Here is a 250585-nt window from a genome sequence, read left to right on the forward strand (position 1 = left end):
GGCATATGCATGCTTCATGAATTTCAAACTCTATCAAATGGATGTAAAAAGTGCCTTTTTAAATGGTTATATAATGGAGAAAGTTTATGTAGGACAACCTCCAGGTTTTGAGAACCACTTATATCCAGATTATGTTTATAAATTGCATAAAGCATTGTATGGACTTAAGCAAGCCCCTAGGGCATGGTATGAAAGATTAAGTAATTTCCTAATTGAAAATAAGTTTAAGAGAGGAAATGTAGACAACACCCTCTTCATTAAAAGAAAAGGGAATGACTTATTGCTTGTGCAAATTTATGTGGATGATATAATTTTTGGTACTACTAATGATAGTCCTTGTCAAGAGTTTGCCAAGCTTATGCAGGGAGAATTTGAAATGAGCATGATGGGTGAGCTCAACTTCTTCCTTGGGCTACAAATAAAACAATCAGAGGAAGGCATCTTCATCAGTTAGTCCAAATACATCAAGGAAATGTTGGAAAAGTTCAAGATGAAGGATGCAAAGGAAATCAGCACACCCATGGGCTCAAGTTGCAAGCTTGACAAAGATGAAAAAGGTAAAAGTATAGACTGCAAATTGTACAGAGGTATGATAGGTTCTTTACTTTACCTTACTGCTAGTAGACCAGACATATTATTCAGTGTTTGCATGTGTGCTAGATACCAAGCATGTCCTAAGGAATCACACTTGCAAGCTGTTAAAAGAATATTCAGATATCTAGTAGGGACATCTAATGTAGGCTTATAGTATTCTAAACAATCTGATATAAATTTAATTGCTTATTCCGATGCTGATTTTGTCGGGTGCAAACTCGACAGAAAAAGCACAAGTGGCACATGTCAATTCTTGGGTGCTAATTTGGTTTCTTGGTTTAGCAAGAAACAGAATTCAGTTGCCTTATCCACAGCTGAGGCTGAGTACATTGCAGCTGGAAGCTGTTGTGCCCAAGTTCTTTGGATTAAGCAACAACTTGAAGACTTCGGTATCAAAATGGACAACATACCAATTAGATGTGATAATACAAGTGCAATTAATTTAACAAAAAATTCTGTCCAACACTCTAAATCAAAACACATCGAGATTAGGCATCACTTTATAAGGGATCATGTGCTGAAAAATGATGTGATGATTGAGTATGTATGTACTGAAAATCAATTGGCCGATATCTTTACAAAGCCCCTTAGTAAAGATAGGTTCAACTTTTTAAGGAATGCTTTGTGCTTGTATGATCCTAGTAAATAAATTGAACTTGTAATGCAATGCTTTGCTACTCAAACTAATAATCCACTTCAAGGTGACAAATAGCAAACCTAGTATCTAATAAGTGAAAACATGAATCTATCAAAGTTGGATGACGAATTGTTTGACTTTCCGGAGGATGGTTACCCTCCCTTGGACTCTTCATGGAGATATTTTCAGAGCCTATTTCATAGGCATTCGAAATTTGGTCAAACATTCCTCATTTCAATATTGATAATTCAAAAAATCATTATCAAACTTTTATAGGATGTATTATTGAAGGGAAGGATCACCAGCAAACTCACTCTATATTCACCAAAAGAAATCACACTGATTATTGTGGCTGAATAAAATAAATTGGGAAAAGATAGAAATCATTCTGAAATTTTTCAGTGCCGGAGACGTCTCTGGCAAATCACAGAGACGTCCCCCCGGCGAGACGTCTCGCATTAGTCGCGGAGACGTCTCGGAGACCGAATGAAAGTCTTTTAAATTAGGTCGAAACAGCTCGAGCCGACCCTAGATATCCTCCTTCGTCCCCAACGAAAACACAAACCCTAGCCTCCATTTTCTCTCCACCACAAACCGAACCAAAATCTCTCCCATTTCCCTAGATTTTCAATCCATGGCACCTAAGAAAGCTAGGCGAACGGGTGGGAGGCGTCCTAGAGTAGCGAACGACGACGAAGAACGGAGGGAAGAGCCCTCCGCGCCGTCTCCTCCGGTTGCTCCGCCAACCGTGACCCTTTCCTGTGCAAATCGTACAGTAACCACGGGTAGGTTCATAGATTTTTAGTTTCTAGCGAGTGAGGGGTTCTCTATTGGAGAGAGACTCCGTGCCCAAGGTTGGGAACATCTTTGTTCCCTAAATATTTCAACCTATCCCGGCCTAGTTAGAGAAATGTTTAGCAATATGGCCTTAGGGGACTCGGGGTACACTGGATATGTCCGAGGGACATTGATAGAAATCAATGAGGATATTCTATCTAGCTTATTACAAATCCCTAAATACGGTGAGGCTCCGACCTCACATCCCCAAAGGGAGATTGCCCTAAACCTACTTTTAGGAAGAGAGGACTGCGGCCCTTTTGACGTAGTTAACTCCCAAGACCTCAATGCCGAGATGAGATTGCTTTTGAGCATAGTTAACCGGGTCTTGTTCCCAAAAACCGGTCGCTTCGACTTCATTTCGGAGCGAGATTTAGCTATCATGCACCATATCTTGCTTGGGATTCCCCAAAACCTACCTAGGCTCATGTTGAACTACATCTCCATATGTCATAGGTATTCCAGATTTAGCATACCATATGGGATGATTTTTACCCTACTGTTCAAACATTTTAAAGTTCCAATTCCAGAAAATGAGCCGGCAAAACCTTTAAGAAACAGTGACTACTACAATGAGAGCACATTACATAGGATGGAGTTTCACAAGAAAAATGGATCTTGGGTTAAGGCCCCTAAAAGAAAATCCCAAACCATAGAGCCTGAGATCCCACATCAGGAGCCTGACCACCTCTCACCTCCACATAGTCCCATGGCTTTTCCTGATGTACCTTCCAGCTCGGCTGGACCATCCACCTCTGTGCCTCCTCCTCCTCCAATCAGTGGATCTTTCTCCCTATCAGATGAACAGATGCACACTCTAGCATCTGTGATATGCCAACAGATGAGGGAAGAGATGAGATCGATAGTCTCTGCTGAGTTGGCCCCCATCCGTACCTCACATGAAGCTCTCCTACAAGAATTGAAGGAAATCAAAGCTCAGATAGAAGCTACAGCATCAGAATTGGTTCATGTGGCTACCAGCCAAACTTTAAGATCAATTGAGCAACAGGGTGAATTGAAGATCATATCAGATGGTCTTCAAGAGTTGACGAGCCCTGGAGGCAATGTGGGCACCGTGGTTGCCCAACTTAGAGAAAAAATTAAAAGGGCAAGTCTTGAGTTTGAAGCATTAGTGGCAGCCTTCCATCAATCTCAGGGAGATCAGTTTAGAACTCTACTGGATTCAATAATTGGATTTATAGAGGCAGCGGCTAGGGCTATTGAGCAACGTCGCCGGTGAAGGACATTTTGTAAACATCTAGGGTTCATCTTTTGTAAAACCCTAGGCTTATTTGAAACTTCTTTTGTATTAGGAATCAATACTTGTAATGATTTCCTTTTTAACCTTGTAATGACTTCAAATGATTGCAATGATATATGAATGCCATACAATTCCTTTTGAAACTTTGTGTATGTTTCTAATTCTGTGGAATCAAACTTTGTGTATGTAATTCTGTGATGTGCCATAAAAATCTCATAACATACCTTCAGTGTTCAAATTTGACACAACTTATCAATGCATATGAAACAGGGGGAGCACAACTTGTGATAACTACTTTTAAAAGGTCTGAAATGAATTCCAAAACAAAGGGGGAGTGAAATGAATGCTGAATTCATTAATAAAAATAACTTGGACAGAGGGAGCATAACTTGAATATCCTTGAGTGATTCATGGTAATATGCTGAATTCTACTAGAAATTGTGTTTTAGGTACCTAAGGAAAATTTGTCCCCTTCATTGTTGATGACAAAAAGGAGGAGTAGAATCAATATATGGAGTATATGGAGTAGAACCAATATATAGAGTATATGGAGTAGAACCTAGAACAAATATATGGAATGCAAAATACAAAATTTACACTCATACTTAAAAGTTGAATTAGAAAAGATAAAATTGAAGAATATTGGCTTTAAGACAATTGCCCTTCTGGAAAAGAAAGGGAGAGTCAAAAAGTATTTAGCTTTCAATTGTCTTTAGCATTAATATTTTAGTAATTTACAATTTAACTTGATTCAAATTCAGTTGATATGCCAAAATTGCTCAAGAGCTACTAAGATCAATACTTATGCATAAGGATAGAACTGAAAGTTGACTATATTGAATTATGCACACTGTATCTAGCTCTAACCAAAACATAATACTTGTACATCTGAACAAATACTGTGTATATGTTTAAATTTTAAATTTTGCATATACTCAGTGTTTTGTCATCATCAAAAAGGGGGAGATTGTTGACCCCCTAATAGATTTTGATGAATACAAAACACTAGAGTATAATTCCCTGTGTATTAACAATTTATTTGAGGATTTCAGGTGTTTATCTAAAAATATTGGTAAGAAATGTCTAGGCATGTTCCCATATTTTTCAAGGATTTTTTGAAGAATTTTTAAGATGAAGAAAACAGATCAGAGACAGCCGAGACATCTCCGGGTTGTCCCAGAGACGTCTCTGGCACGAACAGGAAGAATTGGCACGTCTGGAGACGTCCCCGGCACCTGGCGAGGCGTCTCGCAGGGTCGGAGTCGACTCCTAACTCTGCGGAGTCAACTCTCTCAGAGACGGCAGAAAGGCCGATTTCAAGGGATGCGCGCGAGTCGTCTCCGAAGGACGCAGAGTCGTCCCCACGAGTAAAAAGCAAACTTCCCGAGTCGTCCCCAGAGAGCGCGGAGTCGACTCTCTCAGGGGATTCCAGAGGACGTGTTTTTCATTGATAAAACGGCGGAGTCGTCCCCGACGTCGCGGAGTCGTCCCCATGCATAAAGCACAAACATCCCGAGACGTCCCCGTAAAAGTGCCGAGCCGACTTTCTCAGAATAACAGAAAAACAAGCATTCAAGCGGTTCTTCTTCAGAGACGTCCCCGTAAAGCACCGAGTCGACTCCAAACAACGCCAAAAGAAATTTTATACAGCCGAGACGTCTCGCGTTGAAGCGGAGACGTCTCCGGAGCACCTGGAACACGACTGACACACTTTTGCAGGTAAATTTGAATTTCAAACGGTCATATTTTTGTGTCTAACGGATCTATTGCTTTTTGGGCTATAAAAGGGAGCTTTTAAGTGCCTTCCAACAACTTCTCACCAACCAAACACAAGATCATTCAAGAGAGAAGAAAGAGAAAGAGGTTCAAGGGAGTTAGTACTTTCAAGAGAAGAAATCAAGTGCTTTCAAGCTTTCCTATCTGATTTCGTGCTCAACTACTCACTCCCACTCGGTATTCAAAGTTCACATTCAAGCCAACGCGATCCACATCGGAAGAGCCACCATTACCCACGCTTCCAACGGCAAAAGGGTTCTTCCGGGTTTTGATATTTCTCATTGTTATATTTGCTTCATTAAGAGTTTTTAAATCTTTATAAAACATTTCATTATTGTGCTTGTTCCAGTCAAGGGACTTGGAACAAGGGAAAGGCATCCCAAGCCTAGGTGAAATTGGGGGATTGTAGGGTTCGTTGTTAGCCCGGTGTAAAACAACGAGTTGGGTAGTGCACCCGCAAAACTACCGGACTGTAATCGTGGATTATAGTGAAATTCCCAAAGGTATTTGGGGAGTGGATGTAGGAGCAGTGGAAGCTCCGAACCACTATAAATCTTCGTGTTTGCGATTGACTGTGCTTATAGCTTTATCTTCACTTTAGCATATACACTTGTGTGTTTTGTTTTTTTTTTAATTAGACAAAAAGTTTAAAACACCCAATTCACCCCCCTCTTGGGTGACCATCTCTGGGCAACATATCTCAACTCCCAAAAAAAACTGAACCATCGACACGGCCGATGGATTGAGTTTCTGCAAGCCTATACTTTTATACTGAAACATAAAGCTGGAGTTGAGAAAAAGGCTGCTGATGCGCTTAGTCGATGGATCTTCCTCCTATCCGTGATGAGCACTGAAGTAATTGGTTTTGAAAGGATCAGGGAACAATATACCATCTGTCCCGATTTTAGTGATGTATACCTGACCCTACGAGATGGAGTAGAGAGAGAATAAGATAATTTTTTTTTACAAGATGATTACCTCTTTCGCTCCGACCGATTGTGTATCCCCCGAACCTTATTGAGAGATTTTCTAGTATGGAAAATACACGCTGGAGGACTGTCTAGGCATTTCGGGAGAGACAAAACCATTGAGATGGTGGAGAGACATTTCTTCTGGCCGAGTCTTAAGAGAGACGTGGCCAAAATTGTCGGTCAGTGTCGCACATATCAACTAGCCAAACAATGTAAACAGAACACTGGTCTTTACACTCTACTGCCCGTTCCTGATTGTCCTTGGCAAGATGTTAGTATGTATTTCATATTAGGGCTTCCACGTACCTCTACCAAATACGATTCCATTTTTGTAGTGGTGGACCGATTCTCTAAGATGGCTCATTTTTTTTCCTGTTCTAAGACTTCTGATGCTTCTAGGATTGCGAAACTCTATTTTGACGAAGTCGTTAGACTCCATGGCCTCCCAAAATCTATTGTGTCCGATAGGGATGTTAAATTTATGAGCTACTTTGGAAAAACCCTTTGGCACATGATGGGCACCAAATTAAAATTTTCCTCTGCCTATCATCCCCAAACAGATGGTCAGACAGAAGTTGTCAACCGAAATCTAGGAAATCTTTTACGATATCTGGTAGGTGAGCATGCTAGGACTTGGGATCTAGTGTTACCAACCGCCGAGTTTACATATAATAGTTCGGTTAATAGGACCTTAGGCATAAGTCCCTTCGAAGTGGTGAATGGATATAAACCCTTTGGCCCATCATTTTCTCCCCTGTTCTAAGACTTCTGATGCTTCTAGGATTGCGAAACTCTATTTTGACGAAGTTGTTAGACTCCATGGCCTCCCAAAATCTATTGTGTCCGATAGGGATGTTAAATTTATGAGCTACTTTGGGAAAACCCTTTGGCACATGATGGGCACCAAATTAAAATTTTTCTCTGCCTATCATTCCCAAACAGATGGTCAAACAGAAGTTGTCAACCAAAATCTAGGAAATCTTTTACGATGTCTGGTAGGTGAGCATGCTAGGACTTGGGATCTAGTGTTACCAACCGCCGAGTTTACATATAATAGTTCGGTTAATAGGACCTTAGGCATAAGTCCCTTCGAAGTGGTGAATGGATATAAACCTAAGAAACCCATAGACTTGATTCCCATGTCTCATCAACATAGAGTCTCTGAGTCTGCACAATCATTTGCTTCACACCTGCATTCATTGCATCAGAAAATCAGCAAACGTATTCACTCTAATAACTTAAAATATAAATTCCTTGCTGATTTGCATAGACGTCATAAAGAATTGAATGTAGGCGATTATGTCATGGTGAGAATTAGACCTGAACGACTTTCTTCGGGAACGTTCAAAAAGTTGCAATCTCGTAGTGCGGGACCTTTCAAAGTCCTAAAGAAAATCAGTTTGAATCCTTATATTGTAGATCTTCATGAAGACTATGGGATTAGTGCGATATTTAATATTGAAGATTTAGTCCCATATAAGAAGTCAACATTCATTCCTTCTGACCCTTTTGTTGATACACCCGCTTTTGTTGATCACCCTGACCTAGCACCTGCTATTGAGCCTCTATCTCCAAAGTTTCATGCACGCAGAGAACACATAGAACATATATTAGATGAGCAGGTTATATCTACCAGGAGAGGAAGCTACCAATGTTACCTTGTTCGATGGAAAGGTCGACCCGAATCAGATGTGACGTGGATTTCGCGAGCCGAGTTGCAGCGCCTTGACCCTAATCTTCGGGAGCAGTACGACAGCTGGCCAGATCTACACTCGACGGGATCGAGTTTTTTTACCACCCGGGAGGAGTTGATGGGGACATCAGCTAGGCTACCATTTTATTTCCGTATTATTTTATTATTATTCTTGGGCTTGTTTGCATGTTAGGGGTTTTGTGTTATTTGTGGGCTTATTAGGAGTTATTTCTGTGTAAGGAAGTTTTATGTTAATTGTGTTTATTTGGCCCTATATATAGGGGACTATTTTCATGATTAGGATTTTAATGAAGGTTTAACAATTTTTCCCCCACGTTTCCCCTGCTCTCTTCCTCCTCTCCTCTTCTCCCTCTTCTCTCTTCCTCTCTACCTATTTTCCTCTCTCATTCTCCTCCTCTTCTTTCTCCCTCTTCCTCTATCGCCCTATTTTACAGCAGCCACAATCATTCCAGGTTGACTCATCACCGCTGCAGCCACTTCTCCCGTGACAGTGCTGCATCACATCCTCAACTACAATGCAGTCTGCCCTTGGAATCTGCCTGGCATAGGTGAAATCTGCCCAAGCCGCTCTTAGTTCCGCTCCAGAAATCGAGACACCAATGGCCGCAGATTCACCAGCTGCCAGTAACCTAGAATTCAGACCTCAAATCACAAAGCTACCTCAACTTCCATAACTCTTTTCAGAGGCAATAAAATGGCGATCGAGGTTGCCACTACTTCATGAAGGATTCGAGCTAACATATCGTTGTTACCATTACTTTGGAATCAATATTTTTGTTTTTGTTATCTTGTGTTTGTAAACGCTCTGCCCTTGGACGAGATGGCTCGCATTTTTTTTGTCTTCCAGTGAAGGCAAAACAAGTCCAGCATGTCGCTGGGCAAGCTGAAATTGGAGAAGACTTGATATCACGAATATTGCTTCAGAGAAACATGTTTTTAGTGCTTCTTCTCGTCTCCAAGCTAACATGCTTCAGATTTCTCAAAGACGGGGAAGCTACAAAGACTACTCGGGTACATGGAAAGTTGAAAAGGCATGCATATGAATGCCCGTGGGGCAAATGCTCGGGTTTAGATTTATGTGGAAGCTGTTCCTTTAGTGTTCCCTATTGATTCACCTGAAAATTTTTATGATGTTGCATTGGCACTTTCCATACCCTTTTATGTAATTTTATTACCGGTTTCATTCACATTTTCTACATTCACTTTCTAAGTTGGCAAGAGTATTAGGCACGAAGTGGCTAATGCCAATCCTATCCACGAAATTGTTTTAGCTAACTATGATTTTTGAGCCATTCTGATTTTCTTTTAAAAAAATAAGTGTTGTGGTCAATTTCGAAACGCCGATGCAGGCAACCTATGTGGATTTAGAAGACAACAAATAAGGATTAGAGAGCTCGCCTGATTGGCTTTGGTCGGTCTCTATATGATGCTTAAGTCAGAAAGAATTTTTTTGGTAAGAAACAAGGAAAAAAGAGAGAAAGGATAATAATGTCGGTATTAGAGAGTGATAGAGCAATCAACTTTTATGGAGGACCTTTCAGGCCTATTTATAGCTGGAGTTCTATATCTCTAGTGAATTGTATCCCAATAAATTTTTGATCATACTGTAGCAACCTACTATCTTGATGCAACAACTCAGGGATATATTGTAACCACTTAGCACGTAATAGAAGTGCTGCAACCTTGTGTGCAATTTGAGAGGAGGTTCTGCCCGGATCGAATTGGTTGCCAAGGTCGCTAGGCTGAGTTAAGAAACTTCAGCTCTAGAGGTCGACTACTTCTGGTATGTTCGTCCCAACTTTTAGGTCTCCTCGGTGGTTCCAACCAAAATGCCTTGGAGAATTTTTAAAAGTGCTCGGGTCACCACAGAAATGAGGAGTTGGACGAATCTAGTCACACCACATCACCTTAATCATTTATTACCATAACAATACGTAATAGATAACAAAAAATATGTATATACTTTGAAGTTAAATAATATTGCATATCTATGCTATGTGTCGCTAAAAGTTGTTCAATTTTTTTATACTAGCATTCAAAAAAACTCTTAATACAAATTATTATAGATCTTATGCATTAACAAACTTATTTGATAAGGAAAACGCTTTCAAGTATAACACACCATTTTCAATTCAATGGAGTTACTTGAATCACATCTATCTTTTTTTTTTGGGATTCTAAGTATATCAAAGATCATTGAATTGTTTTGACGAAGAATTTGGCACTAAAACAGGTTGCAGAACTTAGAATTTGGCATTCTAAGTCCCTAGTGGCACTTTACCCCTTTTGGGTTAATTTTTTTTTCTCAATTAGATGATTTAGATTAGTTGGTTGATCCAATTTGATCCCGGTATTCACCTTTGTTAACATGATTTTAAGGAATCGTGTCGCGTACCCATCACGTAATAACTTGGGTACAATTTAGACTCTAAAATACCTTTTGCATAATGATTCCCTTCTCATCTATCAACAATTAAAATATCAAAAAAATTTAAAAATAAAATAAAATAAAAAGATCTACGGAGAAAACTCATAATGTAGATCTCATGTGGTTTAAATAAATAGTTTAATTTTTATGAGTTCGTATTGAATGGTTGTGCACCTCATCAATTTTTTTGGTTTGGCAAGATCCTAAATTTTAATAGCAGGAGGAATTCATCTCTAGCTTCAGGTGCAAACCTCTTTTTCCACCATCAGATGGTCACCACTAACGCCATATGACAAGAAGAGCAAGTGATTAATGGGGCCACCTGGAGAGGGAGCAATGACGAAGGGTTGCAGTCACCTCGTTTGCCCCCATATGGCCATCCTTCGTTGGCCAAGTGAAGTCTGATGACTAGATTCTTGATGGGGGGCTTACTTGGACCACTTAGATCTTTAAGACCTCAGTGCAGGAGCTGGAGATTATTCGGATGGTCGAGCAAGAGAAGCAGTTTAGAAAGTGGTCGGTCCAAAAGCTGGGCAATAGTAGGAAGAATAGCCCCGGAGAGAGAGAGGAGTGGAAAATTAGAGCGAAACAATACATTTTAGAAGAGATATTTCGTAAAAGCCCTTAAGAAGCTGAAGGTATTATTTTCATTTGGAACAGCACAATAAAGATGTTGGGTGGTTGATGGTTGCAAGATCATATTAGTCAATCGACTAACTTAAAGGATTACTATAGGAAAAGAGGTCATTCCCAACATCTAGCTGACGACGCTAGGTACAAGCATCGGTAAATTTGTCTCCAGGGTCAAAATTTGTCGATGCTCTTAAGTAGCGTCGACAAGAGTTAAAGCAGACGACGCTTAAAAGCGTCGGCGAACTCCTGCCAACTTAGTCGGCGCTTTCAGTATTTTGTAAGATGACGCTAAAAAGCATCGGCGAACTCCTGCCAACTTAGTCGGCGCTTTCAGTGTTTTGTACGATGACGCTAAAAAGCGTCATCGAACTCCTAACTGCTTAGCCGATATATTTCAGCATCGTCGGAGCATACACCACCCCAAGACGATGCTTATAGACGCCGTCGGAAGTCTAAACCTTACACGACATTTATAAGCGTCGTCAGTAGTTTGAACATAAGACGATGCTTATAAGCGTCGTCGGAGTCCAACTCTCCCAACCCCAAATATACCCAGAGCCCAACCTGATCGAAGCCCTCACAAGCCCTAGCCTGTTTTCCTCCTCTCGGCAAGCGCCCACCGAGCGACCCCCCTCCGGTGCGATCTCCTCCTCCCTAGCCCTAGCCCTAGCTTAATCGATCTCCTCCTCCCTCCTCTCCATCGCGAGCTCCGCCTCCGCCTGAGTATTTTCTCCTCTTTCCTCCTCTCCAGCACCGACCGACTGGCCCCAAGTCTCGATTGAGCTCCGCCTCCACCCGAGGATCTTTCTCCCTCCTCCCTCCTCTCCGGTGTCGACTGACCGGCCCCAAGCCCAAATCGCGCTCTGCCTCTGCCCGATGTATGCTTTGTGTCAATTACAATCTTTTGATGATGTTGCTGCAATTTTTTTGCTGGACTATTAATGTTGTGGATTGTTTTCTGATTTGGGCTATGGTAGATTCAGGGTTTTTGAGCATCCTTCTGAATGCAAGCATTTTATTTCAATCATCATTGTTTTTCACATTGACTTGATGTTGCAAAACAATGATTCAACTTATGAAATTCCTTTGGTTTGGTTGACATACACTGTGAACTGTCTCCACTGTGCCAAATGATTGTTTGCGGGAAGGTGTTGGTTTTTTTTGCTACCAATAAGCAATCTGTTGTGTATTACTTGCTGTTACTTGTGGAGCATAATCAATCTGACACTTGCATAGCATTGGCTTTTATTCTATTATCCGTTGTATGACTGTGTGAATGGAAGAATTAGTGTTTTTTTTTTCTACCAATAGGCAATCTGTCGTGTGCTGCTTGGTGTTACTTGTCCAGAATAATTGATACACTTGCATAGTGTTAGCTTTTATTTAATTATCCATTGTAAGAATGTGGGACTGCTGGGCTTTATTAACAGCAATTAATCAAAGGGATGAAGTTTAGCTTGTAGAATATCATGTCATCATCATGCGATGTTGACATGCCAAAAATGTTTTATGTAGTGTAAGTTTTTCTCCTTTCATGGTGATATGGTTCTAATGATTTTTTTGCTTCCAACTTGAGGTACGAAAAGAGTTGTGTTGGCATCTATTTTCCGGTGAATGATTGGTTTCTTCTTCTTTAGATAAATTGTAGTTTAATTATTATTCTAATAGAATGGATAAAAGTTGGATAAATTAGTTGAGATCTGGTGCTAAATATCTGAATGAAGTTAAAATTTTTATTAAATTTACTTTTGAGAAATCTAATATGAATTGAAAGATTTTATATCCATATCGAAAGTGTGTAAATTGTTCTTCCCTCACTTTAAAAACTGTTGAAGAATATTTGGTGTGGAATGGTTTTCTTAAGAGTTATGCTGAATGGGTATTTTGTGGATAGTCCATATCGTCATCTTCGTGTAACCAATCCTCATATATAATATACACCCCTAGTTTTGGATCCATTAGCACAGAAAGAAATCATGTAGGAGAAGATGATGTAAGGGGCTTACTCAGAGATGCTTCTTAGACATAGTATTAAAAATTTAACAGATTTTAGTGGAGGGCAAGAAGCAACTGCAATAGGTGACAAACATACAGTTACTGATTCTATCTATGTTAAGAAACCTATACATTCTGAAGATGACATAGCTCGGTATCATAACTTGGTGAAAGATTGTGATCAAGAACTATATCCGGGTTGTAAGAATTTTATAAAAAATTTTTTCTTGTGTATTTATTCCATTTAAAATATTTGAATGGATGGTTTAGCAAGTCTTTTGCTGTGCTTCTTCAATTATTAAATGATGCATTTTTGGAAGGTGTTACCTTGTCATCATCTTCTTATGAAGCCAAGAAACTAGTAAAAGAATTTGATCTTGGATACGAGAAGATACATAGTTATCCGAATGACTGTATTTTATACCGTGGTGAAAATATTAACGAAGAGTTGTGCCGAATATGTAGATCCTCACGATGGAGAAAATATAAAGAAGATGATCATGATTTGTTGAATGAAGTAGATGCTGCACGAACTAATAAAAAACTAGCTAAAGTTTTGAGGTATTTTTTTTCTCATAAAGGGTCAGTTGTGTCCGCTCAACCATATGAAGTGGAATGATATGCTTCCTTTGTATAAGGTTGAACTTTTTAGTGTATACTGGTAAAGAATTCAATTTGATATTGTTAATTTAATACTTACTGTATGTTAATTTGCTTATTATTATAATTTTAATTTTTGATTTAACATTATTATAACATTTTTTACTTTAGTGGAGCGTAAGTTTGTACTCTCTCCAGAGAGCCATGATTGGGTGTTAAAGTCCCTTAACCGCAAATAAAAAGAATTTAAGAGAAAGTTGAAGGTGGACTGGAAGCATGAGGGTATGACAAAGGAGGAGGTTGCTCATGTTTGTCCTCCTGATGTATACCTTCAGTGGAGGGAGCTTATTCACTATTTTTTAGAGAGAGGACATGTTGTGTATATTTTATATCGTGTTTATTATTAAAATAGATTGTAACTATATATATTGAATATATTACATTGTTTACTTTTTTGCAAACATATTCCAACATTGGTAGAGTTGCACGAGCATCTCAGGCAGTTCCTCATACTTCAGGCTCGAAGAGTTATGCAAGGCGTAGAGCTGAATTCATAAGTTTCTTTGAAACTCTTATATCATATAGCATGTATCATGATACATAGTTTGTTAATATACTCTTTGTTGTAGATGGAAGAGCTTGAAAGGAAGCCTGGTGAGGTGGAGTTCTATAGAATGACTCATACCTACCGAGATGGCAGTTTTATCTGGAAGGAGTCGAGAGATATAGTTGTATGGATTCATCTTTGATTTGTGCAACAATTTTTTTATTAGTTTCATTTTTTTTGAACATTAACATCTGACTTTTTTTTGAGAGAGATATAGGACAGAGCTACATCCCTTATTTTAGAGCACGTCAAGGAGTCATCACCATCTGGCGCGATCAGTCGAAGCTCAGGTGTTCGCCGAATTGATGGAACCCAAGCATTATGGTCGAGTGAGGGGTTATGGTATTGGACTTACCCTCACTCAGTTGTTTACAGTGAGTAGATATACCTAAAATGCAAGACAAGATAGTAGCACTGCAGACAATTCTAGTTTGAAGGCCTCTTTTGAGGAAGCGATGCAAGAGATAAGGCAGAGCCATAAGACAAAGATAGAGCACATAAGGCAGAGCTATCATACATATTGCGGATTTGAAGCAGAGCCATGAGACATAGATACAATCTTTGAAGGCTCAGCTTGACAAGGTTTTATCTGTATTGCAGAGTTTTGCCCCTCCTCAGGTAAATAACTACACCTATGTGAATATTTTACATAATTATAACGTATTTTTGTACGAGCTTAATGACTTTCGTATTCTTAACTTCTAAAGTTTATATTTTTTTCTTGTAGGTTCCTGATACTTCATCTACTCGTAGAGATGATGATGATGATGCCAACGACTATTAATACCTTGTAGACTGTTTATTTAAGAGTTTGATATGTATGTTTTTTTTTGTTTTTGAAGCACATTGTAAATGTAAATTGACAATGTAAATTGACAAGGTAAATATAATCATCTATAACAATATAAAATTTTGAATTATGTGTTTGTTTGTGACATTTGAATTTTGTTATCTATATAAATTTTGTTATGTATTTGTTTGCTAAATAATGTATACAGAATTGAAAAAAAAAATTATTGCAAATTTTTTTAGAAAACTCTACCAACGCCTTACCGATGCAACAAAGTGTCAACAATACAAAATGGCATGACACGCGATCACAGGGTTGTTGGATTCCGCCGATACTTATAAACGTCGGCAAAGAACAAACACTGTTCGACACTTATAAGTGTCAGTCCATCTTGGAATTTGCCGACGCTTATAAGCATCGGCGGAATCCATGATGGACCGACGCTTTATAAGCGTCGGCGGAATCCACGATGGACCGACGCTTATAAGCATCGGTAAAGCCCTAAGAAGGAACAATGCTTATAAGCATCGGTATCTTGTGTTTTTGTCGGCGCTTTTTGAAAGCAACAAAAAAAAATTTTACTCTCAATTTGCCGATGCTTTTGAAAGCGTTAGTGTGAAGGATACCGACGCTTATAAGCGTTGTTAAAATCTCTAAAAAGCGTCGAAAAAGACCAAATTTTTTGTAGTGGATCCAATTTGAGGTTTCTGAACATTATGCCCGTCATACGATAAACAAAAAGGAGGCAAAACCAAAGAATAATTATACTGGTTAAACTTGCTCATGATAGGCTGTTTCAAGAGAGAGTTGTTATATATAAGTATTTTGTGACATACATGCACCTTTTATATCTATTTTTTACTTCTTTATAAACATATACAAGAGTTATTATTTAAAAAAAAATATTACTTTTTTGCTATTTAAAAGTGAAGTCGTATAAAAATTGACATGCTTAAACATAACTATGAGGTCAAGTTGGGATGCGTGGGTCAAATAAATTTGAGCACTTCAGCCCCGATCCCACCTCGATTAGATTTAGTTCAAGTTAGGTCAATTGGCAAACACAAAAAGAAAAAAAGAAAACAACCGCAAAAAGGATTAACAAATTTTGACAGACGCATTCCATAACTGACGTGAACTATATATTAGTGCAGATTAAATCAATTTTAAATTAAAATGATCTGTTCAAATCAATACACGCTTGCACTCTTGGCATTATATATGCAATGAATTGAGTAGAGACAACATTTAATGCATAAAATACCGTGGATATCAGTGATACACTATATCATATGTTAATGACTCACATGAGACTCCGGATATTAATTAGTAATATGACGAACATCAAATCATACTAGTAATATAGTATATCAAATGTCTCGATGCTTTGGAAGCTTTTTCCTCCCTGACAAGAAGAAGGAAACAACTTATGATGTGAGACCACAACACTTCGCCCCAATTTTTCTTTTGTTTTTTTATTGGTAAATCCGATTCAATTTCCATCCTTACATGGCATGCGCCCTTCATAGAACAGTATCACAAATGGAAGGAACCATTAACATTCTCTTTTCCTGTGGTCACAAGCTGCAAGAAACCTTACCACTTATAAAAATGGGGAATCAAACTACTTCAAGAGCCCACCATAACCTTCAAGGGTAAGCCAGATTCCACCCATGGCTCTAAAAGCGATAAGAACAAATGCCTGCGCTTCCGTCCAAAGACGCCAGATGAATTCGATGCGACGTGTACATGATTCAATGTACTTCCCACTTTCCTTTCCATTGACAGCATCGCAACCGAATTGAATGAACAGTATGTGCCATCATATCATGGTTGCAATCGGACACTGGAGCGCGAGGGGCCACAAGAATCGCCCCAGAAAGGACCTTCGATACGAAATGATGACACCATAGGAAAAACACCAGCGTCCAATTTACTCCCCCTGTGGCTGTGGTCCTTGCTCGTGAGTCATCGAGCAAGGTGGCGAGTTCCAGGCCTGCGTTGGAACAGCGATTAGGGTCCAGTGCTGACGCAATAAATGGCTCCAAGAGATTGCAGAGGGGTGCTAAGCATTGGGGAGTAAGGCCGGTGGACGATGGGAGTTCACATGCCAGATAACAACAAGAAGAAATTGATGAAGTGAGAACCAAGAGAGTTGCCACTTCGGATCTCAAAAGGGAAGCATGCATGATCCAGCTGTTTCTTAGAGGGCACCTCGATCCAGGACATTGTACATAGGTTTAAAGGAAGATATTTTCCAACTCCTCAAAGCCATGCAAGAGCCACAGCTATTAGGGTCATGTAAAACTCCTCCAAACCTAATGAGAGCTACTACAAGGACATGCATGCATTTACGATGGTTGGTTTCGGAGGACTCCTCTTTATGTGCTTCTTCATAGCAGCATGCATTTATAGGCGTGAGACAACCAAAAGGAAGACTGCAGTTAAGAGGAGAGTGCAGCACACCCATCAAACGTATACAGGCACTGATGCTTACCCACAATCAAATGAAGTTTGCATCAAGGAGACAAGGAGCTAGCAATGTGCTATTCTTGGTACACAACAACATTAAATGTTGACCATCGATCTAGGTGACCGTCGTCTTGTGCACGATATCATTTCCACGAGGAGCAAACTCTAGGGCAACACAATCGGGTTCCGTGGCTCGTCTGTTAACTCTTTCATTGGTCCCATGGGTGAAAACTTGTACGTGTTTGATACTAACTGTATATGATAAATCCAATCAAAGAGTCCCATGTCACTTACTGTCCTCTTTTCTTTTTTTTTTCTTTTTTTTTAATAACAAGCCAGGTACTAAGACACAAGCCAGATGAACGATGTTACACCAAAGAGAAAACTGGGTCCGGATCACAAACTACACGTGTTAGCTGCACGTAGAGCTTTGCCATTCCTGTAATGCAACGCTGCCTTCTTGCATGGGCACCCGTTAGAGCAGTGTTTTTCTTAATTTTTTTATATATACAAGCGGGAGCGGGCAATCCATCCAAATGGTTGCAGTTGTTGGAAGATATTTTCTATGCGAGATTGATGTTGGGCACAGTTCGCATTTTTTTTAAAAAAAATTAGTCATAATAAGTAAATGAATTTAGAGTCAAAAATATAGTACTAAGAAGAGGTTGCTGCTCTACAATGCCCGTAGGTTGCTGGGATGTGTATCTACTACGCAGACTGAGTTGTCCCTTATACAGCTCATTATTATCCTGAAGATTTTATTTAGGCGGATCAGGTGTCTCCGAAGATTTCATTCACGCCCATCGGTTGGGACGCTGCTGGAAAAAAAAAAAATAATAATAATAATAATAATCATCGAAGTTAGCAGTGTGATGGGCCACAACCGTTACTGGGTGAGAGACAACCGTTACTGGGTGAGAGACATGTGGGCCATGTCAGAATTGCGGAAGGGAGAAGCTATGGGGCGAGGCCAGCTAGGTGGCCTCGATCAGAGTGGCAGAGAGACCTAGAAACTTCCATTTGTCACGTCAAACTGGGATACGGAGCGCGAAAAAGTTTCCCCTTACCACGTGCCATCCGACACTGACATACGGAGCGAAGCGTCGCACGCGGCGATGTCAAATTGGTCGGCATCGTCATTAAAACATGCTTTTTTGATCTTTATCCTGCGATGATAACGATGATGACGATGGAATAATGGAGTGGATGGCCGAAGCGATCATCGTCTCCAAGCCGAGTGGATAGAAAAGAGCGGTCCAGCATCGAGCGGTCCGGTGCTTTCCACTAAAAGGAACACTATCCGATGGTGGTCCTCGCGCACCAGTAGTCCGTCTCGATCATGATCCTGGTGGTTGAGATCAGATGGCTGTCATCTTCGCACTCGGAGTAGGACGGTCCGATGCGTTGGCAAGCATCGGAGCTCTCCTTAATAGGATTGCAGAGGGGTGGGGTCAATTTTTTGTCGACCATTTGGATGAGGGCATCGTTTCTATATGGACGCATAATTTATAATATTTTATTGTTTTGCACTATATATGGATCGATTTATATAAATTTTAGCTTATTTTTACCTATTATCTACATTTTGCTTATTGTAATTTTAGGAATGATGTAATGATCTACATCGGCTCATAATATTTTTCTTTATTAGTATGAGCCTATATTATTATTTTTTATTTGATGCGGACACTAGTGCCAAGTCAGCCGGTCGCCACAGGATCCAACCAGCTCAGCGGATCCCAGCAGATTCAGCTAGCTTGATTTTATTTTGAATTGATTTTATGTTATTTGGGTTTATTAGGATAGTTTGTTATTTGACAGCTTTAGGACTTATTTTGGTATTTCGTTATTTTTAAGGTCTTTTGTGAGACTAGTTTCTTTTAGGAGGTTGTTTGCATTTTCTGGGTCTATAATTCTATAAATATGTTGGATCATACATTGTTTACGGTTATGCTATGATGAATGAAAAATGATTATTCTTTTCTTTTATCCTTGGTGTGAAGCCTTGAGATAAGACTAGGTGCGAAGCCTAGTTCTCTTCCTCTTCTTTCTCTTCCCTTCTTCCTCTCCTCTCCTTCTCTCTTTCTCCCTCTTTTTTTCCTGTTGTCGTGCATCATATGATCTCGTTAAAGTGATTTTAGTAATCATGTAACAACTTATATCAATCAATAATATTTTTTTGTTAGTGTAATCCTATATCAGCCTATATTATTTTCTTTATATGAAGCCTGTACATGAGCATATATAATTCCTGAGATATACCGAATGAGATGGAAAAGAGAAATAAAATCTATTTTCTCTCTCTTTCTTTTATTTTTCTCTCCTTTTGCAAATATTTTAACTTGGTATTAGAGTGACCGATCATCTAATCTACTGTCACCATCTCTTCTTCCTTTGTTATAGTCGTCATTGCCATGTCTAGAAGCTTTGAAGACCCCCATTGCCGATCATTGATCCCTGTTTCTGAGTGAATCAACATCCGATATTTTTTAGTGGATGTGCAAATCTTTTGTTTTCCTGCAAATTTTCTATTTTTAGTGAATCAACATTTAAAGATCTTATTAGTAAATCTGTATATCCTCTATTTCTGGCAGATTAATACTCGAAGATTTTTTATTTTCTAATGGATCCGCAGCTTCTCTCTACTACTTTTCTTTTCAACTTTAGATCTTCAGTCATCTCTCCTCATCGTCACTCAGCTCTTTTCTGTCCATCTCTGATTTTATTTGCTGCCTCCGACTTCTTCACCATCCAGTTTGAGATCTCTTGTTCCTCTTTCAAGGTGCTTCAATCTACAAGGATCGTCGACCTTTGGTTACTTTCTCTCTAAGCTCTATCCTTGCTGCGACTGTCATCTTCTATGTATCTTTTTGCTGTCACATCATCAAACAAGTCAATCAACCACATTGAAAGACACGTCAATGAGACACATTGACAGACATTCCAATTTGCTATTTTAGTTAGTTATGTCAATGGACGCATTAGTCTATCTCGTCAATTAGCTACGTCAGTTTTACCGAACACATCAGTTTGTTGTATTAGTTTTCTGATCTCTTGCATCTGTTTTGAAGTTACTATGTCAGTTTTTGTTCAGCCATATCAAATTATATATTGTCACATCAGCTTGATACATTATTCTGCTATATTGGCTTCGGAGTTGTTATGTCAACTCCTAATTTGTTATATCAATTTTTGAGTTACTATAATAGCTCGTATTTTGCCACATCAGGCTCTGTGCTGCCACATCAACTCTTGATCTACCACCATGTCAGCTTTTGAGTTGTTATGTCAGCTCCTAATCTATCACATCAACTGCTGAGATACTACTTCAGCTCTTGATCTTATACGTCAATTTTTGGGTATATTTGTGATCTAGTTTTCAAACTCAAGCTGGCACCTATAGTACTATCTTGAGTTTGAGGAAAAATATTAACGTAATGTTAGGAATCACGTAACTATTTGTACAACCCATAATATGTTTAATTGTTAGCGTGATCCTGTATCGGCCTATATTATTTTTCTTTCTTAGTATAATCATGTTAGAGTGATTTTAGAGATCACGTAACAACTTGTATTAGCTAATAATATTTTCTTTATTAGCATGATTCTATATTAGCCTATATTATTTTTCTTATATGGAGTTTATACACGAGTATATATAACTCCTAAAATGTATCGTACATGATAAAATAGAGAAATAAAATTATTTTTTTCTCTTTTTTTTTTTGTTTTTCTCTTCTTCTTCAAATGTTTTAACACGGTCCAACGTTGTAGATAGAAATCCTCTTCTATCTATCTAATTCTTGAACCTCTTAATGCTCTGGTTACTTTTTGATTAACAACAAACATTGTTTGGTGGTGAAATTTCTAAATTGCAAACTAAACTTGCTGTAAATGGCTGTGGCGTTGTAGTTGGAAGTTGGCATTGCAGTGTTGGAGGATCTTTGGCTGTAAGTCACCTTTAAGTGCAAGAGTTGGATTGCAAACTTTTCAACTTTTTGAAGTTGGGCTTAAAATTTCAAAACCAGTGTTGCTTATCAAGGTACGGACTTCAGTTTGTGTAGAATAGCAATTGGAGAAATTAATTTAGTTTAGTTATGAGCGTTTGAGTATGCTAGATGGCTAAATGTGAATGCCTTCAAAATGCCAATCTGAATCAATAATCTTTGCAAACCTTGTACTAAAGCCAAAATGCTCTTGATTGCTTTAGATTGTTTTATTCCGAAGACTGCACCGAGTAAACTAGTTCTCGATCATGGTAATCTACGACTAAAAATAAATTTTTGGGTCAATTATTTGATTCAATTTTATGGCACGACGTCCAACAAAGCTAAAGGTTCAAAAAAAAAAAACCCACCAAAAAAATATATTTACAAGAATCAGGATGACTTCAAAACTATCTCATAAAACAATCATTAAATCCATGTGAGAGGAGGTCAGATCTGACGCTCGACAACGCATTGAACCATCAACTGTTCCCATGATCATCGGACCTGACCCAAATGTGTTCCGCTGTTACGCTGAACAAGTGGTAGCTTGGGTCAGCATGACGCATACGCTGCCTAGTCTCCTCCTGCGGAGCACGGTAACGTAATACATATACTTAGGCGAAAACTATACGTATGCAATGCGAATCACAACTAAGCTGCTTGATATTTTCGCCCTCTTCATATATCAACTCTCTGTGGTGCAAAATGCACACCAAATAAGATCTCTACTCCATCCAAAAAGTTAGCATCCACAGTTGTGGTTTTCGAATCTTTCAGAGATTTTGGTTGCCAAATATATATCATTCAGGGTTGGCTGCAACTTGCATGTCTATTTTACTTTTGCATGATGTCACACATGAGCACATGAGATGGCATCACAAGCACATCACGCATTTTTAATATTTTAAAGGAATCAAATTGGCCAGTAGAATCTTCTGAACTCCTACAAACACACTCCTCATCAAATCTACGTGCTTATTATGTGTCAAAGCCAATATATGCATATATGACATATAGTTATGGCTGCAAGTGATGTTATGGCTGGCATGCTATATTTTTTATGCAATAGAAAACTGATGGCCAATCCGAAACATTCGATCCTTGGCTTGTATTTTTTGCTGCACACCATTCAAATATTTTTTTTAAAAAAGTACTGAGTCTATCCGGTACTCTTTTTGTTGTATTTTTTATTCTGATTTCTCTGTATATACTCATGTGCGTATTTTCTGAGTTTGTATTTATCAAAAAAAAAAAAACTTCAGCCATCCGACTTTGGCCATATATCTATATATATAGAAAGTGTCATACATAACGTTTGGCCATATTTAATCCTCCACTGTAGGCCTTAAAAAGGACCGGGTGCTCCGTCTCCCAGACCGTTATGCTCCTGATTGGCGGGCCGCACACGTGCCTATCCATCCGGCGCTCCTCCCCCTCCCGCCACGTGTCCCCCTCAGACCCCACCACGATGACTCAGCGGCAGTTACACTCACATCCCGGTGACCAGATCCGAGGCCTTTTTGAAAGACCGAAATGCCCCCATACGGAACACCATCCCCGGCGACGGCCTACTGTTCACAGGTGGCAACATCGTCATCAAATAGCCGTAGCCCTATGAGCAGGGGCAAATCCGTAGAATCATCAAAAAGTAGTGGCAGCAGAGTATTAATGATAATTTTTTTAACCCCTTGACCGCGGTTAAAGAAATAAGGAAAGGAGTTAACCCGAGTTAAATTTTAAGCCCAACTCTCGTCTTCCAACCGCTATATAACCGCTCCCTTTCACTTCCTTCTTCACCGCTTCCCGACTTCGAACTCTTCCCTTGCTCTCCTCCTTCACTTCTGCTGTTCCCATTCCTCTCCATCGCTTCAAAGATGACGTCTTTCGACTTCGAAACCGCGCCTTTCCTCCTCTTCGTCCCGAAAACCGTCCTCCCTCCGCTCTTCGCCGTCGCCGCCGTCGTGCTCGCCGCTGTCTGCCTCTCTCCCGGCGGCCTCGCGTGGGCGCTTTCCAGGGCTCCGCGTTCGATCCCCGGCCCGCCGGGCATCGTCCTGGCCCTCGCGGGCACCGCCGCTCACCGGGCCCTCGCCGGCCTCGCCCGGACCCTCGGCGCCGCCCGTCTGATGGCCTTCTCCGTCGGCTTTACCCGGTTCATCGTGTCGAGCCACCCGGACACCGCCAAGGAGATCCTCAACAGCTCGGCCTTCGCCGACCGGCCGATCAAGGAGTCCGCCTACGAGCTCCTCTTCCACCGCGCCATGGGCTTCGCGCCCTTCGGCGAGTACTGGAGGAATCTGAGGAGAATCTCCGCCACCCATTTGTTCAGCCCCAGGAGAGTCGCCGCCTTCGGCGGACACCGGCTTGCGATCGGGGCGCAGATGGTGGAGGAGATAAAGGCTCTGATGAGGACCGATGGAGTGGTGGAGGTGAAGCGGTTGCTGCATTTCGGGTCTTTAAACAACGTTATGATGAGCGTTTTCGGAAAAATATTCGATTTTGGGAAGGGGGAAGGGCTGGAATTGGAAGGACTGGTGAAAGAAGGGTATGAGCTTCTTGGGGTGTTCAACTGGAGCGACCACTTGCCTCTGTTGGGGTGGATGGATCTCCAAGGAGTGAGAAAGAGGTGCAGGGGATTGGTTGAAAGAGTTAATGTGTTTGTGGGAAAGATCGTAGAGGAGCACAGGAGGAGGAGGATCGACAGAGGTGTTCCGAATGAGGATGGGGACTTCGTGGATGTGCTGCTGGATTTGGAGAAGGAGGAGACGCTCTCTGACTCTGACATGGTTGCTGTTCTCTGGGTATGTTCTTCTTCCCATACTCTTCTTCTTGATTTTTTTCCCCCCTTAATTTTGTTGTTATTTTTCGGTTTGTTTCCGATGATCTTTCTAGTTGTGTTGTAGTTTTCTTGGTGGTTAAGGGGAGAGGTCTTTTATCTTTTATATTGGTTAGTTTTGGATGTCTAATTGAAAGCTTTAAATTTTGTTCTTGTCTTTTTGGATGGATGAGTTACCAGGCTTTATCTTATCTAGTATGACCTGCGATGACCAATGATCATGCTATTTCAAAAAATTAAGATGTCGACACCTTCAAGCTACTTGCTATTTCGATGAGGATATCTATTGGTTTTTCCTTAAAGTAGGTGCTCCATCAGTTTGTAGTTTGATATAGTGCAGTAAGGCCAGCTACTGGTTTGTTGGATTCCGGATGGTCTTTTCCTACGATGCCCTCCTTGGGTACGTAGCTGTCCAATATAATCCTTTTCCTTCTGTTCTTTAGCGAGAGCTTTAGGTTGACAGCATAATTATGCCGAGTTAATGGTTGGGTTAATCTTTAGTGTTACAGAATGTTAACAGGCAAAGGCTTTGTCTCAGGAGATGATATTTAGAGGAACCGATACGGTGGCCATCCTTCTGGAATGGATCATGGCGAGAATGGTGCTGCACCCAGACATCCAGTCCAAAGTCCAATCTGAGATGGATGCTGTTGTAGGAAACTCGCGCCTTGTCTCGGATTCCGACATTCCTAACCTTCCTTACCTTCAATCTGTAGTGAAAGAATCTCTTCGAATGCACCCACCTGGCCCACTCCTGTCCTGGGCTCGCCTCGCCATCCATGACGTTCATGTCGGGGATCACTTCATTCCTGCCGGGACCACAGCAATGGTGAACATGTGGGCGATCACCCACGACGAGCGCATCTGGGCCGACCCCAATGAATTCCGGCCGGAGCGCTTCATGGCCGAGGATGTGAGCATTCTGGGTTCCGACCTGAGGCTGGCGCCGTTCGGGTCGGGGAGGAGGGTCTGCCCTGGAAAAGCCCTGGGCTTGGCCACTGTTCATCTCTGGTTGGCTCAGCTGCTTCAGAGCTTCAAATGGGTGCCCTCTGATGGTGGGGTAGACCTGTCCGAGTGCTTGAAGATGTCCCTTGAGATGAAGTGTCCTTTGGTCTGTAGGGCCCTTCCGAGGTGAATGCTGGGGAGTGGGGACGTTGGTCTCTTCTTGGACAGTGACTGATTTGGAAGATAGCAGCCGTTGAATGGTTGGTTTCTGGTGCAGGGAAGCTCGGTCCTTGGAGATGTATGGCGATCTTATTATCTCCAAAATTTTGTAACTTTGCTAGTAGTTTGGTAGGTACTTGGGTTTCCAGGTTTGGCACCTTTGTTCATTTCCGGTGCTTGCTTTCCAGTCTATGTTTCATTGTGATGTGCATATGGGTGAAAGTTTGATGGCAGTGATGTGTCTGTCTGTAAGAACTAGGAAGTGGGTCTATTGTGGTCTTTGGTGGTTTATGTATATGTAAACAGGTTGTCATGCAATGTATATATATCGTTTGACTTAACACATGGAATGATAAATTTCTCTTTGCTTGCACCTAGATCTGATAGCAACATAATTAGGCAGATATGGCGTCATGTAACGCAAACTTCTCTGTATATGCCTGCGCCTTGAGCTGATAGCAACATAAACAAGAGATGGTGCATTAGTTTGATGGCAAATCCTTTAGAATTGGATGGAGTTAAAAGTACATGGAAGGCCGGTTTACTCGAGTTCCACCCAAACAAAAAGAAAGGACATGAAATTGAGAGGAAAAAACACACTGAAGAGTTGATGGTGGAAGCTGGTGTGAATGATTTTATCATAGGGTACTAAAAATTGGTGCGGCAATGCAATTTAACAGTTGCAAAATTAGTTTTTAACTCATTAAAGCTATCGAACCGTTATGCAAATTTTATTTTCCAATAATCATTTCATTGCATATTTTATTATAGTTGGGAAAAAAAGATTTGAGTTCTCTGAACTTACATAGACAATAAATATCTTCCATGTAAAAGGTCTGTGATGGCGAGTGGAGGCCTCTCCAAACGTGTCCCATGATGGTGAAAAGAGCTTTGTTTACCACCTGCGAAGTATATGGTGGGAATCTAACAGCTCCCTGAATACCTAAACTAGATCTTTAAAATATCTCAACCGTGTTGAAATCATCAGTAGTTATCTGTAGGCATTATTATCGATTTCTCGCTTGCCCATGATGCCGAGGCAGAAGGAGTCTATGCTGTTTCTGCATCCATATTTCTAACTTCTCTGGGATTTGCCAATGCATGAAAACAATCTTTGCATCTGATGGACAAACACATTTCTGATCCAACTCTGATGATGCTATGCTCTTCCTTTCCTTGTGCCTTTCCTTATCCTGATCCTGCTTTATGAAAGACATGGCTCTGCATGGTAAAGTAAGTTCTAAGGATGGGCTGTGGGTCGTTATCTATCAAAGAAGACTAAGTTTTCTTTGATTTGCACTTCACAGTGCAACACCAAATGAATGAGGAATAAGAACCCATACAGAATGATATGGTTCCAAGATACTACTTTTCTGGTGCCCAAATCTCCCAAAGAATATTTGGGGGATCTAGAAAGCTTGTTTCCTTTTCTTCCCAAGAAAAAGAAGAAATCTTGAAAGAGACTCGAATATCCTAACCATCCTCCAGAAACACCAACATGTCCTTCGTTTTCTGGAACCATGTTCGTGTATCACCATTTCCAGATATCTTCATATGACCAATACTAGATCTAGAGAATCTCTACTGATTTTGACTGGTGCATGCATGTGTCGGGACGCCCGCGAATATAGTCCTCGGAGCGAATATGATCAGGGAAAGGAGATAATATTCCCCTGACCACCAATTGAATTATGTCTCTGAGTACCTTTAGCCACCTCCATATCAATCTTCTGAAGGGGTCAACATTGAACAAGGATGGCGGCGCACAGGTCTATGTCATGTTCGTGATGATGGTTTGATGCGGCGTATGAATCAGATTCCTTGAGCAACTCTTCTTGATTAGAAAGGAAGAGATTTTTCAGAGGAAGGAAGGAAGATATTTATTAATTGAATTTGTACCCATGGTAGTTGAAGTGTCAATGCCATCTAGTTCATGCTATTGAATCTCAGCAACTAAATTGTTATCACAAGCTACCATTGAGCTTACATGGTTTGTGTGAACCATGGTTTGAGGCCCATGGTTTACATTTCTTATCCACTAGTATAAAACATGGATGATGAACTTGAACTCCACCGGCATCAGAGATGGCGTACGAGGAATCAAAAACTAGTCTTGCCTTTAAATATAGCACACTTGTTAGATTTGATCTGAAGTCTCTTTCCTTGTTACGTTTAAAATGAGAGGAGATCGATGTCGAGCACGTTTCAGCAACCTTGAAGCTAATGAGTAAATCATCACTGGCATTAGAGGTCTCCCATTACTTTATATGCAGTTTTTAAATTGATTTCAGATTCCTGTCATGCTTCAAGCAATCATCACTATGTTTTAGGTAATAACCATTTGAGAACAATTCCAAACCTCTAATGCATTTCCAATGGGCTCCTTCAAGATCCAACCGGCAAACGTTATTCTCCTTTCTTGAACTTCACAAGCCATAGGTTTTTTTTTTTTTTTTTAAGTTCCAAGTGGCATGAACTGGTGGGACTCTGTCTAAGTTCATTGCCTAGCATTCATTAAAAATGGTGGCTTTTATAATCTCCTTTATCATGATTCAACATCATATGAATCGGTAACTCGTACAGTCGGCAGCAAATCCAGTAGAAGTACAACATCGTATCCATCAACCTGCTGTTTCCTTACATGTTCCAATTATGTCCATGATCCTTGAATAGAGGTTTGTTGGAGATCGACAAATTAGGTAGGTAATTTGGTAGATAATAATTTGTTAAGAGTCCAACTCATCTAGTCCTCAAAACAAATATCCCCTTCACCGTTTGTCCTTGCCTTCACATACAAAGACGCTCTATTCACACAAAAATACATGCATGAAAGCACAAAATTCGACGGTCTGTGGAAGATTCTTTGCCAGTTTCTTCTTTGCACATGCCTTCATGTGAATAAATATATGTTATGTTATCAATACAAAAAAAAAAAGAAGAAAAAGATAATGGCATTATAAGGGTTGCCCAGCTGAGATCGACCTCTGTCGAAAGAGCCATGGACTTAAATAATGTCTTTAACCATGTCTTCATCAATTCGTAGATTTATCCAAGGCTTGAAGGATCCCTAAGACAGTGATATGCTATCCTATTGATTGCATCTCATCGAACGCAATTTTCATACATGGCCTATCCAAAAAGACATGCGTAATTGATGACCTGTAATCAAATGCTGGTTATACTTTTATATCACTGTGTCCTGGTTGCTGATGAAGATGATGAGGCATGATTTGTAGTGAACTCGCAAGGAAATCCGAAGGTTGCTTTCCCTGAAGTCTTGGGTCTTCAATTTTTTTACCAAGTTAATAAGAAGGTGCAGCAGTAGCTAAGGGACACGGCACAAGTCGCAATCTCGTTATTGAGGATAGCTCCAAGGTGGGTTAGTTACCATGATACTTGTAAGGAAGCAATAGCATGCACCTGAACCTTATTGGAAAATCCTCCATGATCTTTAGTCCGTTTCGTTGCTGACAAAGTAGGAAGTAGAGAAGGGAATAACGCTACTCATCATTGTACCTCCTTTATTGAATTGGTGGATATTGGGAATGGAGGTATCTCCATCCAGAGAAACAAGCATGCACTAGAAGATGACTCGAGCTACGCAATCTATCTTTTTTTTTAGTAAGAAAGCATGGTTTGTTTCCTTTCAGCTGACATTTGTGAATGTTGATCCTGTAGATTGATTGGATTCCCTTTTCTGAAGAAAAAAGAGAGAAAAGATGAATCAAAACATTCTTATCATAAGAAGACCCTATGTTGTTATGCCTTTGTCCTAGCTATTTGTTGTCACCATGAGGTAGCTGTATACTGACGCTTGCATTGGAGACCACAAAATTAAAAATGTCGAGGCATTTGTAACTTTATAGTATGAGGACAGCAACCGGAAGCCACCAAGCAATTAGGATGCTGGAACCCGGGAATGAGATTTAATACTTCATGCTCAAACAAAAACATCAAGATTACGGGTTTCAGAATCACAAAAAGAATCAATTTTTGGTAGGAATTTGGGTTGAAATTTTACCGGTAGAAGTAACGGTTAGGAAAATAAGTATCCATCATCATGCGGTGTCTAAAGAATAAACATTATTATCAACAAACAGACAACTGTTGTTGGATGGGCAACGCAAGCTTGGAATGCCCAGGACAATGAAGGAAGACTCTTTGCGGCGCGCGCCGGAGGACGTTGGCTTTCATGAGACATGGATTGATTAGGTGCTTGGGTGTGTCAGGATGCCCTCCTTTGCCATCATGATGAACGGTACGCTCTCGTGCTTCTTTGAGTCTTCTGTTGGGCTCCATCAGGGGTGCCCATTGTCTCCGTTGCTTTTTATTTTGTGTGCAGGCGCATTGTCCAGAGCTCTCCGACGTGCTGTTGAGGTTTGGGCCTTGAAGGTCTAAAGGGTTGCATCGTCTTTCATCCCGATCTCTCATCTTTTGTTTGTTGACGATTGCTTGCTTTTGGCTCGAGCAATGAGGCAGGCTACTCTGGTCATTAGGAGGATTCTCTGAGATTACTGCGCTACGTCTAGGCAACGGGTCAACCTAGCCAAGTATGCTATCTGCTTCAGCCCTAAGACTAAGCCACAGGTAAAGACTGCTACTATGGAGATCCTGGGGGTGGGAGAGCAGGAGGGTACACTGAGATATCTGGGCGTCCTTATCTCCGACCGGCGCCTCCGCAGTAGGGACTGCAACTCTCTTGAGCTCAGGATTTGGCATAGGTTTGAGGGGCGGCAGATGGATGCTCTTTTTATGATGGGCAGAGTCACTCTGGTGAGGTCGGTACTCAGCTTGATTCCGATTTATCTACTATCCAACGCCATTCTTCTGGTGGCTCTGCTGAGGACTCTCGAGCAGCTCTTTAGAAACTTTATTTGGGGCAGGCGGGGGCAGAGGGGGTATTCGTCTGTGGTCTGGGAGGTCATCTACCAGCCTGTTAGGTGTGACAGCATGTTCTTGGTGGCGAGGGGGGAGGCTCTTGCGGCGAGACATGCAGCCAGATTCATCATGAAACCTAACAACATGTTGTGCACTCTTTTGAGGGCTAAGTATGGAGCCCTCTCGGCGATGATGGATGTCTAGGCTAGGCGCCATTGTTCCTTTATTTGGAGGAAGATCTGCGCCCAAACCCCGCTGGTGTTCCTTACAGTCAGATGGGCTGTTGGCGATGGGCATTCCATTGACGTCATGGGGGACAGTTGGGTGACCGAGATGCCTCTCTGTCATTTATCGATGATGGTGGATGCGGCAGGGCTTGCTGGGTGCAGAGTTAGTGATCTGCTCGTCCCTGATGAGGAGAGGTGGAGAGAGGGGCTGATTAGGGAGGCTTTCAAGGAGCAGTTTGTGGAGAGGATCTTGGCCTTACCTATTCCATCCGGAGAGGAGGCGAACAGATTGATTTGGGTGCCGACAGGGTGATCAAGGGTGCACGCCAGAGATCTTCATGCTTTGCTTAGCAGGGAGCTAACTCGGTAGATCGACGGTGGCTAGATCTGGAGGATGCGGGTACACCTCCAAGTGGCTCTGTTCTTCTGAAAGGTGGCATAGAGTTGCCTTCCGACCAGGATCATGCTTGCTGGGAGAGGTGTTTAGACCACACCATTTTGTGAGGTTTGCTCGGACACCGAGGAGTCGATTAGCCATGTCCTCCTCGGGTGTCCTAGGGTAGCATAGATCTGGAGGATGGCTTCTATTCCCTTACCGAGGGCCCTGGTGTCGGCAGAGGACCTTGTAGGCTACCTGAGGGATGCACTGGAGGCCGAGCATCGCCGAGTGGGGGGTCACGTGTGCATACCTGACCTATCATATTTGGTTAGATAGGAACACTCGTCTCTTCGAGGGCAGGAGGTTGGCACCGAGGAGGTGGTGGAGTAATCCTTTCTTTATGCCGCAGAGATCACTTCAACTTCTACTACGATTTTATCTAAAATGGCCAGGGACATCTAGAACCCCCGCTCTGCTGATACAGCGCCTAGGTTTGTCCTTGTCTCTTGGGAACCCCCACCCCTTGGCCATCTCAAAGTGAACTTCGACAGTGGTACATCAGCAGATGGAGCCTATGGATATGTGGCTTTGTGATCAGGGATCACGACGCCATATTGGTTGCAGCTGGGGGGCGGCACACCTTCAGCTTGATAGCCATAGGGGCGGAGTTGTGGGCAGCATGAGAGGGCATCACCTTCACGAGGCGCGTGCTCGGTGCAGACAGTGTATACCTCGAGGGGAATTCCATCTCGGTGATCGACTGGATACAGTTCGAGGGTTGGTCTGGAGATGGTCGCCCGCTGTTTCATGATATCCGCAGTTTGGTCATGGGTTTGGGCTCCTTTCAGGCTGCCCATGCGTATCGGGAGGCTAACAAAGCCGCTGACTGGATTGCCTCCTTCGTGGCTCGGCACTCCAGAGAGGTCCTATGGATGAGTGTGACAGCTGTCCCTCCTCCTCTATGCCACTTTCTTTCGTTTGATTATGTTGGTTGTACTCATGTAAAGGCAGTATGAGCAGCCATTGTACCAAAAAAAAATGTATTGGTTAAATTATATACGAAGGATGACAGTGAAGCAATCATTAACACAGTCTATAGATAGATTTTGTCATTGTCATTGTAGCAATGTGTGGAATCTTTCTTTATCCATAGAAATATTATCAAAGCTATATTTCTCTTATATAGATTATAGCCAAAATTATATTGCTTCTTTGAGGCCATTGGGCAGTGCTAAGGAAAAATGATACTTGGTGCAAAATGTACAAAATCAGGGCAGCTAAGGATCTGTTTCAAATAACATTGGGAATTGAAATCTGCACCAAATAGGGCTGGGTCATGAATACCAAAGCTTCAACTATTTTACTTTTTAATGGAGCAAACAAATAAATGCATAGGGCTGCATTAGATAGAAGAGGCCTTCGGATGGTTTTATATATTTATTTTGATTTGCTTATAAACATGTCTAGATGGATGTTTCGACATTTCTCAAGTAGATTTTAGATAGATCATAATTTTAACTATGTCTAAACAAAATTTAAGACGAACCCAATGACATTACCATGAGTAAATGCAATATCACACCATTTATTTGATCCATATTTCTTCCATTGCCTTGCCTTCACCATTTCTGTGGTTGATTTCGGCGAGGTGGTCCAGCCCACTAGTTCAACGGGCTCAGCCTTCATCAACTGAGGCTCTGTTTGGGGGAGCTGTGGGCAGTAGAGCTGTTGGAAGTAGAGCTGTCTGAAGTAGAGCTGTTATAAAAAACTGTTTGCTATTTGGTAACTACATTTGTAAAGTGCTGTGACACTTTAACATATGTTTGGTAAACAAACTGAGAAAGTACTTTTGTATGACAAAATTACCATAAAGGACATTGCATAGTATTATACAACAGAACATAATAAAACATAACATATATTAATACATAAATATACGATATAGTATAATATTATTGTAATATAAAATAATATTATTATAATATAGCATAATAGTAATATAATTATTAGAGTAAATTAATTTTTGATAATATAACATAATATTAAATTATTTAACCTAACATATTAATGTATTATGATATAATGTAATATATATTATATTTATAGTATAATACAATAATAAAGGTATAAAATATTATAATTATTAGTATAAATTAATTTCCCATAATATAACATAATATTAAATTATTTGGAATAACATATTAATGTATTATGATGTAATGTAATATAATATAATATTTATATTATAATACAATAAGAAAGGTATAAAATATTATAATTATTAGTAAAAATTAATTTTTCATAATATAACATAATATTAAATTATTTAAAATAACATATTAATGTATTATGATGTAATGTAATATAATATAATATTTACAGTATAATACAATAATAAAGATATAAAATATTATAATTATTAGTATAAATTAATTTTTCATAATATAACATACTATTAAATTATTTAACATAACATATTAATGTATTATGATATAACGTATTATAATATTATATTTATAGTATAATACAATAATAAAGGTATAAAATATTATAATTATTAGTATAAATTAATTTTTCATAATATAACATAATATTAAATTATTTAAAATAACATATTAATGTATTATGATGTAATATAATATAATATTATATTTATAGTATAATACAATAATAAAGGTATAAATATTTTAATTATTAGTGTAAATTAATTTTTCATCATCCGAATGACCATTTATCTCTCTAACAATTTTTCTTGCGGAAGGAAGTTTGACGGCTAGAGTTCTTGGCTCCAACAGATTTTTAGGTTTATAAAGGGACAAACTATGTAATTATTATATTTTAATATGGGCATTTTTGTCAAAAATACAGCTTTCCGACAAAGCTGAAAACAACATTTTCGGAAAGCTCCAAATTGGAGCTTTTTTCCAAAAACTGTTTTCAGCTTCCCGCAAAAGCTGAAACAGCTTTTCAAAAATTTTACAAAATACCATTTTTTATCTAAAAGTACTTTTGGAGGGCCAGAAAGTGCTTTTTAGCCCTCCAGAAGCTCCCCCAAATAGAGCCTGAGTCTCAAGTTAAGCGGGACACGTACTGGTGGCCTTGGGCTATGAACGGTAGCCCATTACGGGTGTCACGCATGCATGCACGCCCACAGGGTAGTTAGCCTTTGCTCCGTTAAGCCTGTACCACTGATAACCCTATTTAGACCTGACCACGGTTCAGAAACCGCTGGTTCCGATTCCACAAAAATCTAGAATCTTAACCGTAACCGAAAATAGTCGGTTCGGTTTCGGTTCTAGAATCGCCGGTTCCGGTTTTGGTTCTAGTTCTAAACGATTTCGATTCCGATTTTTCAACATAAATTATAAAATTTTGAAAAAAAAATAGATTGTGTAATTAATTTGGAAAAAAATTATAAATACAAATAGATTGTCTAATTAATACAAAATGACAATTTGTACCTCATTTTATTATTTACTATTAAAGTAAATTTTAATAATATAACTAGATAACATTATTAAAAAAAATAATAAGTTACACTAAATAAATTTGGAACTAATTTATTTTATTATAAATAAAAAAAAGAAAAAATTAGGCTCCGGTTTCGGTTTCGGTTCCGGTTCGGTTTCATCAAACATGAACCGTATTCCTCAAAGTTCCGGTTCGGTTAAGAACCGTGAGACACGGTTCCGGTTCCGGTCCGGTTCTAACTGGAGAACCGGACCGTGGTCAGGTCTAACCCTATTCACAATTTGAATTGCGATCCATGCAATGTCACAAGAATGTTATTTCGGTGAGAAACTTTGGAAAGATAATAAAAACATCAATTTTTCAATTTACATGTCTTATAAGACCCGTTTGGTTCGCGGAAAGAATTTCTCTTCACTAGAATATTTTTCCTAGGAAATGCCTAGGTATATATTATCTAAAAAAGTAACTTTTGCATGTTTAGTTGAATATCTACTTTTCTATAAAAGTTGTATAAAATACTCATTATGCTTTTAACAAAGGAAAAAGGTCTTATCCTATTCTATTCAAAAACTTTAGGGCACTCTTGAAAATAAAATTTTCATAATTTTCTATCCTTTTCATAAAATATGAAAATTTTATCTTCATAAAAAAATTACCTTTTTATCTCTTCTTAAAAAAATCCAACCGATTTTTTTATTTTTCTATTAACCATACTTGTCCTTAAACCAAATGAATCTATAGAGTCGAATGAACCGGATGGCTCATTTGACCTAGAAAACCAAGAATTTCTATTGAGAATCCAAATAGAGTTGCCGTAAATTATCTATGGTAGGCAGTGGAGGAGCCCAAATTCACAAGCTAGGGCTGACAAGTTTCATTCCCTATTACCGTACTATATTGCTCAACCGTAATGTCAATCCAACCAATATTGGCTTGAAGGTTGTTCCAACAACAAAAAAAAAAAAAGAAAAGGAAATGTGCATATGTGCCCTTAAAGGAGTGCTTATTTACTTATTTATCTCTCAAAAGCAAAATGAGCACACATGCCCTACCGGTTTGCAGAAATTTGCACGTGTACACTTTCCATCATGACATGATTATTTTTATCATTCTAATAAGCTGGGATAACTTGTTTACAATCCATTTATATCCATTTGTAGTTATATATATGCGACAAATTGAGTTCACAAAACATTGCAGATTTGGCTGAACCTGTTTTCTTATATAAGTTATGTGGGGTGGGTTGGCTGATTCATTCGTTAATTATATGGTCTGGGTTCATCTTGTGATTTTTAACTTGGCTAACAAACATGTGAGTTTTACTCGGAATGACTATGGTGCAGTTCTTGCAATAGGGGCTCGTCATCTCCCTTTTACTACTGAAGAAATTATTACGTGAACTATTTCCATGATGGATCTAGAATGAAATAAATTCACCTAGTAATTTTATCCTTGAGTGAAATGAATCTACCTAGGATGATTTCACCTAAGTTCCTGGTGGATCTGTTCTATCTAATAATTTCTTCTAACTATAGTACCTTTGACAGAGTTTCATGTAGCCTAGCCAGCTATGAAGCTGGTTTGCGACTACTCATCTACGCTTGGAGGGTGATTCCCTTATTATGTTTGGTACGCTGGATCAAGCAGGGCTCTCGTTCAGGCAGGATCTCATAAACTTTATTGGAGGATATACAGGCATGGGTGCAACAACTACAGGAGTTTAATGTCCTTTTTTTTCTTATTTTTGGTTGAAAGAGTTTAATGTCCTTCATGTTTCCATATGGGCCAATCAATTAAGCAGCACGTTAACTTGCTTTTTTTTTTTTCCGCTAAAAATAAAGGGAAGAGGGGGGTGAGGAGAATCTTACCCACATGGCAACCTTCACTGGGCCCCCTTTTCGCTGGAGAATGTTCGATACGACCAGACAAGTTTACTCATATCTTCCCCATCCATGGAAAACTCCACGTGTGAGGTGTGAGTACATCACATCAGTACCATCTAAACAACCGGCAGACCAGATAGCGACTCTATCGGGCAAAACAGACGGAGGGCATCCGATCTCCATATTTAATTGATGCCTATGTGTTTCAAATCTGGGCTATTTTGATAAAACCAAAGTTCCATTCCCATCGTGCTACCACCTCGGCCAGCTGGTTCCCCGGCACATGGGAGCAAAAGATTACACCAGCTTTTTTTTTGCGATATCGACCATCGGATCGCGACTCTTGCCGGTCTGAAAGCACTCCGACCTTCGCATTCACATGAAGAATAAAAGAATTAAATTAAAAAAAAAGCAAACTTATTGGAGGCTATCTTTATTAGATTTCAACTAGTTCTCCGGTACACACCCGAGAGGGTTCGGGCAGTTCCAGGGAGAGGAGGGGAGGCCGCAGCAGCCGCAGCGGCAGGCGAGGAGGAAGGCATTGGTGAGTTCCGGCCCAGATAGCGTCGCCAAGGAGGATCCTTCCCCCAAGTATGAATTCTTTCTTGAAAGGTGAATGCTTTGTGACTGTGTTAATAATAGTTGCAGAAGATTGGTTAGGTTTGATTTCTTGGATTCTTTCCACCAAGTATGAACTGCATCACGAGCATGGTGTCTTTTGGATTCTTTCTTGAATGGGGAATGCTTTGTGATTGTGTTAATAATAGTTGCAGAAGATTGGTTAGGTTTGGGTTCTTGAACTCTTGCCTAAAAGGAGAACTTTCTTTGACCCCAAGTTTCACTAGAACATCACGTCCGCTTGACATTCTTGTTGTTCTAATTCTGGAAGAAAGACTCTTCCTTGAGCGTATTTGTCTTATTGTTTCTTGGATTCTTGCTGGAAAGGAGCAATCTTTGCTGACAGTAGTCTCACAAGAACAATGCATTCGGCTGGAATCCCTATGGCACTGATTTGAAAAATAATGGTACTGTACTAATATAACCTAATTCATGAGGCCGGAGTATTCCCTTCCTTGAGTTTGGTGAATCCTCGTGTCCTTCTAATATTTTTTTGCCATTACAATAGAAACTGCATACGACTGAAGAAATAGTTCCTTTTTCTATCTCGACAGATAAACTAAGCTGCACTATTCTGGGAATTGTTCTGTCCAAACAGAGTATCTATGTTGCTTAAGTCCAGAGCCAATTCTTCAATTTTCACTTCTATCCCCTTGATTATCCTTTTAATATGTGGAGTTCATGTTTTCCAATTGATTGGCATTTAAAAGTATTTTGCATAAATGCTGTTAAAATTTTTTCCAAGGAACATATGAGATGAATTCTTGTTTCTTGTTTAACGTCATGTTCAAAATTCATTTTCCGTGTATTCTGTCAGATAATAAAACTACCAGACCTTGAACTTGTTGCATATGTGCTACTGATAGTGTTCAATGAGGAACTATCTTGAATTTTATAATGGATTTGATTTAGATACAGATTTGCTTGGTTGTTCATATTTGCCCTATTTGATTGGCTTTGCTTTTGGGGAGTGCAGGAAAAAGGTTCATATGGGGCAGTCTACAAAGCTAGAGATTTAAAGACTTCAGAGCTTGTTGCTGTCAAATTCATGTCATTGACTGAAGGGGTATGTTTCTTGTTTCAAATTTTCTTTTTGATACTTATACTATCATCTTTTTTCATGTGTGATGCCAAGCCATGACCACAACAATAGGGCTGCGTGCAGACTGAGTTGACCAGTTTCCAGTTTAACTGATCCAGAAATGATAAGATCCAATGTGAATTGAAGCCAGTTAGATTAGACTTGGATCAAAAAATCCTACATGTTTCAAGAACGGATCATGTATGTTTTCCTTACTAAACCCATGTGAGACCCAATCCAATGCAATATGTTTTCCTTACTCAACCTTGATATCCTTGAATTTAAGGAACTACTTAGCTATTAGTATTTAGTAATGACTTTATGTAGAAAATCACCTATTTTTATTGTTAATGATAGCTCACATATAATTGTTAATTCATCTTATGCAGAATAGGTTGTGGATGATGCCCATGTGTTATAATGGTTGTTTTCTTGCTGGGTTCATATGCAACCAAATTGTTCAACATTCACACGTTTCTTGTGGTTTTGTGTTCGAGCTGGTAGTGACACGCAAAATCCAATAAATTGATAAGATTAATGTTAAATGTAATTTAATCCTTTGTTTTAAAATGGTTGCATACTGTTGCATGTGCATCAGCATAAGCATACTGCCAGATATGCATTGCATTGCCGATATGCAGTACTCTATATGGTAATACTGCAAAAAGACCAAAATGATGGTCAACTTAGCATTGCACGGTGCATATGTGGCCTGCTTCGTATCACATGACGACATCTATGAGCGCACTTAGCATTTTGGAGCTATATATACTGCCCACTCTTATGTGGGCCATGTAAGTGAAGCGAGTTCAAGCTGATGGTTGGATTTGATAAAGTAAGATTCGCCGTTTCGGTACTGGACTCCGTACCAGTGCCACACTAGCACAATGTTGGTACAGTACGGTATGGAGTTTCTAAATGTTGGTACGCCACCCGCACCGGATACCAGTAGAGAACTGGTATGGTACCTACGGCCCCATACCGCTCAGTTCAGGCTGATACGGCGAGCCATGTGATAAAGGTTTTAAGTGAGCTTGATACAAGTACTAATAGTGCTAAAATATTGATTATATTATAGTTATTGTTATTGGATGTTAAATACCAAGTAATAGGCACAACTTATTGCTACTACTAGTCTATTACCACCACCACCACCACCACCATTTTTAGTCCATAAAAAAATACTCCCATTATTATTGTCTTTATTGTACTTATTCATTTTTAAATACTTAAAAAATAGAAACCGTGTATGCACCCTCATGTAGCCCGCATGCTGCATATGCACTATGAGGTCCCTCGATTGCTCGTGTGCCACAACTGCTTTTTATAATATGGAATTGATTTCTACTAAACAAAAGTGGATCCAGCTTGATTTAAAATTTTTTCACCTGATTCAAACATGAATTTAAGCATAAACCAAAACTGTATCAGACTTAACCTTGTTGCAACCTACATGATAACTAAGTCAGACCCTGGGTGTTAGTTATTGCCTTTTCAAAATCTTCTGTAGATAGAGTAAACATGATAATTGATGTCGCAAAGTAGTTTTGAACTGAGCCATTCATGTCTTGATGTAAAGAAATCGACAAGAAGCTGAGAACTCGATGGACCTTTTATCTAGATGTGGTCTTTAGACCTTTAACAAAAGCCAAAGGTGGAGCTTATCATGTACTTGATGTTTGTAAGTTAGAGTGAAATTCTTAATGCTCTTTATTTTAAATATTTTAATTAGTTAACTAAATTATTAGTCATATTAATGAATTGACAGATACCTCCTTGAATTTTCAGTTGAAGGATATCGGGGTTTGATTGTGCTAGAATTTGTGAACATGGCCTTGGAAAATTAAAGCATTTCTATAGTTTGTGCCCTTGAAGAATTCTAGAGCCTTAAACTGTGGACATTGCAGGGTATGTTTTTTGATTGGTCAACTGGGAAGAAATATTTATTTGGAACTTGACTGGAAAGAAATTAGTCATTTTAGTTGATTTTATTGTAATAATTATATTGTCAATGCAATGTTTGACTTTCCCAACATAATTGTAACATCTCTTAGCCCCTCTCTCTCCTTTTTAGATGGCTTCATATATGATCTTTAGCAACCTTACATCTTCAAATTAGTGACCAACATTACTGGTGAATGTACATGATATATTTAATTCAAGTAATCTGATTAAATGAGCTTATTTTGAATTATTTCATCTGACAAAACAATTACCTCATCATTCTATCTAAAAACTGTTTCATGAAGACAATAAATTGAATAATGTAAAGATGTCTCTGTGCTTTTTTGGTGACAATGATCTATATAAGTGGGTAAATTTTTGTGCTCAGGAAGAGGGATACGAAGAAATCCAAGGTGATTTTGGGATGCTGCAGCAGTGTAGTCATCCCAATGCAGTTCGCTACTTTGGAAGCTATCAAGGAGAGGAGTACCTTTGGGTATGATTATACATTTTGACATATGTTGCGGACTCTTTAAATCTGACATGGATATTTTACCTTCTATTATAGTTTGTGTGACATCTATGAGAATGTGCAACCTGAATTATTCGACTTATCCTATCAAATCACTTATGCCATGTTAGTCGTAGTGGCCTTTCTTTTAACATGGTTCATTGTATTCTCTTATAGAATAAATCTAGTTCTTCAAATGCTAGAGTCTTGGATTGACAAAAAAAATAGTATATAAGAACTTAATTCATGCATGTTTTCACTATACATATATAAATCCTAGTTTATATTCTTCCATGCTGCTGCCTTGGTCACAACGTTATTTACAAAAAAATACATTAGAACACATTTTTTGCATGTATGTCTATATAATGTCGTGAATGTATAGATCTAGATGTATAAAATTGTGATCAGGATGGAAACATTGAAAGAATGCCACCTTTAGTCCATTCATAAATTTCCGGTAAAAAAGTGATACCCTTTTATTAAGAAAATAATCGATATCTATATAACAAACTCTGAACAGCATAAGACATTATGATCTGAATGCTGTGTCAAATGATTTTGTTTCAATAAAAGCCTTGAAACTATTCTAGTTTATTTACATTTTAAGTATCAAAATTTCTCAAGGAAATATATGTTTTTAGGATTTTTTTCCTTATTGTGATATGCAAGATTTCTCTAGAAATGTAAATTCAATGTTAAGATTCTCAACAGATACAAAATCAATTTATATGAGAACCATTTGCTTTAATTAGTTCAAAGGTATGTCATATTGTACCGAACCAGACGGTACGAGGTGAACCGTACTGTACTGGTACCAAATAGATAAGCGATACGGGGGATGTACTGACACTCGGTATGCCGAACCAGCACCCGTATCAGGCGGCTGATACAGTAACAAGATGGCACTGGTATGGAGCCTGGTACTGAGATAGCATAACTAGGTCCAAAAACATACTTATGCATGTGCATTCTATTCCCACATTTTATACAGTATTATAGATTTTTTCCTCCCAGAATATTTATTGACTTGGAAACCAAGTTTTACCCTGGTCTTAAACAAAAGCGGCATATTTTTTGGACTTGGTAATCATGAATACTTTTCAGTTGTCCCATAGTATGGCAAGATTAAAAAGAGAATTTTTATTAAAAAGTAAAAGAAAAATACTTCTCCTGGTTCACTCAGTGTAGAATTGTAGATAATGGGCTTTGTTTGATGTAATGAAGGTGGCATTTTGTTATTTCGCTGCAAAATTGAAGCAAGAGCTCGGGCTGAATGGAGTGGGTTGACAATGTATGTCACATGTTTGTGAACAAATTTTCTCCTACCTCTGGTTTCAGCTGAAATGGCCAAACTTTGGAAAAATTCAGATCACACTGAACTATGATTTCAACAAATCATTGAAACAGGACAGTATGACCGATATCGTACTATTTTCACACCGTCCTATTTCAGTGCGAAACTAGCATCGATATGGGTGTTGAGGCATTAAAACAGCTATACCAGTTGTACAGATGTTTTTTCAATTTTTTCAATACATACCGTGAGAGATCCCAAACTTTTGGCCCTTTTGATTGGGTGGGACCAAGCTATGGTATCGTGGACCATCAAATGTTTCCCTCAGCGGTATTTTGGCTGGGCGTCGAAATCTAGCAACATGAGGGGAAAAAAAGAAAGAGAGAGAGGAAGAAATTTCAGGCAGATTTTTCGGCATGGAATGCCCATCCGTGCAGGATGGCAAGTGCTGACTGGCCATCTTGGCTGCGCACCGTAATCGTTGAAATCCCGAGCGTGTGTGAGAACCTTGGTGGCTGCGCGTGATTGCCGGAAACAAACAGATTTCTCCCTATTTCTTTTCCTTGAGCTCAACCATCACCCAACCTGCTTCTCTTCTTCTTCTTCTCTCTCTCCCTGCCTTCGCCGTCGCTGGTAGCCATGACCAAGGCTCACCGGCACCTATGATCAAGTCGCTAACCAAATACCTTCCACTTCTCTTGTTTCAAAGGTGAGTCGCCAGATCCCATCCCTTCTCCAACCTATTTTATTCATATCTCACCAAATATAAGCTAAGATTCATTTTTAGAGAAAGCTACTCAAAGAACTCTACTCTTCCAACATGATTTGATATGTTCTTTATTCTGAAACTGGAACACTTGTAGCCTCTCATTTCGATGACTTTTTGGGTTCAGATTTTGGGCAACATGAGGTTTAGTAGGCTCTTTTCATGGGGATCATTTTATTGCTCACCAAATGTTTGATAGGATTCCTCAACTGGATGTTGTCTCAAAATGCAGTAATTGTTGTTTTTGTTATTCAAAAGAAAAAAAGATCCTATCCCTTGCTTGATTCTTTCTCTCTCTATCTCTTCAGGGATGTTGATCTGCCAACGTTGGTAGGATCCTATTTCTAGATTGGCAGCCCAAACTCATCAAATGCCCCTATTTGACCTTCTTCGATTTTTGATCCATCACAATCTTGGCCTCTTTCCTTGAACCACTAGAGTTCTGGTGGCATTGCCACAGTCGACCATCCAAGATAAACAACCTTGACATTTTGATCTATGTTTATTTCTCTAATATGGACACTAGACTCATTTTTCAAAGTGGAGATCATTGTTAGGCAACTTGATTGTAATAGCTATATGAATTTTTGCCTATATGTCCAATTATAATCTCTTTTGTTTCATAAAGCTAATTTTTGCATGCCTAAGTCTATGGCTCAGGTAATTGGCTCGTTTCTGCCTTCGATCATGTGATATCTTATAGTTACATTGAAAAGCCATTGTTTCTCCTTTTCTCTTTTGATCTCGCCTGATCATTTCTGATTATGTTGGATTATATGTTGGATTCAATTGATGCTAAACATCAAACTACTTTGATCGTTGTAGTGTCTGTGACTTGTCTTTATTTGATCGTCTCTTGATTGCTTTTGGCACGTGTTTTCCTTGAGTTTGATAGCGATGACATTTTAAATTGGATATGTGCAGTAAGGTCATCTGTAGCTTGTCAAAATAAATGTTTCTTTCGCTAGTCCATGTTATATATCCCACACAACTCATTTAAGCATATTCAAAATTTCATGGTTCTGTCAAGGCATGTGGACATATGATCTTAGAAAGAATATGGCTACATTGGTATTATCATAGCCTTGATGCAAAAATAAGCTAGCACAACATCCATGCATGTATGCTTTTATAATATCATAATGAAATACAATGACAAATTAGCAAATAGTGGTATTATGCTCAGTTGTATTTGATCAAAAAGTCCTTCATTCCAATATATCTTTTTCCCATTTTAACTACTTTCTGGTTTGAAGTCAAATCCTCTATTGGTGGTCAATGTTTGGATGATTTTTTTTATCCTTCATTATGACCCTTCTACTGGTAAATCATCATCTAGCCGCAACCTCGCGCCTAAACTCTATTCATTTTTAACCGGGCTTCGGGCCGGGCTTATGTAAAATTTGATAATTGTTATGCTCAAGCCCGGCCTCTGATCAGCTATGCCTAGCACAAATCTTATTAATTTCAAAATACTGATCAATTTCAAGCATGAAATTATGAATTATATTGGACATGATTGGTCTTATATTTTTTAAAAAATTTAGGATCAAGCATATGATTGTGAATGATCCTTGTTTTAGGCCAAATAGCATTGTCACTAAATACTTTTCTGTGAATGATTGGCATATGAATTATGATTATGAAAAATAGCATGTTACCATGGAAATGATATATATGACATCAATGTACATTTTAAAATTTTATGATGCCATTTAGCATTTTGTAACCATTTATATAGATATGATTTATGAAAAATATGAAATATTTTACAAGCTCTCAGATAGCTATGGCTGCTCCTAGAAATGGAGGTCAACGAAAATGACCCTCTACCAACAGGTTAAAGTTGGTAACGAAAATGCACCATGTATCTTGTTGATTATGAAAATGGCTCTGTCACCGGTTATAGTGACCGTAGCATAAAATATCTATGAGCATTGTTTTAAAAGATGATGTGGCTCAATGGCAATTGTATTGTGACCTTACCATTCCAATGGAAAAAAGGTATGAGGTTCTGTACCAATTTTTAAAACCTTGTCCTGAACCAATTATGAGGCACATGTCCAAATTACTGAAGTTTCTTAGTGAAATTATAAACAGTGTGTGAGATCCTTCTCCTTACAGTACTGTAGCTGATTCTCAACCAATGAAGGTGGCAATTTTGTGCTTGACATATTGGATGAAGATATTGGCCCTCGTTCATCATCATAGTTTTTCTTGTGTAGATTTGCAAGGTGTTTTGTTCCTATACTCACTTTTTTCATTCTTGTTGTGGCATTTGAGTTGCTATTTATCAAATTAGCTACATTCTGCTTGTTTTCCATGCTTGTTGTGGCATTTAAGTCTCTTTTATCTTAGCAAGGTGATGGGGTGAAAATATAGTTAGAAGGAAGTATGATAAGAAGGTGAATAATTTTGGTAACTACCTTGAAAGATGAATTTTTGACGAGCACAATTAGTTTTTAGTTTCAGTTAGTTAATTTATTATCTTGTACATAAAGAATAGATAATTCTAAAGAAAACTTCAGTGAATTAAATTTCGTCTACTTCGGAACCATAACTGCAGACATTTAAAAATACTCAAACTTCTAGTGTGTTTGGACTTTGAGCAAATTTTTGGATACCAGACGTAACATGGCTGAAACTTAAAACAGGAAATTTTTTGGATGTAAGTCTTGTAGTAGTGCTCACATGCATATATTTGACAAATATGTATCTTCTTATGCTTCTGTGGAAGAAGTAAACTTGGGTGTTGGAGCACCCAAAAGTTATGCAATTTGCCCTGTTCCATTATTATATTTTTACCCAATAAATATTGTTTGAAATGCCTGAAAGCAATTGCATCTCAGTTATAAATTATTAATTTTTAGTATAATTATTTTTTCATAAGATATCGTAAGAATTTATTGGACCAATGCAGTGCTTGCAACTTTTCTTATGCATCTAGAAGATAAAACATGGTGGAATGTTTCCTTTATCACTTCATTTTGCCAGAATTGAATGAGTGTGAGCAATTTTCTTGCATGGCTGAAGCCGTCAATAGGATCTTTTCAATTTTTTGTTACTGTGTCCCGGTTGGACATCAACTTTAGATATGCAACTGACTGGATTTATTTCCTGTTTTTTTGTTTTAGCTACTATGTGTTAAATATTTCTATTGAAGCTGCTTTTAGACTCTTTATTTCCTAGGAAAAATTCTGAACTATGAGAAAATATGGTTATAATGGGGATGGAAAAAACTGTATTTTGTACATTTTGTTTAATCTATTTAACACCTATTTGGCTATTTAATAATCACTTCACTTTGTGCATCTGGTTGTGTTAAACTTTGCATCGATTTCGTAATATTTTTATAAATCACATTAGATTTGTCAGCTTTTAGAAGTCAGTGCTGAGCTGTTGGTGGAAGGTTGGAAGTTGGCTTTCATCTATGTCCTATCTGAATTCAGAAGTTTATCTGAGCATTAAATGAGTCTCCATTTTCCTTTAACTTTATAGAGAATTATTATATGTCATTAATTTCACATTTAGGAAGTATTTTTTTGGCATCCTTCTGGTTATCAGTGTACATATAGTTTTAAATTCAAATTTGGATTTACATTTGCTGGCAGACAGTGATGGAGTATTGTGGTCATGGAAGTGTTGCTGACTTGATGAATGTTACTGAGATTAAATGAGTCTCCATGTCCCATTAACTTTATAGATCATTATTATATGTCATTAATTTCACATTTTGGAAGTACCTTTTTGGCATCCTTCTGGTTATCAGTGTACATATAGTTTTAAATTCAAATTTGGATTTACATTTGCTGGGAGACAGTGATGAAGTATTGTGGTCGTGTAAGTGTTGCTGACTTGATGAATGTTACTGAGGAGCCTTTAGATGAATCCTAGATAGCATACATTTGTAGAGAAGCTTTGAAGGTATTGCATTTTTCTCAAGTAATCGTTTTTCCAAAATGAAAGCCACTAGAAGTTGAAGAGTGTTAATACTTAATACCAAATAAAGATTTTTCTTAGTATTAATAGGGTAGGTACTGGGTAGAGATCCTTAGTTTTCTTGTTAACATAGCTCTACAAAGAGATCGGTTAATTGCTATGTAAATTTAATCGTACAAGACAATTTTTAGGGCAAGGACTTTGTCAGCACTTGTACAATGAACTTGTTAAGGCTTTACCTGGAGTTAATTAGGTATCCATATTGAATTATAGACATGCCTTGCTTAGCTTCTACTGCTTCAAGTACTGATATACATTTATAAGGATGTATGGAAGGTGAAACAACTATAACCTTGAAATGACCCTTTTGGTATTTCTGCTACTTACAATATTCTTATTTTTGACAATCTAATTTGACCATCTTAATGTCATATAACACAAAAGGCCTACATTTTTATACTATGAGTATGTAGTTTTTCTGCACTCCAGGTATTCTTTGTACCAAAACATGAGTGTCGCTATGGCTGCCACGCTATATTTGTACCAGCACATATATCAGCCATTGTCCTTACTAGTGGATGATGTGGTGCACACTTACTGGCAACAAATGTTGTTTTGCTAACCTTGTACTGCATCACCATTGTACCTTGAGTTTTTTTTTTATAATTTTTTCATATATATGTGCCTTTGTGCACATGCGTGCATATGCATGTGCATGCATGCAAGTGCATGTTTTGTGTTGATTGGGAAGGTCAATGACCTGTAGAATCAGACTATTGGATTTACTTGAGATCAGAAGATCTCTCTTGCACTGTTGTTAGCTATAATTCAGCAACAAGAGGCACTCAGATACCCCAAGTTGATGTGGAGCTTGTGTTCCTTATTGCCTTGGTGTTCATTGTATATGATTTAATAATTAATTCAAGCCTTAGATTCTTAGTTATGTCAATAAATTTTGTGCGAACAGAAACAAAAATTATTGGATATTTGATTTGGGAAGAAATTGCAATAGGACTTTCCACTTTGATGTATGAACAGTATACACCGTCTGTTGTGCCGGTTCTGGGCTCCAGACCGGTTGTCCGGTGGCACAAGTTGGTATGGCCCCATGCCGTGCCATGCTGACACTGTATTGACACAGTAGAAGAGGCGGAGGAGAGGTAGAATGGGAGAGAGAAAAAGAGAGAGGGAGAGAAGGGGGAGGCCCACAGAGAGCCGGAGAGCCGCCGCGTGGAGGAGGCGGAGGCCAGGGAGTTGCAGAGGAGGGGCTCTGCCTCCGGTCCTCTGTTTCATTATGAACTGCCATAAACTCATTTTTCTACTACTGCCTTAATAAAAATAATAGCTCTTTATTAGTCGTGCATTGAAACTAACAAAAAACTTAAAAGCTATGCAAGGGTGGCACTATTTATGAACTAAATTTTTTTTACAGCCTGTTTAGCTTTAGTTGTAGATTTAGATCCTCCACAGCACACCAGCTATCATCATGGCCATCAAATAATGCATGTTGTGTATAATACCATATATACTCATCGATTATCTTATTTGATGGTCATCCATCTTTGTGCGGTGAGGACCCGTGCTCTTTATTCTATAGAATCAAGCGGTATAAGTCCGGAAGAGGGCGTTTCCGAGAAGAAAGTAATGTGTAGGAAGAGGTTCCCACTTTATTACTTTTCTTCTAGGATGCTCTCTCCCCGTCTTATACTGCCTGAGCTGCGAAAACAAACCCAAAGAAGCCGTTAATGTTTTGAATTCTTGAAATTAAACAAATATATAATCCAACAAATCTAACAGGAGAAAATATCGCCGTTACTTAGGATATTAAAGTAGTAACGAGGAAAAAGCTACTATTTTATCGTGAATATATCTCCGAGAGTCTCGTGATATCATCACGTGAATAACAGTAAACAGCAAACTTTGCTTTGGAGAAACCTATCTTTTTTCGCTAAAGAGAGCAAAAGCTAACGTAACAAAAAGGACAAAAACTGAGCGACGATTCGATGGACTCATCTCCAAAAGAGGACAAGAGGAAGGACTTTGTCCAAAATAGAACCATTTCATTTTTGCAGAATGGTTCGCAACTGCATCCGTTCGATAGGCATCGAAGGGTGGATCTAATATTTCCAAAAAAAACATTTTCTTTTTTAGAGAATTACATTTTCTTTAAGATGATCACTTTCCCTATTTATCTCTTTGATTTTTTTTTCCTAAGTTGGGGGATAAGCGAGGAAGGGGATGGGAGGAACGACCAGACGAAGGAGTACAACTGAAGTACTCTCAAACTCGAAATGACAATGGGCAACGATCAGAAGTAATGGTGATTTTTTTTTTAAATAAAAAAAATTAAGTGAAATCGGCAATGCGTTTGCCGACTTTAACTTAAAATTTGCAACAATAAAATGGGCCCCCTCCGGGCCTCTGTTTTAAATGAAATAGGGAATCGAAGGCGGAGCCCCTCCTCCGCCTCCTCCGTGCGGCAGCCTTCTGGCCTCTGCCGGCTAACCTCTCTCTCTTCCTTCCTCTCTCTCTCCCTTCCTTCTCTGCTTTCTCTCTTTTCCTCTTTTTCCTTCTTCTTCTCCCCTTCCGTCATCAGTCTTGATTTCCTTGCCGGAACCGTTCCGGTCCACCACCGGTACAGCTCAGGACGTCCTGAACTGGGCGGTTCGGAACGGTTCCGTCGACCATGGTATACACCAAGTGATTATAAAGTAGTCACTATCCAGTGATTTTGTATTAGCCCTATGATACTTGCAATCTCTGGTACTTCTTTAGAAAGTTAACCCTATGATACTTTTTAAAGTAGTCAATATCCAGTGATTTTGTATTAGCACAGTATTGGAGATCACACAGTTGATTTATATACTATGTATTACTTGCATATGGGTACTTACACATGCAAATTTGTAACTAAAGATTTAAGATGTATTAAATAAACTTAATCGGTCTGGATAACTTTGGAAAGAGAAGTTAAAGATGAGTAGAGAAAACCGGAAGACATAGTTAAGCAAGTGGACATAATTTTTCTACTATTTGCACTAATATGTCGCCGCAAGAATTTTTTTTTCTTTAAATATTCTTATAAAAACAAAAACCAAATCTGGTATAAAACTTGGTGGACCCATGAGCTGAGTCCACCCCCTTCCTGCTCTACATCCCCGCTCCCCCGAGTCCACCCCCTTCCTCCTCTACATCCCCGCGCGCCCAACACAAACCACAAAGCTCCCTCCTTTTTTTCCCTCGAATATATTATAGATATATGTTTAGCATGCAAGAATCTTATCTTCTCTCTGATAAAGGCAGACAACTAAATTTTAAATTTTTGTCAACCAGGCGTGCATCCCACCTAGCACTAACATATGGTTCATTCAAGAGTTTTGATTGTTTATATATTAAACCTGTGAATTTTGCTTGATGCAGGGTTTTCTTATTTGCACTCAATTTTTAAAGTCCACAGAGACATTAAAAGTGGCCATATTTTGCTTGCTGAGCAGAGAGAAGTAAAGTTGGGTGAGCACGACCCTTAGGATAATATATTCTTTATTTTCTGCAATGTACAACATATATTATTACTCACAAGTGAAGTTCCACATGCATTTGGGCTTCCTTTTGGTTGATATGCAAAATAGGTCTTGAATTTCAAATAAGTTCAAATTTTCTCCTTGGTTTCTGATTTAAGAGTAGCATTATTATCATTGTGATGATTTGTGCAGGTGATATTTTCATATTATGATTTAAGAGTAGCATTATTATCATTGTGATGATTTATGAAAGCGATATTTTCATATTATTTCAGCAATTATATATAGAGTTTTGTTAAAAGCTATTATTTTATTTTTTCTTCCGTATGTAGGATTCTTACTAAGCTGTTAGCTTATATTATTATTATACCTCTTTTTTCAGAGTCGTAAGATATCTAGCTTCACGAGTTTGATCTGGAATTTTTTGTAAGAATGTGTTAATTAGATTTTTGTACCTGAATTCTGTAATTCAACAATTTTGTTATGAGAAGCTAATGAAAACATTTTGTTTATCATATGACTTGTGACTAAGTAACTTGGTTCAAATCAACATCTACCCGGCCAAGTGATGGTGTTTGGGGCTTGATGTTTAGAGTAGCAAGGAAATAATGAGACTGGAACCGCTGAAAGCTCGCTTTTTGTGTGATGATGTGCCCTCTTTTAACTGTTACTGCTGCATGAGTTGTGTTACTGCTGCATGAGTTGTGGTGGTTGGTCTCCACTTAGCGATGGTTTCATAGGGCGGTGCAACGAGTGAGGATCTGAGATAGGCTTCTCACAGTTTCTTTCCGGAGCTCGAGAACCAGACAAAGTTCTTGGTGTCTGTTACTTCAAGTCCCAACGTTATCCCAATTTCTGCCGCATTTCTCTCATCTTTGCAGGCTTAAATGGTGGAAGCCTGGAGTCTCTCTCAGACAATCGTCTGGGATAACGAGGAAACACTTTGTTTGGGTGGAACTGATATTTCACTCTCCTTTTCTTTAGCATCGATTGCTTTCCATTTCATGTTATATTGTTTCCCACGGTAGGAATTGTCTTATCTTTCCATTCGCAGCTTTGAAACTTGCCGTAGAATTGGGAGAGTAAGTTGGCTCCGTGCAAACTTATGATTATTACAACCTGAAGAATTACTATGGGTTCGTTTGGTTTGCGGGAAGCATTTTCCCTCCGAGAAATATGATTCCTGGAAAACAAATTCTTAGGAAGAGTATGTCTAGAAAAGTACTTTTAGCATGTTTGGTTGATCATGGAAAAGTGATAAATTTTCAAAATGATTATGTTTGGTTGGCCATCCACTTTCCTAAGAAAGTTATGTATAATTTCTATTATGCCCTTAATAAAAATTAGGTTTTTAATGTCTCTTTAATGCTTCTTTAATACTGAAGGGACTTTTTGGGAAAAAGTAAAAATGGAGTGATTCCCGCCTGGTGGAAAAGTTACTTTCTCATGTTTCTCATGGAAAAGACTTTCCCATGAAATGTGGGAATCATATTCCCATGGGAATACAACTTTCCCTTCTCTCTCCTTTGAAAACTACAACCAAACAAGAGGCATCTCATTATTTTTTCGTTAATCACACTTTCCCTCCTTTTCCTACGAACGGTTTTAACTTTAGAACGGCATGCTATTTGAAATGGAACAATCATGCTCGGCCCAAAATTCAGACCAAACATTACAAATAAAACAATAAAAAATTTTAAAAAAATATTAAAAAATTGAGTCAACTCTCTCTCTCTCTTCTCACGCCACATCAAAAAAAAAAAAGAAGATACTAAGTGCTTTTTTAATATTTGTTTTCTATCTAAATTCAAAAATTAATACCTACTAAAAGATAATATCTTCTAACTATTAAAGAACAAAAATAACTATATTAGAAAAAATAAGTAAGTAGAGTAAAATTAGAAATAGAATTTTAGGATGAACGAGGGATGATTCTCTACTAAGTTTCAACCATGCTGGTAATAATATTCATGAGATATATCGAGGCATGTGATCAACAATCAGATCTTGCAAGGGCTCACAGTCTTGCGAGCCGGCGTCCAATCCATCCAGCGCATCGCCAATCTTAACCTGCCATGCACCCAACTTAGTAGGGGATTCCTACAGTCTGAGTTGAGAGGATCATTTTTTTTCCCCCATTTTGTTTGTGTAATGGTGACTTGTATGAGAACGGAACACTTATTGCTATTTTGAATAAAATTATTCTTCGTAAATGAATGCATTTTATTGGATATATTTTTTTAACTCACCCATGATTTACCTCAGAAGTACGGCCACGGCAACCCTGGCTCAGTTCCCTGCTCATTTCCCTCGTCCTTGACGGCAATTTTTTGATGAGAAAGCGACGCAAAGTGAGCCCCGTTTCATCGCAGGAACAAAACGACAAGGGGGGCTCTGAAGAGGTCAAGGGGAAATTCCAAAAAGAACAAGAGAACAAAAAAAAAAAAAAAAACGGAGAGAAGCATAAAGATTGTGCAAAGGATCAGCAATAATGGGGACTCACGTGTAAGATTTAGGTTTTGTCGAGGGGGTAAATAATAATTGATTTATTTATTTTTACTATATCAATCATTAGATCAAAGCACTCCGAGATTTCTCTTCCATCCGATCTCATGGCAACTATTGCGCAATCCAACGATGCATATTGGCGAAAGGAGATGAATCATTCCCATCTAGCTGGTGAGAAGATGGCAGTGCTCAGTTATTTTCCGGAGACCAACTGGACCGGGGTTTTTTTTTTCTTATTAAAAAAAAAAACTAGCTTGGAGTGGGCCTTCTCACCAATACTGTCAGTGAGAGAAAGAGACGCCCGGCCAAAAGCAGCGTACCATAGCATTATAGCAGTTCGTCACGTGGTTGGTGACAGTCGCTTTTATATTTGCCATTCGTGCCATGAGAGGCGGAAATGGAGTGCTGGAGCTGGACGAGAGAAGCAAGCAATGGGTTTTGGGCTGAGGAATTGCTTCTGGGTTGTGGCGTTGGCCCTCTTCCTCGCTGTTGCTGCTGCTGTCCCTGCTGGAGCTGTGACGGCAGCTGCCAACGCTTCCAATGCCTCGTTCAGCATGCAGTGGCATGCAGTAGAAGAAGAGGAGTGGGCTCTGGATTCTGAGACAAGGAGGAGGATTCTCCTGCCTTACCCACGAGGCATAGGTAGACGCGCGTTATCAAGCCGAATGCAAGCTGCACCGGCCAAGTCCGGGCGTCCATATACTCCTGGCTGTAAGAAGATCTATGAGTGCAGAGGTGGTCACTAACATCCACTTATTTCAGCTGGATTCTGTTCTTCATGCACTTTAAATTAATCTCTTGTTGTTGTTGTTGTTTTTTTTTTTTTTAGCTATTTGAAGTATGTAAATATGTTTTCTATGTTTTCTAGCTACAAGAAGGGTTGTTATTGTTCTTTTCTAGCTACCTATAAGAAGGGTTGTTGTTGCTGTTGTTGTTTTCTAGTTTGTTGTTGTTTTCTAGCTATTTGAAGGAACGTAAATATGTTTTCTAGCTATTTGAACGTACGTAAATATGCACTTTAAACTAAACTCTTGTTGCCTTGAAATCTGATGTTATTTTCATTTAAAAAAAAAAGATACTAAGGTACAGCAAGCAAGGCATTAAAAATTATTTTTTGGTTGTATTGCCTTTGAGTGCTTTTTTTTTTTTTTTTTTGTAAATCCAATAGGATTAGGCTGAATCTTCTATAGAAATCGGGCTTGTTAGTCTGCTTAGCCCATATTATTCTAAACGGTGTTATGCCCCAAACCTAGAGCGCAACAGACGCTGCACACCTTAACCGTATAGGCATGCAAGGCTACAGACCATATCAAAGCAATAATAAATCTTAAAATTATGTTTAATCAATAAGTTATTCAATGCAATCTTATAAATTCCAATGTAACATATGTCAATATGTGCGAACTAATAACATAAATCAAATTAAATGCTTTAAGTAATCCGACTAAAATGCCATTAATTGAAGGTATCTTCAGAATATCTAACGCACTATCCAGTCTCGTGTGATCATGCAATTGAGTCTGAAAAATAAAAAAAAAATGATAGTGAGCTACATTAGCCCAGTAAGCAATATAATAACTCAAAGTGGGGTCAAAGTATGCTAAATATTTAATTAAAATGCAAAATATTGACTGAGAAATAAATCATCAATAAATATATATTTCTTTTAAAATTATTATTATTTTCAAAAAAATTATAATAGAATCCCAACATAAATAGGCTATGGCCATATAACCAAATGGCATGGGTCGCACAAAGTGCCAAAAATCATTATTATTAACCACCGGTGGAAACGATGTCCAAATACTACTATTCTAATCACTAGTGTTGCGATGTAGAAACTTGTTTCTCACATATTACAAATCGACAAGACCAACATATAATCTCCATTGATGGGGCCAGAACAGATCGTAGTCATGCTGAGAATACATACATATAAAATAAATTTTTTATAATTTGCTCAGTCACATTTTTTAAATTTTGTAATATATAACATAATTTTAAAATAATTATTAACATGCCTGACCTATTTAACTAAGTACAAAATATATATATCAAAGTTTAATCTACTAAAAATTATTTGATCAAATAATTTGTAAAACACACTTTGAAGCATCAGGTCACTTATCTCTTTTTGCTTTAAATTCCACTTCAGACAAATGGTTCAAATACATCTATTTAATATCTTAAAAATATTATTAATTTTAACATTATTCTAGAAATCAAACGAAATTAAAATTTAACACCACTGGAGAACGACCTCATGCCCCCAAATCAAGTCGGTTAGGGGACAATGCCCGACTGCTAAGGTTGATCTGGGCAAGGAGGGCTCAAAAGGTCTAACTGAAGCTGAGGTAATAGCCGATCTACTGCTTGGGTACCAAGGCTGTGTAGGGCGTCCACCCAGGGGTCAATTTGGATTTGAGCAAAAGGAAGCCAGGGCTTTGAACTAAGATTCCTAAGTTTGGCTTAGAGAGAGAAAGAGGCTTAGAGAAAGAATTTTGGCTCAAGTCTTGGTCTAACCCTGATCATGGGCCTAGTTCGAGTGGATCAGTTTGACCATTAGGGGAAGTCTAAGCCTACCCCATTAAAAGGGAGCCAGAAATTAGTTTTTTTTTTCTGGCCCAAAATGGACACGACTTACAGTGGATAATAGGGCCCAAAATAAATGGATTTGGCCCACAATGGATATGGCCCAATAGGATGAATAGGGCCCGAACTCAGCCCACAATGGATACGGCCCAATAGAGTGAACAAGGTCCAAACTCGGCCCATAATGGACACGGAAAAATAGAGTGAACGAGGCCTAGCTCGACCCATAATGGCACGGCCCAACTGGGTGAACATGGCCCAAATTGGTCCACAATGGGCATGATCCAATGGGGTGACCAGAGCCCAAACTCGGCCAACAATAGACATGGTTCAACGGAATGAATATGGTCCGAACTTGGCCCAATAGGGAGAATAGGGCCCGATGTTACATATCTCCTGATGGCATGTTGCAGAGGATATGCAGCAATGTCACTTGCACGGCCAAGTGACGGTGTTTGGGGCACGATGTTTTGAATAGCACGGAAATAATCGATCTGCACTTTGCAATGGTTTCATAGGGCGGTGCAATGAGCGAAGATCTGAGATAGGCTTCTCACATATATATAGTTTATTCCGGAGCATCAGAACCAGACAAAGTACCGCTTGCGGCTGAGCTGGTAAAGTTCACTTTGTTCGGGTGGAAGTTGGAACTAATATTTCCCTCTCCTTTTCCTCTTTAGTATCGATTGCTTTCCATTTCATGTTATTCCGTTTCCCATGGTAGGAATTGCCTTATCTTTCCATCGGCAGCTTTAAAACTTGCCGTAGAATTGGGAGAATAAGTCGACTGGCGTGCCACCCGAAGAATTAGCATATGTCTTCGAAAAGGTTCCAACTTTAGGACGGAATGCTATTTGAAATAGATCAATCATGCCGGCAAAGATCCATACCAAATATCAAAAAACATATTAAAAAAATAAAAAAAATAAAAAATTGTATCAACTTTTTTTTAATAAAAAAATCAAAAATATCATGGCATTATATGAGTAGAATATTTGATACCTATATAAATTTAAAAGTTAACCCCTACTAAAAAACAATCTCTGATAATTACTAAAGAAAGAAAATAACTATTTCAGAAAAAATAAGTAAGTAGAATTAAATTAAAAATAAAATTCTAGTACGTACGAACGAGTAATGACTATATACTAACTTTACACCTACACCACTTGTTCTTTGATACTGGTAATAATATTCATGAGATATCTCAAGGCATGTGGGCATCAATCCGATCTTGAAAGGGCTCAGTCTTGTGAACCGGCGTCCAATCCATCGAGAGCAGCGCCAATCTTAATCTGCCATGCACCCAACTTAATTGGAGATTCCTACAGTCTGAGTTGAGAGGATTTTTTTTTTTTTTTCCATTTTGTTTGTGCAATTGTGACTTGTACGAGAACAGAACGCTTGTAGCTAGACTTGGGCACTGGGCCGGGCCGCCCATGGCCCGGCACGGCCCGCTTGCTACAGTACCGGGCCGTGCCTGGCACGGCCCATTCAAGGGGGCCGTGCTGGGTCACGGTTTTCTGGCCCGCGGGCCGAGCCCGGCACGGCCCATTAGGGCCTGGGCCAATGGGCCGTGCCTGGCACGGCCCGCTTCTTGGCCCGCGGGCCAAGCACGGCACGGCCCGCGGGACAGCCCGGCACGGCCCATAACGGCCTGGGCCAGGCACGGCTCGCGAGCCAGGCCCGGTTCAGGCCCGTCTCCATTAAAATACCCAAAATACCCCTCAATTTAGCCCAAAATACTCCTCAATTTAGCTGTTTTTGGACTGTTGGGAGTGGCATTTTTGGAAAAATCCCAAAATAGCCGTTGGAAACGGCTATTTTCTCCCCCCCCTCTCCAGACGGGCCGCGCCAGGCACGGCCCGTTTGCGCTCGAGACGGGCCGTGCCAGGCACGGCCCGTTTGCGCCCGTGCCGTGCCGGGCCCGGCCCGCCAATTGACGGGCCTGGGGCCGGGCCGGGCTTCGGTTTTCTGCTGAGCGGGCCGTGCCAGGCACGTCCCGCTAACGAAGCGGGCCGGGCCAAGCACGGCCCGTTTAGACCCCTGGCCCGGTGGGCCTGAATAAAATTATTATTCGTAAATGAATGCATTTTATTGGATATTTTTTTTTAACTCACCCATGATTTACCACAGAAGTCAGAAGTACTGCCACGGCATCCCTGGCTCAGTTCCCTGCTCATTTCTCCCGCCCTTGACGGCAATTTTTTGTTGAGAAAACGAAGCAAAGTGAGCCCCGTTTCATCGCAGGAACGTAATTAACGACAAGGGGGCCTCCGAAGAGGTCCAGGGGGCATCCCAAAAAGAAAAAGAAAACATAAAAAAAAAAACCGAGAAAAGTATAAAGATTGTTCAAAGGATCAGCAATAATGGGGAGTCACCTGTAAGATTTAGCTTTTGTCGGGGGTGTGGCTGGCTGGGATTCGGGTCGTAAAGGAATAATTGATTTTCTTTCACGACATCAATCATTAGATCATATTTTGTACAGTTCCCAACGCACTTCGAACTTTCTCTTCCATCCAATCTTATACCATCATACGGCGAAAAGAGATGAAGCATTCTTTCGCACCCGTCCAGCTGGTGAGAAGATGGCAGTGCTCAGTTATTTTCCGGAGACCAACTGGATCGGAATTTTTTTTTTCTTATTAAAAAGAAATCTAGCTTGGAGTGGGCCTTCTCACGAATACTGTCAGTGAGAGCAAGCGACGACCGGCCAAAAGCAGCGCACCATAGCTTTAGTGCGGGTCATCATGAGGTTGGTGATTTGTCGCTTTTATATTTGCCATCCGTGCCATGAGAGGAGGAAAAGGAGTGTTGGAGCTGGACGAGAGGGGGATTGGAAGAGGGAAGCAAGATATGGGTTTTGGGCCGAGGAATTGCTTCTGGGTTGTGGCGTTGGCCCTCTTCCTCTCTGTGGCTGCTGCTGTCCCTGCTGGAGCTGTGACGGCAGCTGCCAATGCCTCGTTCAGCATGCAGTGGCATGCAGTAGAAGAAGAGGAGTGGGCTCTGGATTCTGAGACAAGTAGGAGGATTCTCCAGTCTCAACAACGACACATAACTTACAAAGCGTTAAAAAGCGGAATGCCCGCTGGATCGGCCCGGTCCGGGCGTCCATATAGACGTGGTTGTACGATGATCTATCGCTGTAAAGGTGGTTACTAACATCCACTTATTTCAGCTGGATTCCATTCTTCATGAACTTTAAATTAATCTGTTGTTTCTAGCTATTTGAAGGTACGTAAATATGTTTTCTATGTTTTCTAGCTATAAGAAGGGTTGTTGTTGTTCTTTTCTAGCTTCTTGTTGTTTTCTAGCTATCTACAAGAAGGGTTGTTGTTTTCTAGCTTCTAGCTGCTTGTTTTGTAGCTATTTGAAGGTACTTAAATATGTTTTCTAGCTATTTGAAGGTACGTAAATAAGAAGGAAAAACTGTGGTGTTTTGCTATCGTACTTGAATATTTGTTTCATTTCTAGCTAGATATGACTTTCTTGTGCCTCGCGGGTACGTTTACGGTCTAAGTATTAAATAGTCAAGCTATCTGGTGAGTTCCTGATGGAAGCAAAAAAAGAAAATGCCTTCTCATAATCGATGATGCATTCTGGGTTGAGGTATGCTCAGACATAACTCCCTGAAAGAAAGAAAGAAAAAAAAAACAACTGCTCTTCTCCTATCCATAGTGTTGTCTGATTTGCTTTAAATAATCTACATTTCAGCTTGAATTTGCAGATCCAAACCATTAAGAAGCTTGTTTAAAATTCCCTTTTTGCTTTTATAAATCAGTTTATCCAAACAAGTTGCCTGAGAGCATCAATATTACATAAGCCTTATTGCTATCCCAAGCAGGCTGGGCGACCAATGGTCAATGACCAGAAGAAGAGGGGTACATATGCCGGGAAGAGGGCAAACTCATAGAATGCAATTAAGCTAGGCCAAAGCAAATAGCTAGAAACTCGAGCTGACTTCATTCAAAATGCTCAGACTTAAACTTTGACTCAAGATTGATGGAGATTTAATATCTAAACTCGAACTTGACTTGATAAAAAAAAAAAAAAAATACTTGAGATCTGCTCGATTCGGATATCACCCGAATCATGCTCAAATCTTGGTCATAATTAGAAAATATGGTTAATATTAGAATAAATTTTTAAAAAGTATATCTTATATTTAAAATATTAAATATATATATACACACACGATTAGGCTCATGAATCTTCGAGCTGATTTTTTGTTATTTGAAGTTGATTTGAAAATTGTTCAAGCTATTTAAGTTTGACCGGAGCTCAGCAATAATCAAGCTGAGTCAAGCTCAGGCAGTTGGTGGCTCATTTGTGTGCTAGCAGACTAATGGGATTAAGTTATATCTTTTGGGTGAAAGAGGATTCACTTTCACGAAGCAACTGTTATATCACATACCGCACAGCTCTCAATGCGGTCTGAATTCTTTTTAGTTATCCAGTGGCACAAATCTCAAAGCGAGCGGAAACACCTCCAACTAGGGGTGCAAATGGGTCGGGTCGGATCGGGTCATGAGTGAACTCGATCCAATCCGGTTCTTTGTTCGGATCCTAATTTTGGATCCAAACTCAACCCAAAAAAAGATTGAGTCGAGTTGGATCTATTGCTACCATTTTTGACCCAACGGGTCATTCATGTCGGGTTAGGTCCATGCATAATGCGGACCCAACCCAAAAATTTTAGGTCTGATTCGGTCGGGTCCTAAGTCCTAACTCATGAGGCCTCTAATGTAGAACTAAGAGAGTTTGATTAAGTAACGATGGTATCTCTAATAACATAAGTCCTCCAAAGTCCAGACTCAATAGATTGGATGCCCGTAGAAATAGATTTTGCGTGTATTCCGTTGCAAGATATAACCTTAGATGATGACATGGTTCATAAATGAAAACATACCATACCATGCTAATTAACTATGATGGCATTCCTGGAGAGTCAAAATATAGCTTAAAGTCTCATGGAAGCATTCAAATTCTCGGCGCTCGGGTCAGCATTTGGGCCTTTACCTAGATGCCGTTCAAACCGATGCATATCAATGAACTACTGCACGTGCAAGAGAAATTTGAGTGCCCAGCCCAGCTTGTCACGGATCCAGATGCCTACCCCTCTCCTCGAATAGCAGATTCCGGAAAGCATCATCGACACCACCACTTACCTAATATTCCTTTTTGGAAGGCAGGATAAAGGTAATATGCATACGGTTTTCTTCGAAATAATCGTAATGGTCTTAATTGGATGCTTCGACATCTTGTCTCCTACAAAGTCTCACAAGCCTGATGTTCACTCCAAATGTAAAGCAGTCTCTCAAAGATGATCACCACAGATTACGAACCCTTCAATTATTGTAAAATAATAATAAATAAAATTGTTCCATATGATCCGATCTATTTTCATCTTTTCATATTGGTTGCAAAGATTTCCAATAATTTGGGTGGGGCCTTAACAGAACTTATTTGTACCCCTACAGACTGCGGCCCGCAGGCCCAAATAATTTTACAGATACAGGTTTGGTTGGGGCGGGTCATAGGATTAAAAATCCAAAATTATCCAAATTTCAAATGGGTCGGGTCAGGTGGGGTCTGAGTTCAGTAAACCTAGATCCAACCCGAAAAATAGAATGAGTCCAATTTTAGAACCTGACCCGGCCGCACGGGTTCTTTAAAATGGATCGGGTCAGGTCTAAGCGAGTCAGGTCGAGTCGGATCATGAGTCAATCCGGCCGATTTGCAGTCTTACCCCCAACCTCCTGAGGTCAACTTGTTGGCATGGCTTCACATTATTGTGGGCTGTACTCCTATAAGACCAAGCCTGAAATGGGCCAGTCGGCAAAACCAACCGACTTTAGTCCAATTTGGATAGAAGAAGCAGAACAGAGGATTACGATCTCTGCTCTGACTTCTTTGAGCATAAAGGGGACCTGATTGCTCGCGGTTGAGCGCAAAGGTGTGTCCAGTAAGGCTTCCACAGCCTGTTCGAACGGCCACCAACCACTTGGTCGAGCCCATCCACCCAGGGATCGTGGGTGGGGCGCCCCATAAAACCCCCCTCATCCTCTGAGAGCCCTGTCCTGAGATCCCTCTCCTCCCTCCTCCTCTTTCCCCAGTGGCCGGCGCGTCGCCTCAGCCAAGCACTACCACTTGAGTTCTCTTTCCCCTATTTTTTCCCTATTTCGAAATCTACTTTGCCATTGGAAGCTGCTGCCAAGCGCCACCAATTGAGAAGGCACGGTCGAGATCTACCACCTTCGTCGACTGCCAATAAGTTCCTTCCCTCTACTCTTCGATTTCTAGCCGAATCAGGCTATTCTTCTTCCTCTGTTCCGAACTCAAACTAAGACTACTCTCGGTCTCTCCTTCTTGTCGGGCGCTGCGGTGGCCGCCGCTACAGTCGGCTAGCCGTCGACCGGACGACGGCCTCCAGCCACCTAATTCGACCTTCCCGCCAGCTTCCTCTTCCTTCTTCCCTATTCCTAGATGTGTCGGGATGAAGAGTGCCCACCGTGGGCCTAACTGGACCAAGCTTGGGCCTGTTCAAATATGGGCCCAGTTCTGCCACTTTGGGCCCTATTGAGCCATGCCCATTGCGGGCCAAATTTGGGCCTAGTTCAGCCACTTTGGGCCTAATTGGGCCGTGCTCATTGCGGGCCAAACTTGGGCTAGTTTAGCCACTTTGGGCGCTGTTGGGTGTGGGCCAAATTTGGGCCCTGTTGGGTTGTGCCCATTATGGGCCAACATCGGGCCCTTTGGGCCGTGCCGATGTGGGCCAATGCAGGCCTATCGGGTCATGCCCAATGTGGGCCAAGCTTGGGCCCTATTGGGCCGTGTCCATTTTGGGCCGAGTTCGGGCCCTGTTGGGCCGTGTCCAATGTGGGCCAATATGGGCTTATTGAGTCGTGTCCAATATAGGCCAAGTTTGGGGCCCTATTGGGTTGCGTCCATTACGGGCCGAGTTCGGGCCCTATTGGGCCGTTTCCAATGTGGGCCGATGCGGGCTTGTTGGGTCATACCCATTATGGGTCGAGTTCGGGCCCTATTGGGCCATATCCATTATAGGCTGAGTTAGGGCCTTGTTGTGTCATGTCCAATGTGGGCCAAGTTCGGGCCCTATTGGGACGTGTCCATTGTGGACCAAGTTCGGGCCCTATTGGGCTGTGCCCATTATGGGCTGAATTTGGGCCATATTCACCTTAGGTTTGTTCATCAATTACGAGGCTGTGTTCCATAGTATTTTTGGTTTTTCTTAGCTCTGAAATTAACAAAAAAAGTTAATTATATTTAATGATATTTAAACAAGTGAACCTAAACCACCTACCTGAAGTAGGATTTAAAGCGAGAAGAGATAAGTAACCTAATACTTCAAAGTATATTTTTAAAATTATATGGTAAAATAATTATTAGCTGATTAAATTTCGATATATGTTTTGTACTTAGTTCATCGGGTCTGACATGTTAATAAGCATTTTGAATTTATGTTATATGTTACGAAATTTAAAAAAATGTGACTGGATAAATTATAAAAAATTTATTATATATATATATATATGTATTCTCACCATAGTTTTGATCTATTCTGGCCCTGCCAATAAGGATTAGGCCCCATTTCGGGAAGCTTTTGGAGGGCCAAAAAGCTCCAAAAGTACTTTTAGATGAAATAAAGGTGTTTGGTAAAAATTTTGAAAAGTTGTTTTAGTTTTCTCAGAAAGCTAAAAATAGCTTTTTGAGGAAAGCTTCATTTTCGAGCTTTTCGGAAAAGCACTTTTAGACCTAGTTGGAAAGTTATTTTTTTAACTAAAATATCCGTGATAAAATATAACAATTACACAAAATGTCTCTTTAATAATTGTTTAACCAATTTTATCACCTAGCTAGAAAATTTATTATATTATGAAAAATTAATTTATATAAATAATTATAATATTTTATATCTTTATTATTGTATTATATTATAAATATAATACTATATTACATTATACCATTATATATTGATATGTTATGTTAAATAATTTAATATTATATTAAATTATTATGCTATAGTATACAATATTATATTACTATATTATAATAATATTATATTACATTATAGTAATATTATATTGTATCATATATTTATGTATTAATACATATTATATTTTATTATGCTTTATTGTATAGTACTATGTAATGTCCTTTATGGTTATTTTGTCATACCAAAAGTACTTTGTTAGTTTGTTTGCCAAACATATGCTAAAGTAGTACAGAACTTTAGAAATGTAGTTATCAAATAACAAACAACTTTTAAAAAAAGCTCTATTTCAGAAAGTTCTATTTCGAAAAGCTCTACCGCCAATAGCTCTTCAAACAGGATCTTATTCGTTGGCCCTCTTGATTTGTAATATGTGAGAAACTGATTTCGACACCGCACCACCCGTGATTAGAATAGTGGTATTTGGACACCGTTGCCACCGTGGTTAATCATAGTAGATTTGGCACTTGGTATAACCCATGCCACTGGGTTATGTGGCCATAGCCTATTGATGTTGGGATTCTGGTATAAGAGCTTTTGTAAAAATGATAATAAATTTCAAAAAAATATTTATTGATGATTTATTTTTCAGTCATTATTTTGTATTTTAATTAAATATCTGGCATGTTTTGACCCTACTCCGAAGTATTATGTTGCTTAGTAGGCTACTGTAGCTCATTACTATATTTCTCTATTTTTCAGATCTTAATGTATAGACGCATGATTGGTTGAGACTTGGGGAGTCTGCTAGATTCCTAAAGAGTCTTTTAATTTATTGGTATTTTAGTTAGATTGTTTAGATCATTTGATTTATGTTAGCACATGTTACTTTGAAACTTTTGTAAGAACCATTTGAATAAATTAATGCTTAAATAAATTTTAAGATTTCTCGTTGCTTTGATATGATCTGTAGTCTTGCATGCATGTATGGTCCGCTGTGCAGGCATGCGGCGTCTGTCGCACTCCGAGCTCGGGGCGTGACACATTTGGTGGGGCTTTTGGCTTTCTTTCTATTTCTCCTCTCGATCACCCATTGTCCACTCTCTCCCTTTCTCTCTCGATCATCCATCCCCTCTTCCTCCACCACCTTCGTTGACTCATGATCGGCCTTCTCATTGTCGAGCTTCGCGTCGCCACCTCGCCAAACATGGCTACTCAGTCAGAGCCCGAACCACCAGGCCATGAGAACTGCCTTCCTCTTTCTCTCTCTCTCTCCCTCTTCCACTGCATGGCAACCCCAGCAACAGAGGCATCTCTCGCACTCTCACTCCCCTCCCCACCACAGGGTTAGTGGGTAGTGGGTCGCTGCCCACTTTTCTACGGCAAGCAATGTGATGACCCAGTCAAGGACAGGTCCACTTGACCGGCCTGACTTGAGCTTCGCCCAACCCAAGCTCCCATAAAAAAAGGTAAAATAGAGGAAGACTCCTAATAGAAGTCTTTTACTCTGTCCGACTTCCAGTGGGAGTCTTTGTTCGACTCCCAGTGGAAGTCGACTCCCAAGAGCTAAGAGAGGCTTACCTCCTCTATATAACCACCTCCCCACCTCTCTATGATTCTCCACCAACGATCATCGAGCTCCCTTCTCTCTCTTTTTTCCCATAAAGTTCACGATTGCTTGATCGTCGGAGGCGGAGCCCCACCACCGCTTCTCTGCGCAGAGCCCAACTTTCGTCAGCCGGCTCTGGCCGACCTCTCTCTTCCTTCCTCTCCCTCTCCCTCTCCCTCTCCTGCTCTCTCTCTTTACCTCTCTCGTTCTCCCTCTCCCCCGCCTTTGCTACTATGTCAGTATGGGCCCGGCCTAGCATGACGTGGGCCTGTACCGACTAATTCCGCCGGACAACTGGTATGGTGCCCGGTACCGGTTCCGCCGACCCCGCTTACCGTTCTCACCTTCTCATATGACATATAATTAACTACAACTCTGATGAGTGACTGGAGATCAAGGATAATTATGTTTCATCTGGATTCCTTAATGTTATGATTTATGAATTAATACTGTACAAAGCTGTGATGGTTTCATTGTCAGTGCTAACTGGATCAGTTCCCTCTTATCCTAAATGCTGACTGTAGCAGAAACTGATTGGGCAAATAAGTAGAAATGATTAAGTTGCATCAAGAGCGTAATGATGCTTTATCAAAAACACCAGTTTTCTCATCTGTGTAAGGATGCAAATGCTGCATAAAGTACCAAGGGATTACCAAAACAGATACGCTCTCATTCTATCTTCCAATGCCACCGAGAATCTAATGCTCAAATCCCAGTCAATATGATGAAAGTTACATTGGTCATGGTGTCATACCATAAGGTAGACCTCCCTGAAGCGACTGGCATTAAGGTAGTTGCATTTTCTAGTCCCACCTATGGAATGCCAAGGGTTTAACATCCAAAGTGTCAAAATGAAGAAGATGAGGGATTAGAGCCAGGATTATTTGATTCGCTAGATGAAAAATACCAAAGGGTGAATGTGCTTCAATAATGTATAACTTTTCAGGCAAGTGTCTGTTAGAAGTATGCCTTAGAAGCCAATTTGGCTGACGCATTATTTTGTTCTGGGACATAAATTTGTACTTAACCTGTTGGGCATTCTTTTCATTTATGTTTTTATGTGTCCATAAATCATCCAAGGAATTAATAAGATGATGATGCATATTCTCAAGAGTTGAGAATTTGAGGCATGTGTCATTGGTGATTAATTCTTGAATTGCTCCTGATCGATGGATCATCATGAGGACGGTGATCGATCTGCTTAGATTAGTGCATAAATCGCTTTATTTGATGGACGAGTCTTGAGTCCACAGTGTAGAGACACTGGAGCAATTGTGCATGCAAGTGCTTGTTAGAGAACAAGGGTACCGAGCGTGACCATAGCAAGTAGTCTCTTGGATGTCTATCCACTCGTCAGTGACTTACTTGATGCTGCAGTTGTATGACTGGTCCTTTGACCTGCGATGCCTCGGCTATTCACAATGAGATTTTTGTAGTTTGACGAGCACATAAACATGGTGTTGGAAATTGTATCCTAAATGTCAATCATCAGCATGTTGATGATTGAATTTTGTAAATGAATTGACAAATTAATAAAGTGTTATTTGGCATTATTCATCATTTTATTGTACATCTTCAAATGAACTCTTATATGTTGAAGTCCTTAGGATTTGTTTTATGATAAAGGAGGATTTATCTTCAAGTCCTTAAAACTGTTCACGATCAAATGATATGCTGTTACTAGGACGACAATATTATCGAGATTAGGTCGTATTCACTACCAGAAAACACGCGTATAGTGACGGAGATTCCCGTCACTATACCGTGTTTCCGGTTACTAATATGGAATTTGTGACCGGAGCTCCCGTCACTGACTTCGTTACAAAAACACGCGTCGCTAAATTCTCCGTGACGGCGGCGATTCCCGTCACTAACCTCCGTGACAGAACCGCCGTCACTAAGCCGTTACAAATTCAAGAATTAAATATTTAAGAAATTATGTATTTCCCGTCACTATCCAGTTGCGGAGTTAGTGACGAAGGCAACTTCGTCACTGATTTTGTCACAGAATGCGGTCACAAGTTTGGTCACTAATCTGTCACGACCTTTAGTGACAGATTTAGTCGTCACAGACATGGTCACACATTTTGTCACTACATTTGTCATTAATCCCGTCACTGACCTAGTGATAAGTTTACGGTCACTAATTGGTTACAAACGCGCTGAGCAAAATCAATTTTTATTGACCAAAATCCGTCACAATACTTGGTAAACAATTTAGTAACCAAAATTTGGTCACCGATCACAATCTAATAACCTGGTACATTTGGTACATTGATTGGCACATAATAATAATAATAGTAATATCATTAATAGCAAAGGCATTCAACATTACGCAAAAGTCATTTTAAATGTCATTCAAAATTGGCATCAACATGTCCTGAATCCATCAAAATCAAAGTCTAAAAATATGTCATAAAGATCAACAGAGATTTCATTCCTCCTAGGAATGCAAAGACCTATCATCTAAGGCAAAAACAATTATAATGAAGCATGATCAGCAGAATCAGAATCACCATTACTCCCCCGATCTGCATGCCTTGGTCCAAAGCCAATCTCTTCTCTCATCTTTTGAAGAACCTCCTCTTGCCATTTTTTCTTTTCTTGCTCAAGAATACGTAGAAGGTCTTCATGAGTGTACAGCTCTGGAGCTTGACCTGTAGAGGTGGAAGCAGATGATGATTGCCCAATAATTCCAGTGAGATCCTCTAGGGGACTAAAGCCATAGACATGGCCATGAGTTGGGACATCAGTTGCGTCAAACCACAAGTCATAATCACGTGGAGGAGCATCTGAGGTGGAGGCATCACCATATTTTTTGGAGTATTCAGCTGAATACTTTGCCTGCAAGTTGATTTAAAAGAAGAGAAAAACATTATGGTGGATCAAACAAGAGATAAACATGAGCAAGCTCAATAATATTTATGAATTATAAAAAAATTATACTTACCATGACAACTTCACTTCTCTTATGAGTGAAAGCATTCAAAATGGAATTGCTAACTAGGGGAATGAGCAAAACTTTGGACCCGTTGTACAACCAATATTTCACCTTTGCCCATCAAAATTGTTTTCCTAATTCAACCTTTCTCATAAGCCGGATCGTATTGTGCAGGATAGAATCCAATATTCCAGACACCTGAAAGCCAATAAGGTCAAATTTTTCATACGCATTTGGCAGTACAAAACCGAAGATATCATTTAAAGAGATCGAGTGCAAACCGTAAAAATGCCTCCAATGATAGCACATACATTTGTAATGAAGTGCGAGAAGGATTTTGGAACTTCAGTTACCAAGACCTGAAATTCAAAATAACGATGAGCTCACAGATTTTGAATTTGGTAAATGTGTATCCAAGTGTCAGAAACCAGCCTGCATAGGAGAGGGCTCAAAATGGAATTTGGCAGCAGGAATATGCAGACTGTGCACCAAACTACTGTGGGCTGTATACTCATACTCCTCTAGCAATTTAAACTCCCGAGAAGATTTTCTTGATGCTATCTCAGTCTTTACCAATTGAAGGTGTTGGGGGAATAAGGTTTTTCCCCCAAATGACACGAATGCCCCAAAGAAGCCGCACAATCGTCGACCCTGGAAGGCCGAAGTCGGCACCCGAACTCGGAACCTCCGACCTAAGAGAAACCCCAATGCCCGAGGCCTACTTTTGTCAGCCACCTACTACGGCTATACGTCTCCGAGGTCCGGCCAGAGACCGTACTATGACGCCCCTCTGGCATTTATTGCGCATGACCGCTGTGATCCTCCGGCACACTCCACAATAAATATGGATCTCCAGCTTACTCCACAATAAATATGGATCTCCGGCTTACTCCACAATGAATGCGGATCTCCGGCTTACTCCACAATAAATGCGGATCTCCGGCTTACTCCACAATAAATGTGGATCTCCGGCTCACTCAACAATTAATGCACGTGACTCCTGTCATCTACGGACTCCCAGCTCTCCACGGCAAATAAGCCCAGCAGAGTCTAGTCAACTGTGATAAGTCTCTGATCTCGGCCATACCTCCGACACTGATGCAATAAATTCGCCTGGTAGCGTGCTAGTTCGGGTTGTACAACGCCCTCATCGCCGACATCAGTGCAATTATTCGCCTGACCAAGCGCCGACCTGAACGACATGCCGAGCCGTACTACGGCTTCGCCCCGTTACATCGCAGGTAAACCGACCCCCGGTCTATAAAAGGGGGTTGGAAAATCGATACTGGGGACGCGCACCGTTGACCTCTACTCTACACGATTTGCCCCCTCCCTGACTTGAGCGTCGGAGGGCCGGCGCCGGGAGACCCGGCCACCGGCTCGTGTGCAGGCACCCAGACGGAGGACGCCGCCCACTGTCGGACCGTCGCCCAGCCGCGGGAATCAGCCGCTCCTTCTCGCCGATCGCCCCAGACGGAGGACGCCGCCCGTCGACGAACCACCGCCCCACCGTGAGTAACCACCTCCTGCTCCCTCTCCTCGACCGAAGATTGCCCCCGGGTCCAATTTCCAGCAACAGTTGGCGCTAGAGGAAGGGCCCGAGTAGCAGTCATGAAGTTGAGAAGTAAGGGAGCCTCTAACGTCTCCCGGCGTCCCCCGCAAAGTCCTGGACACTCCGTCCAGAATTTTCCAACTCCAGCTGACCCAGGTCCTCAGGTCCAGCTGGAACAGTTCAATGCCCTGGTACAGCAAGTCCAGGCCCTGGCCGCCGCCGTGCAGGGCCTACGGCGCGTGGAAGCTTCATCGGCGCTTCCCCCGCAGGCCCAGGCCCCGCCGGAGTGTCTCCCCAACGGCCCGGTTCTCCCCAGTCAAAATCTGCATGGCTCCTCCAGAGCCAACAACGGAGAACGGGCTACTCCCCGTAGGGAGTTACCGAGAGAAGGTTTCGATCGGAGACCCCAACTTTCCGAGGCGGAGTCAGCCCCGGACCGCCAAGGGCCGGCGCAAACCACAACGACAATCCCACGGGTGGGGGAGCTCGACCGAAAAGTTGAGCATCTAGAGCGCCAGATTGCGGCACTCCACGGCAAGAAGGCAAGACAGGAAGGGGACTTTGAGTTCACTGCCAAGTCCCCCTTCTCCCGCCAGATCGAGGACGAGCCGATTCCCGTGAGATTCAAAATGCCTCAGGTGGAGCCCTACAGCGGAATCACCGACCCCCTCGACCACTTGGAGAGTTATCGGGCCCTCATGGCCCTACAAGGGTCCTCGGAGGCCATACTCTGCAAAGCCTTTCCAGCGACCCTCCGAGGGACCGCTCGGCTTTGGTTTTCTGGACTGAAGCCGAACACGGTGTCCTCCTTTGAGCAGCTCGGCAGGCAGTTCGCCACCAACTTTGCTGCCAGCCGGCGCCAGCGACGGACATCAGACTCCCTCCTGGACATCAAGCAGAAGGAGGGGGAGTCCCTCAAAGAGTACCTGGACCGCTTTACCGCCGCCACATGGGAGGTCCGCGAGCTAGACCAGTCGATAGCCATGTCGGCTCTGAAAACTGGGGTTCGCTCCTACCGATTCCTCTTCTCCATCGAGAAGAGCTTCCCGGCCGACTTCACCGAAATGCTGGCCCGAGCCCGGAAGTATGCCAAGGCCGAGGAGGCAGTCGCCTCCAGGCGGGGAGCAATCGAGCCCGCCTCTAAGAAGCAGAAGAAGCGCCGCGAGGAGCGCGGCCAACAAAGGAGCCGGTCTCCCCGCAGAGAGAAAAATCTCCCCAGACTGAGGAGTCCGCCCCGTCAGCAGGGGCGACCTCAGCAGAGGACACCTCCTCGTCCGAGGTCTCAACCACGGCCCCGGACGTACCAGGCGAGGTACGAGAACTATACACCCGTCAATGCTCCCCGGGCCGAGATCCTGATGGAAATTGAGGGTCGGGACTTCTTCCGACCCCCGCCTCCTATGCGAGACACGGGATTTCCCCGAAATACCAGGAAGTATTGCCGTTTCCACCGAGACCGTGGGCACGACACGGAGGACTGCTTCCAACTCCGGGACGAGATAGAAGTGCTCATCCGACGGGGAGTACTCAACCGGTTCGTGAGGAATCGACCTGAGGAAAGAAGGCCGGCGGAGAATGTCGCACCAACCGAAAATCCAGGCGACAACAGGCCCATCGCCGGCACCATCAACATGATCGGGCGGGCCTCGGCAGGAACGGCCGCCCAGGGAACACCCCCGAAGCGCCCACGTACTGATGAAGTCATCTCGTTCTCGGACGAGGACTTAGAAGGGGTCGAGACCCCTCACGATGATGCTGTGGTCATCTCCATGATTGTAAATAGGTTTGATGTAAAGCGTGTCCTAGTTGACAATGGAAGTTCAGCCAACATTTTGTACTACCATGCCTACCAAAAAATGGGGTTGACAGGAAGACATCTCCGGAGAATCAATGCCCCGCTAGTCGGGTTTACCGGAGATGCGGTCTCGGTTGAAGGTGAGGCTAGCTTCCTTGTCACAGTTGGCCTCGCCCCCCGGGAGAGCACTATGAGGATGGACTTCTTGGTGGTCCGTCTGCCCTCGGTCTACAACGCCATCCTTGGGCGCCCAGGGTTAAACACCCTTCGAGCCGTGGTTTCAACCCGCCATTTACTCATGCGGTTCCCCACCGGCCAAGGAGTAGGCGAGGTCCGCGGAGACCAACTGGTCGCCAAGCAATGCTACATGGCGGCCCACACAGTGAAACAACCAGCTGAGGCGCCAGACCGCCCGACGCGCCCCTCACTCCCCATAGAAACCCTCGATGCAAGGGACACCCCCTGGAAGAAGCAAGTAGAGCCCGGTGAGCTCCTTATTCAAATCCCACTACGAGAAAATTTTCCCAAGCTAACCGTGCAGGTCGGCTCCGGCCTCGGCGCCCATGAGAGGGATCGCCTCGTCAGCTTCCTGCGGGATAATGCCGACGTCTTCGCCTGGTCGCCCGCGGACGTGCCAGGAATTGACCCTGAGGTCATGGTCCACCGACTTCAGGTGAAACCAACCAGCAGGCCTATAAAGCAGAAGAAAAGAGGCTCCGCCCCCGAGCGACAACGAGCTGCGGCCGAGGAGGTGGACAAACTCCTCGGAGCCGACTTCATCCGGGAGGTCTCCTACCCGGACTGGCTCGCCAACATAGTCCTCGTAAAGAAGGCCAACGGAAAATGGCGTATGTGTGTGGACTATACCGACCTGAACAAGGCCTGCCCAAAAGACAGTTTCCCCCTCCCGAGCATCGACCAGCTCGTCGACTCCACCTCGGGACACCAACTGCTAACTTTTATGGACGCCTTTTCAGTATACAATCAAATCCGAATGGCGCCAGAAGACGAGGAGAAGACGGCCTTCATCACCGACAAGGGCACCTACTGCTATAAGGTGATGCCCTTTGGCCTGAAAAACGCTGGGGCCACCTATCAGAGGCTGGTCAGCCAGATTTTTAAAGACCAGATCAGCCGGAACATGGAAGTCTACGTGGACGACATGTTGGTGAAGAGCCGAGCGGCGGAACACCACATAGCCGATCTCGACGAGACGTTCGCCAAGCTCAGAAAATATCAAATGAAACTCAATCCGGCGAAGTGCGCGTTCGGGGTCACCTCGGGCAAGTTCCTGGGTTTCATAGTGACCCAGCGCGGAATTGAGGCCAACCCGGAGAAAATCCGGGCACTGCAAGAGATGTCGCCTCCAAAGACAGTTAAGGAGGTGCAGCGGCTCGCGGGGCGGGTAGCCGCCCTGGGAAGGTTCGTCTCTCGGTCAGCCGAGCGTTGCCTCCCCTTCTTCAAGAGCCTCAAACGGCCGAAAGACTTCCGGTGGACAGAAGAATGCCAGCAGGCCTTTGAAGATCTTCGGAGCCTTCTGGCTTCTCCCCCGCTGCTCACCAAGCCCCGGAAAGGCGAGGTCCTTTACCTATATCTGGCCGTCTCCCCAGCCGCAGTGAGCTCAGTTCTCGTCCGGGAAGAGGACAAGCTCCAAAAGCCGGTCTATTACACCAGCCGGGTTCTCAGGGATGCCGAGACCCGATATTCTAAACTTGAGAAGACCATCTTCGCTCTCATCATCTCGGCTCGGAGACTCAGGCCTTACTTCCAAGCCCACACGATAGTTATATTGACTGACCAGCCCATGAAGCAAATATTGCAGAGGTCGGATCGTGCGGGGAGGATCGCCAAATGGGCGGTCGAGCTCGGGGAATTCGACCTCGAATATCGGCCCAGGCCGGCTATCAAAGCTCAGATACTCGCCGACTTCATCGTGGAGTGCACCCTTCCGGACGACCCCGACCTGCCATCTGGACCCGCGGAGGAGGCCCCGAGGCAGCCATGGGTCCTGCACTCGGACGGGTCTTCGACCTCGGGGGGTAACGGGGCCGGACTTATCCTCACTAGTCCAGACGGAGTGGTGGCTGAGCAAGCCCTGCGCCTCGAGTTCCCGGCCTCGAACAATGAGGCCGAGTATGAGGCCCTGATCGCCGGGCTCAAACTGGCGAAAGAACTAAACGTGGGAGACTTGACGGCATTCAGCGACTCCCAGCTGGTGGTGAACCAGGTCCAAGGAGATTTTGAAGCTAAAGAGCCATCCATGCAAAAGTATCTCCAAAAGGTGCGGGAACTCATATCTGCCCTGAATTCTTTCAACATTCAGTACATTCCCAGAACGGAAAACCTCAGGGCAGACCAGCTATCCAAGCTGGCAAGCTCCCGCATGAGCGAGCTTCCTAAGGGAACCGCGCTCGAGTATCTTCAGACCCCCAGCACGGAGGAACCCGAGCCTACCATGTGCATCGGCTCCGAGCCAAGCTGGATCGACGGGCTCGTCTGCTACCTTCAGGACGGAACCCTACCTCATGACGAGATGGAGGCTCGCCGAATCAAGCGCCAGGCCCCCCGATATGTCCTATACGAGAACAGGCTCTATCGACGATCATTTACTTCCCCCCTTCTCAGATGCCTCCGCCCCTCCGAGGCGGACTATGCTCTCCGAGAGGTCCATGAAGGGATCTGCGGAAATCACCTGGGGGGCCGGGCCTTGGCCCATAAGATCCTGCGGCAGGGATATTACTGGCCCACACTCCAAAAAGACGCAACAGATTTCGTCCGCAAGTGCGATCGGTGCCAGCGAAACGCCAATATCCAGCGCCGACCTTCAGCTCTGCTGACCTCCATCATCGCCCCCTGGCCGTTTGCCCAATGGGGGATCGACATCCTGGGGCCCTTTCCCCTCGCCACCGGACAGAGAAAGTTCCTGGTCGTCTCCATCGACTATTTCACCAAATGGGTCGAGGCCGAACCTGTCGCCCGGATCACCGAGCAAAGGATGCGGGATTTCATATGGAAGTCTATAATCTGCCGATTCGGACTACCCCGTATCCTTATATCTGATAATGGTCGACAATTTGACAATATTCATTTCAGGGAGTTTTGCTCTGAACTCGGCATTGATCATCGCTTCACCTCGGTTGCCCATCCCCAGACAAATGGGGAAACCGAGGTAACTAACCGAACTATTTTGCAGGGACTTAAAGCTAGGCTTGATCGGTCCAAAGGACAGTGGGTCGAGGACTTGTACAATGTCCTTTGGGCGTACCGGACCACGTTCCGACTACCCACGGGAGAGACCCCCTTCAACCTAGCATACGGCACTGAGGCCGTCATCCCGCTGGAGATCGGCCTGCCTTCTCCCAGAATGGAGCATTACGACCCCGACACCAATTCTTCCCAGCTAAGGAGCAACTTGGACCTTGTCGAAGAAACGAGAGAGGTCGCCCGGGTTCGCATGGCGAGATACCAACAGCGAACGGCCCAATACTACAACTCCAGAGTCAAGCCCAAGCTCTTCAAAGTAGGGGACCTCGTCCTCAGGAGAGTCGAGGCTTCTCAACCGACCGAGCAAGGAAAGCTCGCCCCAAATTGGGAAGGGCCGTATCAAATCGCCCGGGTACAACGACCAGGAGCGTACAAATTGAAGTCCCTGGAGGGGACTCTGATCCCACGAAGCTGGAACTCCGAGAATCTACGGATGTATTACCAATGAAACCCTAAGGGGTTCAAAACAATCAGGACAATGGGCTCAGCTCCTTTTTCTGCAAAAATTTCTCTCACCTTGATAACTGTAATCCTCTTTTAATATTGGGTCGTCTGTGATCCTCAGATTCCCCGGCCAAAATCGGGATGCCTCGAGGCTCGACCGTAGAGTCCCAAACTCCCTCGACCTCGGGAAGGATCGCAAGACGACGAAACGTGGAATGGAGCAGGATTCCTCGACTAAGGCCGAGATGCCCCGAGTGTCGACAGTGCGTGCCCAGACCCCTCGACACTTCGGGAAGACGGGGTAGTACCTTCGCGGCCCCCCGTGGCGCTCATCACCAACAACGGGGTAGTACCTTCGCGGCCCCCCGTAGCGCCTCCTCAACTAAGGTCGGGATGCCCCGAGGGTCGACCGTAGAGAACCAGACTCCCTTGACCTCGGGAAGGCGCCGTGAGGGGTGGAAAGGGTGGCTCCACCTGGGGCGCCACGAAGTGGACCCCCAGGAGCGGTCGACGATCCCCGATCCCCGAAGCGAGCGATCCCTCGACTAAGGTCGAGATGCCCCGAGTGTCGACAGCGCGTACCCAGACCCCTCGACACTTCGGGAAGACGGGGAAGTACCTTCGCGGCCCCCCGTGGCGCTCATCACCAACAACGGGGTAGTACCTTCGCGGCCCCCCGTAGCGCCTCCTCGACTAAGGTCGGGATGCCCCGAAGGTCGACCGTAGAGAACCAAACTCCCTCGACCTCGGGAAGCGTCGCAGGTCGACAGTGCGTACCCAGACCCCTCGACCTGATGAACGATTCCTCGACCAAGGTCGGGATGCCCCGAGGGTCGACCGTAGAGAACCAGACTCCCTTGACCTCGGGAAGGCGCCGTGAGGGGTGGAAAGGGTGGCTCCACCTGGGGCGCCACGAAGTGGACCCCCAGGAGCGGTCGACGATCCCCGATCCCCGAAGCGAGCGATCCCTCGACTAAGGTCGAGATGCCCCGAGTGTCGACAGTGCGTGCCCAGACCCCTCGACACTTCGGGAAGACGGGGTAGTACCTTCGCGGCCCCCCGTGGCGCTCATCACCAACAACGGGGTAGTACCTTCGCGGTCCCCCGTAGCGCCCCCTCGACTAAGGTCGGGATACCCCGAGGATCGACCGTAGAGAACCAGACTCCCTCGACCTCGGGAAGCATCGCAGGTCGGTAGAGCATGCCCAGACCCGCCGACCTGACGTATGATCCCTCGACTGAGGTCGGGATGCCCCGAGGGTCGACCGTAGAGAATCAGACTCCCTCGACTTCGGGAGGTACCACAGGTCAGCAAAGCGTCCGCGGACCCGCCGACCTGACACAAGACACCTCGGCCAAAGTTGAGGTGCCCCGAGGTCCGACCACAGGGTCTCAAACTCCCTCGACCTCGCAAAGAGCTACAAATCAATAAAGCCTCCCCAAGCCCTCTCAACCTCGGCGGGTGCTGTCGGGTCCGTGAGAAGCCCGAGCCCCCTTAAAGTCAAAAATGACTCCGCAGGTCGACGAGGAAGGGAAGCAGCCCACTCCACCATGCGAAGCATAATTCTGAGAATGAAAGAGGTACATTCAACTGGACGCCCTCCTTGTCAAATTTTATTTACATATTGCTGAACGGAATCTTAATGTTGAAGCCTTATCTCGCCCCAAAGTCGGGCCTCTCTAACGGGTCGGCTTAGGATCGACCTCCTAATTACATTATGCATGCACCGTTCGTCAAGTCTCCGAAACTGGTACAGAGGATTTCATAAATTAGTGCCCGACTTGGCTCTTCGACGTAAACTCCTACGTCCGGCTAAAAAGTGGTCCCGGCCACGAATGCGCCAGCCAAACACGGGTACCAAGGCAATCTCTGGAAACCCCAGCCTTGCTCACCGAAGCCTCGGCAGAGTCCGAGAACAATAACTACGAAAACCTTCGGTAATAACCTGCCTATTGGCCCGCGCTCCCTCTGAGGAGTTTGGAGTTAAGTTCGGAGACCCGACTAAACTCCCCGATTAGCGGCACATACAGACCTAGTCCGGTCTTAGTTAAAGGGCTAAGGCCCGACCTCGACACCTTGGGACTTCCCTAAAGGCTAAACGCGATGACCTCCACGTCTCCCAAATCCGAGCTATAGGACTTAGGGAAATTTTCTAAAAAACTCAAGACTCGGAGCTCCTCTTCGTCGGGATGACTGGAACCCGAGAAGGCTAAGACGTAGCCCGGGAAGAAGGGCAACTTCGTTAAGCAGCCTGGAAATTAAAATGCAAAGCTAGGCCATCGAGGCTGTTCGCTAAGGCCCTAGCCTCGGTCACGACAACAGAGGGAAAGATGAACACGGAATGGCAAAAATACTTTTTCACTAACAAAGGGCCGGAAGGCCAATTACAAAATTGGAAGTCGGCCGCTCAAGGGCCGACCTCGGATACAATGAAAAAGAAAGAAAAATACGCTAAGTCCTAAGCGGCGGGAGCCACATCCGGGGGGTCGTCCGGCACATTGATGACCTCAAGACCTTCCTCCGGAACAGGCTCGGGGTCGGGAGCAGGAGCTTCGGGCACCACCTCCGGGACAGCGTCCGTCTCGGCCGCCAGAGCCACCTCCATGACACCGTCCGCCTCGGCTACCCTCGTCGAAGGCTCGGCGGGGTCTTGCTCATATATTCCCGCCTCGGATGTCAGGATGGTGGGAAGGGCTCGCACGTCGGACCCCCAGCCCCGGTCCTCCCTCGAACGGACCGTCGAGAAGTCATACTGAGGGCAGTACAGGCGCACCTGCTCTCGGAAGTTCTCGAAGCCTCGAAGAAAACCGTCGACCGTCTCCTCCTCCAACATGTCGCGGAACTCTTGCGACTCTTTGAAGAGCTCCACGGCGTGCTCGGCTCGTTCGAGAGCCCTCCTCTCCCGGGCCTCAAGTTGCTCGATTCGGAGGCGAAGGGCCCTCTCCTCATACTCGAGGGCCGCGACCCTGACCTGGACCTCCCCCAAGCGCGCCTCCGTGCCGCGCATGGTTGCCTTGGTCATGGCGTGAGCCGCCTTCTCCTCCTCAAGCGCCCCCACCACGGCAAGGCGCTCGGCCTCGGTGGCCGCCCACCGAGCCTCGGCCGCGGCCGATACCGCTTCTAGCTCGGCGATTCTTTTCTTGGCCGGCTCCAGCTGCTGGCCGAGCTGCCGAACTTCTTCTCGATACCCGTGGGCGAGGAACGCCATGGTGTCGAGCTCGAGAATATGCTGAAAAAAAAAAAAGAGAAAAAGAAAAAAAAGAAGAAGCGAGGGTATTGTGAGTTGAAAGGCACGTATGCATGCTAATAACTCAGGAAAATTAAGAAGAGAACTTACCCGGGCGGTGCTGCAGTAAGCACTGCCGGCGACCTCCTCCAGCGAAATCCCCCGGAACGCGGCCCGGTCCGCTGGGAGCACTGCACGCCGCAACATGGAGCGTGCGACCTCGGCGTCCTGAAGGGCCGAGCTCCCCTCAGGAACGGAAGAGTCTGGCTCAACCGACTCTTCTCGGAAAGCTCGGGAAGAGCTCGGCACGATCGGACCCGAGGTCCCGGAGCCGCTCGCCTCGGGGCCTCGGGCAGGCCCGGGTCCTGGCTGCTGCGGCCGGGCCACGAATGATTCCCCCCGCTGGGCAAGGGGGGCAGGGCAAGGAGGGGCCGATGGGCTCGCACCACTGACCACCCGCTCCCGCCTCGGGTCGGCCGCAGGGGCCCCCACCTCGGGGCCACTCGTCCCGGCCTACGAGGAAGCGCCGTCCGTCCTCGCCCTCCTCCGAGGCTGGGGATTAGCCCCCCCGGCCTCGGCCTCCCGCCTCCTTAGGCGGGAAAAAAGCGACGTGTTGCTGGTCGGCATGCGGGGAATATCTGAAATCAAAAATTTTGTTAAGTGTCAGGCCAGTGGCAGTAAAAGCGAAAGACAAAGAATGAAAATAACGTAGCCGCCCTTACCCTCGGGGCGCGCCGAGCTCAGACCCACGCTCGCCAGGGCGCCCTCCCGCAGGAGCTCGGTCAGGTCGTTGCCCCTCCCGAGGGCTCGCACAGAGTCTAGGATCCTCAGCTCCCTCCCCGTGGGCTCGGAGAGTCTGTTGAGGGCCTTCAGCCGTGGGTGTCCCCACCTCGGCTCAAACCCCCAAGGCGCCGCGGACGCCAGGAAGAAAAACTTCACCTTCCACTCGTGGATCGAGGAAGGGGCGCCCCGGAAGAGTGACATACCGCCCCGAAAGGCGAAATATAGCCACCCTGCGTCCGCCGGGTTCTTCTTTAACAGAAAACACCGGCGGAAAAGGCCTACCGTGATCGGGATCCCGTGCCCGAGGCACAGGGACAAAAACCCGATTATGGTCCTCCATGAGTTCGGAGCCAACTGCGCCGGGACGAGCTGGTACTCGGCCAGCAAGCTGCTCACGAACTCATGGGTGGGAAAACGCAGGCCCGCCCAGAGTGTCTCGCGGTAAACCGCGATCCGACCTGGGGGCGGCTGCGTCACCCTGTCCCCCGGCCCTGCGGTTTCAAGACGAAACCCGGGCTGGAAGAAGAAACGGGAGCGGATTGTCTCCAGTTCCTCCTCTGACATATTCGACCCAACTTCTTCGGGACCGAGACTCATTCTCACAGAAGAATGGAGTAAAAATTAAGAGCAGAAAATGGAAGTTGGCAAGGAGAAGAAAAGAGGAAACTCTAGAGAAAACAGGAAGAAAACCTACTGGACATTGCCAGAAATTGCTCCGAGCACCGTCGGCAAAATTCGGTTGAGGGAGAAAACAAGGGAAAAAAGACGACGAAAATGAGGGGAAGCCAAACAAGACCTTTAGGGCAGGCTCGTGGGGTTTATATAGACCCCCCTGACGGCCCAGATCGATGGGGTCGGTTCCCATCCCCCGATCGGGCTGCGCCACGTGGCGACCTCTGAGGCCGAGGCACTGCATCCACTCCGGATCAATAAATCGAATACGAAATCAAAGTGTTGTCCCATCGGATCTCGGGACCTCATTATGGGTCCACAGAACCCCATCGCCTCGAAGAATGAGCGGACGGCACCCCCGCTCCCCTCGTTTAATAAAATCTGGGACGCGTGGAGCCCCGGTGTGGCCTCCACTCCTCCGAAATTATGACCCGGTAACACGAAATCGGAAGCGTCCGACCCCTGGTCATGCCGCGTGTCCGTTTTGAAACCCAAAATGGCACGCTCATTGATGAGCGGGAATTCTCGATTGTGGGGCCGAGGCGCCACTCCGTCGAACCCGAGGACCCTCATCCTGGGTCCGCCTCACAAACCAACCTCGGTAATCCAAGAGACACCGCCCCCGCTATAGTCGCCTTGAAAGACGTAGGGATATGGACCCCATCATTAATTCGCCGAACAAAGTAACCTCGAAACGCCCAAGGGCGCAGGTTCTACCACGAAAATTCCAAGAAACATGAGGGTGCGGACGAAGTTCGCCCCCCAACTTTAACGATGGACTTTACTTCCTACGTCCGAGCCCACAAGCCGCTCGAACTCGGAAGTCGGGGGGTAGTGTTGGGGGAATAAGGTTTTTCCCCCAAATGACACGAATGCCCCAAAGAAGCCGCACAATCGTCGACCCTGGAAGGCCGAAGTCGGCACCCGAACTCGGAACCTCCGACCTAAGAGAAACCCCAATGCCCGAGGCCTACTTTTGTCAGCCACCTACTACGGCTATACGTCTCCGAGGTCCGGCCAGAGACCGTACTATGACGCCCCTCCGGCATTTATTGCGCATGACCGCTGTGATCCTCCGGCACACTCCACAATAAATATGGATCTCCAGCTTACTCCACAATAAATATGGATCTCCGGCTTACTCCACAATGAATGCGGATCTCCGGCTTACTCCACAATAAATGCGGATCTCCGGCTTACTCCACAATAAATGTGGATCTCCGGCTCACTCAACAATTAATGCACGTGACTCCTGTCATCTACGGACTCCCAGCTCTCCACGGCAAATAAGCCCAGCAGAGTCTAGTCAACTGTGATAAGTCTCTGATCTCGGCCATACCTCCGGCACTGATGCAATAAATTCGCCTGGTAGCGTGCTAGTTCGGGTTGTACAACGCCCTCATCGCCGACATCAGTGCAATTATTCGCTTGACCAAGCGCCGACCTGAACGACATGCCGAGCCGTACTACGGCTTCGCCCCGTTACATCGTAGGTAAACCGACCCCCGGTCTATAAAAGGGGGTTGGAAAATCGATACTGGGGACGCGCACCGTTGACCTCTACTCTACACGATTTGCCCCCTCCCTGACTTGAGCGTCGGAGGGCCGGCGCCGGGAGACCCGGCCACCGGCTCGTGTGCAGGCACCCAGACGGAGGACGCCGCCCACTGTCGGACCGTCGCCCAGCCGCGGGAATCAGCCGCTCCTTCTCGCCGATCGCCCCAGACGGAGGACGCCGCCCGTCGACGAACCACCGCCCCACCGTGAGTAACCACCTCCTGCTCCCTCTCCTCGACCGAAGATTGCCCCCGGGTCCAATTTCCAGCAACAGAAGGTAATGCTCAATCTGCAAATCCAAAGAGGGTACATTTAGATCTCTCTTCACAGCCACTGTTTCATAATCGGCATGGTACAAATAGGTAACTCCTGTTCATTGCTATCTGACAGGTGATTAACATTAGAAACATCAAAACAGTGTAAATATAGGAAGTCAATATTTCACTTCCTGTCCAATTCCTCGAAAATAAGTTATGGCTTGGTGTTCGTGCTGCTAATGCTAAACTAAGCGTCAACTACTGATATCATGATGGAGCATCAAACAGTAACAAGGTATCTGATCAATCAAAAAATTTTAAGTACATAGAAATGGTTCCGAGACTTACAGTAACATTTGCATTAACATCATAGAAGATTCTGCAAACTCAAAATGGTGAATGAATTCAATGCAGAAGCTTATTTTACCTTTTTGACAAGCACAAAACCTTCTATTCTACACCCACTAGTCAATGGCGCAGGCCGTTTTGCTGTATCGATGGTTTGACCAGATTTGTCATCCAATGCTAGTTTATGGAACTCTCTTGGAACAGGTGCAACCAGAGTTTCCATTGCCTAAAATTAAGAACTCCAAACAAGCAGTTAAACCAGTTAACAGGGCTAACAAATAAAGTGACAATGCATATGCCTAACTCTTATGATAGACGAGTACACTATAAGGCAATGATGTGCAATGACAGTGCCGATGATTAATTACTGCACATCAAATTTAAATCGAAACAATAAGCATACCACAACTAAACTTTCTGTGTCCCGTTCTCCATAATAAGATTCATGTTCATGGTGGCCATGATTTTCCCTGTGGCAGATGATATAGTAATCACAGTTATTTAACTAAACAGCAAATAAGATATAACAACATGACCATTAACATTCTAAAAGACTACTTGCTAGCCCAGGAAAATGGAAGACAGCAGAAGTTAATTGACAACATCAACAAAAGCTAATTCAGCCTCGTAGAAAATGTAGTACTTGAAATTTTATAAGCATGAACGACAACAATTAAAAGCAACTAAGACAATTTTAAACATATCAAAAGTACATAAAACAAATTTGCAGGCAAATTTTACTTATGCACGAAGCTCAGAGGACTAGGTTGCCCGTAACATCAAGTATTTACTCAGTGCTCACTTGTTTCTTCCTTCATTAATAGGATTTTTAAATATCTATGTTGCATAAGGCTCACATAGAGGAATTTTAGCACAATTTCTTTTCAAACAATAGGAGTTCTAGAAGCAGAGGTGAGGCATATTAAAAAATAAAAATATCTCAGGCTAAATATTCCTCCATTTAAGGGATCAAAATAGATGGTCGTGCTAAAGGAGGGTTGAAAAGAAACATATAGAATTTGAGCATGCTTAAGATAATTCAATGTATGACTAAAACTAAATAATATTCTCTCCCTGATACCTGTTACATTGAACCCTTATTTTTGGGAGACCTACTGTTCCGAGCTCTCTCGCTGCCCCACAACCTCTCTCTCTCTCTCTTTCTCTCTCCGGGCTTGGGCAAAATCTACCGGGATCGAGCTTGAAGAGGAGGAGGAGGAGGAGAAAACTCTTACCGGTGACTGTGAGTCGGTGACCGGAGCCGCGGAGGTTGCCGTCCGGGAGAGAAGGACGCGAAGAGCCGCCGGCCGGTCGTTGAAGAGGCGACGACACCGAGAGGAGGCGGCTATCAGGCTCTCAGCGAGGGAAAAAGGGGGGGCGGGGGCGGCGGCGGCGGCTCTCAGCGAGGGAGGGGGGCCGGCGGCGGCGGCTCTCAGCGAGGGAGGGGAGGCAGCGGCGGCTCTCAGCGAGGGAGGGGGGGTGCGGCGGCGGCTCTCAGCGAGAGGGGGCGGCGGCGGCTCTCAGCGAGGGAGGGCGGCGACGGCTCTCAGCGAGGGAGGGGGGGGCGAGGGAGTGGGGGGGGGGTGGGTGCGGCGGCGGCGGCTCTCAGCGAGGGAGGGGAAGGGAAGGGAAGGGAAAGGTTAGGGTTTTTGTTAAGTCGGTTTGCAAGCCAAATTGTATATCTAAGGCTGATTTGGGCTAAATCGGTTTGCAAGCCAAATTTCATATCAAATTATTTTTTATTTATAAGGCTGATTGGACGGGACTTGCAAGGCAAAAATATTTTTGAACTATAAAGCATGATTTCCGCGAGATTTTGTATTTTGATCTTATTGGGTGTATTCATACCCGTACTGTATGAAGCACCCGTTCTCAGCAAAAAAAAAAAAAAAAAAAAAAAAACTATAAAGCATGATAAAAAAATTCTATAAAGCAGAAAACTTGCAATAGGGGTGCAAATGGGTCATGGCCGACACCATGAGATTTTAAAATGAGAAGAAGAAATTTGAGTTTTATAGAGAGTGATTGGAATTTGGATTATCGAAGAAATTTGGGCGGAACGGCGGGCACACTTAGTTTCATTTTGGATATTCCTCCTTTTATCTTTTCTTTTAATTTAGGTTTACTCAAAAATAATATTTTTAATATTTTTGGAATTAAAAATTAAATTTGGTGACAGAAATTTTTGTCAATAATCTGTTACTGCCAAAAATAATCTTTTAAAAATTTATAAATACTAGGGTTACTATATTTGTGACGGCTGCATTTGTCACTGTCTGGTTGCAATTTTGGTTATCATATTGCTGACAGATACCTCGTCACTATGATGGTCACTAAGGTTTGGCGCCCATCCTACCCGCGCATTCTGTGACCGGTCTGTCACTAAACGGTCACTAAGTTTACACCACGGTGACCAAATTTCTGTCGGTCACTAATCTGTCACAAATAGTAACTGATAACGGTCCGTCACTAATTTCCCGTCACTATACGCGTGTTTTCTGGTAGTGATTGTGACATATACGTTGGTTGTCCTCTTAACCAAGGAGTGTGGAGACACTGATATGTCACACAAGGAAAGTGTAGGAGTACATTTCACTGAACGTGATCAATTTCGGAATGCTCTACTGTCAAGAGATGTTTCAGGTGGATATAGGTATAAGTTTGGCCCTCTGACTTGAGACCGCAACCTGTGACTAGCAAGCAACTCACTGTACTTTGGTACCGGACTATCTGAATTTTTAATTCAGTGACGGAAGGTCACTGGGTACAGTCAAGTACTTGCGTAGTCAGTTGTGAGTCAAGATGGAATTGACCCCTCCTGGAAACAGGAGATAATGCCTTGTGTTCAATTCAGCAAAACCTTGGTCAGGGTAATCCTTGTGAGGAGTCACAGGATTTCTAAAGTTGAATCACATCATGGATGCACTTATTACAGAGTTGATAGAACTCTGAAGTCATCCTGGCATTTAGGAGTCATAGGGATAAATTATACGTGTTTCCCAAGGTGACAAGCCAAGAGGGGGGGGGGTGAATTGGTTTCTCTTAATTTTAACTATCTTACTTATGTCAATTGATGAGTTAGTGGAATTAAACAAAGCACAATACAAACAACAAGAAGTATAATGGTTCGGTGCTCTCCTAAGCACCTACGTCCACTCCCCAAGCGATCCCTTGGGAATTCACTATAATCCCGCGGATTACAGTTGGATTGTTTTCCGGGCTCACAATCCAAAAACCTTTACACTTTGGTTTTTCGGATTCACCAAAAACCTATGTTGGTTTTACGGGCTCACCAACGAACCTATGTTGGTTTTCCGGGCTCACCAACGAACCTTTACAATTGGTTTTACGGGTTCACCAATCAACCTACACCGTTGGTTTTGCAGGCTTACCAACTAACCTTTACAAGGAGTTTAATAAATGAAGTAAGAAGATTTAAGCTCCTAGATGAGCAAATCTACAAAGAAGAGTTTAGAGAATAGTTATCGCTTGATGTGACTTCTCTCTTCTTTGTCAAGGATGCTTCACTCTTCAAGGGTGGATGGAGCTCCTAATGACTCTTGGAATCTGCTCAACTACTTTCTTTTGACTCTTGAATGAAGCACTCGGATGAAGAAGATTAGGGCACTTTGTCTTTTTTGTGTACTCTTTGATATTTTGCAAAAGGATGTTCTCTCTGATGAATAGTGCCACTTTAAATAGTTTCCTTCATTCATTGGACAAGCCCCAATTGTTAGAATTCAAAAACTAGCCGTTACTCACTGTTGGAAGGACAAAAAGTACTTCTGCAGAACTAGCCGTTATACTTCTGCCCGTGCTTGGGTCGACTCAACCTTTCCTTGGGTCGACCCAACTTTCACTTGGGTCGACTCAACCTTTCCTTGGGTCGACCCTCTCAGAACCACAGAAACTTGCAATTCAGCCTTCCTTCACTTGGGTCGACTCAACATTTCTTTGGGTCGACTCAAGGTTCAGTTGGGTCGACTCAACTTCCACTTGGGTCGACCCTCTCAGGGTTTCCAGAGACCTATTCTGTCAATGTATTCTGTCACTGCCTTTGGGTCGACCCTCTCAGTGTTTGGGTCGACTCAACTTCCTCTTGGGTCGACCCTTTCAGTGTTTCCAGAGAACTGTTTTCTTGAGGCTTGAGGTTTGGGTCGACTCATGCTTTCCTTGGGTCGACCCAACTACTGTTCATCCGTGCCATTTTTGCAGAAGTGTGCCAGATGCTTTCTTGATGTGCCGGGGTCGACCCAATCAACCTTGGGGTCGACTCAAACCACACTTTGCTGCAACTCAAGGTTAGATTCATCCATATAAACAATGAAATGCATCTTTATATAATTATACGAATATACTGAGAGTAACAGACTTATAAATGAAGTATCGAATTAACTTGTAACATACTCTTGATTATTGCTTGTTAATCATCAAAATACCACTATCATCCTCAATCTCCCCCTTTTTGATGATTACAAAATATAGAGTATGAGCCTATTGATACTTATCTTAAAATCAGTTTTAAAAGGGCCCAATTTGCTGAATTTCAGCTTTTCAAATATGAGAGTGAAGTCTCCTCCTATTTCATCCAAATGTTTTCCATTTGACTTTTTGAATTGCTCCCCCTTTCTTTTATATTTCATTAAAGATGAAACTTCAAAAATTTGAGATAAAGCATGAGTTTCTGATTATGTATCGAGGTGTGAAAGATATGTGCCAAATTCTGAAATTCTATGTGCCAAATTCTGAAATTCAATATAAATTTTAGATTTGATCATTTTCATTGTTACAAATTGCTCCCCCTTAAATGTATATGCTTTCCTATTATAATTTTCAACTTGTTTGACAACTTATTTCTCTTTCCTTACTCAACTTATTTCTCTTTCCTTACTTCTCCCCCTTTTTGTTATCATCAAATAGGTGCATAGACACAATAATTAACAAACATTTAAGCTTCATTGATCAAAAAGGAACATTTTAGTACAATAATGCCAAAATAAAAACAAATACAATGTTCCTCAATCAAAGTTCAAAGTACATGATCAACACAAAATATATATGAGAACTAGACACATATCCTAGGCTCTAATCATAATGCTAATATCAGCCTAGGGGGTATCTAATGGCTGTGATCTAGTCCTCATCCTCCTAGCGTAAGTGGCGAGGGAAGGTCGAGCCTGATGGAACTGAGTCTGGCATGGAGCTCGGTGAGCTGGATGACTCTGTGCCGAAATCTCTGACTCAGCTGCCTGTGGCACAGATGGTCCATGAACCTCTCTCTCTCCGTAGAGCTCCTATCTGCTCTCTAAGATCACTGATCTCAGCAGTCATGATATCTAGTCTGCTCGTCAGCCCATCAGTGATAGTCCTCGCCTGAGCTGACATAAGCTCAGTCATCATACTCCAAAACTCATCTGTGTCTCCCGCAGGAACAGATGACGAAGGTCCAGCCTCTGAAGGTGCAGTAGGATGATCCGTATGCTCCTCATCCTCAGGGATGGGGTCTCCAATCTCTGGTGCATCACCCTGAATCCCAGCTCCAGTACGTACCCACTGCCCGTTCACCTTCTCGTAATCTATGCGAATAAGGGTTCGTGCAGTGTATGTGTCAGTGAAAAGCAGATGCCTGGAGATCTCCCCCTCGACAGATATGTCGTGATGTCGGAAGATCAAGGTGAGTATCATACCATAGGGCAGGGAGACTCTCGAGTTGCAGATCACCTTCCTCATCTGCCTCAGTATCATGGCCGGGAGATTCAGGGGAATACCCTGAATAATATGCTCCATCACAACTAGATCTCGCTCTGAAATGAGATCAAATCTCCCGCTCTTCGGAAAAAGAATCCGACCAATGAAGTTGTGCAACAACCTCATCTCTGCAGAAAGTGAGCTCGCTATAACTTGCTCCGAGTAGTCGAAGTCTTCATTCTCAAGAATTAATTGCAGGGCTCTCAACTTGTTTTCTGGCTTTTCTGGAGTTGCTCCTTCGCAGGGGAGATGAAGCAACTCACTCAAACTCTCTTCGGAAACTCGAACCCTAACTCCTCGAACTTCCGATATGAGCCCTTCCATCCCAGTTTTGAGGAAGGCATAGAACTCCCGAACTAGTCCGGGGTAGATCACCACATCTAGGGAGCAAAGATACTCCCAACCTTGCCTTCGGATCCATTCCCCTAAACGGAACCCTTCTTGATCCAAGAACTTGGAATGGATCCTTCTCCCCGTTGTAACCGGTCTCCCCGCAAACTTTGCAAGTTGTACTGAATGGGAGGGAGGAGGAGGTGGCTCTACACGTGTCTCACCTTGTGGAGACACTGTAGACGGCTCTGTAGCTTCCCTTTCCGCACGTTGGATCCGTGAGACTCTCCCGGATCGCTTGGCTACGGCTCTCTTGGGTCCCATTTCTCCAAGATCTTGAAGTAATCTACTGTTTGGAGATGATTGGAGGAGATTTGAGAGTGGGGAATAGGATTTTCGGAAGAGGACAAAGTGAAAACAGTGCCTTAGATAGCTCACGGGTCCCCCTTTTAACAGTGGGGTCCCGACATTGGGTCGACTCAAGGATTTTCTTGGGTCGACTCAACGTTGGGTCGACCCAAGTTCAGAATTTTTTCTTTTCTCTTTTTTTTCCCTTCTAAAAATTTTCTTTGCTTCCAATCCTTATAAATTCTTTCTGGGACAATGATACATGAGTAAGAAATCTATAGATGACAAGTTTGACTCATGTTTTATGGATTTTTAGAAATGAGAGGAATGTATCATGAGACTGCTTGCTCCCTTTTATATCTCTTCAATAAAAAGGATCACATATGCCTAATTCCCTCCTAAGCGTGCAAAATCTATCTTCACTCAAAGATTTTGTGAAAATGTCAGCTAATTGTTTCTCAGTACATATATGCTCAATACATATGTTTCCATTTTGCACATGATCTCTAATAAAATGATATCTTATTTCTATGTGTTTGGCTTTAGAATGCTGAACCGAATTTTTAGTAAGGTTGATGGCACTAGTATTATCACATTTTATAGGAATGTTATCTAGCTTAACTCCGTAGTCCTCTAGTTGTTGCTTAAGCCATAGTACTTGAGCACAACAACTGCCAGCAGCTATATATTCAGCTTCAGCTGTCGACAGTGCCACTGAATTCTGCTTTTTGCTAAACCATGATACTAAGTTGTTTCCTAAAAATTGACATGTTCCACTAGTGCTCTTCCTATCTAATTTGCATCCAGCAAAATCAGCATCTGAGTATGCAAGAAAATCTAGACAGGAGTCTCTTGAGTACCATAATCCTATATTTGTAGTTCCTCTTAAATATCTAAGGATTCTTTTAACAGCACTTAAATGTGACTCCTTAGGATCTGATTGGTATCTAGCACATATTCCTACACTAAACACGATGTCTGGTCTACTAGCAGTAAGGTAGAGCAAGGATCCAATTAATCCTCTATAAAGCTTAATATCAATACTCTTTCCTTTCTCATCTTTGTCTAGCTTACTTGTAGGATTCATTGGAGTGCCTACTCCCTTATGATTTTCATTCCCAAACTTCTTTAGTATTTCCTTTGTATACTTAGTTTGATGAACGAAGATACCTTCTTTAGTTTGTTTGATTTGTAATCCTAGAAAGAAACTTAGTTCTCCCATCAAACTCATTTCGAATTCCCCGTGCATTAAATCAGCAAACTCTTTGCAAAGAGTATCATTTGTGGCACCAAAGATTATGTCATCTACATATATTTGTACCACTAGTAGATTTTCATCCTTTCTTTTGAGAAACAGTATTTTATCTACATTTCCTCTACTAAAGTCATTATTTAGTAGAAATTTGCTTAATCGATCATACCAAGCCCTAGGTGCTTGCTTCAATCCATATAATGCCTTATGTAGTCTAAACACATGATTTGGCAATTCATGATTCTCAAAACCAGGAGGTTGCTCTACATATACTTCTTCCTCTATAAACCGTTTAAGAATGCACTTTTTACATCCATTTGATATAATTTGAAATTCATGAAACATGCAAAAGCTAGAAGTAATCTAATAGCCTCTAATCTAGCTACAGGAGCAAATGTTTCATCAAAATCTATCCCTTCTTCTTGATTGTATCCTTTAGCTACAAGTCTAGCTTTATTTCTTATAACTAACCCATTTTCATCTAATTTATTTCTAAAGATCCATTTTGTTCCAATTACAGAGTTATGCTTTGGTCTTTCAGTTAATGTCCATATATTACTTCTTTTGAATTAATTTAATTCTTCTTGCATAGCATTTATCCAATTGGTATCTTTTTCAGCTTCTTCATAAGTCTTAGGTTCTAACTGTGAAACAAAAGCAAGATAATCATTTAAATTTCTAAGAGAGGATCGAGTTCTTACCCCTTGAGATGGATCACCAATGATTAAGTCTTTAGGGTGTCCATATGCATACCTCCGTTCTTTTGGCAAGTTTTGAGATTGTGGTGGCACGCAATCATCTCCCTTATATTGAATTGGCACGTCATCAATATTCAACTTTTCAAAGTTAATAATTCCTGTATCATCATCAAGAATATTTCCCTTCCTAGCAGACTCACTATCAGACTCATCAAATATGATATTAACTGACTCTTCGACTACAAGAGTTCTTTTATTGAATACTCTGTATGCCCTGCTAGATGTGGAGTATCCTAAGAAGATACCTTCATCTTACTTGGCATCAAATTTACTTAGATCCTCCTTGCCATTGTTTAAAATGAAACATCTACATCCAAATACTCTAAGATATTTAGCGGTTGGTTTCTTATTCTTCCAAAGTTCATAAGGAGTTTTCTTGGTTATTGGTCGTATTAAAACTCAATTTAGAATATGGCAAGCAGTGCTTATAGCTTCAGCCCAAAAGTACTTTGGAAGATTTGACTCGCACAACATCGTGCGTGCCATTTCTGCCAATGTCCTATTTTTTCCTTTCAACAACCCCATTTTGTTGAGGCGTTCTAGGTGCTGAAAATTGATGTGAGATACTATTTTTATTACAAAATTCTTCAAAGTGTTGATTTTCAAATTCAGTTCCATGATCACTTCGAATTGCTACTAAGGTGAGCTTCTTTTCATTTATGATATAATTATAATGTTTCAAGAATTCTGAAAATGCTTCATTCTTATGTGCCAAAAATGAAACCCATGTATATCTTGAAAAATCATCTACAATAACTAGTCCGTACTTCTTCCCTCCTAGACTCGCAGTTCTAGTGGGTCCAAATAGATCCATGTGTATGAGTTCAAAAGGCCTAGTTGTTGATACTATATTCTTTGATTTGAAGGATGATTTAGTTTGTTTTCCTAATGAGCATGGTCCACAGATTTTGTCCTTTTCAAAAATCAATTTTGGCACATCTTTTATTAATTCCTTCTTGACTAGTTTTGATATTAATTCCATACTAGCATGTCCTAGTCTATGATGCCAAAGCCAACTTGTTTCATTTTTCTTTTCTTCATTAGTAATTAAACATAATCCATTTTTCTTGCCTAAATCATGAAGATCTACCAAGTAAATATTTCTTTGCCTTTGTCCTACAAGTACAATGCTATTATCTTTAGGATTTGTGATTATGCATACTGATGCTTCAAATGTGACTTTAAACCCTTTATCACAAAATTGACTTATGCTAAGTAGGTTATGTTTTAAACCATTAACTAATAAGACATTTTCTATGAAAGTAGATGGAGTAATGAAAATTTTACCTTTTTCAATGATATACCCTTTTCCATTGTCTCCATAGGTTACTACTCCACCCTTCTTAGATTCCAAGATGACAAATTGGTCTACGTCACCGGTCATGTGTCTTGAACAGCCGCTATCTAGATACCATCGTTTTTTCCACTTTATTAGCTGCAAGACACCCCTGCAATCAAGATCAAGAATGAGCTTTAGGTACCCAAACTATGTTGGGTTCTTTAGGGTTAGTACTTGATGTTCCTTTTGGAATCCAAACTTTCTTGAATTTAAGCTTATGATAATTACTCAATTTGTTTTGACTGGATTTTCTATAGTTACATTCATATGCTTTATGTCCTAATTTATTGCAGCAATGACAAGTAATATTTTCATTTTTAGCTTTTACAAAAATATTCTTTAAGTATTTTTGTTTTCTATTTGTTTTATATCCTAATCCAGCCTTATCATATACAGCTTTTTGACTATCAAGAATCATATTTAATTTGGTTGAACTAAGTGTAAACTTATCTGCTAAGGATTTATATTTTTCAGCATCTTCTTTTAACTTGATATTTTCAGCAATTAGATTCTTGGTTTCATTTGTGAGTTTCCTACTTAATGTTTCATAGTTATGAGATAGTTTTAACTTATCTTTGATAAGAGATTGATTTTTTTTTTTTAGAACTTTATTTTTATTGATTAGTTTTTTATGTTCTTCCATGAGTTCTAAAAATGCATCATGTAATTCATCAACAGTAAAATCACATTCAAGTTCAGAATCTACCTCATCGTCATTGGCCATATGGCATATTTGGGCCGTCTCTTGATGATCTTCTTCTTCCGAACTTGACTCCTCACTTTCACTCCATTCAGCCATGAAGTTCTTCTTTTTGAGTTTTCTTGCCATCCACTTTAATTCCGGGCAATCTATCTTATAATGCCTGGGTTTGTTACACTCATAACAATTAGGTGTTTTTTTTTTCCTTTTCTTTGTCCTTACTCTTTTCTTTGCTTGAGCTACCTTTGAAGAAGGGTTTCTTTTTATGAAATCTATTCTTACCTCTCATAAATTTTCTGAATTTTTTTCCAAGCATAGCCATTCCTTCTTTATCAAATTCATCATCATCTGAATCTTCCGACTCAGTTTGTTGTTTAGTGGTAGACTTTAGGGCAATGGTTTTTCTTCTCTTGACCTCATCTTCTGAATTTTGCCTCATGGTCAACTCATGGATCATGAGTGATCCTAGAAGTTCCTCTAATTGCAGTGTATTGAGGTCCTTAGCTTCCTGAATTGCAGTTACCTTGGCCTTCCAAACTCTTGGTAGAGACCTGAGAATTTTTCGCACCAATTCAGAGTTAGTATAAGACTTTCCTAAACTCTTTAGCCCATTTATAATTTCAGTAAAACGAGTAAACATATCAGTTATGGACTCAGTGGATTCCATTTTAAACAATTCATACTTATGTAATGATATGTTTATTTTTGACTTCTTAACTTGATTAGTCCCTTCATGTGTGACCTCAAGTTTGTCCCAAATTTCTTTTGCAGAGATGCATGTAGATATTCTATTGAATTCACTTACATCTAATGAACAGTAAAGTACATTAATTGCTTTTGCATTTAATTGTGCTAATCTTTTATCACTTTCATTCCAATCCATTTCTAGTTTGGGTATGATAGTGCTCTCTATACTAATTGTGGGTGTGTGAGGTCCTCTAGTAATAATATACCACAATTCATAGTCTAGACCTTGAATGAATATCCTCATCCTAGCTTTCCAGTATGTGTAATTTGTGCCATTAAATAGAGGAGGTCTATTTGTGGATTGCCCCTCACTCATAGAACATCCCACTTGGGTTGTCATGATCTTTAACTCTTGATTGTGAGATCAATAAGTACTATTGGAGCACCTTGCTCTGATACCACTTGTTGCCCAAGGTGACAAGCCAAGAGGGGGGGGGTGAATTGGTTTCTCTTAATTTTAACTATCTTACTTATGTCAATTGATGAGTTAGTGGAATTAAACAAAGCACAATACAAACAACAAGAAGTATAGTGGTTCGGTGCTCTCCTAAGCACCTACGTCCACTCTCCAAGCGACCCCTTGGAAATTCACTATAATCCCGCCGATTACAGTTGGATTGTTTTCCGGGCTCACAATCCAAAAACCTTTACACTTTGATTTTTCGGGTTCACCAAAAACCTATGTTGGTTTTACGGGCTCACCAACGAACCTATGTTGGTTTTCCGGGCTCACCAACGAACCTTTACAATTGGTTTTACGGGTTCACCAATCAACCTACACCGTTGGTTTTGCGGGCTTACCAACTAACCTTTACAAGGAGTTTAATAAATGAAGTAAGAAGATTTAAGCTCCTAGATGAGCAAATATAACAATATAATCTACAAAGAAGAGTTTAGAGAATAGTTATCGCTTGATGTGACTTCTCTCTTCTTTGTCAAGGATGCTTCACTCTTCAAGGGTGGATGGAGCTCTTAATGACTCTTGAAATCTGCTCAACCACTTTCTTTTGACTCTTGAATGAAGCACTCGGATGAAGAAGATTAGGGCACTTTGTCTTTCTTGTGTACTCTTTGATATTTTGCAAAAGGATGTTCTCTCTGATGAATAGTGCCACTTTAAATAGTTTCCTTCATCCATTGGACAAGCCCCAAGGTTAGAATTCAAAAACTAGCCGTTACTCATTGTTGGAAGGACAAAAAGTACTTCTGCAGAACTAGCCGTTATGCTTCTGCCCGTGCTTGGGTCGACTCAACCTTTCCTTGGGTCGACCCAACTTTCACTTGGGTCGACTCAACCTTTTCTTGGGTCGACCCTCTCAGAACCACAGAAACTTGCAATTCAGCCTTCCTTCACTTGGGTCGACTCAACATTTCTTTGGGTCGACTCAAGGTTCAGTTGGGTCGACTCAACTTCCACTTGGGTCGACCCTCTCAGGGTTTCCAGAGAACCTATTCTGTCAATGTAGTCTGTCACTGCCTTTGGGTCGACCCTCTTAGTGTTTGGGTCGACTCAAGCTTGGGTCGACTCAACTTCCTCTTGGGTCGACCCTCTCAGTGTTTCCAGAGAACTGTTTTCTTGAGGCTTGAGAGGCTTGAGGTTTGGGTCGACTCATGCTTTCCTTGGGTCGACCCAACTACTGTTCATCCGTGCCATTTTTGCAGAAGTGTGCCAGATGCTTTCTTGATGTGCCGGGGTCGACCCAATCAACCTTGGGGTCGACTCAAACCACACTTTCCTGCTACTCAAGGTTAGATTCATCCATATAAACAATGAAATGCATCTTTATATAATTATACGAATATACTGAGAGTAACAGACTTATAAATGAAGTATCGAATTAACTTGTAACATACTCTTGATTATTGCTTGTTAATCATCAAAATACCACTATCATCCTCAATACGGTAACCATAGTCCAAGGGTTCTTGAATGTTGCTTTGCAATCATTCGGTCTATCCGGACATCGGATACCATTGCTAGATGGTCATTTCGATTAGTACAAGAAGTTGTTCTTATGCTACCGGCTTAGGTTCGAACCTATGGGGTCACACGCATAGAAGTTTCTAGGTTGATCAAATGGCTGATTGATGATTAAGAATCATTCAAGGATAATTTGGTCAATTCGATTGACAAATTATCCAAAGCAAAAGTTGCATTAAAATAATTATTGAATTATAGGAGGGTTAATTAGTAATTGGATTACTAATAAATTTAATTTGATTGAATTATTGGACTTTAATTAAGCCAAATTGAATTAGATTCAATTTGGGCTAAATTAGGGTTTGACCTAATTTGATCGGGTTCGACCCGAGCCGATTGGGTATAACCTAATTGATCGGACTTGACCCAATTAGATTAGGATTGACTCAAGTCAATTAAGAGTCCTTATTTGATGAGAATTAAGAGTCTAAATAATCAGAATTTATTATGGAGAAGAATTCCTAAAATTTAGGACCCTAGCTTTCTTTCTTGGATAAGAAAGACACCTCATCCTTATCCCTAAAAGCAGTGGTGCCTATCCTCTTTATTTTTGGCCAATTTTTGGCATAAGGAAAGAGGAGGCATGGGGCTATTTTTTAGAAAAATATGGCGCCTCAAATCTTCCTAAAAAGATAGGAATCAAATCCCTAATTTGTAGGGACTGCATGATGCATCAAGCAGGGTAGCGTGCAGCTGAAGTTTGGGGCACAATAACCCCCTAATTTTTAGGGATTCTTGGCACAAGATTGAAAGAGAATTTGTTCATCTCTTAGCTGCCGATTCACCAGAATTTTTTGGAAATTTTATCAGCCAAATTAGTTGGCCAAAAGAGGTTGAGGCGGGGGGGGGGGGGGGGGGGGGGTGTTTTGGCTATAGAAGGACCCCCACACCTAGGGTTTGTTGAGATGGTCTTTAAAAAGGGTTCTAAATTCTGAAAAAATTCTAAGAGCCAGCCACCTTCTCTCCTCCTTCTTCTCCTTCATCTTCATCCTTCATCCTCTCGAAGAAGAATCAAAAGTTGAGTGCTTCGAGGGAGAAAAGTTCAGCCACTGCAGCACCTCTGCATGAGCTAGCATTCCTGCAGTTGTGGATCTTCCTAGAGCTTTGCGTGGACTATCCGTAGAGGCCGGATACGTGTGCGGCTATACAAGGTGATCAAGGCATCATCAAAGTTCTCAAAGCAAAAAGGTATGAGATCTGATCTCATTAAAAATTAAAATTAGAAATCAACTAGGTTGCTGAAATTCTGCATGACTACATGTTAGACATAGAATCATGCCTACTTATTTAGAATAAATGTTTAAAGTCCTGAATCTATTTTTGTTGTAGAGATATGATATCTAGCATGCATAGAAATTAAATAGTTTAATTCATGCTTCCGCTGTAAAATTTTTAAAAATATATGCATGCGACCACCAGGGTTTCCAACACATGGGCCCTATCCATTTGGGTTCTTATGGTGCAGATTGGTTACAGTAGGTTCATTGTAGGAGTAGGGGTACATCTAGATGAAATCTATCGACCTTGATAGAATAGGAGAGATCCTATGTGATTTATGAGACTGAGTTCGTAAATCCTTGGCCAAGGTAGTTTTTGGAAAAAGAGTTTTCTAATCTCGAACTAGAGTCGAATAAATTTTGACATATTACAGATGATAGGGTTTGGCGAGTTATCAATGGCCTCCATCTTATCGAAATCCATGATAGTAGGACTGTATCATACGATGACTGCATCTAGAGGTTCATCATTCCATTCTGTTGGGTTGCCACTACATACTGCTAGGTGTCACTGGTGGATTGTGAGACTCAAAAGCATTCACTTGATGATCAGTGAACCCGAATGAGAAGAGTTAGAATTATTCCAACCTATTGAAACGAGTTTCAATGATATTGTGATAGGGATCACAATATATCTCACTACCGACAGAATTGAACCTATGGGGTCACACACAATAGATGATCTGATCCATCTGATGGTTGAATTGTGATTTAGAATCACAATAAATTAAGATTATCAATTTGATTGATAAATGGTTTAACCCACTAAGAGTTAGTAAGTTGAAGAAGGAATTAATTGCAATTAGATTGCAATTTGATTAAATCAGTTGGACTTAATTAATTGGGCTCGATCTTATTTGATAAGGTTCAAGAGTCCTACTTGGAGTAGGACTCCTAGAGTTCTAATTGAATTAGGACTTCAAATTATTAGAGTCCTACTTGGAATAGGATTTCTAAAGCTCTAATTGGATTAGGACTAAAATTATATGAGTTCTAATTGGATTAGGACTCCTAGAGTCCTAATTAATTTTGGTCTAATAGATGAAGATGACTCCTAATTGGATTAGGATTGAAGAGTTCAATTGAATCATGATCTAATTAGGTCCTAATTAGATTAGGACTCTTATGGATAAGTTTTGGAGGCCACCTAATCCTTTTAAGAAGAGGATTCAACCATCTTGACTAAAATCAGCCGCACCCCCTTCCTAATTCGATTCGAAAAGGGATGATGGTGTGGCCCTTCCTAGTTTTAGGAAGAGCCACAGCTAGGGCTGAAATTAGAGGGGTTGGGGCGTGGCTCCTCCTAATTTTAAGGAGGAGGCCACACCTAGGGCATCCATAATAAAAGGGGACAAGGGGGCCGGCCCCTAGGTGGTTCTTTTCATGCTAGGCATGCGGCCTCCATCTCTCCCTCTCTTCCTTCTTCCATCCACAAGGTCTAAAGAAAGGGGCAGGAAGGTTGGAGTCTATTTCCTCCTCTTCATCAACCGCATGGAAGAAAACATAGAGATGAAGGTGTTCTTCTCTTCCCTCCTTCCATGGTAAAGGAAAGGAAAGAAAGTGTTTCTTCCTTCTCCTTCTTCCTCCTCTTGAGAGTAATCAAGAGTTGATTGCTTAGAGGAGTTCCAACCATCAAAAAGGATTTCTGCAAGGGAGCTAGCACCCCAGTGAGATCACGACCTTTATCAATCCAGTTCTTCGTGTGGATATCCGTAGAGGCCGGACACTTGTGCGGCTTCATGCGAACCCGATTTCCACGATCATCAAATAGCGGTGAAGATCTACCCGCTCAAAGGTAAAGATATGATCTTTTCTATTGCTATTGTTATAGTTCTTAAATTAATTAAGTATTAATTTTAATCTTCTCTTCAGATTTCATAACTTTTTGAGTTTATGAACTCAGAATTTTTTTGAAATCTATCTTCCGTAGGACGTTCATGTGATGAACGACCCCGCGCATGTATTTTTATTGCGATCGTTGCAATGCGTGCAGGGGTAACCCAACAGTGTCAGCATGATTCAATCCAAATATGTACACTTAATACTGGCCATTGCCCTTGTCTTCTAACAATTCTAATGCACTACACGAGTATGCACTGGATACACATGCATTAGATAAATTATGCATGCTTCATATGTTTAATATTAGGAAACATGGAGGAACTTGCTTATGAGTCGGGACTCATTATTCGATAAATTAATGACCTCCCTATGCTAATGCTCACATTAAGATTGATCTTTATGAGACGTTATATAATACATGATTCATTGTAATGCTTTGTGCTGCCTGAAATAGAAAATCTAGAAATCCAATGATCATCATCCATGATTTGACATTCTTTTTTTTATTTTCTTCCCTCTTGTTCAAATATGTATATTGATGGGTGAATCTTAAGTTAACTACTATTGTTATCACAATCAACACAAGTATGAATTATGTTTCTCTGATACCAAGTAGAATGAGATTGTTACCTCTTTTGATGCTGCTGATCAGATCGAATTGCCAAAAAAATCTTTTGTTCTGTTATCACTAGCTAAATTTTAGCAGTGGGTGGTACTATATATAATGATATCATCAAACTTTTGATCATGTCTTAGTCCAGCTTTTGCTGGTCCCGATCAGATGGGACAATATTTAGCTGTTATGGCTATGGTCTGAGCTTTGCTTTTCATATAAATAAGCTATATTATTTGAATTTTTAAGCTGACTAGAAATATCAGTACTTTTGGACACTTGGACATAGCCAGAAACAATATGCACAATTAATCCACTCTAACTGTCCTGCTGATGTCTGTAAAAACTAAAAAGTATGTGACATTTGGTATTTTTGGGGAGTGCAACACATGGAACTTGTTTTACGTGCCGGACTATGAGTAGTGTCCTTTAGTTTTCGTGACACTTCAAGTGAAATGTCCTTGAAGTTTTTTTTTTTTTCGGACACTTCAGGCAAAGTGTCATTACCTCTAGTATAAAATTATGAAGATTATATGGATAATATAAGCAAAGTATTATTAAATTTTTAATATAAAATTATCATAATTATATGGACACTTTAAACGAATTTTTCATTATGTTTTCAATTTGGATATATCATGATCCGTTATTTTTTTAAGTATCTCAATGCATCTTAAGTAAACCTATAAAATAAATTAAACAACTTACAAATTTATGATTTTTTTCATCAATTTATTTGTTAAATAACATTTACAAAAGTTTCTCTGTTTTTAATAAGCATTAAAAGACACAAACATGGTACATACTTAACTTACAGTACATACGTAACTCACAGATGCACGCAGAGACAAACACACATCATCATCATACACTTGAGGACACATTGTGTCAACTGTGTAGGTAATGCTATACTAATCATGCTTGGTGGACATTTTTCAATATCCACTTCAATGTTTCATGTTTCGCTATTTTTCTTTTTTAAAAGAGTTCTCTGCCAGGAAATTTATTGTTCTTTAGAGCATTGATCTACTTAATATCATCAAGAGTGCAGTTCCTTGGAGTCTTTTGTCTGGGTGGAGAATGCAACTGGTACTGTCATCACTAAACAGCCAGATGTAGAACAAAAGCCTGATACCCAGACAATCCAGGCATCAGTGCGATCTTGATTTGGATTAACTGAGAAGAAACAAAATTTCAGATGACATACTGCAGAAACAGAGCCAAGACAGCAATTCTAAAGCTGGTGCTGGAAGTGATAATAACAGAACATCAAAGAGTGCTACTATTAGCTGTAAATCCTTTTCAGTGCAAGATAAGGTACTCCTTTGGCTTTGGCTAGTATTCGGAAATACAGCTTCACAGGTTTTTCAAATAAGGATATCTCCTATTATTGCTGGCTTTGGCTAGTTTTCGGAATTATTTCCTTTACATAATAGTGAATCTAAATGTTAATGGTGTTGTCTTCCCAGCTCCAGTCTATTGGTGCTGCTGGCAATACGGTGCCTATACCATTCCTGAAGGTAATTGACATTTCTGCTTTAGCTCTCGTGTCAGACAATGTAATTGGGCATAGAGTGCCAGGATCAAGTGGTAATGCTGTTTTGGAAGCAGTTAAGGAGCTTTTTTTTTTTTTTTTTTGCTGAAAACGGGTGCTTCATACAGTACGGGTACGAATACACCCAATAAGATCAAAATACAATACCTCACGGAGTGCCAATGGCAGCTCCGCCTCCCCCGACCAAAGGGCATACCCCGAGTAGTGGGCCGCATGGGCAGCCACCCAATTGGCTGCCCCATTGGCCTCCCTGAATACATGCTTGGCCAGAATGGCCCCCCCTCACTCATCATTACAATATCGCGAATCAAGGGATGGTCTGTGCCCTCACCCCCCAATCCCCTCTGAATCCACCGGACGACAGTGGCCGAGTCACTCTCCAAAATAATCGAGCTGGCCTGCAATACTACCCGCGCATGTCGAAGGCCTGCCCAGGCTGCACGCAGCTCTGCTCCAGGAACCGATATATCGAACAACTGATAGCCACCTGCGGCCACTACCCTGGAGTGCGGGCCCCGTATGACAAAGCCTGCACCGCCTTGTGTGCCGCCATCCAAAACCGACCCATCGAAGTTGACCTTGAGGAAGCTCGAAGGTGGGAGCTCCCAGGTGAAAAACACCAACTGAGAAGCTGCCGAAGCAGGGGGAACCCCAGGTGTTCCGAGCTGTCAAAGGTCTGTCTGTATGAGGGCCGGGTCTGATCTCCGAGGCCTGTGCTCGAGCAAACTCTGCCGCAAACCTCGGTGACACCCTGCGCTCACCGAGAGTGCGGGCATTCCTTGCCAGCCATATATGAAGTGCTGTGCAAGTAGCTCTAATGCCCTCCTCGCGGGTCCGTAAACTGGCTAACCACTGCCGTATCACCCTGAGAAACTGTAGCCGCTCACTCCGGGCCCCCTGCGGGATCCCAGCCCACTGCCATGTCGACCTCGCCCATGTACACTGGAAGAGCACGTGGTCCACTGACTCCTCTGTTGGAATTTGTATCCTAAATGTAAATCGTCAGCATATTGATGATTGAATTTTGTAAATGAATTGACAAATTAATAAAGTGTTATTTGGCATTATTCATCATTTCATCTTCAAATGAACTCTTATATGATGAAGTCCTTAGGACTTATGTTATGATAAAGGAGGATTTATCTTTGAGTCCTTAAACTTGTTTGCGACGAAATGATATGTTGTTACTAGGACGACAACATTATCGAGATTAGGTCATTGTGTGACATATATGTTGGTTGTCCTCTTAACCAAGGAGTGTGGAGACACTGGTATGCCACACAAGTGAAATGTAGAAGCACATTTCACTAAACGTGACCAATTCCGGAACGCTCTACTGTCGAGAGATGTTCCGAGTGGATATGGGTATAAGTTTGGCCCTCTGACCTGAGACCGCAACCTGTGACTAGCAAGCAACTCACTGTACTTTGGTACCGGACTACCTGAATTTCTAATTCAGTGACGGAAGGTCACTGGGTGCAGTCAAGTACTTGCGTAGTCAGTTGTGAGTCAAGATGGAATTGACCCCTCTTGAAAACAGGAGATAATGTCTTGTGATTAATTTAGCAAAACCTTGGCCAGGGTAATCCCAGTGAGGAGTCACGGGATATCTAAAGTTAATCACATAATGGATGTACTAATTATAGGGTTGACAGTGAGCTCTAAGTCATCCTGGCATTAGGAGTCAAAGGGATTGAATTATACAGTAACCATAGTTCAGGGTTCCAGAATATTTGCTTCGCATATATTCGACCTATCCGGACGTCGGGTACCATTGCTAGATGGTCACATCGATTAGTGTAGAAATTGTTCCTATACTACCGGCTTAGGTTCGAACCTATGAGGTCACACGCATAGAAGATTCCTGATTGATCAAGAAAGCTGATGAATGATTAAGAATCATTCGGGGGTAATTTGGTCAATTTGATTGGCAAATTATCTTATAAAATAATTAAAGTAATTATTGAAGGATTAATTAGTAATTAAATTACTAATAAACTCAATTTGATTGAGTAATTGTGCTAAGGATGAGCCAAATTGAATTGGATTCAAGTTTGGGCTCAATCAGGGTTTTGACCTGATTGGATTAGGTCAGAACCAAAAAGGACTTAAGCTGATCAAATTAATTTTAAATTAATTTGTTCTTAATTGGGGATTGACCTAATTGAATTAGGTCCAACACAAAGTAATAATTTAATTTGATTGAGTTTGCATGAGCCAAAATTGAATTGGATTCAATTTGAGCTCAATCAGGGTCTGACCTGATTAGATTGGGTTCAACCAAAATTGCTTTGTTTTAATTCGGGTTTGACCAAATTTGATTAGGTGCAACCCAAGGGGATTAGGCTCAGATGATGTGGCAATTATTGGTGACATGGAATTGGATTTCATGAATTTTAAATAAACCAAAATTATTGCATGGCACATGGACCCATTGCTTGACACATGGCGACATTGTTTGTTATTTGAATTTAAATTCAAACATTAAGCAATGTGTTAAATGATTTTAATCACTCAAACCATCAGCCAAGATGGCGTCTGAGTTTTTGAATGGATTAAATTCGAATTTCAAGAGGTGATTTCGAAATTATGAAGTGTTTTACCTTGCCACATGGATTTCAAATTCCTTCCCTCTTGCACATGTGTTTAAAATTTGAATTTAAATCAGATTTGGTTGAGATCTGATTTGGGTTGTTCCTATTCCTTTGCATGTGCCAACTAAAAGAGGTTTTCTGAAAATAAATTTCGAATTTTGAATGAAAATTCGGAGGCCATTAAAAGGGGTCAAACATGGGCACCAAAAACACATCCATTGCAGCCTTCTTCCTCACCCGCCTCCTCCTCCTCTTCTTCTCCATTTTAGATAGGGTTTTCAAGGTGAATATCTAGAAGATTCAAGATCAGATCTGAGTCCTCTACTTCCCTTACAAACCTCATCTCTATCTGCTTCAAGACGATTGATCAAGAGTTGATTGAATCCCGGCGGGCAGATTTCAGCTTTCAAGTGTTCTGCCGCTGCTAGCACTGTTGCGGAAGAAGATCCTTCAGGACTTCGCGTGTACTTCTCGTAGAGGCCATTCGTGTGCGTGGCTGCGAAGTCAAGAATCAGATTCACAACTTTCATCCATCATAAAAGGTATTAATCTAGCATTAATCATTTATTATGGTGTCAAGGTCTAGGTCCAATTCCCCGAGGTTTTACCCTCTTTTGGGGCTCCTCACGGAGATATCTCCAGAATCCATTCGATGGATATTCGGAGATTAATTGGAATAGAGTTCTTAAGTTTCAGATCTAATAGTTAATCATGCATAAAAGTTTTAGCATAATTGTTTAAACGATTCCGGCATAATCCTATGTGTTCTTAAGGTGCTGATTTCTAGATTTGATCTTGTAAGCATGCATGAATTAAATTGTTTGATTCGGTTTTTCCGCTGCGTTTTAAAACTTAAAAAGAACTACGTATGGCTTGATCCCCCTTATGAAGGGGTACGTAGGCAACCCGATCAGGTTCAGCCATGGTTTTTTTTTAAAAAAAAAAAAAATTCAGCATGCTCAATACCGAAGAACCTAGGATTCACTTTCAGTGGTATCAGAGCCAGGTTTATGTTTAAACTTTTATGTTTTAATTCTTGCAATTAAATCTGAAATCATTAACATGTTTAGATTAGATCTAAAGTACTTTTTATGATTGATTTAATTGCTGATTATGCATGATTAAGTAGATCTGATATTTTGGAAGCATATGATGCATGTTTGTGTTAGGATTAGTAACATGAATAAATCTGAAATCATAATATTGTTTAGATTAGATCTAAATAAAGTTTATGATTCATATGATCTCTGATTTTAATGAACAAATCAGATCTGAAAATAAAAGTGAAAAAACAAATACATAAGATGTATGTTGTTTGTATTAATTCATGTTGTTTTGTATATGTGATGCATGAACATAAAACATAATGACTTAAACATGAATTAAATCTGATTACATGTGATTAATTATAAAAACTCAGATCTGAAAATGTGTTTTAAGAACTGAAAGATTGTAATTAATATGTAATTAAAAAGAAATATGCAATGATCAAAACTTTCATAAGTCTAAACTTAATTGAGAATTAAGTGTTATGAAATAGAATTGTAACTCAATTAATTGACATTGCATAATTCTTTGGGCATATGGGTTAGCTTGAATCAAGTTCTTAGGATTGGGTTAGACCTAAGGTTAGAATCAAACATGGTCTAATTAGAGTTAATTGATCAAATCTAATTAAGTAGTAACTAGATTAGGTCAAGGAAACTCTAGGTTAAATACAATAGTTGTAGATTGATCAATTCCATGTCTTTGATTAGACCAAGATGGAACTTGATTTAGGCTCAGAGGTGTAGCCCGAGTCATTTGAGTAATCAAATCGAAATTGATTAACCAGTCGGTGTCTAAGGTAAGTTTGGCAGTTTTGACCGGTGGTTTTTAATTGGGAGCTACTCGCACTGATTCGTCTTTGTCGAGTTAATGGCATATCCCTTCCACCGATCTCACTTACCTGGCCGACATGGTCAATCACATTTTGATTGGATCACTTAATGATTCGAGTTAGCCCATGCCTTAAGGAAAATCAGTATGACTGATTTAGGTGTCTCCTTAACCGGTTTGAGTCTAATCTGATTTGGTGAAGTCAGTGGGAGAAATTAGACTAACCGGATCTTCTCATCTATCCTAATTATGAAATCCTCTAAAATTATTAGGTCCTTAAAATGAAATGGTTATGGAGATAACTAGGTCATAGCCTCCCATTAAGTTGGGTGATAATGGGTCCAATGTTTTGATAATTATTGGAGGCGCCACACGCCTGGTACTTATCAAGCATTGGAATTGTCATTCAATATATGATGAGTTAAGTGTACCTTCAATAGGCGGTCAGGTGAGCCGAGCCACACTCGGGCTTGGTCGTCTATTAATTGATTAGACTTAACCCTATCATTTAATGGTTGGACCTGACTAGGGTATTCGGTGGAGGCGCCACACGCCTGCCGGAAAACCTAGGGCAAAATCATCACTAGAAGTTGCTTGGTGAAGCAATTGGTTAAGAACCTACCAATAGGTGCATATGGGTTGGCCGAGCCACACTCGGGCCTATATGGGATCTATTGGGTTCTAGTGCCCACTAAAGAATTAGGAGTAATTTTTCGAATTAGAGGTAGAGGCTACCAATTTGTATAAAATAGTGGGAATATCTTTAGACTAAAGTCCAAATCTATTGAGTTTAGTCAATTCATATACTAATAGCCAAATTTTCTTTTTATGCAGAAATGGCCACTAATTTGTCACTTCGCTCATTGTTGGACAATGACAAGTTGACTGGTCCAAATTTTAATAATTGGCATAGGAAACTGAAAATAGTGCTAGAGCATGAGAGGATCCTTTATGTGATAACGGATCAAGCACCTGAGCAGCCCGCTGCTAATGCATCAAGATCGGCCAGAGACACTTATCAGAAGTGGCTCAGTGACCGCATCACTGTTCGATGCATCATGTTGGCAGCAATGAGTGATGAGTTTAGTAGGCGTTTTGAGAATACGCAGCCGGAAGATATCATTCAAGTGTTGAATGAATCATTCGGCGTTCCTGACGACGTTGAGAGGCATACTAGTTGTGCCATCTTCAGCGCCCGAATGAAAGATGGGACCTCGGTAACTGATCATGTACTGTACATGATTGAGTTGATCGAGCGTCTAAGCTCTCTTGGCTTTCCCCTTCATGATCAATTGGGGAAGGATGCCATACTAAACTCATTGCCTGGATCATACCGTCCTTTTCTCACTCATTTTCGTATGACGAAACCTGTAGTGAATTATCACCAATTGTTGGGGTTACTACAGACGTTTGAGAATGATCACCAACTTCTTAAGAAGACGGTGAACTTAGTGGGAGGTTCATCCAAGGGTCGCTCCTTTAAGAAAGGGAAAAAGAAAAATAAAATCCAAAAAAAACAGGTGCACCATGCTCAGCTTAGTCAGAAAAAGAAGAAAAAGGCTGATCAGAGCAAGGCGGAGTGCTTCTTCTGCAAGAAGCAAGGACATTGGAAGAGGAACTGTCCTCTTTACATTGCATCCCTCGATCCGAACCGGCCTAAGAAAAGTGGGCAATCAGTTGCCAATCAAGGTACTTATATGATAACACCTTGCAATTTTTCTATTTGTGATAATTCGACCTGGGTATTGGATACCGGTAGTCCTTTTAATATTTGCAATTCGTTGCAGGGGCTACAAGTCAGTAAGAGGTTTGAAGAAGGAGAAAGGTTCTTGAATGTTGGAGATGGAAGACCAGTTCCAATTCTAGCTTTAGGAATTCTTAAACTTGAATTCAGCTCTCATGTAAATGTCCTTAGTGATTGTCACTATTGTCCAAGTTTTCTATTGAATATCATTTCTGTAGGCCTTTTGGCCAAAAATGGTTATGAAATATCAATAAAAAAGGATTATTGCAATGTCATTTGGAATGGTGTTGTTGTAATGAATGGAATTTTGAGTAATGGCATTTACATTTTGTCACAGCCTGTTCATGTAATGTATAAATCCAATAAGCGCCCTAGAATAGATAATGTCACGGATGTCTACCTTTGGCATCATAGGCTAGGTCATATTAACAAGAATAGGATGAACAGGTTAAGTAAAGAGGGAATCCTTGATGTTAATGATTGTGAATCATTGACAACCTGTGAATCATGTCTTCTTGGTAAAATGACCAAATCACCTTTTACCGGAAAAGGTGAACGAGCCAGTGATTTATTGACCCTTGTACATTCTGATGTATGTGGGCCAATGAGCACAGATGCTAGAGGTGGGTATTCATATTTCATTACGTTTACAGACGACCTTTCTAGGTATGGTTATGTCTATTTAATGAGACATAAATCTGAATCATTTGAAATGTTTAAATTATATCGTAATGAAGTAGAAAAACAAACTGGAAAGAGTATTAAAACTCTTCGATCAGATCGAGGAGGTGAATACCTCTCCAGTGAATTTTTGACATATCTAGGAGAAAATGGGATTCTCTCCCAATGGACTCCTCCTGGTACACCACAATATAATGGTATGCCAGAAAGGAGAAATCGAACTCTGTTAGACATGGTTCGATCCATGATGGGGTTTGCTAATCTGCCCATATCCTTTTGGGGATATGCTCTTGAGTCAGCCTGCTATATTCTAAATAAGGTTCCAAGTAAGTCTGTAAATAAAACACCACATGAGATGTGGACTGGACGCAAGCCGATGCTCTCTCACCTTAGGATTTGGGGGTGTCCGGCGTACGTCAAATGTTTGAAGACAGACAAACTTGAACCCAAGTCTGACAAATGTTTCTTTGTTGGTTATCCTAAAGAAACTAAAGGATATTACTTCTACTTTGCTGAAGAACAAAAGTTGTTCGTAAGCAATAGAGCAATTTTCTTAGAAAAGGAATTCCTTGGTGAAGGAACAAATAGCTCTAATGTTGAGCTTAGAGAAGTTCAACATGTAGAAGATCCGACACCATCTACTGAACCAGTTGAGTCGGATTTGATTAGATCAGATCCAGAACCCATATTAGATGCACCATTAAGGCGATCGGATAGAGTACCACGTCAGCCGGACAGATACTACGGTTTCTTGGTCCGGGATGGGGATCCTGAAAGTGAATCCTAGGTTCTTCGGTGTTTTGCATGCTGAATTTTTTTTTTTTGAAAACCATGGTGAACCTGATCGGGTTGCCTACGTACCCCTTCATAAGGGGGATCAAGCCATACGTAGTTCTTTTTAAGTTTTAAAACGCAGCGGAAAAACCGAATCAAACAATTTAATTCATGCATGCTTACAAGATCAAATCTAGAAATCAGCACCTTAAGATCACATAGGATTATGCCGGAATCGTTTAAACAATTATGCTAAAACTTTTATGCATGATTAACTATCAGATCTGAAACTTAAGAACTCTATTCCAATTAATCTCCGAATATCCATCGAATGGATTCTGGAGATATCTCCGTGAGGAGCCCCAAAAGAGGATAAAACCTCGGGGAATTGGACCTAGACCTTGACACCATAATAAATGATTAATGCTAGATTAATACCTTTTATGATGGATGAAAGTTGTGAATCTGATTCTTGACTTCGCAGCCACGCACACGAATGGCCTCTACGAGAAGTACACGCGAAGTCCTGAAGGATCTTCTTCCGCAACAGTGCTAGCAGCTGCAGAACACTTGAAAGCTGAAATCTGTCCGCCGGGATTCAATCAACTCTTGATCAATCGTCTTGAAGCAGATAGAGATGAGGTTTGTAAGGGAAGTAGAGGACTCAGATCTGATCTTGAATCTTCTAGATATTCACCCTGAAAACCCTATCTAAAATGGAGAAGAAGAGGAGGAGGAGGCGGGTGAGGAAGAAGGCTGCAATGGATGTGTTTTTGGTGCCCATGTTTGACCCCTTTTAATGGCCTCTGAATTTTCATTCAAAATTCGAAATTTATTTTTAGAAAACCTCTTTTAGTTGGCACATGCAAAGGAATAGGAACAACCCAAATCAGATCTCAACCAAATCTGATTTAAATTCAAATTTTAAACACATGTGCAAGAGGGAAGGAATTTGAAATCCATGCGGCAAGGTAAAACACTTCATAATTTCGAAATCACCTCTTGAAATTCGAATTTAATCCATTCAAAAACTCAGACGCCACCTTGGCTGATGGTTTGAGTGATTAAAATCATTTAACACATTGCTTAATGTTTGAATTTAAATTTAAATAACAAACAATGTCGCCATGTGTCAAGCAATGGGTCCATGTGCCATTCAATAATTTTGGTTTATTTAAAATTCATGAAATCCAATTCCATGTCACCAATAATTGCCACATCATCTGAGCCTAATCTCCTTGGGTTGCACCTAATCAAATTTGGTCAAACCCGAATTAAAACAAAGCAATTTGGTTGAACCCAATCTAATCAGGTCAGACCCTGATTGAGCTCAAATTGAATCCAATTCAATTTTGGCTCATGCAAACTCAATCAAATTGAATTATTACTTTGTGTTGGACCTAATTCAATTAGGTCAATCCCCAATTAAGAACAAATTAATTTAAAATTAATTTGATCAGCTTAAGTCCTTTTTGGTTCTGACCTAATCCAATCAGGTCAAAACCCTGATTGAGCCCAAACTTGAATCCAATTCAATTTGGCTCATCCTTAGCACAATTACTCAATCAAATTGAGTTTATTAGTAATTTAATTACTAATTAATCCTTCAATAATTACTTTAATTATTTTATAAGATAATTTGTCAATCAAATTGACCAAATTACCCCTGAATGATTCTTAATCATTCATCAGCTTTCTTGATCAATCAGGAATCTTCTATGCGTGTGACCTCATAGGTTCGAACCTAAGCCGGTAGTATAGGAACAATTTTCTACACTAATCGATGTGACCATCTAGCAATGGTACCCGATGTCCGGATAGGTCGAATATATGCGAAGCAAATATTCTGGAACCCTGAACTATGGTTACTGTATAATTCAATCCCTTTGACTCCTAATGCCAGGATGACTTAGAGCTCACTGTCAACCCTATAATTAGTACATCCATTATGTGATTAACTTTAGATATCCCGTGACTCCTCACTGGGATTACCCTGGCCAAGGTTTTGCTAAATTAATCACAAGACATTATCTCCTGTTTTCAGGAGGGGTCAATTCCATCTTGACTCACAACTGACTACGCAAGTACTTGACTGCACCCAGTGACCTTCCGTCACTGAATTAGAAATTCAGGTAGTCCGGTACCAAAGTACAGTGAGTTGCTTGCTAGTCACAGGTTGCGGTCTCAGGTCAGAGGGCCAAACTTATACCCATATCCACTCGGAACATCTCTCGACAGTAGAGCGTTCCGGAATTGGTCACGTTTAGTGAAATGTACTTCTACACTTCACTTGTGTGGCATACCAGTGTCTCCACACTCCTTGGTTAAGAGGACAACCAACGTATATGTCACACAACGACCTAATCTCGATAATATTGTCGTCCTAGTAACAACATATCATTTCGTCGCAAACAAGTTTAAGGACTCAAAGATAAATCCTCTTTTATCATAACATAAGTCCTAAGGACTTCATCATATAAGAGTTCATTTGAAGATGAAATGATGAATAATGCCAAATAACACTTTATTAATTTGTCAATTCATTTACAAAATTCAATCATCAATATGCTGACGATTGACATTTAGGATACAAATTCCAACAACTCCCACTTAGCCTAATGCCAATCGGCACAGTATCTAATACCCATCTTCGACTTGTGTTCGTCGAACTCTTTGATGCCGAGGACTTTGGTAAATGGGTCAGCCAGATTTTCTTTTGTGTCAATCTTCTGAAGATCAATATCACCTCGATCGATGATCTCTCGAACCAGGTGGTAGCGACGTAGAATATGCTTGGTCCGCTGATGTGCTTTGGGTTCTCTTGCTTGAGCTATGGCCCCAGTATTGTCACAAAATACAGGCACTGGACCATCAATGGAGGGTGTCACTCCAAGCTCGGTGATGAACTTCCGCAACCATACAGCTTCCTTGGCGGCATCAGATGCTGCGATATATTCTGCTTTACATGTAGAATCTGCCACTGTATGCTGCTTGGAACTCTTCCAGCAGATGGCCCCACCCTTAAGAGTGAAGATATATCCTGACACGCTCTTGCTATCATCTTGATCTGACTGAAAACTTGAATCAGTATATCCCTCAAGTTTTAAGTCAGAATCACCATAGACAAGCCACTGATCTTTAGTATTTCTCAAATACTTAAGGATGGTTTTTACAACCTTCCAGTGGTTGCTACCTGGATCAGACTGGTATCTGCTCACTACTCCTAGTGAGTATGCCACGTCTGGTCTAGTACATGTCATGGCATACATTATAGATCCCACTGCCGAAGCATATGGAATTCTATCCATACTCTCTCTTTCTTGAGGGGTTGTCGGACAATCCCTTTTAAAGAGGTTAATTCCATGGCCCATCGGAAGATAGCCTTTCTTGGAATTAATCATACTGAACCTCTTCAGTATAGTATCAATGTATGTGGATTGGGATAATCCAAGCAATCTTCTAGATCTATCTCTATAGATCTTCATCCCTAGGATGTAAGATGCTTCTCCCAAATCCTTCATGGCAAATTGAGATGATAGCCAAACCTTTATTCCTTGTAATGCAGGAATATCATTCCCGATTAAAAGAATGTCATCCACATACAAAATAAGGAATATAATAACTGAACCATTTGCCCATTTATAAATGCAAGGTTCCTCTTCATTCTTAATGAAGCCATATGTTTTGATTACCTTATCAAAACGTATATTCCAACTCCGTGAAGCTTGCTTTAATCCATAAATGGATTTTTGAAGCTTGCACACTTTAGACTCATCTGCAGATGTAAAACCTTCAGGTTGTATCATATACACTTCCTCTTCTAAATCTCCATTTAGAAATGCGGTCTTTACATCCATTTGCCAGATTTCATAGTCTAAATGTGCTGTTATCGCAAGCACAATCCGAATGGACTTGAGCATTGTCACAGGAGAAAACGTCTCGTCATAGTCAATACCATAACGTTGACGATAACCCTTGGCAACCAAACGGGCTTTATAGGTCTCTACCTTTCCGTCTGCGCCCCGTTTCCTTTTGAATATCCACTTACACCCTATGGATTTAATTCCTTCGGGTGGGTCAACTAATGTCCAAACATCATTGACCTTCATGGATTCCATTTCGGATTGCATGGCTCCAAGCCATTTATCAGAGTCATACCTCTGCATTGCATCCATATATGTGATCGGATCCTCATCGTTTTCATCAAGTTCGATAGGATCCCCATCCCGGACCAAGAAACCGTAGTATCTGTCCGGCTGACGTGGTACTCTACCCGATCGCCTTAATGGTGCATCTAATATGGGTTCTGGATCTGATCTAATCAAATCCGACTCAACTGGTTCAGTAGATGGTGTCGGATCTTCTACATGTTGAACTTCTCTAAGCTCAACATTAGAGCTATTTGTTCCTTCACCAAGGAATTCCTTTTCTAAGAAAATTGCTCTATTGCTTACGAACAACTTTTGTTCTTCAGCAAAGTAGAAGTAATATCCTTTAGTTTCTTTAGGGTAACCAACAAAGAAACATTTGTCAGACTTGGGTTCAAGTTTGTCTGTCTTCAAACGTTTGACGTACGCCGGACACCCCCAAATCCTAAGGTGAGAGAGCATCGGCTTACGTCCAGTCCACATCTCATGTGGTGTTTTATTTACAGACTTACTTGGAACCTTATTTAGAATATAGCAGGCTGACTCAAGAGCATATCCCCAAAAGGATATGGGCAGATTAGCAAACCCCATCATGGATCAAACCATGTCTAACAAAGTTCGATTTCTCCTTTCTGACACACCATTATATTGTGGTGTACCAGGAGGAGTCCATTGGGAGAGAATCCCATTTTCTCCTAGATATGTCAAAAATTCACTGGAGAGGTATTCACCTCCTCGATCTGATCGAAGAGTTTTAATACTCTTTCCAGTTTGTTTTTCTACTTCATTACGATATAATTTGAACATTTCAAATGATTCAGATTTATGTCTCATTAAATAGACATAACCATACCTAGAAAGGTCGTCTGTAAACATAATGAAATATGAATACCCACCTCTAGCATCTGTGCTCATTGGCCCCATACATCAGAATGTACAAGGGTCAATAAATCACTGGCTCGTTCACCTTTTCCGGTAAAAGGTGATTTGGTCATTTTACCAAGAAGACATGATTCACAGGTTGTCAATGATTCACAATCATTAACATCAAGGATTCCCTCTTTACTTAACCTGTTCATCCTATTCTTGTTAATATGACCTAGCCTATGATGCCAAAGGTAGACATCCGTGACATTATCTATTCTAGGGCGCTTATTGGATTTATACATTACATGAACAGGCTGTGACAAAATGTAAATGCCATTACTCAGAATTCCATTCATTACAACAACACCATTCCAAATGACATTGCAATAATTCTTTTTTATTGATATTTCATAACCATTTTTGGCCAAAAGGCCTACAGAAATGATATTCAATAGAAAACTTGGACAATAGTGACAATCACTAAGGACATTTACATGAGAGCTGAATTCAAGTTTAAGAATTCCTAAAGCTAGAACTGGAACTGGTCTTCCATCTCCAACATTCAGGAACCTTTCTCCTTCTTCAAACCTCTTACTGACTTGTAGCCCCTGCAACGAATTGCAAATATTAAAAGGACTACCGGTATCCAATACCCAGGTCGAATTATCACAAATAGAAAAATTGCAAGGTGTTATCATATAAGTACCTTGATTGACAACTGATTGCCCACTTTTCTTAGGCCGGTTCGGATCGAGGGATGCAATGTAAAGAGGACAGTTCCTCTTCCAATGTCCTTGCTTCTTGCAGAAGAAGCACTCCGCCTGGCTCTGATCTGCCTTTTTATTCTTTTTCTGACTAGGCTGAGCATGGTGCACCTGTTTCTTTTGGATTTTATTTTTCTTTTTTCCTTTCTTAAAGGAGCGACCCTTGGATGAACCTCCCACTAAATTCACCGTCTTCTTAAGAAGTTGGTGATCATTCTCAAACGTCTGTAGTAACCCCAACAATTGGTGATAATTCACTACAGATTTCGTCATACGAAAATGAGTGAGAAAAGGATGGTATGATCTAGGCAATGAGTTTAGTATGGCATCCTTCCCCAATTGATCATGAAGGGGAAAGCCAAGAGAGCTTAGACGCTCGATCAACTCAATCATGTACAGTACATGATCAGTTACCGAGGTCCCATCTTTCATTCGGGCGCTGAAGATGGCACAACTAGTTTTGTGCCTCTCAACGTCGTCAGGAACGCCGAATGATTCATTCAACACTTGAATGATATCTTCCGGCTGCGTATTCTCAAAACGCCTACTAAACTCATCACTCATTGCTGCCAACATGATGCATCGAACAGTGATCCGGTCACTGAGCCACTTCTGATAAGTGTCTCTGGCCGATCTTGATGCATTAGCAGCGGGCTGCTCAGGTGCTTGATCCGTTATCACATAAAGGATCCTCTCATGCTCTAGCACTATTTTCAGTTTCCTATGCCAATTATTGAAATTTGGACCAGTCAACTTGTCATTGTCCAACAATGAGCGAAGTGATAAATTAGTGGCCATTTCTGCATAAAAAGAAAATTTGGCTATTAGTATATGAATTGACTAAACACAGTAGACTTGGACTTTAGTCTAAAGATATTCCCACTATTTTATACAAATTGGTAGCCTCTACCTCTAATTCGAAAAATTACTCCTAATTCTTTAGTGGGCACTAGAACCCAATAGATCCCATATAGGCCCGAGTGTGGCTCGGCCAACCCATATGCACCTATTGGTAGGTTCTTAACCAATTGCTTCACCAAGCAACTTCTAGTGATGATTTTGCCCTAGGTTTTCCGGCAGGCGTGTGGCGCCTCCACCGAATACCCTAGTCAGGTCCAACCATTAAATGATAGGGTTAAGTCTAATCAACTAATAGACGACCAAGCCCGAGTGTGGCTCGGCTCACCTGACCGCCTATTGAAGGTACACTTAACTCATCATATATTGAATGACAATTCCAATGCTTGATAAGTACCAGGCGTGTGGCGCCTCCAATAATTATCAAAACATTGGACCTATTATCACCCAACTTAATGGGAGGCTATGACCTAGTTATCTCCATAACCATTTCATTTTAAGGACCTAATTATTTTAGAGGATTTCATAATTAGGATAGATGAGAAGATCCGGTTAGTCTAATTTCTCCCACTGACTTCACCAAATCAGATTAGACTCAAACCGGTTAAGGAGACACCTAAATCAGTCATACTGATTTTCCTTAAGGCATGGGCTAACTCGAATCATTAAGTGATCCAATCAAAATGTGATTGACCATGTCGGCCAGGTAAGTGAGATCGGTGGAAGGGATATGCCATTAACTCGACAAAGACGAATCAGTGCGAGTAGCTCCCAATTAAAAACCACCGGTCAAAACTGCCAAACTTACCTTAGACACCGACTGGTTAATCAATTTCGATTTGATTACTTAAATGACTCGGGCTACACCTCTGAGCTTAAATCAAGTTCCATCTTGGTCTAATCAAAGACATGAAATTGATCAATCTACAACTATTGTATTTAACCTAGAGTTTTCTTGACATAATCTAGTTACTACTTAATTAGATTTGATCAATTAACTCTAATTAGACCATGTTTGATTCTAACCTTAGGTCTAACCCAATCCTAAGAACTTAATTCAAGCTAACCCATATGCCCAAAGAATTATGCAATGTCAATTAATTGAGTTACAATTCTATTTCATAACACTTAATTCTCAATTAAGTTTAGACTTGTGAAAGTTTTGATCATTGCATATTTCTTTTTAATTACATATTAATTACAATCTTTCAGTTCTTAAAACACATTTTCAGATCTGAGTTTTTGTAATTAATCACATGTAATCAGATTTAATTCATGTTTAAGTCATTATGTTTTATGTTCATGCATCACATATACATAACAACATGAATTAATACAAACAACATACATCTTATGTATTTGTTTTTTCATTTTTATTTTCAGATCTGATTTGTTCATTAAAATCAGAGATCATATGAATCATAAACTTTATTTAGATCTAATCTAAACAATATTATGATTTCAGATTTATTCATGTTACTAATCCTAACACAAACATGCATTATATGCATCCAAAATTTCAGATCTACTTAATCATGCATAATCAGCAATTAAATCAATCATAAAAAGCACTTTAGATCTAATCTAAACATGTTAATGATTTCAGATTTAATTGCAAGAATTAAAACATAAAAGTTTAAACATAAACCTGGCTCCGATACCAATGAAAGTGAATCCTAGGTTCTTCGGTGTTTAGCATGCTGAATTTTTTTTTTTTGAAAACCATGGCTGAACCTGATCGGGTTGCCTACGTACCCCTTCATAAGGGGGATCAAGCCATACGTAGTTCTTTTTAAGTTTTAAAACGCAACGGAAAAACCGAATCAAACAATTTAATTCATGCATGCTTACAAGATCAAATCTAGAAATCAGCACCTTAAGAACACATAGGATTATGCCGGAATCGTTTAAACAATTATGCTAAAACTTTTATGCATGATTAACTATCAGATCTGAAACTTAAGAACTCTATTCCAATTAATCTCCGAATATCCATCGAATGGATTCTGGAGATATCTCCGTGAGGGGCCCCAAAAGAGGATAAAACCTCGGGGAATTGGACCTAGACCTTGACACCATAATAAATGATTAATGCTAGATTAATACCTTTTATGATGGATGAAAGTTGTGAATCTGATTCTTGACTTCGCAGCCACGCACACGAATGGCCTCTACGAGAAGTACACGCGAAGTCCTGAAGGATCTTCTTCCGCAACAGTGCTAGCAGCTGCAGAACACTTGAAAGCTGAAATCTGCCCGCCGGGATTCAATCAACTCTTGATCAATCGTCTTGAAGTAGATAGAGATGAGGTTTGTAAGGGAAGTAGAGGACTCAAATCTGATCTTGAATCTTCTAGATATTCACCCTGAAAACCCTATCTAAAATGGAGAAGAAGAGGGGGAGGAGGCGAGTGAGGAAGAAGGCTGCAATGGATGTGTTTTTGGTGCCCATGTTTGACCCCTTTTAATGGCCTCTGAATTTTCATTCAAAATTCGAAATTTATTTTCAGAAAATCTCTTTTAGTTGGCACATGCAAAGGAATAGGAACAACCCAAATCAGATCTCAACCAAATCTGATTTAAATTCAAATTTTAAACACATGTGCAAGAGGGAAGGAATTTGAAATCCATGCGGCAAGGTAAAACACTTCATAATTTCGAAATCACCTCTTGAAATTCGAATTTAATCCATTCAAAAACTCAGACGCCACCTTGGCTGATGGTTTGAGTGATTAAAATCATTTAACACATTGCTTAATGTTTGAATTTAAATTCAAATAACAAACAATGTCGCCATGTGTCAAGCAATGGGTCCATGTGCCATTCAATAATTTTGGTTTATTTAAAATTCATGAAATCCAATTCCATGTCACCAATAATTGCCACATCATCTGAGCCTAATCCCCTTGGGTTGCACCTAATCAAATTTGGTCAAACCCGAATTAAAACAAAGCAATTTGGTTGAACCCAATCTAATCAGGTCAGACCCTGATTGAGCTCAAATTGAATCCAATTCAATTTTGGCTCATGCAAACTCAATCAAATTGAATTATTACTTTGTGTTGGACCTAATTCAATTAGGTCAATCACCAATTAAGAACAAATTAATTTAAAATTAATTTGATCAGCTTAAGTCCTTTTTGGTTCTGACCTAATCCAATCAGGTCAAAACCCTGATTGAGCCCAAACTTGAATCCAATTCAATTTTGCTCATCCTTAGCACAATTACTCAATCAAATTGAGTTTATTAGTAATTTAATTACTAATTAATCCTTCAATAATTACTTTAATTATTTTATAAGATAATTTGCCAATCAAATTGACCAAATTACCCCTGAATGATTCTTAATCATTCATCAGCTTTCTTGATCAATCAGGAATCTTCTATGCGTGTGACCTCATAGGTTCGAACCTAAGCCGGTAGTATAGGAACAATTTTCTACACTAATCGATGTGACCATCTAGCAATGGTACCCGATGTCTGGATAGGTCGAATATATGCGAAGCAAATATTCTGGAACCCTGAACTATGGTTACTGTATAATTCAATCCCTTTGACTCCTAATGCCAGGATGACTTAGAGCTCACTGTCAACCCTATAATTAGTACATCCATTATGTGATTAACTTTAGATATCCCGTGACTCCTCACTGGGATTACCCTGGCCAAGGTTTTGCTAAATTAATCACAAGACATTATCTCCTGTTTTCAGGAGGGGTCAATTCCATCTTGACTCACAACTGACTACGCAAGTACTTGACTGCACCCAGTGACCTTTCGTCACTGAATTAGAAATTCAGGTAGTCCGGTACCAAAGTACAGTGAGTTGCTTGCTAGTCACAGGTTGCGGTCTCAGGTCAGAGGGCCAAACTTATACCCATATCCACTCGGAACATCTCTCGACAGTAGAGCGTTCCGGAATTGGTCACGTTTAGTGAAATGTACTTCTACACTTCACTTGTGTGGCATACCAGTGTCTCCACACTCCTTGGTTAAGAGGACAACCAACGTATATGTCACACAACGACCTAATCTCGATAATGTTGTCGTCCTAGTAACAACATATCATTTCGTCGCAAACAAGTTTAAGGACTCAAAGATAAATCCTCTTTTATCATAACATAAGTCCTAAGGACTTCATCATATAAGAGTTCATTTGAAGATGAAATGATGAATAATGCCAAATAACACTTTATTAATTTGTCAATTCATTTACAAAATTCAATCATCAATATGCTGACGATTGACATTTAGGATACAAATTCCAACAGATCCTATCGAACTTGATGAAAACGATGAGGATCCGATCACATATATGGATGCAATGCAGAGGTATGACTCTGATAAATGGTTTGGAGCCATGCAATCCGAAATGGAATCCATGAAGGTCAATGATGTTTGGACATTAGTTGACCCACCCGAAGGAATTAAACCCATAGGGTGTAAGTGGATATTCAAAAGAAAACGGGGCGCAGACGGAAAGGTAGAGACCTATAAAGCCCGTCTGGTTGCCAAGGGTTATCGTCAACGTTATGGTATTGACTATGACGAGACGTTTTTTCCTGTGGCAATGCTCAAGTCCATTCGGATTGTGCTTGCGATAGCAGCACATTTAGACTATGAAATCTGGCAAATGGATGTAAAGACCGCATTTCTAAATGGAGATTTAGAAGAGGAAGTGTATATGATACAACCTGAAGATTTTACATTTGCAGATGAGTCTAAAGTGTGCAAGCTTCAAAAATCCATTTATGGATTAAAGCAAGCTTCACGGAGTTGGAATATACGTTTTGATAAGGTAATCAAAACATATGGCTTCATTAAGAATGAAGAGGAACCTTGCATTTATAAATGGGCAAATGGTTCCGTTATTATATTCCTTATTTTGTATGTGGATGACATTCTTTTAATCGGGAATGACATTCCTGCATTACAAGGAATAAAGATTTGGCTATCATCTCAATTTGCCATGAAGGATTTGGGAGAAGCATCTTACATCCTAGGGATGAAGATCTATAGAGATAGATCTAGAAGATTGCTTGGATTATCCCAATCCACATACATTGATACTATACTGAAGAGGTTCAGTATGATTAATTCCAAGAAAGGCTATCTTCCGATGGGCCATGGAATTAACCTCTCTAAAAGGGATTGTCCGACAACCCCTCAAGAAAGAGAGAGTATGGATAGAATTCCATATGCTTCGGCAGTGGGATCTATAATGTATGCCATGACATGTACTAGACCAGACGTGGCATACTCACTAGGAGTAGTGAGCAGATACCAGTCTGATCCAGGTAGCAACCACTGGAAGGTTGTAAAAACCATCCTTAAGTATTTGAGAAATACTAAAGATCAGTGGCTTGTCTATGGTGATTCTGACTTAAAACTTGAGGGATATACTAATTCAAGTTTTCAGTCAGATCAAGATGATAGCAAGAGCGTGTCAGGATATATCTTCACTCTTAAGGGTGGGGCCATCTGCTGGAAGAGTTCCAAGCAGCATACAGTGGCAGATTCTACATGTGAAGCAGAATATATCGCAGCATCTGATGCCGCCAAGGAAGCTGTATGGTTGCGGAAGTTCATCACCGAGCTTGGAGTGACACCCTCCATTGATGGTCCAGTGCCTGTATTTCGTGACAATACTGGGGCCATAGCTCAAGCAAGAGAACCCAAAGCACATCAGCGGACCAAGCATATTCTACGTCGCTACCACCTGGTTCGAGAGATCATCGATCGAGGTGATATTGATCTTCAGAAGATTGACACAAAAGAAAATCTGGCTGACCCATTTACCAAAGTCCTCGGCATCAAAGAGTTCGACGAACACAAGTCGAAGATGGGTATTAGATACTGTGCCGATTGGCATTAGGCTAAGTGGGAGTTGTTGGAATTTGTATCCTAAATGTAAATCGTCAGCATATTGATGATTGAATTTTGTAAATGAATTGACAAATTAATAAAGTGTTATTTGGCATTATTCATCATTTCATCTTCAAATGAACTCTTATATGATGAAGTCCTTAGGACTTATGTTATGATAAAGGAGGATTTATCTTTGAGTCCTTAAACTTGTTTGCGACGAAATGATATGTTGTTACTAGGACGACAACATTATCGAGATTAGGTCGTTGTGTGACATATATGTTGGTTGTCTTCTTAACCAAGGAGTGTGGAGACACTGGTATGCCACACAAGTGAAGTGTAGAAGTACATTTCACTAAACGTGACCAATTCCGGAACGCTCTACTGTCGAGAGATGTTCCGAGTAGATATGGGTATAAGTTTGGCCCTCTGACCTGAGACCGCAACCTGTGACTAGCAAGCAACTCACTGTACTTTGGTACCGGACTACCTGAATTTCTAATTCAGTGACGGAAGGTCACTGGGTGCAGTCAAGTACTTGCGTAGTCAGTTGTGAGTCAAGATGGAATTGACCCCTCCTGAAAACAGGAGATAATGTCTTGTGATTAATTTAGCAAAACCTTGGCCAGAGTAATCCCAGTGAGGAGTCACGGGATATCTAAAGTTAATCACATAATGGATGTACTAATTATAGGGTTGACAGTGAGCTCTAAGTCATCCTGGCATTAGGAGTCAAAGGGATTGAATTATACAGTAACCATAGTTCAGGGTTCCAGAATATTTGCTTCGCATATATTCGACCTATCCGGACGTCGGGTACTATTGCTAGATGGTCACATCGATTAGTGTAGAAAATTGTTCCTATACTACCGGCTTAGGTTCGAACCTATGAGGTCACACGCATAGAAGATTCCTGATTGATCAAGAAAGCTGATGAATGATTAAGAATCATTCGGGGGTAATTTGGTCAATTTGATTGGCAAATTATCTTATAAAATAATTAAAGTAATTATTGAAGGATTAATTAGTAATTAAATTACTAATAAACTCAATTTGATTGAGTAATTGTGCTAAGGATGAGCCAAATTGAATTGGATTTAAGTTTGGGCTCAATCAGGGTTTTGACCTGATTGGATTAGGTCAGAACCAAAAAGGACTTAAGCTGATCAAATTAATTTTAAATTAATTTGTTCTTAATTGGTGATTGACCTAATTGAATTAGGTCCAACACAAAGTAATAATTCAATTTGATTGAGTTTGCATGAGCCAAAATTGAATTGGATTCAATTTGAGCTCAATCAGGGTCTGACCTGATTAGATTGGGTTCAACCAAATTGCTTTGTTTTAATTCGGGTTTGACCAAATTTGATTAGGTGCAACCCAAGGGGATTAGGCTCAGATGATGTGGCAATTATTGGTGACATGGAATTGGATTTCATGAATTTTAAATAAACCAAAATTATTGAATGGCACATGGACCCATTGCTTGACACATGGCGACATTGTTTGTTATTTGAATTTAAATTCAAACATTAAGCAATGTGTTAAATGATTTTAATCACTCAAACCATCAGCCAAGGTGGCGTCTGAGTTTTTGAATGGATTAAATTCGAATTTCAAGAGGTGATTTCGAAATTATGAAGTGTTTTACCTTGCCGCATGGATTTCAAATTCCTTCCCTCTTGCACATGTGTTTAAAATTTGAATTTAAATCAGATTTGGTTGAGATCTGATTTGGGTTGTTCCTATTCCTTTGCATGTGCCAACTAAAAGAGATTTTCTGAAAATAAATTTCGAATTTTGAATGAAAATTCAGAGGCCATTAAAAGGGGTCAAACATGGGCACCAAAAACACATCCATTGCAGCCTTCTTCCTCACTCGCCTCCTCCCCCTCTTCTTCTCCATTTTAGATAGGGTTTTCAGGGTGAATATCTAGAAGATTCAAGATCAGATTTGAGTCCTCTACTTCCCTTACAAACCTCATCTCTATCTACTTCAAGACGATTGATCAAGAGTTGATTGAATCCCGGCGGGCAGATTTCAGCTTTCAAGTGTTCTGCAGCTGCTAGCACTGTTGCGGAAGAAGATCCTTCAGGACTTCGCGTGTACTTCTCGTAGAGGCCATTCGTGTGCGTGGCTGCGAAGTCAAGAATCAGATTCACAACTTTCATCCATCATAAAAGGTATTAATCTAGCATTAATCATTTATTATGGTGTCAAGGTCTAGGTCCAATTCCCCGAGGTTTTACCCTCTTTTGGGGCTCCTCACGGAGATATCTCCAGAATCCATTCGATGGATATTCGGAGATTAATTGGAATAGAGTTCTTAAGTTTCAGATCTGATAGTTAATCATGCATAAAAGTTTTAGCATAATTGTTTAAACGATTCCGGCATAATCCTATGTGTTCTTAAGGTGCTGATTTCTAGATTTGATCTTGTAAGCATGCATGAATTAAATTGTTTGATTCGGTTTTTCCGCTGCGTTTTAAAACTTAAAAAGAACTACGTATGGCTTGATCCCCCTTATGAAGGGGTACGTAGGCAACCCGATCAGGTTCAGCCATGGTTTTTTTTTTAAAAAAAAAATTCAGCATGCTCAATACCGAAGAACCTAGGATTCACTTTCATCCTCAGCTCCGCACGTCCCGCACTCAGCCGGGACCCCCCAACCTCGCCTGCTCAGCTCTGCTCTCATAGGAAGACGGTTCCAGAACACCTTCCATAGAAAGAGAGCTACCCTCGGGTGAAGTCCGGACCTCCAAATCCAAGTGCAATCCGGCCCCGGCTCGTACCCTGGCTGAATGGCGCGCGTGAGGTCTCCCAGCCTGACACTGGCCCGGCTCGAGGTGCCCCACACCCTGACATCTGGCCCCCGCATCCTGGTAACGGGAGGGATCGAATCCTCGCAGCTAGGTGTACCCCGAACAATAGCCTGAGTCTGGCCTCATCCCACACTGCCCCTTCTGGTGCAAGGAGATCGCACACCTGTAGCCCCTCAACTGCCTCTGTGTCAAACATAGTCGGCCAACAGCTCAGGGACAAGGAGTCCACCCATGAGTCGCTGGTCACATCAATACTCCGGCCGTCGCCAATCAAACACCTGATGTGTGCCGATACTGACGGCAGGTACCTTCCGATCTCACGCCACATGAAGGAGACTCGGCGACCCCTCTGTGCCACCCCTGAAGCCCCTCGGCCATATCTGGCTGCCATCACCTGACTCCAGAGGCCGTGTGGCTCTAATATGAACCGAGCCGCATGCCGAGCGATGAATGCCTCACGCCTCTCAATAAGGGACTGCACTCCCAGACCACCCTCACTAGTGGGACGGCAAACCTGCTCCCAAGCTACCAGGTGCACTCCGTGACCTCCACCGTATGACCCCCACAGGAAGTTCCGAAGAAGGCGCTCGATCCTTAACAGGATCGTCTTTGGAACCACTGTGTTGGCCATGAGATACACCGGTATAGATCCCAGCACTGCTCTGACCAGTGTCACTCTCCCCATCATGGATAAGGAGGACGCCCTCCATCCCTCCAGCCTACTCTGGACCCGCTGCACCAAACCGGAGCACTCTGCCACCCGTAGCCTCCGGCCAATAATAGGCACGCCTAGGTAGGTAAGCGTCCCCTCCTGCTCCGGTATCTGGAGGATCCCTCTGATCTCCTGTCTGACTCCGCTCTCTGTGCTGGGGCTGAAAGAGATGGTAGATTTGAAAAAATTCACTCTCTGGCTGGACGCCGCGCAGTAGGCCGCCACCACCCTGCGAAGGACCCGAGCCTCTGTAGTCCGTGCCCTGGCCAGAAGGAGACAATCGTCAGCAAAAAGTAAATGGGTGATAGGGCGAGCCCCCATGGCTGGGATATAGGCCTCCAGCTCCCGGCTGGCGCACACTCTCTGCAAAGACCGAGATAAAATATCAGCACAGATAATAAACAAGTAAGGGGATAAGGGACATCCCTGCCGTAGCCCTATGGAGGACTCAAAGTAAGGTGATGGTGTGCCGTTGACCAAGATAGAAAACTTTGGCCCCCGAACACACTCCATAACCCAGCCGATCCACTGCCTGGGGAAGCCGTACGCCTCCAACGCCCGCTGAAGAGATCCTGTCATAAGCCCGCTCCATATCCAGCTTGACTGCCATCAGGTTGTGCCGCTTCGATGCTCGCCGGAGATCCCACATCATTTCCTGGGCCAACATAACATTATGGGAAATATTTCTGCCGGCTACAAAGGCCCCCTGCTCCTGGCTAATAATACCAGGCAGGAGGGGCTTCATTCTGCCCACCATAATTCTTGCCACAACCTTGTATAGGGTTGTGCACAAGCTGATGGGCCTAAAGTGACAAGGTTCAGTCGCATTTTGGCGTTTAGGTATTAGCGTGATGAAGGTGGCCTTCCAGTCCTCAGGCATAGCTGCCTGGGCAAAAAAACACTGGATAGCCTCCACCACCGTTAGTCGGATAATACCCCAATACTGCCGAAAGAAGAAGGGGGGAAACCATCAGGTCCCGAGGCCTTGTCTGCGGCCAAAGCCCATACTGCCTCCTGTACCTCCTGTGCCGACACCGGCCGGGTCAGGGATACACTCTCAGCATCACAAATACCCATGTCTGCCGTCAGAGGGGGGTCCCCATCACTGGCCTCCTCATCCTCCGTCCATCTAGTACGAAAAAAATTGAGTAAGACCTGTCAGATGGTAGGCTCACCCTCCACTCGATGTCCAGACCCAGCTCGCAGAGAGTGGATCATGCTCCTCTGTCTCCGAATAACCGTCGACCGATGAAAGAACCTGGTGTTACGATCACCTTCGCTTACCCACTGCACCCGAGATTTCTGTCGCCAAAAAATCTCATCCTGCCATAGTAGCGAGTGGTGAGTCGCAAGAAGTCCCCGGAGATCGGCCATATCGTCCTCCGGAAGCACGCCTCATAGGTCTTCCTTCCTCTGCAACTCAGCGATCGAAGTCTCAACCCCCTTCAGTCGCCGGAAGATATTGCCCACAACCTCACGGTTCCATCGGCGAAGGCGCCGTTTAGTCAGCTCAAGTTTGCGTGAGACCCGTTGCATGGCATCGCCGTGCATCGGGGCCCGCCACGCGTCGCGAACAATATCCCAAGACTGGGGGTACGACAGCCAAACCTTCTCAAAGCGGAAGGGGCTGCGGTGCGTAGGACCTGATGAGGTGGACAGTAGCAGTGGGTAGTGGTCCGAGGCAATCCGAGGCAAGTGACTAACCCGGCCGATAGGGAAACGGAGGATCCAATCAGGGGACGCAAGAGCCCTATCTAATCGCTCCCAAACCCTAGCACTGCCCAACTGATTATTGCACCAGGTAAACTGTGGTCCCGTGAAACCCAAGTCTACCAGGCCGTTCCGCGACACAAAGTTCCGAAACTCTCTCCTGTCCACTCGATCCGTGAAGGCAGCGCCCCCCTGCTTCTCATTCTCGCTCTGGATACAATTGAAATCACCAATCGCTACCGCCGGGATACCCTGGGTGGTCAGGTTGGTGATCTCCTGCCAGAGGACTCTCCTGGCCCGGTGGTCCGTACTAGCATACACACCACACAGTACCCATGGAGCAGCGTCGGATCGTGATACGATCATGATTACTTGTTGGGAGCAGTTGTGGAAGACATCGACTGTCGCCACATCCTGCCTCCATAGAACCAAGATGCCTCCCGACAACCCCTGTGAGTCGACTGCATAGGTCTCCCAATCCCTCTCCATGCGTCGTCTCAAGCGGCTGAGCCCGTCGCCAGATAATCGGGTCTCGCATAGGAAACAGATCTCCGGACTATGGACCTGCACTAGTCGTTTGAAGGCAGACATGAAGGACGGCTTGGCCGCCCCCTACAATTCCAAGCAAGTCTCATCATGGGTCACAGTCCACATAGTCGGCCTCAGACTCATCCTCTCCCAGAGTCGTGGGACCATCCTCAGGTTCGGCGCCCCGGCAGTCTCGCCCCTCCTCCTCGCCACCAGCTACGGATGCGACCCCCATGACTGCTGCCCTGACACGCTGCACGGCAGTAGAATGCTCCGTACCCCCTCCTAATGGCGGTGCCTCAGCCATGCTCCCCTTCGCGTGTGGGGTGGGGTGGTCCCCCACCACGCATCTACCTGGGGTAGCGTCCTCCCGCACCCCCGCAGCCGGGGGGGGGGTGGGCCAAAGCGGAAGACTCCATCCGGGCCACCCCCAGGGCCCACGAACGCATCCCACAGTCGCGGCTCGCTCGGCGCACCCACCATGGGGTGGTCCTGGCCGTCGGCCTGTGGGAGCCCCAGACCCACCGCCAGCTCCTGGCATGGTGGGCTAAACTGGAAGGGCCCTGCTGGTGCCACAGGTCCCCCAGCCATGGTCAGCTCGTCCTGGGCCAAGGGTACCGGGTCAAACAGATCCCCCGGACCCAAGGCTGGCTGGGCAGAGTCCTGTGGGCCCCCACCAGCCAGGCCCTGGGTCGCCTGGGCCCCCGGGCCAGCCCCAAGGCCCGGAGCCATCAGGGCTTGCGGCCCCATGGCGAGTTGGGCCCGCGGGCCCTGCTGTTCCAAGGGGCTCGTGCCCCGCTCACTGGGAGGGACCCCAGCAACGGGCGCACCCTCAGCAATGGGCGCGCCCGCGACAGCGGGCGCGGACCCCGTGCGGGGTGCGCCAACAGCCAGCGGCGCGCCACCTGCACCTGGCGCGCCGTTGGCGCAGGGCGCGCCGATCAAGCAGGCCGGCCCACGGCCGCAGCGCCCAGCCCGCTGGGCCCGTGCGCGTTGGGCCTGCCCAAGTTTTTGGATGGTCAGGCCTGGGCCCCCTTGTGGGCCAAGGCCCGCTGGGGGCCTGGGCCGTTTTTGAGTTTGGGCCCGGGCCACGACCGCCCTGCTGGGCCCAGGGTCAGCCCGCGGGAGGGCCGGGTCGACCGAGACGACCGGGTCGACCCGCCGGCTTGGCCCCGGGTCCCCCGGTTCGACCGAGTCGAGTCCTGGGTCGCCGACCAAGACAACCCGGATAGGGCCTGTTAGGGGGTCCGGGGCCGGCCTGTCACCACCACCGGCCAACGGCGACCGGCGGCGCACGACCTTCGTTGGCTTCTGCCAACCGTTGGTGTCCGCCGGTGACGCCGGCGAGGTCGGGCAGACCGCCGGGGGGGGGGGGGGCGACCGGGTCGATGACGACCCAGGCCCCTTATCGGGCCCGATCGTCTCCCCCGGTCGCGGCGGAGGGTTCTCCCGTGGAACTCTCCGCCGTGTCGCCACCATCCAAGGGCCATAGACTGGCCCTTGGTTCTCCTCCTCAGTGGCTGGAGGCGACTGGTCTCTCCCGCCCCCAGGGTCCACCGCCCCCGAGGACGAGCCACCCGTGGCTCGGCCAGTCGCCGGAAAACGGCAGGCGGCGGCGTCCGCATGACCCATGCGCCCACACCGGGGGCAGAGCGCCGGCACGTTTTCGAAGACGAAGGGCTGCCAGCGCACCTTCCTCATTCCCTGGATCAAAACCCCCGGCAACAGGGGCGCCGTGGTGTCGATAGCCACCTTTACCCGGGCAAAGCCCATCGCCCCCTGTTGCTCGGTGACCCCGTCCACCGCAATCGGCCGGCCCGCCCTACCCGCAATGTGGAGGATGGTCGAGGTCGACCAATACTCCGGCGGAAGGCGGGGCAGGCGAAGCCACACCAGCGCCGTCTTCACCGTGTCGGCGTCCGGCTCAAAATCCGGGACCCATGGGCTCATGGCGAGGAGTTGCCCCGCCACCACCCACGGGCCCTCGCTCAGGGCTCGATCCCTGTCCTCCGTCGACCGGAACCGGAGGGCGAGGTAGTCGTCCGCGAGCGGGACGGCCACCATGTTCTTCAGTTTTGCCCGGGCGGCCACGTCTTTGGCCACCCACTCCGCCGGGATGCGATGGCCGAAACTGCGCGCCACCAGTGCTCGCCCCTCCCATTTCAGCCGGGCCGCCGCTATCGGCTCCTCTGGTAGTCGGAGGACGTCTGGGAAGCGGCGGCTCAGCCGCTCCACCTCCGCGGTCGTGGGCCACTGAGTAACCCACGGCCCCGGTCGTGACGAAGCACCGGAATTCCCACCGCGCCCAAAGCTATTAGACTTACCCGGTCCTCTCGCAGCTCCCTCCGTCGTCTTCCCCGTCGGCTCCGTCGTCTTCCCCGTCGGCGCCTTCCCTTTGCGGTCCATGGAGTTTCCCCCAAACCGCCCGAAGATCACCGGGAGCCGAGAGCACTTGCCGAGCCAAGTTTCTGTGTTTCACACCGCCCCGCCCACCCGCCGTGGATATCACACCGGAAGGCCGGAGCCTCGTCGGACGCCGATAGGACGCCGCCGACTAGCCGTTAACTTTCTCACACTGCGCTGGAGCTTCTCGCTCTAACTAGCCGTTAACTTTCTCATTCTATAAAATCTGTTTTGGTAGGGGTTGCTTCCTCTGTAAACTAGAAATCTGTTAAGGAGCTTTTCGGTAGTGATGGACAAGCAAAGAAAAGGAAAAAAAGGGCAAAATGAGGTTTCAGTAACATTCTGCCTTTTCTATTTTTCCCCCTCGTATCGATCACACACTATTGTTATAATCTTTAAACTTGTCATCTGCTGTTTGATGTTGTCTTAGGTGCTTCTTCCTCCAGGAGTACATCAAAGATTGATATTAAGTCCAACACTGATGAATCTGGCTGCATATGCACTATGAGGTCCCTCGATTGCTCGTGTGCCACAACTGCTTTTTATAATGTGGAATTGATTTCTACTAAACAAAAGTGGATCCAGCTTGATTTAAAATTTTTTCACCTGATTCAAACATGAATTTAAGCATAAACCAAAACTGTATCAGACTTAACCTTGTTGCAACCTACATGATAACTAAGTCAGACCCTGGGTGTTAGTTATTGCCTTTTCAAAATCTTCTGTAGATAGAGTAAACATGATAATTGATGTCGCAAAGTAGTTTTGAACTGAGCCATTCATGTCTTGATGTAAAGAAATCGACAAGAAGCTGAGAACTCGATGGACCTTTTATCTAGATGTGGTCTTTAGACCTTTAACAAAAGCCAAAGGTGGAGCTTATCATGTACTTGATGTTTGTAAGTTAGAGTGAAATTCTTAATGCTCTTTATTTTAAATATTTTAATTAGTTAACTAAATTATTAGTCATATTAATGAATTGACAGATACCTCCTTGAATTTTCGGTTGAAGGATATCGGGGTTTGATTGTGCTAGAATTTGTGAAAATGGCCTTGGAAAATTAAAGCATTTCTATAGTTTGTGCCCTTGAAGAATTCTAGAGCCTTAAACTGTGGACATTGCAGGGTATGTTTTTTAATTGGTCAACTGGGAAGAAATATTTATTTGGAACTTGACTGGAAAGAAATTAGTCATTTTAGTTGATTTTATTGCAATAATTATATTGTCAATGCAATGTTTGACTTTCCCAACATAATTGTAACATCTCTTAGCCCCTCTCTCTCCTTTTTAGATGGCTTCATATATGATCTTTAGCAACCTTACATCTTCAAATTAATGACCAATATTACCGGTGAATGTACATGATATATTTAATTCAAGTAATCTGATTAATGAGCTTATTTTGAATTATTTCATCTGACAAAACAATTACCTCATCATTCTATCTAAAAACTGTTTCATGAAGACAATAAATTGAATAATGTAAAGATGTCTCTGTGCTTTTTTGGTGACAACGATCTATATAAGTGGGTAAATTTTTGTGCTCAGGAAGAGGGATACGAAGAAATCCGAGGTGATTTTGGGATGCTGCAGCAGTGTAGTCATCCCAATGCAGTTCGCTACTTTGGAAGCTATCAAGGAGAGGAGTACCTTTGGGTTTGATTATACATTTTGACATATGTTGCGGACTCTTTAAATCTGACATGGATATTTTACCTTCTATTATAGTTTGTGTGACATCTATGAGAATGTGCAACCTGAATTATTTGACTTATCCTATCAAATCACTTATGCCGTGTTAGTCGTAGTGGCCTTTCTTTTTACATGGTTCATTGTATTCTCTTATAGAATAAATCTAGTTCTTCAAATGCTAGAGTCTTGGATTGACAAAAAAATAGTATATAAGAACTTAATTCATGATTTTTTTCACTATACATATATAAATCCTAGTTTATATTCTTCCATGCTGCTGCCTTGGTCACAACGTTATTTACAAAAAAATACATTAGAACACATTTTTTGCATGTATGTCTATATAATGTCGTGAATGTATAGATCTAGATGTATAAAATTGTGATCAGGATGGAAACATTGAAAGAATGCCACCTTTAGTACATTCATAAATTTTCGGTAAAAAAGTGCCCTTTTATTAAGAAAATAATCGATATCTATATAACAAACTCTGAACAGCATAAGACATTATGATCTGAATGCTGTGTCAAATGATTTTGTTTCAATAAAAGCCTTGAAACTATTCTAGTTTATTTACATTTTAAGTATCAAAATTTCTCAAGGAAATATATGCTTTTAGGATTTTTTTCCTTATTGTGATATGCAAGATTTCTCTAGAAATGTAAATTCAATGTTAAGATTCTCAATAGATACAAAATCAATTTATATGAGAACCATTTGCTTTAATTAGTTCAAAGGTATGTCATATTGTACGGAACCAGATGGTACGAGGTGAACCGTACTGTACTGGTACCAAATAGATAAGTGATACGGGAGATGTACGGACACTCGGTATGCCGAACCAGCACTCGTATCAGGCGGACTGATACAGTAACAAGATGGCACTAGTATGGAGTCCGGTACTAAGATAGCATAACTAGGTCCAAAAACATACTTATGCATGTGCATGCTATTCCCACATTTTATACAGTATTATAGATTTTTTGCTCCCAGAAAATTTATTGACTTGGAAACCAAGTTTTACCCCGGTCTTAAACAAAAGAGGCATATTTTTTGGACTTGGTAATCATGAATACTTTTCAGTTATCCCATAGTATGGCAAGATTAAAAAGAGAATTTTTTTAAAAAGTAAAAGAAAAATACTTCTCCTGGTTCACTCAGTGTAGATAATGGGCTTTGTTTGATGTAATGAAGGTGGCATTTTGTTATTTCGCTGCAAAATTGAAGCAAGAGCTCGGGCTGAATGGAGTGGGTTGACAATGTATGTCACATGTTTGTGAACAAATTTTCTCCTACCTCTGGTTTCAGCTGAAATGGCCAAATTTGGGAAAAATTCAGATACCACTGAACTATGATTTCAACAAATCATTGGAACAGGACAGTATGACCGATATCGTACTATTTTCACACCGTCCTATTTCAGTGCAAAACTAGTATCGATATGGGTGTTGAGGCATTAAAATAGCTATACCAGTTGTACAGATGTTTTTTCAATTTTTTCAATACATACCGTGAGAGATCCCAAACTTTTGGCCCTTTTGATTGGGTGGGACCAAGCTATGGTCTCGTGGACCATCAAATGTTTCCCTCAGCTGTATTTTGGCTGGGCGTCGAAATCTAGCAACACGAGAGGAAAAAAAGAAAGAGAGAGAAAGGAAGAAATCTCAGGCAGATTTTTCGGCGCGGAATGCCCATCCGTGCAGGATGGCAAGTGCTGACTGGCCATCTTGGCTGCGCACCGTAATCGTTGAAATCCCGAGCGTGGGTGAGAACCTTGGTGGCTGCGCGTGATTGCCGGAAACAAACAGATTTCTCCCTATTTCTTTTCCTTGAGCTCAACCATCACCCAACCTGCTTCTCTTCTTCTTCTTCTCTCTCTCCCTGCCTTCGCCGTCGCTGGTAGCCATGACCAAGGCTCACCGGCACCTATGATCAAGTCGCTAACCAAAGACCTTCCACCTCTCCTGTTTCAAAGGTGAGTTGCCGGATCCCATCCCTTCTCCAACCTATTTTATTCATATCTCACCAAATATAAGCTAAGATTCATTTTTAGAGAAAGCTACTCAAAGAACTCTACTCTTCCAACATGATTTGATATGTTCTTTATTCTGAAACTGGAAGACTTGTAGCCTCTCATTTCGATGACTTTTTGGGTTCAGATTTTGGGCAACATGAGGTTTAGTAGGCTCTTTTCATGGGGATCATTTTATTGCTCACCAAATGTTTGATAGGATTCCTCAACTGGATGTTGTGTCAAAATGCAGTAATTGTTGTTTTTGTTATTCAAAAGAAAAAAAGATCCTATCCCTTGCTTGATTCTTTCTCTCTCTATCTCTTCAGGGATGTTGATCTGCCAACGTTGGTAGGATCCTATTTCTAGATTGGCAGCCCAAACTCATCAAATGCCCCTATTTGACCTTCTTCGATTTTTGATCCATCACAATCTTGGCCTTTTTCCTTGAACCACTAGAGTTCTGGTGGCATTGCCACAGTCGACCATCCAAGATAAACAACCTTGACATTTTGATCTATGTTTATTTCTCTAATATGGACACTAGACTCATTTTTCAAAGTGCAGATCATTGTTAGGCAACTTGATTGTAATAGCTATATGAATTTTTGCCTATTTGTCCAATTATAATCTATTTTGTTTCATAAAGCTAATTTTTGCATGCCTAAGTCTATGGCTCAGGTAATTGGCTCGTTTCTGCCTTCGATCATGTGATATCTTATAGTTACATTGAAAAGCCATTGTTTCTCCTTTTCTCTTTTGATCTCGCCTGATCAATTCTGATTATGTTGGATTATATGTTAGATTCAATTGATGCTAAACATCAAACTACTTTGATCGTTGTAGTGTCTGTGACTTGTCTTTATTTGATCGTCTCTTGATTGCTTTTGGCACATGTGTTTTCCTTGAGTTTGATAGCGATGACATTTTAAATTGGATATATGCAGTAAGGTCATCTGTAGCTAGTCAAAATAAATGCTTCTTTCGCTAGTCCATGTTATACATCCCACGCAACTCGTTTAAGCATATTCAAAATTTCATGGTTCTGTCAAGGCATGTGGACATATGATCTTAGAAAGAATATGGCTACATTGGTATTATCATAGCCTTGATGCAAAAATAAGCTAGCACAACATCCATGCCTGTATGCTTTTATAATATCATAATGAAATACAATGACAAATTAGCAAATAGTGGTATTATGCTCAGTTATATTTGATCAGAAAGTCCTTCATTCCAATATATCTTTTTCCCATTTTAACTACTTTCAAGTTTGAAGTCAAATCCTCTATTGGTGGTCAATGTTTGGATGATTTTTTTATCCTTCATTATGACCCTTCTACTGGTAAATCATCATCTAGCCGCAACCTCGGGCCTAAACTCTATTCATTTTTAACCGGGCTTCGGGCCGGGCTTATGTAAAATTTGATAATTGTTGTGCTCAAGCCCGGCCTCTGATCAGCTATGCCTAGCACAAATCTTATTAATTTCAAAATACTGATCAATTTCAAGTATGAAATTATGAATTATATTTGACATGATTGGTCTTATATTTTTTTAAAAATTTAGGATCAAGCATATGATTGTGAATGATCCTTGTTTTAGGCTAAATAGCATTGTCACTAAATACTTTTCTGTGAATGATTGGCATATGAATTATGATTATGAAAAATAGCATGATACCATGAAAATGATATATATGACATCAATGTACATTTTAAAATTTTATGATGCCATTTAGCATTTTGCAACCATTTATATAGATATGATTTATGAAAAATATGAAATATTTTACAAGCTCTCAGATAGCTACGGCTGCTCCTAGAAATGGAGGTCAATGAAAATGACCCTCTACCAACAGGTTAAAGTTGGTAACGAAAATGCACCATGTATCTTGTCGATTATGAAAATGGCTCTGTCACCGGTTATAGTGACCGTAGCATAAAATATCTATGAGCATTGTTTTAAAAGATGATGTGGCTCAATGGCAATTGTATTGTGACCTTACCATTCCAATGGAAAAAAGGTATGAGGTTTGGTACCAATTTTTAAAACCTTGTCCTGAACCAATTATGAGGCACATGTCCAAATTACTGAAGTTTCTTAGTGAAATTATAAACAGTGTGTGAGATCCTTCTCCTTACAGTACTGTAGCTGATTCTCAACCAATGAAGGTGGCAATTTTGTGCTTGACATACTGGATGAAGATATTGGCCCTCGTTCATGATCATAGTTTTTCTTGTGTAGATTTGCTAGGTGTTTTGTTCCTATACTCACTTTTTTCATTCTTGTTGTGGCATTTGAGTTGCTATTTATCAAATTAGCTACATTCTGCTTGTTTTCCATGCTTGTTGTAGCATTTAAGTCTCTTTTATCTTAGGAAGGTGATGGGGTGAAAATATAGTTAGAAGGAAGTATGATAAGAAGGTGAATAATTTTGGTAACTACCTTGAAAGATGAATTTTTGACGAGCACAATTAGTTTTTAGTTTCAGTTAGTTAATTTATTATCTTGTACATAAAGAATAGATAATTCTAAAGAAAACTTCAGTGAATTAAATTTCGTCTACTTCGGAACCATAACTGCAGACATTTAAAAATACTCAAACTTCTAGTGTGTTTGGATTTTGAGCAAATTTTTGGATACCAGATGTAACATGGCTGAAACTTAAAACAGGAAATTTTTTGGATGTAAGTCTTGTAGTAGTGCTCACATGCATATATTTGACAAATATGTATCTTCTTATGCTTCTGTGGAAGAAGTAAACTTGGGTGTTGGAGCACCCAAAAGTTATGCAATTTGCCCTACACCATTATTATATTTTTACCCAATAAATATTGTTTGAAATGCCTGAAAGCAATTGCATCTCAGTTATAAATTATTAATTTTTAGTATAATTATTTTTTCATCAGATATCGTAAGAATTTATTGGACCAATGCAGTGCTTGCAACTTTTCTTATGCATCTAGAAGAAAAAACATGGCGGAATGTTTCCTTTATCACTTCATTTTGCCAGAATTGAATAAGTGTAAGCAATTTTCTTGCATGGCTGAAGCCGTCAATAGGATCTTTTCAATTTTTTGTTACTGTGTCCCAGTTGGACATCAACTTTAGATATGCAACTGACTGGATTTATTTCCTGTTTTTTTGTTTTAGCTACCATGTGTTAAATATTTCTATTGATGCTGCTTTTAGGCTCTTTATTTCCTAGGAAAAATTCTGAACTATGAGAAAATATGGTTATAATGGGGATGGAAAAAACTGTAATTTGTACTTTTTGTTTAATCTATTTAACACCTATTTGGCTATTTAATAATCACTTCACTTTGTGCATCTGGTTGTGTTAAACTTTGCATCGATTTCTTAATATTTTTATAAATCACATTAGATTTGTCAGCTTTTAGAAGTCAGTGCTGAGCTGTTGGTGGAAGGTTGGAAGTTGGCTTTCATCTATGTCTCATCTGAATTCAGAAGTTTATCTGAGCATTAAATGAGTCTCCATGTCCCATTAACTTTATAGAGAATTATTATATGTCATCAATTTCACATTTAGGAAGTATTTTTTTGGCATCCTTCTGGTTATCAGTGTACTTATAGTTTTAAATTCAAATTTGGATTTACATTTGCTGGCAGATAGTGATGGAGTATTGTGATCATGGAAGTGTTGCTGACTTGATGAATGTTACTGAGCATTAAATGAGTCTCCATGTCCCATTAACTTTATAGATCATTATTATATGTCATTAATTTCACATTTAGGAAGTACCTTTTTGGCATCCTTCTGGTTATCAGTGTACATATAGTTTTAAATTCAAATTTGGATTTACATTTGCTGGGAGACAGTGATGAAGTATTGTGGTCGTGTAAGTGTTGCTGACTTGATGAATGTTACTGAGGAGCCTTTAGATGAATCCTAGATAGCATACATTTGTAGAGAAGCTTTGAAGGTATTGCATTTTTCTCAAGTAATCGTTTTTCCAAAATGAAAGCCACTAGAAGTTGAAGAGTGTTAATACTTAATACCAAATAAAGATTTTTCTTAGTACTAATAAGGTAGGTACTGGGTAGAGATCCTTAGTTTTCTTGTTAACATAGCTCTACAAAGAGATTGGTTAATTGCTATGTAAATTTAATCGTACAAGACAATTTTTAGGGCAAGGACTTTGTCAGCACTTGTACAATGAACTTGTTAAGGCTTTACCTGGATTTAATTAGGTATCCATATTGAATTATAGACATGGCTTGCTTAGCTTCTACTGCTTCAAGTACTGATATACATTTTATAAGGATGTTTGGAAGGTGAAACAACTATAACCTTGAAATGACCCTTTTGGTATTTTTGCTACTTACAATATTCTTATTTTTGACAATCTAATTTGACCATCTTAATGTCATATAACACAAAAGGCCTACATTTTTATACTATGAGTATGTAGTTTTTCTGCACTCCAGGTATTCTTTGTACCAAAACATGAGTGTCGCTATGGCTGCCACGCTATATTTGTACCAGCACATATATCAGCCATTGTCCTTACTAGTGGATGATGTGGTGCACACTTACTGGCAACAAATGTTGTTTTGCTAACCTTGTACTGCATCACCATTGTACCTTGAGTGTTTTTTTTTATAATTTTTTTCATATATATGTGCCTTTGTGCACATGCCTGCATATGCATGTGCATGCATGCAAGTGCATGTTTTGTGTTGATTGGGAAGGTCAATGACCTGTAGAATCAGACTATTGGATTTACTTGAGATCAGAAGATCTCTCTTGCACTGTTGTTAGCTATATAATTCAGCAACAAGAGGCACTCAGATACCCCAAGTTGATGTGGAGCTTGTGTTCCTTATTGCCTTGGTGTTCATTGTATATGATTTAATAATTAATTCAAGCCTTAGATTCTTAGTTATGTCAATAAATTTTGTGCGAACAGAAACAAAAATTATTGGATATTTGATTTGGGAAGAAATTGCAATAGGACTTTCCACTTTGATGTATGAACAGTACCGTCTGTTGTGCCAGTTCTGGGTTCCAGACCGGTTGTCCGGTGGCACAAGTCGGTATGGTCCCATGCCGTGCCATGCTGACACTGTACTGACACAGTAGAAGAGGCGGAGGAGAGGTAGAATGGGAGAGAGAAAAAGAGAGAGAGAGAGAGAAGGGGGAGGCCGACAGAGAGCTAGTAGAGGGCCGGGGAGCCGCCGCATGGAGGAGGCGGAGGCCGGGGAGTTGCGGAGGAGGGGCTCTGCCTCCGATCCTCTATTTCGTTATGAACTACCATAAACTCATTTTTCTACTACTGCCTTAATAAAAATAATAGCTCTTTATTAGTCGTGCATTGAAACTAACAAAAAACTTAAAAGCTATGCAAGGGTGGCACTATTTATGAACTAAATTTTTTTACAGCCTGTTTAGCTTTAGTTGTAGATTTAGATCCTCCACAGTACTGCACACCACACCAGCTATCATCATGGCCATCAAATAATGCATGCTGTGTATAATACCATATATACTCATCGATTATCTTATTTGATGGTCATCCATCTTTGTGCGGTGAGGACCCGTGCTCTTTATTCTATAGAATCAAGCGGTATAAGTCCGGGAGAGGGCGTTTCCGAGAAGAAAGTAATGTGTAGGAAGAGGTTCCCACTTTATTACTTTTCTTCTAGGATGCTCTCTCCCCGTCTTATACTGCCTGAGCTGGGAGATCAAACCCAAAGAAGCCGTTAATGTTTTGGATTCCTGAAATTAAACAAATATATAATCCAACAAATCTAACAGGAGAAAATATCGCCGTTACTTAGGATATTAAAGTAGTAACGAGGAAAAAGCTACTATTTTATCGTGAATGTATCTCCGAGAGTCTCGTGATATCATCGCGTGAATAACAGTAAACAACTTTGCTTTGGAGAAACCTATCTTTTTTCGCTATAGAGAGCAAAAGCTAATGAAACAAAAAGGACAAAAACTGAGCGACGATTCGATGGACTCATCTCCAAAAGAGGACAAGAGGAAGGACTTTGTCCAAAATAGAACCATTTCATTTTTGCAGAATGGTTCGCAACTGCATCCGTTCGATGGGCATCGAAGGGTGGATCTAATATTTCCAAAAAAAACACTCTTTTTCAGAGAATTACGTTTTCTTTATGATGATCACTTTCCCTATTTATCTCTTTGATTTTTTTTCCTAAGTTGGGGGATAAGCAAGGAAGGGGATGGGAGGAATGGCCAGACGGAGGAGGACAATGGAGGTACTCTCAAACTCAAAATGACAATAGACAACGATCAGAAGTAACGGTGATTTTTTTTTTAAATAAAAAAAAATAAGTGAAACCGGCAATGTGTTTGCCGACTTTAACTTAAAATTCGCAACAATAAAATAGGTTTTGAATGAAATAGGGGACTGGAGGTGGAGCCTCTTTTCTGCGGCCGCCTGGCCTCCGCCTCCAGATCGGTCACAACTCATTAGAAGGACTAACCAATCAGAATTTGCCATGACACCAATACATGGTTGATTAGGAGCGACCACTTGGCGGGGGCCGAATTCGCATATTATAAGCTTCTCATGGTTGGTCGCATCCTAGCCCGGTGCTCCAATGATCACCGAACTTCTACCGATGTGACAGGCAGAACGTCATTCGCGTGCAAGACATTCACACATGATGTTCTGACTATATCCAAGCCAATCATTTTTGGTCGGCCAATTTGTCCTAATTCTTCGGTGGTAGGTAAGCTCTTCCACCTACACAATCAACAAAAGAGGAGAACCCAAAAGGAGAGTGCACACAAGACACCCTAACAAACTGCGAGAGAACCTCCTATTTTCTAAGTACTTTCTTGATTTAGGTATCGGAGGGTCCTCCGTCAGATACACTTCGGCTAGAGAATTTCTTTGTTTGTGCTATTTCAAGTTGGAGTGCGGCCACCCAAGAAGGACCTCGGTAGCGACCACACGCCGCTCGCCCTCTCCGATCTCGATCGGAATAGCCGACAACCGAGTTCTCCAGCGTCATTGTGCTTCTCATCGCAGTGCCTAGGATGGGCTAGTTATCAGTAGCAATAGATTGGCGCTAGAGGAACTGTAGGTACACCCCTCCTCTTGCTCGAGGAGGAACTGCTTTCGTCGGACTTCCTCTTCCCCGAGAAGCGGAAGTGTTCTTCCACCTCGAACTTCATGGCTGTATGAATGGAAGTGGAGTAAGTCACAAATCTAGACCAACAAAAAGAAGCAGAACAAGATGAAAAAATATACAGACAAAAAGGACAGGGCTCAAGGCGGCGTCGACCAAGGTCGACCCCTGAAGCAACTCGGCCAAAGGTGGAGGAGCCCTCATCAAACGAAGCAGATCAATAGACTCCTGCTCTTCATCCAACAAAAAGGGAAAGAGGCTCAAAGCCTGCTTTCCGAGTGTCCTCCACAGGGTCAGAAAACCCCAAGGAGTCGCTGAAGACAAAAAATTACTGACCATTCCGCCCATAGATGGAGAAAGGCCAGGAGGAAGGACATTATAATCCTTTCTACAAGAAAAGTACCACCATTCCTTATTTTGAGAATATGCTTTCACTTGAAAGAAAGCTCAGAACATCCCCGGCATAGGGGTGATCATTTGAAGCCGGACAAAGCAAAAGAAGCCCGTAATTATTCTCTAAGCATTGGGGACGAGCTATGAGAGGACAAGTTGGTACTAGGCCAGCAAGTCGGCAACAATCGATGGGATCGGGAACCTTATCTCTGCCTTCAGGGAGTCCTCATATAGGGCTATTCGGTTCTTTGCAGGCGAAGTCACTCGTTCCGAAGGACCAGGGCACTCAAGGATAAAGTCCTCGAAAATGGAAAATGCCATCCAAATCCGATCGAGGTCAGACTCCCCTAGGAAGTTTATCTTAATATCCGGACCAGAAGACATCTCGAGAACTCCCCCTGAGGTCACAGAGACCTGTTTGGAGAACCCCGACCCACTATCTCATCGTCGGATGATCAACCTCCAGCAGATGGGTCCATGGATGGTCCCCAAGGAAAAAAGAAGAAGACTAGGAGAAGAAGACAAAAAGGGGATGAAAAGTAGAACAACCCATTGGGAGGCAAAGACAAGATTCTGGTGGGGGATAAGGAAGGAGAACCTTGCAACGGAATCACACGAGTCATGTCCTGCACCTTCACACTTCTTCTTTCTCTAGGCTCTGGAGAATAAAAGAACGAGGTGAATGGGCCAGGCCTACCGCCTTTCTTATTTATCGAGGATTTAAGCAATCCCTTTTGAGGTGACGCTTCGCCAAATCTTGGATGTGTGTCCCTCAGACATTTGTCCCAAAACAAACCATTCGGATTGCTGCCAAGACCCAAACACCTATTTAACCCACAAATGTCTCGCTCATGATTACTATGCTTTGAGAAGGATAATGCGGCTACGCCCCTCATAAATGCGCGATTTGGAAAAACTCCATTTTTCCAACGAAAAGGCACCATGTATCCTCCTCGACAATCTCCATCGAAGCAGCTCTTCGGGGAAGACTACTTCTGCAGCCTGAGCAAACTAGCTCAGCTTGGTTACGGAAGTTGGGGGCAAGTGATGCACCTTTAAATTGGCTGCAACTCACCAGAAGGTCCAACCAATTAGAATTCGCCACGACGCCAACACGTGATTGTCCAGGAGTGGCTACTTGGCGGGCCCAGTGTTGTGCTGCCGAATTCATATATTATAAGCTTCCCACAGTTAGCCGCATCCTAACCGAGGGCTTCAGTGATCACCGAAATTCTACCGATGTGACAAGCAGAACGTTATCTACGTGCGAGATACTTATGCATGATGTCTAGGCCGTACTTAGGCCAAGCATTTCTGATTGGCCCACATGCCCTAATTCTTCAGTCGTAGGTAAGCTCCTCCATCCACACAATCAACAAAAGAAGGGGACCCAGGAGGGACCCAGGAGATGAGTGCACATAAGATGCCCTAACAGACTGCGAGAGAACCTCCTTCTGTTTTCTGAGCAATTTTCTGACTTAGGCATCGTAGGATCTTCCACCGGATATGCTCCGGTTAGAAGATTTCTTTGTTTGTACTAGCTCAGGTCGGAGTGCGACCACCCAAGGACCCCGACAACGACCTCATGTCGCTCGCCTTATCCAATCTCGACCGGAGCAGCTGACAGCCGAGCGCTCCAGCGCTGTCGCGCTTCTTATTGCGGTGCCCAAGACGGGCTGGTTCTGAGCAGCAACATTGGCATATGAATTTTATAGAAGCGATATTTTCATATTATTTCAGCAATTATATGTAGAGTTTTGTTAAAAGTTATTATTTTATTTTTTTTGTATATGTGGTATTTTTACTAAGCTGTTAGCTCATATTATTATTATACCTCTTTTTTCAAAGTGGTATGATATCTAGTGTGACGGGCTTGATTCGGAATTTTTCGTAAGAATGTGTTAATTAGATTTTTGTACCTGAATTCTGTAATTCAACAATTTTGTTATGACAAGCTAATGAAAACATTTTGTTTATCATATGACTTGTGACTGAGTAACTTGGTTCAAATCAACATCTACCCGGCCAAGTGATGGTGTTTGGGGCATGATGTTTAGAATAGCAAGGAAATAATGAGACTGGAGCCGCTGAAAGCTCGTTTTTTGTGTGATGATGTGCCCTTTTTTAGCTGTTACTGCTGCACGAGTTCTGGTGGTTGGTCTCCATTTTGCGATGGTTTCATAGGGCGGTGCAACGAGTGAGGATCTGAGATAGGCTTCTCACATAGTTTCTTTCCGGAGCTCGAGAACCAGACAAAGTACCGCTTGAGGCTGAGCTGGTAAAATTCTTGGTGTCTGTTACTACTTCAAGTCCCAACTTTAACCCAATTTCTGCCGCATTTCTCTCATCTTTGCAGGCTTAAATGGTGGAAGCCTGGAGTCTCTCTCAGACAATCGTCTGGGATAACGAGGAAATACTTTGTTCGGTTGGAACTGATATTTCACTCTCCTTTTCTTCTTAAGTATCGATTGCTTTCCATTTCATGTTATATTGCTTCCCACGGTAGGAATTGTCTTATCTTTCCATTCGCAGCTTTCAAACTTGCCCTAGAATTGGGAGAGTAAGTCGACTCCGTGCAAACTTATGATTATTACAACCGGAAGAATTACTATATGTCTTGGAAACGGTTTTAGCTCTAGAACGGCATGCTATTTGAAATAGATCAATCATGTCCGGTCCAAAATTTAGGCCAAACATAAAAGAAAAAAAAAATAAAAAAGTGTTTAAAAAATTAAAAAATATTAAAAAATTTGAGTCAACTCTCTCTCTCTCTCTCTCTTTCTCTCTCTCTCTTTTTTTTTTCTCACGCCACATTAAAAAAAAAAAATACTAAATGCCTTTTAAATAGAGCATTATATGAGTAGAATATTTGCTTTCTATCTAAATTCAAAAGTTAATACCTACTAAAAGATGATATGTCCTAGCTATTAGAGAATAAGAATAATTATTTTAGAAAAAAATAAGTAAGTAGAATAAAATTAGAAATAGAATTTTAGTATGAACGAGGAATGATTCTCTACTAACTTTCTACCTTAACCGATGCTGGTAATAATATTCATGAGGCATGTGATTAACAATCAGATCTTGCAAGGGCTCAGAGTCTTGCGAGCCGGCGTCCAGTCCATCCAGAGCAGCGCCAATCTTAACCTGCATGCCATGCACCCAACTTAATAGGGGATTCCTACAGTCTGAGTTGAGAGGATCATTTTTTCCCCCCATTTTGTTTGTGTAATGGTGACTTGTACGAGAACAGAACGCTTACAGCTATTCTGAATAAAATTATTATTCGTAAATGAATGCATTTTATCGGATTTTTTTTTTTTAACTCACCCATGATTTACCTCAGAAGTACGGCCACGGCAACCCTGGCTCAGTTCCCTGCTCATTTCCCTCGTCCTTGACGGCAATTTTTTGATGAGAAAGCGACGCAAAGTGAGCCCCGTTTCATCGCAGGAACAAAACGACAAGGGGGGCTCTGAAGAGGTCCGGGGGGCATTTCTAAAAAGAACAAGAGAACATAAAAAAAAAACGGAGAAAAGTATAAAGATTGTTCAAAGGATCAGCAATAATGGGGACTCACGTGTAAGATTTAGCTTTTGTCGAGAGGGTAAAAGAATAATTGATTTTTTTTTTACTATATCAATCATTAGATCAAAGCACTCCGAGGTTTCTCTTCCATCCGATCTCATGGCAGCTATAGCGCAATCCAACGATGCATATTGGCGAAAGGAGATGAATCATTCCCATCTAGCTGGTGAGAAGATGGCAGTGCTCAGTTATTTTCCGGAGACCAACTGGATCGGGTTTTTTTTTTCTTATTAAAAAAAAAATCTAGCTTGGAGTGGGCCTTCTCACCAATACTGTCAGTGAGAGAAAGAGACGCCTTGTGGACTGGGACCGTCTTCCAACGAGAGCAGTACTTGGCGGACAAGGATTGAGGATCCCCCTGGAGTGTGGGGTTTGCGGTGTGGCCGAGACGGTCGACCATGCCTTGTTTCGGTGCTCATAGGCGAGGGACACTTGGCGTTTGGCAGGGGTTCCGCAACCGGTGTGGAGCTGTAGGGACCAGTTCTTACAGGCCATGCGCCAGGGCTCGGAGTCTCCGGCGCTTCGTCGGGAGGTTACTCGAGTGAGCTGTACTGCCTACCAGATCTGGTTAGCCAGGAACGCTCGTATATTCGGTGAACGATGTATGTCGCCGAGATTTGTGGTCGAGAGTGCCTGTAGTCAGGCGGCAGAGATGTGTCAAACCTCCACCACCGGAGGGACCTTGACAGCTCGGGACATCTGGGGCTCCCACCCTGCTTCGGCAGTATCCCACACGGTGTTTTTCACCTGGGAGCCCCCACCCCCGAGTTTCCTCAAGGTCAACTTTGATGGGTCAGTCCTGGATGGTGGCACAAGGGGAGGTGCGGGTTTCGTCATTCGGGACCCTTTCGTTAGGGTTGTGGCCATTGGTGGCAGTCATTTATTTGACACCTCGGTTCCGAGCGCGGAGCTGAGAGCTGCCTGGGCGGGCCTTCGACATGCCCGGTGCGTGTTACAAGCTAGGACTATCATCCTAGAGGGTGATTCAGCCACCGTTATCAGTTGGATCCGAGAGAGTCCTAGGGGTGACGTCAGTGACCACCCATTGCTTCGTGACATATGGACTATGGCGAGGGATGGATGGGCCTTTCAGGCTAAGCATATCTACCGTGAAGCCAATGGTGCTGCGGATTGGGTGGCTGCGTATGTAGCTCGCCATTCCGGAGACACCTTGTGGACTGGAGATGGGGAGCTGCCTTTGGCACTCCAAGGTATCATATTTCTTGACTTTATTGGGTGTATCCGTACCCGTCAGGTATGATCCACCCGTATTAGCAAAAAAAAAAAAAAGAGAGAGAGAGAGAGAGAGAGAGACGCCCGGCCCAAAAGCAGCGTACCATAGCATTATAGCAGTTCGTCACGTGGTTGGTGACAGTCGCTTTTATATTTGCCATTCGTGCCATGAGAGGCGGAAAAGGAGTGCTGGAGCTGGACGAGAGAAGCAAGCAATGGTTTTTGGGCTGAGGAATTGCTTCTGGGTTGTGGCGTTGGCCCTCTTCCTCGCTGTTGCTGCTGCTGTCCCTGCTGGAGCTGTGACGGCAGCTGCCAACGCTTCCAATGCCTCGTTCAGCATGCAGTGGCATGCAGTAGAAGAAGAGGAGTGGGCTCTGGGTTCTGAGACAAGTAGGAGGATTCTCCAGTCTCAAAAAAAGTACCTAACTTACCCCGTGATAAGAAGCCGCCAGCCCTTTGGCTCGCCCAAGTCCGGTTTTTCATATCGTCGTGGTTGTCAGAAGATCCATGAGTGTAAAGGTAGTTACTAATTTCAGCTGGATTCCGTTCTTTATGCACTTTAAATTAATTTCTTGTGCTGAAGGGTATCTTGTTGCTGTTGCTGTTGCTGTTATTGTTGTTGTTGTTTGTAAGGCTAAGAAGCCCTCTTGCCTGTAAAACGAAAACAGTGAAATATGTTTTCAAGCTATTTGAAGGTACGTAAATAAGAAGGAAAAACTGTGGTGTTTTGCTATCGTACTTGAATATTTGTTTAAGTTCTAGCTAGATATGACTTGCTTGTGCTTCACGGGTTTACGGTCTAAGAATTAAATGGTCAAGCTATCTGGTGAGTTCCTGATGGAAGCAAAAAAAGAAAAAGTGTTCTCATAATTGATGATGCATCCTGGGAAGGACTATGTAGTCTTCTGCTTTTCATACTTCTACAAGGCAGTTGCAGCAAAGAGCCTCATGTGGTTGAGGTATGCTTAGATATAACTCCCTCAAAGAAAGAAAAAAAAAAATTGTTCTTCTCCTATCCTTAGTGTTGTCTGATTTGCTTAAAATAATCTACATTTCAACTTGAATTTGCAGATCCAAACCAGTAAGAAGCTTTTTTAAAATTCCCTTTTTGCTTTTATAGATCAGTATCCAAACAAGTTGCCTGAGAGCATCAATATTACCTAAACCTTACTCCCATCCCATCTATTTCTTGCAAAATACAAATTAGAGCATGACTTATTACAGTACAAATAATGTCAAACGTGCTTATCCTATGTGAGTTATCATTCTTGTCACATTAGTGCATAATTTTTGCACATCTTTGTCATTCAATTCCTTGTACATTCTATATGATTTTCATTTTATTCGAGTGTCTTCGCTGCTGGCTGCAAAACATTCAATATGCTTGAATGTCCATTGATACTGTAGCGACAGCCATGTGGGTTGGTCATCTGCTTTCGTTTCTCCTATATATATGGAAGATATAGAAGAGAGTAGCCACTTGCAAGATAGATTGTTAGTGCGAGAACCAGCTGGACACGACCCGGTTCGGCTCCCGAGCAGGATGGGCGACCATGGTCTATGCCCAGAAAAGAGGTACATACGCCAGGAAGAGGGCAAACTCATAAGTGCAATTAAGCTAGGCCAAATCAAATAGCTAGAAACTCGAGTTCAACTTTATTCAAAATGCTCAGACTTAAACTTTGACTCAAGATCGATGGAGATTAATATCTAAACTCAAGCTTGACCCGATAAAAAAAGGACAATTTTTGAGATTGGCTCGACTCGAACATCACCCGAACCATACTTAAATCTTGGTCATAATTAAAAAATATAGTTAAAATTAGAATAAAATTTTAAAAAATAAATATTATATTTAAAATAATATATATATACACACACACGATTAGGCTCATGAATCTTCGAGCTGATTTTTTGTTATTTGAGGTTGATTTGAAAATTTTTTCAAGCTATTCAAGTTTGACAGGAGCAAAGCAATAATCAAGCTAAGTCCAGTTCAGGCAATTGGCAGCTCATTTGCATGCTGGCGGACTAACAAGATCATGTTGTATCTTTGGCGTGAAAGAGGATTCACTTTCATGAAACACCCGTTATATCACACACTACACAGCTCTCAATGCAGTTTGAACTTTTTTTAGTCATCCGATGGCACAGATCTCAAAGCGAGCAACGAATACCCCTAACTAAGAGAGCAAAGGTCATGAGTGACCCTAACCCAATCCGATTTTTTGTTCGGATCCTAATTTTAGGCCTAGACTCAACCTAATAGAAGATCGGGTTGGGTCGGGTTGTGTCCACTGCTACAATTTTTGACCCAATGGTCATTTAGATCAGAGCGGGTCCATGTATAACCTGGGCCCAACCCAAAAAGTTCGGATCCAGTTTGGTTCGGGTCCTGAGTCCTACTCGTTTAATTAAGTAACGATTGCTATCACTAATAACATAAGTCCTTCAAAGTCTAGACTGAATAGACTGGATGCCTGTAAAAACAGATTTTGCGCATATTCCGTTGCAAGACATAACCTCAGATGATGACATGGTTCATAAATGAAAGCATACCATACCATGCTAACTAACAATGAAGGCATTTTTGGAGAGTCGAAACGCAGCTTAAAGTCTCATGGAAGCATTCAGATTCTCGGCACTCGGGTCAGCTTTTGGGCCTTTACCGAGCTAGATGCCTTTCAAAACCGATGCTTATCAACGATCTACTGCGCATGCATGATAAATCTGAGTGCCCAGCCCAGCTTGTCACAGATCCAGATGCCTACCCCTCTCCTCGAATAGCAGATTCCGGAAGGCATCATCGACACCACCACTTACCTAATATTCCCTTTTGGAAGGCAGGATAAAGCTAGCTAATATGCATTACGGTTTTCTTCGAAATAATCGTAATGGTCTTGAATGCTTAATTCGACGTCTTGTCTCCTACAGAAGTCTCACAAGCCTGATGTTCACTCCACATGTAAAGCAGTCTCTCAATGATGATGACCACAGATTACGAACCCCCCAACTATTTTAAAATAATAATAAATAAAACTGTTTCATATGATCCAATCTCTTTTCATCTTCTTCATATTGGTTGCAAAGTTTTCCAATAATTTGGGCTGGGCCTTAACAGAACTTGTTTGCACCCCCATAGGCTGCAGCCCATAAGTCCAAATAATTTTATAGATTTGGATCAGGGTGGGGCGGGTCGTAAGATTGAAAATCCAAAATTATTCAAATTTCAAATGGATCAGGTCGGATCTGAATTCAGTAAATCTAGATCCGACCTGAAAAATAGAACGGGGTTCAATTTTAGGACCCGACCTAGGCACACGAGTTCTCCAAGACGGATCGAGCCGGGTCTAAGTGGGTCGGGTCGGGTCACGGGTCAACCCGACCCATTTGCAGGCTTACCCCCAACCTCCCGAGGTCAACATATTGGCATGGCTTCACGTTAGCATGCGCTGTACCCCTCAGTAGTATGGTCGTGTTATGTTCTGATTTTGGAGTGTGATAGGCAATGGGCTGATGCCCATTGGTCCCTCTCTCTTCTCCTCTCTTTGGACGTTGAAGCCCATTCACTCCTCAACCTGTCTACCCTATTTTTCTAATCGGGAATTGATTTAATGATACGCAGATGGACAGCAGAGGACCAGAGAGGTCTCTCCCTGATCAACTATCTGAGGTAAATTTTAGTCCTTTATTTCTTTAATTTAGTTATTGTGATTGAGCTATAGAAATTCTAGGGTTAAGGTTGAAACCGAAATTTGGGAATCCAGAGAAATTAGTGATTTAATGTAGTGAGGAAGTTGATTTCCTGATTTTATTATTCTTGAGCATGTTAGTAGGCTTGCTGGACCAAGTTGACACGTTCGGTTAATTATGCTACTTGTAGAGATGAGGATCTTGTATACAATCATTTGTATAATTATGAATATTTCATATATACATTTATATCATATTTCGATGGATGTGATGTACCATAGATTTTGATATAATATGATATTAAATTATATTTAATTATAGTACATGTCGTAAATAAAAAAATTGTGTAATTGAAAGATCAAAAATTAGGGTATTTGGACTAAGCTGTGATTAGTTGTTTGCTGGTCATGGGCGGAAGCATATGACACCCTAATTATTCCGCCCATGACACCCTAATTATGGTTGCCAACTTTAGGTTGAAGCTTGGTATGTGTTGCCAATAATGAAGCGTTACAGTTTGGTTGCCGGCTATTATCTAAAATATGGCACGAGTGATGTAGGTTTGCTGCCACGTGCTAGAGCATGACCGTTGCCTGACCAAATGCTAGGAGTCCAATCCATGTTAATAATATTTAATTATGCTTGATTATAGTATATATATTATAAATAAATAATTTATAAAGAAAATCAAAATTTTTGCATAATTGTAAAATTGGGTAAAAAAGAGTAATGGACTAGCTGCAATGAGTTTTGCCGGTCATAGGCTAAAGCATGGCACTTTGGTTGCCGACTGTAGGTAAAGTGTGGGGCATAAGAGATATGTGATCGGCTTGCTATGGGACTCACTAATGGAACTGTTATTTTGTAAATAGTAATATACATATATGCAGTGGAGCTGTTATGTACATAATATATTGAAATTGCAATTTGATATGAAAGACATATGGTATTTGTTAAATAAATACTTAAATACCGACTTGTTGGCATATGAATTTTATGAAAGCGGTATTTTGATATTATTTCAACAATTATATATTATTTTTTTAAAAGCTATTATTTTATCTTTTCGGTGTATGTGTGCAAGATTTTTAGCAAGCTGTTAGCTCATATTATTATTGTCCTTTTTCGGACTCGCAGAATGCCTAGTTTCTCTGGTTTGATCCCGAATATTTGATAAAAAAGTGTTAATTAGATTTTTGTATTTGATATAGTAATTCAACAATTTTGTTATGAGCAGCCAATGAAAATATTTTGTTTATAATATATCTTGTGACTAAGTAACTTGGTTCAACTCAACAGATCTTACATACTGCAGGGGATAAGCATGCAGCAATGTCACCCGCCCGGCCAAGTTATGGCGTTTGAGGCATGATGTTTAGAATAGCAAGGCAATAATGGGACGGGAATTGCGGAAAGCTCGTTTCTTGTGTGCTGCAGTCCCTTCTTCTTCTTCTTCTTCTTATTTTTTTTGAAACGGCAATTCATATACTTCTTTTTTTGGAAACGGTAATTCATATAGCTCTAGCGTGAGTACATCCTGCCAAATCAGAAGAAAGTAAAGAGTACAATGAAGGCAGGAGCTCTATTGTGGGCATCCACAAGAACTTCCCAAAATATCTCGCAACATAGGAGGCGACCCAGTCTGCAGCCCTGTTCGCCTCTCGAAAAACATGTACAACCTGGAACTCGTCCAGCTCCGCCACCAGTCTGCGTGTGTCACGAATAAGGGGATGACCATCTCCGAACCTATCCGCACCCCGTATCCACTCAATCACCATCGATGAGTCTCCCTCGATGTACACCCGCTCGGCACCGAGCACCCGCCTCACATATGATATACTCTCCCAAGTTGCTCGAAGCTCTGCCCCGACGACGGTAAGACCTGGAATGCGACGACCCCCTGCTGCAACCAAACCGCCGCGATGGTCTCGGATCACAAATCCATCACCTCCTGACCGCCCATCCAAAGCCATGCTGCCATCAAAGTTCATCTTAAGAAAACCAGAAGGTGGGGGCACCCAAAAACAAGAGATATTTGGGCTCTGTAACAGTGAAGCGGGTACCCCAGATGTCTCTGGCTATCCCAAGAGAACACATAGTAGTTCCCTTTTTTTTACTGTTACTGCTGCAAGAGTTGTGGTGGTTGGTCTCCACCTTACATTGGTTTCATAGGGCGGTGCAACGGGTGAGGATCTGAGTTAGGCTTCTCACATAGTTTCGTTCCGGAGCTTTACAGCCAGACAAAGTACTGCTTGAGACTAAGTGGGTAAAATTCTTAGGGTTTGTTACTCGGGACCTCGTTCAAGTCCCAACCATATCCCAATTTCCGCCAGATTTCTATCATCTTTTCAGGTTTAAATGGTGGAAGCCTGTGGTCTCTCTCTCGCACACAGTCGTTTGGGTAATGAGGAAACACTTTGTTCGGTTGGTGCTGACACTTCGCTCTCCTTTTCTTCTTTAGTATCGTTTGCTTTCTATTTCATGCTATTCTGTTTCCCACGGTAGAAATTGTCTTATCTTTTCGTTGGCAGCTTCAAAAGTTGCTGCGGGATTAGAAGAATAAGTCGACTGCTGTGCAAACTTTTGATTATTAGAACTGGAAGAAATTACTGCAGGTCCTGTAAAAATGGTTCTGATTAGAGGATCATTTTTTTCTCATTTTGTTTGCATGATGGTGACTTGTATGAGAACAGAACACTTGTGTGGTTATTTTGTAAGATAACGGGCCGGCTTCAGCCCAAGGCCCTTGTGAAGAGCCGGAACAGAGGATCGCCGGCATCTTCAGGCGAGATGGGAGCGGGGGCGCCACGGCAATTCCGCGGCAGCGCCGCGGCTGTTCCTCGGCAGCCCCGCCGCAGTCCCGCTGCCGCCAATTTTGATCAACCGCCGCGAGAATCGTGGCGAACGGGCCAAAACCCACCTATAAAAACCCCTCCTCCTCCCAGAGATCAATTCACTCTGATCCACCTTTGAGCCTCTCCTCCGTCTCCTCCTTCTTCTCGTCCTTTCCTTCCGGTGACCGGCGCGCCACCCCGGCCGAACGCTGCTCGAATACATTTTGTAGCCATTCCCCTGTTTTCTCCTTGAGTTGAGATCTATCTTTGCCGACGGAAGCAACCACCAGACGCCGCCGGTTAACCACCCATGGCTAAGATCCGTTGCCTCCGTCGTCTGCCGGTAAGCTTCCTCCCCTCTGTTTTTCCATTTCGAGTCAAACCAAAGCCACTCTGCCAACCAATTTTCGAGCCAACCGAGAAGGGTCTCGGTCTTCTCCTCCTCACAGGCCGCCACAGCGGCCCCCGGCCGCCGTTGCTCCGTAGTCTGCGCCACTGCGAGCTGCTGGCCGGGCTAAAGTCAGGCCATCGACCTTCCTCCCTTATTCCTCTCCTCCCTCTCTTCTTTCCTTCCCCTTCCTCCTTGTTTCTTAGCCATCGGGAGGAAGAAAACTCTTTGGGCCGTGATTGGGCCCTATTCATTGGGTCGTATTACTTGTTGTCTGCATCCATCATGGGCTGAGTTGGGCCCTATCCATCTATTATGGGCCTCATTCATCTTGGCCCCTATCCAATCAGATTGGGCCATTTATCCATTTGGGCCTTGTTGGGCCGTTTACTCATTTGGGTCGTGTTGCGTCATTTATCCATTTGGGCAGTATTGGGTCGTTTGTCCATTTCGGCCGTTTACCCATTTGGGCCTTATTGGGGTGTTCACTCATTTGGGCCGAGTTGGACCGTATTCATTTTGGGCCCTATTCACCCATTGTGGGTCGTATTCATCTTCGGCCTTGTCCAATTATCATTGCGGACCGTGATTATTTTGGACCTTGTTCATCCACGTGGGTCATGTTCATGCTGGTCGTGTTGGGCCCTGTTCAACTATTGTGGGCCGCGATCATCTTGGTTTCTAATCATTCATTGCGGATACTAGTCCTTGACTTTTCTTTAATCGAGTAAATCTAGACCTCTCCGGATGGTTGACTCGGACAACACGGATTGAGCCCAAGACCAAGGATCAAACCAAGCCCAAACCCAAGCCATGATTCTCTCTCCTCCTTATTTTTCTCTCTCTAGATAGGCTCACGGATCCTAGTGTAAGCCATGTTCCTCTTGTTGCTCGAATCCAAGTTGACCTAGTTTGGAGACCCTGAACTGCCTCGGTACCTGGGCAGTTGACTGGTCCACTACTTTAGCCCTAACTAGGTTTGACCGCTTTTAATCTTCATCTGATCCGTTGAATCCTTCTGGTTCAGTACGACCAAGGCAGTCGGGCACAATCACCCGACTGACCTGATTTGGGGGCACAAGGCTATTCTTTTTTTTTTCTTTTTGCTAATAAAAAAGGGATAGGGGGGAGGAAGGGACAAGCCCATCCCCGCGTAGCAGCCCCCACTGGGCCCCCGCCCCGCCAGGAGAATGTTCGATGCGGGCAGAAATGGCCGTGTGTTGGGCACCCCGACCGGTTTTACTCATACCCTCCCCATCCGTGGGCCCGGCTCAGCTACTCCTCTGAGCTCTAGCTCGAGTCCCACGTGTGAGTACGTCACACCCGACACCTCCCCGGCTACTAGCGGTTCAAGAGCGGTCCTACACCACAAGTCCAAGCAGTGGCCAAAGTAGTGAGCTCCGGTCCACAATTTAATCGTCGCCGCAGCGATTCTTTCGAACTTGGGACATTGTGGTTAGAATTGCTGCCCAGTACCACTAGGCTACCACCTTGGTGACGCACAAGGCTATTCTTCACTAGCATTTAATTTTGATTTCTGAAATGATATCAAAACTAATAATATTTTAATGATATTAAACAGGTGCACCTAATTTGTCTGAAGTGGGATTAAAGCGAAAAAAAGTAAGTTAATACTTCAAAGTATATTTTCCAAAGTGTTTGGCAAAGTAATTATTAGTGAATCTAATTTTAAAATATGTTTTATACTTAGTAAAATGGGTCCAGCATGTTAAATATTATTTAAAAATTTTGTATATGCTATGAAATCTATAAAATATGATTGGGCAACTTATGAAATCTATTTTTATATGTATGTATTCTTAGCATGGCTATGATCTGTTCTGGCCCCGCTAATGAAAATTATTCATTGGTCCTGTCGACTTGTATATGTGAGAAACTAGTTTCGACACCGTTGCCACTGGTGATTAGAATAGTAGTTTTTGGACACCGTTATCACCGATGGTTAACAATAGTGGTTTTTTGCACTTTGTGCGATCCATGCCACTAGATTACATGACCATAGCCTATTGATGTTGGGATTATGATATCAGAGTTTTTGTAAAAATAATAATAAGTTTTGAAAAAAATATGCTTATTTGTGATTTAATTCCTAGTCATTATTTTGTGTTTTGATTAAATATCTAGTATGCTTTGACCCCACTCTGGTATATTATATTGCTTACTGGACTAGTGTAGCTCATTATTATATTTTATCTGTTTTTCAGATTCAGAGGCTTGATGCACGGGATTAGGAAGTGCGCTAGATTCTAGAAATTTTATTCGATTATTGGAATTTTAGTTAAACTAGTTAGAGTAATTGATTTATGTTGTTATATGTTATTTTGAAACTTCGGAAGATTGCTTTGAGACAAATTATTGATTAAAGAAAAAGAAAATTCAGGAAATTGTCTTTACTTTGATATAATTTCGTTGCCTTACATGCCTGCACAGTCCGTCATGTAGGCATGCGACGTCTGTCGTGCTCCGAGCTCGGGGCATGACAGATTTAGTAGTATCAGAGCTTTGGTTTAACATCACTAGGGATCGTAATTGAAACTATCATATTTGAGCCTAAGTTTTAGAATATTTAGGATTCGTCGGAAAGTTTAATAGATGGGTAGAAATTAGGCAAGAAGACAAATATTTTTTGTTTGCTTTTGTTAGTGATAAATTGTGTTATCTTATATGAATTTTGAGATGCTTATTAAAAGCAGAATGCTAGCTAACTTTGCTCATAGCTAAAGTGTGAATAAGCTATTTTGGAATTTTTTTTTGATAAATAGGATTTTGACTAAAATTAAGTGAAGGAGTATTAGCTATGGAACATTATCGTACAATATAGTTATTTGTTTATTAGTTAATTTAGAAGTTCAACTTAATATTAGGTACTATGATACTACTTCTAGTTTGAAGTTAATTATTTTGGTGGTAAGTTGAAGTTCATTTATAAAATGTTGTTTAAGGTTTGGGCTAGAAATATTTTATGATATATATTGAAATATTCTTCGAGGATGGAAATCTGTATGTAGATTATGCATGGAACTCTTATGTAGAAGAAAAAATATGTTTGGGGATGAGACTCAAGAGTTCTTCTTTGGCTCTACTCGAGACTTGAAACAATTAAGTGTTAGGATTTGGTATGATATTAGGGGGCAGCGGAAGCGGAAGCGCGGGATTTCAAAAATTTCTTAATAAAATTCCGTTATATCAAATCCTTATCAGCCAAGATCACCTAAATGGTAACAATCAAATAAATAAATATAAATATAGAAATAAAGAAATACCTCCAACGCTATATCCAATATGCAGAATTTTCACGAGGTGCCCAAATGTTCACCCTCCAATGTTGATCCACACAGGAACTGGGTTCAAGACTCTAGCTCCAAAGAACTTGATCCTTGATGCTGAATTCTTCTAAAAAACTCTAATGGCTTGCTTTCCTTCCTTTCTAATTTTCTTTCTTTTTCTAAATCTCCTTCTAAACTATTTATCCTAAAGAAGACCTCCTTGTCTTGGCTTAGGACAACTTAAGAGAGAAATGTTAGAAAGAAAGAAGACTTGTAAGAAAGAAGGGATAAGAGAGAGAGAGAGTTGATTTTTAGAATTCTGGATTGAATGAAAACACTGGGAGCGCATCCTATTTATAGATGGCGCTGGGATGCATCACCAAAGGATGCATCCCATCCACATGCCTCATCAAGATGAGGCATATCAAGGAGGAGGCGTATCAAGGATGGGGCGCCAACAAAGAAGGGGAGATGTATCATGAAGAGATGTGATAAGTAGATAGGGATGAAAAGAGGCGCTTCATCCTTACCTGCTAACATCTCATGCGCACACCTTGCTTCTCACACCATCAGCCCATAAGAAGCCCCATCATGCCATCAATCCCTTTCTATGATGCGCCATCACATGATCAGCCAATTATGTCCCCATCCAATGGTGGACATCATAATCTAATGGCTAAGATTGAAGGCGCCATCAAGAAGGGAGTTATGTCATCATCCAACGGCTTGATGATGATCCAATGGTTCCAATCCGAGGCGCCACATCATGATCCCATTATGTCTTCACCCAATGGCTAATGAAGATCAAATGGTCATGATTAAAGGCCCTATCTAACCCAATCCAATTGAGTTCAAACCAACTTACCATTATGTCTTCATCCAATGGTTGATAAAGATCTAATGGTAAAAAATGAAGGGTCATTAAATCTAATCCAATTAGATTCAAAGAAAGCCAATTAGGTGCCAACTCTTGGCCAACCCATATTAGGATATGATCTAATCAAACTAGATCAATCCAAATCAAGAATCAAATTTGAATCCAATTTGAATCAGGAGCTAAGGTTTGCAACACGTGCTAGCATGTTCATTTTGCAAACATGATCTAATCTAATTAGATCCTTGATTAGTTTCTTTGTGTGTGACCCATTGGGTTCCATACTTAGCCAGCAGTAGGTGTAGGTGCAAATTGATCTAACTTGATTAGAACTCTTCTAATTGATTTAGGTCCAAATTGTGCGAACTCGAACTTAACAATTAGAATCCTTTCTAATTGGTGATCAAATTAAACTCTTTAATTTAATCAAACCTACAAGACAAGATTGACATCTAGCAACGTATCATATCTATCCAAAAGATATAGAATTTGGTGAAAATACCAAATATATCCTTCAATGGCAAGTTACCGTGCAATTCAATCCTTCAATCAAACTGCATTCCGAATATGTATATGAGTATGAATCTATATCAAACTCAATTACATATTCATATTTCTTTCAATCTTCTAATGATAATTCAAATAATAAAATATTAAAAATTCTTTCTAATTTTTATTTTACTTTGATCAAAGATTTTCTGAATTATCATATGATTAGAGTAAATAGGATGCGGTCTTCTCTTACTAGAAGTGATTGATTTTTTGTCGACCTACTCATAACCTTCATACACACGTTTTTTCGATTTTTTATAAAGAAGCGGGACCACCAAACCCCTAAATCGTGGATTCTTGGCTCTACCATATTCGGAAGACCTCATGCACAACTTATTGTCATGAATGAGAATAAACCAAAATATGGATTCATGTGCACAAGATATCATGGTGATCTCAGGTCAAAGGATCAGTTGCACAACTTCCACTAAGAGAATCATCTTTTGATATGTAAGTAAGACTCCAGAAGATATTCTCTTGGCTGGTCAATTCAGTGAATTTATTCCTCTAATGAGCACCCATATCTTTGTATTAGTGTCTCCACACAAGTGATTGTGAGATCAATCATCCTCTGCATCGAGTATACATAAGATGTGTCAGTCTTACCGGTAGCATTGATCTCCGACTCAGTATACCAACAACTGGAAATATCTTAGATTAGGATTTTAGATCTCACTGGCATGATCTTATCATAACCCTAAAACCATTGCCCTAATCTATGGGGTTCATCACAATTATAAGATGCAGCAAATGATGAAACATAATGTCTTTTTAATTTATAATCAAAATATCATGTACATGATTTGGAAAAACAAAAGAAACCCTATCACAATACAGATTACGGTTGGCTTGTAGGGCACTTTCTTTCATTAAGATTGATATTTTGATAGAAAGTCAACTAGTAAATTTTGAGAATATTGGTGGATTAAAATGTTTTTGGGTTGGTCAAAAAAAAGAGAGAATCTCTTTGATTTGGAAAAGTTTTTGATGGTTTTCCTTGTTAAGAAAAAATTTCATTGGAAAGGATAGTATTTTTTATCTTGACTTATATGGATATCATTGTGTTATTAGTAAATTCTTTTATCTACAATATATATATATATATATATATATATATATATATAATATATATATAAAAGAGAGATATTTGGTATCTTAAGTCTAGGATTAATGATTCTTCCATTAGCTGTTCTCGGATTTGGAATATTTTAGTATAGATATCTTTGCTCTTAAATTTATAGTTTATGCTTTTGAAAGAATTCAAGATCAATATCAATCTTGAAGAATTGATTTTATTGGAGATTGTAAAGTATTCATCTCGGTGGAATTATTAATAATTTTAATTATCATCTTTGGATCTAAATAATAGATATTATTCATCTCTATCAGAGACTGTGATGTATATGAAACTTCAATTCAAAGTTTGGATTTATAAGTTGATCTAGGACCTTTTGTCAATATTGTTAAGGTTGCTGATGAAATCTAGATTTGCATAAAGAATTTGAATTTTAGATGCTTACATGGTTCTGATGAAAGATTTTTAATAAATGTTAAAGATCTCGATAAAAAAAACTCGAGGAGAGATGATTGAGTCGGTTTTACTCATTTGTGTTGATTTAAGGTCTTTTAACTTGGTAGAGCATTGAGAAAATTCATCTTGATGTTTTTACTTATAAGAGTTGATTTTGAATTGTTACTTGAATTGATAAGAGAATTAAGATTCAATTCATTTTGAATTATAGTAACTAGCCTTTATGAGGGTTTTGAATATATCCATTGACTCAAGGGTAATTCTAGATGGATGTGCTTGAGATAAAAAAAAAAAGAAAAAAAATAAGTGACTATTACTAAAAGGATGAAACAGTTAATGAGTTTATGGTGTTTTGAGTAGATTCTCTAAGCCTAGTAGATTTACAAGATCTTGAAATGTTTGCGGTATTACAAATAAAAATATTTTACTTATTTGAAGAATTGATTTCAATGTAAAATCATAATAGCTTATATCTTGGAAGAATTTTCTGTAAATCTTTGAACTACATTATTAGATTTTTGTGAGTTAATTATATATAAATCAAGGCCATGAGTTGATCATGGATCTTGTATCATCATAGGGCAAATTCTAGTGAAATTTTTTGAGGGGCCTCAATGAGTTTAATCTAGAAGATAAGATTTGAGAAGGTTGAATATGCTTATGAGTAAGTTAATCTGAATTTTTTTTTCTTCGGAGCATAGAATTAATTTTCTTAAAAGAGAGATCAATATGAAATTATAGAATGGAATTGTCAAGGGAATCTATAGTTGGCTTAGCTCAAATTGGATCTAGAATATGATTACTTGATGGCAATTATCTTGAAGGTTAATCATAATTTAGTGTACCTAGGAGGGATAAAATTTTGCTTCGATATTATTAAAAAAAATGATGATGATCTGGGATCATTAAAAAATTTTGGAGAATATTAATGAGAGTTGTGCAACGAAAATATGGTGGACTGAGTCATTTTAAACTGGTCAAAAATATTGACTATATTTTGGTAACATATCATGATGAAAGGCTAGATTGTTCAATAAAGAAGGCATTTGTTAATAAGAAAAGGCCAGGTTAATCATGATAAGACTTTATTATCTCTTTAATATATTCTTCTATTGTTGGTATGCTAAAGAAAATTTTGAGCATTTCATGACTAGGGTGAGTTGATCATCAATTTGTTATGTGATGAGAGCACAAAAGTGCAATCGTCATACCATCTTAATTAGTATTATAGCTAATCATTAATGATAAAATTAACTAATTAACGTTGTATTTGTGTTTGAGTGTAAGTAATCCAAGAGACCTAATAACATTGAGTTTGAGCTCAGCTCATCCCAGCATGCCAGCCTGCAACGGCCCGTGTTGTGCCATGCCTCAGCGTATCAGCCCATTCCAAGCTTCACGCGATAAAGGTCCCAACCGAAGCCATGCAGTCCCCATGTCCAGCTCGTCTCTGTTCTTTCCGGCCGATTCGAGCAAACACTGTCCGAGCTCAAGTCAAGCCAGCAACTTCATGTGATGGAGCTCATCCTGCTTTTTGGCCGTAGCCAAATCCTTCTGCGATCTGATTCCTCCCGTAGTGCATCACAGCCGTCCATCCTGCCTAGCTCATCCCGCAACGTCCCAGCTCCAAGCCGTGATCGGATTGACAACAGCCTCCTCCGCCTCAGCCCGCGTCTCCTTTCTTTCGCAATCGATCCCAGCATGGCCCGAAGAAGCAAGGCCACGTCCTCCTCACCAGCGCATGCAATCTCCCGTGATCCCGGCCTCCACCGCGTTCGTAATCAGCCCCCTTCCCGAATCAGCGCCCCTCAAGCGTGATCCAAGCGTCCGCATCACGGCCATCCTGTTCATATCATCGCCTCCCAACGGTTCACAGCAGCATTTCCTCGTCCGTTTCAGCAGCCCAGCATCTTTCGTCCGGATCCACCTCCTCGTGATCCCAGCCTCCACTCCAAAGCCGTGATCCCAGCCTTCCACGAAGCACCATGTCTCCTCTGCAATCAAATCTCCAGCGATCACACGCCCGTCCGAGTTCCAGCAACCAGCCGCTTGCATGCGTCCGTCTCCTCCAGCAATCCCGCATGCATCAGTGCCAAAGATCGCGCGTCCGAGTCGGGATGTGTATTCAACCCATCTCCCGTCTGCATTCATCTTCCGTGGATCACGCATCCGTGAGCGATCATGTGTCCGTTACCCCTCCATTAGGGGATTCGCTGCTATCCATCAGGGGGTGGGCGACCTATTTAAGGAGGGGAGTGCTTGGTTGGAAGGGGAGAGGAGAGGTTCTCGGTGGGGGGCTGGTTCAAGAGGGGAACTGGAGCTCACATTAAAAAAAAGAAGAAGAACAAAGGATGCTCTGTTCTTGAGAAAAGAAAAGAAAAAAAAAAAAAGAGAAGAGAGAGTTCCATCGTGGGAGAGAAAGGGAGAAAGAAATAATGCAATTTCCTTTTATTTTATTTTATTTTATTTGTAGAAGAGAAGAAGCATTATGCTTCCAATCTTTATTTATATTTCTGTAATAATTTTTTTTATAAAATCCATCAATTTTTTTCCATGCAATCCATGTTTTAGGTTCAGTTTGATTTCTACTTTTTATGCAAGCTGTTAATTTTTCTTTTATGCACTCTGTGTCTAAGTTTTAATTTAGTATTCTGCAATTTATTTTATGCATTTTAAAATTCTTATTTTAATTACAAAAGTTTTCTTTCTTTTCTTTGTTTATTTTTGAATAGAAAAGATCAACATCCCCGACTTAATGTTTTTCTTTTGTAATTCAAAAATCGATTTTGAATCCGAGTGAATGTTTTGATTTTTATGCAACTCCAACCGCCTTTCTATGGATCGACCTCTTACAACCACTATTCTTCGAGTAGAAAAGGTAAGAGTATAATTAAATTAAACTTTGTTTGTCGGTTCTAACAACGATCTGTTTCGCATATTTTTAGGTAAACAAAAATTTGACAACAAAATTTTGGCGCCGTTGCCAGGGAGGCAAATCGAGAAGCAAGAACGATCACGAAGATCAAATCGAAATTTGGATGCCCGGAGTGAGCGCACTCTGGTAGTAAGTTTTTTTTTTATTTCTATTAATTTTTCTTATTTTGATTATTTTTAGTTAATAATTTCGTAGTTATTAAATTCTGAAATTTGAAATTTAGAATTTAAATTTTTTTAAAAAATTTAAAATTCAAAAAATTAAAAAATAAAAAATAATTCCAAAATTCCAAAATTTAAAAATTTAAATTCAAAATTTGAATTCTGAAATTTGAAGTTTAAAAAAAAGAAAAAAAATGCTAGCAATTGATAGGGTGCAATCCTCCGAGGTTATCATACCTCTATTGGGGCTCCTCACGGAGTAATCTTCCGAGCTTATTCAACGGGCATTCGGAGATTGACTAACGCATAAGGATTAGTTTTAATTTACATTCAAGTTAATCCTATATAAAAATTTAAATTAAAAAAACATAAAATTAAAAATAAAAAGAAAAAAAATTTTGCTTGCTCATTTAATTAGTACAAACTAATGACATTGCATAAACTTTAAAAAAATCGTTTATTATTTGCTGTATTTAGTATTAGGCATTTGCATAAAATAATTTAAGAGCAAAATCCGTTAAAAAGATAAGGTCGGAAAGTCATTACCTATCCTTAGTCCAAAAATCACCATCTTGCATACATATTCTAAGCCAAATTAAATTAAAATAAATTAGACGTTGGCCTTAGGGTTTTCAAGCTCAATTAGGCTCTTGGAACGAAGCGGCTGAAAGCCACTTCAGTGAGAATTTAGTAATGGGTGATGTCTAGGAAAGTTTTACAACAGTGAAAACTGTTACGAGTATTGTGGTATCGGTGTATCCCTTCTGGCACCACCACACACCCCGGGACTTTCCTGATCACTGGTTATTGGATCGCTTAACTGGTAAGCTTAAGCTTAATCTGAAAGGGAGATTAGGAGCCGTCTAATATAGAGAGAATTTTAGGAACTTTTTAACCTGATAAATCTCTGTGCAACTAGATTTAAGAAGCTACTAAACCTCACTTAATTCTAAGACTAATAGGGTCAAATTGTTGTGTGGTGTTGGTTGTGGTCATCTGTGTCTAGCCCTTCTTTTCTCTTAGGATTTCGTTCATTTTAGGAGTCAAATCTAATGAATTGTTGATAATGTATGCATAGTAGAAGGTCATTAAGGGATAAGTTAACCCCATTTGATCTTGAGATTGACAGAACTTTTCATCACAACCTGCGAACTGTAAACGAACCGTCAATCTCTACAATGGGTGAACATATTAGAACTTTGAATGAGTTGTTCACACCCGCATCTACTAGTCCCCCTACTTGCATAGTACTACCAATTAATAATGCAGCCCAATTCGAGATTCGGGCTGTAACAATAAACATGTTACCCAAATTTCATGGGTTTGAGAGTGAACAACCGTATATTCATCTAAACAAAGTTTTGACAATCTGTCAAACGTTTAGAAATCAAAACTTAGATGAAGAAGGTATTAAATTTAGGTTGTTTCCCATGGCTTTAGAGGATCGTGCTGCTGCATGGCTGTATTCTCTTGCTTCAAATTCCATCACATCATGGGAACAACTATCTAGGAAGTTTATGGCTAAGTTCTATCCCATGGTAAAGACTGAAAAAATTGAGGATGTCATCAGAACTTTTAGAGAAAAATCTGAGGAGGAATTTTTCCAACTTTGGAAAAGATTCCATGATCTTTTGGTCAAGTGCCCGCACCATGGGCTTGGCAAGGCTGATCTAGTACATTTCTTTTACAAAGGATTACCTCCAGCACATAGGAACATGATCGAGTCCATGCACAAGGGTAGGTTCATGAACCAAACCTCGAATCAAGCATATGAATTTCTTGTTGACTTAGCCGAGAACTCCCAAAATTGGAGTAGCTATGGTGAGGAAGTAAATAGAGATGAGTTCGGATCTAGAAAACTAGGTAATTATGACATAAAAACAGACCCAGATCTCAAAAATGTCATATCCAATCTGGTGACTGGAGTGAACAATTTAAGTAAAAAAGTTTGATGCTTTCACTGTTTCCACTAGTTCTAGTTCATATAAAGAGTTAAATCCCATCATGAAAGTGGATCACGAGTCACATAGTTTATGTGTCTTGTGTAACAGTCCGGAACATCTAGTGGAGTGCTGCCCTAATCTGTCCACCATAAAGGCCGAGCAAGCAAATGCTCTAAATTCATATAGTGCCTTTAAGAAGCCCACGTCCAACTCGTTCAGTCCAGTTTACCAGCCTGATAATAGCTTCCACCCAAATTTCTCATACAAGCAAAATGAACCTATTCAGCATCAAGGTGGTCTATCAGGTTTTCAGAACAACTTTCCCAGGATAGGTCCATCACAAATGAACCAACCTTTGGTTCCATCTGTACCTTCTTATAATGCCTCTGTCTCACAGCAACCTTCATCATTAGAAACCATGATGGCTAATATGATGAAACAACAACAAGATTTTATTAAGCCACAACAACAGACTAATACAGCCCAAGCCCAGACTAACTAATTCCATACGCAAGCAATTGCAAAACTTGAGATTAGTTTTAGCCAAATAACAAACTCTCTAGGAGATAGGAAGAAAGATGAACTACCTAGTCAACCAGTGCCTAACCCTAGTAGAGAACAAAATCAAGGTCAGAGAGGTCAGTATCAAATCGATTCTAATGAAAATCCGACCTATGAAGTCCAGACAATTACTACTTTAAGATCTGGCAAGCAAGTGGACAATAAAGTCCAACTTCCTTAACACGTAAAAGAAAATAAGAATGAATCCAATAAGAACCTTATTCAAAAGAGGGATCAAGAACAGGACAAAAAGGAAGAATCTATAGAAACATACAAACCTAAGGTTCCATTTCCCAGTAGACTTCAGGACTCCAAGAAATAATCTAACTTTGATGAAATAATGGAAGTCTTTAAAACTGTTCAAATAAATATACATTTCCTCGATGCCATACGACAAATTTCCTCCTATACAAAATTCTTGAAAGACCTCACCACGGTTAAAAGAAAAATCAGCATTCCTAGGCAAGCTGTTATGGCTGCACAAGCCTCATTTCTCATTGAACAACAGATTTTTCCAAAATTCAAAGATCCTAGTTGCCCCACCATTGAAATAAAAATAGGAGAGACGATCATCCAGAGAGCTCTATTAGATTTAGGAGCCAGTGTGAACCTACTTTCCTACTATGTGTACCAAAAGTTAGGTTTCGGAGAATTAAAGCCCATAAATATTACCCTTTTCTTAGCAGATAGGATGGTGAAGTATCCCAAGGGGATTGTAGAGGATGTAATAGTGAAGGTAAACGAGTTTTACTATCCTGTGGACTTTGTTATCCTTGAGACCGAACCTGTAATATATCCAGACAGTCACACACCTATAATTTTAGGTAGACCTTTCTTAGCCACAGCAAATGCTGTGATAAATTGTCGAAATGGCATGCTGAAGTTATCTTTTGGCAACATGTAAGTCGAGCTTAATGTCTTCAACATAAGTAAACAACCACCAGACGATAAAGAAATCAATGAAGTTGACATGATTGAAAGTCTGGTTCAGAAGACTTTCTTACCAACTTATAGTAAGGACCCTTTAGAGGCTTACCTTGCCCATTCCGAGGAAGGGGTCAAGCATGCGCTCCCTAATTCTATTCCCCTTATGAGCATAGATCATCATCAGCCGACTGTTCTTCCTCGGACTCTTCCAAAACCATTCTTAGATAATGGTTGAAAAAAATGAATCTACATTTTGTTTGGCTGAAGACATAAAACTTAGCGCTCTTGAGAGGCAACCCAACATATAAATATTATAATAATAATAATAATAATAAATAAATAAATAAATAAATAAATTTTTACTAACATGCAGGTTTGGAGTTTTTTGCCCCAATTGTCAATTTACCTATCCATATCAAGTAACTTCTCCTCTGTCCTACTACTGCCTTAAATTTTTTTTAACATTGAGGACAATGTTAGATTTAGGTATGGGGGTGAGAATATTTTTAATTTTTTTTAAAAAAAATAAAATAAAATAAAAAAGGGGGATTTCAAATTTTTAACTCAAAATCTAATCTTTTTGGCTGTACAAACTAGGAATTGCTTTGACAATAGCTTTGAGTTAAGGAATATGATAGCAGCTCTAGCTTGAGTTTTCGTCCCACCTATCTTCTGCTAACATGATAGAAGATGATTTAGCACCTACACGTAAGCACATGAATAGTGGGGTATGTAAACTTACAACTAATATGAATACTTTTAATCTTCTGGATAATTTAAAGTTATATATGTGATGAACATCCTATTAAAAAAAAAGAAGAAGAAAATAAAATAAGTTTATTTTAAGTCTTCTCACTGAGTAACCAGGCCTCTTGCTTGGCAAGCAGCGAGTGTTCGCATAAAAAGGTGAGGATGACTGAGATTAAACTCTGAGTGACTAATTCGGCCTTGGAGCCTAGTTGACTTGAGTTATTAAGTCTGTTAGGATGTCTTTACATCTAGTGCCCTGAGCCATCTGGATCGGGAGTCTTTGGCCTAACACTCGCTACACGGGTCAGCTAGAAAGCTTAATAAAGCTAGATATTGCACAAGTCATTCTTCTTAGCATTCAGTCTGATTAAAAGTTAAATCTTAGATGTTCATTACCATTTAACTCTAGAAAGTCTTGAAAATTAGAGTGATCATATTGGAAGTAAGAGAAAGCCACTCATTTATATGATACTATCTTGCACCTCACTCCATTCTTGACTTGTTAGCAGATAGATGGGGTGTAATGAAACTAGAGTTAGAGTCTGCTTAAATATGATAGCAACAAGTCTCTATTGTCCTTGCAATTCTAGTTTCATACAGTAATACTTGTTCAAATTTCGAGTTAAAAATTGAAAATCCTTGACTGATGAAGTTTGTGGGTAACTTCACTGCAAACCCTCATGAGACAACACTCGTCCACTAGGGCAACCTAGGGGTTTAAAGGCCTGTTACACATGCTAAGTGCAATCGTAATGCTCTACGAAAGTGAGTATTTATTTTTATTCATGCATATTGATATATATATTAATAATAATATAAAAATAAAGAAAAAATAACACTTTTGCACTCTCATTTTATCACGTTCGCACTAAATTGCTAGAGACTAGCAATAAGCTAGTTGAGGGGTGTGATAAGAGCACAAAAGTGCTATCGTCATACCATCTTAATTAGTATTATAGCTAATCATTAATGATAAAATTAACTAATTAACGTGTATTTGTGTTTGAGTACAAGTAATCCAAGAGACCCAATAACATTGGGTTTGAGCTCAGCTCATCCCAGCGTGCCAGCTAGCAACGGCCCGTGCCGTGCCATGCCTCAACGTACAGCCCATTCTAAGCTTCACACGATAAAGGTCCCAACCGAAACCATGCAGTCCCCATGTCCAGCTCGTCTCCATTCCTTCCGGCCGATTCGAGCAAACACATGTCCGAGCTCAAGTCAAGCCAACATCTTCATGTGATGGAGCTCATCCCGCGTTTCAGCCTCAGCCAAATCCTTCTACGATCTGATTCCTCCCGTAGTGCATCACGGCCGTCCATCCTCCCCAGCTCATCCCGCAACGTCCCAGCTCCAAGCCGTGATCGGATTCATAGCAGCCTCCTCCGCCTCAGCCTGTGTCTCCTTTCTTCCGCGATCGATCCCAGCATGGCCCGAAGAAGCAAGGCCATGTCCTCCTCACCAGCGCATGCAATCTCCCGTGATCCCAGCCTCCACCGCGTTCGTAATCAGCCCCCTTCCTGAATCAGCGCCCCTCAAGTGTGATCCAAGCGTTCGCATCACGGCCATCCTCTTCATATCATCGCCGCCCAACGGTTCACAGTAGCATTTCCTCCTCCATTTCAACAGCCCAGCATCTTCCGTCCGGATCCACCTCCCCGTGATCCCAGCCTCCACTCCGAAGTTGTGATCCCAGCCTTCCACGAAGCACCATGTCTCCTCTGCAATCAAATCTCCAGCGATCACGCGCCCATCCGAGTTCCAGCAATCCAGCCACTTGCATGCGTCCGTCTCCTCCAGCGATCCCGCATGCATCAGTGCTAAAGATCGCGCATCCGAGTCGGAATGTGTATTCAACCCATCTCCCGTCCACATTCATCTTCCCCGGATCATGCATCCGTGAGCGATCACGCGTCCGTTACCCCTCCATCAGGGGATTCGTCGCTGTCCATCAGGGGGTGGGCGACATATTTAAGGAGGGGAGTGCTCGGTTGGAAGGGGAGAGGAGAGGAGAGGAGAGGTTCTCCGTGGGGGGCTGCTTCAAGAGGGAAGTGGAGCTCACATTAAAAAGCAAAAAAGAAGAACAGAGCATGCTCTATTTTTGAGAAAAGAAAAGAAAAAAAGAAAAGGAGAAGAGAAAGTTCCACCGTGGGAGAGAAAGGGAGAAAGAAATAATGCAATTTCCTTTTATTTTATTTTATTTTATTTGCAGAAGAGAAAACCATTATGCTTCCAATCTTTATTTTTATTTCTGTAATCAATTTTTTTTATAAAATCCATCAATTTTCTTTCATGCAATCCATATTTTAAGTTCAGTTTGTTTTCTACTTTTTATGCAATCTGTTAATTTTTCTTTTATGCACTCCGTGTCTAAGTTTTAATTTAGTATTCTGCAATTTATTTTATGCATTTTAAAATTCTTATTTTAATTACAAAAGTTTTCTTTCTTTCCTTTGTTTATTTTTGAATAGAAAAGATCAACATCTTCGACTTAATGTTTTTCTTTTGTTATTCAAAAATCGATTTTGAATCCGAGTGAATATTTTGATTTTTATGCAACTCCAACCGCCTCCCTGTGAATCGACCTCTTACAACCACTATTTTTCGAGTAGAAAAGGTAAGAGTATAATTAAATTAAACTTTGTTTGTTGGTTCTAACAACGATCTGTTTAGCATATTTTTAGGTAAACAGAAATTCGACAACATTATTATCCAAATTTTAAGTCTCTGACTTGTGCTAATTGTTCCCTCTTTATGATTTATAAGTTTAAACTAAATTTTAAGCTTTGTGACATATCGAATCATGGTATTAATATTTTGCTTTGTCGGACTTGCTCTTGTGATTTAATCAAAATAATTTTGGAGATAGACCGTTGTTGTCTAATGACCATCATTACATGATCAATTTGTGAATCACATTCCTAGTCATATAATGCTTTGACTCTTAGGTCGGTCATTATCTTTTGAGAGATCAGCACTCTACTTAGTATGAGACTATTTCATTTCAAGTTCTACCCCAAATACAATTAATTATATCGACCTTGTTGTGAAATAATCCCAATCTGATCTGAAGTGAACATACAACAAGATTATAGTTTCAATCTTAGATTTTAGTTAGTCACTTCTCTAGTGCTAATCTTGCTAGTTTATAAAATTTTTTTGATAATTGATCTAAAGTTATCTATCACACTGAATTTGATTGAAGAGAATGAGATCTTGGATTTATGTAACTCAATGAGCTGAACATCTCTAAATTTGAAAGGCCTACATTCTTCAAATTTCGAGGATGAAATTTTCATAAGGGGGAAGAATGTAAGATGACGGGTTGAAGCCGGCAGCCTCAGCCGACTCCAGCCTAAGGACCTTGTGAAGAGCCAGAATAGAGGATCGCGATCGCGATCCTCTTCGGCAACTTCAGGCGAGTGGGACAGGGGGCGCGACAACCCCGCGGCAGTGTCGTGGTCGTTCCTTGGTAGCCCCGCTGTCGCCAATTCTGATCAACCACTACGATAATCGCGGCGGTGAATGGGCCAAAACTCACCTATTAAAACGCCTCCTCCTCCTAGAGATCAATCCACTCTGATCCACCTTTGAGCCTCTCCTCCGTCTCCTTCTTCTTCTCCTCCTTTTCTTTTGGTGACCAGCGCGCCACCCCGACCGAATGCTGCTCGAAGACATTTTGCAGCCATTCCCATGTTTTTATCTTGATTTGAGATCTATCTTTGCCGACAGAAGCAGCCACTAGATACTGCCGGTTAACCACCCATGGCTGAGATCTGTCGCCTCCGTCACCTGCCGATAAGCTTCCTCCCATCTATTTTTCCATTTCAAGTCAAACCGAAGCCACTCTGCCACCCATGTTATGAGCCAACCGAGAAGGTTCTCGGTCTTCTCCTTCTCACCAGCCGCCACAGCGACTGCTGGCCCCCGCTGCTTCATTGGCTACACCACCGCGAGCCGCTGGCTAGGGCTAAAGTCAGGCCATCGACCTTCCTCCCTTATTCCACTCCTTCCTCTCTTCTTTCCTTCCTCTTCCTCCTTGTTTCTTAGCCATCGGGAGGAAGAAAACTCTTTGGGCCGTGATTGGGCCCTATTCATTAGGTCGTATGACTTGTTAGCTGAATCCATCCATCATGGGCTGAGTTGGGACCTATCCATCTATTACGGGCCACATTCATCTTGGGCCCTATCCAATCAGATTGGGTCGTTTATCCATTTGGGCCTTGTTGGGCCGTTTACTCATTTGGGCCTTGTTGGGCCGTTTATCCATTTGGGCCTTGTTGGGCCGTTTACTCATTTGGATCGTGTTGGGCCGTTTATCCATTTGGGTAGTGTTGGGCCGTTTATCCATTTCGGCCGTTTACCCATTTGGGCCTTGTTGGGGCATTTACTCCTTTGGGCCGAGTTGGACCGTATTCATTTTGGGCCCTATTCACCCATTGTGGGTCGTGTTCATCTTGGGCCCTGTCCAATCATCATTGCAGACCATGATTATTTTGGACCCTGTTCATCCACATGGGTGATGCTCATGTTGGCCGTGTTGGGCCCTGTTCAACTATTGTAGGTCGTGATCATCTTGGGCTCTAATCATTCATGCGGAAACTAGTTCCTGACTTTCTTTTAATCGAGTAAATCTGAACCATTCCAGATGGTTGACCCGGACCACTCAGATTGAGCCCAAGATCGAGGATCAGACCAAGTCTAGAGCCAAGCCAAGATTCTCTCTCCTCCTTGTTTTTCTCTCTATAGATAGGCTCGGAGATCCTAGTGTAAGTCATGTTCCTCTAGTTGCTCGGATCCAAGTTGACCTAGTTTGGAGATCCTGAACCGCCACGGTACCCGTGCAGTTGACTGGTCCGCTACTTTAGCCCCAACTAGATTTGACCACTTTTGATCTTTATCTGATCCGCTGAATCCTTCTAGCTCAGACCGACTTGGGTAGTCGGCCACAATCACCCGATTGACCTAATCTGGGGGCACGAGGCTATTCTTTACTAGCATTTAATTTTAACTTCTGAAATGATATTAAAATTAATAATATTTTAATGATATTAAACAGGTGCACCTGATCCGTTTGTCTGAAGTTAGATTAAAGCGAAAAAAAAAGGTAAGTAACTTAATACTTCAAAGTGTATTGTCTAAAGCGTTCGGCAAAGCAATTATTAGTGGATTTAATTTTGAAATATGTTTTGAACTTAATAAAATAGGTCAAGCATGTTAAATATTATTTGAAAATTTTGTTATATGCTATAAAATCTGTAAAATATGACTGGGCTACTTATAAAATTTGTCTTCATATGCATGTATTTTCAGCATAGTTATAATCTATTCAGGCCCCGCCAATGGAGGTTATTCGTTGGCCCTGTCAACTTGTATATGTGAAAAACTAGTTTCGACACCGTTGCCACCGGTGACTACAATAGTGGCTTTTGGATAACATTACCACCGGTAATTAGAATAGTTGTTTTTGGACACCGTTGCCACTGGTGATTAGAATAGTAGTTTTTGGATGTCGTTGCCACCGGTGGTTAACAATAGTAGTTTTTAGCACTTTGTGCGACCCATGCCACTGGGTTATATGGTTGTAGCCTATTGATGTTGGAATTATGATATCAGAGTTTTTGTAAAAATGATAATAAGTTTGGTAAAAAAATATACTTATTTGTGATTTAATTCTTAGTCATTATTTTGTATTTTGATTAAATATCTAGTATGCTTTGACCCCACTCCGGAGTATTACGTTGCTTACTGGGCTAGTGTAGCTCGTTATCATATTTTATCTATTTTTCAGATCAAGAGGCTTGATCGCACGGAATTGAGGAGTGCGCTAGATTTTGAAGATTTTATTCGATTACTGAAATTTTAATTAAACTAGTTAGAGTAATTGATTTATGTTATTATATGTTATTTTGAAACTTTCAAAGATTGCTTTGAGACAAATTATTGATTAAAGAAAAAAAAATTCAGGAAGTTGTCTTTGCTTTGATATGATTCCACTGTCTTGCATGCCTGCAAGTTCGTTATGTAGGCGTGCGACATCTGTCGTGCTCCGAACTTATGGTGTGACACATTTTGAATAAAATTTGTATTCGTAAATGAATGGATTTTATTGGATTTATTTTTTTAAGTCACTCATGATTTACCTACGAAGTACTGCTACAGCAACCCTTGCTCAGTTCCCTGCTCATTTTTCCCGTCTTTACGGCGCGGCAATTTTTTTTCTGAGAAAACGGCGCAAAGTCACCCCAGTTTCACCCAGGAACGAAATGAGAACATAGGCAAAGCAAAAGAGAACATGGATAAAGGTTGTTCGAGGGGAGTCACGTGTAAGATCTAGCTTTTGCTGAGGGTGCGCCTAGCTGGGTTCGGGTTGTACCTTTCGCCCGAAACAGTGATCGATCTTTTTACGGGACATCAACCGTTGGATAATCTTCGTACAGATCGCAAAGCACCCCGAACGGCGCATATCGCGAAGAGAGATAAATGATTCTTTCGCGCGAAAGATGCAATCGGAACCCGACGGCAGTGCCCGGTTGTTTTCACCGGACCGACTGGATTGAGGCACTTTTTTCTTCTCACCAATACTGTCGGTGAGAAAAACAAACGAGCGGCCAAAAGCAACGCACCATAGCATTATTTATTGCTGCTCATGATGTGGTTGGTGGTCTGTGGCTTTTATGGTTGCCATCCGTGCCACATGAGGAGAAGCTGTGCTGGAGCGGGAAGAGAGGGGGATTGGAAGAGGGAAGCAAGCAATGGGTTTCGGGCTGAGGAATTACTTCTGGGTTGTGGCGTTGGTCATCTTCCTCGCTGTTGCTGCTGGTGTCCCTGCTGGAGCTGTGACGGCACCCGCCAACGCTTCCAACGGCTCGTTCAGCATGCAGTGGCAGGCAGGAGAAGAAGAGGAGTGGGCTCTGGATTCTGGGACAAGCAGAAGGATTCTACAGTCCACCACGCCCATAACTTACAAGGCGTTACAAAGTCGAATGCCCGCTGGCTCGGCCCGGTCCGGGCTTTCATATAGTCGTGGTTGTCAGAAGATCTATGGGTGTAAAGGTGGTTACTAATTTCAGCTGGATTCCGTTCTTCATGCACTTTAAATTAATTTCTTGTGTTGAAGGGGTATCTTGTTGTTGTTGTTAAGTGTTGCTGTTTGTAAGACTAAGAGGCCCTCTTGCCTGTAGAAAGAAAACAGTGAAATATGTTTCTAGCTATTAGAAGGTAAATAAGAAGGAAAAACTGTGGTGTTTTGCTATCATACTTGAATATTTGTTTGATTTCTAGCTAGATATGGCTTTCTTGTGCTTCATGGGTTTACGGTCTAAGAATTAAATAGTCAAGTTATTTGGTGAGTTCTTGATGGAAACAAAAAAAAAGTCTTCTCAAAATTGATGATACATCCTGGGAAGGACATGTAGCCTTCTGCTTTTAATGCTTCTACAAGGCAGTTGCTGCCAAGAGCCTCATGTAGTTGAGGTATGCTTTGATATAAACAACCAGCACGCCCCACCCCCCCCCCCCCCCCCCCCCCCCCCCCCCCCAACCCCACAACAACAACAAAAAAATAACAGTATTCTTGTCATGATGCTATATATCCTTAGTGTTGTCTGATTTGCTTAAAATAATATACATTTCAACTTGAATTTGCAGATCCAAACCATTAAGAAGCTTGTTTAAAATTCCCTTTTTGCTTTTATAGATCAGTTTATCCAAACAAGTTGCCTGAGAGCATCAATATTACCTAAGCCTGGCTGCCATCCCATCTTTTTCTTGCAAAATACAAATTAGAGCATGCCCTATTGTAGTACAAATAATGTCGAACATGTTTATCCTATGTGAGTTATCATTCTTGTCACATTAGTGCATAATTTTTATTCGAGTGTCTTCGTTACTGGCTGCGAAACATATTCAATATGCCTGAATGGCCATTGATACTGTAGGGACTGCAATCCTTAAATCTAGGACAAAAGGAACGGATTTGTATGGCCTCTGACGATTGAAATCTCGTTGGCAAGGTTTGGAAGATGCCTCACTTCATGTAATTGTAGGTTTGTAACTAAGGATTTGTTTTTCATAATTTATGTCCCTGATTTTTCTGAGCTCAAGCACTAGACTTTCTACCAATAATTGATAAATCTTCGGAAGTCCTTCATCGAGCTATACTTGTTCGCTGTTTAGATCGGATTCAAGACTTAAATTACTTTTTTTTCCCCTCTTGCAACAAAATTCTTGAAATTTGTGAATATTATATTTTCTTGTTATATAGCGTTGTCGATACATGTCCATTTGTCAATGCTGTCACTCCTTACAAGTAGTCCTACATTTGTAAGCCAGTGGAAATTTCAAGCTGGCAGGGTGACAAGAAATGCCTCAATTTCAGTTAACATACCAGCAAATTTGCATCTTTCATTTCCTTAATTTATCTCATAACACTATAGGAAAAAGGGGAAAAGCCGACGCTTAAATGCCGACGCTAGAGAAAAGCGTCGGTAAGTTTTGCTCCCCGCCAAATTTTGCCGATGCTTATTATTAGAGTGGGAATTTCAAATAGTGGACGACGCTTAATAGCGTTGTTGTAGGCCCCCAACTAAACGACGCTTAAAAGCGTCGTTTTTTTCAACTAATACGACGCACTTAAGCGTCGTTGAAGGCAAAGCCTAAAACGACGCTTATAAGCGTCGGCGAAGGCGAAGTCCCCCTCCAAACCCAGCGACCGACCCCGAGCTCGCATATTTGCCCTAGCTACTCCCCGAGCCTCCTCTTCCTCCTCTCCGGCGCTGCCCTGGCCCTCGTCTTCCTCCTCTCCGGCGCTGCCTTACCCCCCATCTTCCTCCTCTCCGGCGCGGACCCCGAGCTCGCATATTTGCCCTAGCTACTCCCCGAGCCCCCTCATTCTCCTCTCCGACGCTGCCCTGGCCCTCGTCTTCCTCCTCTCTGGCGCTGCCTTAGCCCCCATCTTCCTCCTCTCCGGCGCGGACCGTCCGACTCCTACATCCTCTCCTCTTCCCTCCTCTCCGGCGTCGACCGACCGACCCCAACCCCCTCTGCCTGAGGTATTTTTCTCTTCCTCCCTCCTCTCCCTCCTTCTCGCTTGTTCTCCTCCTCCTTCTCCTCTTCTTAATTCGTGTGTTCGTTGCCTCCATCGAACTTCATGATAGCCCTCCTCTCAGGAGACCGGCATCGACCGACCGGCCCGAAGCAACGATCGATCGAGGTCCGCCTCTGCCCGAGGTAATGCAGTATCGTTCCTTTATTCTTCTGTGCTTAGTCATATACTCTAGGTTTTAAAGTATATTTCCTTTATTCTTCTGTGCAGATATATCAATTGTTTGACATCTTTATTTTATTTTGAGACATTCTTATTTTCCTTTCTTTTTTTTTGGAGAGGATTTGTCTTCCATTCGGAACATCTAGCATAGATTTCAAATTTTTAACAAAATTTCCCAGGTGTTGAACATGCCATAATGCCCTTAATAAGATCTATTTCCTTGATTACCTGTACTTTTAGCTATCTTTGTAAATACTGAATAGATGAGTTTTGCTATTAAGTGAGGTCTGACCCTTGCTTCCTAACAAGCTTAGACCCTCTTACACCTTTATCTAATCAGTTAAATGAGATCTATTTCCTTTTCCTAATAAGTTTTACCTTAAAAGTTACATGCAAGGAATAACTGAAGGGATCAAGAAGTCTCACCCAGCCCCAATTTACTGAGCAAGAAATTGGATGATCATAAATGTGTATGCTTCAGGAAGCCAAGATCATCTAGCTATTGCAGGGAGCCACCACCTAGATCTTTTAATTTCCACTGAAGGGTGTATGCCCATTTGATCCATGTAAGGCACTACCATGGATTGAATGACAATATAGATCTGCATTTGGTTGAAGTTTTATTTATAAAGCTCATCCATAGTTTTCCCATCACACACACACACAATCACACACACAAACACACACACACACACACACACACACACACACAGAGAGAGAGAGAGAGAGAGAGAGAGAGAGAGTTGTAGCTCTTATGGTAATGGATGGGGTTCTTAATGCTCCAAGAATTGTAGATATTCTCGGTTTGAAACTTAAGTTCCTGACTATGCTGCCAAAAATGTGCTGGTCAATGCAATCTAATTTTGACTATGCTGCCAAAAATTCCTGAGTCCAAATTATGTCTTGCTTAGCGAGAAGGTGTCAAACGAAGTGTTCGTCTTTTTACCAAAAAAAAAAACGAAGTGTTCTATTTGTTATGTAAACAAGAAGGCATCCAATTGAATCTCAAGACGATATCGAAATCCTATGCATCGTATTTGCACAAATAGAAAGCTACTGCTGTTTGTAAGCGGAGAATTAGTTTCTTTATTTATATCTAAGATGATGTACAAGGCCTTGTGTGAAAATAGTTTCAGATCAATTGATTCCGTCTCCTGGTAAGAATGACAAGTTTTGTCACTTGCTGCCTTGGTTCCACTCAAGACAATTTTGGTGCTATCAAAGAAATTCTCTTTATATAACCAAAGTAGATAAATTTCACATGAGGAAACCAACTGATAGCATCTTTTGGCAATATATTCTTGTGGACATTGCATATTTACTTTTTTTTTTTTCCAGAGGGGAATTGCATATGTTGCTGATAGAGCACACTAGCATCATTTTCAGAAGGTGATCCATTTTCTGGTGCTGCCTTTTGGGAATTGATTTTCAGAACTACTATAGGTGCGCTGCTGCTTGTACTGCTTTGATGTCGAGGCCTGTTTCATTCAGGTTTAGAGTACATTGTAGCACTATCCCATCTTGTATTATTTGACAGGAAATCCAACAAAAAGAATCGTTTACCTTTTGAGTTTCTGGTCTGTCGATTTTAGTGTTTCTGTGATGACTGATGAAGTAATTGCCTTTGGCTACTATTTTCACAGAGGCAATGCACGGTTGCTTTTTCTCATACAGGATCCTACCCGGACCAGGCTAAGCCAATACTTGCACCGTATTCTCCCCTGTGTAAAACTGGCAGATGCATCAAATAACCAGTTGATTCTCAATGACCACCCAGTGGCAAGTCTATCTTTGTTGGTATGGGTATCCTGCAAAAGTTTGTCAGCCAAGCCGCTATTAGCTTCCAGTTAGTTATTTACTACTGTAAACGCTTCCAGAGGAGCTTGATAATTTCTTTTATATGCATTTATCTTCAAAGGAATTCAGTCACCAGGTCATCCCTCTAGTGAGATTTGATCACCGAGTAAAAAACTTAATACAGTTGGCTTTCAACCTAATATATCAATGTTCTATGAGATCTTGATCAGTCTGAAATTTGAAAAATTCTGGTAAAAAATGAAAGGCAATGCTGATACAAGGAGTCGCATCCAGTCGGCAAGGCAAAGACCGCAAAACCAAACCCTTTGGTTTCAATCATCTTCTAGAGTTAAAATCTTCAAGCCAGGGTGCCAAAATTTCTCTTTAGAGAAACTCCTTCAATTTCTTCTTCTTTTTCCATTAGGTAATAGAAGTTGGCTTGACTGCTCTGAGCTGCTAAAGCCTCTTCTAAAATGCATTTTTAGGTAATTGTAAGCATTTGCATGATGTTTTCCATATGCTTGCTAATGATGTTTTTAGTATAAATTTATCATTTAAAGAATTGATTCTTTTTTGTGCATACCAGGTAACAATATGCCCCGAGGGAGACGATTTAGAGATGTGGAGTTCCAGCATTCTCAGGTACACTACAGAAAAAGTAGGTTTTACCGACGCTTTTTTGCCGACGCTTTTCACAAGCGTCGCCAATTTTTGGTCTAGCGTCAAACTTTGCCGACGCTTGTAAAAAGCGTCGGCAAAAGACGACGCTAATAAGCATCGGTGTAGTCGCCAGCCTAAGACGACGCTAAAAAGCGTCGTCGGAAGCTCAACAAGCCCTCTCTCTCTCTTTCCGTTTTCCCGGCCACCGCCCTCCACCCTCAACCCATTCCAGAGATCGAAAAGAAAATCTACTTCAGTACTCTGATCGCTTTGTAACCCCCTCCCCATTCCTCGTCCATTCCTCCCTAATCGCCTCCAGATTCAAGAAGCAGAAGGGCTCCGGCGATGATGTTTTCGCCCGCCTCTTCGCCGCCTCCTTGGAACCCGACTTCGCCCCCCTCTCCCTCGAACCACGGATCCTCAAGTCCCACTGCGGCCTCTTCCTCCTGCGCTCCTCCCCGACCCTCGCCTTGGATCCTCAAGTTCAAATCGCCCGTTCGCCCTTCTTCTTCCTCAGACCCTCAGACCCCGCTTCTTCTTCTTCCTCAGACCCTCAGACCCTCAGACCCCGCTTCTTCTTCTTCCTCTTTCCTCCGAGTTCGTCCGTTTCGTGATTCTTCGAGTCTTCATCATCTTCAAGCCTTGAGACGCCTTGAGCTCCGGGTTTCGTCCCTTTTTCCACCCGGCGACGGCCGTGAGACGCCTTGGAGGCGGCATTGTGAGGTGGTCGATGGCGTCAACCAAAGTACCAAAACCATCTACTTCCAAATCTAGGTAGGAGATTGTAAAATTCTTGGTTTATTCTTTAAACATTCGCCTTTACCACATTTGATCTGGTGTTTGATTTGGGAAACAGGTTTCTTTGCTTCAATCGAAGAAAATCGTAGCTTTGCGGATCAACACCTCTTCAAGTTCCTGTAATCCGTTTATTCTTCCACCTGATTTGGCTTTTGATTTCTCTGTTCTTCTCCATTCCTTTCTTGTTTAGTCTTTTTTCTAGTTGAACTCTCATCTTTGCATGTTTCTATTATTTCTTTAGAAGTCTTTAGTTTTTAATGCTGCATCTTGTTGTTTAGTTGTGAGAAACCAATTAATCTTCTGAAAGTCAGTCTAAATGATTCTATTCTTTTTTTGGACTTGTCTTATAGATCACTGATGGATGTCAATGGAGAAAGTATGGACAGTGCCTCCGGGCATACTACCGGTGCACCATGGCGACCGGCTGCCCAGTCCGCAAGCAGGCAATGATCATCTCCATTGGTTCCTCTCTTTCCTCTCTGAAGAAGAAGATAAAAAATATTTGTTGTTTTTTGGTGTTTCATCAACCCTTAAAGTTACACTAGAACATGTCCTGTCTCTGTGTGCTTGAGAGCCAGCTGTTCTTCTTCTTTTTTCAATGTTCCAACTAGGAGTAGGACCTCTGTCTATTCTTCAAACACATTGATTTCCAACATATTGAGGTGATATGCCTTATAGTTTGATGCATCTGTAGGAACCTTGGTTGATATGCTTACTACTGTTCCACATTTCTGTGCTGCTGATAACTATCATCTCAAGGAAAAATGTCAACTTCCAACTCTGCCTGTCCATGCTAGCATGTGAGTTCTTTCCTCGAATAGTAGTTTAATTTTCTATGAGTAATCTAACTCATGTATTATCATGAATCACAAATTGCTTGATTGCTGGCACATAACATACAACAAGGTTCTTGGAGTTTGATTACTCATACTGGATTTAATTATGTTATTATGTTAGGTTGCTATACTCATGGGTTTAATTTTTCATATGAGAAATGACTTCATCATTTCAGACAGCTTGGCTTGGATATGGACCAATGATATTATAAGATTCCTAAATACGTGACCCAAACTAGATGGGATAAGTCTTCTTGTTTATGCTTACAAATGGTTATAATTGTTAATTTTATAATGAACCATATACCAAAATTAGACCCAAAATATAGTACAGAACATCTATGACTGAAAGAGTATACACATGTAAGTTTGACATTTGAGGTCAAAACTGGTCTGCTAAAATCCCTGCCAATTAATCTAAGATTAATAGGCTTAGTAAGAAAATCTATGAAGCTAACAAAGTGAAAAGAAAATTTTATAATATAATCGCATAGCATAAGATTGTGAAGACACACAATAATGTTTGCTAGATATGAAAACATGACTATATTCTTAACATATGCCAAAATGAGTATATAAAATGAAAATGCTCACAAAAGATTCATACAGGTACTCCAAAATGCATAGAAAAGACACTCATATTTACAAAACAAGAGGGCCAAAAAACTTAAAAAATAATAGGAAGTTCTGAACAAAATTCACTCAAAGAAGTTCCGTAGTAGGTGATACATAAGCCCAGAGTTTTGTTTGTTTTGGTTTCTCCGGAAGGCTAGGCATCTAGAACTACTCGAGGTCAAATTGGATAGTCAAAAGAAACTGAGGAAGAAGTGAGAAATAACTGGTACCGTATAAGCATACATTATATACGTAAATAGGTTTATTCTAACCAACTAAACCAGCAATGCTCTTTCGGTTAGCATACAATTTGATCTCTATAAATTAATAAATTAACCATTTTTGGCAGTGGTACATAACATTAAACATGCTCTATCTGGATTAACTAGATGCAGCCAAAAGTGAACAACTAAACTGGGAACAACGACACAACATCATTCGAGGGATTGCTAGGGGACTATTGTATCTTCATGAAGATTCTAGAGTACGAATTATTCATCGAGATCTGAAAGCTAGCAACATTTTGTTAGATGCAAGCATGAATCCCAAGATTGCAGACTTTGGATTGGCAAGACTTTTTGGTGAAGACCATACTGAAAGCAAGACAACTAAAGTTGTAGGAACATAGTAAGTTTTTGAAGCCTAAATTTCACTATGCTTTAAGCCTTAATGATTCACATTATTTGATTGTTAATGGTTTGCAGTGGATATATGGCACCAGAGTATGCTATACATGGGAGTATTTCCTTTAAGTCAGATGTCTTTAGTTTTGGTGTATTAGTTTTGGAAATCGTCAGCGGAAGAAGGAACAATAGTTTCTATGACCCTGGAAATGTGATGAATCTTCTAAGCTACGTAAGTAACTACAAAATTCACATTTACATTTTCTACTATGATATAAGTCTAGAGATGACTACGCCATATTCTAACAGACCTTTACCAGGCATGGCAATGTTGGACCAATGAGACAGCACTGAAATTAGTTGATCCAAGTATGGCTGAAAATTATTCAAGCCACAAAATCTTGAGATGCATCAACATTGGGCTGTTATGCGTACAGGAAAATCCAAGCGACAGGCCAAACATGTTATCAGTTTTTTTGATGCTCAACAGGTACAAAATGAAACTCCAAACTCCCTCACAGCCTGCATTTTTTTATGCAAATGCCATGACCGAGTCATATGGATTTGTTGAAGATGCCGGTCCATCTAGAGGTAAACATGAGCAGTCTACAAGTACATCGACTCTATTCTCTTCAAATGAGGCGTCAATTATCGAACTAAACCCTCGATAGGGGGAGAAACAACTGTACTAATAAATGCTTGTACTCCATCAGCCTGCCTTTTAAATCTAGATGGCTGGTTGTTTCTGTAATTTTGGACGTATATACCGACTTCACAAATTACATATAGATAGTTTAATATGTTTGATGTGTAAGCAAGGTAATCAAAAATACCTTATATATGTATTTTGACCTTTATAATTTACATTCGTATTTTTATTTTTTTTAAAAAAAATAGCAATTCCGACGCTTTAAAGCGTCGGCCAAAATACATTTGCCGACGCTTTAAAGCGTCGGCGAAAACGCAAAACTGGATTGGTCTTTATCGACGCTTTAAAGCGTCGGGAAAGCCGTTTTTGCCGACGCTTTCATTAGCGTCGGCAAATCCCTGTTTTTGCCGACGCTTTCTCTTAGCGTCGGCAAAAACCGGACCCACGCCCACCTGCCCGACGTCTGACCCACGCTTTGGGTCGCGTGGGCTGGGAATTCGCCGACGCTTATAAGCGTCGGTAGAGACAAAAAAAAGCGCCGGGAGTTATTCCTTCTTTTGTAGTGGTAGGATCTACTTCTGATCAGTCCCTGCAGTCCCAGCAGCCATGTGAGCATCAGCAGCACGAGTCAGGATCTCAGCGCGACCCTCCTGCTGATTGTCCAGAGGATGAGCTTCGGATCCAGGGTAATTCAATTTAAAGTTCATATTTTATGTTCATATTTGTCTTCAACTTTTTAAGGCATATTTTTATTTAATGTTAATAGATGGACAAGGGATGGTGAGGACGAGACGGGGACCCACTCAAGCAAAGGATGTGTGGAAGCTTTTACGAAATTTAATGTATACAGGGTATTAAAAATTGCTTTTACGAATTTTTTTTTTTAAAAAAATCCTATTGCCGACGCTTTTAAGCGTCGGCAAAACCAACTGGCACGGAACCTGGCACGCGTTTACCGACGCTTTATAGCGTCGGGCATGGAGGATATTGCGACGCACTTAAGCGTCGGCCTGTTCGAACATAAGTCCCCGGTGTTATGCGTCGGTCCAGATAGGCCGACGCTTTTAAGCGTCGGGTAACATACAAAGGAACGACGCTTAAAAGCGTCGGTATAGATCAAGTTTTGGCCGATGCTTTGTCGACGCGTCGGCAAAAACTATGCCCACCCCCACCTACCCGACGTGTTAGCCACGCTTTAGGGGGCGTTGGAAGGGCAGATACCGACGCTTAATAGCGTCGGTAAAGACTAAGAAAAGCGTCGGGATATATTCTTTCTTTTGTAGTGTAATCATGCTTGAAGCAAAAAATATTAATTTAATTACACAGATGGAACCATGCTTTTCACTTCTCCAATTGATAACTTTGTCGATGTTTTGGATTGCCAACTCACTACTGTTTCATGGAAACTTGCAATTGCATAGTGTTACAGTTCACCTCTAATGTGAAAATTATTGTATACATCCTAACTTTACTTTCCATGTGTCCCTTCCCCTTCCTTGCTTATGTTTATTTACGACAATTAAAGTACAACGCGCATCAGATTTCCCTTGAATCAAAGTGATGTTGTCGTGTTTTGCTACAGATGTGGGAAAGCAATGCTCTAAAGGTATTGCCCAAGGTTACAAACAAGATTCCCTGCAGAAGAAACTCCATCTCAAGATGGCCATCTGAGTTTCGTATTTTATTGTTGCATCTTTTTTATATTACTTTAGGCAGACATTTATAGTTGGATCCTAATTTGCATGTTATGATTGGAATAATAGAAGCAGAAAAGTGAAAGAAAATTGGTGGGAGAATGAAGGCCTTCTGAAACATGATGCCTATGGAGTATATGTTAGGAACTATCAATCATGCAATTACCATCAACCATGCAATTTTCTTTAAGAAAGGAAACCACCAATTTGTCAAATGCTGTTAAAGATGCAGAGTTATTGGAAACCAATAAGGAAGATATAGAGCCGTTGGAAACCAATAAGGAAGATTCAGAGTTATTGGAAACCGATAAGGAAGATATAGAGCCATTGGAAACCACTAAGGAATCTCTCCAACGTTACAATTGAGTTGTTAAAATTCTTGTAATTATTTTCCTTCCCATTCTATTGTTGTAAAGTTTCCTATTTATAATCAAATATAATCACCTCTCAAATTAAAGAGAGCTTCACCCAAAAAAAACTATTAACTAATCTTTCTTCTTGGTATCAGAGCACACCTATTGCTAATGCTCTCAAAAAAGATTATCATCAGATCCACAAAAATCCACTTTTCCGCTCAATTTTATGCAACTCTCCTCCATGGCTTCTCCAACGTACAATTGTTGTCGGTAACTTTGTTACCCTCTGCTTGAAATCAGATAACTACCTCTCTAGAGGGAGTAAATTTTGATCCTTGCCGCAAGCTAAGATTTGCTTGGCTATCTCGATGGCGACATACTAGAACCCACATGAACTATTGCTGGGTCAGAATCATCCAACACTAGCTCCATTCCCAACCCCGAACATGCCAAGTGGAAGAAGAATGATCTTCTTTTAAGAGTGTGGATCATTGGAAGCTTAACTGAAGAAGCCCTCAATCTTGTTATTGGACTGGAATCAACCGCCAAGGTCTGGAGTGCTCTTCAAGAGGCGTATGCCCAACCTTCTTAGGAAAGGCAGTTTATGCGTCTACATCAGTTGAATTCTCTTCACAAAACTTCTGAGATGATACTTGATGATTATATTCATGAGTTTAAGCGAATTTTCAATAGCCTTGCTGCCGTGGGATGACCTGTCTCTAACAAAGAAAAGGTTTTTTCTCTCTTAAATGGCTTAGGTGCTCAATATGAACCTTTTGTTTCTTTTATGCTTAAACCACCTACTCCATCCTATGGTGAGATAATTTCTTTACTTCAAGCCTTTGAAATTTGTACTAACACCAACACACACCACTCTCATAGCTATGCTGCATTTTTTAGTCAACAGAATAAAAACAACAAAAACAAAGGTGCATTCCATGGTCATAGCAGGAATTATTCAGGCAAAGGTAGAGAATTCAGTCCTTCAAATAAACCTGCAAATCGTAATGCTGCTCCACCAACCAAACCTATTGGATCCAAGACCTCGGGTCACTCCTCCAATGCAACTGTTCGCTGTCAAATTTGTAAAAAGACGGACATGAAGCCCCTGTGTGTTGGTTCCACTATGATCAGTCCGATGATAACACTCCGAATCAAAAGGCATTTACTGCTTTGCAAATCCGTGATGCTTTGGAAGACCAAGAGTGGACAACTAACACTGGAGCATCATCTCACATGACGTCCAATGCTGGTATGTTGCATAATCTCAAACCTTATAGAGGCACTGATCATACGATGGTTGGTAATGGCATGATGTTACCTATTACGCATATTGGCCTTGTTGTTTTGCAACATAAATCATATACTCTTGACAATGTCTTGCTTGTACCAGACTTAGAATGACATCTTTTATCTGTAGGACAACTAACTAGCGATTATCCTATAAATTGTGAATTTGATGATGTTGGTTTTGCTATTAAGGAAAGGGGGACAAACAGGATCCTTCTAAGAGGAATCAAGAGGGGTAATTTGTACACAATCAAGACATCGCCAGAGGCCCACTTTTTCGTGCGTTTTCATGCAATGAACAGTGAAGTTTGGCACCAATGACTTGGCCATCCACAAGCTGCTGTTGTTCAAGCTTTGTATTCCAAAGGACTTCTTCGATTGCGAGGAAAAAATAAAATTCGAGTTTGCAAAAGTTTTCAGTTAGGCAAACTTAGCAAATTACCGTTTTTACCTTGTTTGAATAATGACTATGGTCTATTTGAAAATTTTCATTGTGATCTTTGGAGACCTGCACCTATTAGTTCCAATGATAAATTTTTATACTATGCTTGTCTTGTTGATGATCACAATAGATATATGTGGCTTGTTCCCTTGCGAAAAAATTCGAATTCTTTAACTATTTTCGTGCCTTTGTTGTTTACATTAAGCGACAATTCTCCTGTAAGATCAAAATTTTGCAAAGTGATGGCGAGGGTGAGTTCGTTAGCAATGCTTTCACTAATTATTTGCAGGAGCTTGGTATAGTCCATCAATTTTCATACCCACACACCCTGGAACAAAATGGTGTCGTTGAACATTGCCACCGAACTATTCATGAGCTTGGCCTTACCATGCTATATCATTGTGGTTTGCCAAAAATATTTTGGGTGGAAGCCTTTTCCACCGCTACTTTTTTAATTAATCGCTTACCATCTCTTGCAAATCATAGTGAATCTCCTTTTTATAAAGTCTATGGCAAACATCTTATTATAAATCCTTTACAATTTTTGGCTGTAAATGTTATCCTTACACTTGGCACACCAAATCTAATAAGTTCGATCCCAAAACTGTGCCATACATTTTTATGGGTTATAGCCAAAAACATAAAGAATACAAATGTTTTTCTCCTCAATCAGGAAAAATGTTTGTCCCTAGACATGTGGTGTTTGATGAAGAGACTTTTCCTTACAAAACCAAAGCACGCTTCATCTAACTTCCCACGACACATAAAATATTATATCCCTCTTAGATTGGCTTGATGAGCAGCCCCCTATGCCTATGTCTACATCCCCTATGATGTCTCCAGAAAATCGCCCTCACACATTATCGAGCTTCCCACTTTAGAAGTAATAGCCAACCCGAGCACAAATAACACTGTGCCAGAGAGTCCTATCCTCACGGATCACTTCGCCATGCTGTCATCTAGTCCTCTTATGGCCTCGGCTCCTAGCATGTCTTCAGAAATCATTCATCCCATGGTCACATAGGATAAGGCAGGTATTGCTAAACCAAATCCCAAGTACGCCCATCTTCATAGTGTTACCTCCATCCCTCAGCTACCAAAAACTATTAAAATTGCTTTAAAACATGAGTGATGGGTCAATGTATGAATGATGAATTACATGCTCTTACTAAAATGGAACCTGGAGTTTAGTCCCTCGAGAGCCTAACATGCATGTAATTGGCAACAAAAGGGTTTACAAACCAAACACAATTCTGATGGTGCCTTAGAATGCCTAAAGGCTCGTTTAGTTGTAAAAGGGTATCATCAAGTTAATGGCATCGATTACTATGAGACTTTCTCTCTAGTAATTAAATAAGGTACCATAAGACTTGTGCTCTCTATTGCTCTTTCAAAAACTGGAACATTCGATAACTTGATGTTAAAAATGCTTTCCTACATGGTTCTCTCCAAGAAACTATTTTTATAGAACAACCTTCCAATTTCATTGATCCTCACTTTCCAAATCATGTTTGCAAATTACACAAAGTATTATATGGTCTCAAATAAGCACCGCGTGTATGGTTTGCTCGTTTTAGCTTATTTTTGACAAAATTTGGCTTCTTTTGTAGCATTGCTGACCCTTCACTCCTTATTTACAAAAAACAGAGGGACACTCTAATACTCTTTCTCTATGTTGATGATATACTTTTGACAGGATCCAATCCTACCCTTTTACAAAATTTTATTCTTGATCTTCATAAAGAATTCTATATGAAGGACCTTGGATTTCTCTATTACTTCCTTGGTGTTCAAATCACACATACTCCTAATGGCTTGCTCTTGTCATAGTCTAAGTATGCTTTAGACATTCTTCAGCGAGCTCGAATGGAGAGGGGTAAGCCGATGAACACCTCCACGTCTCCCAAGGACAAGGCCTCAACGGACACCACCCCATTTCTTGATCCTACTCATTATCGAGTATAGTTGGCGCCTTACAATATCTTACATTTACCAGATCTAATCTCTCTTTTAGTGTAAATTTTGTCTCACGATTTATGTATTTTTCAATGCAAGGACATTATCAACTTGTCAAAAGGATCCTTAGATATGTGCACGACACCATCACTCTTGGACTTCACCTTTGCCGCCACTCGGTTCTTAACCTTTATGGTTTTTTTGACTCCGATTGGGCCAGTTGTAAGGAGACTCGATGATCTACCTCAGAATATTGCACCTTCCTTGGCAGCAATATCATCTCTTGGTCAGTCCAAAAACTGTCTTCCGTCTCTCGCTCTAGCTCTGAAGCAGAATACAAATCATTGTCCACTGTTGTCACTGAATTGCTTTAGTTATCCTACATTTTATGTGATCTTGGCATTCCTCCACAACACCGTCCTCTCCTCCTAACCGCCAATCAAAGTGCTATTTACATGGCAGCTAATCCTATTTTTCATGCCCATAGCAAGCATATAGAAATTGATTTCCATTTCGTTCAGAAAAAAGTCCAACAAGGTTTACTCTGCACAAAGCATATTCCATCCAAACTTCAAACAACAGACATTTTAACAAAACCATTAGATCGACTAGCATATGAATTCAATCGCTGCAAATTAAGCCTCATCTCACGGCTTCATTTGAGGGGGGATGTTTGAAAACCATCAATCATGCAATTACCATCAATCATGCAATTTTCTCCAAGAAAGAAAACTACCAATCTATCAAACGCTGTTAAAGATACAAAGTTATTGGAAATCAATAAGAAAGATATAGAGCCATTGGAAACTAATAAGAAAGATGCAGAGTTGTTGAAAATAAAGAAAGAATCTCTCCAACGTTCCAGTTGAGCTGTTAAAATCCTTTTAATTATTTTTCTTTCCATTCTATTGTTGTAAGGTTTTCTATTTATAGTCAAATACAATCACCTCTCAAATTAAGGAAAGCTTCACCCAAAAAAAAACTATTAGCTAAATCTTTCTTCTGTCTAAACTCTTATTGCCTTGAAATCTGATGTTATTTTTATTTTAAAAAAAAAATAGATACCAAGATACAGGAAATAGTAACAAGCCATCAATTTTTTTTTCTGGTTTTATTGTCTTTGAGTGCTTTTTTTTGTGGTAAATCTAGCAGAATTGGGGATGAATTTTCTGTAGACATCTAGCTTGTTACTCTACTTAGCCCATTTTCTTCTAAAGGGTTATCCTATTTTTGGCGTAAATCCTATCTATGGGCTTGTGTGACTTCAGAATTAAAAAAAAAATTATGAAGGTCGTTTTCTTTTTTTTCTTCTTCATATGGAATTTGAGCTGGAGAGGGATTGGGTTGACACGCGACTTGCTTAAATAAACTTCATGATCTATTTGACTGCAGAATTTAAAATAAAATCTATGAAGTTTTTTTTTTTCTTCATAAAGAATTCGAGCTAGAGAGGGATTCGGTTAACATGGGACTTACTTAAATAAACTTCATGATCCTATGAAAATTCCAGCCAAATTCTGCTAGGTTTTTCAAATAGATATGATTTTTTGCCTATAATTACCATCTCAAGTACTCAACCATTTTTTTTTTTGTTTGATGAAGAGGGAGGCAAAGCTATCTAGCCTTTATTAGAAAAGGGGAGTTTACAGAAACTATTTATAAATAATTTACAAGAAAATAAAACACAAAAGAGTAATAAAAATCTTTTACAAAAGATAGTGGTCTGTAAGTAGACCTGTTAAACTATTCAACAAGCTGAACAATCTCATAAGTGATTTAAAAGATTTTTGCATCTTCAATATATAACTATGTAAGCTTTGTATTGTATCCTGATGTGTGTCAGCCTTTTTCTAAAAAGATAGATCAGCGTGTCTCAACGTGTGGTGCTAATGTTGTGAGGTTATTCTAAAGTTTGAGATGAGAATCAAACAACTTCTCTAAATATAGATACTTCTAGCTAAAGCAGGTTGATAAGATTTTTCGCAAAACACAATAGATAGAACTTGATTTCTTTAAGAAAATCTGAGCATTTCACTTCTTCTATATTTTCCAACAAATAGCAGCAATCAACTAATCCACAGCTTTTTTCATTGGTTATTAAAATTTTCTGTTTCTCCATTTGGTTCACAGATCACTAATGCTAGTAGTTCATCCTCTCAGATTTAGTTACACTTTAATTGTTGTCTATAAACTATGGGCAAATAGGCACCTAATTAGTAGACATGAGATCATTTTGATTCTTCTTCCCCACAGCACACATCTATCACTAACCTGTCATCCTTTTTTTAGTAAGGATCGATCTCTCCTGTTTGTAGTCAATTTCTGAGCATAAGCCATATAAAAATTTTCACTTTTTCTGATAAAGCTACCTTCCACTGGCTCTTATAAAAAGGACAGCGAAGGTCACCATTATTAAAAAATTCGTAAAAAGAGTTCATTGTAAAATAATCTCTTTGTGAGAGTTTCCATAGGGGTACATCACCAATTCGAGACGGTTTTACATGAGAGAGAGCTTCTTTGAGGGTATATAGTTGATCCATCTGTTGTCTTAGTCCTCTTACTTTAGAGTGTTCTCCATGACTACTGCGAGGCAATCATGCAGTCCTGCCTTAATGTATTAGCATAGAGCTTAGTAAATAAAGAAGAGAGCTTCAAGGGCTTTAGCGGATTTATCCTTCCAAAAGTGGATGTTTCCACCAATTTTTTTTTAAAAATTAAACAATAAACAGTTCTAAAAGCTTTAAGCTGTGCCATTTCCCATATCAAGTACTCATCGGCACCTCAATTATAATGCTTCTTGGCCCCCCGAGAGGCAATAATTGTTGGAGCCCCAATCATCCCAAAGAGTTGTGGGTCTAACTTGTGACGGTTGGTTAGGACGTCGTGCATGTCAGTCCAAGCTACCTCGTCACGGATGGCTAGAATCTTTTTGGTGACCCTTTTTTTTCTGTAAATAGTCTTCCATATTTTTTATTTAATCTTTTTTTTGACATCAGGATCCTTCGGATGTTAGCGGCAATAATGTGTTTGGTTGCACGCTGCTTTCATTGCTCTTCTACAAAAGGGATGGATGCAGTATAGATGATAAAAAGCTAGCGGAAAGAATGGGAGTGGAAACGGGCAAAGCTCGTTTCGTGTGTGTTGCACTCCTTTTTCTCATTTCTTGTGCTGCAACCAGAGCTGCAGTAATCGGTCCCCAGGCTTGCAGTGGTCCCATGGGGAGGTGCCATGGAGTGGAGGAGTGGGCTCTGGATTCGGAGATCGGGAGGAGGCTTCTCCAGACCACCACGTCCGGCTTCATAGGTTATAAAGCTTTGGATCCGGACAGAGCGGCGCTTCAAACCAGTCAGCGTGGAAATCCCTACACTCGCGGATGCCCAGCTCAATACTACTGCAGGCATTGATGGAAGTCTGGAAGCCTTCTCTCTGTGTTTGATGCCACCGACGGGTTCCTCTGCTTTCTTTCTTCTCTCTCCTTTAATATTTGGTAGTAATCGAGACTGAGATCTCTCTCTCTCTCTCTCTCTCTCAGTAAGTGAATTTTTAGTTGAATGGTCAAATTGGTGCTTTTCTTTTCATTTGCAGCCACTTTACTAAAGAATTATATGGATGAGTCATGCAATCTTGCGATCATCTCAGTTGGAAGAAGTTGCTTTAGACGAGAACAGATTAATGTTCCAACCTAAAGCTATCGGGCATCCTCATGATCACTCTCATGTTATGAACAAATATTGATGAAATGCCAAGGCTAGGATAAACATGTGGAAACAATTTTCTCCAATAGACATTGATGAAGAGGGAGGCAAAGCCACCTGGCCTTTATTAGCAAAATGAAGTTTATAGAAACTATTTATAAAGGATTTGCAAGAAAAAAAAATATAAAAAAAATAATAGAAAGCTTTTACAAAAAGTAGTAGTCTGTAAGTAGGCTTGTTAAACTATTCAACAAGTTGAACAATCTCATAAAAGATTTGAAGGATTTCTGTATCTTCAATGTGCAACTATATAAGCTCTGCATCTTGATGTAAGTTAGCATTTTTCCAAAAAGATAGATCATCATCTCTCAACATATGGTGCCAATGCTCTAAAAGGTTATTTCCAAATTTGAGATGAGGGTCAAGTAGCTTCTTTGAACACAAATGCTTCTAACTAAAGAAGGTTGATAAAATTTTCTGAAAAACACAATAAATAGAACTTGATTTTCTTAAAATTTTCTCCAATAGACAGCAACCATAGTCGTTTTCCAGAGCACTTGTGCACAGTAGGCCAACCAGCCGACCCATTACTTTGTATGTTGAGACCACGATGAGCTAATAACCATCCTACCTCATCTAAGCTGGAAAGATGGAGAGATCCATTGTTTTTTTTTTTTTTCGGAGTAGGGAGACCCATTACTTTATAACAATCAGCAGTTGGCTAGAAAAAAGAATTGACACTCCATTTGGGCATATATAGCAAATGGATGGGTCAGTCAAACAATTTCCCACCAGAATGGATGCGCGAGTTCCAAATAACTGTTCTATAAAGGAGATCTCACATACAATGAGCCATGTCGCCTCCCTGCAGAATATCGGAGAGGCATTGAAATGACCAGTGTGATGGATTGTCTAAATAATCTGTTAAAATTACCACTAATCTCAAAAGTTTAAGCGATTTCATTTATATATTATATTTTTTCTTACACTTCTTGTTACATGTGGGCCAGACTTTTCTTTAAAAGATAGGGATGCAAATGAGTCGGATCGGATCGGGTTCTGAGTGATTCCGATCCGACCCGATTTTTTGTCGGATTCTAATTTTGGATCCAGACCCAACCCGGTTAAAGATCGGGTCGGATCCGAGTCGGGTCCGGATCTGTGTCGGGTCCGGATCTGTGTCGGGTCTGGATCGGGATCGGATCCGAGTCGAATCCGGAGGATCAGATGTTACTACTTTTTTTTGGTGCTTTTCGGAAAAAATTTGAACAAATCTAATTTGGTCATAATTATGAGGTGCTGGGTGACCCATGACTTAAAAGACTTGCAATTGACCTCCAGTCAGAACAGCTGACCCATTACTTACTAACAAAGTCGGTCTACAAGACAAATTTCATATCACACTAATTTGTCTCTATATGACTGATTGGACGGAACTTGGTGTCTCCCTGCTCCCCTCTCAGGAGGACAAAAAAAATCCCAGACCTGCTTCCAAAATCCAATTCCATTGCAGAAAACTGGCACATGATCCATATTTAGTTCAGCGTTCCCTCACTTTCACCCTTCAAAAGTTAAAAGAAACAAAAACCAAAAAACAGAAGGAAAATAAAAAAAAAAGCCAGCTACCGAGACACCAGAGGTATCAACAGTGTAATAGATCGTGAGAGAATCCTGACGGGCCGAGGTTCCTTTGGATTCTGTGAACCCATGCTTGTTACTATCCTTCCACGCTTGAACCCTACTGCCCTTAGGGCTTTTCCTCCCCCTTTCTTTTTTTTTTTCTTTTTTTTTTTGATACAAAGCTTTTCCTCCTCATTGGCTGGCATTTCCCATCCCTTGAATAATAAGGCCATGGGAGCAAGCTAACAAGCTCCTAAGAAACCAATATCTTCTTCCTGTTTGCCTTGAAAACCCGCCATAAATTCACTTAAAAACGACCAATAGTACCACACCCACCCACAAAAAAGAAAAAGAAAAAGAAGAGGCCTTTTTTTGGTTTTCCTCTCTCTCTCTTTCTCTTCGGATTCGTTCGGATCGGGTCGGATCCTTTCGGTAAATTCAAACCTGACACAGAAAATAATTCGGATCCAATTTTAGGATCCGACCTGGACCCGCGATTCCTAAAATTTGGATCGGGTCGGATCTAAGCAGGTCGGGTCGGGTCGGGTCGACCCGTCGGGTCTAAGCAGGTCGGGTCGGGTCACGGGTCGACCCGACCCATTTGCAGCCTTATTAATGGGTGAGCCTAACACTTCTGTTTTGATACCATTTTAAAATCATCACTTGTCCCAAAAACTTAAACTTAGAAGATAAGATAGATTTATTTATATATCTTATTTTTTTTTTAAATAACCAGTTTATGGAGCTTCTAAGCTTGAATAAGAGGCTCCCTGATTTACGGATTGCTACAAAAGATGGATAATGGAATTTGTTGAACCTCTTGCAATGTTGCAACTCTCTGCTTCAAATGGGAGCATATAGAAGTCAAACCTCTTCAGTCTTAAAACATAGCCGCTCTGGAAAAAAAATGCCCACAAGATGTATATTTAGGAGAAGATATACATAAAATAAGTAAAATGAAACAAAACTCGAAATTCAATTTTATTAAAAAATATATTTCGGAAGCCAGGCACCTTCAGAGTTATTAATGCAATTTGTTTGCATGGTCTTCCAACAATTTAGATTAGATGGGCTTCTCAGAATCTACTTTGGGGAACTTTGGTGGACCATGTAACTGGTGACTTGCTGATACTTATCTACATGGCTTCAAACAAATAGCATGCCCAAAAAAAAGTTCTTATGCCAGAATTTAAAAGCATTAACTTGCCTGGCTACCTTCGTAAATGCTCTATTAAAAGTTTAAAATACATTCAGAAATTTGTGGCCATTTAAAATTAACTTTTATTGCGCAACAGAACATTATTATCTAGCCTCTTCATAGCAAAAATGGTTGAGCAGATTGGCTTCGGCTGCCACACAGACAAATTTTTCCTCAGGATTAATGAAATAGAAATCTTATACAATTTACAAAATTAGGTATACTAAATAATCATCGGTTCTGAAAAAAATGTGTCTTTTCGACCACATAATAATTATGATAACAAATAATAATTGACCGACTTAAGAAAGTTTAGCTCTAACAATTAAGTGCAAATTGGTTTCGGGAAATTATGGCTAGATAAGTCCCTGGAATAATCCACTCATAGCAGGCTACCGACGGAATATTAAAGAAAAAGTCACCACCCACCAGTTTGTGACTTAAATTAGTGGGTCAAAAAATGACAAGAAATAAGTTAAAAGAAAACGAAAAAGAGGAGCAGAAAAAAAAAAGTTCCTCAGAGTTCTTTTAAAAGCAATGAGAGGACAATCATTGGGGGTTTACTATTGATCAATGTTCAATGCTTATTCCCTAGGCATACCAGCTTTGATGCCACTAAATCTGTTATGCCCCGAACCCAAAGCGAAACAGACGCCTTCAGCTGGCGGTTCTTCTTCTTGCTGTACTTCTCCCACTGGCTCAGTAACTTCTTCATCGTCTCGAGACATTATTTCATTATCCAGCTCTGCGTATTTCGATTTTACAGCTTTTCTGCTCTTGATGACTTTTCGATCTGTCGCATACTAGAACCGGTATCCAAAGTCATCACCACCGTACCTAATGAATGTGCACTTCTTTGACTTTGCATCCATCTTGGTTCGATTATCTACAGTATGAAGCACGTAAGAGATGCAACCAAAAGTACGCAAGTGAGATAATTTCACCTCTTTCGCAGTCCATACTTCCTCTAGCAGTCCAAGCTCCAATACAATCACAGGCCCTCTGTTGATCAGATACACTGCTGTACTGACCGCTTCCGCCCAAAAAATCTTCGGCAACCCCGCATGAAGCTTCATGCACCGTGTCCGCTCGTTGATGATGCAGTTCATGCGTTCTGCAAAAGCATTTTGCTATGGCATTCCTGGAACCGTCTTCAGTCTTCGAATTCCAGCTGAGGCACAATAAGCCTCAAACTTATCACTGCAGTATTCGCCCCCATTGTCAGACTTGAGACACTTCAATCTCTAACCTGTCTCATTCTCCACCATAGCCTTCCACCTCTTGAACTTCTCAAATATATCGAATTTGTGCTTCAAGATGTAGACCCATAGCTATCAGGTAGCGTCATCGATGAACGTGACATAATACCTTGCTCCTCCATGAGAAGCTGCTTGAGTTGGCCCCCACACGTCAGTATGTACGAGTTCCAACTTAAAATTTTTCTTGGTACTACCTCCTTTTGAAAAACTGACCTTCTTCTACTTTGACAGTACACAATCTTCACAGAATTCCAAATCCACAAGTTTCAGCACTGACGGTGGAATCAGTATCAGCGGTTATGTATAGCGTTCCCGACCTTGCACCTCGAGCGATTACCAATGCTCCCTTAGTGATCTTCCAAGCATCATCATTGAAGGTGGTCACAAATTCCAAATCCGACAACTGACTTACCGAAATCAGATTTCAAGCCAGTTTGGGTACATGTCGCACATCTCTCAGAGTTAAGTCATCCTACTTGATGTCTTTATCTGAGCATCTCTCTTTCCTACGATGTTGCAACTGTTTCCATCACCAAGATACACCTTGTCGTGATCACCTGCAACATAGTTTGAGATGATTGCCTTGTTCCCAGTAGCGTGGGACGAGGCACTTGAGTCGACTATCCACGACTCCGGATGAACATCACCGAAAAGTATCAGGGCATCGTCTTCACTTGCAGTTTCGGCTAGATTAGCACTTGCTTTAGTGTCAAAACTACCGTTGTTCTTCGGCACTTTGCAGTCTTTTCTCAAGTGACCCTTCTGCCCACAATTCCAGCACTTTCTAAGAGGTCTAGACTTGTTTCTAGACTTAGATCGTCCACCCCTATTTCTGTATCCCTTTTTTGAAGTCCTTTCACGTTCTTCAAAAGCCTGCGCATTCCTAAATGAACTCGCTGATGGATCCAAAGTTTTTCTTCGAGCTTCTTCACTCAAAATAAGAGCTACCACTTTATCAAACCTTGCTGCAGTCTTTCCCGAAGAATTACTAACAGCCATGATGAAGCCTTCCCAACTTTCAGGCATCTGACTTAGAAGAGCCCACGCCTTCACCTCATCAGTGAACGTGATCTTCATAGATTCCAATTGGGCACATAGGGTATCGAATTCACTCAGATGTGAATGAACACTCCCACTGTCTCTCATCTTCAAAGTGAATAATCGTCGAATCAGGAATACCTTGTTTGCTCCTATTGGCTCATCATACATGGAAGCCAGTGTGTCCATCAAATCTTTTGCAGTCTTCACTTTGGATATATTGGCAAGAATCTCCGATGCCAAGGACAAACGGATAGCGGCGAGTGCCTTCTTATCAAGACGCTCCCACTTCTCCGACGACATGTCTGTCGGCTTCGCTTCTTCTCCACCCAGTGGTAGATCCAGATCCTTTGAGAGCAAGTAATCCTCCATCTGCATTTTCCACACACCAAAGTTCTGTCCATTGAATTTCTCTATCCTCAATCTTCCTTCGTCAGCCATTGAAACACAGGGAACGTAGCTATGATACCAGTTGTTGCGGATAAAAGCACTTACCCTTTGATCGTACTATTTTCTTTTCTGGATCTAAACTGCGGAAAGACGAATCAAGAAGAAGTAGTAGAGAATAAAATCAAACAATCACAAAGACAACAATTTTACATGGTTCACCCCAATACAGGTTACGTCCACGGAGGCCACACACACAAATTCAATATATTCAGCAAGGGTTATAACGATCTCTCTTCTCCGTTGGAGATTGCACAACTAGGGCTTACAAGAAAAATCTAAACCTTCTAGGGTTTACAAGAGAGATAGGACTCAAAAAGAAACTGTCTGCCGCTCCTAGGGTTCACAAAAGAACCCTATTTATAGATTTCCAAAACATAAGGAGACTTCACTAACGAAATCCTAAGTCAAAAGCCCATCTTGCCACCGTTTGAATCAATCCCGTGATCAGGAGTCGACTCTTCACTTTCAGGGGTCGACTCCTGATAAGTTCGAGTCAACTCGAACATCCTTGGGTCAACTCCAATTATCAGCACCGAAAACTGGCACGCTCTGTCTTCCTGAGAGAGTCGACTTCTTCAACCTGGAGTCGACTCATACAAGCAACCCCAAAAATAACTATCTGTTTCTTCACTGTGGCATATAGCGAGTCGACCTTCTCATCCCTGGGGTCGACTCAAGCTTCACATGAGTCGACTCCTAAATGCTAGGGGTCGGCCCCATTCAGTTGGCACAGATTTTCTTGAGTCGACTCTTAGATGCTAGGGGTCAGCCCCATTCAGTTGGCACAGACTTTTTCAAGCAAACTTGAGCCAAATTCAATTTGCAGTCATTTCGAATTTTGAGGTACATTTTCTCAACAACTTCATCGAGCTATACTTTTTGGCCATTTGAATTGGATTCAAAACTTAAATTACTCTTGTTCTCTTATAACAAAAATCTTGGCGGCTTCTTGAAATTTGTGAATATTATTTTTCTTGTCATATATCTCTGTCCATGCACGTCCATTCGTCAATGCTTTTTGCTCATTACAAGTCCTCCTGCTTTCTTAAGCCGGTGCAAATTTAAAGGATGTTCACTTGTGGCAGGGTGACAAGAGCTGCCACAAGTTCTTTTAAAATACCACCAAATTTACATCTTTCATTTCTTTAATTTATCTTATAACTGTTACCATCATGCTTGAAGCAAAAATTACACAGATAGAGCCAATCTTTTCGCATCTCTTGTTGAGAGCTTTTTCGTTGTTTTAGATTGCCTACTCGCTATTATTTCATTGAAACTAACCTATTGTTTTCACATAGAGTTAACTTATTGTTCGCCTCTAACGTGAAATCATTTTTTGCATATTAACTTTACTTTCTACTTGTCCCTTCCCCTTCCATCTTTATGTTTATTTACGATAAAGTAGAACGTACATCACACTTCCCTTGAATCAAAGTGATGCTTTCACGTTTTGATAGAAACGCAGGAAGCCCATGCATGCTCTAAACGTTTTGCCAAAGGTTACAAACCCTGCAGAAGAAACACCATCTAAAGATGCCGAACAGAGTTCCATGTTTTATTGTTGCATCTTGTTATATTACTTTAGGCAAAAATTTGTAGTTGGATTCTAATTTGCTTGTCATGAGTGGAATTTATAGAACCAAAAAGCGAAAGAAAATTGTGGGAGAACGATCGATGGCCTTTTGAAACATGATGCCTGCGAGACGCTTTGCCTCTTGCTGCCTTGAAATCTGATGTTATTTTCATTTTAAAAAAGAAAATTAGATTCACGATGCAGCAAGCAGTAACAAGTCTTCAAAAATTATTTTCTGGTTTCATCGTCTCTCAGTACGATTTACTGCCCATACTTGTGAAATCAAGCACTCAACATGTCCCACGGAGAGGCAATAATTGTTGGAGTCCTAATCATTCCAGCAATTGTGGGTCTAAACTTGTGACGGATGGTGGATGGTTCCATTTGACTGCAGGAGTTGTAGGGTATATCTCGTCACGGATGGCTAAAATCTTCTTTTTTTTGTTCGGTTATACGCCGCTTTCATTGCTCTTGGATAAAGGGATGTAAACAGTAGAGATGAAAGCAGCTAGTTCATTGTATTGTTAGGAAGAGCAGGAAGGAGTGGGAGTGGAAATGGGGAAAGCTCGTTTCGTTTGTGTTGCACTCCTTGTTCTCATCTCTTGTGCTGGAGCCAGAGCTGTGGTAACCGGTCACCAGGCTTGCAATGGTTCCATGGGGAGCTGGGATGGAGTGGAGGAGGAGTGGGCTATGAATTCTGAGATCGGGAGGAGGATTCTCCTGACCGGCACCATAAGTTATAGAGCTTTGCATGCGAACAGAGTGCCGGTTCAAGCCAGTATGCGTGGAAATCCCTACACTCGCGGATGCCAAAACGACCGCTACTGCAGGAACCGTCACTGAGGGAAGCCTGGAAGCCTTCTCTCTGTGTTTGGTGCCAACGATGGGTTCCTCTGCTTTCTTTCTTCTTTCTCTCCTTTAATATGCAGTAGTAATCCAGACTGAGATCTGTCTCTCTCTCCCAGTAAGTGAACTTTTAGTTGAATGGTCAAATTGGTGCTTTTCTTTTCATTTGCGGCAACTATACTAAAGAATTATATAGATGAGTCATGCAATCTTGCGATCATCTCAGTTGGAAGAAGTTGCTTTAGACGAGAACAGATTAATGTTCCAACCTAAAGCTATCGGGCATCCTCATGATCACTGTCATGTTATGAACAAATATTGATGAAATGCCAAGGCTGGGATAAACATGTAGAAACAATTTTCCCGAATAGACATTGATGAAGAGGGAGGCAAAGCCACTTGGCCTTTATCAGCAAATGAAGTTTATAGAAACTATTTATAAAGAATTTGTAAGAAAAAAAATATACAAAAAAATAATAGAAAGCTTTTACAAAAGGTAGTAGTCGGTAAGTAGGCTTGTTAAACTATTTAACAAGTTGAACAATCTTATAAGTGATTTGAAGGATTTCTGTATGTTCAATGTGCAACTATATAAGCTCTGCATTTTGATGTGAGTTAGCATTTTTCTAAAATGATGTATCATCGTCTCTCAACGTACGGCGCCAATGCTCCAAGATTATTTTCAAGTTTGAGATGAGGGTCAAGTAGCTTCTCAAAACACAAATGCTTCCAGCTGAAGAAAGTTGATAAAATTTCCTACAGAACACAATAGATAGAACTTATATTTTTTAAAAAAAATTCAATAGACAGCAACCAGAGTCAGTTTCTAGAGCACTTGTGCACAGTAGGCCAACCAGCCGACCCATTACTTTATATGTTGAGACCACGATGGGCTAATAACCATCCTACCTCATCTTAGCTAGAAAGATGGAGAGATCCATTGTTTTTTTTTTTTTTTGCCCTTGGGGAGACCCATTACTTTATAAGAATCAGCAGTTGGCTAGAAAAAAGAATTGACACTCCATTTGGGCATATATATTAAATGGATGGGTCAGTCAAACAATTTACCACCAGAATGGATGGGCGAGTTCAAAATAACAAGAACGGCAATCTGATTTACTAACTGTTCATGTAATGTCCGGGCCCACAACCTACTAGGCCCAATGAGAAATAGCCCAGTTAGGGGTTTGGGCCCAAATTTTTCTGTGGGCAGTATCATTAGAATGGCAACCAGGAAGAGGTTGCCACCTTCTGCTAAGAAACGAAGGGATAAGACCGATAGGGGAGGGTCACCTCACGCCCCTGGTGGTAAGCCAGGCACCATGGCAGAGCAGGGAAAGGTAGCTACGGTCACCTCACGCCCTGGTGGTAAGCCAGGCACCATGGCAGAGCAGGGAGAGGTAGCTAGGGTCACCTCACGCCCCAAGTGGTAAGCTAGGCACCATGGCAGAGCAGGGGGCATCTGTTAGTCCCGGAGCCAGAGGATAAGGGGGATGGGACTTCACAGAAGGAGATCCCCAGCCATGCAAACCCTGGGAAGGTCACCTCACCCCCTGCTGGCAGCCGATTCCGGCGCGCCTGAGACAGGGGGGCGGCTGACAGTCCCGGAGCGGGGAGGAAAGGAGAGGATGGGACCTCTCAGAGGGGGGTCTCACCCCCTAAACATATTATTTAAGCCCCTGCCGGCAACCCCAAGTCACAGACCCCCTAAACTTTGAACGAGAGAGAGAGAGAGCCGAAGCCCTGGAGCCTAAGGCCAAGGAGCCCTGAAGCTCTGAGAAAGGGGGGACTACCAGGGAGGAAGCACTGCCCGACTATACCCGGCTAAAACCAGGTATGGACCCCCTGTTAATAAAATTTTAAAGTCTGGAGAAACCCTCTGTGGAGGATTTCCCCTCTGTCTCAACAATGAAACAGAGAGGAGGAGATCGGCAGAAGGGAGAAGGGTCACGGGCCAGACCCATGGACCCCGGACCGGCCTGAGAATGGCCGCGGCCCAAGACCAGGCCCGATGACCACTCGGGCCGAGCCGCCTGCAGGGCACCGCAGCCTCGGCTGCGGCTACGCTAGGGCTCGGGGGGCAGCCCGGGCCGCCGGATCTGGCCGAGCCGGCAACAGAGGTGGCCACAAGGCCACCATCCCCGGCCGGACCGCCACCTCTTCTCCGGCAAGAGGTGGTGGTGCCGGAAGAAAGGACCAAAAAAAAAAAAAAGGGGAACTCACCGGACCTTAAGGCTTCTTCCCCTCCGGCCATGCCCTGCCGTGGACGGAACGGATGGAGGCTCTCGGGTATAGCCCGGACTCCGACCCATCTCCGAGCCCCTTCCCCTCTCCGGCATCACTTCGGAGAGAGGAAGGGCCGGCCTCCCTTTTCGCCGGTGCACCGGGGGGAAACCCCCGCCTCGGTCGGTGGATCGGGGGGGAGCCTCGTCTCCCCGGTCGCCTGCGGGAGAAGAAGGGGAGGAGACAGCGGGTTCCGGTGGGGGGGCCGAAGGGTCGGAAGCTAGGGTTCGTTGAAAACAAAGAAGAAGAAAGAAAGACAAAGAAAGGAAGAAAGAGGGAAAGAGAAAGAAAGAGAGGGAGTGACGGAGGAAGAGAGGCCGTGGATTCGGCCGGAGAAGAAGAAGAAGGCCGAGGAATCGGCCGAAACACCCACAATTCCGGCGAGGGCGAAGAAGAGAAGAGAGAGGAAGAGCGTCGGAGGAGAGAGGGGTCGCGGAAGGTGAAGAGGCGGAAGCCTCTGGAAGGGGGGAGAAGGAAAAACATGAGCACGGGTTCGCGGGTCGGATCCGAACCCGAACCCGCAACCCATTAATCTTAAAAAACAAAAAAAAAAGGGAAAGCAAATGGGTTAGGTAAACCCAATGAAACCAGACCCAATCTATTTGGGTGAACCTGGATGAGAGATGGAGTGGAATCTGAACACAATTAAACCTGAACCCGAGCCCAAGTAAATTGGGTTAAGTCTGAACGAGCTCAAACTACCAATTTGGATCAAATCCGAACCGAAATAAACCCAAATTGATTTGGGTCCGAACCCAATTAAGTGGAGTTAATTCCAGCAGACCCAATTGAATATAAATCGGCCCAATTAAAGCCCAATTCAAGCCAATGTAATTAATTTGGGGCCAAATTGATCTCGGATTGACCCTGACTCAGGCCCAAACGGGTCACAGTGACCCTAAACCCAAAATTTAAACCCAATTAAGCTGGGAATTAAGCTTATTGGCCAATCGGAAGGCCAATTAAAACTTATGAGCCCAGCCAAGACCCCAATACAGAGGAATTAGACTGGGGCTATAGTTCGGGTAGGATCCAAACAAGTAAAAAGGAAATAATATGCTTATTATGATGTGATTTTAGGTGACTCAGGATCCGTCACCAGGACGTGAGAAACTTGGGAGAAAGCGAACCACTGTAAGTAACTTGTTTTAATCTTGTTGTGAATCATGTATGTAAGTGGCCTGTCCTAATCTTTTATGGATCATACATGAAATTTAACATGTTATGCATGTACTGTAGGCTAAGAACGATATGTGTATATGACATGCTCTAGTTACACAAGATATGATGATATATGCTTTATATTCCGTTATACCTACAAAATACTGGGATTACATTACATGCTAAGATATGAGTTATGAAATATGAACATGAGTGGTACATGTCAGTCACATAATTCATAGTTGTGCACATATTATGTTTTCATAGCTCTTGTGATACATGCAAAATGAATTGAATTCCATATTATGATTTTTATTAGCATGAGTGTAAAGAATGATAATGATTTGCTCTAGCTGCATATTGCTTGTAAGAGGGTACCTAAGAACTCCTAATGCTACGGGCCGAATGCAACTGAGCCGGCGTTGCCAGTGGCCGATAATGACTGAGCCAGCCCCACCAGTGGCCGACTAATAACTGAGCAGGCCCCGCCAGTGACCAATAATGAATTCGCCGTAGCATCTATGAGGTACTACCTATACGAAGCATTATTTATGAACTCTTAAGAGCTACTGACCCAATGTAGCTGAGCCGGCCTTGCCAGTGGCCGAGAATGACTGAACCAGCCCCGCCAGTGGCCGCCTAATAACTGAGCCGGTCCCGCCAGTGGCCAAGAATGACTTCGCAGTAGCATTTAAGAGCATGACCACGGCATGCCGGTGGCACGATTTTTCCTACATGTGCATATTACATGATTTCTTGATATTGTAGGATACTGTTTTATTCACTCAGCATGGATATTTTATTATGATGATTGATTTAGTAGCATACATGTCAGCTTCTCAAACCCTGATAAGCATGGTTAGCATTTTTAGTTGATTCGACAAGATTATGCAGGATTACTTACTGAGCCGTGTAGCTCATGCCTGTTCATTTACGTTTTTTTTTTCAGATCACCACCAGTGACAGCTGCTAGAAGCATTTTTCTTTTGCAACAGGGCTTCCTTATTTTTGGGGATGATATAAATAAACTTTTGTGTACATAAACTATGTAGAAGCTCTGTACTTTATATGAACCAGTGTGTTGTAATACCTTCCTTTGATATATGCAAGTTTGACTGTTTTTGACTACCTGTTGACCATGTACGAGGCTGCGTGCTATTGTGAGCAGTAGTCGGCAATAGCACGGCCGTGTCACGGATCCGGATCCGGGGCGTGACATTTCGTGGTATCAGAGCTTTAGGACTAACAAGAACATAACAATAAAATTGGGGTTAACGGGTAGTTAAGGGTGTTGAGACTTATTAGGGTATATTGACCTTACTTTGAATTTTGGTTGCAGTAAACACTAAAAGATATGGAGGATGATAGGAGGCCACCGTCCCCAGATCCTAGCTACCGCTCCGAGTCCCCGGATACACCACGCTCTGGGGCAGGTAGCGCAAATCTAGCTGGAGTGTACCAGCTGATGGCGCAGCTCCTCCAGCAGCAGCAGCAGATACAGCTAGCTACCATACAACCAACCAGCTCTTATTATGAGAGGTTCTGACGATTGAACCCACCAGTATTTGATGGCGGACCGGACCCGATAGCAGCCGAGACATGGATTCGGGATATGGAGAAGATGTTCCAAGCACTCCAGTTCCCCGAAGAAACGAAGGTCCGATTAGCCATTCCCCAGCTGAAGGGGAGCGCCGAGTTTTGGTGGACGACCATGGAGCCCGCATACCCCGCCAGCAGGATAACTTGGAGGGACTTCACGAGGCTGTTCTATGCAGAGTATTTCCCGGACTCGGTGAGCCAGATGAAACAAGATGAATTTTTGACACTGACGCAGTCCGAACATATGTCTGTCCTACAGTATGCCAGCAAATTCAACGAACTGGGCCGGTTCTGCCCCCAGTTCATGGAAAATGAAAGGAGTAAGGCAAGCCGGTTTGAGCGGGGGCTGAGGTACAGGATCAGATCTCGGATATCTTCTCACCTATTCACCTGCTACAGAGACGTGCTGGACCGGGCCTTGAAGGTTGAGACCGACTTGATGAGGCCTGACTTAGAAAGAAATGATCTGATGAAGGCCAGGCCAGCAGGAGGACAGAGCAGTAGGCCCAAGGGCATCAAGGGGTCTATGATTAAGAAGAGACAGAACCGAGGTTGCCCTAGCTGCGGCAAGCATCACAGTGGGCCCTGTCTGAAGAAAATTGGGGCCTGTTTTACATGCGGGCAGCTCGGACATATGGCACGTGACTGCCCAACGAGGGCACCCAGACATCCTGCAACCGAGGGCCAGAAGCCAAGGAACACCCCCCGAGTATTCGCACTGACTCGCCAGGACGCCAGTGCGAGTGACCAAGTGGTGACAGGTACACTGCCAGTTAATTTGATTGATGCCTCTATTCTATTTGATTCTGGTTCCACACATTCCTTCGTATCAGTTAGTTTTTCCAAACAGTTGCACTGCGCATCTGAGAAAATAGAACCATTGCATGTTGCCACACCCCTTCAAGAGACAGTGATAGTTGACACTAAATACAAGAACTGCATAATTCAGTTGGGAGGAAAAGAATTAGAAGTAAATCTTCTACAGCTGGACATGCATGATTTTGACATCATTTTGGGGATGGACTGGATGTCCCTGTATCATGCCCACATTGATTGTTACCATAAGAAAGTGGTATTCCGGATGCCAGGGGAACCAGAATTCTTCTTTCAGAATGACGATACGCCCCCTCAATGTAAGCCGACACTGCATTTCATTTCTTCCTTGCGAGCCGTTAGAGCACTCAGAAAGGGGTGCACGGCTTACCTGGCATGTGTCACGGATACCCAAAAGGAAATCAAACTAGAAGATATTCCGGTAGTCAAAGAATATCCGGATGTTTTTCCTGAAGAGTTACCGGGACTACCCCCTGATCGAGAGGTCGAATTTACTATAGACCTCACCCCTGGAGCAGGACCTATCTCCAAGGCTCCTTATCGAATGGCCTCTACTGAGCTCAGAGAATTAAAGACACAATTACAAGAATTTTTGGATAAAAAGTTTATTCAACCCAGTGTGTCTCCATGGGGAGCTCCAGTACTGTTTGTAAAAAAGAAGGATGGGAGCATGCGGCTGTGCATCGATTACCGGGAACTGAACAAGATAACTATAAAGAACAAATATCCTCTGCCCCGGATCGATGACCTGTTTGACCAGCTGCAAGGTGCCCAAGTCTTCTCCAAGATAGATTTGTGGTCCGGCTACCATCAGTTAAAAATCAAGCCTGATGATGTGCCAAAGACTGCATTCCGAACCAGGTATGGACATTATGAATTTCTGGTTATGCCATTCGGACTGTCCAATGCTCCAGCTGCTTTTATGGACTTAATGAACAGTGAGGATGATAATGTTATTTTGATGATTAACAAGCAATTATCTAGAGTATATTATAAGTTAAATTGATACTTCATTTATAAGTTCATTACTCTCAGTATATTTGTATGAATTGATATAGATACATGTCTTTGTTCATTTGAATGAATCTAACCTTGAGATGCAGCAAAGTGTAGATTGAGTCGACCCAAAGGATGATTGGGTCGACCCCGGCACATCAAGAAGTCATTTGGCACACTTCTGCAAAATTGGCACAGATGAACAGTGAGTTGGGTCGACCCAAGGTAAGCATGAGTCGACCCAAACTTCAAGAACCTCAAAACATGAAAGAAATATGTTCTCTGGATTTACTGAGAGGGTCGACCCAAACAGTGGTTGAGTCGACCCAAGCTTGAGTCGACCCAAACCCTGAGAGGGTCGACCCAAAGGCAAGACAGAAAGGCAGACAGAAAATGGTTCTCTGGAATTACTGAGAGGGTCGACCCAAGAAGAAGTTGAGTCGACCCAAGTGAACTTTGAGTCGACCCAAAGAATGGTTGGGTCGACCCATGGGAAGGAAGGCTGAAATTTCAAGTTTCTGTGTTTTCTGAGAGGGTCGACCCAAGGAATGTTTGAGTCGACCCAAGTGAAAGTTGGGTCGACCCAAGAACAGGTTGAGCCGACCCAAACACGGGCTGAAGCATAACGGCTAGTTCTGCAGATGTACTTTTTGTCCTTCCCAAGGTCAGTAACGGCTAGTTTTTCAAATCTAACCATTGGGACTTGTCCAAAGGATGTGGGAAGCTATTTAAAGGGGCACTATTCATCAGATAGAACAACTTTTGAAAGAGATATCAAAGAGTACACAAGAAAACAAAAGTGCCCTAATCTTCTTCATTCAAGTGCTTCATTCAAGAATCAAAGAAAGGGGTTGAGCAGATTCAAAGAGTCATCAAGAGCTCCATCCTCCCTTGAAGAGTGAAGCATCCTTGACAAAGAAGAGCAAAGCCACTTCAAAGCGATAAATACTTTCTAACTCTTCTTTGTAGTTAATATTGTTTCATTTGCTCATTTAGGAGTTTGAATCTTTCTTTTTGTTTGTCGAACTATTTGTAAAGGTTCGTTGGTGAACCCGTAAAACCAACAAAAGTTTTTGGTGAATCCGGAAAACCAAAGTGTAAAGGTTCGTTGGTGAGCCCGCAAAACCAACAAAGGTTTTTGGTGAACCCGAAAAACCAAAGTGTATAGGTTCGTTGGTGAGCCCGTAAAACCAACAAAAGTTTTTGGATTGTGAGCCCGGAAAACAATCCAACTGTAATCCGCGAGATTATAGTGAATTCCCAAGGGGTCGCTTGGGGAGTGGACGTAGGTGCTAAGGAGAGCACCGAACCACTATATATTGTTGTGTTTGTGTTGTGCTTGTGTTTACATTTATTCTTGCATTATCTTCCATCTTTGTTCTAGTTTAACTCATTCAAATAATCTAAGAAAGCAACCACCGCACTTAATTAAGAAAGCTTTTAAAACACCAAAATTGTCACCTTGGGCAACAAGTGGTATCAGAGCGAGGTGCTCTAATAGTGCTCATTGATCTAACAATCAAGAGTTAAAGATCATGACAACCCAAGTGGGATGCTCTATGAGTGAGGGGCAATCCACAAATAGACCACCTCTATTTAATGGCACAAACTACACTTATTGGAAAGCTAGAATGAGGATATTCATTCAAGCTTCAGACTATGAACTGTGGCAAATCATCACTAGAGGACCTCACACACCCACACTTAACATAGAGGGCACTATCATACCCAAACCAGAAATGGATTGGAATGAAAGTGATAGAAGACTAGCACAATTAAATGCAAAAGCTATAAATATGCTTTACTGCTCATTAGATGTTAATGAATTTAATAGAATATCTACTTGCACTACTGCCAAAAAAATTTGGGACAGACTTGAGGTCACACATGAAGGGACCAATCAAGTTAAGGAATCAAAGATAAACATATTAGTACACAAGTATGAATTATTTAAAATGAAACCTACCGAGTCCATAACTGATATATTTACTCGTTTTACTGACATTATAAATGGGCTTAAGAGTTTAGGAAAGTCTTATTCTAACTCTGATTTGGTGCGAAAAATTTTCAGGTCTCTACTAAGAAATTGGAAGGCCAAGGTAACCGCTATTCAGGAAGCAAAGGACCTCAACACACTGCAGTTAGAGGAGCTTCTAGGATCACTCATAACCTATGAGTTGACAATGAGATAAAATTTAGAAGATGAGGTCAAGAGAAGAAAGCCCATTGCCCTAAAGACTACCACCCCTAAACAACTAACTGAATCGGAAGATTCAGATGATGATGAAGAAATTGATGAAGAAGGGATGGCTGTGCTTGGGAGAAAATTCAGAAAATTCATGAGAGGTAAGAATAGATTCCATAAAAAGAAACCCTTCCTTAAAGGTAACTCAAGCAAAGAAAAGGGTAAGGACAAAGAAAAGGAAAAAGAAACTCCCATTTGCTATGAGTGTAACAAACTCGGGCATTATAAGATAGATTGCCCAGATTTGAAGTGGATGGCAAGAAAGTTGAAAAAGAAGAATTTCATGGCTGAATGGAGTGAAAGTGAGGAATCAAGTTCGGAGGAGGAAGATCATCAAGAGACGGCCCAAATGTGTCATATGGCCAATGACGATGAGGTAGATTCTGAACTTGACTGTGATTTTACTGTTGATGAATTACATGATGCATTCTTAGAACTCATGAAAGAACATAAGAAAGTAATTAATAAAAATAAAGCTCTAAAAGAAGAAAATCAATCTCTCATTAAAGATAAGTTAAAATTGTCTCATAACTATGAAACATTAAGTAGGAAACTTCCAAATGAAACCAAGAATCTAATTGCTGAAAATATTAAGTTAAAAGAAGATGCTGAAAAATATAAATCCTTGGTAGATAAATTTACTTTTAGTTCTACCAAATTAAATATGATTCTTGATAGCCAAAAAGCTGTATATGATAAGGCCGGTTTAGGAGATAGAACGAATAGGAAACAAAAATTCTTAAAGAACATTTTTGTAAAAGCTAAAAGTGAAAATATTACTTGCTATTGCTGCAATAAGTTAGGACATAGAGCATATGAATGTAACTTTAGAAAGTCCAGTCAAAACAAGTTAAGTTATAATCAAAAGATTAAATTCAAGAAAGTTTGGGTTCCAAAAGGAACATGGAGTACTAACCCTAAAGGACCCAACTTAGTTTGGGTACCTAAAGTTTCTTCTTGATCTTGAATGCAGGTGTGTCTTGCAGCTGATAAAGTGAAAAAATGATGGTATCTAGATAGCGGCTGTTCAAGACACATGACCGGTGATGAAGATCAATTTGTCACCTTGGAATCAAAGAAGGGTGGAGTAGTAACCTATGGAGACAATGGTAAAGGGCATATCATTGGAAAGGGTAAAATTTTCATTGCTCCATCTATTTTTGTAGAAAATGTCTTATTAGTTAAAGGTTTGAAACATAACCTTCTTAGCATAAGTCAATTTTGTGATAAAGGGTTTAAAGTTATATTTGAAGCATCTGTATGCATAATCACTAATCCTAAAGATAATAGCATTATACTTGTAGGACAAAGGCAAAGAAATATTTACTTAGTAGATCTTCATGAGTTAGGCAAGAAACATGGTTTATGCTTAATTACTAATGAAGAAAAGAAAAATGAAACTAGTTGGCTTTGGCATCGAAGATTAGGACATGCTAGTATGGAATTAATATCAAAACTAGTTAAGAAGGAATTAATAAAAGATGTGCCAAAACTGATCTTTGAAAAGGACAAAATATGTGGACCATGTTCATTGGGAAAACAAACTAGATCATCTTTCAAATCGAAGAATGTAGTATCAACAACTAGACCATTTGAACTCATACACGGATTTATTTGGACCTACTAGAACTACAAGTCTAGGAGGGAAGAAGTATGGACTAGTCATTGTTGATGATTTTTCAAGGTATACATGGGTTTCATTTTTGGCACATAAGAATGAAGCATTTTCAGAATTTTTGAAACTATATAATAATATCATAAATGAAAAGAAACTCACCTTAGTAGCAATTCGAAGTGATCATGGTACGGAATTTGAAAATCAACACTTTGAAGAATTTTGCACTAAAAATGGAATATCACATCAATTTTCAGCACCTAGAACGCCTCAACAAAATGGGGTTGTTGAAAGGAAAAATAGGACATTGGCAGAAATGGCACGCACAATGTTGTGTGAGTCAAATCTTCCAAAGTACTTTTGGGCTGAAGCTATAAACACTGCTTGCCATATTCTAAATCGAGTTTTAATACGACCAATAACCAAGAAAACCCCTTATGAACTTTGAAAAAATAAGAAACCTACTGCAAAATATTTTAAAGTATTTGGATGTAGATGTTTCATCTTAAACAATGGCAAGGAGGATCTAAGCAAATTTGATGCCAAGTCAGATGAAGGTATCTTCTTAGGATACTCCACATCTAGCAGGGCATACAGAGTATTCAATAAAAGAACCTTAGTGGTGGAAGAGTCAGTCAATATTATATTTGATGAGTCTGATAGTGAGTCTGCTAGGAAAGAAAATACTGTTGATGATGATACAGGAATTATCGACTTTGAAAAGTTGAAAATTGATGACGTGCCAAATCAAGATAAGGGAGATGATTGCGTGCCACCACAACCCCAAGACGTGCCAAAAGAATGGAGGTATGCACATGGACATCCTAAAGACTTAATCATTGGTGATCCATCTCAAGGGGTAAGAACTCGATCATCTCTTAGAAATTTAAATGATTATCTTGCTTTCGTTTCACAATTAGAACCTAAGACTTATGAAGAGGCTGAAAAAGATACTAACTGGATAAATGCCATGCAAGAAGAATTAAATCAATTCAAAAGAAGTAATGTATGGACATTAACTGAAAGACCAAAGCATAATTCAGTAATTGGAACAAAATGGGTATTTAGAAATAAATTAGATGAAAATAGATTAGTTATAAGAAATAAGGCTAGACTTGTAGCTAAGGGATACAATCAAGAAGAAGGAATAGATTTTGATGAGACATTTGCTCCTGTAGCTAGATTAGAGGCTATTAGATTACTTCTAGCATTTGCATGTTTCATGGATTTCAAATTATATCAAATGGATGTGAAGAGTGCATTCTTAAATGGTATTATTGAGGAGGAGGTATATGTAGAACAACCTCCAGGATTTGAAAATCATGAATTGCCAAATCATGTGTTTAAATTACATAAGGCATTATATGGATTAAAGCAAGCACCTAGGGCTTGGTATGATCGACTAAGCAAATTTCTGCTTAATAACGATTTTTGTAGAGGAAATGTAGATAAAACTTTATTTCTCAAAAGAAAGGACAAAAATCTATTAGTGGTACAAATATATGTAGATGACATAATCTTTGGTGCCACTAATGATACTCTGTGCAAAGAATTTGCTGATTTAATGCATGGAAAATTTGAAATGAGTTTGATGGGAGAACTAAGCTTCTTTCTAGGATTACAAATCAAACAAACCAAAGAAGGTATTTTCATTCATCAAACTAAGTATACAAAGGAAATACTGAAGAAGTTTGGGAATGAAAATCATAAGGGAATTGGCACTCCAATGAATCCTACTAGTAAGCTAGACCAAGATGAAAAAGGGAAGAGTGTTGATATTAAGCTCTATAGAGGACTAATTGGATCCTTGCTCTATCTTACTGCTAGTAGACCCGACATTGTATTTAGTGTAGGAATATGTGTTAGATACCAATCCGATCCTAAGGAGTCACACTTAAGTGCTGTTAAGAGAATTCTTAGATATTTAAGAGGAACTACCAATATAAGATTATGGTACTCGAGAGACTCCTGTCTAGATTTGCTTGCATATTCAGATGCTGATTTTGCCGGATGCAAATTAGATAGAAAGAGCACAAGTGGCACATGTCAATTCTTAGGAAATAACTTAGTATCATGGTTTAGTAAAAAGCAGAATTCAGTGGCACTCTCCACAGCTGAAGCTGAATATATAGCTGCTGGCAGTTGTTGTGCTCAAGTATTATGGCTTAAACAACAACTAGAGGACTATGGAGTTAAGGTAGACAATGTTCCTATTAGATATGATAATACTAGTGCCATCAATCTTACTAAAAATCCAGTTCAGCATTCTAAAGCCAAACACATAGAAATAAGGTATCACTTTATTAGGGATCATGTGCAAAATGGAAATGTATGCATTGAGCATATATGCACTGAAAAACAATTAGCCGACATATTTACAAAACCATTGAGTGAAGATAGATTCTGCATGCTAAGGAGGGAATTAGGCACATGTGATCCTTTTTATTGAAGAAATATAAAAGGGAGCTAGTAGTCTCATGATACATTCCTCTAACTTCAAAAATCCCATGAAACATGAGTCAAATTTGTTATCTATAGATTCCTTACTCATGTATCATTATCCCATAAAGAGTTTATAAGGATTGGAAGCAAGGAAAACTTTTTAGAAGCAAAAAGGAAGAGAAAAGAAAAAGTCTGCACTTGGGTCGACCCAACCCAGAATAGGGTCGACCCAACGTTGAGTCGACCCAAGAAAAATCTTGAGTCGACCCAACGTCGGGACCCCACTGTTAAAAGGGGACCCGAGAGCATTTCTAGGGCACTGTTTGCCCTTTGTCTTCTTCCGAAAAACCTAGTCCCCACTCTCCAATCTCCACTAAACTCCTCCAAACAGTAGATTTCCTTAAGATCTTGGAGAAATGGGACCCAAACGAGCCGTAGCCAAGAGATCCGGAAGAGTCACACGGATCCAACGGAAGGAAAGGCAACCTACCGAGCCATCTACGGTGTCTCCACGACGTGAGGCACGTGCGGAGGCCCCTCCTCCTCCTTCCCCCTCAGTGATACTTGCAAGATTTGCGGGGAGGCCAGTTACTACGGAGAGAAGGATCCATTCCGAGTTCTTCAATCAAGAAGGGTTTCGGTTGTGGAAATGGATCCAAAGGCAAGGTTGGGAGTATCTTTGCTCCCTAGATGTGGTGATCTACCCCGGATTGGTTCAGGAGTTCTATGCCTTCCTCAAAACTGGTATGGGAGGGCTTGTTTCGGAAGTTCGAGGGGTTCGAATTTGAGTTTCCGAGGAGAGCTTGAGTGAGCTACTTCATCTACCCTGCATATGAGCCACTCCAGAAAAGCCAGAAAACAAAATGAGAGCTCTACAGTTGATCATGAAAAATGAGAACTTCGACTTTTTCACGAAGGTAATAGCTAGTTCTCTTTCCGCTGAAATGAGATTACTGCTCAATATGATAAATAGGATTTTATTTCCAAAGACCGGGAGATTCGATCTCATCACAGAGCGAGATCTAGCAGTGATGGAGTGTATGATTTAGGGGATTCCCCTAAATCTTCCGGCCATGATACTGAGACAGATGAGGAAGGTGATGTGCAGCAACAGGGTATCACTACCTTATGGTATGATACTCACCTTGATTTTTAGACAGCACGGTTTAGCTCTCGAGGAGGAGGCATCCAAGAGTCTACATCATACTGATACATACACTGCACGGACACTTATACGCATGGGATATGAGAAAGTGAACGGGTAGTGGATTCACACTGGAGCAGGCATTCAGGGTGAGGCACCAGAGGGAGATGCACCAGAGGATGAGGTTGAGGAGCATATGGATCATCCTACTGCACCCTCAGAGGCTAGACCATCGTCATCCGTTCCTCCGACAGATACGAATGAGTTCTGGAGCAGGATGACTGAGCTCATGTCAGCTCAGGCGAGGACTATCACTGACGGACTGACGAGCCGATTGGACGCCCGATTAGACGTCATGTCTGCTGAGATCAGTGATCTGAGGCAGCAGATTGGAGCACTCCGGAGAGAGAGAGACCCATGGACCATCTATGTCACAGGCTGCTGAGTTAGAGATTTCGGCACAGAGTCATCCAGCTCGTCGTGCTCCACGCCAGACACAGTCTCACCAGGCTCGACCTCCCCTCGCCACGTACACTAGGAGGATGAGGACTAGATCCCAGCCGTTAGAGTCTCCCTAGGTTGATCTTAGCATCTATGTTTAGAGCCTAGGCTAGATATCTAGTTCTCATATGTATCTTGCTTTTATCATGTATCTTTAAATCTTGATTAAGGAACATTGTATCTGTTTTTTTGTTTTTGGACATGAATGTATGAAAATGTTCCTATTTTGATCAATGAAGTTTGAAGTTTGTTGTTTATTGCATCTTTCCCATGTATCTTTTTGATGATAACAAAAAGGGGGAGAAGTAAAGAAAGAGTATTTATTTATTTTAGGAAGTAAAGAAAGAGTATTTATTTGAGGAGAAGTAAAGATCTTAGGTGAGAAGTAAAGATTTTGTGTAGATTAGATAAAGCAACAAAAAGGGGAGAAGTAAAGATATCTTTAGAGTAAGTAAAGAAAGAATAATAAGAGCAAAAGTAAAGAAAGTTAAAGAAAGAAGAAGTAGAGAAAAAGAAATAAGAATTTATGCAAGAAAAGAGAAATAATTGGGCAAACAAATTAAAAATCATATAAGAAAGCTTATACATCTAAGGGGGAGCAATTTGTAACAATGAAATTGATTAAATCAAAAATTTTCTATCAAATTTCAGAATTTGGCACATATAAATTCAGAATTTGGCACGCACCTCTCGCACCCCGATACATAACCTGAAACTCCTATTTTATCTCAAATTTTTGAAGTTTCATCGCTAATAAATTATAAATGAAAGGGGGAGCAATTCAAAGAGTCAAATTGGCAACATTTAAATAATATAGGAAGAGATTTCACTCTTATATATGAAAAACTGAAATTCAGCAATTTAAACCCTTTTATAAACTGTTTTTAAAGACAAGTATCAATAGGCTTATACTCTTTATTTTGTAATCATCAAAAAGGGGGAGATTGAGGATGATAGTGTTATTTTGATGATTAACAAGCAATTATCTAGAGTATATTATAAGTTAAATTGATACTTCATTTATAAGTTCATTACTCTCAGTATATTTGTATGAATTGATATAGATACATGTCTTTGTTCATTTGAATGAATCTAACCTTGAGATGCAGCAAAGTGTAGATTGAGTCGACCCAAAGGATGATTGGGTCGACCCCGGCACATCAAGAAGTCATTTGGCACACTTCTGCAAAATTGGCACAGATGAACAGTGAGTTGGGTCGACCCAAGGTAAGCATGAGTCGACCCAAACTTCAAGAACCTCAAAACATGAAAGAAATATGTTCTCTGGATTTACTGAGAGGGTCGACCCAAACAGTGGTTGAGTCGACCCAAGCTTGAGTCGACCCAAACCCTGAGAGGGTCGACCCAAAGGCAAGACAGAAAGGCAGACAGAAAATGGTTCTCTGGAATTACTGAGAGGGTCGACCCAAGAAGAAGTTGAGTCGACCCAAGTGAACTTTGAGTCGACCCAAAGAATGGTTGGGTCGACCCATGGAAAGGAAGGCTGAAATTTCAAGTTTCTGTGTTTTCTGAGAGGGTCGACCCAAGGAATGTTTGAGTCGACCCAAGTGAAAGTTGGGTCGACCCAAGGACAGGTTGAGCCGACCCAAACACGGGCTGAAGCATAACGGCTAGTTCTGCAGATGTACTTTTTGTCCTTCCCAAGGTCAGTAACGGCTAGTTTTTCAAATCTAACCATTGGGGCTTGTCCAAAGGATGTGGGAAGCTATTTAAAGGGGCACTATTCATCAGATAGAACAACTTTTGAAAGAGATATCAAAGAGTACACAAGAAAACAAAAGTGCCCTAATCTTCTTCATTCAAGTGCTTCATTCAAGAATCAAAGAAAGGGGTTGAGCAGATTCAAAGAGTCATCAAGAGCTCCATCCTCCCTTGAAGAGTGAAGCATCCTTGACAAAGAAGAGCAAAGCCACTTCAAAGCGATAAATACTTTCTAACTCTTCTTTGTAGTTAATATTGTTTCATTTGCTCATTTAGGAGTTTGAATCTTTCTTTTTGTTTGTCGAACTATTTGTAAAGGTTCGTTGGTGAACCCGTAAAACCAACAAAGGTTTTTGGTGAACCCGGAAAACCAAAGTGTAAAGGTTCGTTGGTGAGCCCGCAAAACCAACAAAGGTTTTTGGTGAACCCGGAAAACCAAAGTGTATAGGTTCGTTGGTGAGCCCGTAAAACCAACAAAGGTTTTTGGATTGTGAGCCTGGAAAACAATCCAACTGTAATCCGCGAGATTATAGTGAATTCCCAAGGGGTCGCTTGAGGAGTGGACGTAGGTGCTAAGGAGAGCACCGAACCACTATATATTGTTGTGTTTGTGTTGTGCTTGTGTTTACATTTATTCTTGTATTATCTTCCATCTTTGTTCTAGTTTAACTCATTCAAATAATCTAAGAAAGCAACCACCACACTTAATTAAGAAAGCTTTTAAAACACCAAAATTGAGAAGAAACCAATTCACCCCCCCTCTTGGATTGTCACCTTGGGCAACAAACAGAGTCTTCAAGCAGAATTTAGATCAGTTTGTGATAGTCTTTATTGATGATATACTGATTTACTCAAGGAGCAGGGAAGAGCACGAAGTTCATTTAAGAATGGTACTACAGACCCTTCAGAAGAAAAAGTTATATGCCAAGCTGAGCAAATGCGAATTCTGGTTGAGCAGCGTGGCATTCCTCGGTCATGTGATCTCCGGGGATGGGGTGTTAGTGGACCCTAAGAAAATAGAAGCAGTGGTAGATTGGCCTCATCCCACCAATGTCAAAGAAATTAGAAGCTTTTTGGGACTGACCGGGTATTACCGACGGTTTGTGGAAGGATTTTTCAAAATAGCCACTCCCTTGACCCGATTAACCAAAAAACGGGCCAAGTTTATCTGGGACAGCAGTTGTGAGAAAAGCTTCCAGGAGTTAAAACAGAAGTTAGTATCTGCTCCAATTTTAACTCTGCCATCCACAAATGGAGAATTTACTATTTATAGTGACGCTTCCAAAACCGGGCTAGGCTGTGTATTAATGCAAAATGGCAAGGTAGTAGCCTATGCCTCTAGACAGCTAAAGCCCTATGAGCAGAATTATCCAACCCACGACCTGGAGTTAGCTGCAGTGGTCTTTGCCCTGAAAATCTGAAGGCACTATCTTTATGGAGAGCATTGTGAAGTGTACACTGACCATAAGAGTTTAAAGTACATATTCACTCAGAAAGAATTGAATATGCGGCAAAGAAGATGGTTGGAACTCCTGAAAGACTATGATTTGGATATCAAATATCATCCAGGCAAAGCTAATGTGGTGGCTGACGCTCTAAGCAGAAAATCAGCAGTAAGTTCATCTGCACTACTCACCACCCAGCCACAGGTTCAGAAGGATCTTGATAAGCTGCAGGTTGAAGTAATTGTAAAAACTACAAAAAGTCTGCTGGCCACTCTAAGGATACAACCGACACTGATCGATAGAATAAAGATCGCTCAGCAGTCTGACGCACGCACAGGTCAACTCAAGGATGAAGTGGAAAAAGGCTTACGACCCGAACTCCAGATTCACTCAGATGGTACCCTGAGGTTCGGTCAGCGGTTGTATGTCCCAGCTGATGTGGAATTAAAGAAAGAAATCCTGGGAGAAGCCCACCAATCTCGCTTCTCCATTCACCCCGGCAGTACCAAGATGTACAGGGACCTCCGAGAGCATTACTGGTGGAAGGGTATGAAAAGAGAGATAGCTGAGTATGTTGCCCGCTGCATGACCTGTCAGCTGATAAAAGTAGAATACCAGAGGCCGGCAGGGTTACTAGAGCCATTAGAGATTCCAGAATGGAAATGGGAGCATATCACTATGGATTTTGTTACAGGGCTACCAAGAACAGTAAAAAGGAATGATGCAGTGTGGGTGATTGTCGACCGCCTCACAAAATCAGCTCACTTCCTACCCTTTAGGGTTGGAACCTAATTGGACAGACTGGCCCAAGTGTACATTAATGAAATTGTGCGCCTACATGGAGTGCCAGTGAGCATCGCCTCTGATCGCGACCCCCGATTTGTATCCAGATTCTAGGGAAGCTTTCAGAAGGCCATGGGTACCGAATTGAGGCTCAGTACCGCATACCACCTCCAGACCGACGGTCAGTCAGAACGGACAATACAGACCCTGGAAGACATGTTGAGAGCTTGTACCATGGACCTAGGTGGAGGCTGGGACGACCACATACCTCTGGTAGAGTTTGCCTACAACAACAGTTATCATTCCAGCATCCAAATGGCACCATATGAAGCTCTATATGGAAGGAAATGCTGATCTCCTCTGCATTGGGATGAGGTCGGAGAGCGAAAACTACTCGGTCCTGAATTGGTCCAAAGTGCTAGAGATAAGGTACTGCTAATAACGCGAAGACTACAAGCCGCTCAGGACAGACAAAAACGATGGGCTGACAAAGGCAGGAGGAAATTGGAATTTTTGGAGGGGAACTTTGTCTTCCTAAAAATTTCTCCGTCAAGGGGTGTTACCCGATTTGGGCGGCACGGTAAACTGAGTCCCCGCTACATCGGCCCATTCGAGGTTCTCGCTAAAGTGGGCAAGGTCGCCTACAAGCTGGCCCTACCTCCAGAGTATCAGGGGTACACGACGTCTTTCACGTCTCCCTCCTACGCAGGTACATCCCAGATCCCAGCCATGTATTGCAGTATGAACCCTTGCAGATAAATGAAGACCTGACCTATGAGGAAGCTCCTCTGCGCATCGTCGATAAGAAGGAGCAAATTCTTCGGAGGCGTACCATCCCTTATGTCAAAATTCAGTAGACCAACCACACTGAACGGGAAGCCACCTGGGAACTTGAAGAGGAGATGCGCCAAAGTTACCCCCAGCTCTTCGAAGATAGAGGTATGTATAATTTCGCGGACGAAATTTATTTTAAGGGGGGTAGGATGTAATGTCCGGGCCCACAACCTACTAGGCCCAATGAGAAATAGGCCCAGTTAGGGGTTTGGGCCCAAATTTTTTTGTGGGCAGTATCATTAGAATGGCAACCAGGAAGAGGTTGCCACCTTCTGCTAAGAAACGAAGGGATAAGACCGACAGGGGAGGGTCACCTCACGCCCCTGGTGGTAAGCCAGGCACCATGGCAGAGCAGGGAAAGATAGCTACGGTCACCTCACGCCCTGGTGGTAAGCCAGGCACCATGGCAGAGCAGGGAAAGATAGCTACGGTCACCTCACGCCCTGGTGGTAAGCCAGGCACCATGGCAGAGCAGGGAGAGGTAGCTAGGGTCACCTCACGCCCCAAGTGGTAAGCCAGGCACCATGGCAGAGCAGGGGGCATCTGTTAGTCCCGAAGCCAGAGGATAAGGGGGATGGGACTTCACAGAAGGAGATCCCCAGCCATGCAAACCCTGGGAAGGTCACCTCACCCCCTGCTGGCAGCCGATTCCGGCGCGCCTGAGACAGGGGGGCGGCTGACAGTCCCGGAGCGGGGAGGAAAGGAGAGGATGGGACCTCTCAGAGGGGGGTCTCACCCCCTAAACATATTATTTAAGCCCCTGCCGGCAACCCCAAGTCACAGACCCCCTAAACTTTGAACGAGAGAGAGAGAGCCAAAGCCCTGGAGCCTAAGGCCAAGGAGCCCTGAAGCTCTGAGAAAGGGGGGACTACCAGGGAGGAAGCACTGCCCGACTACACCCGGCTAAAACCAGGTATGGACCCCCTGTTAATAAAATTTTAAAGTCTGGAGAAACCCTCTGTGGAGGATTTCCCCTCTGTCTCAACAACGAAACAGAGAGGAGGAGATCGGCAGAAGGGAGAAGGGTCACGGGCCAGACCCATGGACCCCGGACCGGCCTGAGAATGGCCGCGGCCCAAGACCAGGCCCGATGACCACTCGGGCCGAGCCACCTGCAGGGCACCGCAGCCTCGGCTGCGGCTACGCTAAGGCTCGGGGGGCAGCCCGGGCCGCCGGATCTGGCCGAGCCGGCAACAGAGGTGGCCACAAGGCCACCATCCCCGGCCGGACCGCCACCTCTTCTCCGGCAAGAGGTGGTGGTGCTGGAAGAAAGGACCAAAAAAAAAAAAGGGGGGGGGGGGGGGACTCACCGGACCTTAAGGCTTCTTCCCCTCCGGCCATGCCCTGCTGTGGACGGAACGGATGGAGGCTCTCGGGTATAGCCCGGACTCCGACCCATCTCCGAGCCCCTTCCCCTCTCCGGCATCACTTCGGAGAGAGGAAGGGCCAGCCTCCCTTTTCGCCGGTGCACCGGGGGGAAACCCCCGCCTCGGTCGGTGGATCGGGGGGGAGCCTCGTCTCCCCGGTCGCCTGCGGGAGAAGAAGGGGAGGAGACAGCGGGTTCCGGTGGGGGGGCGAAGGGTTGGAAGCTAGGGTTCGTTGAAAACAAAGAAGAAAGAAAGGAAGACAAAGAAAGGAAGAAAGAGGGAAAGAGAAAGAAAGAGAGGGAGTGACGGAGGAAGAGAGGCCGTGGATTCGGCCGGAGAAGAAGAAGAAGGCCGAGGAATCGGCCGAAACACCCACGATTCCGGCGAGGGCGAAGAAGAGAAGAGAGAGGAAGAGCGTCGGAGGAGAGAGGGGTCGCGGAAGGTGAAGAGGCGGAAGCCTCTGGAAGGGGGGAGAAGGAAAAACATGAGCACGGGTTCGCGGGTCGGATCCGAACCCGAACCCGCAACCCATTAATCTTTAAAAAAAAAAAAAAGGGAAAGCAAATGGGTTAGGTAAACCCAATGAAACCAGACCCAATCTATTTGGGTGAACCTGGATGAGAGATAGAGTGGAATCTGAACACAATTAAACCTGAACCCGAGCCCAAGTAAATTGGGTTAAGTCTGAACGAGCTCAAACTACCAATTTGGATCAAATCCGAACCGAAATAAACCCAAATTGATTTGGGTCCGAACCCAATTAAGTGGAGTTAATTCCAGCAGACCCAATTGAATATAAATCGGCCCAATTAAAGCCCAATTCAAGCCAATGTAATTAATTTGGGGCCAAATTGATCCCGGATTGACCCTGACTCAGGCCCAAACGGGTCACAGTGACCCTAAACCCGAAATTTAAACCCAATTAAGCTGGGAATTAAGCTTATTGGCCAATCGGAAGGCCAATTAAAACTTATGAGCCCAGCCAAGACCCCAATACAGAGGAATTAGACTGGGGCTATAGTTCGGGTAGGATCCAAACAAGTAAAAAGGAAATAATATGCTTATTATGATGTGATTTTAGGTGACTCAGGATCCGTCACCAGGACGTGAGAAACTTGGGAGAAAGCGAACCACTGTAAGTAACTTGTTTTAATCTTGTTGTGAATCATGTATGTAAGTGGCCTGTCCTAATCTTTTATGGATCATACATGAAATTTAACATGTTATGCATGTACTGTAGGCTAAGAACGATATGTGTATATGACATGCTCTAGTTACACAAGATATGATGATATATGCTTTATATTCCGTTATACCTACAAAATACTGGGATTACATTACATGCTAAGATATGAGTTATGAAATATGAACATGAGTGGTACATGTCAGTCACATAATTCATAGTTGTGCACATATTATGTTTTCATAGCTCTTGTGATACATGCAAAATGAATTGAATTCCATATTATGATTTTTATTAGCATGAGTGTAAAGAATGATAATGATTTGCTCTAGCTGCATATTGCTTGTAAGAGGGTACCTAAGAACTCCTAATGCTACGGGCCGAATGCAACTGAGCCGGCCTTGCCAGTGGCCGATAATGACTGAGCCAGCCCCGCCAGTGGCCGACTAATAACTGAGCAGGCCCCGCCAGTGACCAATAATGAATTCGCCGTAGCATCTATGAGGTACTACCTATACGAAGCATTATTTATGAACTCTTAAGAGCTACTGACCCAATGTAACTGAGCCGGCCTTGCCAGTGGCCGAGAATGACTGAGCCAGCCCCGCCAGTGGCCGCCTAATAACTGAGCCGGTCCCGCCAGTGGCCAAGAATGACTTCGCAGTAGCATTTAAGAGCATGACCACGGCATGCCGGTGGCACGATTTTTCCTACATGTGCATATTACATGATTTCTTGATATTGTAGGATACTGTTTTATTCACTCAACATGGATATTTTATTATGATGATTGATTTAGTAGCATACATGTCAGCTTCTCAAACCCTGATAAGCATGGTTAGCATTTTTAGTTGATTCGACAAGATTATGCAGGATTACTTACTGAGCCGTGTAGCTCATGCCTATTCATTTACGTTTTTTTTTTCAGATTACCACCAGTGACAGCTGCTAGAAGCATTTTTCTTTTGCAACAGGGCTTCCTTATTTTTGGGGATGATATAAATAAACTTTTGTGTATATAAACTATGTAGAAGCTCGGTACTTTATATGAACCAGTGTGTTGTAATACCTTCCTTTGATATATGCAAGTTTGACTGTTTTTGACTACCTGTTGACCATGTACGAGGCTGCGTGCTATTGTGGGCAGTAGTCGGCAATAGCACGGCCGTGTCACGGATTCGGATCCGGGGCGTGACAGTTCATAAAGGAGATCTCACATATAATGAGTCGCCTCCCCACAGAATATTGAAGAGGCATCGAAATGACCAGTGTGACAGATTGTCCAAGTAACCAGTTCATGGAGCTTCTCAGCTTGAATAAGAGGCTCCCTGATTTACGGATTGCTGCAAAAGATGGATAATGGAATTTGTTGAACCTCTTGCAATGTTGCAACTCTCTGCCTCAAATGGGAGCATATAGAAATCAAACATCTTCAACTCTTAAAACATAGCCGCTCTGGAAAAAAATGCCCACAAGATAATATTTAGGAGAAGATATACATAAAATAAGTAAAATGAAACAAAACTAGCATTCAATTTATAAAAAATATATTAAGGAATAGGCACCTTCAGAGTTATTACTGCAATTTGTTTGCATGGTCTTCCAACAATGTAGATTAGCTGGGCTTTTCAGAATCTACTTTGGTGAACTTTGGTGGACCATGTAACTGGTGACTTGCTGATGCTTATCTAGATGGCTTCAAACAAATAGCATGCCAAAACAAATGTTCTTATGCCAGAATTTAAAAGTTGTAACCTGCATGGTTACCTTGGGTAATGCTCTATTAAAAGTTTAAAATACATTCAGAAATTTATGGCCATTTACAAATTAACCTTTATTACGCAACAGCACATTATTATCTAGCCTCTTCATAGCATAAATGATTGAGCAGATTGGCTCTAGCTTGTGACACAGACAAATTTTTCCTCAGTATTAATGAAATAAAATCTTATTCTAATTTGCAAAATTAGGTATACTAAATAATCATCGCTTCTGAAAACAATGTGTCTGTTCAACCACAAAATAATTATGATAACAAATAATAATTGACCGACTTAGGCAAGTTTAGCTCCAACAATTAAGTGCAAATTGGTTTTGGGGAGTTATGTCTAAAAAAGTCCCTGGAATAATCCACTCATAGCAGGCTACCGACGGAATATTAAAGAAAAAGTCACCACCCACCAGTTTGTGACTTAAATTAGCGGGTCAAAAAGTGACAAGAAATAAGTTAAAAGAAAACAAAAAAGAGGAGCAGAAAAAAAAAAGTTCCTCAGAGTTCTTTTAAAAGCAATGAGAGGACAATCATTGTGGGTTTACAATTGATCAATGTTCAATGCTCGTTCCCTACACGTATCAGCTGCATATTCATATTTATGTCTAACATACCACAAGAAGTATTACAGGAACGCATAAAATTTGATCTACTCACTCCATGAGGAAAATTAGACCTCCTGTTTCCTTGTAATGTAATATTCTACTCATAGTTACGAATGCAGATGAAATAGTTCATCTGAGATGCTGCCATGATGATCCATAATAGCAAAGAGTTTACTGATTGTCATGGGCATATAGTTCTCCTTAACGATATGAATCAAATTATATAGTGATTTTCTCTCAGTTTAACATGAAACTTCAAATAGCTATCTTTGCCCCAAATGCATCAACTCAATCCTCTTTCAAGTAAAAGGCTGTCGAAAAAAGTGAGACAATTTTAAAAAACAGATGCAAAGATATGAGAACATGCGAACATGTGAGACATTTATCTACAAATCTTACTTCTGAAAATGGAAAAGAAATGCACCAATAGATTTCCAAGAAGTCTCTTTATCTTTACTTTCAAAACTCGAAAGCTTAAAATAGCTAAAAGGATTTTAAAATATGTTCCAGGGGCTTATCAATGATGAATTGGCCATTTAAAATTTAAAATAAATTAACTAATCAAAAGGCAGATGTTCTAATTGTTTTAACATGTAAATGAAATGATGTGGATATGGATCTTACAATACAGATGACAGCATGATTTGTAATCTGGATCTTATGATCCAGATCCCTGTCTAGGCCGCACTGATCCCAATTCGGAGATCCAATCCAAAGACCATTAGGTCAATTTTGGTCCAAATGAACAATCTCAATATGGTATCTAAGCTCCCTAAAACAATATCTTCTATGAAAGTTTTTCCTGTCCTGGATCCATTTCACCATACAACCCCCATGTCTGCTGCCAACACATTAGACTTGTACTTGTAGCAAAGGTTACAGACAGACAAGAAGTTATGATGTATTTACTCACTAGGTTCTCACACACATTGATAGGTTCCTATCATGCTGAATTTTCCTTTCTTTTCTCTTCTTGCTTCAAAACGATGACAAAGCTCATATATTAAGAATGCAAGTGCAAATAGACATGTTAGATCAGAATGAACTTAGAATTGCTCATACAGACCATGGAAAAAACTTCAGCAGCTGCATGCAGAAATTAGGAAACAAGCAAAACCAATGATAACCTGAGATCGAGCACACACCTGCAATCGAGTCTTAATCGTGTCTAAAGGGGTTGTGATACAAGATGCCACCATACCAGAAACTACTCCACCTGTAGCTTGAACACACATTATGTTCCACTGGCAGCCTGCTCAAAACAATAAAGAGAATTATGGTAAGAAGCCTTCTAATGTTTTAGGCTCTAGGGCTATATAATAGAATAAATCATAATACAATGATAAGAAGAAAAAGAAGAAGAAGAAGAAGAAGAAGAAGAAAACAGTTTGAACATATCAAGTTGGTTCTAGACCAAATGTTTGTTTGTTCCCATGCATTACAGCTTTGCAAGGTTTTCAAAGTCAGAGAACCTATTGTCTAGAAGTTGGTTTTCTACCTCTTTTGGTGCCTCGAAAAGGTTTTTGCTTTGTAGTTTCATATCTTTCTTGGTTAATTATAAAGTTCACACCAGAGAGATTACAAGGCCATAGATGTCAGAAAATGCCATCAAATATGAAACAGGCACGCGACACAAGATTACGGTGGAACTCAAACTACAAGTATTTTGGATAGGAAAGATCTTAAATTATGTACTGAGAAACTTACTTTCAGAGATAAAAATGGCAAAGTGATTCATAAAGCTGGCATCTATATCTCGGAAAAGCTTTTCTTTGGGGTAGGAGGCAAAGCTTGTTCATTAGTCATAAAATGAGTCATATTTGATTTGTCAAGGAAGTGTAATATCTCATTTGTTTATCTTCACAGAAATGTCAGCAACTTAGATCCATATGTTTTTATTCCCTGAGCGCCATCTGAAAAAGATAAAACTCCATTACCATTTGTCAGTATTAAACATTAAAAATTTAAGGACATATTTTACTTTAGATGTTTTCAGCAGAGAAAAAATTCCAAAACTGAGAAGATTTAGCTGGTTATGTTCACATAAATAGTAAGACTAGGGTTTGCCGAACCAGGCCGAACCGCCTGGTTCAGGTAGTACTGAGCCAATTTGGTGCAAAACCAGAACGGTTCAATATTTCAATTTGGATCCAATCCCTACCAGCTGGAACTTCTATTGGACCTGCCAGAACCGGTCCTTTACTGGTTGAAACCGGCTGGTTCGATGCCGACTCGGTGCGAACCGTTCGGCAGCGACTTGATGCCTTTTAAACATTATACTGTGGTCGATTTCTTAACATGAAAACATGAAAAATATTATGAACTCCAGACAGTAATGGTGGGAGTGCCAATCCATAAGCTACAGCTCCAACTCTTTTCAAAATTTCAAAGGGTCTCAAATAATGTGCACTACCAGAAAACAAGCGTATAGTGACGGAAAACTAGTGATGGCCCGTTATCAGTCGCTATTTGTGATGGATTAGTGACAGACAAAAATTTGGTCACCGTGGTGTGAACTTAGTGATAGATTAGTGATAGACCAGTCACAGAATACGCGGGTAAGGTGGGCGCCAAAATTTAGTGACCACTGTAGTGACGGGGTATCTGTCACAAAACTGGTAACCAAAATTGCAACCAGACAGTGACAAATTCAGCCATCACAAAAATTGTAACCCAAGTGTTTATAAATTTTTAAAAGATTAATTTTGGCAGTGACGGGTTATTGACAGAAATTTCCGTCACCAAATTTAATTTTTAATTTCAAAAATATTAAAAATATTATTTTTGAGTAATTATAAATTAAAAAAAGGTAAAAAAATAGGAAAATCCAAAATGAAACAAAGTGTGCCCGCCGCCCCGCCCAAATTCCTTTGATAGCCCAAATCCCAATCGCTCTCCAAAAAACCCAAAATCTCTTCTTCTCATTCCCAAATCCCATGGCACCGGCCAAAAATGATGACCCATTTGCACCCCTAGTGATTAATGGCAGAACTCATGATAGAGAAGAGATCATGAGGACAAATTATATTTTTGTGTCATGTTTTGATGAAAAACCTATATATTAATTTTTTTTAAAAAAATATTTTTAAAAAAAGAATTTCAAGTAACTAAAAAGATATTAGTGTGAAATATGTAGTCTCATTTTGCTAATAAATGTTAGCTTAGTTGGCAGACATTCCTATCCTAAAGGCTTGCGCTTGGGAGAGGTCTGGGCTCAAAGTTTGATGATGGCATATCACCACCATGTCGCTTAAAAAATATTCAAATCGCATTACTTCCTTAGTAGGATATATTTTCAAGAATACATAATCTTAAGCCTGAAATTCTAATTCTCGTCTTCTATTGTCAGCATAGCTTTTCTGTCTACTCTGAGCTATCCAGAGTCATTCTCTAATTAGCTGGATCTTCTCCACTATTTGCTAAACAATCTCAGGATCCACAAGTTTTCTTTCACCTACATTATCCCAACAAATAGGAGATCTATAATTTCTTCCATTAAGAGCCTTATAAGGGGCCATCTGAATACTTGCCTGGTAACTATTATTACATGCAAACTCAACCAAAGGCAAGCGATAGTCCCAAAAACCTCTCATATCAATCACACAAGCTCTTAGCATATCTTCCAAAATTTGAATGGTCCTTTTTGACTACCCATCGATCTGAGGGTGAAAAGTTGTGCTGAACCTAAGAGTGGTCTCCAAAGCTTTATGCAGACTACCCAAAAATGAGCTACAAACCATAAGTCCCTATAAGAAACAATGGATACAGGTATCCCATGCAACCTCACTACCTGCTCAATATAGAGCTCTATGAATATTTCTAATGTCGTTCCTATTTTAAATGCCAAAAAGTGAGTTGATTTTGTCAATCTATTTATAATTACCCATATAGCATCATAACCCTTAGGTGTATGAGGCAACATAGAGATGAAGTCCATTGTGATGTGTTCCCACTTCTATTCAAGAATCGAAAGAGAATGCAACGACCCTGCAGGTCTCTAGTGTTTTACTTTAACATACTGGCAAGTCAAACATCGTGCTATGGGCTGGGTGACATCTCTCTTCATGTTATTCCACCCAAATATATTCTTTGAATCCTTATACATCTTAGTACTCCCATGATAGTACTCCCAAGATGCACTGTACACCCGGTGCTATAAGCTTCTTTCATAATTTCTCTTTTTCACTTAGAATCATTTAGAATACAAATTCTATTCCTGAATCTAAATGCTCTATCCTCGTGCATTCTAAACACTGATTGCGAACCTGACTCTACATCATTTTTAATCTTTTGCAGCTAAGGGTCATCTACTTGGGCAATCTTGATCCTTTCTATTAAGATGGGTTTGGACACGCAAGTTAGCCAAATACATATCAGGATCTTGCCAACCTACCTCGATTTTTCCTCTCCTCGGATCTTCCAAAATGCCTCTCTAAGAGGTAAGTAAGGCAGCAATATTACCTGTAGATTTTATGCTCAGTGCATTAGCCACCACATTATCTTTTTTTAGATGGTAATGTATAGACAAACCATAATCTTTAAGCAACTCAAACTATCTTCTCTGTCTCATAATCAATTTCTTCTGTGTAAAGAGATATTTTAAATTTTTGTGATCCTTGTACACCTTACAAGATTCACCATATAAATAGTGCCTCCAAATTTTTAATGCAAATATGACAACTGCAAGTTCAAGATCATGAGTGGGATAATTTTCTTCATATGACTTTAGCTGTCGTGAGGCATAAGCAATTACCTTATCATTTTGCATCAGCACAAAACTCAATCCTTTTTTTGAAGCATCACTATAGATGACAAAATCTCTACCACTAGAAGGAAGGGTAAGGATAGGAGCCGATACCAAATGTTGCTTAAGCTCCTAAAAGCTCTGTTTTTATATATCTGATCGCTCAAACTTAACTCCTTTTCGAGATAGTCGAGTTAATGGTGTAGTAATAGAGGAAAAACTCTCAACAAACCATCTATAATATCCAACTAGACCCAAGAAACTACGAACCTTAGAAATACATTTCGGCTTGTTTCAATTGACTACTGCTTCTACCTTCTTTGGATCCACATAAATCTCCTCTTTAAATATCACATGCTATAGGAATATCACGCTGTCTAGCCAGAATTCACTTTTTTTCAATTTACCATACAACTACTCCTATCTCAGAGTTTCTAAAACTATCCTCAAATGTTGTTCATGCTCGACCTAACTTCCAGAACAAATTAGAATATCATCAATAAAGACAACCATAAATTTGTCTAAAATGAGTTTAAATACCTTATTCGTCAGGTCCATAAAAGCTGCAGGAGCATTTATTAGCCCAAAAGGCATGACCAGAAATTCATAATGTCCGTACTGCGTATGAAAAGCAGTCTTAGGCACATCTTTCTTCTCTTCAATTGATGGTTCCCAGAATGAAGATCAATCTTGGAGAATGCCTAACCACTCTTTAACTGATCGAACATGTCATTAATCCATGGTAGAGGATACTTGTTCTTTATTGTTACCTTATTTATCTCCCGATAATCAATACATAACCTCATGCTACCATCCTTCTTCTTTACAAACAATATTGGAGCTCTCCAAGGAGAAATACTAGGTTTGATGAAGCCTTTATCAAGAAGTTCTTGCAACTACTCCTTTAATTCCTTCATTTCAGCTAGAGTCATTCTATAGAGAGTTTTGGAGATTCGTGTTATATCAGAAATTAAATTAATTGCAAATTCAATTTCTTTATATTGGGAGATCTTTCGAAAAGACATCAAGGTATGTATTCACTACTAGTATCTTTCAGTCTCTAGTATGATTGTTTAGTATCAACTACTGTGGTAATATATGCCATACTCCCCTTTCTGAGTAGCCACTTTATTTGCATAGCAGAGACAACTCAACAAAAAGTATAAGCACCATTATCCATAAAGCTAAATTCAGTACCAGCAGGGATCCAGAAATTTACCCATTTATCATAGAAATCAATAGTAGTAAAATGAGACGCTAACCAATCCATACCCAAAATTTTGTCAAAATCATGAATATCTATAACTATCAAATCAACAATTAATTCTCTACCTACTATTTGAACTGAACAAAACTTTCAGATTTGATTAGCAATCACCCCACCCCGATAGGGGTGCTAAGATACAAATCAAATCCTAACGGCACATAGGGTAGGTTATGCTTTTGCACAAATATAGATGACATAAAGGAATGTGCAACACCAGAATCAAATAACATATGGGCATAAACAGATGAAAACAACAATATACCTGATACCACAGTGTTGGATGCCTTAGCATCCTGCTGAGTCAATGCATAAACATATTACTGAGTGCGCAGTGTCCCCCCTTCTGAAGTTTGGGAGAAGAAGATTGATCTGACTGCGCCAGAGCAAGGGAAGCTTGCACTTGCTGGGTCTTAGTAGCTTAAGGCCTCTAAACTGATTGAGATTCTTGCTGATTGTGAGGGCACTCCATTATCTTATGACCCTACAGGCCTCATCTGAAACAGACACCTGATAACCACCTACAATTCTCCGTTTTATGAGTACCACCACATGCCTCAACTTCAGTTTGTCCTGCTGAGCAATCTTCCCATAAGATTCTTGCTTTTCTGAACACCAAAATTCATCACGAGATTTTGTAGACCCGTCAGAATTTTGTCTATTGCAAGTATCAAAATCTCTCTACTCCTATTCTTTTGCTTCCCCCCTTTAATATCTTGAGTTGCTTTCCAAATAACCTCCATATTCTTGGCCTTATCTACCAAATATAGTTTTCTGAGTGCACTATGGCCCAATCCCGATGTACGTGAGGCTTCAATCCTTCTTCAAATCTCCTCATCCTGATGAGGGTGGGAGCAAATCGGGATAGTTTGTCAAATTTAGTCTCATATTCATCCATAGTTATAGCTCCTTAAGAGAGATTAGGAAATTCCCTCTTTAGCTCCTTCAATTGTCTAAAAGGGAAATACATGGAGTAGAAGGTTGTGCGAAACTTCTGCCAGGTAATTAACTCTTGCTTGGGAGCCAAAATGCTCTCCACAGACTTCCACTAGTGATAGGGTCTATCCTGAAGCATAAAGATGGAAAATCTAACCTTTTCTTTATCAGTGCACTCCATTGTCATAAAAGCTTTCTCCATTTCATCAATCCAAACTTCAACCTCACAAGGATTAGTAGTATCTTTAAAAACTTAAGAGACCATTTTTCTGAATTCTGGTATGCCCTTTTTTTGATCAACTGGACCAACATCTTGCTAGACTGAATGCTGAGGTTACTGCCTCTACTGACAAACTAATCCAACAACCTCCTCAATCAATTCAAGCACTCGAGTTTGGTTTCAGCAACATTCCCTTGAATCACTATTGAATGACCTAGAATTGGCTGATTTACAGTTGATTGACCAGCCCCTCCTCTTGTTGACTTCTAGAGGTCACATTCTGATGCCCCAGACTTTGAGATGCCTCGACCACTTGGTTAGTAGGGACTCTATCCTAAGAGTTCCCAACTGCCTTATTCATACTACGGGTATGACGAGGCGGCATTCTGATTCAGAAAAATAAAACAAACATCACAAATAAAATCCAAACAAAATAACACAAAGTTATTAACAAGAACAATGAATATTATTTCCTTGTCTAGTTCCTACCCATCTCTCAACCTTTCTGATGAATCTTAAAGATTCCAAAACCTAGGCTTTGATGCCACTAAATCTGTTATGCCCCGAACCCAAAGTGAAACAGATGCTGCATGCCTGTATAGCGAACCATACAAGCATGCAAGGCTATAAATCATATCAAAGCAATAAAAATTCTTAAAAATTTAATTTAATCAAGAACTTATTCAAATGGTTCTTACTATAGTTCCAAAGTGACATAAATCAATATTTCTAACTATTAACATATAACAAATAAAATATTTTAACTAGTCTCACTAAAACTTCAATAACTAAAAGTATCTTCAAAAGAACTAGCGCTCTCCCCAAGTCCCAAACAATCATACGTCTGGATCTGAAAAAAATAGAGAAAATATAATAATGAGCTACACCAACCAGTAAGCAACATAACACCCCAAAGTAGGGTCAAAGGATGCCAAATAATTAGTTAAAACCACAAAATATTGACTGAAAAATAAATTATTTCTCGAATAATGCATACTTCTTTTTTTAAAAGTATATTATTATTTTCATAAAAAACAGAAATCAAAAATCAAAAATCAGGCTATGGCTACGTAACCCGGTGGCATGGGTCAGAATGCACAAAGTATTAAATTCATTATTATTAACCACCGATGGCATAGTATCCAAATACCACTATTCTAATCACTGGTGGTGAAGTATCGAAACTAATTTCTCACAGATTATAAGTCGATAGGGATAATAAATAATCTTCATTAGCGGAGCTATATCAGATCGTAGCCATGCTGAGAATATATACTTATAAAATATTTTTTTTATAATTTTTTCAAGCACATTTTTTTTCAAATTTCATAACATAGCACATAACATTTTTAAAATAATCATAATATTAACATGGCTGACCTATTTAACTAAGTATAAAATAGATATCATAATTAAATTTAATCAACTAATTATTATTTTACTAAAAATTTAGAAAACATATTTTGAAGTATAGGTTACTTACTTCTTCTCGCTTCAAAAATTTTACTTCAGTTAGACTCGTCAGGTGCACCTATTTTAATATAATTAAAATATCATAAATTTCATCATCATTCCAGAAGTCAAGTAAAATCAAAATCAAACACTACTAGAGAACAATCTCATACTTCCAATTCAGGTCGGTCAGGTGACAGTGCCTGATTTTTCAGGTCGGTCTGAGCGAAGAGGATTCAATAGATCAAGTGAATATCAAAAGTGGCCAAATCTAGTTGGGGTTGAAGTAAAGGGCCAATCTATCGCTCGGGTACCAAGACGGTTTAAGGTCTCCAAACTATGTCAACTTGGATCTAAGCAACAAAAAAATAGGGCTTACACTAGGATCCCTGAGCTTGTCTAGAAAGGGAAAGAGGAAGAGGAGAGATAATCTCAACCCGAGTTCAATCATGGGTCTGGATTTGGTCTATCATACTGGTATAAATTATCACTACATCTGGCCCATGGGCTAGAGAGAGAAATTAACAACTAGGAAGGAACAACATAATATATATATATATATATATATATATATATATATATATATATATATATATATATATATATATATATATATATATATATATATATATATATATATATATATATATATATATATATATATATATATATATAAAGGAACTAAGAATGGAAAGAAAATAAAAACTAAGAAGAGGAGGGAGACTGGAAGAAAAAGAGAGAAAGAAAGAGGAGAGGAGAGGCCGGCGAAGAGAGGCGGCAACTAGGCCAAGGTGGTCGACCGCCAGCTGACGCAGGGGAAGAGTGGGATTTATAGGGAGTTTTCGAAGGGATAAGCTCAGGACTGAGGGGCTAAGCTCAGGGTCGTTGCTCTGCCACAATTCTCGCGGCGGATAAGCTCGATCGAAGTGGAGGCTAGGCTTACCCTAGCTTTCGGCATTGTCCGTGGTGGAGGAGGACTCTTCCTCCTCCGCATAGCTCACCGGGGAATGGGAAGAGGACCTTTGGGCCCTCACTTAGCATCGGGTTGGGCCAACATGCCGGTCCAGTGAGGCTAGGCCTCACAAATAAATGCCGCTTTCATTACTATGCTATAAAAGGGATGGATACAATAGAGATGAAAAAAGCTAGCCAATTGTATTGTTAGGGAGAGCTGGAAGGAATGGGAGTGGAAATGGGGAAAGCTCGTTTCGTTTGTGTTGCACTCCTTGTTCTCATCTCTTGTGCTGGAGCGAGAGTTGTGGTAACCGGTCATCAGTTTTGCAATGGTTCCATAGGGAGGTGCCATGGAGTGGAGGAGGAGTGGGCTATGAATTCTGAGATCGGGAGGAGGCTTCTCCTGACCGCCACGTCCGGCTCCATAGGTTATGGAGCTTTGTATCCGAACAGAGCGCCGTTTCAAACCGGTCAGCCTGGAAATTCCTACACTCGCGGATGCCAAGCCGACTACTACTGCAGGCACCATCATTGATGGAAGCCTGGAAGCCTTCTTTCTGTGTTTGGTGCCAACGAAGGTTTCCTCTGCTTTCTTTCTTTCTCTCTCCTTCAATATGCAGTAGTAATCGAGACTGAGATCTCTCTCTCTCTCTATCTCTCCCAGTAAGTGAACTTTTAGTTGAATGGTCAAATTGGTGCTTTTCTTTTCATTTGCAGTGACATTACTATAGAATTATATGGATGAGTCATGCAATCTTGCGATCATCTCAGTTGGAACAAGTTGCTTTAGACGAGAACAGATTAATATTCCAACCTAGAGCTATCTGGCATCCTCATGATCACTCTCATGTTATGAACAAATATTGATGCTGAAATGACGAGGCTGGGAATCACCTGCAACCTAGGATCATAGAGTGGGAGAAATGTTCATACGACCGCATCACCTTCTAGTTTCAAAAAATTCTTCGAGGAAAACAGCTTGTAAAGTTAGGCATGGGTGCTTGGATTCCGAGGCAGGAAATTTTGGTGGACTAATTTGATTGTCGAACATGCGTTTATTTAGGCCGCGTTTGGTTCGGAGTTAGATTTGTTTTAGAAAATTTTGCCAAACGGGAACGGAAATGATTTGTAAGATTACCATCTCGAAAGAAATGACCATACCTATTAGGCGGCATTGAATTGGTGTAAGCTTGTCGAGATGATACCGGTTCGGTCGTCGGCAGAGCGTCCAAATGCACCAAATCATGCTCTTTTCCGTAAAAACATTATTGTTGCCATCCTAAAAGTTTATAACCCATGTAAATTAAATGGGACTTAATGCTTAACGTTTATGCCCGTTCACAATGAGTATTGGAATCAAAATAGATTGGAAGGAGAATCGAATTGCCATATTTTCCGATGTAGTTAGTTTGTAACCAAAATACGAATGAAATTTAAATACTAAAAAAGAGTAAGAATTGAATTTTGGAGAATTAAAGTATTCAATAGCAATAGGACTCACCCCAACGAAACAGATAGAATAAGAATTACTCATTCCTACTCTCATTCTAGAGTCCAACTCTTCCCACCCAAACATGCTGCGCTCTATCTCTGTTTCACTCTCGAAAAAAAAAAAAATACTCCATATCTATTTAACATTATTTAATAATTTCATCATCATTTTGATTTAAAAATAATTATTATATATCTAAATTTACTTCTTTTTTGGAAATCAGCATCCTAGAAGCCACTAATTAGCAAGACAAATATTTTAGGCATCCAAAGGATTTGGGTGACAAAATTGTGTTAAGTAAGCATTGTAGACTTGCATTACCTTGGTTTCACAAAAATAAAAACAATAAGTAATGCTTACCCTAACCAGTGTGCAGTCAGTGCAAATAGTGTTGCCTATACATACTCTGCAAGAACCAAATGATACAGCAGCTTGTTAGATATACAAATGCAATAGCAAACTGTTTATGAGACAAATAATAAAAGTATGTATAGCAATAAAGTGGACCATGCCATCTACCAAACACAGAGAGTAGTTTCTATGTGAAAGTGATTATGCTATCCACCTTGCCCCTATGAGGTGATATCCTATTCATTTACTGTGGCATCGTACGCTGACAAATATGAATACCCGAATGCGTGCTGTCGCACATGGGTGGCCGAGATATTTTGGGGCAAGGTTGATGGCTAATCTAGTGGGCATGCCTCCATATCCCCTGCAATCAAATTGCATATCCCTTTCGATGCACAACTTATCTAATATAAGATTATCCTTTAGATACCAAACTGATTTGAAAGAAAGTTTGTCTGCCACTTATAGTGGCAGGACAATTACATCATATGTGTGCATGTGTATGTATGTATGGATTCGTACGGACGTGTATTTAGTCTCACATCGGTTATTCACCGAGAAAATCTTGGATACTTATACGCATCTAAGAAATCCAAAAAATACCTTCCGACTAGCTCTTTTGGAAGAGGTCTTGGGTTGTTACAGATGGTATCCGAGCAGACCCTACACATAACCTATGTGGACTAGGGGACACTGCAGCATGGATCCATTGGGGCTGACTATGGACTGATCGTGGTGCTTGTGATTAGATTTAAATGGATTTGAACCCATAGTCTAACGAGGATGTCAGGGCTTAAATGAGGAGAGTATGTGAGGACATATATACGCGTGTGTTTAGTTCCACATCGGTTATTGAACCCAAATAATACATTCCGGCTAGCCATTTTGAGTAAGGTCCTCGGTTGTTACAAATGATAGCAGAGCGAACTCGGCCCATAGCCTATATAGACTTGGGGACACTACAGCATGTGTTCATAAAGGACGACCATGAGCCAATCGTAGTGGTTGTGATTAGATTTGAATGGATTTGAATCCTTAGTCTAATAAGGATGTCAGGGCTTAGACAGGGAAAGTATATGAGTATGTTTAGTCTCACATCAATTATTGAACTTAAATAATACCTTTCGACTAGCCATTTTAGATGAGCACTATGTTGTTACATTGCGCATGTGAGAGAGAGACCTTGGAGGATTCATACGTCGGCTGAGATTTTCATACTCAGGATCAAAGTAGGGCCACCTGGGGACCAGCCAAACACAACTGGTAGCTTTTCTGCGTATCATCATTTGCAACTAATGGAGCATCTTAGCCTAAACATGTCCACATCAGACCAATGCAGGGATAAACATGTAAAAACAATTTTCTCCAGTGGACAGCAACCACAATCGGTTTCTAGAAGCACTTGTGCACAGTAGGCCAACCAGCCGACCCATTACTATACATGTCCAGACCACGATGGCCTAATAACCATCCTACCCCATCTAAGCTTGAATTTAAGGGCCACCCTCCCGGGTACACCAAGTAAAAGCTTGCCAAATCGAAACTTTGTTATGCTACTTGGTACACCAAGTAAAAACTTTGTTATTCAATCAAGAGAAGATAGATGAGGCACCGATATACACCCCATATCGAGCATGATTCAACGTTTCGGCCCATATAGAGAGATGTTTCTTTGTGAGTCTCGGTCTCATTTTTACCAAGAAATGAATCAACTGGGACTCAATTTTGGTTCAACCTGGTCTGAGCAAGTTAATCTGAACCTCTAAGTGTATTCGGCCCGAGTTAATCTTGCATTGTAGCTTCGGCCCAGCCCAGGGCACGAGGTTTAAACTTCTGTGTATTCGGGTTTAGGGCCAACCTCACCCCCCCCTTGGCACATTAGAAGAGAGGCTTTCATGTCATCTGATATCTAAATTTGTATTGGAGTCGGCCACTCACATACACAATACAATCGTTTCATCTTATTTTTGGCCCATAGAAAACCCTTTTTCTTTTTCTGAAGTCAACCATTTACTATCTTAAATTATTTTTAATTATTAAACATTTAAATTAATACCTAATATAGTAATTAATTTTAAATTTATTTTTTGCTGCAATAATATTATCTTGGTTTTTGTGTGCACAGCCGAAAAAATTCGAGATTGTGGTCCATCTCTGTTTGGGCCACCAAATAAGATGGTTGAGATGTCTGTTTTGTCTTTGGCTTTTTTTTTTTTTTACTGAAACAGATGATTTATACAATTTTGATACAGATACATCCAATAAAATCAAAAAATAAAAGGTCATAAGCACACTAGACGGCAGCTCTACATCCCTGATCCATAAGGCGTCTCCAGAATGACTGGTCACATACGAAGTCATCCAATCCGTGGCCTCATTTGTCTTTCTGAATGCATGCTTGGCCTGAAAGGCTACCCATCGCTCATCTTTGCCAAATATCCTGAAGCAGAGGGTGGCCCTGGCCCCCACTTACGCTACTGGAGCCACCCTAAATCTAGCCGACCATAGTGGCCGAGTCGCCCTCAACTATGACTGAGTCGGCCAGAAGCACTTGCTGAGCGTGATTCAGGCCAACCTATGCCGCCCTCAGCTCTATACTAGAACTGAGGTGTTGAAGATTTGATGGCCTACCGCCGCCACCACCTCGAAGTTCGGGCCTTTAATGATGAAGCTAGCACCTCCCCTCCATCCACTATCAAGCACGCACCCTCTAATGTTGAATTCTGTCATAAGCTCGCTCCATGTCCAATTTAATTGGCATCAAGCTCTGCCTCCTCGAGGCCCGCTGCAGATCCCACATCATCTCTTGGGTGATTAGGACATTATTTGAGATATTTCTACCCCCGACAAAGGCTCCCTGCTCCTGACAAATGATCTCCAGCAGCAGCGACTTCATTCTGCCCACCATGATCTTCGTCACTCCTTGTAGAATGTGGTATAAAGACTAATGGGCCTGAAGTGGCTGGACTCCACAGCATCCTGGCGCTTCAAAATAAGGGTGACATAGGTAACCTTCCAATCATATGCCATCACCGCCCTATTGAAGAACAACTAAACTACCTCCACCACTGCCCTCTGAATAATGCACGAGTACCTCCGAAAGAAGAAAGGAGGGAAGCCATCCGACCCAGAAGTTTTGTCCTCTCCTAAGGCCCAAATTGCCACTCGAACCTCCGTCTCCAATACAGGCCAAATCAAGGATGTGTTCTCCGCTGCTCCAATTCTGACATTCGGCGTCGGGATCTAGCCAGCCAACTCCGAGCCACTGTCTGGATCTGAAGAAATCGACGAGGACCTGTCTGACCGCACTCTCCTCCATCCACTGCCCTGCCCCATCTCTCAGGGAGTGGACCATATTCCTCTGCCTCCTAATGATGGTCGTCCGATGGAAGAATCTGGTGTTCCTGTCTCCCTCCTTTATCCATTGAACTCTAGACTTCTGCCTCTAGAAAGCCTCCTGCTGCTGTAAAAGTGAGTGGTGCATTGCTAGTTGGTGCCAAAGAGCAGCCATCTTTGCCTTCGAGAGCTCGCCACCACTGTCCTCCCTCCTTTGAAAGTCCGCAATCGATGCCTCCACTTCCTCTAGCCCACTAAATATGTTGCCCACAACCTTCTGATTCCACCTTCGAAGTCACCGCCTTGTGAGCTCCTGTCTGTACAGCACCCTCTACATATCATCACCTCGCACCGGCACCCCCTAGGCCTCTCGAACTATATCTCAGGACTGAGGATGCTAGCCACACCTTCTCAAAGTGGAAGGGGTTGTTGTAGCTTGTGCAAGAGGCTGTAAAAATCAACAAAGGGAAATAATCCGAAGCAATCCGGAGGAGGTGACGAACTTGGTAAGTAAGAAAGCAAAGAACCCAGCACGAAGAAGCCACGGCCCTGTCAATCCCCTCCCACACCTCGGCGCAGCCCAATCGGTTGTTGCACCAAGTGAATCGCAGCCCAGAGTAACCAAGATCCACCAACCCGTTCCTAAATCCCGAAACTCACTTCTCTCCACTTTGTCAGTGTAGGCTCTGCCCCCTCTTTTCTCGTTAGGCCTCTGGATATAATTGAAGTCACCCACCACCATAGTCGGGATGCCCAGAGAGACAAGATTGATAATCTCACCTCGGAGAACTCTTTTGACCATGTAGTCGGTACTAATACACCACATAGGATCCACGGGGCTTCATTGGGTTCAAAGATGACCAGTACAATATGCTGAAAGCAGTTCTGAAATACATCTATAGTGGCTGCCTCCCGCTTCCACAATACCAAGATAACCCCAGACAACCCCTGAAACTCCACTGTAAAGGACTCCCAAGAGGCTGTCAGGCATCGTTGCACTCACTGAAGGCCATCCTCTAACAACCGTGTCTCGCACAAAAAGCATATCTCTGGATCATACACCAAGATTAGTCTCCTAAACGAAGACATAAAGGAAGGCTTGGCTGCCCCCCTACAATTCCATGCAAGAATCTTCATTGCAAAATGCCTAGAGGAGCGGGCTCTGGGTCACTCCCCCCTAGAGCCCCTAACTTCGGTTCATCAAAATGGGCCGGCCATCACCTTGCCCTTGATTCTCACCTGAGCCCAATGACTCCCCCATCATCATCGCTCTCACCTTTTGCACGGCAACAGAGTGGCCCATGGCCTCGACTACCCGGCCCACGGCCACCCTACCGGCCACCAAATCTCCCCTGCTGTCCGTCGGTGGCATCGCCATCCATCTGCCAAGGTCGGCCGCCAGGGGCATCGCATCCCCACTTCTCGAACGTGTGTTCTGACTCAAGATCGCGACCAACCCCTTCTCTAATCCTTCCTTCGGAGAAGATTAAGGGGAATTGGAGAGACTGGGGATGGCCGGTGGTGAGGCCAAGCTCGAGGCCGCCTTCGCCGTGGCACAGCGATGGGCTGGCCAGCCTCCAGCTCCCCCACTCCCAAACACCGATCGACCTCGTCCGCTAGCGCCGCTCTCGGGCCAGCTTCTATGGAAGCTCGACCCCCATTTCCAGCCCACCCTGCTCGTGGGCTCCTAGCCAACCCGCCCATCTCCGTGCCCGATCTGCCATCCGTGGAGGTCTGACCCGACCCAACTCTCAGGTCATCCCCCTGCAGCCCGACCCAACCCGAGCCCTGACGCTGGGCTCCTGGGCCTCTTATTGGATGGCCTCGAGCCTGCATTCGCCATTAATATTTCTGGGCCAGCTTGCAACCCAATCAACCCAGAAGCCCGCAGCTCCTCCATCGGGTCAACGAGTCAAAAGCCGAGCCAACCCGGTGCGTCGACCCTGATCCAAACCCATATTTGCCTCCTTCTCAGGCCGAATGCTTCTTCGGCGGGGAACAGCAACGAGCCACCTTCGCCGGCTTTTGCCAGCCATCCGAGTCCGATGAGCAATCGGGCGAACTCGGACGGCCTAACCAGGAGTGCGGCCTAGAGAAAGATGACTCAAGCATAGAGTCGAAAGTCTTCCTTGACCGTGGTGGCCTAGAGAAAGATGACTCAAGCATAGAGTCGAAAGTCTTCGTCGCCACCAACCAAGGGCCAAAGATCGGCCTCTGAATCTCCTCCTCCGAGCTCGTCTCCAGCTCGCCAGGGTCACCACCTATCTCCACCACCATAGGGGTGGGGGTCCACGACAGATCTCACCCCACCTCCTCCTGCGCCAAAATCGGGAATTTGCACCCTGCCTCCACGTGCCCAAGCCTCCCGCACCCGAAGCAGAACTTCGGTACATTCTCATAGATGAAGGGCTGCCATAGCACCTTCATCTTTCCCTTGATTTGGACTCCAGGCAGCAGTGGCGTCATGGCATCGATGGCCACCTTTACTCGAGCGAAACCCATCATCTGTTGCTGCTATTGTACGTCGTCGACTGCAAATGGCCGACCCCTATTGGGGCGATCCAGAGTATGGTCTCACTTGACCCATACTCTAGTGATAGCCAGGGTAGCTGGATCCAGACCACCGCCATATTCACGGCATCCGAGCTCGACACGAATTCGGACGTCCATGGCTCCAGGGCTAGGAGTTGGCCCACCACCACCCACGACCCTCCAGTGAGGGCCCAATCCCTGTCCACAGTTGATTTAAAGCTCAAAGCAAGGTGATAGTCGGCCAAGGGGACCGCCACCACCTCCACCTCTATCTTTCCTTGAGCCGTGACATCACAGGCTACCCAGTCCACCAGCACGCGGCAGCCAAGGCTGCAGACCACCGCCGCCAAGCCGTCCCACCATTCCCAAAGCCTCTATGGACTCCTCCAGTAGCTCAAGCACAGCCGCCGAAAGTTGTCCACCTCCACTTTCGAGATCTGATGGGTCCCCGAGACTCCAGGCCTCGCCCGAGTATCCTGCTCCCCATCACGAGTCGAGTATCCTTCACCCGGAAAACCAAAAGTGCCACCAGGCCCACCACGCTGTCAAGTCTTTCTCTGGCCTTTGAATGCAAATGAATGAAGCATCTCAATCAATTCTCCACAGATCTCTTTTAGTAATGTCGTCATTTCTAACTTTCTCCTCAGTTATGCTACATATCTTCATCCATATAATATGCTATATTTTCCATGCTCAATACATGTAAATATGCCATTTCAATTAATAAGATGAGTCATGCAACATAGCTAGTTTTGTTGCTGTTTTAAATTCTTTTCCTTTTCCCACTCTCAACGCTAAGAGAACCCCCAGAAAGTGCATTTCCTCTATGCAGTCTCGCTACATTGGAATTGATGTTTTTGAGTTAGAATAGACCCATAATGCCAATAATATTCACTTGTAGGTGCAGACAAGAAAATCCTGGGCGACTGTATGTGATTATGTTTTGAAGTGGCAAGAGTTCGTAACCCAGAGGCATGAATCCAAAGCTTACTTTGATAGGCATAGCATTTTCAGCTTTTCGGAAAAGAAGGAGAGGAGAAAGAAGGGATTTAGGTTCAACAAAGAGCCAGATACCATTTCTGGCAAAGGCATTTGAAAATAGTATTTTTTACTGCTTATTATAATATAACAGGATCCTGTTCAATTTCATGTAGGGAACTAGAAGATAAACCTCAACAGCAAATGAAAACACAGGAAGTTGATACATAGTATGAGAACCAAAAGCATATAAAGATAAATGAAATGACAAACTGATAACATAAAGTAACCTATCATAAGTAAAGAAAGAAGAGTTTGCCTACTCAGATATTCATATGTTACTATCATCGTGGTACCCCATGCTGACATGCTGAAAAACCTTGGACCTAATCCTCTATAGAAGCCTTTCCATCGATCTTCAACAATCAATCTTTTGATAACTTGTCTCACAGTGTCTCTGTTTACTATCCATAACCTACATGAAAATAAATGAATGAATAAATAAAACAGTAGACAATTGAAACTTGGTAGAATAAGAAATTTCATCCCAAGAATAATGACAAACGACCTTTTTTTTAATTCTTGTAAGCAGCAAAGTTAAATCGCCCCCCCACCCCCACCCCCACCCCCACCCCCACCCCCCGAAAAAAAAAAAAAAAACATTTCTCCTATCACCGGACCCCAATCTACGAATCAATAGTTCACATGAAAGTCTTAAAAGATAATCCTCTCAAAACGCATGTCCACATGAAAGTATTGAAACTTGGAAGTCGTAAAAAATGACTAGCTTTAATGCTCATGCCAACTGCATAAAGTCTCCAAGAGTATAAGATAATAATCTTTTCTCATTCCATCTCCACACCCAAGTATTTATGGTACAATACAGTGTTTAGAGACCCGTACAGGTCAACCAGATTGACCCGCCCAACCAGACACCTGACACCTATTACAGGTTAGGCTGACCAAAACCCAGAAATATAAATAACCATTTGACTCATTGACCCAGGTCAGGTCAAACCACTATCCACCATTCCAGGTCAGATAGAATCGTGGCTCAAAAGGAGGAGAAAACAAGTCCACAATTGCTCTACTCCTCCCTTTTCCGCTTCTCTTCCTATTATACAAAGGAGCTGTGGCTACATCTGGCCACCTACCTGGAAAGGCACCAAGGATGCAGATCTGGAGGGGACCTGAGTAGATACATTGGCATCGGACACAACATGACAAATTCCAATGGCAGTAGTGTCAATGCAACTAGATTGAGAAGGACATGAGGTAGGTCGGGTGGCTTTGCCTCCCTCTTCATCAAAAAAAAAGAGAAGGACAAGAGGTGGAGCGACCAGATTGGGCCAGATTGAGTGGGCAGCATGATGCAGAGTAATAAAATCTAGTGAGATCGAAGGCAGCAAGGCATGATCAAGAGGGGGGGAGAGAGAGAGAGAGAGACGTGGCTAGGAGGATGGCTTGGTTGGGATCTAGAGGATATAGGAAGGAAGAGAAATGCAATTGGGAGTGGGACAGAGCAGAATATATTTCATGCAAGAGCCTGTCAAACCCAACCCCTGATCCGGATGTTGCAGCAGGTCATTCCGGTTCAATGGGTTCCAAACACTGGTATGATATGACAAGTCAGTTTCAAATTCATAAATCTTTATAATTTAGCTACTCCATTTGCTGGCATTGCATGTACATATATGTTTTGCATGTCCTATCTTAGCAATGTCATCAGAATCAAGATTGTACCACTACAAAAGAAGGAATAAATTCCGGCGGTTTTTTTTGTCTTCACCGACGCTTATAAGCATCGGCGAATTCCCAGCCCACGCTTCACAAAGCGTGGGTCAGACGTCGGGCAGGTGGGCGTGGGTCGGGTTTAACCCGACGCATCAAAAAAGCGTCGTCGGTCTATACCGACGCTTTTAAGCGTCGTTCCTTTTATAATACTCCGACGCTTAAAAGCGTCGGCGTACCTCAACCGACGCTTCGCACCGTAGTTTCCGTTGGGCTATGCCGACGCTTAAAAGCGTCGGCCTAATCTGCTTTACCGACACAATAAAGCGTCGTTATCTGGCGTTTCACATTCCGTGCCAGTTCGTATTTCCGACGCTAAGTAGCGTCGGCCATGGCATTTTTTTTTAAAAAAAAATTTGTAAATGCAATTTTTAATTCTCTGTATACATTAATTTCTAGCAAAACACATACACTAAATCACATAGATAACAAAATACACAACACAGACAAGAACTTTTCATTCAAAATCTCAATATTATTATATTTAATTACATTGTACTTCAAAAACATTCTAAAAACATCCATCTCAAATTCCTAAGTACACAATCTACGATGTATCAAGAGTCGACGGCATCATCTCTACGAGTAGATAAAGTATCAGCAACCTACAAGAAAAAAAATACTTTAGAAACTAAAAATACGAAAGTCATCACGCTAATACAAGAATACATTATAATTATATAAAATATTCAAATATATTTAGTTATGTACCGGAGGAGCAAATCTCTGCAAAAAAGATGAAATATGGTCAAGCTGATCCTGCAAAGATTGTATCTTCAACTCTTGGCTCTGCTTCAACTCCGCCATATCAGTCATATGACTCTGCCTCATCTCCTCTATCCTTGTCTCATATGACCGCTTTATCTGTGCCATCTCTGTCTTCAAACTACAAACCTCTACAGTGCTAGTACCTTATCTGGCATCTTGGGTATATCGGCTCACTGCAGACAGCTGAGTGGGGGTAACTCCGATACCGTAACCCCTCACGCGACCATAACATTCTGGGCCCATCAATTCGGCACAGACCTGAGCCTCGACGCGACTGGCCGCGTCGGATGATGATGACTCCCCGACGCGCTCTGAAATAAGATTTGTAGCTCTTTCCTATATCTCTCTCAAAAAAACAAACAGTCACATTAATAATTTAAAAGAAGTAAAATTAATTAAAAAATTATGATAAAATAAAAAATGAATACATACAACTATATCTCTCGACTCGTCCCGGACAAAGCTGCCATCTCGGTGAGTGTGGGTCATCTTATAAAACTCTACCTCACCAGGCTCCCTTCCATGCTCTACTATCGACACATACGGAAAGTATATGGGCAAACTATATATCATGATACGTGCTATATGTTAGTAGAGTTCCAAATAGTTTCAAAAGAACTTACGAATTCATTTCTACGTCTCGCATAACTCTTCGAGCCTGAAGTATGAGGAACTGCTTGAGATGCTCGTGCAGCTCTACCAATATTAGAATATGTCTGCCAAAATAAAAGCACACAGTATAATATGATTCAATGTATATATTTGCAATCTATATTAATAATAAAGATAATAGAAGATATTGAAACAATATACGTGACATGTCCTCTTTCAGAAAACCAGTAATGAACAAGCTCCCTCCACTGCTGAGGGTATACATCAGGAGGAGTCACACGAGCAACCTCCTCCTCTGTCATACCCTCGCGCTTGAAGTCCATCTTCAATTTTGCTTTATATTCTTTCCATTTGTGATTGAGGGACTTTAGCACCCAATCATGGCTCTCTGGAGGGAGTACAAACTTACCCTACAACAAGATTCAAATATTTCAAATAATAATATTAAACATCTAAAATAAAATTATGATACTAAGCAAATTAATATACAGAAGGTGTCGAATTAAAAAGAATAAATTCAATTCATTACCTGTATAAGTCTAAGAAGCTCAACCTTATACGAAGGAAGCATGTCATTCCACTTCGTATAGTTGAGTGGACACAGCTGACCCTTGCGTGCAACCGATCCTAAAAAGCTTGATAGTAAACTTCCAGCTCTATTGATGGGCTGCCCCAATTCGTTGCATCGGATGATGATCTTCTCACCCGGAGGAAGCTTCCACACATCCTTTGCTTGAGTGGGTCCCCGTCTCGTCCTCACTGTCCCTTATCCATCTATTCAAATTAAATAAAATGTCTTAAAAAGTTGAAGACAAATATGAACATAACTTTAAATCGAATTACCCTAAATCCGGAGCTCATCCTCCGGACAATCAGCAGGAGACTCGCGCTGAGATTCTGACTCGTGCTGCTGGTGCTCACATGACTGCTGGGACTGATCAGAAGTAGATCCCACCTGAGAATGCTGGAACTCCACATCTCTAAATCGTCTCCCTCGGGGCATATTGTTACCTGGTATGCATAAAAAAGAATCAATATTTGGTTAAATGATAAATTTATACTAAATAAAGGGCTAATAAAAGAGAAGATCAAATTTTACATGGATCATTCTGATTTTTAAGGCATTTAGAACATGGATCATCATACAACTATATCATCTTCAAACTTCATATGCATATCAGTCTACATGTTCAAACTTCAAAGTATATGCATATCAAATACACATTTGAAACTCCAACTGCATATCAGCGACATTTGAAACTCCAACTGCAAGACCTTTCATCAAATACACATACACGCAATTAGTGGAGAGCGAACACATGCAATAAAGGTCCATGGGACATTACTGTCAATGGAGGGGTTATTTACTCTCTTTTTTTCTTCCCTCTAGTGGAACCCAGAGCCTGCGTTCCCACAAAAAAAGCTGAAATGTTAAGTCGTCAAAAAAATGGAAGGGAAGAGATTTCCACTCATGGAAAAAGAAATCAAAGCCTTCGTGGACTTATTAGCTGCATCCAATTCTGTGTGTGCTCCGCGCATGCTTGCGCACTCAAATTTTTGGAAAGAACGACGTCAAAGCCAAGGTGAAACGGCAAGTTTGATCAGTTTGGACTCACCTTATCAATGTAATATGATGCCGACTGGAGCATTATATCATCTTGTAAGGTCAGCTACTTCATGCCCATAGAAGACCATCATATACGATTTCCAGATTTGATATGGGGCTTTCCACAACATCTAGATTTGGTACCTGGTTATCTTCTGAGAAGCCTATGTATGGCTCCAACAAATCAGACAATCTTTCACATGAAATTCCATAGTCCTTCAGAGTACAGGGTGAGGCAGCAGCAGCAGCCTCTCCAAAACAGCAAGAAAAAATTGTCTTCGAATTCTTACACCAAGTACTTGTCTCCACAAGCCACCCAAGTCTCAAACACAGAATTTAAGAATGTAAAAGGTGCAAATACTAAAACAAAACCTTCTAATATGTCACATGGTGGCACTCACAGTCAACATCGAAATAATAAAGAGGAACAAGGAAATCAATCTCACCATCTAGAAAAACCTATAAACCAACATGATCAATCCATGGATACACTATATTCAGAGAATTCGAGACTTGCAATTGTGTTCAGATACTCCAACCTCACAAACAAATTTCACTTCATTTCCGACAGTAGAGCCAGCCATGCTGTCATACAGTTTCTAGCTTCCAATGTTGGGCTGCCCAGTTTTAAAATCGTGCACCCAACTTGATCTTAGTATGAGCGATCAAACCAAATGTTGGGTGCACCTGCTTGAGTTCAGGCAATCATCAAGAAGAAAATAATCTAAAATAATCACTGTCATTCTTCTCTTTTTGATATGAAGTTAGAATAAATTTAAAAGGAAAAAGAGAGGCGCCGAAACGATGGTAGCAGGCATCAGAGCACCAAATACAAAAATTGAGATAGGAGGAAATTCTACACACATCGATGCTGCACAGAACTCATTGAAATCCATTCTTCTGTACTGAAGAGCACTAAGCTGGCAAATGGCAATATAGTTTTTTCTTTATAACACAAATAGTAAGCTGAGCAATATAAAGGAAAAAACAAAAACTTCTAACAATCAAACACATACTGAGACCAGAAGATCTTGTACACGGGATTCCTTCATTGCATCAAACTCGTTGGCGCAATTACTTCATCAGTTGGCACAACATTATAAGGCATACAAAATTTTGCATGCTACTGAAACATGGATGATGTTTTGCGCAGCTGAGCTTCTGGAGTTACATTGATTCGTCTTATCTTGATATTTTACATGCGGTTATACTTTGTCCTCTTACAATTCATTTAGTGTATTGCATATGGAAATGCAGAGAACTTGGCATTGGAATAGTTCCATATAGCCCTCTTGGTCGTGGTTTTTTCGGTGGCAGAGGAGTTACAAAAAGTGTGCCTACAAATTCTTTCTTGGTATGAACTCTTATTAAATCCAAGCTTTTCAACCGAAGCTTTATATTTCAGAGTATTTTAATGCAATGAGAAGCTAATATGCTTGATATTCTGAAATGAAGTTTGTTAAATTATAATTAATCGATAATTTTGTTAGGTTTCTCATCCAAGGTTTACTGGAGAGAACCTAGAGAAGAACAAGACGCTCTATGTGAGACTAGAGAACTCGGCCATGAAGCATCACTGTGCTCCTTCTCAACTAGCTCTCGCTTGGATTCTTCATCAAGGGGATGATGTTGTCCCCATCCCTGGTAAGCAATTGCCCCAACATTATTTTCCCTCACATCAATATCAGCATAAGAAGAGTTGCCATTGGTCTCTGTTAGCAGAATTTATCTTTGAATGCAAGAAACCATAACTGGACAAAGAACTAATCTAGGCAAAGAAAGAGGACCTAGAACTTGATGGAAACTTGAGACCTGGACTGAAACTTTTAGTGGTACTGCTGCTTTCCTAAAGTGCAAGAGAACTTGGAATCAAAATTATTCAATTTTAGTGATACTGTGTATATGATCTGATATTGGTCCCTCAAGAATTATTCACTTTTCCATGTACTGATCCCCAAATAAGGCTTAAATGTTCTTTAGTAATTCTTAGAAATTTCTTAGGACAAGGCCCAACCCACCTTAATTATGCTAATGAAGGAAGGGGAGAACAGAGAAGAAGAGCAGAAGATAGAGACGGGAAGAGGTACACAAGAAGAAAAGAACAAATAGGAAATGTGATTGCAACTGTCTTAACTCGGGAAGAGGTACACAAGAAGAAAAGAACAAATAGGAAATACACTGAGTAAAATTAGAAATCCTCGGGCGGAGGCAGGCCTGGATCGATCGGGACTTCGGGCCGGTCGGTCGACGCCGGAGAGGAGGGAGGAGGAGAAGATCCTCCGGCGGAGGCGAAGCTCGATCAAGGCTTATACCAAAGAAGAGGAGAAGGAGCGTGTTGAGAAAGGAGGAGAAGGAGGAGAACAAGCGAGACGGAGGGAGAGGAGGGAGTAGGAGAAACTACCTCGGGCGGAGCGCGTTGGGGTTGGTCGGTCGACGCCGGAGAGGAGGTAGGAGTCGGACGGTCCGCGCCGGAGAGGAGGGAGATGGGGGCAGCGCCGGAGACGAAGGCAAGGGCAGCGCCGGAGAGGAAAATGAGGGGTATCGGGAGTAGCTAGGGCAAGTATGCGGGCTTGGGGTCGGGCGCTGGGTTTTAAGGGGGCCTTGGCGAAGCTTATAAGCGTCGTTTTAGCATCAAGTCTACGACGACGCGTTTAAGCGTCGTCCACTGCTTCAAATTAGCCACGCTCACCAAGAGCGTTGGGAAAGTTTGGCGCAGGAGCAGAAAATACCGACGCTTTCCCCTAGCGTCGGCATTTAAGCGTCGGCTTTTCCCACTTTTACTGTAGTGTACCATAAACTGTAGAGCGGACCAGATTAGATTTGATCATAGTTCTTTCCAACTTCTTTTAAATGTTGAAGGACAATGGGTAAAATTATGAAAGTAAGGACATGAATAAATTTCAATTTCAAAGGAATTAGAAGTGAGAAATTATCATATAAGGCAAGATCCGCCGTACCGGTACCGGTCGGCGTACCGGTGGCGGTCCGGACCGGTCCGAATCGGTCCCATACCGATTCCGTACCGATCCGTACCGGTCACGTACCGGTTACGTACCGGTCCCGTACCGGTTCTCCAACAATAAACCACCGGTACCGGATTCCATGCTGATCCGGTACCGGTCCCAGGCCGAACCGGTACGTACCGGCACGTACCGTCCGGTACGGACTGGTACGGCAAACCATGATATAAGGTCATACGAAGTAAAATCTCGAAAACCATGAGTCCATGTGTACAATGTCCAAGAAACAAACACCTCAGGTTATTCCATATGACTAGAAGCAACCATGTAAGTCCATATTATATCTTAATTTGATCCCCAAAAATATAGATATAGGATTGTAGAATTTTATATATATATATATATATATATATATATGTCATCATCTTTGTCAGATTTGAGATGCAAAATTACTCCCTTTTCCTTTTACTTCTTGAGGAATAAACAATGAAATCTTCCTCACCCACTAGTTGAATCTTATGCAACATATAATGAGTTTTCTTGCCTTTCTCAACATATTTAACCCTAATCATGAAAAAAACCAACAAAAGAAGCTATCTTTGCCCCAAATGCATCAACTCAATGCTCTTTCAAGTAAAAGGCTGTTGATAAAAGTAAGACAATTTTAAAAAATAGATGCAAAGATATGAGAACATGCGAACATGTGAGACATTGATCTACAAATCTTAATTCTGAAAATTGAAAAGAAATGCACCAATAGACTTCCAAGAAGTCTCTTTTTCTTTACTTTCAAAACTCGAAAGCTTAAAATAGCTAAAAGGATTTTAAAATATGTTCCAGGGACTGATCAATGATGAATTGGCCATTTAAAATTTAAAATAAATTAACTAATCAAAAGGCAGATGTTCCAATTGCTTTAACATGTAAATGAAATGATGTGGATACGGATCTTACAATACAGATGACAGTATGATTTGTAATCTGGATCTTATGATCCAGATTCCTGTCTCGGCTGCAATCTGATCCCAATTCGGAGATCCAATCCAAGAACATTAAGTCGATTTTGGTCCAAATGAACAATTTCAATATGGTATCTAAGCTCCCTAACACAATATCTTCTATGAAAGTTTTTCCTGTCCTGGATCCATTTCACCATACAACCCCCATCTCCGCTGCCAACACATTATAGATTTGTACTTGTAGCAAAGGTTACAGACAGACAAGAAGTTACGATGTATTTACTCACCAGGTTCTCACACATATTAATAGGTTCCTATCATGCTGAATTTTCCTTTCTTTTCTCTTCTTGCTTCAAAACAATGACAAAGCTCATATATTAAGAATGCAAGTGCAAATAGACATGTATAGATCAGAATGAACTTAGAATTGCTCATACAGACCATGCAAAAAACTTCAGGAGCTGCATGCAGAAATTAGGAAACAAGCAAAACCAATGATAACCTGAGATGGAGCACACACCTGCAATCATGTCTTAATAGTGTCTAAAGGGGTTGTGATACAAGATGCCGCCATACCAGAAACTAGTCCACATGTAGCTTGAACACACATTATGTTCCACTGGCTAGGAACAGTTTCAGTATCGATGCTGTGAGGACCCGTGTGGGCGTGTGTTTAGTCCCACATCGGTTATTCACTAGGTAGATATTGGGTACTTATACAGGATCAAAGAACTTAAATAATAACTTCCAACTAGCTATTTTGGGAGAGATCCTGGATTGTTTCAAATGGTATCAGAGCGGACCCGGCCCATAACCTATGTGGACTACGGGACATTGCAGCACGGATCTATTGGGGCTGACCACGGACCGATCGTAGTGTTTGTGATTAGATTTGAATATATTTGAACCCTTAGCCTAACGAGGACGTCAGGATTTGAACGGGGGGAGTATGCGAGGACTCGTGCAGGCGTGTGTTTAGTCCCACATCGGTTATTCGCTGGGTAGATCTTGGGCACTTATACAGAATCAAGGAACCTAAATAATACCTTCCGGCTAGCCATTTTGGATGAGGTCCTGGGTTGTTACAGATGCCATGGCCTAAGAGCCTGCTCAAGACAATAAAGAGAATTATGGTAAGAAGCCTTCTAATGTTTTAGGCTTTAGGGCTATATAACATAATAAATTATAATACAATGATAAGAAGAAAGAGAAGAAGAAGAAGAAGAAGAAGAGAACAGTTTGAACATATCAAGTTGGTTCTAGACCAAATGTTTGTTTGTTTGCATGCGTTACAGCTTTGCAAGGTTTTCAAAGTCAGAGAACCCGTTGTCTAGAAGTGGGTTATCCACCTTTTTTGATGCCTTCGAAAAGGTTTTTGCTTTTTAGTTTCATATCTTTCTTTCTTAATTATAAAGTTCACACCAAAGAGATTACAAGGCCATAGCTGTCAGAAAATGCCATCAAATATGAAACAGGCACGCGACATGGGATTAAGGTGCAACTCAACCTACAAGTATTTAGGATAGGAAAGATCTTAAATTATGTAATGAGAAATTTACTTTAAGAGATAAAGATGGCAAAGAGTGATTCCTAAAGCTGGCATCTGTATCTCGGAAAAGCTTTTCTTTGGGGTAGGAGGCAAAGCTTTTTCATTAGTCATAAAATGAGTCATATTTGATTTGTCAAGGAAGTGTAATATCTCATTTGTTTATCTTCAAAGAAATGTCAGAAACTTAGATCCATATGTTTTTATTCCCTAAACACCATCTGAAAAAAATAAAACTTCATTA

The 250585-nt window shown here is 41.5% G+C and overlaps 5 protein-coding genes and 3 long non-coding RNA genes across 24 annotated transcripts; 4 read left to right on the forward strand and 4 right to left on the reverse strand.

The window, feature by feature from the left end:
- The first annotated feature begins 23104 nt into the window (after positions 1-23104).
- On the forward strand, positions 23105-25642 carry LOC103705565 (cytochrome P450 78A5-like). Its single transcript, XM_008789328.6, has 2 exons — positions 23105-24102; positions 24676-25642. The coding sequence occupies exons 1-2, from the start codon at positions 23179-23181 to the stop codon at positions 25270-25272; spliced, it is 1521 nt and encodes a 506-aa protein (XP_008787550.4). The 5' UTR covers positions 23105-23178; the 3' UTR covers positions 25273-25642.
- A 10720-nt stretch (positions 25643-36362) lies between these two features.
- LOC103705461 (serine/threonine-protein kinase 1-like) lies at positions 36363-130254 on the forward strand. 16 transcript variants are annotated; one of them, XM_089930543.1, is made up of 5 exons: positions 36363-36751; positions 37741-37823; positions 40171-40278; positions 49716-49805; positions 50199-50328. In XM_089930543.1, the coding sequence occupies exons 1-4, from the start codon at positions 36733-36735 to the stop codon at positions 49797-49799; spliced, it is 294 nt and encodes a 97-aa protein (XP_089786669.1). In that variant the 5' UTR covers positions 36363-36732; the 3' UTR covers positions 49800-49805; positions 50199-50328. The 16 variants fall into 16 exon arrangements, 1 of the variants encoding a protein (XP_089786669.1); XR_016409871.1 differs by adding exons at positions 39418-39519; positions 39627-39746 and having other exon boundaries at positions 36364-36730; positions 37734-37823; positions 40171-50328; XR_015987064.2 differs by adding an exon at positions 39627-39746 and having other exon boundaries at positions 36384-36751; positions 40171-50328.
- LOC120112412 (uncharacterized) lies at positions 66811-67999 on the reverse strand. Its single transcript, XR_016409791.1, has 4 exons — positions 67853-67999; positions 67702-67779; positions 67430-67618; positions 66811-67323 (listed from the first exon to the last, which is right to left on the reverse strand). It is a non-coding gene; the product is annotated as an uncharacterized LOC120112412 (long non-coding RNA).
- LOC149768571 (uncharacterized) lies at positions 81026-82706 on the reverse strand. Its single transcript, XR_016409802.1, has 3 exons — positions 82555-82706; positions 81723-81789; positions 81026-81545 (listed from the first exon to the last, which is right to left on the reverse strand). It is a non-coding gene; the product is annotated as an uncharacterized LOC149768571 (long non-coding RNA).
- Positions 130255-145017: 14763 nt separating the features above from the next.
- On the reverse strand, positions 145018-149877 carry LOC149768572 (uncharacterized). The gene is made up of 2 exons (XM_089930486.1): positions 149471-149877; positions 145018-145045 (listed from the first exon to the last, which is right to left on the reverse strand). The coding sequence occupies exons 1-2, from the start codon at positions 149875-149877 to the stop codon at positions 145018-145020; spliced, it is 435 nt and encodes a 144-aa protein (XP_089786612.1).
- A 732-nt stretch (positions 149878-150609) lies between these two features.
- LOC148715165 (uncharacterized) lies at positions 150610-171905 on the forward strand. The gene is made up of 2 exons (XR_016409910.1): positions 150610-152749; positions 170810-171905. It is a non-coding gene; the product is annotated as an uncharacterized LOC148715165 (long non-coding RNA).
- A 4608-nt stretch (positions 171906-176513) lies between these two features.
- LOC149768573 (cysteine-rich receptor-like protein kinase 8) lies at positions 176514-180042 on the forward strand. 2 transcript variants are annotated; one of them, XM_089930545.1, is made up of 7 exons: positions 176514-177146; positions 177229-177289; positions 177521-177613; positions 177865-177970; positions 179011-179248; positions 179326-179476; positions 179565-180042. In XM_089930545.1, the coding sequence occupies exons 3-7, from the start codon at positions 177584-177586 to the stop codon at positions 179913-179915; spliced, it is 876 nt and encodes a 291-aa protein (XP_089786671.1). In that variant the 5' UTR covers positions 176514-177146; positions 177229-177289; positions 177521-177583; the 3' UTR covers positions 179916-180042. The 2 variants fall into 2 exon arrangements, with proteins under 2 accessions (XP_089786671.1, XP_089786672.1); XM_089930546.1 differs by lacking the exon at positions 176514-177146 and having other exon boundaries at positions 177177-177289.
- A 62507-nt stretch (positions 180043-242549) lies between these two features.
- Positions 242550-244024, reverse strand: LOC149768574 (uncharacterized). Its single transcript, XM_089930547.1, has 3 exons — positions 243800-244024; positions 243472-243680; positions 242550-243374 (listed from the first exon to the last, which is right to left on the reverse strand). Exons 1-3 carry the CDS (start codon positions 243839-243841, stop codon positions 243278-243280), a joined length of 348 nt encoding a protein of 115 aa, XP_089786673.1. The 5' UTR covers positions 243842-244024; the 3' UTR covers positions 242550-243277.
- Positions 244025-250585: the final 6561 nt, after the last annotated feature.

Source organism: Phoenix dactylifera, chromosome 1 (genome assembly GCF_051530095.1).
Source record: "Phoenix dactylifera cultivar Ajwa chromosome 1, Ajwa_hap1_PhDact_Kaust_v1.1, whole genome shotgun sequence".
NCBI classification, from domain to species: Eukaryota; Viridiplantae; Streptophyta; class Magnoliopsida; order Arecales; family Arecaceae; genus Phoenix; species Phoenix dactylifera.

Excerpts from the sequence above, each read along its gene's own strand:
- LOC149768574 (XM_089930547.1), bottom strand. The coding sequence starts at position 243,841 with ATGCTTCCTTCGTATAAGGTTGAGCTTCTTAGACTTATACAG. Across the intron at positions 243,681-243,799 it reads AGCTTCTTAGACTTATACAG|GGTAAGTTTGTACTCCCTCC; the intron begins GTAATGAATTGA and ends ATCTTGTTGTAG. Across the intron at positions 243,375-243,471 it reads TCTGAAAGAGGACATGTCAC|ACATATTCTAATATTGGTAG; the intron begins GTATATTGTTTC and ends TTATTTTGGCAG.
- LOC149768573 (XM_089930545.1), top strand. The coding sequence starts at position 177,584 with ATGGCGACCGGCTGCCCAGTCCGCAAGCAG. Across the intron at positions 179,249-179,325 it reads ACTAAAGTTGTAGGAACATA|TGGATATATGGCACCAGAGT; the intron begins GTAAGTTTTTGA and ends AATGGTTTGCAG. Across the intron at positions 179,477-179,564 it reads TGATGAATCTTCTAAGCTAC|GCATGGCAATGTTGGACCAA; the intron begins GTAAGTAACTAC and ends GACCTTTACCAG.
- LOC103705461 (XM_089930543.1), top strand. Across the intron at positions 37,824-40,170 it reads TCATGTCATTGACTGAAGGG|GAAGAGGGATACGAAGAAAT; the intron begins GTATGTTTCTTG and ends TTTTGTGCTCAG. Across the intron at positions 40,279-49,715 it reads AAGGAGAGGAGTACCTTTGG|GGTTTTCTTATTTGCACTCA; the intron begins GTATGATTATAC and ends TGCTTGATGCAG.
- LOC149768572 (XM_089930486.1), bottom strand. The coding sequence starts at position 149,877 with ATGGCTTTGGATGGGCGGTCAGGAGGTGATGGATTTGTGATCCGAGAC. Across the intron at positions 145,046-149,470 it reads ATAGAGCTCCTGCCTTCATT|GAACTCACCAGATAGCTTGA; the intron begins GTACTCTTTACT and ends TGCTTCCATCAG.
- LOC103705565 (XM_008789328.6), top strand. The coding sequence starts at position 23,179 with ATGACGTCTTTCGACTTCGAAACCGCGCCTTTCCTCCTCTTCGTCCCG. Across the intron at positions 24,103-24,675 it reads ACATGGTTGCTGTTCTCTGG|GAGATGATATTTAGAGGAAC; the intron begins GTATGTTCTTCT and ends GCTTTGTCTCAG.